Source organism: Podarcis liolepis, assembly GCF_965112155.1.
Source record: "Podarcis liolepis genome assembly, chromosome: 6".
Taxonomy (NCBI): domain Eukaryota; kingdom Metazoa; phylum Chordata; class Lepidosauria; order Squamata; family Lacertidae; genus Podarcis; species Podarcis liolepis.
In genome coordinates, this window is record NC_139559.1 from 46,342,404 (window position 1) to 46,575,859 (window position 233,456).

Consider the following 233,456-nt stretch of genomic DNA (forward strand, 5'->3'; position numbering starts at 1 on the left):
AGACATGAGACAGATTTCTTGCATTTCGTGTTTTTTGGTGCCAATATTTTCTCCCTCCCTACCATCGTGTGTGTGTCTTCCAACAGAATAAGACTTCATCCCTCTGCCAGCATGGCATCTAGTCCACAAAAGGTGATGCCACAATCAATCTGTGAGCATTGAAGGTGCCACAAGACTTTTTGCTTTTTTCTGCTACAGCAGTAGATTATCCCCTCTGGAATTTGATACCTCATCTTGCTTCAGAAATCATTGATTCAGGTTTGTTATGCTGAATTAGCAACTCTCATTAACATGGACAAGAAATCCCACGATATTTCAACCATGAATCACTGCTCTTTGTCTTTGGTCGTTTGCACTATGCCTGCACTGAAGTTTTAAATCCATGCCCCTTGGAATGCATAACATAATGGCCATTTACAAAGAGACCTTTGAGGACACAGTTATGAATTTGTGGAGGGAGTTCTAATACTGAGGAGCTACTCATTAACCAGGACCACTTTCCTTGCCATTTAATCCACATCACCTCCAGTTAGCCCATTGAATCTTGGAAGTTTACCAGCCAGAAATTAAAGAGACAAAGAGCTATAGCTTCAGGATAACTTAAACTGGTGGGCTAATTTGTTTTAAAAGACCTGTTTTGGGTTATAAAACCTAATAATAATTATAATTATAAGACCTGTTTTAGGGTGGGGGGGAGACCTTAGTGAATCCTCGAGTCAAGGGGGTTATTAATGAGAGTATATGGAGATTACAGAAGAACCAATGTCAGAGGAAGGAGAGGAAGGAGAAGCCACAGCATGATATGTCTTCTTGGTGTCTTGAAAACAACATGCACCACATTTGCAGAAAGGCTTGGTGACCCAAAGAGAACTTGGGGGAGGGGGAGGCTGAGACATCATCTCGGAAAAGTGGTGCATGGAAGGGCGTTGCTGCGAGGTGATTCCTCAAGTTAGTCATCATTACGCTGCCTTCCTGCTCCCATCTGTCTGCTCTTTTCCCCATGCATTCTGCTATCTCTGCCTCCAGTCCCACCATTCAAGGGGAAAGGATCTAACTGTAAATGTGCATCCTTTCTCAGTGTATATTAACCAGGGGATCCAGGAAAACTTTGAAAAGGAAGTGATTGCAAGAGACTTCTGGGTGTGACTCAGTGTGGTTATGGCAGCAGAGTCATCTGTCTCCATGGCACAGTCTCTCTTCTTGGCTAGCTTGCCTTCTTTTTCCATGCTGCAGTTCATCAACGGGAAGCTTTTCAAGCTGCGGATTCCCCATCCCAGCACATTGGAGTTTCCTCTGGCACCAGAGCCTCTCCACCCACTCCTAGTGTGCGCACACCCTTCCTTGGATCAGTTTTGGTTTCGGCATGTTTTTCACACCGTTGCATTTAAACAAATGTTCTCCCTCAACTTCACAGACCACCAATATGCTCAGGCACAGATGCCCTCCCTCTGGCAGGATGATGTCACATAGGAAGGAATGATGCCCACCATGGCTGTCATGCGGGACCACATCAAAGCAAGGCTCCTTTCACAGCCGCTGGAAACTGGGTTAGACTCCAAATAACAACTAGGGTAGAAGTGTGGGCGGATGTCAACAGAGGCAGTGACAAAAGAGAGCAGTTTGTTGGGGGTGGAACAAATGACAGGTGGAAAAGAAAATGGGGTGCAAATTGTTCTAACCATGTGAGTGGAACAGACCTACCCCGGATTTCTCTTGAACGAGCATCAAACAACATTGCAAAACATGCTTGAGAAAGGCATAGGAGATGTCAAACAAACACCCCAGAGAGGCAGTACATTCTTGGAAGGTGAGTCCTAGAAATACAAGATGGGCTTTTTGAAGGCCATAATATCAGCACCTGCATGTGGGGGTGCTGTGTTATACTGAATTATACCTTTAATCCATCTAGCTGAGCTCAGCATTGTCTATTTTAACTGGCAACAGTTCTCCACCTTTTCAGAAAGAAGTCTTTCTTCCCAGTTCATGCTGGTGATTTGATTTCTCCTCCTGTCTCCCTGCCCCCCCACTACTCTGTGTCCCTCCCTTGCCTCCCATCCTCTCAGATCATTTCTCTTTCCCTCCTATCCCCAGTTGCTCTGCTTTCCTGATCAGCTGCTGATACGAGCCTTGTAAAAACTCATGGAATTGGAAGTTCTTCCAATTGACAAACTTTTCAAGTGGGGGAAATGGAACCAGCCTTCCCACCTCTTAACGAAAGGGTGCATTGAGTGGAGGGTTGGTGGCAGTCAGAGACTTCATGGGCACCCGGGAAGTCGTAGAGGATGCAGCTGCACCCATGGGTGCCACAACTGCAATCACACAGCCTAGCCAGTCATGTGAGAGTGAGTGTGTGCAGCCAAGTATTTCTGCACTGCAATGTTATCTGGCCATCAGTAAGCCAGCCACTGCCCAGCAAGCATTTGAGGAAGAAGTAGCTGGCAATGTGAAAGTGAAAATGACTCTAACTGCCTTTGTGTTAGAAGGAGCAGAAGAGACACTGGACGCTTTGTTTTCACAGCCAAGTCAGGGAGAGAAGGAATTCTCCAGGGAGAGAAAATATAAAAGGAGGAATTCTTGGCCTGTGAGACAAATCTTCTCCCACCCCAATGCCCTCAGCTTTTAACCCAGAAGTACAATGTAGTCTCAGAAGGATGAGTTCTCTGTAGCATCTCTCATGCCATACACACCCTCCCCCTAGAAGTTGTGCAGCGTGATAATCTATCATTGGACAAAAAAAAGAGAAGGGAAATAGCCACCAGACGAGGTCCGCACTTTGTGACATTTGTAGTTCCCAAATAAAGTTTGGAATGGCAATAAAAAAAACCCTGCAGGTTACAGGGAATATTGTGCTGCATAGGAGGAGATGCAAAGGAGAAGGTTCTCATGCAGGGATGAAGGCAGTAAATCAGAGAGGGAAAGGGCAGCAAGTCCTTGAAAGCAGAGAGAAAGGACTGCCTGCCCAATGGATTTTGCCACCAATTTGACACGTGTTACAGAATTCCTTGTAAAGTCAGCAGAGGTTATGGGGCTTCACTCTCAGGCACTCATAGCTGCGGTGAAAGCTGTTCCATTAAGACAAATGGGGCACTTCCCCACAAGTCTTAGTTTGTCCTCAGTCAACCCCCACTGACCTGCCTCCTTTCTTTCTTACAGCCAGTCCGTGGGGTGTCCCTATAACATCAGTCTTGGTGTTGTCCTTGTAGAACACGGGACAAAACTCAAATTGAGTTGCTCTGCCTGCCATTGGTTGGGGTGCCACCTGCTGTCAGTGGTGGACCTACATTTCAGGGGCACTGAAGCTTGAACTGTCACGGGGACCCCTTTGCTAATAAATCCCCCACGGCCCTGCATAAGGGGCATTGGGGTTGGCCTGTGCTGTTGCTACCCTCTTCAGCACTCAGGGGTTCTGTGACAGAGAAGTCAATGTGCCAAGCATCCCATGGAACTAGGTGGTTTTTAAATCACCAGCCTAAGGGAGAGGTGCCTGTAGACATTTCACCTGCATGCTGATAGGCAGGTAACAGAACTGGCCTGCCCATTATGCCTGGTTAAGTGAACGCCTCAGGCAGCAGAAGTGCAAAAAGAGGCACTTCGCCCACCTGCCCCACTGCTTCCACCACTGAGAGGGGCGGTTCTAGTACGCGACATTGCTGCTTGTGTTCCCTGCCCCCAGAAAGGGAAGTCAAGCAAGTAGCAACAATTTGCGGGGCGCCCCAGCTCCCCTGAGTTCAGTGAGACCTGGAGCCCCCCATCCCAGGGTAAGCCAATTGGCAACACTTGGAGGAGTGCCCTGGCTGCTGCTGAGTTTGGTGAGAGATGGGGCCCTGCCATGGCGGAAGTGGGATGTAGGGCAAGGAGGCAGCACTTCCTGTTTCGTCTCAGGTGGCAAAACAGGACAGGCCATTCCTGTCAGGTAGTGAGAGAATCAGGCACAAAGCACACAGAGATACAGAGGGATAGCCTTGTGCGTTATCAAGGCCCGGTGGCATAAGAAGGGGTGTGTGGTGGGTGTGGCTGTCCCGGGTGTCATCTCTGAGGGGGGTGACAAAATAGCAAAAATATGTGTTTTTAAAATAAAAAAATTGGGTGGGGCTCACGACACTTTATTATTATTATTATTAAAAACGAGTTTAATAATATCATCTGACAATTAATTAATCTCAACAAGTCAACATAATATGTACTGAAACTTTTTAGTTCAGCCAACAAATGCAACAAAACATGGCTGAACTCGATGCTAAGTAGTGGAGAGCGTATGGATAAGGAACTGTGTGTGTGTTTCTTTCCGCCGAAGTCTGTCTCTGCAGCTTGCACTCGAGCGAGGGGTGGGAGGTGAGAAGAAATTTTCCGCACCGGGTACCACCTGACCTTGCTATGCCACTGTCAAGGCCTGGTATTTTTCACTGAAGTCCTTTCTTTTCAGCAAGGCCAACAGACGGCTGCACTTGACCTAACTTTCATTGCAACCACTCGCTAATCTTTAGGAAACAGGGCAGCTATTGAGGAGGTTACCAGACAAAAGGATGTTGTGCAGGAACCTCCCATTCCCCAGAGGTTTTCCTGCCCCAGTCTTCTATGCTGGCTGGTCTGAATTTATATCTGCTCACTCTTCAATGGAGAACAATCCTTATCAGGGGTTGGCAGCCTAGCCCACTTGCAAGCGTAGCATAGCCGTTGGCAACTTGATTCCATTGGGAGGCAGCAATAGCAGTGCATTGTCTCCCACGGACATTATAAAATGTGCATGTTGCTATGAATGCAGGGCACATGCAAGGGAACCCGACTGCTATTGACAGCCACAAGTCCAGTAAATGGTGGGTTGAGAGCAGGGAGGGGGGAGAAATTCAGTTCATTCCACATTTAAAGGCAAATTTACCCAATTCACTCTTCCAAAACAAGATGCATACCAAAACACAGCCTTCCATCGAAATTTGTAACGCAGTTTTCTAGGCAAGTAATGCGTACAAAAATGAACATGCTAAAGTGTGCATAAAAAGCATCTGTTGTTTAAAATAGCAGACACAAATGCTGTAGGAAGTATTGCTCTCCCAAAATGTATATATTAGGACAAATTGCTTACAAATATCTGTCTGTTCGAGAAATTCACACTCAAATGCTGCTGAATTTTCAGAAGAACTTGTTAAATTCATAACTGATATACCGTAAATTCATAAACTGTTTTCTAACCTCAAGGCTGCTTCGTGGGGGCAGGGCTCTGGTTTTCATTCTGATTGTGGGTGGGTAAGAAAGGGATAAACCTCCCTCTCCTCATGCCACAATCTTGATAACATGTGTCGGTGTACACATCCCACCAGTAATTAATTAAAGGGGGAAACGAGGCGTACCTCATATAGTTTGGCCCTCAGAAAATCAGTTGTGAGCCCCAGGCACAATAATCCCAGACACTGTGAAGAAATAAGGCAAAAGAAACTCTGAGCATGTAAGGAGTGCATTTCTCATGTCATTGAGCAAATAGCCATATGCAAACACAGTTAGGATAAGAGTCTGTCTTCTGGATAAAATTAATCCTAACTGTGTGGCTTTTTAGAAATTAGACAATGATTGTCAGTGGCAGGGGGTGGGCAGGGTGGATATGGTACCAAATCCTCCTTTTCTTTTTTGATAAAGAGTTAAACAAATTCAGAAATGAAGTCACTTTGAGTTCTGGTTTTAAAATACATTCAATCCCCTCTTGGCATAGCTCTGTGTGACTTGCAGGTAAATTTCCATAGTTGAGGCAATAACCTTCCCTCGGGAAATTCTGTCTTTTTAATACGATTAAGGGGGGTAAAAATTAGTGAGGAATTAAATATAGCACGGAACAGAAGAACAATTAACAGCTGCCATTAGCAGCCACTGGACCAACCAGCAGTGGGATGGAGGCCGCAGCCGGATGGAAAGGGAGGCTGGCCGGGGAAGCAGACAGGCATTATCCGGTAGTGATTGGAAATCCTAACCAGCTTCGTCTGGCACAGAAGTTTCAGCAACTAGAATCTGAATGCCTAGCGCCTCCATTGGCAGCGTGGTCAGGACCACACTAAGCACGCAAGTCTCTTGCCTTCATTTAATCAGAAGTAAACATACACCCTTAATAGTTTCTTTGTGCTTCCTACTTCCTTGAAAGATGAACTGATTGTAGGGCGAAGGTCACACCAGCTCCATATACATGGCCAAACACCATCACTATCGGGGAAATAATGTTAAGTAGCAGGGTGTTGTGGTTTTATTTCTTTATTTCATAAAACTTATACGCCTCTTGATCAGAGCTGTCTTAAGCATATTGGGCGCCGTGGTGCAAAGCTCCCTCCAGCCCCCCAGCCCCCCCATTTCCCAGAGTTGTCAATCCTTTTTTAGGGAGGGCAGCACTGCTGGCGGGGCTGGAGGAGGCGGGCAGCGACTGGAGGGCAGCGGGGGAGGCTGGACGCAGCGCCTCCCAGCTCAGCTGGCTGTTTCATGCCGCAGTGGCCATTGCAGATGGAGGCTCCAGGCGTGGCGCTGCTTCGGCCTGGCATGGCGGAGGTGCGCGAGGGTGGCAAGCCGATGCCGGGAGGCGCCGCATCCAGCCTCCGTCTCTTTCCTGGTGCCCTCCAGAACTTGGCGCCCTGGCGCCCCGCACCACTACCCTCTATGGGTAAGACACCCCTGTTCTTGATTGGAAAAAAAGAAAAAAGAAAAACAACCTCAAAGCGGTTTGCAAAAAGATAAAACAATAAAACCGAGGAAAGAATCACAACCTGACTTTTACAAAATTTAAAATACTAAAGCAGATTAAAATGAAAGTTTAATCAACTTTCTCAACATCTGGGTAGACTTGTCTAAACAAGAATGTTTTCAGCAGGGGCCAAAAACAGTACTATTGATCTCAGTAGGCAGAGAATTGCAAAGTGCAGGTGCTGCCACACTCAGTGATCGAGTTCTTAGAAATGCAGAATGGGTATTATGTGGCACGCTTCACTGCTTTCATATGCATTTCCAAAATAAATTATAACGCCATCTCCTAATATGCAATTATAAGATTGCAACTTTCAATACAGGCTCCCTTACAGAGGTGGTATAATGCCAACCTCCGCCCTGAAACTCTGTTAGCGACTTTGCAAAATAACCTCAAACTGCTGTTGTTCAGCCCCCATACCCCTCTCATATATACTGGATTGTCCCCCACAGCACAATCATTCAGGCAGCAGCTTAAGACCACTTTGTTCCTGCCGGCTTTGGGGGCATAGCAGGAGTGACGCCATTTGTACAATGAAAGTTGGTGATTATTTACATTTGATTCTGTAAGGTGGTTCTACTTTTGCTTTTAGTTCTAGAACTAATGCTGCAGTTCTGTTGGTAGTTGTCCTGGCCTCTCGTAAGAGGAGTGGAGGGATAAAAGGAAAATTAACAGTGGTAGAAAAGAAAGAGGGAAGGAAGTTCCTGTGTGAAATGTAATGGGATCGTTAACCACCCCATGTTCAGTATTTATATTATTACCAATCTCTTTCCCAGCGATATAACTCCAGGCTGTGACCCTCCAAGCTTCTTTCTCTTGCCCTTGAAATTCTCCTCAGGCCATACCACTCCCTGCCACTGTTTCACATCTGAAGTCTTTTGCCTGCCTGGAAGGCGCCCTGGACCTCTGACAATACCTGTTGCTTGTCTGGATGGAGGACAGAGATGGGTGTGTATAGAAACTAGCCTACTGTACAAAGATAAAATTCATACCGTTCAACTGTCCTGATTCAAGCAGGACATCCCAGATTTACAGAAGCCATCTCAGCTTCCGATTGCATCCTGGTATGTCCCAGTTTTTGGTCCAGCACAATGGCATTTGAGTCAGTTGGCTTGCAGCAGAGCGCAGGACCAAAAGGTGCTTGTTTTTTGGTCTCACTCTTGCATGAATCAGCTGGTTCCCACAAGAGATCAGGACCAAAATACGCTGGTTTGGGGCCACACACTCTGACATGACTCAGCTGGCTCACAACAGAGCACCGGACCAAAAAATGAGCATCCCAATTTTGACATTGGTACGAAAATCTGTATGCATCCACTTTTGCCTCTTGGCCCTCAGAAAGCTGATCAGAAGGGAATGTGGCCCTGAAAAAGATTTCCTACCCCTATTATAACCTCTACTAAAGGTAAAGGGACCCCTGACCGTTAGGTCCAGTCGCAGACGACTCCAGGGTTGCGGTGCTCATCTCGCTTTATTGGCCGAGGGAGCCGGTGTACAGCTTCCAGGTCATGTGGCCAGCATGACCAAGCAGCTTCTGGCGAACCAGAGCAGTGCACGGAAACGCCGTTTACCTTCCCGCTGGAGCGGTACCTATTGATCTACTTGCACTTGATGTGCTTTTGAACTGCTAGGTTGGCAGGAGCAGGGACCGAGCAACGGGAGCTCACCCCGTCGTGGGGATTCAAACCGCTGACTTTCTGATCAGCAAGTCCTAGGCTCTGGGGTTTAACCCACAGCGCCATCTGCGTCCCTTATAACCTCTACTAGAAGATGTGAATAAAACCAAGATGTGAATAAAACCAGCCGGAAGCCCTAGTAAGCTTCATTCATCCACTACATATACTTCAAAAGAAGAGGGACCTTGGAGATTAAGGGTTTATTTTTTTCTGCTGATGCTACTACTAGCTGGACAAGGGTCTGGAAAATGCAACCTCCCTAGCTGCTAAGTAATCAGGGAACCGTATCTCCACTTGGCTCCCACAGGAAATCAATTTCCTTCCCTCCGGGCAAAACAACAGACAGACTGGTTTTAAAAGCTTTAGATTTGGGGAACGCTATTCCTTCATCACTTGTTCTGCTGAATCACGGCAGCATCACATTCCGCTCTTTAGAAAATGGCTAGATCAAAAGAGGTTATTTAAATATAAGGAAACAGAGAATGTCCGTAATGTGGATTGGGGGCTGCTTCATCTGTTATGAAGTTCTGGCCTGGAAAATGTGATGTACAATTTACTATGAAACTTATGCACACATAATAAATGCTCGTTTCGGCCGTATTTATCCATGTGCATGCTCTAGGAAGTTGTAATTGCGCTACTTGGGGTAGTTTTATGAATCTGGACAACTGCTTGGCATAATTTAGTGCAAGACAGCCATACTATTCTGTGACACAAAAAGGCTACCTTTCTAGGTTCCCCCTACATCAAGAAGTTCATGATAGTATGAGCTGTTCAGCAATGAAACAGCCTCAGAAGATGTTGGGTCCTCCTTCACTGGAGGTCTTAAAGCAGAGACTGGGTGGCCAAATATCAAGGATGCTGCAGTAGTGGACTTCCTACATTAGCAAGGGGCTGGAACACAGAGGTGGAGTGTGGTGGTGGGGGGGGGGCGGCACGCACTGGGTGCCATCCCTGAGGGGGGTGACAAAATCCTGGCTGGGCCCGATCACAGCTATGCTGGATTGCACACACCCCCGGCCTGGCCGCCAGGCCAGAGCACACCCCCTGGCCGGACGTGATCGCCCCGCCCCCTGGGTCGGGAGTCATGGGGGCAGCGTGTCCTTACCCTGCACTCCCGCCTGGAGGAGGCAGGCAGATTGGGGAGAGGATGGGAAGGAGGCAGGTGAGCAAAAACAGAGGGGGGGGCAGGAATGGGTGCCACCCGCCCCATCCCATTCCTCCCTATGGGCGATTCGCACCGCCCCAGGTGCCAGAGAGGCTTCCTTCACCACTGCTGGACCAAAAGACCTTTGAGATCTCATCCAATGCTTAGTCAACAGTGATGGGCATTTGCTATTCCAAATATTTGACTGTGTGCAACCTCCGCCTGTTCGGGTTGGGGATGGAAAACTAGTTTATATATGAAAGGGGTAGGGTGGGCTGAATAGCAGTAGTTTGAGGTTAATTTGCAACTTTGCTAATAGAGTTAAATGGGAGAGGTTAGCTTTAGAATGCCACAATGCTGGTGTTACTATGAATCAGGTGTTGTCTGTGTCCTTGCATCTGCATACTTCTAAAACCAACTCAAGTGATACATCTGTACTTACGAAGACCCTTTACATTTCCAGCACTCTCCAAAGGAAGAGGGGATACCTAGAATTGCCCATTTCTCTGAAAGTGGAAGCATGAAATGATATGATGTATATATATATTGACCAAGACAGCAGCCTGCCTTTGGATTCGAATTATATGTACCTGAGCAGCCGAGATTGCAAACCCACCTATTTTTCTGACTATGAGAAATACTTCCTCCAGGTGAGTCAACTAGGTTTTGTCTGAAATTTGACCCTACTATAAAAGCCTGTTGTTGACAAAGCCCATTTGAGTAACTGGACAATGCCGCTCCTGAACATCCGCTGACTCATTCAGCCTCCATAATTGCCTGAGTGGAATTATACATTATGATGAAGCCTTCAAACTCTGCTTGCTTGCTTGTCAGTAAATCAATCAGAAAGTTCTGACAAAGCTGTAAACTATAAGAGAGAACTGAAGAATGAGTAGCACTTCTCAGTTTATCGCCTATAAAAATGAGCATTTAGTGAATTTTGTTTACAGGATCATGACACTTCCTTTTAACAAAATGCCTTGAAGGTAACATATATTTCATACGGCACCTTTAATCCCAGAGGATTTAAAAGTACTTGGTATCATTATTCAATCGTCACTGAAATGCAATTTGATTGGAATGTTCAAAGAGATTTCCATATATATATGTCAAGTGGGACTATGAAGACCCTGGGAAGGCTAACATCACACTGCCAAAAAGCCACAAGCATGAATCCTGAAAGCATTCAACGGATAACCTGCTGTGGGATTCAATTCATTGCGGCAATTGCAGCTGCTTCCAGGTACGAAGCTTCTTCGGACATGTAAACCATTGTTTAGTATATTACTTGGGGCTGAACTCCTTGGAAGCCTGACATCAGTTGCAGATGGACAACACTGAACCACCTAAACATTTCTGATTCCAACATGTTTGGTACTCTCAGGATCACAACTTGAAGTAAACCCACAAAACAAACACACATGTATGGAAAGGATACATCAGAATGAGTTGTGACCATGCTAAGTTTTTTGGAGCCACTTCTGTAAGATGCACTCAATGCAGATCTAGGAAACAGATTACAGTACCCACAGATAGTAAGTAATCCATTTTTTCTTGTAACTCTTAGAAGGGAGACTGCACACTGTTTAAAATCTAATTCTGGATTTGAAGCACCTCGGTATTTGCAAAATTTCCATAGATCTCTAAGACACAAGGAAAGGGAGGAGGCATGGCAAAGTGCATGAGTCCCACATGTATTTGAAACTTACCAAGGGAGAGACATGCAAGTTCCCTTTTGCACACAGTTCTGTGAAATAGTGCTTTTTGTTGCTTATCAGAATGTGTGAAACAGCTCTGAAGTTTCCTTAAATCTAAGCAGCAGAAAGTGTCACTGAGACTTTAAGGTGCTTCCAGACAGTACTTCATTTGGCTGAATCAGGCACACTGAATACTGAATCAGTGCACCTGAATCCCACAAGCCACATGTGGCAGGGATGAACCCTCCCCTATCCTGGTTGACTGGTTAAGTCCAGATAAACCAGCAGGATCAGTACAACTGGCACTGTGCAAACCAGGCATAGACAAACTCAGTCCTCCAGATGTGTTAGGACGACAACTCCCATCATCCCTTACCAATGGTCCTGTTAGCTAGGGGTGATGGGAGATGTAGTCCCAAAACATCTGAAGGGCTGAGTTTGCCTATGCCTGGTGCAGACTATCAACTCTAAAACCCTACATTTTAAAGACTATAGTTGCTGGGGAATGATGTTCTTTGGATGCAGCCTTAGGTCTGAATAGATGCTGAAATATGGAGTCATGCAGTGATTTCATGCTCTTTATTGCAGCTCGTAAAACAGTGAGTGAATTTTCCCAAAAACCTCAGGCTTTATATACATTTACACAATGAGTCCCGTCTGATTGGTTGATTCTGCTTCCCTCCTGGGATCTAGGATCCTACCTGCCTATTCTAGGATCCTACCTGCCTATTCTTCTAGGATCCAAGCTTAGTACATAACAGATGCTTTAGAGAAAATCAAGAACTGGCAACTCCTTTACTTGAATTCTGTTGATTGTGTCTACAGTCACATCTGTACTACAAAGTTAAAGCAGCCTGGAAAATGGCAAGTGTCATGGCTTCTCCCAAGGAACTCTGGGAATTATGGTTGTATCAGTGTGATTTCTCTAGCACAGATCCCTAGTCCACCTCTGGGAGAAATACCATTCTCAGGGTTCTTTGAGGGGAAGTGAAAGTTAAATTGTCTACTGCTTCTGATAAAGTGGTTGCTCCAACAGCAACAAGCAGCACAAAAAGGTTATTATCACCTTTCAGCTACTAGAACAAAACAGACAGCTTGCCTATTTACATTATACGGTAGTTCAGCTAAGCTGTTCCTGAAGAGCAGCTAATCCATTTTGTAGCTCATTTCTTAAATCTGTTTTATGGTTTGTTCCAAACACAATATGAGAAATGTGCCCATGAATCACCAAATAACCTGGCACCTTTTCCTCGGATTAAATTTTAAGCCTTTTCTCTGGATCATGTTAAATGATAGTTAGTGCTTCCATCAGTTTATGATGTACCAGTCAAGGACAGAGATATTAAAAGCAAGGCTGAAAGCTATATCATGATCACAAAGTCCTAGAGCAAAGGAAGGATTTTAAAAAAATGTCCATTATGAACAGAAATGTGTTCTCAGCCAGTTAAAACCATCTTATGAGAATTTCCAATAATTTCATTAACATCTCCTCATGTTAGGGACAGGATCAGAAGAAATTCCCACTCTGCAGAAATGATGGGTACGAGTCACCTGTCAATGGTTCTATCATATCTAAAAAGAACTTGGTAATCCAGTCTCACTCCCAAGGAAATGTGTTTGAGACTGGCATTGTGGTTCCCATACATATATTTGGCCAGTAAATATATGGCTTCCTAGGACCATTCCACCCCACTACCAGCTAGAGTACTGTGCTCACAAGTGATCACCAAAGTCATGATGAAGCATTCATCTGCTTGCTTCAACATAACCACAAATTAGGGCTTGCAACATTCCTTTGCTCAGTTCACTTTCTAAAGGCTTGCAATGACACGGTACGGACATGGTGAATCAGCATGGTGAGCCATACTTGTGGTGAATCAGGCAGGCAACTGCTTCACCACAAATTTGGGAAATATCTCAAGCGCCGCAAATGTAGTTTTGAACAAGGCAGAAGTGCTGAATGAATTGCTCCTGATTCCACACCTGGGTATACTGCCGGATTTACGTATAAGCTAAACAAGCTATAGTTTAGGGCACCATTCTCTTGGGGGCCCCCAAAAAATTAAAGGGAAAAAAACCCTGGATGTACATTTCCAAAGCATAAAATAAAAAAACAAATAAAACCTGCATACAGCAAGTGTTTTGTGTTGTGTAGGCTCCTATTTGTTATGTGCAAATGGCTTTAGATACCTATTAGGTCCATAAATTACCATATAGCATATATTCAACACAAAAAACAGCAACAATTTGTTGTTGACAAAGGACAGCTGGACATATAAAGGGCCCCATTACCTCCAGTAGCTTAGGGCCTCATCAAACCTAAATTCAGCCCCATCTGGATCTCACAAGATTTTAGTACTTGGGGAATAAGGCATGCAAGAATTGCACCTCTTCACAAAAGTAATACGGACCTCTGTATGATGAACTTTCTTGACCTGAGTACAGTCATTTTGTGCAATGCCAAGAAGAAACACCAGTGGTTTCAGTGACTAAAGTCTAATTATTGCCAGAATATTGGGAGGTTGATGACGATGAGAGCCAGTTCTCCACTATCCTGAGTGGAGCGGGAACCACCTATGCTGAAACCAAGTAAACTCATTACAATACATAATTTTTTAACTATGAAGTATTGTAAGGCGTCTCCTTGGTTTCAACATATTTGTTGATAATCATAGGGTTCCTGCTCCACTCAAAATAGTAGACACTGACTCACCTATAGCTTAAATAGAAACAGAAATAGAATATTTCAGGCTGAGAAATTTTGGTAGCATCCGTCTGTCTCAAGAGAAAATGGAGTGTGCTTCTGGGGGTAAAGTCCAACCACTGTGTTAGCAGCACTGAAGGTACTTCCTTGGGGCACAAGCCTGGGCAGTGTGTATGGAGGTCCTGGGCTGCCCGGATGGTACCTCGGGTTAAGAACTTAATTTGTTCTGGAGGTCTGTCCTTAACCTGAAACTGTTCTTAACCTGAAGCACTACTTTAGCTAATGGGGCCTCCTGCAGCCGCCGCGCCGCCAGGGCATGATTTCTGTTCCCATCCTGAAGCAAAGTTCTTAACCCAAGGTAATATTTCTGGGTTAGTGGAGTATGTAACCTGAAGCGTGTGTAACCTGAAGCGTATGTAACCTGAGGTACCACTGTAGTTCAAAGGAAAGCAGAGCAATATATTTGGCACCAGCTTGGCTGCATTAGTTGCCAGAAGGAGGCATACCAGGCATACAAGACTCCATCCATCTTAGGGACCCCACTTCAGATTTATGTAGGATGTCCCACAAGGCAGCAGAGGTGTAGGATCAGAGTTTTCCTTCTCCTAGATGGGCTACTTTCCCAGGTTGACAAGCCCCATCTGCCCCTCACTTCCCTCTACAGCTTGTGCAGAAGCCACCTTCTTGACTCTAGGGTTGCCTTATTTCAAAAAGTGAAAATCCAGACATTTTGGCAAAGTTTTTTGAGCTTTTTTTCTACACTTCTGACATTTAAGCAAATTCCGCCCGGACACTGTTTTCAACGGCCAAATCCTGGCTATGTCTGGGAAATTCTGGACATATGGCAACCCTATGTTAGACCCATTATTGGTCTCATCCGCACCATCTGCCAGAGCCTGTCTTTGCATGTAGGGGAAGTCCCTAACTGTTTGAGACTCATCCGCTACCCTCACCTGGTTTAGCTGGCCAGTCGAAACTGTTCCCAGGGTGTGGCTGCTGTTGCATGCTGATGGCTTCTAGGAGGCATAGCAGAGAGCTGAGTGCAGGGTGTGATGAAAAAGTTGGTTTTGCTGGACCGGTTGGATCAAAAAGTGTTTCTTTTGTTTTGTTTTTCCCTGCCAGCAAATGGTTAATGAACAGCAGCCTCCGACTGGCCATTGTTCCAGGAGGGAGAGTTTAAAAGGAGAGGATTTGAGAGATGGTTAGGTAGGGAGACAGGTTGAGGTAGAAAGAGTGAATTCAAGAGTTGGTTCTGGGCAAAAACAACTTCCATTCTGAGTGTACTGTGAAGGACGGCGTGTGGTGTCCTGTAGGAGGAATAGACCGGAATTTTACTGGGAGGCAGAGGTTGAGCCAGGAGAAGTAGGAGCTGGAAAGCCTACTTGGAACTCAAATCTAGTCTAGAGGGGAGATTCTTCTAAGGAAAAGAAGAAACTCCCAAACCCAGTGAAGGGAGGGGGTGTGGAGAGCCCTTGGGTCTATTGCTTAAGGAACCTCAGGAGCAGGATTGTTAAAGGGAGAGGATAACTGAAAGTAAGTATCACCATATAAAGGAACCAAACCTATAACACAAAAACAACTGAGGAAGAATTAAAGTGTAATTGTACTGTATGCCTCAAGTAACCTAAGTTTAATCCATTTGTGTTACATGCTATCTTGCCTTAAATAAATCTTTATTGTTTATTTAACAAAAACCTGTCTGAGCCTCCAACTTACTAAATATTCCCTCACAAAGGTCCCCTGCAGGATACTCTGGGTTAGAATTTTAAGAGGAAAGGAAAAGAAACCTTCGGGTTAAGGGTTCTTCAGTGAGGTGGGGGCAAATTCTCTAAGTGAGAGTGGGCCCAATGGCGAGAGAGGGAAAAGTGCCTTTGCGCTCATCACATGTGGTGGAGACCAAAGGTAGACAAACTACACAAGAAGGAGCACAACAGGTACCTCAGCAGAGGTACTACTCAGTTTAGTCATGATCCGTAAACTTGTCTGCGGACAAACACCAGCTCCCTCAGCCTGAAAGGGGAGATGAGCACAGCACCCCATTGTCAAATTTGACTGGACTTAACCATCTAGGGGTCCTTTATCTTTACCTTACCTCTTCTAACACCCCATACACCCCATATATAACAAATATAGAAAAGAATATTCCATAATTCCTTAAATTCTTATTATTGAGCCTGGTGTCTAACTAAAGAAACCATGTACAATATTGAGGAGAGTCTTCTGAGACACAATAATCAAAATAGGTAGCAGCAGTAGTCAGATGCTTTTGCATATATCTTGGAGACAAGTGATGGCACCTAAGATGATTAGCCCACAAACTATGTGCTTTTGTGAAATAGACACATTAGCCGTATTCTGGGTGCCAGCCATACTTACGCTGCAAAGCTAAGGGCAAAGCAACTGCAGATCCTGAAAAGTAATCAATAAAACCTGTACAAAAATAGTAACTGTTGTATTTTGCAATCCCCTGGGAGTCAACATGTATGAAGAAGGCTTTGTCGTCTGGCAGGTTTGCAGGGTGTGGGTTTCCTCTCATAGAATTCCCAGATTAGCAGGGGCCTTGGGCTGCCAGAACTATTCCGGCTCAATTCTCACAGTCTGTGGTTAAAAATGCCAAGGGCTAGCCTACAGTTCACCTCTTACAAGAGGCTGAAGGTATAAAGAGAGCAGCAAGATCCATTTCCTAGTCCAAATCCACACTCTGAAACAGAGGCATGAACAAAGGCTTTCAGGTTTTAGAACTAGGAAAGATCTCTTTCTGTGACTCTGGAGCGTAGCTGCCAATCAAGAGTTGAATAATAGAAAGCCCCTCCAGACTAGTGTTTTATTGTTTTTTCTGCAATCTGTTCTTGACTCAATAATAGTGCATTTATGGTGAATTTGTTCTTAGTTTGTTCCATGTTGCATCTCTAATGCTGCCACGTTATTGCTGTCTGGAGGGGCTATCGTCAAACAAAAATGGGAAAAAGATAAACCAGAACCTTTGTGGTATATATAATTATGGGATTTCACCAGGAAGTTATGGGATATGCGTGTGACCATCCAACATTTTTGCACACACAAACAGTATTGAATTTGGGATTGTCTATGACCACCTTGATATCCTCATGAGCAGGAATCATCATGAATGCATAATGAAAAGGTCTGGAGGGACCCAGAGTACATTGAAGTACAAGACCTCAGTTGCCTGACCCAAAAAGTTAAAATACTAGAAATGATGGAATAAGTGGAGCTGAAGAGAATTTGCCCTTTCCCTAATGATCCTCAAAAGTTTTTCTCTGCACATGTGAGTGCCAAATATTTGGTAGATATTCAGCTTAGCATCAGTATTTTATATATTCCAATATTTGATCTTAATATTTGTATCCAATCATTTATTTGAATGCTTTATGTTTGTCAGCATCTATCACTGATAGTCAACAACGGCTTATGGCATTTGATGTTTTACACCTCGAAGAAACAGTGAGCAAGAGAATGCATAGGTCTAAAAACTCAGATTTTGTTGGATATTGAGGTCAATATCTATGTTGATTTCCCATACATAGTTCACCCTTCAGCTTGTCCTGTGCCTAGAAAGCACAGATCCAAGTGGTTTTCTGTTTGCCCCACTGATTTCCCTGGGAAAACCAGCTCTTTAACACTGTATCAGAGTAAACATCAGTCCACGGACAACCCGATTGACATTTGTTCTGATTCAGCAGTTAGTATTGGGTTTTCCAAGGGGAAAGTGGCGAGACAAGCAGAAGTCTGAATGAGCCTTCTGTGTTTCATGAAGCCTCAAGAGATGTCTTGCTTTGTCATGTGTGACATTAAAAGCACACAAAAAAGATATGAATTCACAGGAAAACTTTAATGAGGTGGAAGAGCAGTTTATCAATCTGAAATATATACTACGAACACATCTGGTGGATTTGTAAGGGGAGCACAGGGGAAAGTGGGCAACAGCTATACAAAAGGAAGGAAGGAAGGAAGGAAGGAAGGAAGGAAGGAAGGAAGGAAGGAAGGAAGGAAGGAAGGAAGGAAGAGATTTTAAACAGTCCTGGTGGGTTACAAATAACAATCCTTAGTAGACCTTCTTCCTCCCAGCAAGCAAAGTGAAGAAGGGTGAAGTTGGCAGACTCAAAGCGACTCTGACAGTGTTTCCTCAGTTCACATTCTAACAAGGGTGGAAAGAAAGAAAAATGTTACAAAGGCATACCAGTGATCACTCTGAAGTTCCATTGTCACTGATATCCTACATTTGAATCCTACGTTCTCCTTGTGAGCTCACAGTCATCCTGAAGAATATTTGAGAATACTTATCAAAAGCAGAGCCAGCTCTAAGCTTGAAAGACCCCTTGGTAAAGGGCTCCTTGGTGGTCCCTTCCTCTGTCAGTGGTAGGTCTCCTTCAATGTTGGTGAGCTCTGGAAACAACAGCCATGGTGGATAGCAGTAACAGCTTCAATCAGTGCTGTGCGGTTGGAAGCTGCCATTTTGATTTCCAAAATATACCCAGTTGTTGTGGGGCATTGTGGGAAATTTAAATGGTGGCTCTCAATCCCAGTCACCTGGTGTTGAGCAGAGCACCAGACAAAAAGAGGGTGGGCATCAGTAGCTGGCCAGATGCCTGAAGATGCCATGTGCTAATGCCAGTCCATGTTCACCCAGACAGTTTTATAGCCTAGCAGTAATTTAAACTTGGGTTTTTTACACACTAGCCACTGCTCCACACTGGTCCTTTATCTTACCCTACCCTCTTCTCCCTGCTAATGCAGACATGTAAGATGATGCTCCATTAATTAATAGCCAAGAAAAAACTCAAGGAGCTCAGTCCATTGTCCTGACTGCTGATTGAAAGAAAACCCCAGTGAATTCAGCATCCATGAAGATCAAGGCATGACCCTTTCAGAGATTCAATTTACCATCTGCAAGTAAAGTTGTTGTCTACATTCACAGTTACAGTTGATGAGGTTGGGGTTGTGGACTTTCCCCCTCCCCGATAAAGGTTATTTGTCTGCAACAGATGTATCGCATGCAGAAATTCAACAGGTGCCATCCTTGATGGCATGGCAATGAAGTAGTGCTCAGAAGCCGCAGCTGTTGAATTTCTGCCCATCATGTAGCAGTTAAAAGCTCAGAGCCTCTGTCAGGAGGGAAATGGAGGTGATTCCTGGTTCGCCTGTGAGTACCATGATCCTGTCATTCTCACTAGAGAACTAGAAGAGGGGAGCCCTCTCTTTTGCTGGTTCAGCAAAAAAGACAATCCTATAGCACTTTAAAGACAAAAAGTTAGAAATGTTGGAAAGTGCTATGAGCCTCCATTCCCTCCCAGACTATATTAGCATCTACAACACCTTAGGCTGCTCCAGACTTCCAGCATCATTTCTTCCTGGACCTCTGAGTGCTGTCTCACAGTCACCAGCCCCTTCTCCATCTTCATTCTCAGGAAGCCTAGATTGCATTGGAGCAGGGAGAGACAAAGTTAGATTAGAAGCATTGCTAGCACTGATGGAACCTAGTAAAATCTTGACTGTTCTCATTTTACCAGTTAGGTCTTAAGTAGAGAGAGCTGGGGAAATTCTACAAGCTACAGAATAGCCAATGGCAGTGACCCCAAAATTGATATTGCAACCATCAGTTGCTTTAAATGTCTCATAAAGACATCTTCCTGCCTAGGTTTTCCTGGACCCTTAAGATTGGATCCTGTTTCTATTTGTAGAATCTCCAAAATTCCTGCTTTTACACATTTTGTATATCTGTTTTATTGGGTTTGTGTTGTGTTTTTGTTTTCATGATATTGTTTATTGTTTTTATGTTGTATACCACTCAGGGATTTAAAAAAAAAATATTAAGTTGTTTATAAATGCTCTTATTTAAATAAACAAATTTGACTGCCCTAAGGTCATAGCTTGGGTCAATGTCAGAATCTGAATAGCCATTCTCATTCCTTTCTCTAAAATCTGAATGCTATAAATAAAATAGCTTCTACAAAGTATACCAAGCAAAAGTCAGTCTCAGGGCTCCAACTATCACTGGCTTTATTTTAAAAACAACAAGAAGTTTATAACAGATTAAACTTCATGTGCAGCTTTCAAATTAATTTACTGCACTGCTCTCTAAAGGACAACTGTTATACTATTATGAATTGCCCTCAAAAGGATCCAGCACAGTACCTTATCAGTAGGTACTTCAATGCTCATTAAAACAGAGATGTAATGAGAGTTCAAGGTAATCATCTGTTCATCACATCTGTAGCACTTCTAGAGGCCAATTAAAGGCAGATTAAAGTTTATCCGGGTGATCAGTAATCAGTTGTTGTTCCTGTTCTTAAAGTTCTGTACCACTATTTATCCAACGATCACAGTGATCCAACCGTATTTTTTTAATTGCACAAAAGGTGGACCCCAAGTTTGTGAGAGGATCATCTGTTTGCTTTTTAACAGAAACAGAGCATTTATGAATGCTACTGTTGGTGTAGATCAATGTTATACTTAAAAGGAAATAGTTTTTAAAGATTTACAAAATGGTAAGTCATTGCTATGGGTAAGAGGAGAGTGGTGATGCCTTTAATTTCAATACACGTGGGATAGTTTTAATTTATATTATTGGGGGGGGGAGCTGAATTCCCACAGCAGTGCTTTTGAATAGGTCAACTGGATCCTCAGCAGTAACTGTGCATATTCTGTGTAAGAAAATAAATTTAGGAAGGCCTGAGGATGTCCTATTAAGTCCTTCACTTTTTCTGTAGTTCTATAATATATCATGGCTAGCCAGCCTTTGGCACAAGTGTTATAGGCAGCACAAATAAGAGAGGCTTAGGGCTATAGCATATTAATTATGAGCCACATTTTTCCTCCCTGCCCCCTGCTGCACAGCCAACTGCTCCCTGTTCCCCAGCTCAGCAGACTCACACAAAGGCACAGGATGAGGAATATGGAATGTGTACATACTAGGGTGGCACTCTCTAAGACTTTGGACTTCACCTATGGCATATTTGTCAAAAAGATTTGCCACCACCACGGTTGGTTTTTACTAAGATTTCTTTCACGTTCATACACATTTACACTTATATATTCAACACCAACAAATTGCAGATTTAAAATGTACAATCGTATATATCTAATTATAATCCTTACAGCAGATTAAGAAAGAGAAAGTATTTTTAAATACTCCATAAATTAAGGACTCTGTATCAGGGTGACTCACTATAAATTCTCCATTCCAAATTATTGCCCCTTAAACCAGGGTGTTTTCTTTTAATCCAAGTACTGTAATGCATTTTAATGCCTTTACAGCCACTATTGGATACAGTACACACTTTAGCCCGGTTAATTTGTTCTAAATTGGACAGTGACATCTAGTGGTCACATGTGGTACTATCCAAAGTTGTTCCCAGCACTCCACCTGACAATTCATTTTCATTTATCAACTCCAGTTGGCTTAGTGAAGAGCTGAAGAACCCTCTTTAGAATACAAATCTGGTGGTCCATCATTGTCCTAGCTGGAACCTCTGCTTAGGGGCCAGAGGCACCCCACAATCTTTTGTTGCTCATTCTCATTTGTTACATTCTACATTTCAACATCACATTGCACAAATTTTGGTATTTGGGGACCATCAATGTCTGACCACTCAATGAGTCTGACCACTCAATGTTTCAGAATTTGGGGGATGAAGAGCACCACAGAAAACTTACCCACAAGCACTGCAAACTGCAGAGGAATTTGATAGGGTGACATGAGGTCTGGGTGTTGCAATTCCATATACCATTAGATCATCTTCAACAACTGGTTGTACTGGAATATCCTGAAGATGGTGCATATATATATATATTTTTTAAAAAAAACATATTCAGAAGATGTGGCCAGATGAAATGGAATTTAGTTTTAATATCCAATTATAGAAAGGTTTCTGAAATTGCATAAATACCTGTATTATATTATTTCACAAGTGGACCAAGAATGTAATTTTGATTTTGAACAATTATGGATGTTTGAAATCTGATTCTATTGGGACTGCATGAGTGCAGTTCAATTTTATTGATATTAGTCATGGAGTGTTGCAAAAATGAAATGACCAAAAACTTGCAAGATTAAAACGGAAAGAAACAAGCATCTGACAGAAAGACATGCCTGCATAAGAAGGAAATCCTTCTTGTGGGAAGAAGCTCCATCGAAATTGGTGAGAATTATTTCTGAATAAACATGCTTTAGGACTGTTCTGCACGTTTCTGCGGAAGACCACTGTGTTTAGTATGTATGTTTAGCATGTATGTTTAGGATTGCAGCCTAACACAGCAACCCTATGCACCTATTACAATGGTACCTCAGGTTAAGAACTTAATCTGGAGGTCCGTTCTCAACCTGAAACTGTTCTTAACCTGAGGTACCACTTTAGCTAATGGGGCCTCCCGCTGCCGCACGATTTCTGTTCTTTTCTTAAAGCAAAGTTCTTAACCCAAGGTACTATTTCTGGGTTAGCGGAGTCTGTAACCTGAAGCGTCTGTAACCTGAAGTATCTGTAACCTAAGGTACCACTGTATGCTAAGGAAGAAGATGTGCCACTGCTCTGCCAGAAGAATGGCCACCAATATATCCTACATGTGTTCAACCCAGAAGGGGAGGGGGAAGTAAACAGCCGGAAAATATAAAACAGGATAAAAAGAGCAGACAGACACCCTGTGTGGGTGCACTGGTGGGAGTACCAGATTGGCTCCACCAATGTGCTGGCATAACACAGCCCCCCCCTTCACCTTGCCCCTCCCACTTCCAGTAAGTTTCAACAACTTCACTACCAGAAGGCCAGGTTTGTGGTGGGAATCTGAGGCGAGATACCCATGTACTGGAAGTTGTCCTCAGTTCCATCACCCCACAGGGCTATGTTAAGATGCAAAAATAGTTTACTGCTGTAGAAGATTAGACTTCAGTAATACAGTCCTTGGTGGCGATACAGAGATACAGATACAGTGAACTTTGCTTCAGGGTGAGAACAGAAACCGCGCAGTGGTGACGCAACTGCAGCAGGAGGCCCCATTAGCTAAAGTGGTGCTTCAGGTTAAGAACAGTTTCAGGTTAAGAACAGACCTCCAGAACGAATTACGGTAAATTCTTAACCTGAGGTACCACTGTACAGATACAGAAACAGATACAGATACAGATAAGGACAAAGTATCTCTGTTGCTCCAGCTTTAAGACATAACACAGACTCCAACTCACAGAAAGGCTCACTGACTGACTAATGAGCTGACGTGCCTTGCTCACTTATATAGACAGCACTGGGTCACAGCCATAACAACCAGCTTTGCTGACCTTGCCCCTGCTTGCTTATCTCATACACAAGGTGATTTGTGCCCATGAAGGAAATTAACCCTTTCCTCCATGCCCAGTTCCTCTGAGTAGACCTGGTTAGGCTTGTGCTAAGTCTTGTGGGCTGTTATATGAAACTTCCCCTTTCCCTCTGGTTGGAAAGCCAATGCGCCAAGCAGCAGAAGAGCTAAAATTACGACTAATTATGGTAACTGACTACTACCTACTGTAATTCTGCTGCAATACCCAGCTATGTAAGCACTCCCAATCATTAGGCACTAACGGTGTTGAGGGCAATGTATATGGTGCAAAAAGATGCTTATGAAGCCATTTCCATGTGGCTGCAAAACATGTTACTAAAAATAGGCATGATTAAGCCCTTTGCACAAGCGCTTGCTTATCTGTGTGGTAAGGATTGAAAGAGAAACATGTGCAAAAGCCATTGCTTTGGCTGGAGCTACTTGCTGTTTTTATGGGCAGAGGCGTTGTGTTGGTACAGTGGTTGAGAAAACAGGCAGTTGGGAAATCCCCCGTCTTCACCTCAGCTCTGAGGTGGCCTTAGGCATGCTACTGTCTTTCAGATCTTGCCCTCCACACCCACAATATGAGGGCATAAAGGTTGCCCTACTTTTCAGCATTATTGTAAGCTTACTGAGATAATGTATACAAAGCTATTTGAATGTTTAAAAGTGCTGTTTAGGTTTATTGTCATGTGATGCTGGCATGTAACAGCTGACTCACAGGCAGAAACTGACAGAACAGATTTTCTAAGCATGGTGATGGTAGCAATGAGAAATAGTTTCCACTCTTGATTTTTGCTTGCTTGGACTGAAACATGTCCAGGGCATTGTGGGAAAAGTAATATAAGGGATGTCACCAGTGACAGACTTTGGGCTTTCAAATTTCAGTGCCGCCCACTGCAACACCAAAATTTGGCACATGCACCTCATTGCCTCTCACCTTCTGTTCTAAGTCATGATTGTGGTGCCGCCTCCAGTGCCCTCTCAGTTCAGTGCCCAGTGTGGGCAAACCAGTTGTGCTCCTAAACCCACCACTGATGGCAACCAAATTGCAGTTACCAGAGCAATGCTCTTGAGGGGGCCTAAGGAAGACAGACTTAAGCACGCAGCTACCCAAGGAAGTCAGATGCTGGTGTTAAGTCTCTATCTTAGTTTTAGGACACTCAGCTGCTGATATGTCAACAACAACAACTCCAGTGTGAAACTAGAATTTCTCCAGTGTGTCTCCAGTGTGAAACTAGAATTTAAATTAATGCGGAGCTAATCAGTGTATTTGATTGCATTTGTTTAGGACTCAGTCTGACTCAAGGTCTCCCTTCCAATATGGGTGTTAAATTAGCACTGCTAAAATGAGGTCGCTCGGATTACATCCATACATTTGAACTCTGCATAGAAATGTCACATGCTGTACATCTCTTGCATTTCATGGTCTTTTATTCCACTGCTAATCAGTTGTCATCCCCCCACACCCGGGTATATATGTGCCAACAAATAATAGCACTTAATGCAGCTGATGAAGTGGGCTATTGCTGACTGCTGGCCCTGAATTATTTTGCCATACCCTATTTCAAGGGTTTCTTAAGTATCTCTAAGATGTCTGCTGTTATAATTTGACATTTATTGAGCACCACAAGATCACAGGCATGACAACTGTCCCTGTCTGGACAGTTTCTTGATGGAGGAGCTACCACTTGTAATATCAAGATATATCCTTGATATTTTCCATTTGCAAGTCAAGTATTGTTGCTTGCCATTTTGCTGATTATTGTCTTGATTGCTACTAGATCTACTGATTCCTACTGCTGTGTTGTTCCTTTTTCATTCTTAACATTTTCACCGGATGATAATAGCTATTGTGAGCTAGCTTGTGGGCTGATAGATGAAAAGGTGGGGTGTTATATTTAAACAAATAATAAAAATAAATATGTGGCACTGGCAGCTAGCATAGATACTCTCAAATCCCACCTATCTTTTGATTTTTAAGCAAAGCAAATTCACATTGCTTTCTAGAGGGGATTTTAGAGGCCAGCTCACAATGCAATTTTGCTCTTCTGATGGAAATCACATATTTATCCTTGCTTACGATATAAAAATGCCACTTTCAGAGAGGGAGGGGAAAAACCCCAAAACAACTCCCTGTTGCATATTTACCCCTTTAGAAGCAGGAAGCCACCGGCGCTGCTTGTACATATTGAGGAGTCTGTTCCATGGAGAGAGGTCTGCTTTTGGAGGTTCCCCTTCTTGTACATCTTCTGTTTAAAAGGAAAGCCACATCACCAACTCATGAAGTCTCTCCATATAACCAGGGTGGGTTGTAATGCCCTCTAAATCCAGCAGCAATTCAGCCACAGGGCTTGAGGCTGCACAGGCACCAGCTAAGGAATCGGGTCAAGAAGCAGGGCTCTGAACTGGCTGCTGCAGATCAGGAGACCACTATGCTTGAGGCTGTGAGACCGGAGTCTCCAGAAGAATCTCTTAGTCTACTAAAGCCTGTAGGGTCAGGGCCCAAATCCTCACAGCCACCTTCCCCTGAGTCTGAGAAAACAAATGCCTCCCATAGTACCTCTCCAGATCAGTGGTGTAAGATAAGATACATTACACTGGGGTGGGGTTTTGTTATGCTTGTAGTTATTTAACTTTTGATATGTTGTAAGCCACCTTGGGCATTGTTTTAACTTAGGAAAGGCGGCATACATATAGAATGATTGATTGATTGAATTTCCCCACAAGTGAGGAGAGCCTGGAGGAGGTAGTCTGGAAACATAAAACCAGGCATAGGCAAACTCGGCCCGCCAGATATTTTGGGACTACACTTCCCATCATCCCTGACCACTGGTCCTGTTAGCTGGGGTTCATGGGAGTCGTAGTCCTAAAACATCTGGAGGGCCGAGTTTGCCTATGCCTGCATAAAAGGCTTCAGCCTGCTCTCAACCTTTGTCAGTGAAATCTTCTCTCTCAGAGCTATCTGGACACCTGCAATGTTTGACCCACTGGACCAGCATCTACTGGTGTGAATACAGCCTCTGCGCAATATAATTCAATGGAATCACCTAATAAGAACTGCAGCTGTAGTTCTTACCCATCTTTAATGGGCCCTCTGACATAATACTGGGTGTTCCTGATTGTAAGGTTTGCCTCCTGCTTGCTTGAAATACATGTCTCAAACCTCAGACATCTGGTATTGAATAGTATGAAAACAATCAAGTCATGACAGCTGGGGGGTGGGGTAAAGGTACTGTTGGACAGCAGCTGCCATATGGGTGAGTGGGAATCTTCTTCCAGCCCTCACCTTTCAGTAGATGCTCTCTTTCCTCTTCAGCGCTACAGCCTTTAACATCAGTCATGGATCCAGCAGACATGGCAACTCCATCATCTGCACATAGGACCTGGGGAAATTCATCCCTAAAGTCAAACACACAATTATTGCATAGAAGAAGGGGACATCCACATCGATGCTTCATTCATCATTTTTTTTCTTCCCACCCTAATATCTACACCCAAACGCCACATCTTTATCAGCAATGATAATTGCTACATTGCCACAGACAGGTGGATTTACTGTAGTGAATAAAAGCAATGATGTTGAGGGGATTAAAATTTTAAGAGAGAATTTCCTGGGATGAGGCCTGTCTCTAAGTCAAGCCCTTTAGTTGACTGCATGAACAAAGCCTTCAGTCTGTATCTAAAAGACCCAGGTAGTTAGTCTCCATGATAATCTGTGGTTCGTAATAACAGATTATGGAAACCTCTTCACATGGAAATCTTACATTAAGAATTATTCATGGCAGCACTGCTTATGCAAATACCTCTACTTAAAATTGAATTATTAACCGTTAATGATTATTCATTATACACAGATGGGAGGTTTTAAGTGCAACTCTAGGATTGCAAATTTTGTTCTCAAAAATCCAGAAACCTCCAGCCAAGCGCTTCTGAGCATGTCCAGATCTCCATTTTCCTCTTAAGATGATGAAAGGGCTTTCCCCTCGAAAAACAACTTCAGAGTAAAATGTGTTGGAGGTGGAGCATGTGCAAAGTGGTTTGTTTTTTTGTAACAGAGATGTTCCTTTTTCTGTCCAAAGGCCTTACTTTCAGCCTGTCTCCATAGGATTTGAACAACCTGGAAGAAGGTAGCAGACAATCGCTCAGCTGAGGGGAAGAGTATTGAGTTCATCTGCAAGGCAGCAAAAGCAGATCTCCATCTAACAACAGAGTTCACATGGATTCATATTATTGTGCCTGCAGACACACAGATGTGCTAAATCAAGCTCTGCTGCATTTTTTCTGACTTTGCATCCTCTGCTGTTGGCAGCCAGTCTAAATGATAACAAGTCAGGCTTGTGAAATTCTGGTTGGCTGCCAACTGTTGTAACCCTTCCTTTCACATGCATTTTTATGGTTAACATCTCATACAGTGAACTTCAGTTAGCAAGGCAAAGCCCCACGTATCTCAACTCAGTGTGTGATAATCAACCTCATGGAAAGTTTAGCACAAAATTAAGTGTTCGGCCTTTTGAAGCCAAGAACAGACGGAACAGTCAATGAGCAATTCCATTCCTAATTAGTACCCATGTAATACAGCCAGAAGCCAATTAACCCAAGTGGTTTTTGTGAAGGGCTTTGCAATATTTGCCCATATATTTTCACACATTCCTGTATGGGAAGCAATCTGAACGGATGTTAAATCCTATTAGAAATAACTGAGTTTTACTCGAAGAGGATTTTAGTCATGTTCATTAATTTCAATGGGTCTACTCCAAGAAAAACTTAGCTGAATACCACCCTGAAAGTTTTAAACACTGTTCTGTGTGCTGAGACTTGGCCTCAGCGTTGGTGACACTCACTTTCCCACCGTCTCCCTGTCATCAGATTCTTCTTCCTTCTCTCCCGTGACAGGAACTTTCTCACATGGGTCCTTGGCCAAGCCACTTATCATGGGGTTAGCAAAGCCATCTGAGTCTCCCATCTCCATCCTAGCCGAGTGAAATGAAGCAGGCAGTTTGTTCTCATTCGTAGGGGTAGTGTCTCCCAGACTTAATTCCTTCAGCAACGATAGCTCTTCAGGGCAGCTGCCCATCAACCCCCCACAGATCTCACTGGGAGAAGTCTTGGTGGCATCAGGCTCTTGGCCTGGCAAGGTTGCTTCAAGCCCATTTTCGGGCAGAGGAGAGTCCAGGAGTTCACTCTTGGCATTATCTTCGTCTTTTGCCTTGGGTCTCTGCCCCTCTTGTGTGACATGCCTGCCGCTCCCAAAGAGGTTTCTGAAGAACTGGAGCACCCAGGGCCTGCTGGAAACAGAGGAAGCTGTGAGAGTATCCATCGGTTTTTGGTCTTCTGCAGGCTAACTCTGCTCTGGCACCCAAAGGTGGCTGCTCGTCTCAACAGATTGGAATCAGAGCTTCAAATTGAAAAGCCAACTGCTCAGAATCTTCTGAGGATTCTAGAATTCTTGGAAGGGGCGGAGCCACAAGAGAGATCACCCAGTGGTTTTGCAATCCAGAGTTCACCTTTTGCTCTCCTGGCTCAGCTAACAACAACAAATTAACAGATGGCCAGGAATGGAATAAGAGCTCTCTGGGGATAACTGTGCAGGTCTACAGCTCCAAACATTTTTATTATCTGTAAAAAGTCTCAGGGCACTGGGCCCAAGTTATAACTCTCAGAGCAAACCAGTAACATTTGAACAATGCTACAATCAGGGAAAGGTGGTTCAATTGAAACAGAGGAACCTGCCTTATACCAGATGAGGCTATTTGTCCATCTAGCCTAATAGTGTCCGTTCTTACTGGCAGTGGCTCGCGCTAACTGCAAGTACAGATGCTATGCATGTTAAATTATGCTGAGCATGTGCGTGTTTTGCAAAGATCAATGTGCTTCGATCCATTTCCAGCATTCAAACATGGTTAAAACAGAATTTCATTTTGTAGCCAAGACCAAACAGTGCTGGGTACAAAATATTTTGTCTCCTATGCAAAACAGTAACACGACTCACACTTTCAACTAGGACAGGAATAATTTATAATTGTGTTTTCTGGAAAACGTGCATTAGAACATAGAAAACTGCCCTATAACAAGTCAGACTCTTGGTCCACCTGGATCAGTATTGTCTACACTGACTGACAGCAGTTCTCCAGAATTTCAGAGAGGAGTGTCTCCCAAACCTACTAGGAAATGTCAGGGATTGAACCCAGGACCTTCTGCTTACACCCTGCAGATGAAAAATGGCAGTTCTTTTTAACCTGTATATTTTGCTCTAGGAGGCTTAGTTTGGTCAGAACTGAGTATACACTTCCAGAGTTAATGCTATGCTAAATACATTACTACTGTTAAATTAGCCATCATAGCTGCTAGAGGGCTGTGAAAATTTGTGTCCCGGGCTTTTTAGATTCAACTATACAGTGGTACCTCATTTTTTGAACAGCTTAGTTCACAAACAACATGGAATTTAAACGCTGCAAACCCGCAAGTAGGTGTTCCGGTTTGTGAACTTTGCCTCGGAAGTCGAACATGTTCCGTTTTGTGTCCTGAGCTTCCATTTTTACTGTTGTGCTGCTAATTTGCATCCCCCCATTGTAATTGCAGTGTTCTGAGAAGAGCTCCGCAGCCTAGCTGGTTTGAGGAGAGAGAGAGCTGCTTTGGGGGGGGGCGGAGAGAAAGGTCTGGCTTGGGGGGGGAGGAAAGAGAACTGTGCACCCGCCCACCCTGCCCCTATCACTGCCCCCTCGGGGGAAACAGCCTACTTGAAGTTGAACATGCCTGATCTACAATACTGTTTTATTTTATGGTACAGTGCAGTGGTACCTCTGGTTACATACTTAATTCGTTCTGGAGGTCCGTTCTTAACCTGAAACTGTTCTTAACCTGAAGCACCACTTTAGCTAATGGGGCCTCCTGCTGCCGCCACGCCACCAGAACACGATTTCTGTTCCTATCCTGAAGCAAAGTTCTTAACCCAAGGTAATATTTCTGGGTTAGCAGAGTCTGTAACCTGAAGCGTATGTGTCAGAGCTGCTTCCAGGTCCCAGCTCACAGAGGACCACGCTAGCCGGCAGTAATGTACAAAAGTCTTTATTGAGTTACAGTTTCCATTTCCAAGCCGCAGCGCGCAGCTCTACGTCTTAGAAGCTAGACCGGCGAAGCTCCGTCTGAGTCTCCGCCTCCTGTACACCAACTTAATACTCTAGCCTTACTCCACCTCTTCCGTCTTTCCTTCCTCCTCTGGGTCCCTCTGCCCCCCGTGGTCTCTTCCTTCCTGGACTCTTCTGACGCTGACCCCCCCCCCGGACTCTTCTCCCTCCTTGCGGCGGGCTTTAGGACCTGGCTCCCTATCCGGGCTGCTTACTGTGCCGCCTTCCTGTGCATTTGAACTTGGCGCGCGCGCCCAGCCTTCAACCTTCCTCTTGACCGTTTCCTCGCTCCCCGATGGAGGTGTGGCCAATCCTGACTCATGCCCTCCCGCTTGCCGCGAGCCGCCTGATCCCAATACCTGGGACCCCTCCCCCCTACTGCGCTCTGGTGGGGAAGCTGGTCCCGATTTCCAACTGCTGCTCTCTGAGTCCCCTCTGGTCCCTTCTTCCTGGGGTGTCCCCCTAGGCGCCCCCTTGCTCTGACCACTGGCGCCCCTTTCTGTGAATCTTCCGATTCACTGGAAAGACTCAGAGATCTCGGGCCGCTGTCATCGCTCATATTTCCTTCGGATTCCTCCCCCTCGCTCTCTGTTTCCTCCCTTTCCTGTGCCTCTGCTCCTGAACCCCTGACAGTATGTAACCTGAGGTACCACTGTACATTGATTATTGCTTTCGTTTTATCGGTCAGTGGTCTCATGAGGTAGTAAAATTCATGTTAAATTGCTGTTTTAGGGGTTTCAGGTGGTGAGTGTGCATAGGGTCCAAATCACAGGGCATCCATTTAGCTCACTGGGTGACCTTGGACCAGTCACTCCCTCTTAGCCTAACCTACCTCACAAGCTTGTTGTGAGGAGGGGGAGACTCACGTGTGCAAGCTTCAGCTCTTTGAAGGAAAGGTAAAAGGACCCCTGACCATTAGGTCCAGTCATGGCCGACTCTGGGGTTGCGGCGCTCATCCCGCTTTATTGGCCGAGGGAGCCGGCATGCAGCTTCCAGGTCATGTGGCCAGCATGACTAAGCCACTTCTGGCAAACCAGAGCAGCGCACGGAAACACTGTTTACCTTCCCGCCGGAGTGCTACCTATTTATCTACTTGCACATTGACATGCTTTCGAACTGCTAGGTTGGCAGGAGCAGGGACCGAGCAACGGGAGCTCACCCCGTCACAGGGATTCGAACCGCCGACCTTCTGATCGGCAAGTCATAGGTTCTGTGGTTTAACCCACAGCGCCACCCGCATCCCTTTTTGAAGGAAAAGTGGACTATAAATGAAATGAATGAATGAATGCTAAACGGCATGATGAGGATGAGGATGTCAAGTACCAAATGTTGGAATCCTGTGTCAGATCGCATTGCAACTCCTGTTGAGTAACATCTGACGCACCTATAACAAATATTTCACATCAACTTTCGCAGAGGTGGTTTTGCAGGAAATCTGGCGGAGGGGGTGGGTGGGAATAAACTCTTTCCGGACCTTTCTACCTCTGTCTCTCTCTTTTAATAATACTGTACAGTACATATTATATCTCGCGGCTACCAGGATGCAACCCTAGAGGGAGCTGCGTATCGGCCGCTTTGCCAGCTGCCTGCCGCCTTCCTTTCGCCTTCTCTCCTCTCGCCTCGCCCCTCCTCGCAGCGGAGGAAGCGGCCGAGAAGCAGCAGGAAGGCGGCCAGAGAAGGATGCGCTAGCAGCGGCGCCGCATCCCGAGCTCGCCGCGCAACCCCAGGAACAGCTCGCCGGAGGGAAGGGGCGCGGCGGGAAGGCGGGTGAGTGGAAGCAAGTCCGGGGCGGCGGGGGACATATCGGGGGCTGCAGGATGGACGGGGCGGCAAAAGGGTCCGGCGGGTGCTGCTGGCGCTGGGCGCCTGGTCCTCCTCGGAGCCGGAGGCGTTTATTCGCCGCGCCTCAGCCCAGCGGAAGGACATAATTCTCCAAAGGTCCCCGAGAGGCGGGAGAGCGAGGGACGAGGCCGCCGCCGTGTCCCCTGGCTTGGCGGTGGAGAGGGGCCGCGAGGGGAAAGGCCAGGGGCCGCGCTCCCGGGCCAGGTCGCTTCTCGGGAGTCGCACTGCTGGGCGCGCCACGCCAACGCGAAGAGTCGACCGGCGGTCTCGGCTGCGGCCGGCTAGCGGGGCGCGCGTGCGCGCATGGAGCTGAGCGAAAAATGCGGAGTCAGCAGCGCCTCGGGGAGCTGCTGCTGCAACTGCAGGGAAATGGAGCTGACTTCTCCGCCTGGCTTCCCCCCCCCCCCTTTCCCCTAGACGCGGCTACTTGAGATCTGGCAAGGTTTAAACATCCGGAATACGATCTCTCTCTCGCGCGCGCGGGTGTGTGTGTGGGTGTTCATCCACCGCATGCATGTGAGCTATCATTATTACTAGTACTATTTGCAGTTAAACAAGCTGTAGCTTACGGCCCCACAAAAATTTAAAGGGGGGAAAAAAACTGGATGTACATTTTATAAGATAAAAAACAAATAAAATAAAACCTACATACAGCAACAGTGTTTCGTGTTGTGTAGGCTCCTGTGATGTAAGTAAGGGGCCCCCCAATCATTTTAAGTTAAGAGCTTCATAATTATTTCACTATTAATATACTTCTTAATTGTATTTCAGTTCAACAATTACTTTGATAAAATACATATTTTGTGATGTTCAAATGGCTTTAGATTAAGATTACCAGATTTTTTTCCAATGAATCCGGGGACACTTTTCAACTTCAGTAGGAATGATAGGATTTTGTCAGGGTAAGGTAAAGGTAAAGGGACCCCTGACCTTTAGGTCCAGTCGTGACCGACTCTGGGGTTGCAGCACTCATCTCGCTTTATTGGCCGAGGGAGCCAGCGTACAGCTTCCAGGTCATGTGGCCAGCATGACTAAGCCACTTTTGGCAAACCAGAGCAGCGCACGGAAACGCCGTTTACCTTCCCGCCAGAGCGGTACCTATTTATCTACTTGCACTTTGACGTGCTTTCAAACTGCTAGGTTGGCAGGAGCAGGGACCGAGCAACGGGAGCTCACCCCGTCGTGGGAATTCAAACCGCTGACTTTCTGATCGGCAAGTCCTAGGCTCTGGGGTTTAACCCACAGCGCCACCCGCATCCCTTTTTTTGTCAGGGTACTTATTTGTAAATCCAGGGACTGTCCCCGGGAAATGGGGACGTCTGGTAACCTTACTTTAGATACCTATTAGATCCATAAATTACGATATAGCATATATTCAACACAAAAACCAGTGACAATTTGTAGTTGACAAAGGACAGCTGAACATATAAAGGGCCCCATTACCTTCAGTAGCATAGGGCCTCATCAAACCTAAATCTGGCCCTGCTGGCAAACCACAGCACCTCAAGTTATTCCAGAGTAATGATCAAGTGGGGATTTGACCCCTGGCCTTCCAGGTCTGACACTTGTAACCACTAAGTGCCTGGGTGTGATCCTGAGGATGCAGGATCTAGGAGAGGGTGCATCCTCCCCATTTTTCTAATGCCATTATATTAATGTGCCTCCGTGGCAGCTACATGAATGCTTTGTGTAGCACTGTCAACGTGCAAGAGGAACAAATGCTTCTCTTGCTCCACAGCTACAACTGGAGAGTTTGAATTGTGAGGTGGTTTAAGCTTTCTCTTGTGTTTCGCCGCCCTGCCCCCCCAATTGATCTGCAGCTGGTGGGGCAGGACCCACAGCTCAGTCTGACCCTAACGCTTGTCTTAACAGTGGCACTTTTATTGTGTGGATATGTAATAATAAACTGGGGGGGGGGAGGTCCCCAAGGTTGTTCTTTTCATGTTTTAAATGGCTGACTCCCTTGACCATAAACTTGAAAAAGTTACACATTCAGCCCCTTCTGCAACTGGCTCCTATGCATATTGATTACGGACAGTGCTTTTTTCTGGGGGGGACACAGGGGTACGCATACCCCTAAACATTTTGTGAATCTTTGTACTTTTTTCCATTTACTGTATTTATTTTCCCCGATTTGAACTATAAAATGGTGATTTTCTTGAGTCAAAATGAGAGTACCCCTAAATATTTTTTAAAGGAAAAAAAAACACTGATTACGGAACAGTTCATGAAGTGGTTCAATAGGTAATAATGTTTATAATTGGCCCTTTTGGTTTCAGTGGTACTTGCTGCCTAGAAGGTAACAAGGTGACTTCTTTTGAATGTGCATAGCTGCTACTGGATTTTTTAGGAACAACAAAACACAGCCTCCCAGAGTGGCTGGGGCAACCCAGTCACATGGGCGGGGTACAAATGATAACCTCCTCCTCCTCCTCCTCCTCCTTCTTCTTCCAGTTTAACACACAATTTGCACTTGAGAAGGGCGTTCTGCTCTGGTAGGCATTTTGAGTGATAATGTCAGATAAATATTCTGTGTTAACTAACTATGGTGTAAAGGTTTAAACTATGGTATAAAGTTCTGTACAGAAAAAGGTAGTGGGGGAAATCCTATTTGAATTGGGGGAACATTGAAGTTATTGGAAAAACCAAAGAAGAAATTGACTATTCAAATGAGCAGAAATTCCAAGAGAGGTTGGGATATAGGGAAATGGGCTATATATATATTCAAAATATAATATTAGTTCAAAACAAAAATGCAATTTTTTACATAGTGCCTTAAGGGTGCTTTTATATGACTCTTAATTGTATGAGGCTTGCATTTTTCTAAAGGGTTTTTTATGTTTATAGATACATTGTAATTGCATAGTGGCAAATAACACCCACACCCACCCACACACGACTTTACCAATGCCTTAGGCTGCATACACACCATCCATTTAAAGCATGCACACACTCCCCAGGAATCCTGGGAACTGTAGTTTATTAAAGGTGCTGGATGTTGTGGGTCTGTGAAGGGGTAAATTGCATTTCCCAGGATTCTTGTGTGGGGTAATGTGTTTTAAATGTATGGTATTTATGCAATCTTAATCTTCCCATGTGGTAACTGCGGTGTCCTCTAGGACAGTGTTTCCCAAACGTTTTTGGGCAACGGCACACCTGCTTACCGGAAAAAAATCTCGCGGCACACCACCATTAAAGCCCCGCCCCGTGACGTCAGCGCGCAGCGTCACGCGGGGGGGGGGACGCACAAAAGTGAACGTTTTTTCCCTTCCCCTTGCCGGGGTGGGAGGAGGCAGCAGAGCGAGGGACTGAGGGACGGCGGCAGCTGAGGCGGCGGCGGCTGTTGTGGTGGTGGCGGCGATAGCGGGCGGAGGAGGAGCCGTCGCCGGGAGTTGCTGCTGCTGCTGTTGCTGCTGCTGCCCGGACATGCCGGCCTCCTCCTCCTCCGCTGTCTCGCGCTCCTCCCTTTTGCGCGAGCTGCCCCGCCGCTCGGCACCACCACCGCGGAGCCGCCCCCGGCTCGACGCGGATCCTCGCCGCCGCCGCCTCTCGCCGCCCGACTCGCCCGCCTCCCTCCCACGGCACACCAGCCGGTGTCTCACGGCACAGTAGTGTGCCGCGGCACACCGGTTGGGAAACACTGCTCTAGGAGTTAGTGCACTGGTGGGATGGAGAGGATTGACATTCCTCAAATGTTCCTTAATGAACTTTGGTAAATTACATTTGTTCCCTAAACTTCAGCATGTATCTCTCACAGTGTGTATAGATGCCAAGCCAGTCATTTTTGATGGAAAAATAACACATACAGTGGTACCTCAGGTTACATACGCTTCAGGTTACAGACGCTTCAGATTACAGACTCCGCTAACCCAGAAATAGTACCTCGGGTTAAGAACTTTGCTTCAGGATGAGAACAGAAATCGTGCTCCGGCGGCGTGGCGGCAGCAGGAGGCCCCATTAGCTAAAGTGGTACCTCAGGTTAAGAACAGTTTCAGGTTAAGAATGGACCTCTGGAACAAATTAAGTACTTAACCCGGGGTACCACTGTATTGTCATTTGATAGTGATCACGTCTGATGTTTTTTGTTTTCCTTGTTAATGTTATTTATAGTGAAATATTGGAAGGAATTTCCCAGGAACTCAATGGGGTTCACTTTTGAGTAGACCTACCGGTATATAGGACTGAACCATTATAGGCCTCATCTCTGAAGTTTCTGTTTTGATTTTGCAAGAATCTCAGTCACGTGTATTTGCATAAAACAGAGACAAGATCTCACAGTACTACAGTGTATTATGGCGAAAACTTTCATGGGCTAGATGATGTTGTGAAAAGAATGTAAACAGTGAGATCAAATGGCAATGAAATGCAAACAGTACTATCTATGACAATTCCACTTCAGAGTAAATGTATGTCAAATAAGAGTAGTGATAATTCACATCAGCAGTAATAATGCAATCATTGATATTCATAGTGGGACAGAAAGCCCCAGTCCCTATTAAAGCAAAATATAATCGAATGGAAATTCTTGATAACTTGTAGTCAGTTTCATGCCGGAGTCTCTCTTTGTTTAAAAACAACTTTTCAGGGCAGCAGCAGAATGCCCTGAGCAGTTGAAATACAGTGGTGCCTTGGTTTACAAACTTAATCTGTTCTGAAAGTCCGTTCTTAAACCGAAACTGTTCTTAAACCGAGGCGTGCTTTCCCTAATGAGGCCTACCACTGCTGGTGCCCTTCTACTGTTGGGATTCCTTTTTTAGACCAAGGTAAAGTTCTCAAACCAGGACACTATTTCTGATTTTGCGGAGTTTGTAAACCGCATCGTTCTTAAACAGGACTCTTCTTAAACCGAGGTACCATTGTATTCTACTTCTTGCTGAATGTAAGATTTGTGCCAGGGTACTCTTATGTGTAGAGACTGGCCCAGTTGTCCATGTAGAATGCCGAAGGGTGGGGATGACATTATAGCATATATCAAGTTGGAAGATGAGTGCGGTCAATGAATCCTTGATGTGTGCCTTTCATGTAAGTTGCATTTAAGCTTTAATATAATTGTCACATGCTTTCTTTTTTTTTTTTTTTGCATTTCATTACCACTTGATCTCACTGTTTACTTTCTTCTTTGTATACCCAAGTACCTGCCAACTGAAGATAACAACTTTATGCATCTGATGAAGCAACAAGGCCTCATTGTTATGTTTGCTACAACAGACTGACATGTCTACCTCACTGGAAACTGTTACAATGAAATAATGCATTTTGCTATCAGGACTGGGTTGGGGTGGGCAGATTATTGCAAGGTTCTGAAATAGTTAATCGATTTATTTATGAAAATATTTATATGCCAATGTATCATAAAAATATATCACAGCCATTTACAACAATATAGAAACAGAAAACTAAGCCCTAAAAAGTTAAAAACAAAAAGAAATTAAAAACAAACACGATTGTGAGGGATGTAGTCTTAATTGCCTGCATAGGCCTGGTGGAATAGAAAGGTTTTCAGCAGGTGTTTAAAAATTGGCACAGAAGGCGCCCACTGTTACATCACCTTCTAGGATGCCAGTGTAATGTTTCTTCATAACTCTGAAGTTGGCATGTTTTAACAGTTTCCCAGCCCTCTTTTTAGTGGTGAATGGTTTTTCATAATTTAGTCAAAGGTAAGAGCACCTAGCAGGGACGCGGGTGGCGCTGTGGGTTAAACCACAGAGCCTAGGACTTGCCGATCAGAAGGTCAGCGGTTTGAATCCCTGCGACGGGGATGAGCTCCCATTGCTCGGTCCCTGCTCCTGCCAACCTAGCAGTTTGAAAGCACGTCAAAGTGCAAGTAGATAAATAGGTACTGCTCTGGCGGGAAGGTAAACGGCGTTTCCGTGCGTTGCTCTGGTTCACCAGAAGTGGCTTGGTCATGCTGGCCACATGACCCAGCTGTACGCCGGCTCCCTCGGCCAATAAAGCGAGATGAGCGCCACAACCCCAGAGTCGGCCATGACTGGACCTTTACCTTTTAAGAGCACCTAGCAGAAGTGGCCATGAAAATCAGTGAGAGGGTTCATGTTCTCTTCTATGTGTATCTCTACATATCACTGTAATTGAAATACATTATTATTACTAAATGTATTACTTGGTGTTCAACAGCAGGCTTCAGGGCAGATTGCAGCAATCTAAAATTCAGTATTGAAAGCAGTTGAAGCAAGTCACAGGAATAGGATTATTCCCCAAAATACATATCTCGGGTATCAAAGGCCAGGGCAAAGAGGTACATCTTTAGCATATCATCAAAGCTGTATAGTGAGGGTGCTAGAAGGGGTCAGCAACCGTTTTCAGCCATGGGCCAGTCCACCGTCCTCAGACCATGTGGTGGGCCGGACTATATTTTGGAAAAAAACACGAACAAATTCCTATGCCCCACAAATAGAGATGCATTTTAAATAAAAGCACACATTCTATTCATGTAAAAACACGCTGATTCCCGGACCATCTGCAGGCCAGATTGAGAAGGCAATTGGGCCGCATCTGGTCCCCGGGCCCTAAGTTGCCTACCTCTGTGCTAGATGCACCTTTTTGGGAAGGAATTCCACAGCCTATGAGCTCCCACAGAGAATGCCCTCTTTCAGCTTCTGAGGGTGGTGGAACTGCCAAGAGGAGTCCTGCTGATCTTAACACCCAAGAGGGAAGGAGGTGGTCTTTGGGATATTGTGACATGACCTTATTGACGTTGTTTCATCTGTGTGTATGGTGTATGAAGACAATTTTCTGTCCCAAGCGGCTCATCCAAGGCGGGTGAAATAACAGAGAAAGGAAATGGAAGTGAAGGCAGGGCTAAACGGGTGAAAGCTGTGCACCCCTTTCAAGACTCTGTGAATGTAAATGTCCTCTGTGTACAGTTACCAAGGCTTGTAGCTCTAGGTAAACCAAGCTCACTCAGAAGTAAGCTTGCTGAATTCAGTAGGGCCTATTCCCTAGTCCTGCAGTCTCTCATGGCTAACCTCCTAGGGGCCACATAGCAGTGATGGGCAGGGCTGGAGCAAGAGGTGAGATTCTTGCCCTCATATAGTAGACCATTCAACAAGTAGTTCAACAAGTCCAATCACAGAATGGCAACCCCGTGCTGCCACAATGGCAAGGGTAGCACACTAGAGAATATGAAAACGTTTTTCAAAGCTGTTTTTCAAAGATTGAACTGGATGAGATGTTCTTCAATAGGTCTTGAGTTGGCCTGTGAATACTTTCTTTATCCTGAGCAAACCGTTTTGTATGACTGGTTTTTCGGACTAATGAAGTATGTAGCGAAACCTGTAATATATCTGGAGAACAGGTCTCCTTTTGCCCACTTGCCTTCCTGTGATTGATCCATGCATACAGCTTTGTGTTTCCAACTCAAGACTTGTTGAACGGTTCATTTATCCAGTCTGTATAACGTTTATTGCACATGTAACTTGTTAAGATACAGTTGTACATTTATCCACCCCATGTTTACAGTATCTCCAGGCTTTGTTTTGCACATGGCACCTTAGTATGTTTGTTGCTTGAATGGTTACAAGTCTATCTCTAGTCTAGCTATTATTCTAGTAAATTTGGTTTTATACTTATAAGCCAGTTTGTGGTGTTGTTGTTTTGTTGCATGTTAACACTACAGACTAAAAGCCCTAACAGAGCAGAGGGGAAGGACCATGAGATGTGTTCCTCCTGCACACACAAGAAAAGGAAACAGATAAAAAAGTACAGTAAACCCAATGCCCCAATGGTGGCGAAACTTTTGACTGCACAGCAGCTCCCAGCATGAGCCACCACTTTGCAAAACTAGACTGTCTGATGTGCCACTTTCCCAAACTCACATTTTGTTAGGTTTGCGGTGATCTGATAATGCATATGGCAAGCAGTTCAACATGGCACAAGTTGGGACCCACCACACAGTCGCATTTAACCTTTCCCTTGAAGAGATAATTTTCTGGTTATCTGCCTTACTACATTTCATCCACGAGAAATATTGCTCCTTTATAAAGGACTGTTTGGAATCGACAGTTCAGGCCCTTCCATGCAATAAATCACTTTATGTGCGTAGCCAAGACTTGGGACATTCCAAACACACACTTAACTTCTGAGATTGTCTGGCTAGCTGTATGGCCTGAGAAAACTGGAATCCTTTTTTTAAAAGCAGCATTAAATTTGAATTCCAAGCTCTTTTGAGAATCCTATTTGACTTGCTTGTCTTCTCCATATAATTTCCTTGCAATTTGTAGCAAACCATTGATAGTACCTGTGATATACTGTGATAAAGTAGAGGTGGGGGGCAGGATAATACAGAGGCGTAACCAGGATTTTTGTTGGGGTACCAGGCCTTTTGTTGGGGGGGCAGAGCCTCAGTTAGCTATGTATTTTAATTGATTGGGGGTGGCCCAATGGCCTGCTTGCTTGTTTTAAGGAAGCATATATGCATTTCTTAGAAAAGGATTACCCACCAGAGGTGATTTGTCATTCTCTGCAAACACAGACCCCACAGACTGAACTTATGCTTGCAGGAAATGAATTTGAATGTGGCTAACTTGAGGTATTGATGGGATGTCTCAGTGGCTGTCTCTGCATATTGGAAAAATGAATCACCCTGAGCTGCTGGAACTCACATCTGCTCAGGGTTATTATCAACATCACTTAGCAGCTTCATATATTACCACTAAGATGCTGTTGTCATGCATGTTGCTTCTCAGAGCACAGAAGGTTAGGTCCCTGCCCTGAGCAGCTTACAAGCTAAAATTTGACACAGATGAAATAACAGAGGACTGGAAGAGAAGTGCGGGCAAGGGTAAACAGAGAAGCAATATGCAGCTTTTTTTCAGTTGTGTATGCTTTGCACCTCATTTTAAAACAGCTGCACAGGTTGCCGGTTTGTTTCCCAGTCCAGTTTAAGGTGCTAACGCTGATTGATCTGTGTTAAATTATTTTAGAGATCTATTATCTTTTTTAAAAAATACTGGTTATTACAAGGTTTGTTAGATTCCAAATGTGCTTCAAATTTGCTTCTTGTTTCCATATTGCTTTTTTTATGGATCACTTATGTAAGAGAGAGCTTACATATTTTGACAAAAGAAAATTTTGCCCAAGGGGTTTGGATGCAGAAGGAGGAGTTTGCAAAGTCGTGCCCCTGTATGTGTGTGTGTGTAATAAATACACACTGTGGGAAATGGAAACATAGATAGGGCAAAGGTCTGTTTTATAGTTGGGACCGAGTAGGCAGAGTGCCTACATGGCACGCACTTTCTGATAAGATCAGAATGTCTACAATCTCCTGGCATTGCTGCTGCATCCACATCCATTCTGCCAGATTCTAGTTTCTGGCAATTGACTTGTTTCATTTCCTCTGTGGAAAGAAATATCACTGGTGTTCTCTAGATTAACCCATTCCCAGCTGGTTAACATTAGAACTTGTGCTGTCTGAGTGCTTGAGTCCAGTTTGATTGTGGGTTCTTGATCATATGTAATGTGTTCTTTGGATTGTTTCAATTTGATACCAGCTGCCCAGAGTGTGGCTTTATGAGGGAGGGGCAGAGTAGAAAATATTTTAAATGAATATACATAAAATGAGAATGCCCTCAGTCCTCTATTTGCTCTTATGACTGGCCGCCTTCTGATTCCATACATATAGTTACAACCTTGTGGTCCATTTTAATTAATCTAAAATAACTACGAGGTCTTGCTTTCCAACACACAGTCGCTGAGACATGTTAGAATTCTGAAAAGAGTGGGGAAATCCCTCTCTGTGTTTGACAGCATGTTAAATCCATGCAAAGTGATCTGAAGTATTATGCAAATAAGGGTCTTATCTTAATTACACAAACCTGAAGAGTTCTTGGTGGGAACATTCTCTCTTCCTATTATTTTCATTTCTGTGTGCCCCTTATTTTATGTCTGTGAATAAGTTTCTGAGTCCTTGAAATGTGATATACAGGTGCTTATTATAATTAGCATTATTCAAAATTATTTACAGAGGGGGCAGGGCCCTGTGCTTGTATACGGTGTAAAGTACAATGCATGGTGATGACGTTAGGCAAATAATCATCAGTCACAATTGAGATGACAACAGTTATGAGTTTACTAATAAAGAAAATCTGTGTATGACCAGTTCCTGTTCCGGAAAAGATATAGTCAGCCGATGAGAGCTAATTCAGCAGCACAGAATACTGTATTTGGCATATGAAAGATCCATTTGCTAACAAAAATTGCAACACCAAGTTAAAACTTGAATTAACTTCCAGTGATTAAGTTTCTGATTAACAGCACAAGTTATAACTAGAATAGTGATGAATGTAATTTAACTGCCAGCGTTTTGGAGTGCCAGGGGAAGGGAAGACACAAGTTACAGAAAATCTGTAGCACAAAACTCATGTAGAGGGTATTATTATTATTATTATTATTCCCTTTGTTTTTCCCCCTGTATTTCACTCTTAAGGTCCCAGGACGGGTTACAACATTTTTTACTATATTAAATATTAAAGGCATTAAAAAAATGCTGAAATGGTCAAAACATTAATAAGAAAATTCCACGGACATGTTTTCAAGTGTTGCATGGTTGTTGTTTTTTGGTTTTGTTTTTTTTAGGAAGATCAAACAGTACATTTTATGTCTGTCAAAGGAGGTGTTATGCAACATGTAGAATGATTCATTGCAGACACTATTCCTTGAACACTGTTGTGACACAGTTGTAGAAGTATTAGGAGGGCGACAAAGATAACCAAGGGTCTGGAAACCCAAGTCTTATGAGGAATGGCTGAGGCAGCTAGGTATGTTTAGCCTGCAAAAGAGGAGGCAGAGGAGATATAATGGCCACCTTCAAATATCTAAAGGGCTGTCACATGCAGGATGGAGCAAGCTTGTTTTCTCCTGCTCCAGAAAGTAGGACTCAAATCAACGGCTTCAACTTAAAAGGAAAGTGATTCTGACTAAACGCCAGGAAGAACTTTCTGACTGTAAGAACTGTTAGAAAGTAGAACGGTCTCCCTAGGGAGGTTATGAACTCTCTCCTTCACTGGAGTTATTTACGCAGAGGTTGGCTGGCCATCTGTCGTGGATACTTTAGTTGAGATTCCTGTATTGCAGGGGGCGCAGGTTGGACTAGATGAACCTCAGGATCATCTACCTTATGAGGTAGCCTTTCTGATAACATCCCTCACTAGAATGAAATCTGAAAATTCAAACATACCCCAGGTGCTTCATTGAAATTGCAAGTCTTTAAATGGAAAATGTTGATGGTTTTCAATAGCTTCTCAGCCTTTTGCCTAACATCAAGTGTGAAAATCACTGCTTTTCATTTAGTCATAATACTACAGTAACATAATGTATATTACTCTGAATTGACATTTTTAGCATTAATAATGTGCATTATTTGCATTATTAAGCATGTTGGGAGTCAGAGGTGGGTCTGAACCAGTTATACAATATATGATATACGATATCTTTATTGACATTGTCCCATGCAGAACAATGAAATTGAAAAACTACATAAAACTACATAAAACATTCAAAACCCCTAAAAACTCTGAAACCCCATTTTTAAATACACTATACTATAGAGACCCCTTATGCTGTGTTTAGAACCAGAATTGCATTTGTTATTAGAGAGTAAGACCCCAAGGTGGTTGTCACCAATGGAAGCTAAGGCTCAGAAAAGACTCAATATGGAGGCCAACTGGCCAAAGTATTGGGAGATAGTAGAAGAAGATGGAGACACTTGGAGACTGCAGAGTTTTGAGAAATTAAAGGGCAAGGTGCGAGACTGGTTACATTATGGTCAGATTAGGGAGGCCTTTAAGGCTTCCAGGTGGAAAAATCAAAACTAGAAACAGAACTGTTAGAACTAAAAACCAAGGTACTTTCAAGAATGTATAACTTGCTGTTAAAATGGAACACTCAGGATGAAACGGTTAAATCAGCAATGATAAAATGGGCGCAAGACATTGGTTATAATATTACGTTTGCTGACTGGGAACGGTTATGGACCACTGGTGTGAAGTTTACGGCATGTAATGCCCTGAAAGAAAACATTATGAAAATGATATACAGGTGGTACATGACCCCAGTCAAGCTTGCAAAAATATACCATTTGCCAGACAATAAGTGTTGGAAATGTAAAGAAACTGAGGGAACATTCTTTCACCTTTGGTGGACGTGCCCCAAGATTAAGGCTTTCTGAGAAATGATCTATAATGAACTGAAAAAGGTATTTAAATATACCTTCCCTAAGAAACCAGAAGCCTTCCTTTTGGGCATTGTTGGCCAAATGGTGTTAAAGAAGGACAGAACTTTCTTTATGTATGCAGTAATAGCAACAAGAATACTCATCGCAAAATATTGGAAGACACAAGATTTGCCCACTCTGGAAGAATGGCAGATGCAACTGATAGACTACATGGAACTGGCAGAAATGACTGGCAGAATCCGAGACCTGGGAGAAGAGACAGTGGAAGAGGACTGGAAGAAATTTAAGGACTATTTGCAAAAGTATTGTAAATTGTATGAATGCTAGAATGATGCAGGATATAAAGATAACATGGCATTAGTGACTTAGCTGAAAGGAGTATGAAAATAACTGAAATATAAGAACAAAGGTGAAATTTGAATAATATTATGTCAAGCTTAAATATTTAAATATTTGATAACAAAGGGTAAAACTGGAGACATAATAGTTATATAATATATAATAACAAAAACAACAAACCTTTCAGAAGTTTGTTATGTCTTTTGCGCGTTGCAGCAGGAGTTTGGTGTGCCATCATTTAATCACATCCAAGTCCATTTTCATCTGCAGACTGTTTGCTTGGTGATTCATTTTACAGCTTCTCATGTTTTAAAATCAAGCTAAGAGGTCTATAATCCACCAGGTTGTTCTCTTTCCAGCTTAAAATATAGTTGCACAGAGATCCTGTCAGAATGAAAGTAACGGCGTTAGCTTGTTGAGTGAAAATAAGGTATCACACTCTATTCTTTGACCTGCTTCTTTCATTACCTCCAGTGTTTCCCCGTCTCTCTCTTAATCATCTGGTTTATTTATTTAAGCTGCGGGAATGGGTGAAAGAGGAAGAGAGAGATTTTCCAGGAAATATCCACTCAGCAATTCCTTGTTCATTTCTCTCTGTTGTTACAACTGGGGAAGCTGAAGCTCTCTAGAAGTTGTTGGACTTCTGCTCCCATCAGCCCCCGCCAGAGTGACCAGTAGTCAGGGATGAAGGGAGTTGTAGGCCAGCAATGCTTGGAGGGTTACCGCTTCTCCACCCCTTCATTAAAAACTTAATGACAAGGAAATTCAGTGGGCGGCCAAAAAGTTTTTGCATGGAGTTGCAATCATAGGGAAATCTGCACATCTCTTAATTTCTCCCTGCTGCAGAGCTCTTAAAGACACAGCAGTCTTAATTCCATCATAGCCAAACACTGATTCTGTGCTTCGGTATTATTTGTTAGAAGCGGAATTAGTACTTTCCAATTGCATGAAATTCAACAGGTCAGGCATTACCCATCATTTCTCCTCTCCTCTGTTGATTTCTGCCTGCCATCCATGAAAACTGCCAGAAAGAGAAGGTAGCAGCCTCATGTACCAGGCAGATATAGCATGACCTTTCAGCACAAACACATTTTGCAATAATTTTGCCCACAGTGCCTATCCCTGAAAAAAATGCTCATCCTTCTGGCAATCTGAACATTAACTCTTCTTATACAAGAGATCATTTCCCTTATTTTATGGCTCCCACCACCACTACTGGCCATTGTGAGCTTTTCAAAACATACAATGGAGTTAACTCTTTCCCCTTTATCATGTAGATAGGCACAATTAGCCATTAAGTGTGTTTTCCCACCCCCACCCACAAAGTGGGTTTTAGTACTGCTGCTTGATGCCTCCACAGGAAAGATGATTCACTGTGGAGCTACTTAATCCCAGACTTAGGCTGGTCAAAGGTTGATCTCAGTTTGTCAAACCAAACTGAAGACAACCAGACATTAATGAACATCACTACTTTCATTTTGTTTATGGCTGCATCACACAAACTGAAATTTCCTATGTGGAAGTTGCATATTCATCACGTGTCTATTTTGCTGCCTGTGCACATAGCAAGATTCAGTTGTCAACTGTAGCATTCAAATAAGATGGACGCAGTTTCCTCAACCAAAATGGCTTCCATGAGGGGAGCACATCTTGTGGGAAGCGGACCTGTTTACAGCCAACTGTTGCATGTTCCCCAGTCCCCAACACTAAACGAGCAACAATGAATGTTTGGTCCTCCTGCTGTTGTTGAACTACAACTCCCATCACCCCTGCCCATTGGTCATGGTAACTGGGCAGATGGCAATTGGACTCGAGCAAAATCTGGAGGGTTACATTTTTCCTCACCCCTGCTCCAGCCTTTTGTGTCTTTAAAAGCAATCTGAGCCGCAAATGTCAGCAGGTGACAATGTTTCTCTCCAGTGCCTTAAAGGGCTGCCCTTGCTGAGTCATATGTATTAAATTTATGTAAAATTAGCAGGGAGCCTGCAGTTTGTTTGTTTTCTGGCAACCATAAAATGCCTTGCCAAGAGTAGGCGGCTACAGTTTAACCATACTATTCATTAGAGAGGTTTCCTCTTGGTAACTGAGGAATGGAATGGCCTCTTTAATGCTAAATATAATGCAGAAATGTGGATCCTTTGCCTTTCATTGATATTGACAACTTCTATCTATGTTCTAAGGTTTTTGCTGCATAGGAGCTAATGGAAGAAATTCTCATATCTTCTCCCTGCAACATGAGCTGCTGTATTTGAGGTCCTGAAAGCTCCTGGATATGGCAATATTTCTCTGTTTTGCTCCCAAGCAGGTTAGATTTCTCCTTTTCTGAATTTGGCTCACTGATGCTCTTTGGGTCCCCACAATGAACTTATTTTGAGTCAGACAAAGTGAGCTCATTTTGAAGATGCTGTTTGCATTCCAAAAATGAACTTACTTTGAGTCAGACAAAACGAACTCATTTTGAGGATTTGGGCACCATCATCAATGAGCCAGCCATATGAGAAGCATTAGTTATGAGATATGTTCTGCTTCTATTTCTGCTGCAGGTAACTGAATTTTGAAATTATCCCTGAGTGCAATTTCAAGCGTTTTAGAGGATTTATTCAGGACACTAGCATCACAGAAAGGAATAGGTTGTCTTCAGTGTCACTTTGTTTTCTGATGTATTCAAAGGATAGTCTTAGAGCTAAACATGTAACATTGCATTAGCTGATGCATTTTCCTTACATATCTTGGGGGTGGCCTTTTTGCATATGCATATATAGTCTCATATACAGTTGCCTTGGAGTACACCCAGGCATTGAAATCAGTGGGATTTACTTCTGACTAGATATGTATGAGATTGTGCTGTAAGTTAGCAAAAGAGGTGGGAGGCAGCTACACTCCCTTTATAAATGCAGCACTTGTCAAGCTCCTTAGTACTGCTTGTTTTCCCACTATGAATACTTCTGGTCTTAAATATTTTTTACTTCTCCTTGAAGCATATGCATATAGTGTTCGGTGTACTCACTATTGGTTTCTGCATTGTTGGTTCCCATTTCCCTGGGTTCTTTCTATCTGGACATTCAGACAATGGAAGATGTTCCACACGCATTGATACTTGTGGATAGCAAAGAAACAGTGGCTTTTCTGCTTTGAACTGGGAATGTCAGAGTAGAAGGTTTTCAAAATGTTGGTGAAAATGCACAGGTTTGTCTGTGACCCCTTCATGATAAGGGGACACATGCCTTGGGTTTTTATTTCATTTAAAGTACCGTATTTTTCCGTGTATAAGACTAGGTTTCCCCCCTAAAAAATAATTTCAAAAATTAGGGGGCATCTTATACACAGATACATCTCCCCCATTTTCTTAAATCTGAGACCCCAAAAATAGGGGGCATCTTATAAACCGAAAAATATGGTATATGTGTAAAGTATGTTGTACTATCAAACTAATGATGACAATTAGCTATGTTGGTTGTTATGTACTCTTTCCTTGATACTACACCATCCTAGGGACACAGGTGGAGCTGTGGTCTAAACCACTGAGCCTCTTGAGCTTGCCAATCAGAAGGTTGGTAGTTTGAATCCCCACAACGGAGTGAGCGCTTGTTGCTCTGTCCCAGCTCCTGCCAACCTAGCAGTTCAAAAGCATGCCAGTGCAAGTAGATAAATAGATACTGCTGTGGCAAGAAGGTAAACGGTGTTTCTGTGCCCTCTGGTTTCTGTCACGGTGTTCCGTTGTGCCAGAAGCGGTTTAGTCATGCTGGCCACATGACCTGGAAAGCTGTCTGTGGACAAACGCCAGCTCCCTTGGCCTGAAAGTGAGATGAGCGCTGCAACCCCATAGCCGCCTTTGACTGGGGTCCTTTACCTTTACTACACCATCCTGTACTGATTTTTTTTAAGGTAATATAATGCAATTTTGAATAGCGGGCATGAAATAACATTCAGCCACTTCTGGTTTGCTCAAATGGCTTCAAATCCTTGTTTGGTTAAAATGGCATTGACTTAAATGAGACTATGGGCATGATGAGCAAGGCATAGATTTCAGCAGCATTCTCCAGTAGCTCTGTTATTACTTGACTAGAATCCTGCACCTGATACTTCAGCTCCTGGAGTTGAGGATACTGAGGTTCCTGATTGTTTTCAAGTCACTGAAGAATACCAGTGTGGCTGAAATGCATCTGACAGTTTGAAATTTTAATCCGCAATCATAGAATTGTAGAGTTGGAAAGGATCTCAAGGATCATCTAGTCCAACCCCCTGCAATGAAGGAATACACAGCTGTCCCATATGGTAATCAAACCTGCAACCTTGATGTTATCAGCACCACGCCCTAACCAACTGAGCTATCTAGACACGATACTTGTGGACTTTATGGTAGTTTTCTCTGCATGAATGCTTGTTCCAAAATGTCGGCAGTTAGCCATCTGTTTTTAAATTCATGTATTGCAACTGTAGTTTTTGGCTTCGTTACAGCCATTTAGATCTTCTGCTAAAGCATATTTTCTTCATGCTATTTCAACATAGAACTATTTTGTTGTTCTCCTTTGGACACCTGCATTAAAACGAAATCCAGCTTCCCTGCATTTTTTTGTTGCAGGTGTCCATAGGCATCTTGGGTTCCTGATCTGCTTTTCGAAAGCCTTGTTGAGGCACACTTTGAGTGCCTGTCTCAGAATTTATGAATAGTAAGTGGAGGATTCTAATAGCTTACTTGAAGGCAAACAGCTATGATTGAAATAAGCCCAACGTCCTCAATCTATTTACTATTGTACCAGCAAATTCTCCCATCAGCAGCCAGGTGTTTAGCAATTAGAGTCTTATAAAGGTGCTATTTTTGGCATGTGTGAAATCATCCTGAGTGTCTATGAAATGTTTTACAAGTACGTTAGTGGGACCTCAAGTTTTAATTGACAACAGACTGTCCACTGATAAGGGAGTATTGCCAGACAGTTAAGGTTAAGGAACAAGGCTTGGATAGTGACACAGAGAGAGACAGAATGTTTTCTAAGGAGTGAGAGAGGAGACTCGCAGGACTGAGGGGAGTTGGAGGTGAGTAAGAAAAGCAGAGAGTCAAATTACTGAGAGGTGGAGCTAAAAGGCTCTTCAGGGAAGAGGAAGCTGCTGCAATCACACAGTGAGTCACATTACCCAAGGATTCTTTCTAGCATCCAGGTCCAAACTTTTGACTCTCAACACTAACAAATCGGTTTCTCTGACCCTGAATTTTTGCAGATTAACGCTGTTCTCCCAAAGCTCCCCTCCAGTATGGCTTCGAGGAGGAATAGCAGTGACCCAGCAAACAGGAGGAGGGCAGAGAGACGCAGATCATCCCTGGAAGTTGCCTCAGGTAAGAGATGTGACTATCTGGATCTTTTGCTTTGATTACTGTAAAAGGATGAGTGACTATATCCTCAACCATTGCTTTCCTTTGCTGATCTTAAGATCTGTTTTGACCTTATAAGAACATAAAACTAGTCTTGCTGGATTAGCCCAAAGAGTTATCTGAAGTCCAGCTTTCTGCTTCCCACAACAGCCAATCAGATGCCTCTGGAAAGCCCAAAAGCAGTACATGAAATGAGAGCCCTCTCCTGCTGTTGTTCCCAGGCAACCGGTTACCTCTCATCATGAAAGGTAGCTTTATGGCCATCCTGACTAGCTTTCCTTAGATTTGTCTAATTCGATTTCAAAACCACCTAAGATGTTGGCCATCAGCACGTCTTGTAGCAGCAAAGTCTATACAGTGGTATCTCATGTTACAAACACTTCAGGTTACAGACTCCACTAACCCAGAAGTAGTACCTCAGGTTAAGAACTTTACCTTAGGATGAGAACAGAAATTATTTCGGTGACAGCAGGAGGCCCCATTAGCTAAAGTAGTACCTCAGGTTAAGAACGGTTTCAGGTTAAGAACAGACCTCCGGAATGAATTCAGTTTGTAACCAGAGATACCACTGTACTTTAGCTCTGTACTTCTGGTTTTTGTCTGTCTTGAATCCCCCATAATTCAGCTTCATTGGATGTCTCCAGATTCTAATATTATGGGGGATAAAAGATTTTATTTCCCTTTGGTATGTGTGTGGAGTTCACAGGTAACCTTTCCTTAGATACTTACAAGAGAGGCCTGTTTCGTTTTAACTATGTAACAACAGTGCACAGGAAACCACTGAATTATAACAATTATCTAAATACTTAACGCTACACTCAAGTCAGTATGCGACTGTTTATTTATGACATTTGTATGCCATCCCGTAACATATAGTTAAGCAAACACAACTGAGATGCAAAGTAAAACATAAAGCTATTAAAAATAAAAATAATCCTAGCATTAAGTACAACAAAACAGAACTTGCTGCAGATTTTAAAAACAGAGGGCTAGATTCCCTACATTATTTGAATGGACTGGGTGAAGGTGTGTAATACAGGCATGGGAACATGTGGTCCTCTGGATATTTCTGGACTACAACTCCCATCACCTCTGACCAATAGCTATGCTGGTAGTAACTGATGGGAGTTGGAGTCCAACTATGTCTAGAGGGTTCCCCATCCCTGATTCAGTACATTCAGTGGAAGGTGCAGGCTGCAGCTGTCATCTATTTCCTCTCCAAAATTTCCAATGTGCCTGTTATAAAGGAATCAGTGCAATATAATTAAAAGTGCCAAGACTGAGCTTAATTCAAAATGCTGAATGTGTTTTGAGCAGTCTTTCTTAGTGGCCGTTCTAAAAATCATTACATAGTCACTGTGTTGGGAAATAATCATAATCAAATAAAAATAAAACGAAAGAGAGAGATTGAAAAATGGAAAGTACATAACTGAAAAAGTGTCCCTCCCAGTTCATGATGTAAATATTACCATTGCTTGTTTGTTTATTACATTTATATACTAACTTTTCCTCCAAGGAGTTTCAAAGTGGTGGTTTTCACAGTTCTCCCTTCCATATTTTGTTCTCACAACAACCCTCTTAGGTTAGGCTAAGAGACAGCGACTGGTCCAAAATTACCCAGTGAGCTTCACAGCTGAGTGGCGATTCAAGTCCTGGTCTCCCAGTTCCTAGTCCAATACTCACTATTACACCAGGACCAGTGGCGTAGCGTGGGGGGTGCAAGGGGGGCAGGCCGCACCGGGCGCAACATCTGGGGGGGCGCGCTCGCTGCCTCCGGAGTCACCGAAGAGCCTCGGGCGCAGGCTGTAGCAGAGCCGCATGTCTCGCGGCGCCCGGCTGAAGGCGCCCGGCAGGCAGCGGCTCTCAGCGCTCGCCGCGGAGGACGCGCCAGGCAGCCCCTCCTCACAGCCCTGCCTCCGCCGCTGCTGCTGCAGCTGCTGGGCCGTTGCATTTTCCTCGCCTCTCTGCCCCCCTCCTCCTCCGGGCAAGCGGCGTCGTTTGGGCAGCAGCGCCAGCAGCAACTCGCAGGTTAGGGGGTAGGGGGGGCGCAAATTACGTGCCTTGCCCCGGGTTAGGGGGCGCAAATTACTTGCGTTGCCCCGGGTGCTGACAACTCACGCTACGCCGCTGACCAGGACAATTAACCCACACAGTTAAGACTAGGAGATAATCCTTATCTCCTCATTCAGAAGTGTGATCCTTCTCTGCAACATCAGCCTTTTCCTTAGAATAATTTCCAGAGCGGTAATTGTGGTATAGTACAATTTTGTTCACAGCATATGAAGGTAGCCTGGTAGACTCGTTAAAAAAGAAAGCCAAACTGTTACAAAATAGTGAGTAAGCATCTCCTACCTGCTCCCACATTCTGTCCATAGACTGCAATGTAAATACAGATTCTGTTGTTCAACATCAGCCAGCTTCTCTCCCCTACCCTTTAAAATGTTCTTTATGGTCTCTGTCCTGATTGAGAGTGCTGGAGAACCTGAAAGCTTGCTCACTACTTGGTAATATTTGGGTTGGCCCAGGAAAGTCACTGCTTCCTATGAATTTTGGAGACTTGTGCACAGGAGCTTGCTCAGTCTTGTCTACTCTGACTGGAAGGTTCTTCCCAGGATTTCAGGGTGGAGACTATCTCATCCCTAGGTGGAGATGCTGGGAATGAACCCGGTGCCTTCTGTGTGCAAAGCGGATCCTCTGTCACTGAGATACGGCCCTTTCCTATGTTTACTTAGAAGTAAGCGCCAGTGCATTCACTGGGGCTTACTGCCTAGTAAATGTGTCTAAGATAGGGGTCAACAGCACATTGTTTCATCATCCCATAGTTATCCTGCAGTCAATTGGAAGCCACGGAACCCGCATCAGACGTTCGGGTTCCAAAGAACGTTTGCAAACCCGGAAAACTCACTTCTGGGTTTGTGGTGTTCCGGGAACCAAAACATTTGACTTGCAAGGCGTTCGGAATCCAAGGTACGACTGCATTTGAGTTGGGCACACTCCTGATGAGCAAAATACTTTACACAAGATCAGCGCTTGGAACCTCCCAAAGCTGTGGGGCAGGCAGGGGAAGGAATGTTCAATTGCAAAGACTTTCCTCAGTGGTGAGCCTTCATGCACATTTTAACCTGTTCTACTTGCGGACTTGCAAATGAGTCGTTGTAGCTTTGTCAATAGTATCCTATGTGTAATTCTATGTTGCTTTGCTTTGGTTTTTTTATCTTTTTAGACAGGATTACATTGTATAATTTGTATCACAGCAGTATCCACACTTTTTGTCTGCCCGGGATCTTCCAACATTCAGCATTGTTGAATGTCCCCGAGTTCTAATATTGTAAGAGAGTTTGTGACAGATTTAGTATAGTGGAAGTTAGAGAGAATGAAAGAAACAATCAGGTGGAAGCCAGGCAATTATTTCCTTGGATGGGGCTCCTGCTTCCCGCTAGCAGTTCAGATGTCAATATTTCTTTGCAAGATAGTTGGCACGTCTAATTAAAAATGAAAGCTGGTTTGTGTTAAGCTCAGTGGTTTGTTTTTCTACAAGTTGCATCGTGGCTGAGTTCAACAGTTTACTCCTAGGCAACTGTGCATAAGCCAAATTGCAGCATGCTAACCACTTCACCACCCTTGACAGGCTCACTTTTCTATGGCTCTTGCATTATATACTGCTGCTCTTTGGGATGTGTTTGTGCACGGACTATTATCTGCAAATTCCTCTTTTAGTGTGTGCAAAATGCCATTTCTCCTTGTGTCTCAACACTGGAGTGAGCTTTAAGTGTGTGCAATGTGGGAATGTGGGTCTAGAGAGAGATGTAGCCTCAGGACAGGTACTTTGCTTCCCGGTCCAGAGTTTATAGAGTGATGCTGTTGTGATTGACTGCTCGAATTGCATCATATCTTCTGACGTGTTGTGGTGATGTGGGAGGAGTGGTCCTCAGTATGGGAATGGCTATAATTAATTTTTTTCTCTGTGGCCTCCATGTCATACATGTGCCATGTTCAGGGCTGGTATGAAGTCACACCACTGACCGGGGCATGGCTGAGAATTGTGAACTAGAAGAAATGCAATGATGCACTTTTAATTTTGTATTTGAGATTATGTTTGTAAGCAGCCTAGAGGTTCCAGTGGAAGCAGTGCACAAATCCAATTTGTAAAAATAAAAAGTACCCCACAAAAGCACAAGTTACTTGTACCTTTTAAAAGTAAAAGGATAGAACAGAATATGCAGATTTGATGCATGTTTTAAAAAACATTCTATATGAATATATCAAAAGCATAAACAAGGTTGACAAATACACAAGTTGGCCTTAATGCTCCTGCTTATTAAGGTTGCCAACTTACTCGAGTAATGTTTAGAGGTGCAAAATGCATTTTAATCATGACACTATTTCCCTGTGCCACACATGTTCTCCCCATGACTCTGCCCCTTTTCAGCCCTTTCATGGGTATATCTGTCTTGGCAGTAGCATGTCTGAAGTTCTGTTGGCATGGTGGTGGTGCTCTGCCGAATCCTGTAGCCCAACCTTTCCCATTCTGGTGCCTACTAGATATTCTGGACTAACTCTCCCATCAGCCTCAGCCAGCATGGCCAATAGCTGAGATGCTGGAAGCAGCAAAATTTGGTGGGCACCAGGTTGGAAAAGGCTGTTTGTTACAGTATATGGAACTTCAGTACAGGATTGTGTTCTGAAAGAGTGCAGTCTAACAGGAAAACAGTGACATTGCATAACAAGTGTGCTCATGGGCTGCTTTCATTCATTTCAACATAGCATGTGAGCAGGAAAGCATCCTGAGGCATTGTGCCTTTCTATTTAAATCTTATTTTAAGCAAAATGAAAATGGAGCAGCAAAACAGGAAAAGTTTGTGATGATTTGAAAATAGAAATATTTCCCGTTTCAAAGGTTTTGCTAACTTCGCATAATAGGTTGCCCCAAACCTTTTATATTTTGACCACGTCCTGTTTATAAAGCTGGTGTTTACAAAGCAAGATTTCTGCCTTCTTGTGTGAACCAGGCATGATTTCATCTACTCAGCCGAGCCCAAAGCACATTTGGTCGCTTCTGGTCACTCAAAGGCTGCCACCTCTTCCTTGAAATCCTTTGTTCCTAGGCGTTTTTCAGGTTATGTCCTCTGATGTTTGCTTTCCCCGTGTATGAAATTTGTTGTTGTTCGGTGCTCAGTTGACTCATCAGTGTTAGTGAGTCAACAGTTACAATTCAGCTAGATTTGTGCAAAGGGAAACAGCCTGGTTTCAACTGAAATACACCAGTAGATTAAATGAAAAAGCTTCTAGCAGATGCATGGAGCAGAAGAAGAGAGTGTATTTCTTAACATAAACCCAGCTCCTAACTCCTTACAGGAATGTTATTGTGTATAGCAAAAAAAGAGAGAGGTGTTTCAGGCATCTACAAAGCACACCTGTGTTTTCTCTCCTCTTTATCTACCATTCATAGCAGGGGTGATGAACCTTTTTGAACTGCTTGGCCAGATCTTTATCTTTCCCTTCTTGGCAAGCTAATTTTATCTGACATCATATTGAAAGGGGAGTTCAGTCCTGCTTTCTGTAGCCGTGACTCTGCCTGACATCACACGGTGGGTGTGGTTTACAGGAAATGTGGTGGGCCACGTTTGGCCAGCAGAACAGAGGTTCCCCGTCCTTCATGCATAAGAGTTGCATCCTTCTTCTTCTTCTTCTTCTTCTTTGGCAATCACTCATAGCCAAATAAGATTGTTTTCCATAAACACAGTTTTAACAGTGGGTCTGTGACTGTGGAGGCCAATTCTGGATCCCCACATCCTTCCACAGTGGGGACATAGGTTTCCATGCGGGAGTTGATCACGGTGAGGGTTTGCCAAACATGCCTTCCTCTTAGCACGTTTCTCCCTTGCGTCCTGAGTCTGAGTGTCTTCAAAGCCCATGACATCTTTGGTAAAGGCTGTTCTCCAATTGGAGCCCTTGCAGGCCAGTGTTTCCCAGTTGTTGGTGTTTATACTACATTTTTAAAGATTTGCCTTGAGAGTCTTTAAACCTCTTTTGTTGACCACCAGCTCCATGTTGGAGTTGTGTAACATTTGTAAGCAGCTTAATGTGTGGTTCAGCCTTACCTTGAGAGCAGTGTGTGCACCAGCCCCAGCAGCTGCCCGGAATATGGGGAGCTGGGCTGGAAACCACTGTTCACTTAAGGTGAGAGATCAACTCCTCTGTAGGGATACCTTTTGCAACAGTTAAATTTTGGTGTGTGGTCACATCCCACAATGTAATAGCTTGTCATCCTTTGTATAAACAGATCTCGCTCTGGGAACCTTAAAGGTTATCAGTGTTTTGTTTTGTTTTTTAAGTGACTCTAGTATTGGCAAGGTTTGACATCCCTAGAGAGCTTGGCTTGAAAAGGGGCATTATCAGGAACACCTGCAAGATAGCTTGGCAGATAAGTTCTTCCTCTGGATTTTCCTTCACATAGGATATTGGGTGTTGCTAGAATCTCCCTTCTCTATAGCAAATATTCAGTGGCCGATCCCTGTGAGAAGCTGCAGAGTTCAGGAGATTCAAATAGCAGTTCCCGGGGAGCAGAATTATTATCAGGACTGTGGCAAGGGGTGAAAGGGTTAAACTCTGTGGTCCGAGTGCTTCTTCCTCCCACACATACCCCCTGCACTCAGCTGTTGCTTTCCTTTTGGCTGTGTTTGCCATGATGTACTGGATGCTTCTTTTTCCAGAAGAGGATGGAGACACAGGAATCCTTAAAAAAAAAAAAAAAAAACAATATTTGAAGACATGAGTGTTTTTCGTTCTCGTTGTCTGCAACTTGTGGGTGGTTAGAATATTTGCAACCAAACTGTACCCTGAGATGAGTCAGCTGTATGGTTTCATTTTCACAAGACCCCACCCAGGACTGGTCTGGTGCAAGGCTTTTATTGTTTGATTTATTGACAGTGCCCATTTCTGCTTTCAAATGCAGCTTTAACGTTCGTATAACCAGATGTCTCTCTTAGGATGCCACAGTATCACTATTCCTTAAAAGGGACCCAGCTGTTTTAAGTGTTGGCATTGCCCTCTGCAAGGATCAACATTGCCTTATCTAGTCTGGCCTGGTGAGCTGCTTGACCATTGTCCTGATGGGAGTGAGGTGACACCCATCATGGTTTGCCAGCCATGGGCAATCTTATCTTATTCACAGTAAAGGTAAAGGGACCCCTGACCATTAGGTCCAGTCGTGACCGACTCTGGGGTTGCGGCGCTCATCTCGCTTTATTGGCCGAGGGAGCCAGCGTACAGCTTCCGGGTCATGTGGCCAGCATGACTAAGCCGCTTCTGGCGAACCAGAGCAGCGCACGGAAATGCCGTTTACCTTCCCGCCGGAGCGGTACCTATTTATCTACTTGCACTTTGACATGCTTTCGAATTGCTAGGTTGGCAGGAGCAGGGACCAAACAATGGGAGCTCACCCCATCGCAGGGATTTGAACCACCGACCTTCTGATCGGCAAGTCCTAGGCTCTGTCGTTTAACCCACAGTGCCACCCGCGTCAGGGCTGGGCAATATATCAATACATCATCCAAAATCAGTTTCAAGTTCATATCATATTTTTGACCTTGCACTATATTGTGAATCATGATTTGTGTGTACTACAGAAAAATCACAATGTGGGGAAAACCTTGGAGCCAGCCATTGCCTCTACATAGCTCCATCCTTATTTCAGACATTGTGATTTATCAGTATATCACAAAGTTTAGCTGGTGATATAGCATGTTGTTGAAAACCAGATGTCACCCAACCCTAATTCACATAGATAATCTGGTGAAATCTGTGCCTTGGGTCATCAACATCATGGAAAGTGTAGAGCAAGATATACTATGGCTGCCTTTGCATGTTACTGTAAACCATAAGCTGTGGCACACCATAAAGGAATAAATTTCACTCAACTTCCCTCCTCCCCATTAATGTTGGAATGAATCAAGCCACAATCCTTGGCTTAGCATTAAGTTGAAAATGGGTCTTGCTTTGTTTCATTCCCCGCAAACCACTGTTGGTAGGCCAAGAGCAAACCTGGGCCACAGGTCATTGTTAACCACAGTTCTTAGTTCCAGTATAATGCTAAGCCAGGGATCAGGGGTTGTTTCCTCACAATGCTAGCGGCAAGGAATAAATTGGATACATTGCATGCACAGTAAGTCATGGTTTGTGGCTTATTATGATGGGCAAACACGGCTAATATCTTACTGAACAGACAGTTGCTTAGATGTTCACTTTAAACAGCCTAACATACTGAATGTACTTTTTGATGAAGCATCTTCCACCCCACCCTGCTCCCTCCATCTCATGAAAGAGTTAGACCCCAAAAAGGCCAGGGGGAGGGGAAAGGGCTCTTTCAATGAAAATTATGCTTAAGAATTCCATGGCACTTTGCATCTTCATACTATAATGCAGTTATTGATTAACTGATGCAAATGACTGTTTAACTTCTTGGAAACTTGAACGTGGTTTGCAGATAACCGTTCGGGAAATGTAGCATCCAGTCACATGACGTTTCAGTTTCTACTTCATAGCTGCTTCCCTGAAGTTTGGAGATTTGGTGGTAAAAAATACATTTCTCACTCCTTGTTACAAATGACCAGGTTTCCTTTTGTGGTAGCATGTGCACCTCTGTAAAGTTTCCAAGTGGTAAATAAAATCATTTGCAGCCACCTAAAGAGCTTGTTGTGGTCATGTTTTAAGTTGTGCCGGGGAAAGATTTGATAACACTACATACAGCAAGGAGTTAACTTTTCACCTGATTTGCAGCCTAATATAAACTTCCACTTTGCCATTGGATTGACCGGGGGTGGCTTCACCTAAGTCAGGGGTCGGCAAGGTTTACCTCGCCTGGGCCGGTTCACGCCTCGGCCACAATTTCCTGTAACTGCACAAACACGATTTCCGCATCGCTGTAGACACAATTTCCGGCATCTGAGCATGCACAGACGCGATTTCTAGCACCGCGGAAGCGAGTCCCCACACTGTGCCAGTTTAGCGCAGTTCACAGGGACTCTCCAAGTGGCTGGCTCAGCCTACCCCTGACCTAAGTTGTTGAGCTTTTAAATGTTTTTCTAAAAAATTGTGAGATTGATAAGTATCACACAGTTGACCAGGATCACGATCGACCAGTTGGACATGCCTGTACTATGCTACATGCTGGTTCTAACTTCATGGTGTGATACCTATCCTACTGTTGGAACTGATAATCTTTAAAAATGCGTTCACAAAGTGGTTTGTTGTTGCTTATTTATATTTTGCTTTGGGACCCAAAGATCCCTGTACATTAATACTACCTAGTATAGAATATACTAGAAGGCAGCCCTGTTTAGGGAAGTTTTTAATATTTAATGCTGTATTGTTTTTAACACTTGATTGGGAGCCACCCAGAGTGGCTGGGGAAACTCAGCCAGATGGGCAGGGTATAAATAACAATTATTATTATTATTATTATTATTGGTTCAATAAATCAATCATCAAGACTACAGAATAATAATAATAATTTATAATAATTTATTATTTATACCCCGCCCATCTGGCTGGGCCTCCCCAGCCACTCTGGGCGGCTTCCATAGAAACCAAAAATACACTAAGAAGGGAGAAGGGAGAAAATACACTAAGAAGGGAGAAAAGTCACTAAATATATAATATTTGGTGGTTGACTGGCCTAAGACCATCTCACTCAACCCAGTCACCGTCTTTAACCTTAGCTTTCAGCCCTGTATTCCCTTTCCCTCTCAGGACATCAGGCAAGCGAACAGAGCCAACGGTGTCCCCTCCCCCGTTCACCACAGCCCAGGCACAAAGAGGGTAGCTCCCTGTCCTTGCCCCAGTGTAAAAGGAAATGCTTGCTCTTGCTGAAAGATGGGATGGAACCTTTTTCCTTTCTGAACTTCCTAGTTAAAGCTGGGAATTCTAATGTGACTAGTCTAAAAGCTGTCCATTTGGCTAAATGAACAGAGGTGTGCACACTTGTGTTTTCCGATACGGAAAGTCAAACTGAGTGGAGATGGTAAAATCCTTGCTGAGAAGACTCTGCACTTGACTGTACTTGTCCAAAATCCATGGAATGTGCCTTGTCTAATCTCGCTGGTTGTGTCTGCAGTCTGGGTGCATAGCCTAACCTAATCATTTGGCAGTAGACCCCGATCTCCATTGAACATCTGAAAAAAAATAGCTGGCAGAAGACTGAATTTCCAGCAGTGGGGAAGGGTTAAGCATCTCTCTCCCTGCCTTCCCACTTCGCTTCAATCCCCTGCCAGCTGTTTGCGCCCCACAAGCTGGGATTCCAAGGCTCCTGCTTGCTTGCTACTAGGAGCTGGAGGGTGAGGGTGAGCGCAGGAGAAAGAATTGACTCCTTCCTCCCACCCCCACCTTCTCTCTGTCAAATTGTGGTCTTCCTTTCCCTTCTACTTTGAGGCACCAGAGGCCTGCATTAAACCGTGATTTCCGGTATGAGATGTCCCTAGGCCTTTCACAGGATTTTTGCAGCTTTAAAGAAAGCCCAATGCTGAGAGGAGAATTGAGTTAAGATAGAGCTTTCCAGACTCGCCTCTCTGCTGAATGTCTAGCTTGGGCTCTGATGCAGAGCAAAGAGGGAGCTGTCACAGGGATCTTCCTATAAATGTTGATGGACTCACAACTCACATCAAACTCAGCCAGCATGGCCAATGGGCAGGGTTGATGGGAGTTGTAGTTCACCAACATCTGAAGAGCTACAGGTTCCTCATTCCTTATAGAGCTTCATGGATGTGCCATCAGTAAATTGGCATTCTCTGTGTTTCTATTACAGTGGTACCTCTGGTTACGTACTTAATTTGTTCCAGAGGTCCAAATTGTTCTTAACTTGAAGCACCACTTTAGCTAATGGGACCTCCTGCTGCTGCCGCGCCACCTCCACGCGATTTCTGTTCTCATCCTGAAGCAAAGTTCTTAACCTGAAGCACTATTTCTGGGTTAGTGGAGTCTGTAACCTGAAGCGTATGTAACCTGAAGTGTATGTAACCCGAGGTACCACTGTACTTAGTTGTTCAGTCCTCAGCCACTGCGTTTTCAGCTTCGACCCTCTTCACAACTGTGACAATTCAGGCAGTAGACCTTAGAAAAGTTGGATTTTTCCAAGTCTGTACAGCCACACCTAGCTTTGAGATGGAGTGTCAGAGAACAGTTAGTCTTCCTTATTTTTTTTTTTTTTAAAACCACAACAGTATCTTCCCCGCCTCCTTGCTCCATTTGTATCTGTAGACGGAATTCCAGAATGCCACACCTTGTCTGTTTCCCGCCTTTCCTTGTTACCTGTAACAAAAACAAAAGTGAATCTCTGCCAGGGGTGAATCTACATTGAGTCAGGCGGTGCTTAGCTGGAAACAGCCCAGTTCCATGAAACCGAAAGAGATTAGAGTAATTAAATCCAAGTGCAAATTTGCTAAACTGATACAAGCCTGAGATTTGGGATTCCTCAAAACGGATGTGAGTTAACTGCTGCCATTGTTCTCCAGTGAAATTTTGCTTTGGTATATGTGCAACGGTTAAGGGTAGCCCTGTGCCAGAAGACAAGGTTCCTGCACCTTTAAGTAGTTATGCAGAGGAAGAAAATTCAGCAGGTGCAGCTGATCAGGAATCTGATGCCTCAAAGTAGTTCACCTTGGGGCCAACTAGATGCAACTTAGTGTGCTAGTTTTTTGTTATATAAATAAGCAGCCACAAGGAAGCCTGAGCACCTTGGACCCTTGGGGTTAAAGAGTGTTGCTGTTGTTCCAAACCTATTTCTCTTCCTACCAGCGCTGCAAAAATCACTTCTCCAAACCTGCTATTTGCATTCCAAGGGAAATTCTCATTGGGGCAATTGAATGTCATGTCTAGTTCAGTCCTTCACAGAATGGACAAACATGAAGACTAGCATATTACAACGCAGATGAAGCAATTATTAAATTGCAGAAATAAATTTTTTAAGGACCTTAAATACTGTTTATTAAAGTCATTAAAAGCACAAGAGAACAGGATGGGCTCGGGCTGGTACCTAAAAGATAGAAAATGAAGTGTTGGTGAATTTTAGGGAAGGAGCTTGGATGGATGCCACCACAGAAAAGGCCCTGTCTCCCACTGCTACTTGCTTAGCCTTCAAAGGGGGAAACCCTGGGAAGGGTCTCGAAAGCAGATCTCAGTTGGTAGCCAGGTTCATGTGGAAGAAGGCAGTTGAGTTCAGCTCCCATATATAGCAAGGATGGGGACTCCATGACCCTCCAGACATTGTTGGACTCCATCTCCCATCAGCCCCAGCCAGTGTGGCCAGTGGTCAAGTAGGAGGGCCACAGGTTCTCTAACTTTGCCCTAATAAATGCAATCCGATCAGAGTAAATATGCAGATCAGGCTGCATTTCCTGGGAGCTGGAGCATCTGGAACATGTTCTGCTCTAGATGGAAGTGCCTGTTTTCTTATCCTCCTTGTTGCCCTTTTGCAGAAGACCAGGTGGCACAGCAGACAGAAGAGGTCTTCCAGAGCTATGTTTTCTACCGATACCAACAGGAGCAGGAGCAGACTGGGCAGGAAGCGCCAATAGATCCAGAAATAGCTGTGATGCAGCCGGAGCATGACAAGTAAGAGCACATATTTGAAACCTATACCCAAAATACAAGCCGTATGCCAGTCTGCCTCCACAGGCATGTCTAACACGGTCATTCGTCTCTTGGGCAGCATCAACAACCAAGTGGGCAGGCGCCTGGCCACCATAGGGGATGACATCAATGCACGGTATGACAGCGAGTTCTCTGAGATGCTGAAGTCACTGAAGCCCTCCAGGGACAATGCCTATGAGTACTTCATCAAAATAGCCTCCAGGTAGGTCTCCCAGACTCTACTTCTCCCTCCCCAAAAAGTGAGAGGCTGGCTCAGTTTTCTGATATGAAGAGTTCTCAGATGTTGCTCTGTTAGGTTCCCTCATAAGAAGAGGGAGAAGATTGAGACAAATTTTGGGCTTGTTGCTTTAATGTAGTTTGCTTTGATTTTATTGATGTTGTTTTGGTTTTAATTGAGATTGGTTTTTTAAAAAAATCTATTTAGTTAAATAAAAACATATACATCAATAAAGAAATAAAGGACAACAGTATAACTGAACAAAAATTAAACATACACAAGACGTATAGAGAGAGATTTGGGTCATTGCATTCACATTCTCTGGAAAAAGAATGATAATGATGACAACAATTGGTCATTACAAAAGTCATTACAGAAAAGTGGGTGATTAAAACAGGGGAGTAAGTGTGGACTCGATATGTAGCTGCAGTTTTTAGGAAGGGACTTTGTACCCATTTTTGGTCCTTATTAAGGAAAAAATGCTGCCACTACAAGGATTCCATCTTGACTGTCATTTTCTGACCCACACAGCTTTAATTGCATGTTCACGGCAATTGTGTGATCAAGGTAGGAGGTTTTGCAGAAACTCTGCTCAAAGTAGTGAGCCAAACACCTGGACCCTCCCCATGCCATGCTGCAAAGTGAAGGGATCAACCCATTCCCTCTTGCCAAGTTCTTTCTAAACCAACAGGCAGGTAGGGAAATTACCATAGGTGGTCTGGCGACAAGCAGCTTTGTTGCAGCCCAGAGCTTGTCCATGGTGGTCAGTTGCCAAAAGAAGGATTTGGGTCAGAGGTCTCCCTCATAATTCTCTTTCTGCTCCCTGACCCACAGCGCATACATGCCTATAGACGGGTGCACCCATACTCGTTCCCTGTGAATGTTGTTTAACTGTCTCTTGTGTCCTCTCTTCCTGCTCTCCCCTCCTTGGGAAGCCAAGCAGCGTTGCTCTCACCCCTTTGCCACCTTGAGGTGGTCAGTGTACTGCAACCAGGTAAATTAACCTACAGTGCTTTCTCTTCCCTCTCTTTCAGTGATGATGTGTGTGTGAACTCTCTCCATTCCATACTATGCCTGCTGAGCTTTTTACAATGGCACACAAATCTTCAAGGTTATGCAACCTAATGAGACATGCTTCCATGTTTAAGTCTCATTTTGTCTTATAATTCTGTTGTTTTTTTTTAAAAAAAACACAACAACCATCAAAAAAATAATGATAATCCTGTTGTGATTTTTTTATTATTCTGCCAGTCAGCCAAAGGGGTTCTCTGAGCAGCTAACAATCAAGTTGAAATGCATGTAAAATTCAGTTAAATATTAGCCAAGTTGACTGGCAAACGTCTCTGAGCATCCTGCAAAAAGAGGTGGCATAGTTCTATAGATGGTGCCACCTCAGAAAAGGCCCTACTTCTTCCCCCTAAAGACTGTGGTACCTAGAGCAGAGCTATCCTGAAGATTTAAGTGCCAGAGCAGGCATCATATGGGATGTGTCTTGCTGTTTATGTGGATAGCAATTCTCAGCTTTCACAAGTCTTATTTTCCCCCTTTTCTTCTTGGATGCCAAAGGCATCCAAGTGTGCGCTGCTTTGCTTCTAGAGTGAACACTGTTTTCCTTCAACCATGTTGCTGGCCCTTGAACACAGGGTCAGATTTATTTGCTGGGTTGTTCAACTGTAGATTATGGACATCTCCAGTGTAAATGGCGCCATGGGTTGCAACTGAGGATAGGATTTGCCACAACCCATCACTTTTTGTGCTTTTCATTGCCACAGATCAGTGCTTATACTTCGCAGTATGAACATAATGTGGTGTTGCAGCTGTACAAACAGAAGAAAATTTGTTTTCTGTTTAGATGAAATTATGTGACTGAGCCTTAACCCTGTTCCAATATGCCTTTTGGAAGCAGATCTCATTATATTCTTATTTTTATAATATTTATTACTTACCCTTTGCCAGCAGGTCCCAAGGCAGGTTACAACAATCTAAAATTCGGAATTAAAACAGCTAAGGCAGTACAGGCTTGGCCTGTGCATTCAAGCAGAATTTAGGGGAGAGAGGTACCATTTGAAGCCACAGGTGGGGAGTACTATATTTGCGTGTGTGTGCTTTTAAGTGTAAATTTATTACAAAGTTGTTTCTTCATTTTTATTTGTATGAATATTAGTATATTTGTATGGATATTATATATATTTAAAAAGTCATCATCACCTGCAGTCTGAAATGACAGTCCATTCTGCCGTCTTGGGATGCTTCTACCTCTTTTTATTGCATGTTATAGAAGGAGCAGGGACGCGGGTGGCGCTGTGGGTAAAACCTCAGTGCCTAGGACTTGCCGATCGAAAGGTCAGCGGTTCGAATCCCCGCAGTGGGGTGAGCTCCCGTCGTTTGGTCCCAGCTCCTGCCCACCTAGCAGTTCGAAAGCATCCCTAAGTGCAAGTAGATAAATAGGTACCGCTTTATAGCGGGAAGGTAAACGGTGTTTCCGTGCGCTGTGCTGGTGCTGGCTCACCAGAGCAGCTTCATCACGCTGGCCACTTGACCCGGAAGTGTCTTCGGACAGCGCTGGCTCCCGGCCTCTTAAGCGAGATGAGCACGCAACCCCAGAGTCGGTCACGACTGGCCCGTACGGGCAGGGGTACCTTTACCTTATAGAAGGAGCACCTCTTCCAATATCTCCCACCTCAAGTCTTAAAATCTGTGGAGGAGGCCCTACTCCTGGTCCCACCTAACATGGTGGCTTGGGGTAGGGCCTTCTCTACTGTGGCCTCCCAGCTGTGGATTGGCCACACATTTTCGTAGTCAAGTAAACGACTTTTTTGTTCTGTTAGCCGTTTGGGGAGGAGTGAGCTGAGAATTGTTCTTCATCGTGATTCTTAACTGTAAGATAGATGTTTTCATGGTCTCTGGTTCCCCCCCCCCCAATATATATTTGCTGTGTTGCTGTATTTATCATTTGCTGTACACAGCCCAGGGATCCCTTTATGATGAAGGGTAGATTAGAAACAGAATGAATGATTGCAGCCTCACTTCCAGAGGAGTTGCAGCCCTTGAGAAGCCCATGTGGCTGGCCTTCCGGGACGCACACTTCTCAGCTGTAGAAAAGTACCTGAATAGAAAGTATCTACATTTTAGTAATCTGTGTACATTTGGATTCTTGGGAGGAACAGCTTGAACAAGATCCGAGTGACTGAAGGCATATACACAGCCTTTTCCCCTCCTCGACGATATAAAAGTCTTGTTAAATATGCCTTGTGCCTTAGCACTGCTCAGGGGAAGACGCTAGCATGCTGTTGAATGGTGAGGGGGCAGGTCAGAAAGTTGCTTTTAATGCTACAGCAGCAGACTGCGAACAAGCTGTGCCTCAGTAGAGGGTAGCAAAGGGCTGGCCATAAAACGTAGCCTGAATTTTCTAAGAATAATGATGATATGGTCTCTTCCGCAGTTTGTTTGAGAGCGGCATCAACTGGGGTCGTGTGATAGCACTGCTGGGCTTCGGCTACAGGATGGCAATCCATGTGTACCAGCAGGGGTTGACCGGCTTCCTAAGCAGGATCGCCCGCTACATGGCTGACTTTGTGCTTAGAAACCGCATTGCCCAGTGGATTGCCCAGCAGGGAGGATGGGTAAGTGAACCAGAGAGCTGTCAAAGATGAGTGGGTTGTTTTTTTAAAAAACACACACACACACATTTCTTTTACTATGAAAGTATGCTGGGACTGATCTGGGGTGGGCAGGAGTGGGTGCAGTAGGGCAGTGCCAGGCTGCTTCCCTCCCAACAGTGGAGTCATTGCTGTCTACTGAGAAGGTGTTGGGGGAGAGATCAGGGCTGTGCAGGGCCTTGGGGGTATGTGCCAGATCGACACTGTTGGTGCACCTGTGCAACCTCAGGCTTGCCTCCGTAAGCTGCTGGTGCACCTTCCTGGCATCTAACTTTTCTTTCAGGGAGTGGGGAAATACATGCCAAGAAATTGCTGTGCTTACCCTGGAATGGGTCCTCCCAACATTTCTGCAGGTAACAGTATTTTTTTCCTCCTCCTCTAGGCGGCAGCACTGGACTTAAGCAACGTTTACTGGAAGTACGTGGTGACAGTGGCCGCCGTGATTTTGCTGGGCCACTTTGTGGTGCGGCGCTTCTTCAACAACCAGTGACCGGGAAGGAGAGCGTCACTGGCCGTTTGCATCCCAGCCACTGACTCGCTCCTGGGAGGTGACACTTGTCAAGGAGGATTCAGGAAACAACCAAAGGAAGCCAGATGGTTCTTTATCACCTTCCAATATGACACCAGCTTATTAACCATCCACATGGGGATTTCAAACACAAGAAATCCACAGCATAGTATTTAAAAAGGTGGAACTGAGTATGGGAGAGGATTTATTACTTCAAGAGACCACTGGGGGGGGGGGTTGAGAAAACAATAGATTGGTTACATTCACAGTGTTGCCAGAGGAAAAGCCTCCCTGAAATCTCTTAAGGAGGACAAGTCCTTTTCCAGAACGTTCTCAGGGCCAGCATAATCTCAGCTTTTGCAATTCCATTGCTAAAGAAAGCAGAAGGTCAAGCAGCATGCACAGCACTGTTGTTTGCTGAGTACAGCTGTCAATTCTTCCACTGCCTTATGCTTTTCTAGTGCTGAAAGAATCATGTGGCTGATTGGGAGATCATGTAGTTTTGCTCCTGGGTTATCAGCATGAGTAGCACCTTCTAAGATCTGTAGATGTACACCTAGACAAAGCCTATCCCAGAAGGGGTAGCCGGGTGAGACAATGTCTAAAATATTTCATTCCAGTGGAACCTCGGTTTTCGAACATAATCCATTCCAGAAGACTATTTGACTTCTGAAACGTTAAAAAACTGAGGAGCAATGGGCAGTCAGCAAAATCTACTGAGAAAATTGAAAAACACGCAGTGGAAGCCGTTCGACTTCTGAGGTGCATTTGAAAATGGAAGCAATTACTTCCGGGTTTTCGGTGTTCGAAAACCAAAGCGTTCGGCTTCCGAGATGCTGAGGTTCCACTGTATATGCAGACCTATTTGTCATCCACCAGATTATTTCCTTGATCAGGCATAGAGCTCATTAGTTGATCACTCTCTTTTAACTTAGTTGCAGTGATTCTTCTCTGTCAGTGGAGAGCGCCAGCCATTGCAGAAGTTATGAATACGCTTCTTTTCATGCAGCAGAGATCTCTTGGTTCCTTGCATGCCAGCATTATTGCTGTCCAGCTTGACCAGGTAGTCTGTGTATGCAGTTTGGGAGGGGGGCAAAAAGTTGTTGAAGGAATTGGGGAAGGCATTTTTTTTTGTTTGATTCCATTATAATTATTTACCCCTTTGACAATCACTAGCCCAAAGCTTCAAGTCCCTTTGACGCAAATGGCGTCAAAGTCAGCACATAAATTGGTATCCCTAACGTAAGATAGGGATGGGGGACCTGTAGACCTCCAGATGTTATTGGACACAAACTCCCATCAGCCCCATAGAGCATGGGCAGTAGTCAGGGATGATGGGAGCTGTAAGGAGGGCCACAGGTTCTCTAACTTTGCCCTAATAAATGCAATCCGATCAGAGTAAATATGCAGAAGATCAGGCTGCATTTCCTACAGGTTTTAGTGTGAAAGTTGAGCATGTGCTTATGTCTCCCACTGAAATTGATGGGATTTGGAAGTGCACGGTTGGAGCTGTCCTTGACTCCAAGCAAATGTGCAGAGCTGGAACTTGCCATTTGAAGGAGTTCTGGTTTTCAAAGTCCTTAGCTGCAGAGTCCTGCTTAGCTACAAAAAAATTACAACACTCCACCAACCTGTCCACATTGCTTACTTAACTCTTGTTTTATAGCTTTTAAACTAGGATAAAACTGCATTGACTGCAGTGAAGCCAAGATTTTGAGCACAAAGGGTTTCTTTTCCTTGCTTTGCAGTTCCTCCCTTTACAAAGCTTATAAGGCAAAAGCTTACTTTGTAGCTTCTTTCATCTCTTTCTTGGTTTCCAAGAGCTCTTAAGACAAATACTTAGAAGCAATGTATGCATTTTCTGTACATTGTTTGTTTGCTTTTAAAAAAAGGCACACCGCCTAGATTTCTTCTGAATGTGCATGCCAGCAATGTTTGTTTTGTTTAAAATGTTTGATTTGGCTAACAATAATTTAACTTTGCCATGGCCTTAAGGTTTGTAATGGTTATGTCTTGATGCATGCTGAACTTCATCCCTGCCCAATGCAATCTTACTTTTCTGAAGTCCCATTTTGTTTCCAGTGAACCTATAGTCTGACGACGAGCTGCACATCATTCCTTACCGCTGGCTATGCTAAAACTGGGATTTGTCTGAGAACAGATCAGTAGGCTTCTGCTGTGTGTGTTTGTGTATCATACTAAAGTAGGAAAAGAATCTTTTTCAGAACAGCAGTTGTACAAAAAAAAATCCATCGTACACTTATGTGGATCTAATCTATCAAGCCTATGGTAGCTTACTTCTAGGTAGATCTACAAAAGATTGTGAATCTAAGGTACTACTCATGGTGAAAATTGAAGCAGGGTGGTTTTTATTTGTTTAGTTTATGCCAAACACTTTGATCTTTGGCACCACCCGCCATTGGCTCAGACTCTGCCCACTGCCAGTATATAGGCCCTGGGAGATTTCTCCCAAGGCAATGTGGCCCTTGGCAGGGAAGAAAGAAGAAGGTTGCTCATCCCTGCTGCATAGGTACACATCCTGCCACTCAGCTCAAGGGCTGGGTGGCAAACAATTTGAGTAAAAAAGCAAATCCAGGAGGCAGGGAGGCCCTGGTACTAGCTGGTCCACACAGTGGCTGTCAACCACTGTGGATTTCACCAGCCAGAGTGTCCATGGAGAAACAGAGATGGTAAAAGTTCTAGCAATGAGAACTCGCGTACAGAGATTTGTGGCAGCAATGTATTTTCAACAAATAGCCATTTCTGCCAAAGAAGAGCCAAGTAAAATTGCGGGAGAAAAGGAATCTGTTGGGAACAGGAATTGCTCCAATAAATCTTTGTATCGCTTTTGGAATTTTTGTTTCTACTGATGGAGAAATTATGTGTAGATCAAAAGGTTGCACCATTCTGAGTTGCTTCAAATTTAAACATGTCGTGTCATATCTTCTGTCATATATGAGATGATGATGATACAGTGAATGCAGGTATGGCATATGTAAACGGCAAAGCTGCAGAAACACAGGCTAGGGTACTGGATGCAGAATTTAATTTCTTCAGAATCTCAGCATTGATTCTTCTACAAAGTAAGCAAGAATCTAAGCTCTTTTGACTGTGACGATACATCTGAAATGATGGGCAATGCTGCTGAAACCTCAGAGGTGGCTAACCAAAATATCTAATGACTAGCAGTGGGGCACCAGTGACCTCCATAGCTTTTTCACCCCATGATTAGGAAAACCAGACTAACAAGACAATCTTAATCCTGCCAACTTTGAAGTAAATCCTATTGAATTCAGTGGGTCTCACTCCCCAGTAAATGGGATTAGGAGTGCGGTCTAAATTCTGCAAAATCAGCATTTGTGCAAGTCTGCTTAATTTATGCTGGATAAAGCATTTTAAATTTCAGAGCACAGAGTTCTGGGTAGAAGCAGAGGTCGGGCTTCACCAGCATCTTGGTTTGAGAAATGCTGCTTAAACGTTTGAAGAACGCGTGGCTTCAAAAGAGGATTAGACAAATTCATGAAGAATAAGGCTATCGATGGATAAGTTCTACCTCCAGTTTCGGAGACAGTACACACCCAGGGAACCACAGGAGGGATGCGTGCTGTTGTAGCTTCCCATAGGCATCTGGTTGGACCACTGACTAAATGGGCCACTGCAGCAGGTGCCTCTTAGGTTCCAAATGAACATCATTTCTGGGGACTCGTCAGTAGCATTTGACTGTCTCCTACCTAGCAATGAATTTCCTTCCCCCCCCCCAACATATATTAAAGGCTTTAGCTAATATTCTGTCCATCTCATTTCTTCAAGGGTTTCCAGCTTAAAGTCTCCATCTGTGCCATAGAATTGGTTGCCCCTCTAGAGCATAGGAAACACTCCTGGTGACACTTGTGGCAGCTCTGGGTTTATAGCCATGAAATAGGTAGAGGCAATGCTTCTCCAAGTAGACTGCTCAGCAGTCTAAACTACATGAGCCATTGAGGAAATCTTTGGGGATGACAGTTAAGTTTTTACATACATACTTGAAGCCATAATGTAGCTATGAATCTGCTCCCTTTGTTCTGTATTCTATTTAAGAAGCTGCTTATTATTTTCCGTGCATCACACCCAGCTTTAACAGCCCCCTTGCCCTCAGGGATTCAAAGGGAATGAAGCTAATAATCCAGAGGTACCCAGGATATCAGTGCATCCAGCGGAATTGCTTTTCCTTATCTTGCCTCCTTACCTGCAAGGCGATCGCTCGAAAAGTGAATCACTGCTGGACGTGTGAATCGCTGGAGGAAGAAGAAAGAACGTCTTCCGGGGAAATAAACACAAGTAGGGAAAGGGGCTGTCCTCTTCAAATCACATTGCTTAATGGCAATGTGGTGTGCATGGCCAGGAGTTTGGAGAATTCCAGCTCTAAATGCAGATCCTGAATTGAGTGTTTATTGGAGGAAAAGAGTCTACAGCTATATCTCCTGCTGTATACACAGACTGCTTGGGATTTGGAAAGATGTCCCTCTGTGGTGTTTAATACAGACATCTAGCAGGGGTTGTTGTTCTGGTCTCAAAAGGCCAAGAAAGGGGGCCCCTTCTATTGGATCTGGGTATATAAGGTTTCTTGCATGTTTCACATCATGCACCAGGCAAAAAACAATTGTGCCTTTCTACCTCCATCAAGATCTGACCCCTCCATGGGGGCATGGTGGTGCTACTGCCTTTGGAGATACAGCGAAGGTGCCTCTTATCACACTCCCCAAATGAGCACTCCAGCATTCATTGTGTGAATGGGGTATTCATGGGGAATGCACTGGGTTGTTTTCCTGGAAAGCTATGCCTTCTATGTACTTCTGAATTGTGAAGTGCCTGGCACACTACTGGCACTAAGTAAATGTTAAATGGTAGTTTCTGTAATATATATGTCAAAATAAAAGTTATATGCAAATACAAATGGTTTTAAGTTTATGTTATTTAAGTGTATGAACATGAGCTCGAAATACAAGGTGTTTCCTTAATGTGTTTCTGTTTTTGTTTGTTGCTGTGGAGAGCTGTTTAGGAAGTGGCTTTGTTTTGATAGTTTACGTTTTTTTAAAAGTGGATTTATGCTTCCAAAGCTGTGCCATCCCACTTCCCACATGAAGTTGTACAGTTGGTTTTCCCTATAGTTTACAGCTTATGGTTTGTCTGGGAGAGGGTTTGGACAACATTCTAAGTCAAGTATGTATTCGCTCAGTGTGGCACAGCAGCAAAAGGAGTGCAATCTCTTTTCCGAGACCCTGCCATTCACACCAAGCCATGGCTTGGCTTATGCAATGGAAGTGGGTTCTGCACTCTGCACAGCTCCTCACACCCCCCCCAAAAAATCAGGCTCCTTAGAGTATATAAAGTGACAGGAAAGTGCACTGGAATAAGTAAGGTAACAATTGTTTGATGTGACATCATATGACCTCTCTGCAAACAAATCAGGATGAATGCAAAATAAATAGGCTGTCAGGAAACAGCCTGGATATTAAGAACATTACCTGCAGTGTAGGATGAAAGACAGAAGCACAGAGATTCATCTCACCTCCTGCATTTCCCAAGCTGGCAAACTAATAAACAAAGACAGTAAAAGGAAAGTGGAAGCTAAAAGCAATTAATGAAGACTGGAAAAGGCAACAGTCTTAAATAGCCATAAAAGCAGCATTGCCTACTTGCTGACAAAATCCAAGGCAAAAAAGGTAGGTTTAGGTTATGATTAATTCTAAGCACACTTGCCTGGGAGTAAGCTTCATTGAAATTAATAAGACATACTTCTGAGTAGATATGCATAGGATTGCATTTGTAGGAGTTTTGACTGGAAGCTGCCATGGCCATCCTTGTGAACAGTCAACCCAAATGTGATAAAAACACAAGGGCTGGTCAATTTCAAACTAATATTTGTATGTTTTTGTTGCACACTGGACCAACAGGTCCTGGCAAGACACTATTGTTCTGCGTTACCCAACTATTTTTGTGTGCATGTGGAATCTACTGCCATTCCAAGGTAGGTAAGCTATTGACACAATTTGTATCCCACCTTCCAGTAAAATATCCAAGGTGGCTTATAGTCTGGATAAAAATACACAAGCTATAATAAAAACAAGCACAACAATATCAAATAACATCACCGAAATCGGTCCTAAAACTAAAAGTCACCTGATTTTCATGCCACAGATGCCAAGTCTGGATGCCAGCTTGTGCCAGTCATTCCCACTAATGCTCTTTGCCTCTAACAGCAGCTGCAGCTGCTCAAAGAGCTCATGGAGGATTCTGGAACCCCCCAAAAATGTATCTCCATGTCATTCCAAACATCAACTAGCCATCCAACTGGATGTAAAGACCTTCACTGCCTCTCCCTCTGGAGTTGTAGGCATCTGTTGTTCTGCACCCTTGACACATTTTCCTGCCTGCTCCATCCTCACCAGTAGTTTCCACTTGATTTCACCGCTAATCTTCCACAGGAAATCATTTCCCCAAATGCATAAGTTTTGACCGTTTTCAATCAGGCAATGGAGAAAATTTAGGCATACTCTTTAACATAAGGATGGGGAATGTGTGGCCCCCCAGATGTTGAGATTCAGCTTACATCAACCCCAGCCAGCATGACCAATGATGATGGGGTATTGTAATCCAGAAATATGGAGGGGGACACAAATTCACCACCCTTGCTATAAAATGAAAGGGAAGTACTGTAGAGCTTTGTGGAAGGGCCACCACTCTGGGTTGAGCATCTGCTTTGCATGCAGATTCAATCCCCAGCATGCAAGGACGGCTGGGAGAGAACTAGTCTGAAACTCTGGATTGCCAGTTAGTGTAGACAACATTGAGCTAAATGCAAACATTGAGTTTGAATCAATATAAGGCAAATTTCTATGTTCCTACATGACTTAAGAACCAGGCCCAGAGTTTAAAATTCCCAAGTAAGTTTTCCATTTATGCATTTATAGAATTGTCATTACTGTTAATGCTCCTTATCTTAATATAAGGTAAAGGGTAAAGGGCCCCTGGACAGTTAAGTCCCGTCAAAGGCGACTATAGGGTGTGGTGTTCATCTCGCTTTCAGGCTGAGGGAGCCAGCGTTTGTCCACAGACAGCTTTCCGGCTCATGGCCAGCATGACTGAACCGCTTCTGGTGCAACGGAACACCATATCAGAAACCAGAGCTCACAGAAACGCCATTTACCACTTGCACTAGTGTCCTTCGAACTGCTAGGTTGGCAGAAGCTGGGACAGAGCAATGGACAATCACCCTGTTGCAGGATTTGAACCGCTGACCTTCTGATCAGCAAGCCCAAGAGGCTCAGTGGTTTAGACCGCAGCGCAATACTGTATTTTAATATACCACCTGCCTTATCCGGAATGGCTGAGGATAGCTAGATGGCGTGGTCATATCTCACTGACCATACAAAGCAGGTTGTCGCTTTCCCGGTTCTATGAAGGAAGAACTGAGGCTGAATGAAAGAGGTCCAAACACGGCAGTCCAGGGCAGAGCTGGAATCTGAACAGAGAGACATATAGGAGCATGTGAAACTGACTGTTGGCCTACTGGTTTCTGTAGGCCCACTAGGTCTCACATCATGTTGCTTCTGAGGGGTCAAAGGTAACAAAATGCATCCAAACAGAAAATTGTACATTCATTTAACCCCATATCTAGTCATCGTGGTTACCAAGTGCTGGCCAAACAGTCCTGGCACTGTTGCCTCCCTTATTCTGATGCATTTGTTGTTTTAGCTGGCTTTGCCTTGAATCACCTGTGCCCCCCCCCCCATTCTGCTCCAGAGGGTCGCCCGGCCCTGTGGAGCAGGTTTTGGTGGGGTAAGGAAGTGCTGCTGCATGCGCAGGAGTCCGCTCACATCACATTGGATATTGCCCTTGACTATCTCTCCCTTCTAAGTGTTCCTGGCACCCTGGTATGCCAATGAGATGCAACTGCAGCCAAGCAGTGCCAGAGGAACAGCTGTCACTCGTGTCCCGGCCTTTTCATCGCATTAAAGCCCTTTCATTCTGTCTACAGAGTTTATTTTATTTATTCAAGGGAAGGGAATGCCAAAGGGTAGATGCTACAACATCAAAGGCCTGATTCCTACACTGGGTGGAATGGACCTCCTGATAAGGTGGAGTCTGCAAGAGGCTCTCACAAGCATCCCAGAGAAATGGGACAATAATGGTTATTTCAACAATTCTAACGCTGTGGATACCAAGGATGCCTGCGTCACTTGAGGAACCAGGTTAATCCACAGAGAAACAAGAGTGCACTGGTAACCCCCAGGTCCAACTTGCACTGGTAACCCCCAGGTCCAACTCTACTGAGTATGCATTACATTAGCAGATGGGGAGCAATGTGCTACTGTAACTTAAGCGGGATCATAGTCTATTCTTAACCTTCCTGTCTCATAGCAGGTTCAGCAGAGACCCATAAAAAGATACACACCAAGAATGCTACCAGCTGCACTTGCTCCTGCAGGATTCTCTCTCCCTCTTTGTTTAGTGGAAGGTTAAACATAACAAAAGATAAATGGCCCTCATAAAAAGGGCAGCTGCTGTCTAAGAATCCCCCTCTCACAAAAAGAGAGAGCCTTATAATGGTAGTTAACCAAACTTCTCAGTTGTAGTTATTAACGCCACAACAGCCAAGGTTAAGACCTAATTAAATTTTCACCTAAGGTAGCATTGGAGTGAAGGAATGTAAGTCCTGAAGCAGACTTCACTGCTGCCTAATAGCTCCATAATGGGCCAAACACCAAATTAATCTGAGTCTCCTTCACCTAATCTCACAGGACATTTTTTTAAAAGCAGCTGTCCTGGGGGAGAAAGAGACCCAAGGGGAAGGCATGTAATTGACTCTCATAGCCATGTTATATTTTGATATTTTGTAATGTTCTATTGGCTGCTTTGAGATTTTTTTAAAAATAGAAATTGGTACCGAAATGACCAATACATTCATAACCAAAACAAAAATAAAACAGGTTGGGGGCAGCCAGTGAGCTCAGGACAGAAAAAATGTGCCTCAGACTTGAGAGCCAGTGTGGTGTAGTGGTTAAGAGCGGTAGACTCGTAATCTGGTGAACCGGGTTCGATTCCCTGCTCCTCCACCTGCAGCTGCTGGGTGACCTTGGGCCAGTCACACTTCTCTGAAGTCTCTCAGCCCCACTCACCTCACAGAGTGTTTGTTGTGGGGGAGGAAGAGAAAAGGAGATTGTTAGCCGGTTTGAGACTCCTTCGGGTAGTGATAAAGCGGGATATCAAATCCAAACTCTTCTTCTAATCCTATATAGCCCAGTGTCTCTGCATCAATGTGTCTGAGGGTATTGCTACACAGTGGCAGCCTCTGGTCTTAGTATATAGTATGCTTTTGCCCTAAGATGACATAGTAACTAAGGGAGACCCTGCTTCCCCATCCAAAGTAGTCACATCCTGGGAAGCGGAATTACCTGCCTCAACCAGCCTGTTTCCTGGTCTCAGCACCCCTATGTCATCTTTTTGTTTCCCCTTCCTCATCTGCCCCAGCCTGCCCACCCTACTCTTCAGCATAGTGACGCTTTGGGACTCATGACACCTGCACAGAAGGAATTGGGAAGGTGTGGTCCTCCCAATGTTGTTGCACTCCTTCTTCCATTGTTCCTGACCACTGTCGATGCTGGCTTGAAGGGAGATGGAGTTCAACAATGTCTGGAGGGCCACAGGGTCTCCATCCTTGTTGTATAGTCAAGGAAGGGGACACAGTGCCCTGGGTGCATGCGATTTTGCACAAGTAAGTTTACTGCTGTTTTTAATACATGCCCAGCATCATACTTAAATCAGCTCTAAGCAGTTACCCCTGAGATACGGATATATTTTATGACAGGCTGAAAGTCCAACTCCTGCTGTGCTTGCTACATGACCCATGGCACAAGGAGATCATTTTGTTCTGGAGGGCTTTGAAACCTTTGTCTTGCAAAGCCAAACTCAGATCCTGGAAATGTGTGCCCCACACTTTAGAACTGGAGATCAGCACAACTTGTACTATTGTAGATGCAGCTTGTTCCCTTTGGGTCTGGTCCAGTTTGCATACTGAGAATCAGATTTCTCTAATGTCCTGGGGACCAGGCTGCCATTATATATCCAAATAACACCAATGATGCACATATATAGCAAACACTTATCTGACAACCGAGAAGGGAGCTAACAAAAGGGAGTGCATCCTTCCTTCATCACAACATTCTCCTATGGCCTTAGTAAATAAACTGGGTTTCTCATTAACTTCACAGTTTGCTCTTTCCAGTTTGCATTTAATACAGTAGCAACTGCTTCCCTAGATACCCAGGTGCACACTGTCTTAACAGTCAGGCAGAAAGAAGCATTAAGATTACAGCCCTACAGTGTGATTTCCATTACCAAAGCAATTCCACTATTAAAGTGTCTGCTGTGGACACTGCAATCTTGGCTCTGGAGTAAATTTGCGCGACTGGAGCATTGGGATCTGGTTGAGTCTGGTCTAGCCAAGCAGATAACTTCAGGTGGGTTCACAGAAGAATGTGCAAATACCAGGTCTCCCTGCTATTATTATTATTATTTTCATATTCATCCTCAATACTTGGAGAACCATCTATACCAAACAATGGATCACATGTGCTCCTTCGTACGACATGAGAATAGCCATAACAAGTGCAGATTCCCACCAACACACTTGGGACACTGCACCTTGCAAGGAGAATCAGGACTGAACCAGCAATGTTGTCCTAAATTCCTTCTGTGTTGGTTCTATATGCCTTTTCTTTTCACCCTCCCTGATCTCTTAGAGTAAATACATTCGATAAAAACACATGTAATTAATGTCTGGGTCAATAGCTGGTCTAAGCAGTACTTGGGGCTCCAGATTTCTCCTAGGCCAACACCGCAGACAAATTTTGGATGTAGCAGAACTGTTATTTGTCATCCAATCTTCACATCAGTTCTTCCTTGCTTATTGTCAAACAAGGAAGAATATTAAGTACTCCGTTGCAGAGATCTCAAGAGCCTTTGCTCTTCTGTCTCAAGAAGAAGTTGAAAACACAAGTGAGCTATTCCCAAAGGTCCTATGAAGAAAATTGCTTTGGGATAAATAGTCCATAGTCAGTGACTATCTATGCTGAAGAACATAAAGTATCTCTGCTCCCTGTGTTGTTGAAGCAAATGCTCATTCACATCTAATTCCAGCTTCCCATACCTAAAACACTCAGCAGAACGGCTCACTATCTCTTACAGCAGGTGGCAATAATGACAGCAAGAAGATAAGACTCAAGGAGGAGGCTTGCTGAAGGTGTCCTGCCCAAAGCTGATCTCACAGACTGTAGTAATACTTCTTAGTTATAGTTTGCTTGCTCAAGCTCTTTGCTGCAACAGGCATTGTACTGACATCCAGATGCCCATTCTTGGATTAATGCATTTCATTTGCTACTTTGAAGGGACAGCTGCATGCAGAAAGTTAACGGCACTTACAGAAAGCTCTGCACAATCACACCAGCTCACATCTGCTCCTTAGCACAAATGTCTCCCACCAAATAATTTTCTTTAGCACCATTCGAGTGCAATAAAACATAACACTAATTATGTGCAACAGCAATAATATTAAATTCCATCTGGACACATCAGCCTTGTTTCAAGGCATAAAAAATTAGATAACTATCTATAGCCAAAGCGAATGAGTCTTTAATGCTCTCTGTGTTGCAGGCAAGCCGCTAATGGAAATGGATGTCTAGCTTTTATTTGCATTTAGCATGCATCTGTAATGTTGCTGTTATTTATTCAAGTGGCTTATGCTAACTTTGGCAGAGAGGTGCTCCCAAGTGCATATGGCTAATGAAGGTTGCACAGCAAAGAGCATCAGTAATTAAACAGCAAACACAACAGCTCAGATGCTTATGCACCAAGGGTTTCAATACTCAAAAGGCCTGTTTCAAATGCATGGGAAGGGGTGCATGGAGTTTGAAGGGAACTGGGGAAGACCAGAGCATTCAAAGAGATTTGTAGACATTATCTTGGCTGGTAAGCTTTGCAATACGAATTTGGCCCTTTGAGGACCACCGGATGCCCAGCAGCTAACCCAGAGGGATGAGAGATGAGTGGAAGGAGTTGACAGTGGGACCAGGCTAGGCTAGCAGCTCTCTTTGGTGTACAGCAGGAGGGTGGGGAACCCGAGGGTCGCATTTCCTCCAGTGAAACCTTCCACACGCCATTGGTGGGAAGGGCCAGAGGCAAATGTGAGCAGAGCAACAATGTAAATGTTACCGTTGTACAGGACGCTAGGTTCTATCCTCCATCTAGATGAGCAATAAGCATTATCAGAGTTCAAGGACATATTCCAGCCAGTCAAAAACCGGGGGTGCAAAGAAGGGCTGGTAAGGAGTGTGGTGCAGTAGATGGCCTGGGGACAGGTTATAATGGGGCCTGAGGTTCACTATTCCTGGTGTGCAGCCTGGGAGCTGACTCACCACCTCATCCTCTTCTTAAGAATCTCCTTCACCAAGGTTTTACAACAACCCTGGAAGGTAGGACACTACTATCACCACCATATTCTTGGTGAGGACTGAGCAATAGCCTGCGCAAGGCCCTTCGACGAGTTGATTATGGCAGATGGGATTTTTTTTAAAGGAGAAGCTTCCTGGTTCAGCTCTGAATCTCTTCTAGGAACTGCACCAGCTCGTCAGCCTGGCCTGGCTCCGCAAGCCGTTCAGCCCAACTCTGACGGGTGACTGGCCTCGGAGAAGGGTCGCTGCTGTACCCCGCCCTCTGCAGCCTGTTACACAAACGGTGCGCCGCCGGGGAGAGAGCGAGAGCGATCTCCTCCTCTCTCCTTATCGTACTTGCACGCCGCAGTCCCTGTTGTGTAACCCGACCCACACAGGCTCTTCGCAAAGGCGACGCCTCGCCCCGGCTCTCTCCCTCCCGCTGCTTGGGCACAGCGAGAGCTCGAGAGAGGCTGAAGCCCATTGGCTCGCTCCCCGCGTCCGCCCTGGCAAGACGGCGAAGTTCCGCTCCGGGAAGGTAAGGGAAACAAAAGGCGGCGCGTGGGGGGCGCCCGAGCCGCGCAACTTTGCCAGGGTGGTCGCGTTCTGTTGCAAAGCGGGACGTTCCATCCGCTCGGACAACGGAATGCCTCTCAAAGAAGCAACACGGGCGCAATGGCTCCCCACCCCCAGCACACACACAGCATGCAGCCAATTAAGCCACGCTGGGCTGCGTCGAGGCGGAAGGTCAAGCCAAGCCACCTCTCCGTCTTTCTAGAAACGTTAACAGCAAAGACCCCTGTGTCACCCTGAAGCGTGACCAACCGAACGGCCCTTGGATTGTGGCGGGAGAGCTTTCCTGCGCGACTCTAGTCCGCGAAAGCTTGTATCATATGCCGTCTGTGCAAAGCGTTTTCGCAGGCTGCAGCAGCAGGGCTCTCTTGCTGTTGCTGGGTTTTTAAAAAAAAATATTACTGTAATTCTAGAAATGTACAATGATCCTCCCTACAGTGTTACCTATTCTCCTAATCTGTTCATCATAGTGTAACAAATTGAGACTATGAATACGTATTAGAACTTCAGAATGGGAATCAAGATTCCTGTTGTCTGTGGAGCTGGAAGTAATTTTTTTACAAAACAAAACTGAAAACAGGAAATACTTCAGTCAAGAAAAAACATCTTACCTATGGGGAATTCCCAATGGAATTAAATGAAGCGATCAAAAATAACTTGTTTATTCCACCTATCTTTAACAGAGCATTCAGGCTGCAGGGCGTGTGAAATAATTTTTTCCTGATCTCCAATAAAGGCAAACAGTATCAGAATTTTCTGTTTGATAAGAAATCTGATCCTCAGCAAACTCTAGTTTAACACCAGGCTCTCAATGGGACTAAAAAGTCTTTAGCTATAATCCTATAACTACTTGAAATGAATGGGACATACTTCAGGGGGTGGGGAAGCACACTAAATCTGTTTTCTGATCATTATCCCCGACTGCTTACTAGAGAATCTGCTGTCTGGTACACAGTTGTTAAGTGTAATTATGTAGGTAAGGGTTTGCCAAATGAAAAAATAATGCATGAGAATTGCTTTGCCTTGAATAAAGCTTGAGTGGCTGTCTGGCAAGGATGCTGTAGTCACAATCTGCATTGCACATCCTGCATTGAACAGTGAGTTGAGACTTGATGGCCTCTAAGGTCCCTTCCAATTCTATGATCAAGGCCTATCTACTACAGCATCTTGTCTCCTACAGCAGATGATGAGCATCCCCTATTCTTTGTCTCCAGCATCCCATACGCAAGACATATATGCTAGTTCTGAAGTTCATGAAGCTTCTAATGGGTGATAAGTGGCCTACCTGAAGAACAGCAGCAGACTGCTAAGGGGAGATAAATTTGCCAAATTAGATTGTCATGGTCTTAACAGCATTCTCGATACAGTAAAATGGCTTACTCTAACTTTAAAATGCTAATAACAGCATCCTCGAAGGAAAGATCACTGGAAAAGGAGCATCTGCATCTGTCCCTCATTTTAACCAACACAAGAAAAAAGATGTTTGCTTTATTTCCTTTAACCTACAGAAGGAAACACATCTCAAGTTGAGAGTAAGTACCTCCCAATGTGAAAATAACTAATGGTGTACAATTACCAATTTTCAGTTTCAAAGGCACAGGCACAATCCGTATTTGCTAGAACTGTCTGGCTGAGGATGTGGGTCCACGCTCTTGGCTTCACAGCCTTGCCCCATCTTGGTGGATTCCTGGGCTGGTTCTTCACTCGGAAGGAAGTGCCCACGTGGTTTGAAGATCTGAAGAAACCGTCATGGCGTCCACCCAATAAAATGTTCCCAGTTGCTTGGACGACACTGTATACAAGCATGGGGTAAGGCTTCCTGGGCAAGGCTCCAGTCCTAAGCACATGCTAGAAAGCAAGCCCAACTGAATTCAGTGGAACTTCGGTCCAAGAAAAAATACATGGGATCAGACTGACAGCAATTCCATTTGCCTCTGCTGCTTCTATAGTAGCCTTTGTAGCAACTAGTTGGCTGATTTCCTCTTCGCGATGGGTTTTTCCAGTTAGTCACACTCAACATAGATCCATGGAATAGACACAACTCACTACCTTCATTTCAGTGGGTTTTAGTTGGGTGCTACCTGTTGCAATTACAGCGGTGCCCCACAAGATGAATGCCTCGCAATACGAAAAACTCGCTAGACGAAAGAGTTTTCCATTTTTTGAGTCGTTCCGCAAGACGAATTTCCCTATGGTCTTGCGAGTTCCTGCGAGTTTGTTTCCTTTTTCTTAAAGCCGCTAAGCCGTTAATAGCTGCTAAGCCACTAATAGCCGCTAATAGCCGTGCTTCGCAAGACGAAAAAACCGCAAGACGAAGAGACTCGCGGAACGGATTAATTTTGTCTTGCGAGGCACCACTGTAATCCTGACCCAGTGGCTCCTTGCTTCCGTCTCACTTCTTGCATTTCATGTTGGGAATGGCTATCCTAGAGTCCCCTGCAATGGATTAAGTAGTGTCAGGATGCTGCCTTTAATGAGGATGTTCCAGTCTACTGTCTCCATCCAGGAGAACAGAAGTTGCGACTCTTAGGTTGCAATCCTAAACACACTTTCTTAAGAGTTAAGTCCAAAGTACCATTGAAAGTGGGCCTTCCTTCTGAGTAGACAGGTGTAGAATTGCACTTAATATCTTAGACCCTTCTGCACTACTTCTTTAATGCAGATTCCTTGGGGGCTCAGAACTCCTGCTAGATTGGTAGTGATAACCGAAAATGATGCAACATTAAACTAGCTCTGGGAAATAGAGTAAGCCACAACTTAGACATTTATATTGTGCACATTTAGCTTTACACGTGTAGAAAAAAACTAAAAGGGGGTGGAAAAGGGGCTGGGTTCCTGGGGAAATGACGTTGGCAATCCCACCCGCCATTGAACCCAATGGGTTTTGACTATACAAAATTTTGGCTTTAGGTGCAATCCCCAGAATGTAACCCCCATGTAAGTTGCAGGCTTTCTGTAGTGAAATTCTAGCTATATTTATAAACTAAGTGCTTGTGCAGCGGCACCACAGATTTGTTATGTCTATCTTTGAGATTTCTACTGAAAAAGCTTCAAAGGTACTAAACCATCATCTAAGCTGTAATTCACTGGTGTTAAGGCTTACATGGGAAGGGTTGCTCAGAGTAGTAATCCTACTGAAGCAAAGCTGATAATGTGGCATTCAAAAGCAAAGCATTGTCTGGTTTCCTTTTCTGCAGGTATGCTTCATATTTGGTGTGGAAGGACCTTGATGGCTTCAACAGTCAAGCAGTTGTCCCACTGGGTCTCTATGGAGCTCAGCTTGCACTGAACTGGGCATGGACTCCTATATTCTTTGGAGCTCACAACCTAAAGCTGGTAATGTATCCCAAACATTTGCTGTACCATTATGTTGCCTGTATTGCTGTTACCTTTTTGGGACCTCCAGTGAGGCTGACTAGGAAACTGCTGGGCTAAAATTGTTCAGTGGAATGTGCAGACTCTTTTAAAAAAATCCTCTAGTAGGCATGGTTATGTAAACGCACACATTATGTCCGGGCCTCAAAATATACTGAGTTTCTGCTAGAAATGTCAAAACTAGGAAGGTCCAGAGTGAGGCTTTCAGTTGTTGAGCCAGTGGGACACAGTGCTTCAAATTTTAGACCAGAACTGTGGAGAAACCCACTCTGCCATGAAGCTCACTTGGGCCAGTCATAAGCTCTCATCTTAAGCTACCTCACAGGGTTGTTGTGGAGAGAAAAGAGGGGCAAAGTTCCCTGTAAGAAAAACAGGATATAAATGTAACAAACAAACTAGAACTACTTCCTTTACGGCTTTGTTCTTTGCTCTCTCTGGCCCCAAGCCCTTGATTTTCTGTCCATGTTCCCAAAAGGTAAAGCAGAAAAAGAGGGCAAAACAACCTGCTACAGAACAAAGCAGGCAGATATGTTAATGTGTTTTAGTGGCGATTAAAGGTACACAATACATGAGTCTTCAAGCGAGGTCTTCCATAATGTTTGTAGCTGGCATTTAGTTACAAGAGCAAGGAGAATTTGATGAACTGGGGCAAAAGGCTTGCATGGCTTGTATCCACTTTGTAGCTGGCTCCTGCCAGTGATATCAGCCCTTTGCAGTTCTGTTTACTGCCTTCAAAATTAAAGCAGCTGGTTGCCTCAAGAAGGGTGTGAAGCTCGCACCGTTATGATCGGGGTGATCCATATTTTTCAGTTGAAAATGGTGTGTCTTGAGATAAGCAGCTCTGAGCACCACACCTTGACCTAATCAGCAAGCAAAGGCCAGAGCTTCAGTGTGCTCATTATTCATATGTGCCTTATTAAACTGTAAAATGCCAAAGTGTTAATAAGAGAATATGTATGATAGGAGTTGTTTGGATTAGCACATTTAGACACTTAGCGCTGCATTAGAGATGAAGAAAAGGAGCGCCTGGAATGTTCAGATGGCTAAATTCCAGCCTCTAGGGAACTGAGAAAGAATGCCAACATTTATAAGCACAGATGGAAGTGACAATACAACTTGGAAAATTTGGTAATAAGGGTAATAACTCTTATCCTGCTCTGGTAAAGGGAATATGGCCCACCCAGCCCCAACCTATGCTCTGCTGTCTACTGGCACAATAGCAAAATATCTGGTGAAAGGATTCTATAGTTGACACCTGGGAAAACCTTGCTCTAACACTATGAGCTGGATCCACCCTGTGCACTGAGCTAGCCGCCATCACTACCACTAGTGCCTGCTAAATAAAAGCTGCTGTCCCGATTCCGGCATTGTGCAAAGATCTTTGCAAGGGAGGCAGGGAAATGAGGGGACCAGCAATTTGTTCCAGTTGCCAATGGAGCAATGCTTCCACTGACAAAAAGCTCTGGCGTGAAAAGCCTGAGAGGTATATTGGAGCAGATGGGGCAGTTCTGGAGTGCTCAGCCACTTGCTTTGTGTAGGATCATTCTCAGCCTTGTGGAAAAAGAAGAGACTGTGTCTTTTGCATTCTGTCCAGTGTGTCAATCATTTAGACATTGCTATTTCTCTTTTCCAGGCCCTGATCGACATTGTGGCTCTTTATGGGTTAGTGCTGGGCACGATGTATTCCTGGTACCCTATTAACAAAACAGCAACACTGCTGATGCTGCCTTACCTTGCCTGGCTGACCTTAGCTTCTTCTCTTACCTACCGTATCTGGAAAGACAATCCTGAAAAGGGAAAGAAGAAAGAATAAGGAAGGAACTGGGGAAATGGACATATTTGGCGAAACCCTTTGACCCTGAGATCCAGTACTATGGAAGGAAGTTAATTTAACTGGCACAAAAGCATTTAGCATTTAAGGGTTGGGAGATGGGGAATCCTTTACGAAATGCAATGGCACATATTAAGAAGACTGTTATACATTCTGAGTTTGAAAACCACAGTTCCCATCCTCATTCAAAGCACTATTTTATACATGTTTACTCAGAAAAGTCTCACTGAATTGATTCAAGCCTAATGAGACGATGTTGTCAGGTAACATATAGATAAGCCCTTCTTACAACTTTGGATTAGCTTTGTTTTGTTTCACTGAATTGTAGTTAGAAGACTACTTCAGAAGAATCTGGAGGTGCACTAGACTCATTAAGACTTGAATACCCATATATGCGTTGTACTAATGAGGGTTGCTTCACACATTCTTGCTTTTTAGGTGCATACATTATCTTTTCCTCTCCCATTTCCTCCCCTCTTCATTCTTTTCCCCAAGTGCCATAATTTAGATTGTAACACATTGGGGCAAGGACCTATATTTTTTTGTTGGCTTCATTCCAATGGCATATAAGCAGTGCAATCCTACATATGTCTATTTGCAAGTAAGCTATATTGAGTTCAGTAGGGCCTACTCCCAGGAAAGCGTGTATAGGACTGAGGTGCAAGTCTTTATACACCTAAACATGTAAAGTGTGGATGTTTAAGCACTGGTTTTTGGTTTTTTTGTGGAGTTGGGAATAGCCTCAGGCACTCTGTTAGGTGGATACTCAGTGGCATAGCTGGGTGAATGTATGAAAAGGCTCAGATGCTGAGATTGGAACAGGAATTATTTTCACCCGACAGGAGGGTTTGCTCTGTTTTTACAAGTCAGTTATTACATGGGCAGATGGTTACACATGAATGCACCATGATGAGGAATTTCACAAGCCTTGTTTTCATTTGTTTAAAGTAAAGGAATTCAGTTTTAGTGCCGGCGACAGAACCGAGCAACTCCTGGAAATGGGTTTGAGTCCCCAAAAGTTATAGTATATTTGCTTTTGCTGCTTGAGATTAACATGGAAATAGATTTAATAAGTTGTGGGTTTTTTTTAAATTCCCTTTGGAAATAGATTTAATAAGTTGTGGGTTTTTTTAAAAAAAGTGGGGGAGCTGCTATTATTGCTTCTTTCTCCCAGTAGCCCTTGGTGCAACCTGAAATCTGTTTAGCATCCAGCAGAGGCTTACTTAATGAAGTTTGCCCAATGCCCTCTTAACACTGCTACAAACTGCAGACTTTGGGGCTTTGACTTCATATTCTGCTTTTTCTCCCCTTTGCATTGTTTTGTTGAACATCCAGCCTGACCAAGTGTTTCTGGCAGTGTATTTTTCTAGAAGAGGTGCCAGAACTCACTATGAATGCCTCCTTTGTTCCCTTATAATGGCAATGACGCCCACCTGAGAGGTGCTGGAACTGAGTTCCGGCAAGTTCCGCCTGAAAAAAACCGTTTCTGGGGAACATAAGCTTGCTCATGACTTTGTGAATTTTGCTTTGTCCTAATAAAGGTATTGTCCTACTGTGGCTTTTGGATTTTTTTCCTAATGGGCAACACAGTCTTTAAGCAGAGCAGGCAGGCTGGTTTTCAGGACATCTGGAGGTCAATGCATAAACATCAACTCCTTCACCCACCCACATATACAGTTTAAAACACAAACTGGAAACTGCCTTGAAATGCCTTTTGAGGGCCACCATGTGGGTAGGAACATATGAATCTGTCTCATACCTAGTCAGACCATTGATCAATCTAGATCAGTACTCATAGATGTTGATTTAGCAGCTCTCCACAGTTTCAGACCTACCTGGAGATTCTGTGGATTGAACCATGGACCTTCTCATGTGCACAGCTCATGTGCACAGAGCAACAGCTCTTCTCTGACACTGTTCACAAGTGATCACAGGAATTACATTGACTGGCAAGTCCAATGCATCTGCTCTGTGATGGAGACTCCTCCATGGGATCTTGAATGGTGCTCTGGAAAGCTTCTGGGGGAGACAGGATTCTGGAGTCCTAATTTTAAAAACCTGCCTTATTCCAGAATCTAGAAGTAAGTAGGTTTTCGTAATCAGTGCAATGATTTGTATTTTATACTACTATTAATACTGCTGTGAAGTCATGACTGATGGTCAAAGGCCAACTCTGTGTTTCCCTTCTTGACACTCAAGAACAGAGGGAATAGGGGGTTGGTGAAAAAGGACCCCGCCAGGGGTGCTGGCCTGCCGCCCAATCACTTACTGGGCACAAGTCCTCCCATGACACCTCGAGAGCACGAACACCCTGGCTCAGCACTCCAGCCCCTGCTTTGCCCACAGGAGGAATCTGCTGAGATCTCTAGCAGGAAAAACTGCTGCTGCTGCTGCTGCTGGAGGGAACAGAAAGGGGTCCTCAGAGCAGCTTTCTGGTAGAGAGCAGTGTGAGTGTCCCATCCAGCCCCGAGGAGGCACATCCCTCCTGATGTCCAGGCAACCTCTACTGCTTCTCAGATTTTTTGGTGGGGGGCAGCAATACAATTCCTTGCCAGGGGTGCAAGGGACGCTAGGTATGCCTCTGACTGGGAACATTTCCAGCCCAGTTTGAACTGGATGCAAATTATGTAAACAGTTTTGTGCAGCAGATACGTGCTTGGTGAAGTGAGTCTGTTTTCTTTAGCTTTTCAGTGGTGACTCATGTCCATCCATCCAAGTTTGTTTTTAAACAAAGGTGTGAGTCAACTAGAGAGCACGATGGCTCAGAGAATGGTAGAGCATTGTGAACTTTGCACTCATTCTTTAACAGAATCAAACAACCGGCAAAGGTGTACGTGATTTAACTTTATCAAAATAATAGAAACACATTGCTAAACAAGATCTGCCCAAATAGCAAGATCTCACCTTCCATGCATTGTATCTCAGAAGCTCACATTGCAATACACTCTAACATAAGAATAAAAGCATTGCCACTATTGGGTCAGACTAAAGATCCAACAAAGGTCCATCTTCAAGAGTGGCCACCCAGCTACCTCAGACAAATTCACAAGCTGAGCCACCCCATCTGTTCTGAGCACCTGATAACTTGAATTTAGTCTGTATACTGCCTTGTGCAGGTCATATTGTAAATTACCATTTTTTTGCACCATAACACTCACTTTTTTCCTCCTAGAAAGTAATGGGAAATGTCTGTGCGTGTTATGGAGCGAATGCCTGTGGGTGGTGGGTATCTGCTGCAGTCGTGAGCAGAGGATCCATGGTTCCCCTTCCTTCCCTCCTCCATGGTTACAAAGCATGGATCCACATGGATCCTCAGGATTTTTGCATTGGGCTACTCCAAACTCACTGTCAGATCACATGTCTGTGGCCACAGCATGAACCACAAAAATCATATATCCACTATTTCGTTTAGAATATTTTTTTCCTTGTTTTCCTCCTCTAAAAACTACGTGCGTGTTATGGTCTGGTGCGTGTTATAGAGCGAAAAATACAGGTAAATAAAATATCTGGGTTTGAAATCTTTCCCAAGAATGACTGACAACACAGTGCTTACAGTTATAGTTTGGCAAAGGTGACACAAATTTACATTTTACTTGAGAAGGGGAAAATAAGAAAGAGTAGCTGATGTTACACTGAAAAAATCCCTTAAAAGATCCCTTAAAAGATCAGCTGGTCTTATCCAAAGAACTTGCATCATGTAATCTGCCCAGTCCTGGTGCACAATGATTATTTAGAGAGCCAGAGCGCCACCTAGTGATTACTGTTCTGATACAAGATAAGGCACACAAATGCTATGTTGGTTTTGTTACAGAATCCTTATCAGGGCAATACCTTTATTAGGCTAGCTAAAGTATCACAAAACAGCGTGCAATTTTTTAAGTTCTCTGTAACCTTTCATCAGACTGGATGGTAAGCAGAGCAGCAGAGGAAGGGGAGGAAAACTATTTTGGCTGATGTTAAGGCCTGTGGTCTGCCTCTGATCAGAGTTTTAAAGCAGAATGTAGGAGAGGTAGCAGACATTAAAACGTGACTCTTTTTAGGTGCTATATAGCTATGGGGTTGTACCAAGACAAGTTTGGAACATGGCACCTAAAAGAAGCCTCATTCAACTCCCTGCTCCACCCTCTCCAATTCCATCTTAAGTGCTGGCCCAAGACACCACCAGGGAAGGATCAAGTGAGGAATAATGATCTGCATCAGGAACAAGGGTGAGAGGAGACAACCAGTGCCTCCTATTTGCCAAGAGACCGCTGTAGAGGTAGGGGTGCATGTGGTGGTGCTGTCAGCAGATCCAGCCTCCAAGAAGTGTGCTGCAGCTGTTGCTCCCACCGCAGCAGCAGCAACAACAGGCAATGCATTCCTTGGAGGCTGGATCTGCTGCCCCTGTGGATCCTGAGGTAGTCATCTCACCTTGCTTCATGGGTGGGCTGACCCTGTATCAGAAGTCTCTGATCATATGCAAACTCCATGGGTTTGGTGCCAGACAAGATGTGTTTCCCTCTCTGCCCACCCCACCCCCTTGCTCTGCTTACCATTTAGCCTACAAAAGAGTTCTGGAGAACATGCATGCTTGCACACTATTTATGTTTTTGTTGACCTATGTAATAAGGTATTGCCCTAATACAGATTTTGGAGTTTTTCTTATCTGCTGGTAAGAGTTTAAGGGGTAAATTATACGAAACAAATTTAGTTTGCAACATCAGCATTCAAACACCACTCTGACCTGTATCATGAACAGATAGCTATAACCATAATCAAGTATCTCTCTCATTTTTACAGATTCTAGGGAGGGAATGGTAATCTTGAAGCAATGCTGAACGTCAGTAAGGTAATGGATATAGGGAATAAAGTGAAATTTAATCCAGATCACAGAAGTACTATTTACTGGTAGATCAGTTAGTCCAGGGCTTGAGGTACAGACTGTGCTGGATGGAGTTGAACGCTCCCTTATGCTGGAAGTTCACAGCTTCAGAGGGTTTCTTGATCCAACACTATTTCTAGATGGACTTGGCCATGGTTATTCATGCACCAAGAACATCCAAACTGAACTACTGCAGTTCAGTTTTTACCTAAGGTTTTAATAGGTCGTAAGATTTTATGGTATCTATATTTGTAATGTATGCTTGTCGATGTTTGTCCTTCGATGCTATGGCCTGTCGGCTAGGCAAATAAAGTCTATTGATTGATTGAACTACTGCAATGAACTTTACACAGGGCTGCCTATGAAAAGTGTTCAGAAATGTAAATTGGTTCAAAATGCTGCTGGCCAAGCTAATGCCTGGGAATGGGATGGACAGAGCCTATAACTGCAGTCCCATTTGATCTGCTTTGATCACCTGTTCTGGCCTTAACTCACCTTGCTAGTTCTCACCTTTATAGCCCTAAACCAGGCATAGGCAAACAGCCCTCCAGATGTTTTGGGACTACAACTCCCATCATCCCTAGCTAACAGGACCAGTGGTCAGGGATGATGGGAGTTGTCCCAAAACATCTGGAGGGCCGAGTTTGCCTATGCCTGCCCTAAACCACTTGAGTCCTGTAGATCCTAAGCACCTGCCCTGCTACCTACTCCACTCGATTTCCAAAATTCTGCTTTATGTAACTCCAGTGACTGTCATTCAATACTACAGGCACAAGGATCCGAGTATTTTTGGTTACAGCACGGTTGCCTGTGGCTTCATGTCTACTTCAGGTCTTTTTAGGAGGCTGAAACAAGAATCTCTTGTTGCTTTTAATATTGTCTTGATGATTTTCTATGTTGTTAGATGTTCTGAGTTACCACCATAGTTGGAGTGGGGAACAGGGGAGACATTTTAAAATAAACAACATTAAGAAGAGTCCTGCTGGATCAGACCAAAGTCTCATCTAATCCAGCATCCTCTTTTCCAGAGTGGTCAACCAGGTGGTGCCTCTGGGAAGCCTAAAATCAGGAGATGTGCACACCATCTCCTGTTGTGGTTCCTCGGCAATTGGTATTCAGAGGCATTTCGAAACAGGTAAAATATCTGTATCATTTAACATTGTGTTACATGCAAGCTTATGAGCACTGTATTTATTTTGTTTCTGTCGAGCCCCGAAGCTAGACAAGTCATCTGATGCTGGCATACAACTGAGATATTCATACACCACTGGCGCCACCACAAACAAAGACACCTTTCCAATTCCCCCAGCCTTCAGGGAGATAATGTACTCCATGCCAAGTTAATGCTTTGGCTGATCTTATTGAAAGACCACATCCACATTTACTACCTGCCAAGATACTTTTACATGTAAACAGTCTCAACATCAGTGTCAACCCATGCAATTCCCGATCCAATCAATGTTTCAAATGTATATGAAACTGCATGCTTTCCTTATGTTAATGACCTGCATTTTATTTGCTGAAATCTGAAGAGTTCTAATAAGCTATCAAGCATACATGACTTTGTGACTGAACAAACCAACTGGCTCTGTTCCAAAATTAAAGGCAGTTTCATGCTATTTCAAGCTTACTCAGTTCTTCACTTGGGTTTCCTGCTTAAGAACCATGGAGTCTTGCACTGAATCAAATCATTAAGCCATATATGTAAAATAAATTGTTTCATTTACTTATTTTTAATCACTCTACACCCCTCCTTTTAATCAAGAAGGCTTCCACAGAGCTTATGAAATGGGTGGTTAGATAGCAGATATACCGTATTTTTCGCTCTATAACACGCACCCGACCATAACACGCACATAGTTTTTAGAGGAGGAAAACAAGAAAAAAAATATTCTAAACGAAACAGTGGATGTATGATTTTTGTGGTTCATGCTGTGGCCACAGACATGTGATCTGACAGTGAGTTTGGGGTAGCCCAATGCAAAAATCCTGAGGATCCATGTGGATCCATGCTTTGTAACCACGTTTTTGCACCACTGCGGCCCCAGGCAATAGTGGGTGCGTGATTTTTTTGGTGCAAGCTGTAGCCATGGACATGCTATGTGATCTGATGGTGAATCTGGGGTGACCTAGTGCAAAAATCCTGAGGATCCATGTGGATCCGTGCATTGTAACCAGGCTCTCTGTCCCTCTATTCTCCCCCCTAAGCAGCTCTTCTCCCACTTTGCTGTTTCAAAGTGAGCAAAGCAAGCCACGGAGGAGGGAAGGAAGGGGAACCATGGATCCTCTGCTCACGACTGCAGCAGATCCCCCCGCCATCCGTAGGCATTCGCTCCATAACACGCACAGACATTTCCTTTTACTTTCTAGGAGGAAAAAAGTGAGTGTTATGGAGCAAAAAATCTATAAATTTCTGTAAAACTATGCAAAAAGGGAAATTCCACTGCACCTTTTTATTATTATTATTATTATTATTATTTTAATTATGATTTAGAGAGAGAATGTCTTATGCTAAGCCATTGGTTCATCAAGCTTAATACTGTCTACACTTTCAGTAGCTCTCCAAGCTTTTCCAAGAAGGACCTTTCTCAGTCCTACTTGGAAATGTCAGGGATTGTACCTGGTGGAATATTTAGAATGCAAAGCATATGCTCTGCCATTAAGCTCCAATGCTTCCTCACCTGTCACAAGGCCAAAAAAAATTGTTATATAGAACTAGGAGGGTGAGGAGCATGGCTCTTACATCTGGAATAGAATTTGCTTGGAGTCGTAGCTTATCTCAAAGCCCTGATGCTCATACACAGTTGAAATCATATTTGTGCACTTACCCAATACAGTTTTATATATAAATGGTTTAAAATTGTTGTTTATTAAATTTATATATCACTCTATACCCATAGATCTCAGGGTGGTTACATCTTAGATATACAACACCCCATGGGGCTTCTTTTATTTGCAATATTCAATGTCCTTTGGCTACAGTGGTCTAAGGTCAAGCAGAAATGGAAAGAATGATGAATGCCAGCATTCCTTAAACTGCTATTTCCCAGTCTTATTTTTCATGGACTAGCATAAGCGAATGTCAATGTCACAGCTCTCTAAGCTCTTTGAAGGGCTAACAGGTTGTGTGTGCTTTTCCCTCTCTGTAAAATAATACCTAGTCATCAGGTTGTTGAAGAATATACATAGTGGTAGATTCCACTAGATTAACACTTTTGTTTGCCTTCTAGGTATTTAACAAGGGTGCTCATAAGCAGTAGCTTTGATGTGCCACAGAAAAATTAACTGATACCTACTAATTAAGACAATCCAAGTCAGCCTGAGACAAGAGTGCCAGCATTGCTCTCCTGATTGCTTCTCCGTATTGTTGTAGTCCTGGGTATGGTTCTATAGCATGTAGCAAATCTGTACAGAGGTATAAAAGCATCCCAATCTGTCCCTGAAATCACTGGAAAATAAGCAGACTGGGTGGGTGGGCTGCTGCAAAGGAAGATACCCTCTGGTTGCTACTGCTACTAAGTGTGCTTATTTATTGTTTATTTGTCTTGCAGTAGTTACAGGAGGGAAGCAGAGGAATCACTGCCCAACAACGTATCCAGGGATCCGTTTTGTTTTGATAACAAGCTGTCCTTTTTATTCTAAAGAGCACATCCCAACCCTGTCCAATACAGACAGTGTCTTATTTCATCTTTGCTTCTGGCCAAATAAATATTTCCTGAGCCTGGATTGCAAGGCACTGTCCTCTGTAGGCACCTTTATAATTAGAAAATATCCTAGGGGGTAGACCCAGATGAGCAGAGGATATAAACACACACATTGACAAAAGGGCAACTCTTATAAACAGACCATCGGAGAATATTAGACTTGTACTTGTGGTTTTTAGACACTCTGCCAGCAGGCAGAGCTGGGGAGAGTTTGGACTGCTGCAAGACACTAATAAGACAGTGATTTTTAAAGTAGCTTTATCTACAGCAGACACAGTTAAGATTAATTGCAAACTGCGACCAACAAGCCATGAAGTGGTACAGCAGGGGTTCCCAAATTGAGCTTCATTCAGGTGGTCTGCGGCATGTCTGCATTCAATATTCATATCAACCTCCAACTGTATCTGTATTGCTTTTTATTTCTCAAGTTGCATTTTACTCTGTTACAATCTGAATCCTGTGGAATGTAAATTGCAATACAATAAAATAAAATAAATTAAAGAAGCAATACAGTACAAACACAATTTTAAAACATACAGCATTTAGCACAGTGCATTACAATTGCTACACCAGCTCTACTTCAGTAGTGTCAGATTCAGGGCTTTTTTTCTTAAAAAAAATGTTTAGGGGTACTCTCATTTTCCTACTCATATTGACAATCTGCCCCTCAATGAGGCCAAACTTAAGACTCATAAAATGTTTAGGGGTATGTTTATAGGGAAGTACAGGATACACGTGCATTTGGAGAACTTCATGTGAACATGGATTACAAACCCAGCACTGGAAACACAGTGAGTGCACAGCAAATAGGAGTGTGAACACAACCTTTATATAATATGGTAAAGTAAAGCAGTATTTTGTCAGGATAAGCAATATTGCAACATAAAAACATAAGGCTTAAATTTATTTTGAAAATTGTTTCAGAAATGGATAACTTTTTTTAAAAAATAAATCTGTTTGTTTGTTTTCTATAACAGCTTACTGAAATGTAAATTAGTTGGATTCACAATGCAATGCCTCATTCATTAGAGGTTCCTGAGCAGAGGTTGCAGGGCAACATTTCAGGGATGCTGTAGTAGTGGATACCCTGCATTCGTAGGGGGTTGAACTAGATAACTTTTGAGATTCCTCCAATGCTCTGATCTATAGTGTTGTTCGTGTTTATGACGTAAAATCTCCACGAGGAAGATTCTAGTTTGAAACATGTCCATAGCATAGCCTCCTGTTAACTACATGTCATATGCCCATCGCCTGGACTGCCTTCATGGAATGATAAAGGTTCTGCAGAGGCATCCTTCTGTTTTGCAGTTGTTGTTTTTTCAGTTCATCACTGATGCATACTCAAATAAATGAACCAAACACAACGAGGATTTCTACACCAAATCCAAAGCATACCACCACTGTGTGCTCTGCGCACTGTACAATTTCGGTTGTCTTCCTGTGCAGTGTCTGCCTGCACAGAGGTAGAGTACTGCCCTAGAAGGAGTTCAGCAGCAGCTGGGAAAGAGATGGAGCCACAATCCCAGCACCACATTCCAAAGATTAGATTAAAGCTCAGCATTGATTCGTGCAGCTTGGCTGGCTCCAGTGAAAGTTAAAGCGGCAAGAATGATGGGACCCTGATTAATCCAGCAGTCAAGAGCTTCCAAAAATAAAGTGGGTCAGAGGGACACGAGAAGGGGTATGGAAGAGTTATCACTCATCAGCTCAGGATTCCCATCCCCACAATTCCTCCCTAAAATGTCAAAGGTGACAGTGATTGGTCTGGGGTGCATAGTAACCAGGGAGGAGAGAAAAACAATACGCTTCCTATGGAAAGTATTCCATACCATTGAAAAAGCTGATCATAGGTTGCATTATAGCCCCTGTTGTCTCTGTCTCATTTTTATAATAAAACCCAGTCCAAGAGGCAGTTGTCAGGTGCACAACGTCTGCTTGCTACAGAGGCCCAATGAAATCACTGCTGCTTATGCCACAGACCAATTGGTGTGTAAGTTTCTATGTAAGTGGTCTTTTTAAAAACAGTTAAAAGGAATGGGCGGAAATCTCATATAGGTATGAATGGAATTTTGTTGTTCTTAAAGAAGCAGCTCAACTTTTTAAAGCAGCAAAAATTTCTAAAGATGCTGGGTTCTATATCATATGTCCAATAATGCCTTTGACTGCTTTGTGCAAGTAGAAAGCACTTCTGTGCATCCACCCAATTTTCACGAATCCTCCGATCTTCTGCAACACTCTGCATCATGATACATATTGTTCTGGAGGGCCCCCCCCCCCAGGAGCAGCTTGGAGCAGGGAGAGAAGTGGCTGCAGTAGGGACAGGTCAGTGAAAACAGAATGCCTAGCCTTGCAAGAGCAGAAATGCTTTCTGCTAGTGCAAAGCTGCTCCCTGTTGATAGCTCCACTTTTCATACTATGTTCATAAATTGTGAAGTGTGAATGTGAGGAATACATATTCTCAAATACTTATACTGTGCAGGAAAACTTGATTTGTTGAAGCACATTTGTCAAACACTGGAGAGTTGAAAAGGGTTTTGGACACTGGGGAGCTCCTGTGGGGTTCCCAACAAAACATACCGGGGGGTAGGGAGAAATAAAAATGTAAGAGAGCGAAACGTATAGTTAACTGTTAAATAAAATCCAGCATGAACTTATTTCAAATATTGTCTTGCATTATTAATGTGTTATTATAAAAATGTATGTTGGAATTTTTCAATCTTTATAGTCTAAATTCTACATGAAAGGTATTCAAGGCAATCTCCATCCTCAGGAAGTTTTGGATAGCTCAGGGCAGAGCAATGCAGACATCCCAAACTTTTGCAGGTCAAACTAGCTTGTAGGCAAGCTATATATTTTTTCAGAATGCATGTACAGCTTACTGAGCTCCAATAGGCAAAATCTGCACATTTCACATCACTTCCTCCTGATCTGGACCCAAAACCAATGGGTTCAAAAAAATTAGCCATTTTTATACTTGTTCAAAACCAGCTGCGTATTCCCTGCCTCAAGCAGGCTCCTATTCTCAACTCATCATCATCAGTATCATTTCCCTTTGCCCCAATCTACATTCATTTTTTAAATATCAAATTGCACCAAGGCAGTATTGGTCCTAGTCCCCTCACTGCAATTCCACCTGAGCAAAACATCTCCAGATAGACTGACTGTGAAGAAGAAAAAGCAGCCACCTAAAAGACATAATACTTCTCCTATATATTCCTTATTAACTAATGCTATCATATTCCAGTGTATTGGAAACTTCATAGCTCCTCAACAAAAGGCAGACCCTGTACAGTGGGTTTACTCTCAGGTTTGAGAACAACTTCAATCATTCAGATTATTTTGCGCTAGCAGACCATCTCCCCCAACATACTTTTGGTGTGTGGTGCTGATTCCAAACAACTTTCAGTCTGTTTTTCAGTATATTCCCTAGGGCAGAGGTAGCTAACTTTAACAGCATCTGTAGGGTCACGTCTCCCTTCATTCCTCGCTACTGGCCATGCTGCCTTGGGCTAATGCAGTCCAATAATGTATGGAAGGCCACATCCCTGCCCTATGAAAACAGGCATTTTAAGAGATACAATTTTCATATGTATGTAAAGGTTTCAACAAAAGGCCCCATCGATCTTTGGCTCAACAACCAGTCCATTTTTTAAAAAAGCTAACAACGGCATTGTGCCTTCCTCCTCCTGTCTAGTCTGGAACGGTGGTCCCTCAAGGGCAGGAGGAGGGCGTACTGTCCAGGAACACTGGTCAGTGACCAGCCTTGCTTGAAGCCAGTTTTCCGTCATGGCTGTGGATAAATAGGTTACTTCTGCATTCAGGATTTTCCATCCATCATCCGCCCACACTGAACTCGTCACTTCATACTTAAAATATAAAAGAGAGGCAAGGGAGAGGCCACAGCCAGAGTGAAAGTGAAGAGGTGACATCCGAGAGTGCTGGAGTCATCCTAGCCTGCACCCAACCCTGTCGTTGCTGCCATTCCATATATAGCTCCTGACAACTGTGTCTAGGGCTGGAACTTCCAGCTCTCCCCACCACCACCTCCTGTCACATTTCTGCATCTGAAGCCTAAGCACAGCTCTTGGCCCCGCTGTAGCCTTTAGACATCCACTGCAACAGGATGGCTGAGAAGCAGGAGCAGCCGCAAGCCTCCCAGAATGGCGAAAAGGCTGAAAATGCAGAGAACGCAGAAAACGCAGAGAATGCAGAGGAGGCCGAAAAGCCACAGGAGCTGGAGGAACTGCCACCCTTCGAAATTGTAACAGGGTAAGAGGTCTGTTTTATCCCATACTCAACGGCAGCAAAAAACACAGAAGACAAAAATATTTTTGCAGAAGTTGGCTGCCGCAATGTTTGCAGGGTTTTGTTTTTTTAAAAAGGGGTCTGCCCCAGGTTCAAGGTTTTACTGCTCTGAACCCATATTATTTCTAAGCTTCTAATACAGAGATTTAAATGTTATTCAAGCAGGATGAACTCACAGCAAGTATTTATTTTACGATTATCATTTATGGCACTGAAACTGTTATTGTCCCTCAGTGGGGGAAATGCTCACCTGTGGGCTTAATCATATTGCAAAAGGTTGCTGGCTGTGTGCCCTCCCACGAGCCAGCAAGAATGTCATGCATTTGGTTAACCTTTTCCACATATGCAGCCTCATTAAAATGAAAAAAGAGGAAACTTTCTGAGTAGGATTAGAGGGACTTTGCATCTATTCCAACTCTGAAACGGAGAGTTATAGCTGCAATTTTTGGCTCGTATCTAGGCAGATAAAATCAAATTGTTTAAAAAGACCAATAGCAGAGGTGAACGCTAAGTCATCTGAGAGATCTAACGGGTTTTTATACAATACAGCAGGCATATAATGCAATCAGAAAATCTTTAATCATAGAGATTGATTCATCTAGAAAAAGCTTTTGAGCCACTGTCTTTAAGCATTAATAATATTTATCACAGTACCATATAAGTGTGATACTTAAGACTTCAACTACAATATGTAGTGAGGAATTCATCAATATTATACACCTTTATCCTCTTACCATGATCTCTATGCCACGATAGTCAGTTCCCAAAACAAATCAAAAGTGGTCATAAACTGTAAAACAAGGATCTGAATTTGCAGTAATAATAGCTTAGCTAGCAATTTGAGTTTGAAACACTGTTTTACGCTATGCTCTGTACTGGTGTTGCAGAGGAAAAGAATGAGGCCCACCCAACTAAATGCAGATGAATAGGGCAAGGTGCTAATCCCCAAGACAATGCTTTGTTACCATCCAGAGTCTAGGTGGCTCCTGGTTGCAAGTTTCATAAACTTATGCTCTTTTGATGAGTATTACCATCTCATTCTATTATATGGAGTTAAGCCACTTCTGGGTGGAGCTATGGTTTAAGGACTAAATGTTATTCATTCCTTGGTCTCTACCAGAAATAGCAGCAAGAGAAACTGTAAATATAAACTTTTGACACCACTAATTGCTGAATTATTTGGGATTAGGTGCCCAAGGCTGTAATCCTACTTTACACTCTTACCTGGCAGTCCCATTGGAGCTAACTTCTGAGCAGACATGCACTGGATTGTGCCATAAAGGATCATGGTGCATATATTAAAGACACAACTGTTTACAGAGGCATGTCTTTGATCTTTCAGTTATGGATGTTTTTATTTTAATGTTTCAATTATATCATTTTATTGTGTATTTTAATTTTGAATGCTTATACATATTTTAATACTTGAACAACTGATTTTTATGCAAACTACTTAGAAGCGTATTTGGCATTAAATGGTATATAAATTTACTTATCAATAACAACAGCAGCTTCATGCTACCATATGTGTCTCATGTCTCTCAGCCTGGGTAGCTCAGCTGGTTAGAGCTTGGTGCTGATACCGCCAAGGTTGCAGGTTTGATCCCCGTATGGGACAGCTGCACACCCCTGCATTGCAGGGGTTTGGACTAGATGATCCTCAGGATTGCTTCCAACTCTACAATTATATTATTCCAATTGTTTATCAGTTGATTGTGACACAAAGCAAATAGTTCTGATAGCTTTACTAAAACGGCAATTGAACCATGGACCTCTGGGGAGTTGGGAACGGGCAGTGTTATTGTATTTCTGACATTTATACACAGTCTTTCTTCAAAGGAGCTCAAGGCGGTGTACATGACTGCTCATTTTATCTTCACATCAATTCCATGAGGTAGGTTAGGTTTACAATGACTAGCTCAGGCTCACACACAGTAAGCTTCATGGCAAAGTGGGGATTTAGATCTAGATCTTGACACTCCTAGTATGACACTGCACCACAGCACTATAGCTGTGTGCAAATACTGGATTATTAAAAATAATAATGCTGTTGAGATGGACATTATTATTGTTACTACTGCTGCTGCTGTACTACAAAAACCAGGATACACTATTTCAGCTCTAGCTATAACCTCAGTTTTGTAAGAATGAACACCAACAATTCCATCTAGTCCAAACCAAAGATGTTCTAACAGATCTGCACAGTAATCCCACTCCAGTGCAGAGAAGGGATAGTGTGTAATTCAGTGGCAGTCTAGAGGGCATTTGCATCCATAATGTCTTAGCTACAATTCCTGGCATCTTCAATTAAAAGGATCAGGTAGTAGGTCTTGACTAAACAACGAGGAACTCTGGCAATTTACACATTAGCAGCTTAAAATGTAGCAAGGCTGCTTTGCCCTGCTGTGTTTCAAGTTGCACTTGCTCATTGATGTACATACCAGAGATGGGCAGGGATGTCTTCACCTGGTGCCCACTGCCGGCTTGGCTTCCCCATGCCTGCAACCCACCCAACCCTGGAACTCCTATTCATGAAGCTGCTCGTGTGCTGTCACCGGCACATGCATAATGGCTGTCTAAAATGTAAAGATTTCAGTTTAACCAAGGGAATGTGGCTTACATTTCCAAACTGGACAGATGGAAGATGGTTTGAATGAAGACATCAAACAGCAGCATTCCTCAGGAAGCTACAGGTTGGATGTGGATTGTGCCAACATCACATATACATGACTTCATACACTAGCAATAGAAATTCACTGGAGCAAGGTCACGTATCCAAAGCTATAAAGCTGAATACTAAAACCTTCATATTCTGTTCTGAAGATGCTCATTGTTTGTAACTTATTGTAATGCTTTTGCTAGGTAGAATCATGCATTTGCATGAGGTGAGGCATTCTGCCAGTATAATTTAAACTACTATCTTGTAGCATGCCCAGTCTTTCGAAGAGTCATCGGTGTTCACAGGCTCAGATAGCGATACTGCCACTTAGTATTACAATATTTAAGCATTCTTTCCAAAGAATTTCTTGTTGCTGGTTTTTAGGCTTTAGTAGGCTCAATTTCAACTTTTTTAAAGAAAATGAACTAAATATAGGTTTGAAACAAAACAGGCTTGCAGAGAAAATATACACCGGTGACATACAATATTCATATGAACTGCAATTGGTACCTCCAAAGTTCTTCTCATCTCTGTCAAATGAGAAGCAGAAGGTAAAAAAGTATTATTTGCCTAAGATCAAAGGACTTCATAATGAGCTGAAATTTGAAACCAGTTCTAAGTTCAATTAACTGCTTTCCATGGGTAAGGTTAGGCAATACAAGCAGGGCTGGATTAAAACCGTTAGAGACTCTATGCACTGAAAAAATTAGTGCCCCCATATGTATTTCAACATAAGGATACTAAACCATATCCCCCCACCCACATGTGTGTGTCTGTAAGGAAAAAATATAATCAAGTACTCAAAAAACATAAAAAATAAAACATAGATTTATTGCAACATATGATGGGATCTTATTTCCTTGCATTATTTTGATCTTTGTTATGCCCCCTGGTTTAGGTGGTGATAAGGAATAAAAAATAAAACAGAAAAATGGGGAAAGAATGTGGAGTGGATGCAAGAAAGTCTAATAAATGCCTGATTTTCCCCATGATGTCTACCTTTTTTAAAAAAATATATATGTCATATGTCAAATTCTTTATTTAAAAAAAAATCTGTTTTTGTGCCCCTTCTTTGATGGTACCCAAGCACATGCTTAGTCTGCATGCACCAAATATAAGAGGATACACTATGAATTCAGTGGTCTCATCAAAGCTTTGAATATCTGCAGCCAAACAAGCAGGGCATTTTCCTTCAGAATTTTTATTCTTTAAATATCTTGAGCTCTAAGACAACATAACCCCTGCAGCTGCAAAGAGAAATCTGAGATCAAATTTCCTATTTATTTATAAGCTTCAGTCTGATGAAGCCAGTCATCTAGCTAATGAGGGGATTAAAAACACCAAACATACCAGCATTTCTGCTTAATTATCCCATGGCAGTTCAAGCATTTCAATTGCCATTTGTAGATTAGAAAAGCTTCACAGTGTCTTGCCAAGTTTTTTTGATGCTGTCCCCAACAGGTGCAGCAGCTGTGGAACCTGCACTGAGAATCTGACCAATCTTTATAATTAAGAATATCCTCCTATCCCTTTCTATAGTGTTCTAACTCTTCCTAAAGCTGCCATGTACATTTCATGAGACTCCTACAGATACATTAATTTGCACTGCATCCTTCTGCAATGGAAATTAAACCATCAAACAAATAGCTTCAGCCCAAAGGATGGAATAACACAAAGTGCAAATCCTGCTCTCTTCTCTTTGGCAGTGGCAGACTGCTGTCATGATCATGAGGATACCTGATACTGTGGCTCCAAAGTCCCTCAAGACAGCAAGCAGCACGTTGTTTGGCTCTTCACAGTGTTCAATCAGTTCCATACACACAGAGCTTTGTCCTTACAACAAGCCTGTGAAATAGGTTAAGCTAAGAAATTGTGCGCTTCACAGCTGAATAGTGATTTGAACCTAGATCTCCCCAAGTCATAATCTGACACTCTTACATCATACTGGCTCTTACATTACTAGTTTCTCAGACAATTTCACAAATGGAGTTAAGCAAGAAAATTATATAAACAAAATAATAGGGCCTATTACAGTGGGTTGCTGCGCATCACCATAATCTAAGAGAGTGCTTCCAGACTCATCTTGTAGAAGGAATACACAGGATTTGAATATTAGAACCGCAAATCAATGAGATATTTTTTTAAGGAGATATCTTAAGGACAATAAATTCACCAGCACTACCTCATAAATCAACTTGGAATTTCAATTCCAATGTTTTCCACAAGTATTCCTTGCATGGGAATAACTTAAAAAGTACTCCTGTAAGGGGACAAGGTAACACAGAGAGGATTTAACTACGTTTACAACAGAGCTTTAAATATCCAAATGTCTAGTTTCTAGTTTCAAGGAGTCATCCAATGCAGTAAGATTTATATAGCTCATTTTCTTCACTGGTAAAACGTGGATATATGTATTTCCCAACACTCACATATATAATATGCTCAGTCCTCTTTAAATGAACAAAAATGTGCAATAAAGAAAGAAATAATTAACCTCACATAGCAAATTGGGGGAGTAAGTCAGTTAGCCAGCTATTATGTCCCTTCTAGCCTCAGAACTGCAATGAACTATGAATTTTAATGTGTTGTAGAAGTCCCTTGAGCATTCTGAATCACTATTAGGTTAGAAGAGAACAGCTATTGTTAGGGGCAAGTTGAACAGCACACAAGATAGCTTGAAAGGCAACTATGTCACAGACGTGCGCGTATGTGCTGATTTATGGGACGTGTGGTTTCTTTTCCCCTTGCCCTTTCAGTGATGAATAACTAAGCGTTTCAGAGCTGCAGGGGGCACGAGCAATCTGCTACAATTTTTGATTGCTAAGGACAGAGGCTTCAAAGCCTTGAGGCTAGATCTGTATAAGATATTTTCCAGCACCGAGTTTAGAATCCACACACACTGGAATATGCACTCTGCACTTATGTGCAATTAGGCAGAACATAGCAGACACTATAGAGATAAGCACTACATCAAACAGTGCAGCTATATTGGCATCCACAATGAGCAAACAGTTTTCATGGGTGTACCGGGCACTTAAAATCCAAGAAAGTCTAGGTGGTAGCCAATCTAGCACTCTCCAAATATTGTGGACTACAACTTTAATCACTTCCAGCCACCTTGAGTAGTGATCAGAGATGATGGGAGTTGAAGCCCACCATATCAGCCTGCAACTCCTAGTATACCCTAATGCTACCTAAAAAATTGCCATTCATTTTGCATGTTAAATTATCCTTGCTTTGAAGCCAGTGAACCTGAGCAATTCCATAAAAGATGCTGTACTGTCTTTCCTGTGGTAAACTAACAAAGCAAACAATGGCACCTTAAAGAGAAATTGATTGATTTACATTTTGAGCCTCTGAAGGCCAAGAGCCTCTTACATCTGGTACATAGACAGAAATATGAAGATGAATTCACCTGGCAGGAAATACAGTGGAGCAAAGCCCAGTTTTACAAGATGGGACTTTGAGAGAGATAAATGGATGCACTTACTTAGATCATATAACTTAATACTCTGTTGAAAGAGCAAAGTGAAATGTTGAAGCCCCACACAGAAGAATGGACATACATAGAGCTGGTTTGATATGCTTCTCCTACTTCAGTGGGAGAAATTCAATGTAGTGCTATGGCAATAGTTCTGTCAGTGCAAGCTTTCCAGCTTGCCAGACAGAACATCCTCCTCTCCACTTCCCATGTGCTGTTCAGGAGGTTCTCTCACACACTCAAAGGGGGAATGAAGGAGGAGATTGGGGAGGAAGCCCTGTTGTGCTAGCAGGAGCCCGTGCTGGCTTCCGCTAGCGGGACTTGCTAGCTGAATCCCACACAACAGAATAACTAGCTTCTACAAGGCAACTATCATGGAAGATTCCAAATCTTGACCCATCTATGAGTCAATCAGAGTCTGAACTTAAGCTTGCTGCAGAAAAAGGTCAGAGAAGGTTCTTTCTTAGAGGTACAAATCTCACTATGGGGTGGAGGGAGAGAAGAAAATATGTACTGGGATTAAGTGCTAACTTGTGTGCATTACACCAAGAGTAATTCAAGATGAGGCATCTTGGATACAAGAAAGGAGCTAGTAAAGTAAAGGAAGAAGCGAAAAATCATAATAACCAGTAGATTTAAATGAATATAGAAAAATGGAGCAGGCAAGTGAATAGCTCACTAATAGTTTGTAGATACTTACTTTCAAATCATTTTAAAACCACAAAAGGGAAAATTAGCTTGTGTATATCAGCAACAGATTACTTGAAAAACAGCTGGTGCAAACACAACCTGCCCTCTAAGCTGGAAACATCTGACGACTTATTTCCTCCAACTTTTCCCCAATTCCAATAGCAACTCCCTTGTGGTGGTTATACCAAAGTTTTTTCACCAAATTCTACCATAAACCTCCAAATTACTTGAACATGGAATTAAATACTGTATCTTCAGGAAATTTAGTCATTGCCCAATTCTTCTATGTCTCAGGCCTTAAAGGGAATAGCATGGTTACAAAATTACCTTAACACCACCAATAACTGAAATTAATGATGAAGGAGGTTGTGTGTTATTAGGTGTGTAACACTGAGGCTTTCTTTCACTCTTTTATACAGGGAACGGCTTCCAGCCTTCTTTTTCAAGTTCCAGTTCAAGAATGTAGAATACAGTTCAGGCCGGAACAAGACCTTCCTGTGCTACATCATAGAGATTCAAGGCAAGGAGTCAAAAACCTTACGGGGCTATCTGGAGGATGAACATGCAGCAGCCCATGCAGAAGATGCCTTCTTCAATACCATCTTGCCTACGTGTGAATCTGGCCTACGCTACAATGTTACCTGGTATGTCTCTTCTAGCCCCTGCGTCGGCTGCGCTGAGCAGATAACTAAGGCACTGAAGAAGAACAAGAACCTGAAGCTCTCCATTGCAGTGGGCCGTCTCTTCATGTGGGAAGAGCCTGACATCCAAGCTGCTCTGAAGAAATTGAAGGCAGCTGGCTGTAAAATGAGAATCATGAAGCCTCAAGACTTTGAGTATGTATGGAAGAATTTTGTAGAGCAGGAGGAAGGTGAGGAACCTAAGGCATTTACACCCTGGGAGGACATTCAAGAGAACTTCCTATATTATGAAGAAAAGCTTGCTGAAGTTTTGCACTGAGGTTCAAGTAAGTACAGTACCGTAATGAATTCTGAAAACTAATTTCAAAAAGCTTTCTCCTTTTTAGAGTAGTTTCTCCGACCATCTAACTCATGAAAAAGATACATTTTGTTCTATCCAATGTTAATAAGATAAAGCAAAGAGCTGGAGACATTTTTTTAATTTTCCCCTTTTCAGAAGAGCCATACTGAAGTCTATTTCATAAGCTCCATGAGAGGTCTAGATGCCTATCAAAACTATTTCTGTATGGCAGATACCCTACACAGCTCCTGTGCATAGGTGGAAGACCAACTGCCTTGCCACATGGCAGAAGTTTTTGCAGGTGCCCTGAGTGTAGCATCTGAACAGAAAGTTGGCTTCAAAACATCTCAACCTGTGACTCTTCAGATGTTGTTGCACTCCCAACACCAGTCAGCATAGCCAACAGCCAGAGATTATGGGAACTGGAATCTAACAACATATGGTGGGCCAGAGGACCTTGGCCTACAATGACTTACAGTGGCTCTCCAAGATTTCAAATAAGAGCCTTTCCCAGCTCTACCTAGTGATGCCAGGGATTATAACTGGGCATGCCTCCAGACCATCACTATTTTGCAGAAGGGATTCAAGCACATACTGAAAATTTAGGCTTGTGCAATTAAAGTGGATTAATACACTGTGTCACCCAAATGTGACAAATCCACACAAAAAACACTTTTTGCAGTTGGAAACGCACTGAAAAATCTTGGATGAATGAATGAGAAACAGGAAGATATATAAACACCTATAAGCAGTTCAGGATGAATACTCACAGTCGTATAACCAACCCAGAAGCAAAGCAGAACTAATGTTCAAAAGAGAACAAACATAGCCTAAGCTCCATGTTAGCTTTGTGCCATCAAATCAGAATGAATGCTCAATAAATAGGTTTTCTAGAGGAGCCCTGGGACCTGCTGCATGCAAAACATGTGCTCTACCAATAAGCTATGGCCCCATCCCCTGGGCTGTATCTGCTGCTCTGTCGGAACAGGTAATCTTATTATATTATACATCACAATATACAACAAACAAGTTCTAGAGGCATACTTCAAAAGACATTATTTTTCCTGCAGTTCAGATTCATTACTTTGAATCCCATCTATTTAAAACAGGCATTGAAGAAAACAGATTAAAATATTATGGAAAACAAATGCTAATAAAGCAGGCACATGACATTACAGCAAACCTCATCTGGAACCTCATCAGTATACAATCAAAGTCCTATACCAGCTTCCATATAAAATGTCAACAGGAATCTTAGTCACCCCATTCTAAGACAAAACCTTATTCTAAAACGCAAGATGTGCCACATGGAATTTATGCTAGGAACTTGGCAAGGGGTGAAGAAAAACATCTGGCAAACACCCCACCCCAAGCTAAAGGAGAGCTATTTTATATCATTTTGTCTATTATTCAAGAAGAACAAACTGGTGAGGCATTGGTTATTTTGAGCAATAAAGCCCCGTACATTTGAGAAAAGCAACTCAAGTCTCCCTTTCTCTCCCCAGGGCCAGTGTGTGTGAAGTTTGCCAACCCTATGGAGAGACAAACATGATATACTTTGACATCTGGGACTCCCCCTTCAGTCCTCCAGAGCTGCTTTGAAAAAGAAAAACAACACCACAAGTCTCTGGCTGACATGTCGCCTTGCTGACTAAAAATACATTTATTATGCTGCATGTAGGCATTTGGTTGTTTGAAATATATAAACCTGCAGTGCTGCTGGTCACATGGGAGGAAAAAGCATTATGATATGGAATGAAGTTAACAATCTGCAGTGCAAAGCTTTTCATCACTGAAAACTTTAAGCAAAGAAGTCAAACCACACCAAAGAGCTCCTTACCAAAACAATAATGCAAATTAAATAAGTTTAGCAAATGTGGTACTCTTTTATCATTTCAGATCTCCTTTAAGAGAGCATAAAATAAGTATACATAAGTCCTGCTATTCAGCCACTTGCTATCTGACAATTCACTTAGAATTAACTTAGAATTATGCCCAAATCTTGCTATACACTCTGCAGATTCACTTGTTTGAACAGTCGGCTTCCTTACATGTCTACCCAGGAGGAAATCCCATTACATTCAATGGAATTTACTTTCAAGTAAAGTGGCATAGGATTGCTGCCCCAAAGGTAAAAAACAATGGTCCTAATCCAGAAACATGTGGCAGCTTGAGTCCTTCTTTTCAGCATGGCCATTCTTCCATACCAGCTCCAATTTGGGGAAACATCTGATGTACCTCTGAAGCAAAGCAAGGAACAGCTCATAGGAGAGAGGGGTGCCAAAATTCTGGTAGACCTACATAAACCTTTGCATCTGCCTAAAGGGGTTCGCTAGATCACAGAATGTATTACAATATGATGAGAAATGTGTAATAGCATAAACCAGGGGTTCTCAAACTGTGGAACCAGTGTTCTGCAAGCTTCATTCAGATGGCCCATGATGTATCTGTAAAAATACGATTTAAATGCATACTGCATCTAGCACAGTGTGCTACAACAGGCAAAAAAATATTAAGTGGTTCACCAAGACACTCTGAGATTTTCACGTGATCCATGAGAAAAATAGTTCGGGAACCACTGGCATAGACCTCTTAGTTAATAAAGCAATTAATAAAGATTTACAAGTTCCCTTCCAAGATCACTGTACTGAAAATGCTCTGTGATACAAATATGTGAAGATCACATAAAAGGGATATTGATGATTTCAACAAAAGGACCACAGTAGTGACAGATTCTCCACATTAAACATATGGGGAAATGAAAAATTTGCTCCCAGAGCGTTTCTTTATTTTTGCACAATTTCTGTCTTCTGGTACCTACTGTATTTTTCGCCTCATAGGGCGCACTGGCCCATAGGACGCACCTAGTATGGGGGGGGGGGGAATAAAGAAAAAAAATTTATTTCCCCCCCCCCCCCCCCAGAACAGGCAGCTCTCTGCAAGCCTTGGGAGACCAGCGCAACTTCCCGCCGGGCTCCCACGCCTTGCGGATATCTGCCTGAAGCCCAAACCAGGTCGGGGAACAGCGGGAAGGCGCAGCACCGCCATCCCAATGTCCCCCCCGCTAGCCTCCAAACCAGGTCGGGGGACAGCGGGAAAGCGCGCTGTGCCTCCCCGCTGTCCCCCGAGCTTGTGGGGCTGGCGGCAGGAAGAAGCACGCTTCTCCCTGCCACCAGCCTCCAAACCAGGTCGGGGGACAGTGGGAAAGCGCGCTGTGCCTCCCCGCTGTCCCCCGAGCTTGTGGGGCTGGCGGCAGGAAGAAGCGCGCTTCTCCCCACCGCCAGCCTCCAAACCAGGTCGGGGAACTGAAGCCCGGGGCATGCTGTGCAGTGCGCCCCGGGCTTCGAGATGCAGGCTGATATCCGCAAGCCTAGGGAGCCCGACGGGAACTCCCGCGGGCTCCCAAGGCTTGCGGAGAGCTTCCTGAAGCCTGGAGAGCGATAGGGGTCGGACTGCACCGACCCCTCTCACTCTTCAGGCTTCAGCGAAAGCCTGCATTCGCCCCATAGGACGCACACACATTTCCCCTTCATTTTTGGAGGGGAAAATGTGCATCCTATAGGGCGAAAAATACGGTATATCCTTTCAGAGACACACTATTCAGTTAATTTAATGAAATATGCTAATTGGATAATACCTATCTTCTTATATTTATTGCACATACAGATCTAAGGGAAACAGCATTTATTTTAATATATGCTATAGGAGCTTTTATTTTTCTGCAAGAAGCAACCTTGAAGCTCTGACTATATATGGCAAGAACAAGAGCTGCAGAAGTAGGGTTTTGGGAAGACTTAGAAAAATCCCATGTCAGATATCTAAGAGGTATTTTTTAATAGTTGCTTAATCATGTTATTTAATATTGATATGTTCCTTTGCTGCTCAGCAATATCTGGTTTATGAAACAAATGGACTAAATGGAACTGATCCACAATTCCACATGTATGCCAATATGCACAGAGCTCTTACATATGCAGGATACCCCAATAATCTCAATAGAAGTAGATCGGTGCTGGATTTATGTATAAGCTAAACAAACTATAGCTTAGGGCCCAACTCTCTTGGGCCATCCAAAAAAAATTTAAAGAAAAAACAAAACCCATGGGTGTACATTTTCAAACTATAAGATAAACTTCTTCTTAATTGTATTTCAGTTCAACAATTACTTTGATAAAATTCATATTTTGTTATGTGCAAATGGCTTTAGATACCTATTAGGTCCATAAATTACCATATAGTATATATTCAACACACAAAAACAGCGACAATTTGTTGTTGACAAAGAACAGCTGGACATATAAAGGGCCCCATTACCTTCAGTAGCTTAGGGCCTCATCAAACCTAAATCCGGCCCTGAAGTAGATGTACATATCAGACCTTGTATGTGCACAAAGAGATACAACTCTAGTTCAAAATTAAACAGTTCACTCATTCTTGGAAAAGGTATTTTATTTACACAGAATAGGAAAATCTAATTACAGAACAGTACTTTAAACAGAGCATATAAGACCCTCAACAGTTAACCACTGAGGTCCCATAGTTTTCACATTATTCTGAAGCACAGGATTGTATAGTAGAAAGTGCTACACTAACCAAAACACATCTATGCAAAGCCTTTATGTCTGTTTGTTTTTAATTTGTAAGTTTGTCTGCTGAGTAAAGCACACTCATCTGCTGACTAGATAAACATCCCTGAAAGATCCAATTGTAAATTTCTACAAAACACTGTCCATACTTGGACACTAATAATGGTGAGAAATGTCTGGAAGAGTAAAGAAAACTGAAACAAGATCATACCATCATCTTCTTCCAAATCAGTCACAAACACAGATTACAACAGTATAACAGAGCAACTGCCCTAATAATTACAGGGAATAAACTGTAATGCTAACATCTGTATCCTCAAATACTTCTTCAAGCACTGTTGAAACTTTATTCCAATCCAGGCGGTCAAGTCCACACCCAATCCTGGAAGATAAAGAATGCCCAAGTATTCCCACACATTCATTCTTGCCAATTCACCCTTGAGAAATATGCTAAAAACTGCTATTCTGTAAAATCATCATAACATTTAATCAAAATACTCGTAATTGCTCCCAAGCAAAGCCAGTCAGAATTATTACTAGTCTCACATACAAATAGCATCACAAAATGAGAACACCAGATCTGTCAGTCATGAATTGGTGCCCAGTTCTGAGGTCATGGAGAAATCATGGTCAGGACATCATGAATGGGCTATGCTATGTGCAGCTGCATTTCCTCCTCTTTCTGCATGCTTTGACTTCCTCTTGCTTCCTGCTTTACAGTAACGATAGTATGCCATAACATCCATATCAGGCAAACTATGATTACTGCAAACCATATTATGTCTCCAAATCTGAACTGGAAGTACTTACACCCAGTTTAGAGGTCACCATAAACTAAAAAGAGAGGGAGGGAACAGGCATGCAAAGAGAACACAAAGTCCGCTGAACAATAACCAAATCAAGATTTGAATGAAACATCAGAACAAGATGTACATCCATTTACACATGCAACAAAAAATAAAATCAATAACTAGTTGCCCTCAAAACTGCAGCAGAGTATGTACTCAAATGCAAGAAAGTTAGCAAGCTAAAACAGACATATTATTGGATCATCTAAATATTACTAATGTCTAGATTTCTCAGCATATCATCTATATAATACTACGGGCTTTGGTTCTGACAATTGCTATTGTTTTCCACAATATTTTTATCAACTCAGAGGTAGTCAGAGCAGAGTTTTCTCAAAAAGCATAAATCTGCTCCAAAACACAGTGTTATCCGTTGGCCTCAAATATATTCATTTTCTCCTCCATAATTTCTAGATTGTAAACTTAAATGAAGTAGAAAAAGTCATTTCTTTCACACCTATGTCATCTGTAAATATATATAGAATACAGTGATACCTCTGGTTACGTACTTAATTTGTTCTGGAGGTCCGTTCTTAACCTGAAACTGTTCTTAACCTGAGGTACCACTTTAGCTAATGGGGCCTCCCTCTGCCACCTCACCGCCATGCAATTTCTGTTCTCATCCTGAAGCAAAGTTCTTAACCTGAGGTACTATTTCTGGGTTAATGGAGTCTGTAACCTGAAGCGTCTGTAACCTGAGGTACCACTGTACATTTTAAAGCATTTGAAATTTTCCAAAGAATAATAAAATTTTACTATATAAGATATATGTATCATATGAATATTCCAAAATATGTGGCAGTAATTTTCCAGTATCAAATTTGCTTACTTGGGCATAGAAATGCAAGTTACGCCATTATCCACGCAGTGGAGTTTCATAGCTTCCAGACTCTTCTGTAAATTGCCATAGGTAGGTTTATGAAAGTATTTGTTCTTTGTAATCTGAAAGCAAGTGCAAGGTTAAGTGCAGATTAGCCATACTTTTGATTAGGCATCTTTACATCCCATGTGACACGTGCCTTCTCAGAATAAGTTGCACTGAATTCAATAGGACCCACTGTCTAGTAAGCTTATTTAGGATTTCAGTCTTAGGCTGAAATCTTGTACAAAATTACCTGAGACTAGTGATCTCAGTGGGATATAATTCTGAGTAGACACTTAAAGGATTGTGTTGCCTCATTCATTTATTAGGTACTTTTAACCAATACTGTTGATACTAACCAATACTGTTGATACTTACCATAGATCACATGAATCTAGATCATTAATTTGGCTGCTTGGACTAGCAAACTGAGACGTGTTAAAATTTGCTAAAATCTGGGCCTTTGGGTTGCAGTCTCAAAATTAAGTACTTGCAATTTGCATCAGTGTCAGTGGGACGTGTAAATGGCATTATAGCTGCCACACACACATTAAAACCTGGTCCCTGCGATGTTAAAAACACTGAGATTCTGCAGGTAAATATTCTGATTTATGTTTGTTTTATTTATTTTTAAAGGCTCCTGCAAAGTTATATTTTGAAAAGACTTTTTTTTTTTGTTACAAAATTTTAACCACTGCTGCTGATACCTATTTGTAAATAGCTGTTTTGAAAGAATGTGACAGAATAATCCAGCCATACTTCGTATTACAAATGCAATTTACAAACAAGGAAGCAAATATTTCAACTCCTGAGTGTTTTTGGAGAATATGATTCAACTGAATAAACAAACAAATTTCACACCGCCAGGAACCTCTTAATGAAGCATAGTATAACAGCAAAAAGAGAAGACAGCTAATTGTCTATGTAAATATATAAAGAGACATTTTAAAAGGGAAGAAATATATCATGCTAAATTGCATTTAACACAGTTGCCAATTTAGCTCCAGACAGATATAACACAAATGTGAATACATCCACTTCTTGAATCACTGTGTATTTTCAAATAAGATTTCAAGCAAAGGTATTGTTTGTGATCATCTGAATACTGGATGGTACAGACTACTCTGAAATTTACTAAATAACACACCACTCAAACAGCAGCTTCAATTTCTGCAACAGTTTACACTTGAACTCTTAATGAAAAGCCTATGTAAGTGAAAGCTGTTGATGAAGTTGCATTGCAGCAAGATTAGGTCATTAAGATAAGGGTGTTTTTATCTTTCACTGACAAATGAAGAAGCAGAAATACTAATACAGACAGATATCTCCCTGCTAAAATCAGTTCATGTACCCAAACCTTTATCATGTGCCCTGTTCTTACCAGATAGTACACATATCGATTGTCTCTCTGCAGAACAGCCACATCTCCAGTCTTCTTTTCTAAAACAAATTAGAACATCTTTAACAGAGCCAAAACTAGGTTTTTTGTCACCTGGGTCAAAGACCCAGTTTGACACCCTACTCCCCAATGTGTGCTTGCGTACATATACATACAAACAAAAACACATCTCAACACATTTATTCATAAAGGGCATAAAAAGTAGGCAATATATCATTTGATTTGGCTTCCCACAGCCAATCAGAAGCTGCACTTTGGTTTCCGAACATTTTGGAGGTTGAAAGGACTTCCAGAATGGATTCCATTCGACTTCCAAGGTACAACTGTATTAAGAACCTAGGTTCTTTTTTTTATACATTAGGCATTATTTTTCCTTAACTACTTACTCTGGTTCAAGAGCTCCTGAACACCACCAAACTTCTTCTTGAAAATGGCAGCTATGCCAGCACTCATGTGACAATCCTCACTGATGCAGTGAGCAAGGGAGTCTGTTCCAGGACACGTAAAAAGGTCCCCTTTTATGTACATGATCTGAGGATCAAAAGAAAGAAAGAAAGAAAGAAAGAAAGAAAGAAAGAAAGAAAGAAAGAAGCATTCGAGTCAGAACACCAGGCAAAATTCAGTATCACAAAGAGTGCCACCATCTAAGTCACTGACACCTTCCTTTGATCCTGTGCATTTTTACTCCAAGTAAATCCCAACACAATAATTAAGGCTTGTTCTTATCAGTGCAAAATATTACAGTCTCAGAACTATGCACACTCACCTAGGAGTAAATCCCCCTTAAGGCAGTGGAACTTACTTCCAAGTAAACATGCACTGCGTTGTGCTGCCAGTATCCACATCAATGCATTCCTGTCCCATTTATAGTTAGGTATGTGCTAAGACTAAAGGATTCTGAAATCTGCACTATCTTTTCCATATCTTGGAACTTTATGGTAAAGTGTTGATAAGAAATCTAATAACATCTATTATATTTACTCCGAAGTAACTCTCAATGAGTTCAGTATTATTTACTTATACTTACCTGAAGGCTTCATTGAAACAAATGGGAGTTGCTTACAAGAAACCTTGGTTAGAACTAGAATAACTGCTTAGGACTTTGTCTTCATAATTAAGTTCTATTACTGTTGAGTTCTAAGTTATTTGTGAGCCATATAAATGTTACACAAAAATACTGTGGAGATAGCTAATTAATTTATCCATCTCTTTCTATAGATTTAACTTACTTGGAGTATTCTCATATCATTTACCAGTTAATAGTACAGTACTTGGTATTTAAAGTTAGAACACATTCCAGTCATAAAATTGCAAACCTTCATTTTAATGGGGGGGGGGGGCATTCCCTGATTCATCTGAAACCCAGAAGTCTTTATACAGCTACACAATAAATGCAGTAGCCACTAATTAAGTTTTAACTATGTGATTTCATTTAGAAACAGTACTACCTAACATAAAATCAGTACAAGAACTTCAAGACTAGCAATAGCCAGCCTTCCTCTGGCTGCCTGATGTCAGCAATATAGCCAATGTCAACAGTATGAAAGCTCTCCAAAACCACCACACAGTATTTCCTGCTGGGAGTCGCAGACAATTTCCAACTAATGACCTACTGCACACAGGGAGCTACAAGAATGACAAAGCTAAACTCACAACAAAAGAAGCATGAGCTTCTGTTCATACTAAGATGCATGTCTATCAGCCGGACCCTCATTATGTTTACACAGAAGCCACTCTGTTCTCAATGGGATTTGCTTCAAATTGCAGCCTCAATCTGCAGAAAATAACATGAATTGGACAGCTTTCTTTTGAGTCCCTGACAATCAGGGAGAATTAATTTCTTATAAGGGCCAAAATGGAAAATGCCCAAAGCACAGTTGGAAGCTAGGATCACACTGATTCAAAACTCAAATACCTATTCCAAGGAGTCGGAATCTTCTAAATTTACATTATAAAATGTGGATTATGAAAACCTGGCAGATATATTTGCAGCAAGGCCAAATGAAAAATTTCAGCCAAATGGCTGAAAACAAACATGGCTATCAGGCAGGTTTTTTGTTTTGCTTTGTTTTTTAAGAGGAGTGAGCTAGAGGGAAAAATCATGAGAATTAGTAGCATTTTTAATCTAACTTGCAAAAATGCCAGCCATTTTATACTTGGTGTTTTATTCTATTAAAGACATTTGATGTAGGATCAACAAGGATAGAACAGGTGAACATGATTGACAGAGAACCATTTCCAAAATAATAATCAATGGTCAGATTGTGAATAGTTGTGTGTGTCAATCTGAACTTATTCTATCATTTACTGTACTGTAACCTAAAGCTTACAAGAAAATGAATAGAGTACTTTTGATCACCACCTATGAAAGACAACTGTAATGACTACGAGAGGATTTGTTCAACACATGGGGAAGTGTCTACAGTATTTATATTAGATTTAAGACTGCCAATTGAGTGAACAGTTTCCTGACGAGCCCATTAGGTGGCAGTCACAGTCAGGCAGGATCCAAAAGGGTACGGCTCCAAAATTGCACCAGTGAACCGGAGAACCTTTTCTCGGCGCTTTCGAGGCAAAGCTGTGTTAAGGGAAACAACCGAGTCCAGTACTGTATTCATTATCAGGTGTAGCGTACCAAGCAAATTGTAAGTCTTGAGAATACATTTGCTTAATATACCATCAAAACCAAATACCTAAACTTTCGCCTCCTTACATCACAACTATAGGATTGCACATAATTACAATAAAGATACCCCGCTTTCCTGCTACGAGAACTAAAACAGCAGGCACCAACACCAGCAAAACAGAATTGCTGAATTATAACAAATGGAGGGGAAAAGACTCCACTACGCACTCGCTCTCCTTTTGCAGCCATAAGCATCGAGGGCTTTCCAGGATTTCTTCAGGTGTAAAGACTGGAAATAAATGGAAAATTCCTATGGGAAAAACGAACTGGAATGACAGGCAACAGCAGCCCCAAAACAATAAATACGAATCGAGGTACCGGAGACCCTGGGGGGGGTGTTATCAAATAAGGGCTCTCCCCCCGGCTTTACTTTAGGGGGCTTTTTAAAACACAGATAGCCTCCCAAGAGTTTCGGTATAATTATTCTGCCTACAGCCTTCTGAGGTAAATGCGAAATAAAAGCGGGAAGTGTCCCCCTGACCCGTTCCCACTACCTGCCCTAACGGCTGCTGAGCTATTAGACGTCTCCACAACGGAAGGCGCCTTCCCCTGTTTCAAAAGCGGTAGCTACTAACACCCTCCGGGGAAAAGCGGCGCTGTCCGCCACCGAGAACGTGCAAGGGCAAACGTGTAACGTCGCTCTCCAGCCTTGTTTTGGCCGGCGGAGGGGAGGCCCTCCAGTTTCCTGTAAACGCAAGATACAAAATGGCAGCTACCCACACGTATGCCTTTCTAGGCAGAAAACTCTATGGTGTCGCCTCAGAGCACAAATTACCATAGGAAACAGACACAGCAATTATCCTGCCCTGCACATGCGTAGAGAAGCTATCTAAAAGTAGAAGGCAACGAGGCGACTTAACGAGGGAGCGCACGACTGTTCCAACAGCGCGTGCGCGCAGAGTTTCAAACCAGCGCAAGCTTCGGCGGGAGGAGCTCTTCTTGCGGCGCCTGCGCGGAGGCCACCCTCGTCTTCTCTTTGTTGGGCGTCGGGGGTTGGGCGCCATTTTGCGCGGCGGCTGAGTGGAGGCGCTGATTGGGTTTCGGGGACCGGTGGCGGAGCCAATCAGAGCGGGACCCGAACCGGGGGAGCAAGGCACGGTGAGTGCGAGCAGCCAATATGGAGCCCCCGAGCGCCGGCCCAAGAGCCGGGATTGGCGGGGCAGAGTGGCCAGTCAGAAGGCCGCGCGCGGGCTAGGGCTGGGCGAGCGCTGGGGCAGCGAGTGGACGTGGCCCGTTGGGCGCCCGGATCGTGCGCTGAGGCGGGATGGGGTAGCCGGGAGGGTCACCCCAATGGGGAGAGGACGAGGAGGGATAGTCGGTGCCGTTCCGTCCTTGGCGCGGTGCTCCCGGAGCCGCTGGAGAAACCTCTGGGATGCCCTTTTGTGGCCCTCGCTGGGTTGGGGGTGAAGTTGCTGAGGAGGAAAGTGTGGGGAGCCCAGGGGAAGTCGCGTTATGGGGGGTGGCTTTCCTGGAAGGGGGAAAGCGGCCTCCGGTTCTCCCTCCAAGCTGACACGGCTGTGCCCAGTGCGGGACTCGTCACCCTGCGTGTGGCTGCCTACCACTGCCCAACGAGGTCAGTTTTGCTCGAACGCTGATCACGGCAACCAAAGGGCTCAGGGTCCCCTGTGAACCCTTCCTGCCTGTTTCTGGGCCCAGTTCTGGCCTTTGTCATAAAAAAGTACTCTTCGCTGAGACCCAGTACTGCAAGTGATAGGGCCTTTCGCTACACAAAGGCAGGCATCTCTCCCTTATTTGTCATGCTAGATTTCAGTATCTGTTAATAGCATGTTTTCTTCTCTCATATTAGAAATTTGGCCTCAATTTTTTGTGTGAATTTGATGAGGTGAGGTGGCTTTGTGATGTCCTTCCTACAGCAAAAAAACAAAACTTCTGCATTAAACTTCATTTTAGCTGACATGTTTACAAAGGAGTGATCTGTCGTCTGCCTGAATTACATGTTTGCAGTTCAATTATTTTTCCATTGGGTTTTGTGATAATGATTTCATTATCCTATGAATGATGTAAGAATGAAATCTAATAGAAATCAATGGAGTTTCCTATACCTACAGGGAACAAAATGCATTATATGATTTAGGGTTGAACTGTAAGTGATGGGAGCTATATGTATTCTCTGATATGTATATAATTTCAGAATTCTAGTTAAACTTGGAGAAGACTTCTTTTAAAAAGCTGCTCATGAGGAAAGCTATTAACCATAGCTGTAGGCAATTGATAGACACTGCCAACGTGATATTCAGGCAATGTTTTTCTTGCTTTTTTGCCTTCTAGATGTAGTGCAGTAATGTTATCAAGTGTTTCTTGGTGGCCATGTTTATTGATCTTTGTTTTGATCTTAGAGAATGTAAGAATTGAAATTTAAAATGTAATCCACCCTAAATTGTGGCACTAGGTGGTTGCCAGGTACCCGATCTATCTTCATAAGGTGAGAAATCTGCAACATTCTTCTGCGGGAAACAAAGAAAGAGGTGAAGACTTGGCAGTAATAGGAAGCGTCACATTCATCCGACATCTCAGCTGATGTTGGCATATATTTTGTATCAACTTTGTTATATGGTTTAATACAATATATGCGCTTTCTGCACCTGCCATCTTTTGGGGTCCTGCTCTCCAAATTTTGTCCAAATGAATGCATGTGCAGGGCACCCTTGCTCATCATCAGCTATTCTGGAGATCATCTGGATGAGGCAGAAGTGTCCCTCCAGGGAGCTTAGTTACCAGCGAGGGAGTACCTCAGTGCACCCACCCAAACAGTTGACAGGCCAAAGCTGCTGCTGGAAATAGTGGAAATACAAGCAGGGGCAGGGCTGAACTAACATAGTATTCATTGGATTAACGCAGTCTAGCAGGTGGCTCAACAACCTTCTCTCCCTTACCAGCATGAGCAGTAGGGTTGTGGATGCAGCAGAGGCTAGGCTGCTGCCTTAAACCTGCTATGCAGGTGTTTGGATTGCTTCCTTAGCCAACTCCAAGATTAATCCTGAGGTGATGTGAACACTTCAGAAAAACTGAAGTGCCACCCAAATAATATTATCACACCTTTCTGATCCTGCTGTTGCTTGTTCACAGTTTACTTTGCAGCTTGGCTCTGCTGGAGGTTGCTCTAGTATCTGCTGTCAATTGGTGAGTGTGAGTTTAAGCTTAGAGTAAATTTATGTCTTCTTATCTCCAGCTTTCAGTTTCCAGTAGGTTAACAGCTGGGTTTGATTGCCTGCCTTTGACAGTGGGTTTCTGCTAGCCCTGCTTGGGTTCCAGACAGCAGTAATGCTGAGGGAGAAAGAAGTAGTAGGTAGATCAGCAAGTAGGTAGTCAGGGAAGAAGGTTCAGGAGACTCCATAGTTGGAGTTGCTTCCAGGTTACCATAGAAGCAGAAGCAGTAAGTCCATTCTGACATTAGTTGTGCAGTATGGAACCCCCTGAAAGGTGACTCTTTACCCACTGCTAATGTATCATCAGAAGACCCACAACACATAAGCAGAATATACAGTGGACTCCTTCCCAGATCAGTATTGCCCCAATTTTGGGAAGAGCTGCAGCATAGATTTCTGCTATGTAGTCTTGTGCTTGTGTTACCTGTAGGACAGAAAAGCCCTGCTGCTGGTGCAGCTTCCACAGTTGAGTAGCACTGGAACACGGCTAGGAGAGCACACATTCCATTCCCACCCCAATCCCTATTGCCTGAAACATCGCTTCTGGCAATCCTTGCTTCAAATTCTCTGTCGTATCATCTTGGGTGCAATTCTTGTTGAAAGCATTATAAATAATTGCAACAGGGCATTTTGGAGAGAAAATTACAGAGCTTGTTATAAACTTTATTACTTTGAACTACTTTAGAATGCAGTCTGTCACCTGGTGTGGTGGTGGCTGTATCTGAATTTTCAGATAGGAAATTGTTGGATAGGAGGTTGTTGGGTTAAGGCCATGGAAATAAGTTTTGTGTTTTAAACTGTAAATGTTGCTTAATACTGCAGTTTCTACACAGTGTACCATAAGATCAGAAAACTCAAATTGCCTACGGAAAACGTATTAACCAAACACCAGATGTTATATAGGGAGGGGTCCTGCCTGATCTCATCTGGGAGGAAGCACCACAGAATTGGTTACAGCTCCTGGTGGATAAGATGTGTATCTGAATCATTAGTGGGAAAGGCATTAACAGTGAATCTCTCAAAGACCTCCATGACTGGTCAGGAATATAACATATTGGGGTTCTTAAGGTATCCTTGTTCCAAGTTGTAAAGAGCCTTGTAAATAAATAAAATTTGTTTGTTTGTTTGTTTGTTTGTTTGTTTGTTTAATTATGCCACACTTCATCAGAAGACCACAGGATAGTTTGCAACATACAACACAAATGTAGCATAATATCTGCAGAGCATAAACATCAAATTAATTATATAAATACAATCCTAATAATTAGAGATACACAGTACAGTCATACTTCGAGTTGAATGTGCTTCAGGTTGAGCACCTTCGGGTTGCGCTCCGTGGCAACCTGGAAGTAACAGAGCACGTTACTTTCGGGTTTCACCGCATGCGCAGACGCTCAAAATGACGTCGCGCACATGTGCGGAAGCGGCAAAACACAACCCGTGCCATCGCGTCTTGCGTTCCATTCGGGATGCGAATGGGGCTCCGGAACAGATTGCATTCGCATCCCGAGATACCACTGTAAATACAGATTATCTCAACAGCAGCATAAAAGAAGAAGAACAGAGTATCTAATATACAAAAACAGCACAAAAATATATAATGACAGGCTCTTGTAGTATGCAGATTATATGAAATGTCCAGACAACAACCTGGATATGCAGAATCCAAAATCTTTTATGCCAAAATCTTTTACAACCAAACTGTATATAAAACAAAAATGAAACTTAACCATTTAAGAAAGATGACAGCTTGTCTTTCTGAAATGCCCTTTGATAGCCACATTCACTATTTGTATTGGCTGCACAAGAGTTACCTCAAATGTATCGTGCTAAAGTTTATTTAACACTGGGATTATTTGAAGGAAAGGAGGACTCTGCTCAGGTATCCTAACACATTTGTAGTTATCATAAGTGAATTCAGATCTTGATCATTGTTTGAAATCATCTCTGCTTTTTAGGTTTCCAGTTGAAGACTGAATAGAGGATTGACACTACAAAAACAATGGAGCAGTACACAGCAAACAGCAATAGTTCAACAGAACAGATTGTGGTGCAGGCTGGACAAATTCAGCAACAGGTGTGGAAAATTACTTGGGATGGCTAACTCATGCATTTGGTTCTTAAATTCTGCTTTAGAGGCCAACAATAATAGATTCTTCATTGCTAATTATTACTTTATTCAGAGATATGTGTGTGTTTTCAAAAACTCCATACCTGTTTTAAATATTAAGTATATGCAGCGCAATAAATAATTGCAGGACGTTTTGTCTTTCAAACTTGTATTTTTCCAGATTGTTCCCACCCAGTACCCAAAGTGGTTCTAGTTTTCTCCAACAGTGTGTAAGCTGTTACTTTTATGAAATTTTATTATAGTCTATGGAAAAATGAATAGTTAGTGACTTATGCAGTCTTAAGTGACATCAGCATCACTCAATGAAATCTTTGTTCACTTTTATTTTTTTGTATTAGGTAGGTGTTTTGGTCATTTTTGTAAAGGTGTTATTTGTGTAGTGCTGTATTAAGATGTCCTTCAACCCAACTCTAAGCTTTAAAACACAATGTAGCAATATGTAGGTAAGGGAATAGGTGCTGTTTTAGTATGAAGTGGAAAATATAATAGACTTTTACTTTCCTTTGTCTTACCTTGCTACCATTTTCTTATGTGTATGTGCTTTTTTCTGAGAAAAGTCCTGACACCACAATGCTAAGGCTGCACTAATTTAGGCTCCATGCAGTGAGAAAGTATTCAGAATTATTCTTGAGAGTATAAAGACCTTCAGTGGGCTATTTATTGATTTTGTGCTCCTCATGAAACCTGCAGCTCATTATAAGGAACTTTGAAGAGCTTTTATATTTATCCTGGGGGCAGCAGCAGTACAGTGTTGTTCTTTTTTCAGCCTGTGTCTCGGTCCAAACACCGGAGGTGAACCAGATAGCTCCCCTTCACAGGACTCCTTGTCCTTCTCCCTGCAGTAAGGCTATTTCTTGTCTTGAACTCTTCCTTTCCTCCTGCAAAGTTTTAAGCTCTTCCTGTTCCTGTTCCCAGCAGCAGGGCGGTGTCACTGCTGTCCAGTTGCAGACTGAGGCCCAGGTGGCATCTGCCTCAGGCCAGCAAGTCCAGACCCTCCAGGTAGTGGTGTCCTATCTGTTGTGTTTATGTGAGCACTGCATGAATCACCCCATCACCTCATGTTTGATGCTGTGTTTGCACTGGGGCTTGAAATAGGAACAGAAAAATAGTGGCAGTTTACTTGCTCTGTAACCAGTTATGGCTTATGCTAACAGTAGAGAACATTAGAGTTAACATGGTTGGAATGCAGCATGCAGCAAGTCCAGATCCATGAAACTTCTACTTCGCAAATACAAAGATGAGTAACCCTTTCTTATAGCCTCTCTTTGGGAAGGAAAATCTAGATGAAATTACCGTATTTTTCGTCCTATAGGACGCACTTTTCCCCCTCCCAAAATGAAGGGGAAATCTGTGTGCGTCCTATGGGGCGAATGCAGGCTTTCGCTGAAGCGTGGAGAGCGAGAGGGGTTGGTGTGCACCCCTCTCACTCTCCAGGCTTCAGGAAGCTATCTGCAAGCCTGGGGAGCCCGCGGATAGCAGCCTGCTGCACGGAGCGCGGGGCGTGCCGAAGCAGAGCACCCCGCGCTTCGGGCAGATATCCGCAGCCTAGGGAGCCCTGCGGGAGTTCCCACAAGGCTCCCTAGGCTGTGGATAGCAGCCTGCTGCCTGGAGCGCGGGACGCGCTGAAGCAGAGCGCCTTGCACTTCGGGCAGATATCCGCGGCTGGGAGGGGGGAATATTTTTTTTCCCCTTTATTCCCCCCCCCAAAAAAAACCTAGGTGCGTCCTATGGGCCAGTGCGTCCAATAGGACGAAAAATACGGTATACATGTTGAGAGAGTGACAGATTCCCCTCACCCAGTCCGTTGTTTGAAGAAGACACACTTTTTTAAAGAAAATAAAAAAAATCTTGCCTGACCAGTATAGATAATGGATTGTTTCTGTTCTAATCAGAATATCTGTAAACTAGATTTTTTTAAAAAAATGAAACAAATGACATCCATTGGAGGTATTATTTCAAACCCTGGTTTGTGCTCTGTGAAACTATTAATGTCATTGTGAACATCATCTCATTTGGTTAAATATGCCAGGATTGCTGTGGATGTTTTTATTTCTTTTCTCGAATGGTGTTGTTTGTTTCTAATTTGGCTTGAATTGACTTGGGGTTTTGTTTTGTTTTTTGCTTGTTGGAGCATTTGAATTAGTATTCAGTAATTTATTATTCTGAGTGGTGAACTAATTAAAACGGCTTGCTTGCATTTGCTTGACTTCGCCTGGATTATATATTTTGTTCCTCTTCTGCTCTCTGTCATTCTAAGACTGCGGAAAACTTTATTGTAGAATTTGAGAAAGGTAGAGATGACTTTTGTTGATTTCTACAGCAGATATATTTGTCAATACACATCTCACTTTAGCTTTCTTTTCTTCTGTTTTCGACTACTCTTTCATTTCCTAAATGAAATGTAACTCTACATGAACTAGTCCAAAGCCCATTCATTCATAAGAACATTTCTTGTGTCAGGATAATGGTCCATAAAACTCTGGCTTTTCCCTCACAGCACAAGCTAACAATTTAGGTTTCAAGGTAGCTCACATAGTAATCAAAGCTCCTAAAGGCAAATTAGAGTACTATATGTGTCATACTCCATTCTCATAATTTCAAGGGACTACTTGGAACTGTTTGCCTATTCACTACTGAGTTCATGTATTGCTGTTGGCATATACAACCTCAAACAACCTTGGACTCGGATGCCTAGCAGATCTCCTCCCCCTATACATACCCATGATCAGTTTGTTAAGAGTTTCCTGGTTATAACACAATCAGTGGAATGCCACCTTTTGACATCTAAAAGGCTGGCCTTCAGGTTGAGACATCTTCCCACCTGCAGTCCATGAGCTGGAAAGTAGTTATATTTAAATACTTATTGAAAACACACTTTTATGCAGGCTTCCCCTGGATTCTAAAGTTTACTGCCCTGTTCTGTTGATAGGTGTATTAAGCGATCTAGTTATTAATTTTTATGGTAAGTAGTAATATTTTGCTCTGGATATTTTATTTAAACCTCTTGGGGTTCATTTATATTAAATGATATAAAATATTTCTTAGAAATCATATATCTAGTTTATTAACTTATTTACTATGTGAGTTGCCTGGAGACCTCAGTGATTAGGTAGTGTTTGTCTCTCCCCTGAGCTTTGGTTGCTTCATGTTGCAAACTGCTACATAAGATGGGCAGAGGTGAAAACACTCTTGGTTTTCCTTTTTTCCAACATGGCTGAGGGCAGAGCTACATGTTACAGACCATGTGGAGCTACTGCCAAAAACAGTGAAATGAGATCTGGCCTGTGAAAGCTAATGTCAGCTTTCATAAATGTGGTGCCTTCAAGTTGTTTTCATCTACAACTCGCATCATTGGGCTGGTGGGAGTTGTAGTCTACAGCATCCGTTGAACACTAGGTTGACAAAGGCTGCCTTGTGCTACATTTGATGTGCTGAGGGATATATTGTTTAATGAGTTAGTGAGATATGCAAACTTGAGTTCCTTACAGAGTTTCAGGTCTCTGGCTATATAGGCCATTTGCTTTATCTTTTATCAGCATAGGCATTGGTGGTGAATTATTTCTTTCTCTTAGATTTGATGTAATTGTGCATTTAAGAAATTCCCTGAACCAAACATTTTAAAGTCATCAGTGCTGGAAGTTTGAGCCTGAGGTGATGCATGAACAAAACTTCATTACTGCTGTATTTGGGGCCTTCTGCACAATGCTTGAACGGTAGATCATAATGCAAGAGGCTTATTGGACTTTTATTTCATTGTGGTTCTCCCTTTTGTCCATTTCTTTAGGTCCAGGGCCAGCCACTGATGGTACAAGTGAGTGGAGGCCAGCTGATCACATCAACTGGTCAGCCAATCATGGTACAAGCTGTACCTGGGAGTCAAGGTCAGACCATTATGCAAGTTCCAGTTTCAGGATCACAAGGACTTCAGCAGGTCAGTATACCCAAATCTATGAGCTGTAATAAAAGCCAGCAGTGGCTTGCTGGATACCACAAGGAAGCTCACTAAGTGCATTAACAAAGGCAGCCATCACTTGCTGTTTGACCTCATCATCTGGTGATCAGATATATGATGCTGCTGCTCACACAGGCCTATTCTTCATTGTCTTAGCTAGCAGCTATTGGTATTCTTGATGTATTAGTTTAATTCCTTTTAAGAACCATCTGTGCTGCTGGGGGCAAATACAGTATAGGAATTATGTGTCGTGTGAAGAAATACTTCCTACAAAAATATGATATATAATAGAAATTAGAGGAAATTGGCTTTAGAAGAGACCTTCACTTCTTAACATAACTTTAGCTGTGTTTCATACAGTAGTATTTGTGTAAAGTCACAGCAATTTTTACCAGGTTTTGCATTGTGAACATTGCTCCTGAATTGCACCTCTTCATAGTAACATCTCCAATGTGCCTTGCTTTGCAGAAATTAATGGATTTCATAAATTTTAGTTTCTTGCCATATAGAGGTGCATTCAGAAGAAATATTTGTCTTGCTGTGCTGAAATGATGGGAAGGACCTTTACTGGTAGAAGCTTCCTATGTTAAAAATGAATGTGAAAACTGAATTATAGAGAAGAAAAACTTTTCAAGTATACGTAAAAGATTTTCCACCTGCCTGGAAACTAAATAACCCAGTTTATGGTCTAACAGCAAAGACAGCAATAGCTTAAGAAAGTATTAGTAGAGAGAACCGCTGCCACTTGGCCTTGTAGTGTTTCACTCCTGGGAGAATGAAAAGTTCTTTGTTTTGTTTTTTAGGCCTTCCTCTGATCCAGCTGTAGATTTTCTCTGGGTTGTTCCCACCACTAGGGTCCCAGTTTTTCAGTTCTATTTTAGAGGAAGACAAAGAAGTTGCCACTTTTCTTTCAAGCTGGTTGCTTTATCTACAATACTGTCTTGTATCATATGCATGGTCGTGTTTGCTTAGGACTGAAAGGGAGAGATTTTGTTGCTGAAATGTGATAACTGGCTCCTAGGATTTTAAAGTATTGTTCTAGCCCTGCTATTTAATAGTCCCATTGTTACAGTCCTGATGGGATATAGTAAGTAGCACAGACGAATCTCCCATCTTTGCTTTATCATTGAGCAGAAGTAATTTCTGCCTCCATTTTAAAGGTATTAGTACCGGATTTGGTTTTACATGTTTTGATTGTCTTAGCCTAATATATACTGTCAATGTTAAGTTTAGCTTTATTAGATCTATCTGATTATTCTGTCCTGCTGATTCTTCCTTTCACAGATTCAGTTGGTCCAGCCTGGTCAGATTCAGATTCAGGGTGGTCAAGCAGTGCAAGTTCAGGGTCAGCAGGGCCAGACTCAGCAAATCATCATCCAGCAGCCACAGACAGCAGTTACTGCTGGCCAGACACAGGTAACATAAAAGAGGAAGATTGCAGGGGGCACTGAGGGAAATGAAACGAACAAGAATGCTGATCTTGGCACATCTGAATTGCATTGTGAAGCTAGGAAGTACCAAGGCATTGTAGTTTTGCATTGCTTAGTGTTTCATCTCATGGGATGTTTTTAATTTGCAGACACAGCCACAAATTGCAGTTCAGGGACAACAAGTAGCCCAGACGGCAGAGGGACAGACAATTGTCTATCAACCCGTTAATGCTGATGGAACAATTCTTCAACAAGGTAGGAATTCTACATGCCACAGTATACTATTTCACTTTCTTTTTTTAAAAAAATTGACAGTTACCAGAGCAAGATACATACTGTTTGCTTTTTTAATAGCCTTTAGGCACCAAAGTGATGCCATTAAAATTGATGAACGTTGTTAACCCTGTTTTGTAAGGATCATTGTACCAAGAACCTATAATTCTATGTTCATAGTTACAACATATGTATACTCAGGAAGGAGTGTGCAATTATGAAAGAGTGTGGGATGTTTACCCTATGGTGTCTGTTGTGTGGTTTCTGAAGTGAAACTCAAAAGTCCCAGTCTCCTGAAATACCAAAATAGGTTTTTTTCCCCTGAATGCATTTTAAATAAAAGGACACATTCTACTCATGTAAAAACATGCTGATTCCTGGACCGTCCGCAAGCCAGATTGAGAAGGCGATTGGGCCGCATCCGGGCCTTAGGTTGCCTACCCCTGGGCTAGGGCTTGCCGATCAGAAGGTTCGAATACCCGCCACAGGGTGAGCTCCCATTGCCCGGTCCCAGCTCCTGCCAACTTAGCAGTTTGAAAGTACGCCCCAAAGTGCAAGTAGTACCGCTCCCACGGGAAGGTAAACAGCGTTTCCATGCGCTGCTCTGGTTTCGCCAGAAGCGGCTTAGTCATGCTGGACACATGACCCGGAAAAACTGTCAGCGGACAAATGCTGACTCCCTCGGCCTGTAAAGCGAGATGAGTGCTGCAACCCCAGAGTCGTCTGCGATTGGACTTAACTGTCAGGGGTCCTTTACCTTTTAGATAAGTCCCATTTCTCAGTTATGGCTGATAGTCCTTCAGATGCCTATCCTTCATGAATGAGCATGCAATTCCCTTTTAAAGCCATCCAATCTAGACGCTGCTGCCTCTTGCGGTGATGGTGTTAGTTCAGTTATTTACCAAGGGGAAGTTAAAATCTTCATACTCCCATCTCTTGCATTCTTATCTGGGGGTGGGAAGGCAGAAGTCTTTATTTTTGTGTTGTATGAGGAGCACATGGATGTGGATTAATCTATTAATATATCTGGGGGGGAAATCTCATTTTTTCAAATCCACAGGCAAATTTCAGGGCAGAGTGAATAAAATCCGAAGTGGGACTAATTATGTTCCCTTCATCTTTGTGTTTGTGTATGTTTTTGTTTTTGTTCCTTAAAGTTACAGTCCCTGTTACAGGCATGATCACCATCCCAGCAGCCAGTTTGGCTGGAGCACAAATAGTTCAGACTGGCGCCAACACCAACACAACCAGCAGTGGACAAGGAACTGTAACTGTGACGCTGCCTGTTGCTGGAAATGTGGTTAATTCAGGTGGAATGGTCATGGTGCGTATTGCCTTTTTCTAATTACCCCATTTCTTTGCTGAATCTAATGCACTGAATCTGTAGAATAAATGATTTATTCCACTTGGCAGCCTTTTGCTTTGCTCATAATGGGAGCAGGGGTTTATAGATTTTAGGAAGTTATATTTGATCTTTGGCTTTCTGTGAGATATATTCAGGACTACATTGAATTGAATATGGTGTGGAGAGATGTATTCATTTTAACTAATCTCTTTCCTTCCCTTGATGCAGATGGTACCTGGTGCTGGATCAGTGCCAGCCATCCAGAGAATACCTTTGCCTGGAGCTGAGATGCTTGAAGAGGAGCCGTTGTATGTGAATGCGAAACAGTACCATAGGATTTTGAAGAGGAGGCAAGCAAGAGCTAAGCTGGAAGCCGAAGGGAAAATTCCAAAAGAGAGGAGGGTAAGGCTATGATCTAACGTTCATGAGAGGCAGAGAAACAGTAACATTTACTGTGTGTCCTTAAAATTGCCTATGTTCCTATTATAGAAATTCCTCTCATTTTCCTCTGCTTAGTTACAGTAGACTTCAAATATTTTAACCATACTGGGTTCAAAGAACATGCTTTCTGGACTTGGCCACCAGAAGCTTTCTTCCTTATATCACTGAAGCAGAATTAGTCCTGGGTTCATTTAGACATAGTATAAATTATTGATTTGGAAAATGTTGGTTGGCAGCTCACTGTTTAAAGGGCTATTCTCCTAAAAATTAAGGAGAACTACATCTAGTCAATGTGGAGAACAACTTTACACTTGCTGCAGCTGATGGTTCCCTGATAGCCCCATCAACTTGAGGCATGGGGACATGGCACAGGCTGCCACAGCCATGACTATTTTAAAACTGAGATATATTATTTTATTTATATTTACCATAATTTCAATTAGATTGAAAGTTTTAATACATGTTCTTAGAAGTTTGAGCAGGGGACTGGAGTGTTCTTTCCCCTCTTGGTTTCATTTGGAGGCAAAGAATAGGCGGGGGGTGTTTGCTCTTTGACCTCAAGTCATCAAATCTTTGTTGTGGCAAAGTCCAGCTGAAACTAACAGAACAGGTTAGCTACAACTAAAGTTCCATTGCTTTCAACGAGCTGGAGTGGGGCTTTTGTGTCTCGCTGCATTTCCATGTTGTAGATTTGGAAGAGTTCTTTTGCATTTTGCGCCTGCTTTCTGCTTGTAGTACAGAGTGGATGATCTAGTCACACACTTGTATATGGGATCACTTACATCCTTACAACTTTGTGATTTTCTGTGCAGAAATACCTGCATGAGTCCCGACACCGTCATGCCATGGCAAGGAAGCGGGGGGAAGGTGGACGGTTTTTTTCACCGAAAGAAAAGGATAGCCCCCACATGCAGGTGAGCAAAACTTTCCTCTTTGTTTTAATCAGAGTTTGCATACATATGCTTCCAATTTATTTGCAGCCAGTTCCAAGAAAACCTCTGTGCAACATCTCTAATAACTTTGCTAAGATTGCAGACCTAGTTTCAAAGTACTTGTGATTCTTCCTGGTTCCCACTGAGGCTTTCAGAGAGATCTCCCAACCCTGTTAAGTTACAAGTAACTTTGGGTGGTATTCAATGCTGTCCATGCAAAAGCAGAACAGACTTCTGTTCCTGCAGTAAGCAGGGCTTCGCTACTCTCTCATCCCCTCTGCACACCTTCACAGTCTGCTCTGGAGATCTGTGGGACCATCAAACAGATTTTGTAAGGAGAAGAGAGGGTGGTGAAGGCCTGCTGAACAAGTGGAAATCAGTTCATGCAGTGTTGGATTTTGCCCTCTGTGGAGATGTGATCCACTTTAGAAAATACTCCTCTTATGGTAAAGACTAGAATTGATCTGGGATGGTTCAGCATTTCAACTTTTGGGGGCTATACTTTCTGGGACATATAGCTGTGGGCACTGGTACAATACCACTTAATAATCTGGCACACACAAAATACTCTTAATTTCTAATATACTCTTTAAAAAAATAACATAATAATGCTCTTGTACAATACTAGTTGCATCATTATACAGACAAGCTTGTGACCAACAAAACATTGGTTTGAAGCTGTCGCTGATAAGATTCAACCCCAGTTTTAAAGATGACAAGCTAATCTGGTTTGTTTTATAGAATTGCTTTTACTTTTCACGGTAGGTGGGGAAGCAGTCTGACTGCTGCTTATTAGCTACATGGGCTGCATCATGGTTGATCTGAAATATTCTGATTCCCTTTGCTCCGGATAGGCCAAAATCTATTAGGAGCTGTATGACTGACATGTTTCAAAATGTAAACTGTAGCACAAAACTCTTACTAGGTACTTCTTCTTTCAGAGAGACTCCTTTGGTAGTTCTGACACCCTCAGAAATGCAGAGAATGATGACTCGAGAGAGAGCTTTTAACCTAACCTGTGCTGCGTTTGTCTAGAACTGTTTTACTTGTTTGAGCTGTATGATTAAACCTACCTTCAGTCCTTATGGTGAAGAGCGGGTAAAAAATAATACAAACAAACCCACACTTTCCTCCACATCTAGTTCAGTGCTATAGCCACAGCACTAAACAGTTGGGTGTCTACCTTAAAGGGCAGGCTGTTGTTTTTTGTATTTAAATGCTATTATGAAGAGGCTGCAGGTTACAAAACTGTTCTTTCCCCCCTCCTCATCTGTATAGGATCCTAGCCAGGCAAACGAAGAAGCAATGACACAGATGATTAGAGTATCCTAACAGCCAGCTAAAGAACAGAGCGTCTGGACTAATATCTTGTGTCTCTGGAACTATTCCCTATCCTACCTATCAAACTTCTGAATGGGAAAATTTGCCATATGCACAGCCTGTTCTCGTTTTAAGAACAAATGCCACACTCTCAGTGAGTGGTTTGTCTTAGACTTTTAACTGCAGTGGACTCAGCACATGGAAACACCTATGAACCCACCCAGTTCAGACCAGGGAGTTGAAAAGTCAGACTCAACAGAGCTTTAACATCCTTGACAATAAGTGTGGCACAGCTTGAAACTGCCACTGCCTCAGCAATAACTAGCAGGTTGAAATAGGGCTAGTTACACCATTTGGAAGCCAAGGCTCTTGAACCACACAGGAATGCTAATATTTGAAGCAGCCAGAGCTCAATGTAGCCGCCTTGGTCCCCGCTGCTCCCCACAACCTCAGATTTTATATTTTCTGGTAATGCATCTTTCCACTGCAGAAGCATCTTCTGTAATAGAACTCTTGACACGACACAGAAAGTTTTTCTCAGCGTACTGTCCTACATAAACTGTCTCCAACTATTTGTGACAGAATTAATCCATTATCACAAAGTATTGGGAAGTTAGAAGACTTGGGGTAATGCATGCATGTTCCAATGGATAGCAGAGAAATTGTATAGTGGCCCAGGGGACAGTCATGGGTCGTTGGGGGAAGGGGGTGGGGATAGATCTTGGTGTCAGAGCTAGTAATGTGTGTCAGTTAAAGTTCACTGACATGCTGTTCCTGCAGGCTGAGAAATGCACATCTTCTGAAATGCACATACTGCCGCTGTCTTTGGTGCAGTTGTTTCTCCAATATCAGAGCATTAGATACGGTGTTGTGAGCATTAGTCAGGATGTGACACATACTTTGCCCTAACCAAACCCTATGTTGTTAACATCCTCCTGTAGCTCAGATTGCATTGTCCATGAGAATTAACGTGAACAGTCCTCTCAAGCTTTTTATTTAATCATCTCTGTAAAATGGCACTTAATTCTGTAACCTTCGTTTTCTGTTCTGAGGGACTTTTTCCTCATTTTGATTGTTTATCATTATGTTTATCATTATTGGATTGTTAATCATTACGAGAAGTGACAAAAAAAGAAATGGAGTTTCTTTCTGCCAAGCATCACTTGCTACCTTTTCCACTTCTCCCAAGACTTTCTTTCTTCCCTTATTGCTACTTGCTTGGGCAATGCCATGAGGTCCAGCTAGCACTATGTTATGTTCTTTTATATTCACAGGCTTATGTTTAAGCCTGCATTGCTTACCGAGATTGAGAGTGAAGGAGGATTGGAGGAGGCTCGTCTCTGAAAGATGGGAGACGAACTACAGTAGCAAGACTGAGGGGCTGCATAAAAAAGAAGGTGCCTGGAAGTTGACTGTTAAGTTTTTAAGAGGGATCTCATGGCATCAGAACAGGTGTCATGAGGTGGCCCTCCCTAGTTAAAAAAAGTAGAACTCATTCGTCACTTGATTTGAAATAGCTTGTATATGGGCACCTTCACAAGGCCCCCTTTTCATGACATAAAAAGATAATAATTCAGGAGAGTGGGTTTGAGAGAAAATAATTGGTACTAGTATACCAGCAGAGATTGCTTATCCAGTGGACTAGAACAGTGCAGCTTTCAGATTGGCTAACTTAATTCCAACCAATGAAATGTTAAGACAACCAATACGCAAGTGTGATGTCAAACTCTAGAATGCGTTTGGAGAAAACAACGTAAAGTGGGATGTGGAGCAGAGTTTAAGCTATTTATCACCATGCTGTACATGGTGTTCCAGTGCTCTAACATAAGTTATTGTAAGCAAAGGTGTGCACTTTTTTTGTATCAACTGCACTTATCCTTTTAAGCCTTTGTGCAGGTTGCATGTTTCTAAACCTTTTTGTTTTTAATCCCCACTAGCCTTTCTGTTTGCTTCTTTGCATTTGCCAGCATCCTGGGTGCCTTTGATTACCATTGTAGGTTTCTTCAGCAGGCTATTCCATGTCATCTAGTGTTTCTTTTCACTGGTTTTACAATAAAATATCCAGTCTTAGTGAAGGAAGTGAATACTTTTTTTAATACTGTTTTTCAGTTGTAAATATCTAAACCATTGGTACGTTCTGAGATACTGATAGACATGGTGAGGAGGAAATACTGTATAGTCTAAATTAAAGATGTTTCTCCATGTGTTTCCCTTTTCAGTTATCAGTTTTATCACTGCAGACTGGGATGGTAAGGGAATCAAGGTTCTCCTAATTCTTTGTGTTTGTAAAATCATAATATGACATTTGCATCTTTAAAAAGACCAAGCCATCGCTACCTTTTTCAACCTAAAAACAAAAACAAAAAACGCTCTTTGATACCTATATGTAGATGGTGCAGACACCTTTTTAATTTTTGGTCTATAGTTAGGTTTTTCTGTAATGGTGTAAAATGTCCTGATAGGATCTATTATACCAGTGTCTTAGACTTAATGTGTGTAGGTCAAACTTATTTCAAAATATTTGTTAATATTAGGAGTCTCAAACTGCAACGTGTTGCAAAATGTTCTGTTCCTGGATAAAAAACTAAAAGCAGAAGTAATGCCAAGTGCAAGCTCTTAATTGGAAATTAAAAATCAGGCTATGAAATATTTAATTGGGGATAGACTTAAGGAATAAAGCTGGAGTGGGTTTGAAGAAAATGTAAATTCTTCTGTTGACCTATAAAACACTGGAACATTGAGCCCATTTAAAGCGGTTTGATACTTAAGGGTTGGCATAGAAACCTCCAAGGCTAAACTTCTACAGATATTTTGCATGTAAAAAAAAAATCAGTTTCTTGGGTTGTGAATGGGGATTGGAGTATTGATATTTGTGAAACCGTAAGGCAAAGTTTGTACATAGTTCAAAAGTTTATAATTTTTTATGCTGCATTTTGAAGTGTATTTTGTCTTTAATAGATACAACTGTAAGTACTGTGTACACTATTCAGCCAATAAAATGTTTATAAAATATGCTGTTGACTTCGAGTCTGATTACTATTTATCATTATTTGTAATCACTTATAGTATAATCACTCATGCATCATTTGGAACTGCACTCCTGCTCAGCAATTGAGAAGAAATAAATAACTAAATACCAGAGCCAGCGGGTGGGGTATCATTCCTCCTGAGAAGGTGAAATGCTTGCCCTGATGATGAAACAATTGCCTTCGCATGATGTTGAATTCCTCCTGCAATCTAGGGGTATAGTAAGAATTTGGACATGCATTGTTTTTAATATGCTATAGTTTGCATTGAGCATAAGACTTTGACTGCAGCTAATAGATTCCAGCGAAGGTATAGGAGCAGCTGGATTGCATTGTGGGCGTGCACCATCTGATTGCTGCCCCATTTTTTTCAAAATAGCGTGCTGGGAAACTGAAGTTTGTTTCCACATGAGCAAGGGGATTTGGGGTGTAGAGAGAGGAAGCATTCAAATTTTAAAGCCCACACCTGTAGCCTGGAGTGGAACAATTCAGAAAGAGCTGCATCACATCAGTCACAGACATGAGGTGTCAGCTTGAGGCACAAGTTGAATCAGGGTGACGAATTCCTGCTGCTCTCGTTTTATTTTCTGACCCATCAGTAGCTACTCTGATACCTATCCTTCCAAGTTTATAACACACAAATATATTAAAGCCTAGCATTGATGGATAGGATATATAAAACAGGTATGGATAGCTAATACTTACAAGAGCCTAGTAGATGAATTTGTCATCTAATCATGTACTTAAACCACAGTGAAGTATAACAACTTAGGGTCTGATATATGGGTGTAAATCCATTTTATAAAATATCGCTGCATGACCTCTCGTTCATGGGGTTTGCAATTTCACAAACTATAATGGAATATAGATTATGTAATAAAAAAGGTTTACAAGAGACATTTTTGGAATTCGGAGTTTGAAAGATTGTGTCCAAGAGCTTGCCTCTCTTGCAGCTTGGTGCCACAAACTTTGTGGCTTTGCTCTGTTGGACTTCTATTTCCTTATCTTCCACCCCCGTTAACTGTTCCTGAGGGAATAATTGGCAGAAGAAATAAATGTCTGAGAAGTCATGATTACGTCAGTTAAAATGAAAATGCAACGTAATATCTTTTAATTGGATCAACTTATGTTTCTGAAGAGTCCACACACATTTCTGTATTATAGTGTGTGTAGCTGTGTAGAATGCCTCTAAGCTGTGGAAACAGGTCATCCGTTTTAAGGAAAACAGGTCATCTGTTTTAAGGAAAATGTGATGTGCAAGTTGGCACATGCAGAAGCATTCAATGTTGACAAGGTTTACCCCTCTGGTTTCCTGTATGTTCCCCATCATTGTCATGTGGACAGAAGGTTTCACTACTTAGCAGCAGCTTCAGGTGCTTTGCTGCATAATATTAGTAAATAATAGTACTTCTATAGCACCAAGTGCAGTTTGGTATGGTGTTTGTACAACACTGATTATGAAAGTGTATAAAGCAATGTATTTTTTTATTTGCTGTTAACTCTACTTCATTGTTGAGCAAGCTAGTGTAGTCCACTGAATAGTGAGCCAATCTTGGGACTCTGGAGTTTTTGCTCATTAGCTCTCATAAGTCCTTGCCTTTCAGATTCCCATCTGTAAAACGGGAATGTTGCAACAACAAAATTCCCTTATTTTTGAATGGTGAATCAGCTTGCATGCCTAAAATGTGTTATTCACAAACTCAACAAATCCTTTGTTTCATGCTTCCTGTTCGTTTTATTTTATAGTGCCATCTATTTTGAAAAACAAAGTCCATATCCTCATTAGGTATCAGTGCAACAATCTTCTTTCTGCTGCAACAGAGCAAGGCTGTATTTAATTCAGATAAGAATCACTAGAATTCAAATGCAAAATGAGCTTTCATCCCTAAACCCAGCCCTGCACTTTTCAAATCCATCCAGATTCTGGTTCCCTTTTAAGTTTCATTCCCACATTCTCCTCCACCCTCTATTTAACATACCATGCAATTCTGCTTAATAGGTATACAGAGATCCTGCTGCAGCATGTGAGGTTCAGTGGTCTGAGGTATTAATCCCAAAACAAACATTAGAAGAATAGTAGCACTGGATCTGTGGCATCTTCCTAAAGTCCTACACAAAGCAGTAACATCATAAGAAATCAGCAGCTCTTTCTGGGCTCCCTTCTTCCCCAGCAATAATAATAACTTATTATTTGTACACTGCCCATCTGACTAGGTTGCCCCAACCACTGTGTCACATTTCATTTATTTTGCACTGGACACAAGCCACTAATGTAACTAACAAGGGTACAGTTACAGATAGGTAGCCGTGTTGGTCTGCCATAGTCAAAATAAAAAAATTCCTTCCAGTAGCACCTTAAAGACCAACTAAGTTAGTTCTTGGTATGAGCTTTTGTGTGCATGCACACTTCTTCAGATACACTGAAACAGTATCTGAAGAAATGTGCATGTACACGAAAGCTCATACCAAGAACTAACTTAGTTGGTCTTTAAGGTGCTACTGGAAGGAATTTTATTATTTTAACAAGGGTACAGTCACCACCACATAACCAGCGTGGAGTAGTTAGCCTTATCAGGATCCTACTGCTCCCTAGAACTTCACATAGACTTTGGTTCCATCCTCCCCTCCGCCCAGTGTGGCTTGCACTGCAGTTTGGGGTGCCACTCCCTTCACCTGAATAAATCAAAGAGAGAAGCAAGATTACATGCATGAAAGTAATGTACATTCAGATCAGTTCCTTTGGGGTGTATGTTCAGGACCCAGCTGGGCAGAATGAGCAGGAAAGCCACCCAAAGGCAACCCTTACCAGAATTTGAATAAAATGAAGCAACATACACTACCATCCAAGAGGAGGAGGGGCTGCATGACCAATTGGTCCAGAGTCCAAAATTGACTAATGCCATCACTGCTTCAGATGAGCCTCTGCATCCACACTGCAGAGCTCATCTAGACCTTACTGAACTGGCTGCATGCATCTTTCAATGCAGCCATGAATGTGCATTCTCATCCAGGGCCACTAATTGTTTTGCAGGAATAGAAGCATGCAACCTAAGCCAGATCAGAGTTCAGTATAGTTATTATCAGGAACTGTGAAATGAAAACCACCTAGTTTGGAAATTAAATATTTGATAGTGATAAGAGAAAAGCAGTTTTCTTTGTCTCGTTCTTTCTTTCAAAAAGAAAGCTCTTCACAGAAAAAGAATTGCAAGCAAAAGGCTCAGAGTTTGCTATTAATGTTTCTGGAAGACTGACTTGATTCTTCCTACCATAGCACAATAATGGAAGGATGGTGTTCTATATTTGTGCAGCTGGGAGGAAACTTGTGCTTGTGCTAAAAGAGTACCTTTATTTTATCTCTCGGACTCCACTTCCCATTTGAAAAAAAGCAAACAAAATAAGAATAGCAATGTCAAAGCTAAAGAAGAAAACAATTTGTGAAATAATATATTGTCAAAGTCACCATTATCTGGATTTCAATCTACATTAGCAGTTGACAGGGTCATTATTAAATTGGCTGTCTACTCCATGGTTAGGTAAACTAAGGCCCAGGGGCTGGATCCGGCCCAATCGCCTTCTAAATCCGGCCCGCGGATAGTCCAGGAATCAGCGTGTTTTTACATGAGTAGCATGTGTCCTTTTATTTAAAATGCACCTCTGGGTTATTTGTGGGGCATAGGAATTTGTTCATTTTTTATTTATCTTTTTCAAAATATAGTGCAGCCCCCCACAAGGTCTGAGGGAAAGTGGACCGGCCCCTGGTCTACACTGAAAACATCTAAGGGCCACTCTAGAAAGTTTGGGGAGCTGGTTTTGCAAGTTTCAGGATGTTCCACTTTAGAGAGGGCAATTGTTGCTACTCAAATGGCTTAACCAAGTATGTGAAAATATTTTAAGTCTAATGGTCCCAATCAGCTTATGTAGTGTTTGTATATTGGCCAAGCAAGTTATCTTGTTCTAGTTGCAGAGATTCATAGAATAGAATCATAGAATCATAGAATCATAGAGTTGGAAGAGACCACAAGGGCCATCGAGTCCAACCCCCTGCCAAGCAGGAAACACCATCAGAGCACTCCTGACATATGGTTGTCAAGCCTCTGCTTAAAGACCTCCAAAGTAGGAGACTCCACCACACTCCTTGGCAGCAAATTCCACTGTCGAACAGCTCTTACTGTCAGGAAGTTCTTCCTAATGTTTAGGTGGAATCTTCTTTCTTGTAGTTTGGATCCATTGCTCCGTGTCCGCTTCTCTGGAGCAGCAGAAAACAACCTTTCTCCCTCCTCTATGTGACATCCTTTTATATATTTGAACATGGCTATCATATCACCCCTTAACCTCCTCTTCTCCAGGCTAAACATGCCCAGCTCCCTTAGCCGTTCCTCATAAGGCATCGTCTCCAGGCCTTTGACCATTTTGGTTGCCCTCCTCTGGACATGTTCCAGTTTGTCAGTGTCCTTCTTGAATTGTGGTGCCCAGAACTGGACACAGTACTCCAGGTGTGGTCTGACCAGAGCAGAATACAGTGGCACTATTACTTCCCTTGATCTAGATGCTATACTCCTATTGATGCAGCCCAGAATTGCATTGGCTTTTTTAGCTGCCGCGTCACACTGTTGGCTCATGTCAAGTTTGTGGTCAACCAAGACTCCTAGATCCTTTTCACATGTACTGCTCTCAAGCCAGGTGTCACCCATCTTGTATTTGTGCCTCTCATTTTTTTTGCCCAAGTGCAATACTTTACATTTCTCCCTGTTAAAATTCATCTTGTTTGCTTTTGCCCAGTTCTCTAATCTGTCAAGGTCGTTTTGAAGTGTGATCCTGTCCTCTGGGGTGTTAGCCACCCCTCCCAGTTTGGTGTCATCTGCAAATTTGATCAGGATGCCCTTGAGTCCATCATCCAAGTCGTTGATAAAGATGTTGAATAAGATCGGGCCCAAGACAGAACCCTGTGGCACCCACTAGTCACTCTTCTCCAGGATGAAGAGGAACCATTGATGAGCACCCTTTGGGTTCGGTCAGTCAGCCAGTTAGCCTTTGGGTTCGGTCAGTCAGCCAGTCAGCCATTCGGAAGTGGAGAGAATGCTGTTGAACTCAGGTTCTGTTTTGGGCTTCCCATGAGCATCTGAGATGCTGTAATAGATGGGCCACACCACTACACTTTTATAAAATGTAGAAAGAGCATTCACACACACACACAAATAAAAAAACAACAGAATTATGGGGTTATGGATCTATAGATCTTAAGACGCTGGTCTGTGAAAGAGTGGTTTACAAATCACCCTGCAACAAGATGGGCAGTGGCTATAGATATGTGATTCTGAGCACTGCCATTTTCAAACAGAAATGCTGACAGAGTTTGCTTACAGTTCAGCAGTAGATTAAAAGCTGATGGTCTGATTCTAAGGCAGCAGAGGTCCAGTGGATTAATATGAGCTGTAGGAAGCAACAGAATACACAAGCCCCGAAACATTATTTCACATCGTCCAGTCATTTAAAGCTTTTCCGTTGCACAACGCAGCCTCTAAGTGCTTCTGTGGCTTGGCAAATGTGCTATGGTGAGATTTCCAGCACATCTTCTTTCCAGTCCTCTCCTTCCTGCTCTTCATTGTCCAGCTGCTCAAATTCGCTAGACTTGTCAGGTTTTCTCTCTCCAGGAGTTTTCAGGAATCTGGAATTTTAAAGAAACAAACATGCACACTTTGAGCTAATCCATATTCCCATTTGTTTCTCAAGCCCACTTCCAACCCCAGTCATTGGGCCAAACAACACATTAAAGTGTCCCAGGAAACGAGATTAACTTAGCCATTTTGTAGAAAAAGCAGTGGTTAGGGACCAGATCCAGAACATGCTTCCAATCCAGTTTAAGGACCAACACCAGCAGTCTTCTGAAAACTGCACAAAACTGGTATGGATACCCAGTTTGGATTGGAAGCACACAGTTTGGATTGGAATGGGCCCCATAGCTGATTTTTCTGTAAAATAAAAATGGCCAGAGTAAGCATGCTTGCTTGAAGTCACATGCAACTTGGTCTGCATCTCAGCATCACATACAGGATTCCATGCTGACTAAAGGGCTCATCCTTTGGGTGAAGGTCCTTGGCTCAAACCCTGCTGTCTCAGAGTTCCTTGCCACCAAGGAAAAGTCCCATAACTGAGCAAAACAAATTTTCAAAAGATTTCATACCTTTTAGCTGAGTAGATCTGCACTGTAGTGAACAACATCTCCCCGATGCAGGTAGGACACAACCAAATTGCCCCCACCCTCCTCCTCCACTAGAGAGCAGAGCACTTTCTATGCAGCAAACAATACCCACCCTGCTAATGTGCAGTTCTCTTGCAGTAATTCCCCACTGAGCTCACTTTACAGGTTGAACTCTTATTTTCTTACCGGAATAAGAGTTTCTGCCCCGGTTCCTTTTTGATGATGTTGAGTTTATAGTAATGTCTCAAAGCTCTTGACATTTTCTCATATGTCATGTTCCTGCGATTCTGTAAATTCAAAAGATTATGGGTTTTGTTCAACCGACAGTTGATTTCCTTTGACTGCAATAGGAATGGTTTAAGCTCGGTTAGCTAAAAAGCACCATAGGATCTTCCTGCAGAATCGTAGTTCGGTGGTCACTGGACTAGATGCTTGAACACTCATTTCCAAACGTAATAAATTGCAACAGATGCTGTTTTAAACAGAGTTGAGCGACGAGTGGTTCGAGCAGCTTCATTTGAAAGTGTGAGTTAATAAGATTTTTTAAAAAAACAGCTGCCTTAGTGTACATCAGTAGTACATTTAGCCCAGTGATGTCTATTCCAATTGGCTGTGGTTCATCACTGTATCAGGAGCAGCTCTTTCCCATTCCTGCAACCTGAGTCCTTTTAGCAAGAGTTAAAACAGATTGCACTTAGAATTTTAGTGCTCTGCCACCAAGCCCCCTCTTCCAATCCCTCTTAGATTGTAGATAAGAATTTAGAATAAAATAACCTGGTAAACCATGTTTACTGCTTTAACAGGACACCTGCTGAGATCTTTAGACAGTGGACTTTATTTCAAGAAGAATACCATATTTTTCGTCCTATAGGGCGCACCAGCCCATAGGACGCACTTATTTTTTTTTGGGGGGGGGGATAATATATATATATATATTCCCCCCCCAAGCCCCAAAGAGCAAAGAAGCCATGACAGCGAGCGGGATGGATCCTGCTAGCTGTCCTGGCTTTGTTTTTAGCCTCGGGGCTGGGGGTCCAGGAGCAAAGGCGAGGTTGCGCTCAACCTCGCCATCGCTCCAGGAGCTGCGGGGAAGCTCCCGGAGCTTGCTTGCGGGGCTGGGAGCGGGGGGCAGGGGAAGCCTGAGCTTCCCCCGACCCCAGAACAGGCTGTTGCTCGCAAGGCTTGCGGACATCTGCGTGAAGCACGGGGCGCGCTCTGGAGCGCGCCCCGTGCTTCGGGCTGCAGGCTGCTGCCCGCAAGCCTTGCGAGCCCGGCGGGCACTCCCGCCGGGCTCGCAAGGCTTGCGGATAGCTTCCTGAAGCCTGGAGAGTGAGAGGGGTCGGTGCACACTGACCCCTCTCGCTCTCCAGGCTTCAGCGAAAGCCTGCATTCGCCCCATAGGACGCACACACATTTCCCCTTCATTTTTGGAGGCGAAAAATACGGTAGTTGTTGATGGCAATGTGGAAACTCCAAGGCAGGGTAAAATAAATTTACCCACTTTTTAAATCTAAGACAATCTTCCAACTTTACCAATAAAAAATTGGCCTAATCATTGTACCTAAATCAAGGGATCCCCACATGAGTAAGTACTCTAGGGGTACTTACTTGGGTATGGATCTGTCAGCTAGGAGCTCTTACCAACCAGCAGATCTGATATCCCCATATGCCTGCTCAAACAATGCACCCTAAAGGCAGCTTCAATAATAACATTTATACTATACATTATTTTTATTAGTTAGGTTTTTAAACCTGCGAGTATCCCTTCTGTTCAGTTGTTTCACCAGAATTAGAGACGGCCCAAACAACTTTTTAAAAAATAAAATCTGCATCTACGTAATTCCACATGAGAAGCTTCCTGGGTACCTTGTGATTACCCCAGAGCCTGGCTAGTCCATTGGGGTCAACAACACGAAATATCTTGGCCTCTTTATCTTCCCATTTTATAAATGCTTCGTATCGGCTGTCACAGAGGAGCTGGTAGACGTAATCCCAAAGTAACCTGCAGTCTGTAGTATAGCAGAAAAAAGAAGGGCTGTGGTTCAATCAGCTAGGATGACATCAATTAGCATCTTTACTGGGCAATTCTGTATCATCCTTTAGGTGAGGGTGCATTTCCAAGCTTCCACAAATAAGTGGCCAATGATGTGAGGAAGAGCAGGGCTACCACGCTGCAATTTTGTGCCTGATAGCAGACCTCTCTTACTCTCAGTGGGTGAAAAGTTCAGCATTTGCCCCTGTGTGGCCTGCAGCTAAGAAAGGAACTAAATGTTACCTCAGCAAAACACAGGTTCCCATAGCAGTGTTTGCTGAGGTAATCCAGGAGCAAAGAAAGCTTTTATAGGAGACAAACAGCAAGCCTGTAGGATGTGTGCTTGACCTCTCCCACCAATTATCCTCTGAAAATGTCCCCTGGCTGTGTTTCCCTTTGCTTAGTCTTCCAGTTTGAGAGCCTGGCCCTGAGGAGATATTCACAGCTTGAAAACAGGGCAAGGGAAGAGGATGAAGCCTTCCCTTCCACCAGCCTATTCTTCCTTGAAAGTGCCGCCTAGCCACACACCCCTCCCATATTTCCCTTTGAAAACGCTGCCTACTCCCCATATTTCGGAATTGTCTTGTGTTTTATTTGCGTATATTTTTGTAAACCTCTTTGTGAAACATTTTGTTTGAAACACAGTCTACATTTTTAAAAAAAAAATCAAATAAAACGCTTTGAGTTTGTAGAAAAGGTGCCACAGAAATTACAAATATAATCTGATTTATGACAATGGAGCTAAGGATCACAGAAAATTCATGCTTACCAGCAATTTTACCACTGACTGGAGCTGGTGTCCCAGGAAACGAGCAAATAATATCTCCCCTGTAATTGATCCCCAAATTATGATCAGAGAGACTGATGGAGCGAGGGCTGTAGAAGATCTTGGCTTGAGATCTAGTCGTGTCTGTATGCCTTGGAAGACTTGTAGGGATGATCAACCTTTCTGTCGGGTGTGAATGGCCATCAGCTGAGAGACCATCTAACTTACATCTCACACCTGTGAGGAGATCAGGGCTTCATTCAGTATATTCCCAGTCACTTGAATATTATGAAATGAACTTATAACAAGAAGTAAGCCCAGGACCCAAAGCAACTATGACAGACTAACTGGCTAAAGTTCTTTCCTAGCACTATGCATCTAGCATGGACTTTGGCACCTATGGGAAGAATCCCAAAGATTATCTCAGAAGAGAAGAAAACTGAAGGAAGCAGTTTATTTTATTTGGATCCAATATCCTGGCATCGTTGCACCAGGCTATCAGTCCTGTGGTTAGAGAGCTAAGCTTTTGAACTCTTAAGAACTGGTGTTTAAGTTTTCTGGTTTTCCTCCTTCCTCCCCATCTCTTTTTCCTTTTGTGCTGTGTCCCACTGGCTGAGACCTTTTTAACTGGAGCTATCAGGGGTTGTACTTGAATCTTCACTTTGCTGATCAGGTTCTTTAAGCCTTGCCCCCTCCCACCTTTAAGGTCTAGATTCTGCCTGCTAGCATGTGAGACTCCAAGATTTGAATCCACGGCTGCTGGAGTACCAGCCAAGGGTAACTGACCAAGATGAATCCACAACTCCATAGCACTCACCTTCTGGAGCGCTCTGGGTCTGTGTGTGTTCTGCATCCTGAAGGGCAGAGTTAAAGAAAGGGCTGGAAATAAGGGCTCGCCTCTTGGTCTTAATATATTGGAGCAACTCATACAAAACATCTCCTGTGGGAAAAGAAATAGAGAAAGACCAATCCCACCTTATGCATATCCCCCCAAAAATAACATTAATGGCAGTTTCGGGGTATATGTTGTAAAAACCTAAGCACCATTTTCATAGAATCGTAGAGATGGAAGGGACCCTGAGGGTCATCTAGTCCAACCCCCTGCGATGCAGGAATCTCAACTAAAGCATCCCTGACAGATGACCATCCAACTAAAATCCTCCAAGGAAGAAGAGTCCACATTTGGTGACTCAAAAGACATCCTAGTCAGTCAGGAATTTCCATCTTGCTTTGTGAGCCAGAAGCCCAGTTTACTGGGTACCTGAGAAACTGAGATCCACCGTTAAACTCAACCAAGTATTTGACCTACTCAAAATGATTTTACTCCTGTCCTTGGGTGTTGTCACCTTTTGAGTGCAGAGGCTTTGCACATTATTTCCGCGTGTTCCCTTTAGTGTTGTAGCTACATCCAAGCCTTTCTAATTCTCTTTGCCTGTAAGAAATCCTTCATTTCCCTTGCGTTATTAAGGGGAAACATTTCTAACCTGAGTTAGGAGCCCGCAATCTGAAATCTTCCTTGGTGAGAATACACAGGGCTTTCCCGTTCATTTCAAACTTGCTTTCGTCTGTTTCCCTGAGTGAATATTCTTTCTCAGCCCATCTCAGCCAGTGACTCACATCATCTTTGCTCCACAGAGAGGGCTGGATTCCTGCAACCAAAGGAGACTGATATTTAAATTAAAAGAACAAGACAATGATCCCCTCCCCCCTGCCAACCAGCTTCTGAGATTTCCCCATGTATTTCTTATACATTTTCAAATTTATATTCACAGCCATGTGGACCAGGAAATTGCTTTTTAGAAAATGAAGGGTCCTTAGAATGCTGAATTGTGCATCAATTCTGCATCCTCATAGTATAAAGTATCATATCAAAATACACAACCCTGAGCCAGGCTGGCTTCAGACATGCACTCACATAGGCTTTCTATTTCCTGCATCTCTAAAACTGAATGAAAAGTTCATTAGAGTGTAATCTCATTTAACAATAGTTCCCCTTCTGCTTTCTCTCTCATTCACATCAGAAGACGTTCTTACGATCACTTTGCCTTAATAGGCGAAGAAGACAGATGTCGTCTATAAAGAAAAGGTGGGTTGGAAGCCACTGAATGCTGGTTCGGCCATCATTCTTGTCCAGCCACTCCTCACTCCCCGCCTCCCAAACTTTTTCATGCTTCAAACTGAAAAGCTGCAAAATTCCAGAAAAGTTATTTTCCCCACCCCAGCAGAAGAAAAGTTGCCTTTGCACAGAAAATGTTGAGAGTGCTTTCAGACCAACCCCTCCACTCTTAAAATGTTACGTCTGTTTTCATTTACACCAGGAATGCTTTAATAATGTGGCAAGCAGTAGGTGTGTTTGACCAGTGCATCACCTGACCCAGGTCTGCTCCATAAAAATATTTGTACATATGAGAAGTGATGATCAGAAGCGAGTGTCATTGCTTATGCAGCCAAAAATGAAACTATCCATCTGCAAAAGGGAGATATCAGGAGGCTTGGAGGGAACTCAAGATTTGCAGAAGTACAAACTTCACAGGGGAAATCCTGTGTGGGGTGCCCTTCCCCCCAAAAGAAGATCACGCTCACTGGCCAATGAGTGTGGTCTGTTTGTTATGGGGGGACAGAAGAGTGGATGAGAGAAGTAATGAAATGGAGTATCCAAACAGGAGCACTTCACACTGCAACATTTTGTGGCAGGTCTTGCTTTTAAAAAAATTGTATTGGTCACTAGTCCCTTACATCATGACCCTTCTACTCACTGAGGCAGCCTGGTAATGTGCAGATTTGTCCCTCGTAGAGTAAGGATGGAACAGATGTGGGCTGGAATTGCAGGGGCAAAGCAGATGTTGCCACAGGACCTGAAGAACTAGTTGCCACTTCACCCTTTAGAAAGGAGAAACATACCGAAGATGTGGAGAACAAACTGGATTCCCTATGTTTGAATCATGCCCCACTGCAACATTTATATCACTCTGTGCTATACAGAAGCAAGCGGAACCTGTTCCGATGGCAGCTTGACGATGAGAGCAGTGTAGAAGGACGTTTGTTGGATGATGGACAGGGCCATGCACTTGAGCCAGGGGTCGGCAAGGCTTACCAGCCATAGGCCAGATCACTCCCACAGAGATCATCCGTGGGCCGGGCTGGCACAGTGCGACACCAGAAATCGCGCCTGTGCATGTTTGCGACGCCAGAAATCGCCGGAAACCATGCCTGCGCAGAAGCAATTTCCAGTGTCTGGGCATGCATAGATGCGATTTTCGGTATCTGTGCATGTGCAGATATGATTTCCGACACTGCTCGGAGAGTCTCTACGCCGCGCTGGTTTAGCACAGTGGGTGGGGGACTGACCGAGCGGGCAGCTCAGTTCAGGGGCAGCTTGTGGGCCAGTAAAACGGTCTTCTTGGGCCACATCTGGCCCATGGGCCACACGTTGCCGACCTCTGACTTAAGCCATGCAGCTCACTGGGTGATCTTGGGCTGCTTACTATATCCAAGCCAACTCCACATCCTTGATTTGAGCAGATAAAATGAGATAACCCCACAAATACTACCTTGATCCCCTCAGAGGGAGGGTGAGATAAAAATGGATAGCAGAACTTTATGAATAGCAATGGTGATTGTATTATAATCTGCTGCCATTCGATCATGATACAGTGCAGGAAAGGCTGGTGAAGAGTTACTCATATCGCATGGCATACATATTATTTTTTAACCCACTCTTTTGTGCAAATCTGCTATATATCAAAAAACTTGCATCTAAAAATAAAAATAATAAAATACTGAGTGCACAGGCAAACCAATACCTGCAGGCATGCTCAGAATGGACTTCAAGTTTGAAGAACTCTGGAAGGGCAAGCTACTGGCATGGCTGGGAAGGACACAAGGACACACACTTTTTAAAGAAAACTACAGTGGTGCCTTGCAAGACGAAATTAATCCGTTCCGCGAGTCTCTTCGTCTTGCGGTTTTTTCGTCTTGCGAAGCACGGCTATTAGCGGCTTAGCGGCTATTAACGGCTTAGCGGCTTTAAGAAAAAGGAAACAAACTCACAAGAACTCGCAAGACGTTTTGTCTTGCGAAGCAAGCCCATAGGGAAATTCGTCTTGCGAAGCGACTCAAAAAAACGCAAAACCCTTTCGTCTAGCGAGTTTTTCGTCTTGCGAGGCATTCGTCTTGCGGGGCACCACTGTACTGTTTTGTGCAAGTCTGATATATCAGAAAACTTGAATCTCAAAAGGAGACACACACAGGTAAACAAATATAGTACCTGCCCACAACAAACCTCGGATTTCCAGAACTCAAGGAGGGTGGGGGGAGAGGACAACAGCACACCATGCAAATACATCCCATCAAGCACTATCTACTGATGTAGATGGGAACCCTTCGACAGAAATCAACTTAAAGAGTTCATATGTGGCTGAAAGTGCACAAAACCCCATGGGGGACATCTGGGGAACCCACGTGTGTATTAACACTCTGGTGTATACACAGCCATCTTTGGCAGTAATTCACCAAATTTCAAGCACAGAAGGGATGTTTCTGTATGTGTAATTTCTAGGCAAGACTTAGATCTGAAGAAGAAATTTGTTTCATTTTTGAGTTGAGTTATCCTCTTCTCAACTAAAAAAGAGAGAGAGAGAGAGAGAGAGAGAGAGAGACTACACTGCTGTCACAATCGCTATATGTCTATTAATCCAGACATTGAAACCATAGCCCTTATCAATAATAGTCTCCATGCATAGGATACATCTGTGGCTTTGACCAAAGCAATTTCTTTTAGGCTATGTATAAACCATACATTTAAAGTCCACCCCCCAAAAAAAACCCCAGAGAATACTAAGTACTTTATGGGGTGCTGCTTCTACTAGGGGCGAACTACAGTTCCCAGGATTCAGATGTGCGTGTTTTAAATATATGGCGTATACACACAGATTCAGTTTTCACCTTTTGTGAAATGGGAATAATAGATACCAGGGTGGTTGTAGAGGGAAATGCAATATAAATAAATGCAAAACACTTTGTAACTTAAGGCAATGATTCAGACAAAATTAAGGAAGTTTAGGTCTCATTGATTTTGATGGAAGAGAGTGAAGCTTATGAGTGACTCCATCTTTGAAATAAACAGGATCTATGCTCTGGTTTTGCCAGAAGTGGCTTAGTCATGCTGGCCACATGACCTGGAAAAACTGTCTGCGACAAACGTCGGCTCCCTCAGCCAGTAAAGCGAGATGAGCGCCGCAACCCCAGAGTCGTTCGCGACTCGACTTAACTGTCAGGGGTCCTTTACCTTTTTTTAAAAAAAAAGCTAACTTGAGGTTGATATGTCAGATGCTATAGCTATTTTTAACCATATTTCATGCTAATTAACCTATGTCTCTATGGATTTATGAAGTCTTTACTATATCAGTATTTGAAACTTAAGTCTCAAATCCCCAAATACTTGTGTATTCTCACTGCCACTAAGAAGTCTGTTCTGAATAGACTGAAGTCTATGTGTCTTTAAAAATGGCCTGAACACGCATAGACTGGCTTGTTAGCTGTTTTAATTAGCAAAGAGGTAGTTGTATTATTTGGTTGTTATCTTCCTCCCCCCCCCAAAAAAAAAATCAGCAGCACCTTATTGTGTATTGTTTATACATTGATTATTGAACAAGCTTTTGTGAACTGAAGTCTATCATCCATCTAATTAAGTGTTTAAAAAGCACAATACATTTGATAAGTCTTGAAGGTGCCACAAGACAATTTGCTGTTATAGTTAGCCTTAACCACACTTAAGGCACTCTTTACACAACAGTTTAAAAAGTGTTTCAGAGTCAAACACCCAGTGAAAATAAAACTGAAAGATACCCACCCATTTTTACACTTCACTTCTAAACTATTTTTAAAAAGCTGAATAAAATAGAGAAATGTAGAGGAGGAAATTAAATAATGATCCAAATTAATCATTGTCCAGGCATGGCAACAGCAATGATTAACCAAAAACAAACCTCCCCCCCCCCCCGCTGCTACAGAATATTAATCAGACTGTCCAACTAACACTTTATTTCTCCATTTGTGGCAATACATCCTTAAGAACAAGCTCGAGTTGCTCTTTGCTTTCCCCATATATGAAAATCAAATGTACAATCTTCACTGCCTAAGAATAAATGCTGGGTTTAAAAAATGGTCTCCTCCTCTTCCAGCCTAGTCACTACATTCACAAATGACATATTCCAGCCCAAAATTGTCTTGTCACTTGGTGAAAACAATCGAAAAGCTTTAGCCTGTCAGCCAAGGAAAAAAGAAAAGAAAGTGTTTTAAGTTTCAACACACATTTTTGGTTTTTTAAAAAGTTGATTATACCCCTCCCTGGCCCTCCAGTTTTCTCCTCCAAAATGCTTCTCCTTCTAGAACATTAGCTTATTTTCCTTCCCTCTTGTGAAATAAACTGGGAAGGGGAGGGAGGGGGGGAATTCCAGAGTTTCTCCAGCCTGAAATAAGCCAATTAACAGAAACAACTCAGAAAACTTTATCTGAGGACTTGGGGAGCTGAAACTGTCCACGAGGAACGTGGGAAGTGGGAGGGTCTCAGGTACATACAACCTGACGCTCGGGACGCGAAGAGGGATGGGGACCACGTGTGCGATGAACTTGGGATGCGCGTTAAGAGAGAGAGGAGAGAAAGAAAACGGAGTTGGCGCGGGAGACTGGAGGCAGAGGACTGAAAGGGGGGGAAAGGTACAGGGGGTCCGGTGAGTGCCAGAGCGGGTGTCCCACGGGCTGCCAGCATCTCTTACTTACCTGCATTACAGGTGGGAAGTGGAAGGTGGAGCCGCTGCTCCGGGGGCTGGGGCGCTCGGGGTGCAAAGCAAGTCTTCTGCCCCCTGATCCTCGCCGCCCTCTCCCTCCCTCTCTCTCTCTCCCTCCCTGCTTGGCAAGCAAAGGCAGGAGATCGCGGTCTCCGATTACTGCAATACCCTTCCGGGAAACGAAAACGAAAGAAGCCGGATCCGAAGGTTGCTGGAGTTCAGTCCGCAGAGCACCCCCAGCCGCTTGTGCGCCGGCTGGTCCCGCCTCGTTGTGCACAGCCAGCGGCGAGGAAGAAGGTTTCTGAAAGAAGTGCGCTTAAAGGACAAACCAGAGCGTTGCTTTCCTGGAAGGCGAAGTCCCGCGGCGCCTTCAAGGCTAACATAGCATAGCGTTCCGAGGGACGGATTAACGCTTATGCACCCCCCCCCCCAAAAAAAAACACTCAGCAGAGATTCTGCCACGATGCAGTCGTTAGTTGGAGAAGGCAGATCCATCAGTTTCACTGTGCAATGGACGAAACCTGTAGAACCAGAAGTTGGGTGGCCATCGGTCTTGGATGTCTTAGTTGAGATTCCTGCAGGGGGTTGGACTAGATAACTCTTGGGGTACCTTCAGGGCCGGATTTAGGTTTGATGAGGCCCTAATCTACTGAAGGTAATGGGGCCCTTTATATGTCCAGCTGTCCTATGTTGCTGTTTTTGTTGTTGAACATATGCTATATATATATGGTAATTTATGGACCTATCAGGTATCTAAAGCCATAGGCATATGTTGCCATGCAACCAGTCCATGCAGAATGTAGGCACCCTATAGTATATAGAAATGAGCAAACCAGTGATGTTTTAGGGAGCAGGCTAGCAGGCGGGGCCCATTATTTACATCATAGGAGCCTACACAACACAAAACTCGATGTTACATTATGTAGGTTTAATTTTATTTGTTTTTTATCTTATATTTTGGAAATGTACATCCAGTTTTTTCCCCTTTAAATTTTTTTTGGGCCCCCCAAGAGAGTGGGGCTCTAAGCAATAGCTTGTTTAGCTTATACAGTGGTACCTCGGGTTAAGAACTTAACTCATTCTGGAGGTCCATTCTTAACCTGAAACTGTTCTTAACCTGAGGTACCACTTTAGCTAATAGGGCCTCCCGTTGCTGCCGCACCGCTGGAGCACGATTTCTGTTCTCATCCTGAAGCAAAGTTATTAACCTGAGGTACTATTTCTGGGTTAGTGGAGTCTGTAACCCGAGGTACCACTGTATGTAAATCCAGCCCTGGACTGTACGTTCCAACTCTACGATTCTATGAAGATGGTGCCCAGGTTTTCACAACATATACCTCAAAACTGTCATGAATGTTATGGGGGGGGGATATCCAAGTCTACGGTTCTTTGATTCTATGAAACCTAAAGGAGAGCGCTGTACCTACTAGGGAAGATTTAAAATGTTAATTTTAAAACTCTGGTAAGCACACAAGGCAATCTTTAACAGCCAGATTTGTGTAACTCTTAATCCATGGTTGTGATCATGGCTTAGAAGTCAGCTGTTTTCAACTCCTCAGAGTTACCTTAAGAAGTTAAATATATTGAGTTCAAAGGGGCTTACTCTGAGGTAAATATGTAGGCAGCAGTCTTTGCCTATTTACCTGGGAGTAAGCCCCATTTAGCTTAATATGGCTTGATTATGAGCAAGCATAAGAGTGCTGGATCAGGCCAGGGGGGGTCTATCTAGTTCTCACCATGCCCAGCCAGGTACCCTTGGAAAGCCCACAAGCAGGATCCGAGTGTGAGAGTGCTCTCCCCTCCTGCAGTTTCCATCAGCTGGTGGATTAGTTACCCTTTTAATTGATTTAAGCACCCTAAAAGCACATGTAACCCAATTTGTAACACAAATTTCCCCATGGCATGAATTTCACACATTTCCATTAGAAATAATGAATGCATATAGCGTATCTGTTTCCCCACATGAATGTGTAGTAGGAAGCCCTTATTGATGGTTTATCCCTTCTGCCTGTACACACATTGGCTTAGTTGTCATTTGCCAGCATCTCCAAAGTACCTATGGGCAGGTGAGTGCCAGCTTCAACCCACGGTGTAGATTAACTGGAATATAGCATGTCATCCAAACCCTAAACCAACAAGATTAACGTACTATATTAGCTTATGAAACTGACTTCATGAACAATGGTTGGAAACTGCTTGTTCCACCGACAATGGTTGTAATTAACCACTGTTTGTCTAGGTTTAGATGACATGGCAAGTTACGGTTCTTCTAAAATGCAAGTGAAAGCTTTTCATCTCTTCATAGCCAGAGCAGGAGAGGAAAGACACCAGAAGAGAAGGGGGTGCATTTGAGCCCTAAGACTTACCTAGGCTTATTTATGCAGTGCTAAATTTTGTGTTATGTCTGAACCAGCCCAGTGAAATTGAGGCATGGGAATTTGTCCCATATGATTAGATAATTAGATTGGGATTCTTGTGATCTCCTGCATGGAAAGTATTTCAAGATACGTAATTATTATGGGAAATGACCCTCAAGTTGGTGAACAATAGCATCATTTTTTGCCCACTTTTTCAATGTGTACCGTGGCGTGTATGGTCCAAGCTGCATTTGCAATTGCATCTAAATCACGAGAGTGATCATTATTCCTAGTTCATTTATGTGAAAATTAAAGGGGTGGATCTGATTGTGTGGGTGGGTTTGCACGCGCAGCTGTGGCCATTTTCAGGCATGTCTAGAAGTTTCTCTCCAAACAAGAACAGAATGTGAAAGGGCTCGTGACATATACAGTGGTACCTCTGGATGTGAATGGGATCCATTCCGGAGCTCCGTTTGCATCCTAAAGAGAACGCAACCCGCATCTGTGTGCGCGCGGGTCGTGATTTGCTGCTTCTGCGCATGCGCATGACATCATTTTGAGCATCTGTGCATGCGCGAGCGGCAAAACCCAGTAGTAACGCGTTCCGTTACTTCTGGGTCGCCGCGGAGTGCAACCCGAAAATGCTGAACTTGAAGCAACTTTAACCCGAGGTATGACTGTAATGGTCTATATACATCTTTACATGTGTATGTTGATTATTCCTGTGATTCTCCCCTTTTGAGAATGTGAGTTGTTGATTCCATTTGGATGCAATACCTCAAGGACTGCCTCTCTCCATATGAAGCTACCTGGACCATGAGACCACCCTCTGAGACCCTTCTTCATGTGCCTCCTCCATGAGAGGGTGACAACATGAGAATGGGCCTTTTCTGCAGTGGCTCCCTGTTTCTGGAATGCTGTTTTTATTTCTAATGTGCATTTTGTATTTTCTGTATTGTAATTTTATGCTGTGAAATGCCGTGAGATCTACAAGTAGAGAGGGTGGCATATGAATTTATTTACTTATTTAATAATAATATTTTTCTCTTGGTTAAATAAGACATTTAAAACTTATCAATGTTGAGTCAAGAAGGGGTTAATGCAGCAACGAATAGGTTCTCGGGTAGAGAGCAAAACTGACTTGCTCTGATATATGTTTTTAAGAAGTTCCGGGAATGTCCGTGTTATTTATTTCCTTGTATCTGAGCAAACTCCAGGTTCTGGCTATAGGCATGCCATCTCTTGTTTTCTGTATGTGCTGGGCAGGGACTCTTAATTTGAAGTATGTACATGACTCACCATCTGGGCTTAGATAGGGGGTGGAGAATTAGATTGCAAGAGCACAAACAATTTTAACTGTCAGCTATTCTTCTTGGTTTTGTCCACGTTCTTTATTAAATGTAGATTTCAAGATTTTGACCTGATTTCGATCAGCTGGGACCGTTTTCTGACATCTAGGTAAGTATTTAATTTGCTCTCAAAATGTATCCGTCCCTATGGGAACCTGATTCCGGTAATAGAATTTGATATTGTTTAGATCAGTGTTTCAATTGTTCAGAGCTTTTGTGATTATAGCCGAAACTTAGAACATTTTTTTTTTAATGGAAAGCAAAAAGACGCAAATGTGTGAGGTTTCTGGTGTCTTAAATGCAGATTATATAATTAAGATGTGTGAAAATAAGAATTGAGTTGAAGTCCCAAAACTGGCATTTTTAAGAACTGAAAAAGTTCAGTATGTGTAGTTATAAAAGCTAAAGGCAAAATTGTTTGCTTTGGCATATAGAAAACATCCTGTTTTATTTTGTACTGGAACGAAGTCCCTGCTCCATGTTTAGTGCAGGCCTCTGGATAGCTGCCAGAGAGCAGCGTAAAGCCCGGCAGCAAGCATTGTGTACAGTTTCTCACAATCCTTTGTTAAAACGTTATCAAAATTGGTTAATAGATATTCTACAATCCATAAACAGCTTACAGTGTTGTTTTTTTGCAGTTCCCATACGTAGAAATCCCAACATTGTTTATCCTGTCCCATGAAGAAAAAAAAAGGATAGCTGTTCCACTTGTTTTGTGTGCTGCACCTTTAATTATTTATTTCTATTTTTTAATATATACTTTTTTTTAATTAGTTTTCAATTACATTCCAGTAATAGCTTCATTATAACAATATGAATTTATAATACAGTTACTAATACCAATTGTTCAAATACCAAATTATATAATTTAGGTGGCACCCCACGTGCTAGAATTGATGGTTGGATGATTTTCAATATTTCTGTGTTCTAAAAATCTTACTAATTTCAATTACATTTCTATTTTATTTCAATTAATTTCAATTACATTTCTGTTTCAATTCTATTTTATTTTTAAACGTGTTTTTGAGGTACGTACGAGGAATCCCAGGGATTCCTGCCATTGCATCATGTTGATTCCAATATACCATAAAAGGACACCATAAGGACACCTGTCTCTCCACCACACCTGTTTGCAGTTCCCAACAGTTTTCATAACCACTCCTTCCTTGAAGGAAAATAAGCTATTTCCCCCAACATTGAGCAAATTTATTACATGTAACAATGGATGCCATAATTGACATGATGCTGCTCCTAGGAAAGCTCTCTCCCACTGTTAATTTATTTTAAAATATTTACTTCCTTATTTATTTATTTTTGTTATTTATTTAATTTATATACTGCTCTACACCCAGAGGTTTCAGAACAAAATCAAAATATGAAACCACAAAATATATAATCAAAACAAAAACAACCCAATAACCCCCCCCCCATTTTTTTAAAAAAGGACATAGGGTGTCAATGAAATCCACCAAAGACCTGCTTAAAAAGGAACGTTTTTGGCCAGTGCCTAAAGGTGCCAGGAGAACTTCCCTTTTCTGCTTTTCTGTCGCTTGAACATAATGCTAATAAAATGCATGTGCATAGACACATGCAACCAAATAAAAAATAAAACACAAACTGATCACTTAAATGCCACACTGTCCTAAAACGTCATAAAAATAAATAAAATACTTTAAAATAAAAAATCACTAGTACAGACGTAACAAGTTGCAATATCAGTGCATCGTCAGTATACCGTTTCCCCAAATGACTTCTGAATCAGTAGGGTTTTCATGACATATGGGGTGCTTTTTTCAGGTGGGATTCAATCACATAACAGCAAATTCAGGCTGGAATATTTGGCTTGTTACTGTGCAGCAAACCACTTCCCCAAAATCGATACTTTCTTGCGATAAGGAAAGTCGTAGGGAAATGCAGTGACAAAGTGTGTGATAATGATTGCTTTTTGCAGTGGTCGTATAACTTCCCCAGAAACAAACGGAACAAACACTCAATAAATAGCTGGTGTAACAAACACTCAATAAATAGTCTAACCTCGCCACAAAATTTGTGCAAATAAAGCACAATAAACATGTCATCTGGAAGCAGCCAGAAAACCAAACAGTTTCCTCAGAGAGGAATTCTGGAGCCTGGGAGCAATTGCTTGCACAGTCACCAGTTTTACCTCACATGGCAAGATGAAGATGTGAACTTTATTTTCTTTCTAGTGTAATCTAGAATGTCTTTTTAACAACAGATTATCTTCCTGTTTTACCCCCGCCTCACATTAGCTATACTTATGGAAATTTTGACTTTATTGTGGAAAGTGATTGAGGTGTTGAACCAGGTCGCAAGAAACCGAGGTTCAAATCTCCAATTCTGCCAAAGGTGACCTTGGGCCTAGCTTTTGGTGTAAACGACCTTCTCAGGATTGTTGCAAGGAAAAACATGGGGAAACAGGGCATGAGTCACATTGAAAACATGACCATGTATTTTCTGTCCTGAACTCCATGGAGAAAAGAGGGTGTATGCATCAAATAAACAAATGGAGTCATTTCAGTCAGTTGTGTCTAGTTCTTCTCTTGGCTTCTGCTGGTTCTAGGGTGGAATTGCCTGGTTTTGTTAGGATTTTAGCTGCTGGAATGGGTAGTATAACCACATAGTTTCATCTAAAATTTGTGTTGATTGTTATCTTAATAATAATAATAATTTTATTCTTTATACCCTGCCTATCTTTCTGGGTTGCTTTGCATTGAGCTGTTTATGAGCTTTGCACTGCACAGCAACTGAATTGGTGACATTTTCAGTACTGAAGTTTATTTCTAGGTTTATTATTATTATTATGGCATTTTTAGGGCCGGATAACCTTTCATATTATCTGTTGAAATAATTGCATTTTAAATAATTGTCGGGGGGTGGGGGTGGGATAGGGAGATGCAATGAGTGAAAGATGGTGGGACTGTTCACACAATCTCCGGAATCGGATCCAAGCCCATGTAGACTACAAACACATACTAAATTGAGCATGTGCAGATATAAAAGAAGAGTCCGTTATCTGTACAAAGTTTCTCTCCTGACACCGTAGCCTTTTAGTTGGAACAATGGCTATTCCCCACATGCACAGTTTCAAGCACATACTTATGGTTTTAATAATAATAATAATAATAATAATAATAATAATAATAATAATACTTTTTATTTATATCCCGCCCTCCCCAGCCAAAGCCGGGCTCAGGGCGGCTAACAACAATCAAACAGTACAAAAGTACAGCATAAACAACATTCTAAAATCATTCATTATAAAATTTATTGCATGTATATCCCACAATCTTCTCTAAGGAGCTCAAAGTGACGTACAAAGTTCTCCCCTTCCTCATTTTTAATCCCCACAACAACCCTGAGTGGTAGGTTAGGCTGAGAGGCAGTGACTGGCCCAAGGCCACCCAGTGAACTTCATGGTCAAGTGGGGATTTGAACCCTGTTCTCCCAGGTTCCTGTCCGACACTCAAGCCACCATGCTACACACTGGCTCTTCCATGCTTAGCAGCTAGAACTGGATAGAGAATGAAGATGGAGGCAAGAGAAGAGTACAGAAAGAGAAGGGAAGAGAGGAAATGGATGGCAGATAGACTGATCCACACGATACATTTAAATCGCATCCAGCGCACAGAGGATCCTGGGGACTGCAATTTATTAAAGAGGCTGGGGATTATAGCTCTGTGAAGGATAAACTATGTAAATTAAGAAAGGGGACAAAAGTTAAATGTTTTTAATAATAATAAGCCTGGACATAGAAAAGTGGAGTTAAGGCATGCAAGGTAATCATGAAAGGGGGAAAGAAATGACAGGAGATGACTAGAAACACTTTGAGATGTAAGTGGGAAAGGAATATTAGATAGCAAGGATCGGCTATCTCGGCTTAGAATAGCAAGGATCCAGAGCAGTGCGCAGGCCTGCTCAAGCTGCAGAATTCTCCTTCCCAGCTGTTGCTTCCTGTGTTTTTGGAGGAATGGGGTTCAAGGGACTGTGATGGGAAGGCATCTTGGGTCTTGATCAGAAATTCCTGCACATGTCAGTGCAGAATCCTGGATCGAGGTTCAGATCTCGCCATTCACCCGCACTGTGCATGACCTTGGACATATCATGCTCTCTCAGGCTGTGTACACACTCCTGTTTGCTCTGCATCCAGTGTGCTCCCATTGCTGATTTGGGAAGCAGGGTCAACATGGTGTTAGGCACAACCCATATCTATTCTGTATCTATCCTGTCATTTCTTACGAAATACTGTATTTTGATGTGTTTCCCCCTAAGCCAGCTTCATTCTGAATTGAGAAAAAGAACAACGTGGGTCCATTTTAAGCCAGTGATGTGTCTGCAGCCTCTTGTCTAACTGGCCTCACAGGGTTGTTGTGTGAATAAAAGGGGAGGGCATCTATTGCTGCCCTGTGTTCCCTGGAGGAAAAGTGAGATAAAAAATGAAATATATACATAATTAGCATTGTTGTTGTCGTCGTTTCTAAAGGATCTTAATCTTTTTGAATTGAACAACATATGTTTGTGTTATTTTGCCCCGTTAAGAAATATGGGAGAAAAGGCTTTGGGGAATACTGCCAATGACCAGTGGCGTAGCGTGGGGGGTGCAGGGGGTGCCGGTCGCACCGGGCGCAACATCTGGGGGTTAGGGCTAGGGGGCGCAAATCCACGGGTTAGGGGGCGCAAATTACTTGCCTTGCCCCGGGTGCTGACAACCCACGCTACGCCACTGCCAATGACAGCTACATTGTTCTCTCTCTCAATTTGGATCAAAGCTGGTTTGAGGGGAAACACAGTGTTTCTCAAGAAACAACCAAGTAGATAAGGGATTGTGACATACCTACTCTTGCTTCCCAGAGCTCACTGGATGTCAAGTTAATTGGGGGGGGGGGGTGCTCACAGCCTCAGTTACTACAAACCTTCCTGTGAAAACAAGAAGTCAAAGGAGGTCTTGTTTAATGCAAACATGCTGTTTTGCATAACTCTGTGTGCTTACAATGAATGACCCATTCTCCACTGATCTATTTCCCTCACTCACAATCCCCATCTCCAAAGGCACAATTTCTTATGCTCAGCTGAGTCCTCCTTACACACACACACACCACTGACTACTGAAGGCTTGGTGCTCATTGACCGAAAATAGCTCCTCTTGCTGCTGGTTTCAGCCCGCCCTGGCTGTGATGCTGCAGATGTCAAATAAGGATAAGGGGGTGACTGTAGGAGTGAGAGATGCAGGGATAAGGAGGCGGATCTCTAGAAGAAAAACCATGGCAGCCCACACACTTTTTATATGCCACGTAGTAAGTAACTCTGTGTTTAAAGGGGGAAAAAACACAGTGGCATTCAGAGGGTGACCTCAAGTCCCCCTCCGCCTCTTGGTGCAAATTATGTTTCTAGGGCACAGTTTTAAGGTTATGTATACAGAAACTGGATACTATGTCAACAGTGTGATTAAGTCTTGCTAACATTAGACCGCTAGATGCAGAATAGGAAAAGCCATTGGACATTTCATTAGACTTCCAGAGTGGTGTTAAATATTGTTCATGTAATATTGTGGTCCATGTTGGCAGTTAACACAGGAAGCCTTAGGATATCCCCCCCCCAGCACCAAGCAATGTGGTAACGGCTGTTTCCTATATTAAAATTGGACAGAGGAACACTGTTGTTGGTTTTTCTGTACACATTATAACTTTAAAGCACATTCGAAGCGCAATCTTTCTCTCAGAGGTCTGGGCACTTTAGTTTACCCCCTCATGGAATTCCTAGCTGTCCTTAACAAACCAGCCCTATTCTACAAATATATACTGAAAAGTAAGTCCTACTGAATTTAGTGGGTTTACTCCCACATGTGTGCTAGGGATTGCAAGCTCAGTAAACTTTATAGCAGGGATGGGGAATCTGGTTCTCTTAATATGTTATTGAACCGCAACTCCCGTCATTCCTGAATATTGGCCCTGCTGGCTGGGGCTGATGGGACATAGGTGTGGGCCACTCCCCCTAGGCCACATCAGGTAGAGAACTTTCTTCCAGATGTAACCCTCATTACCATTTCTTCCTTACAGGACTTTTCTCCAGATGGGCAGTCACTTTGAATTACGGATGCCTCAAATGAGTATTAATCGTGCCACTGGAATGGAACGATCAAGCAATCAAGAATCTTGTCAGCTGACCGAAAACATGACTTCTACAATCCATGATCTAGGAGAAGGCAGCCAGAAACAGTGTGGGCAGACGATTACCATGATTCCACTATGCAGAAATCATGGTAAAGTCAAGAGTGTTTGCTGTAGAATGTGCAACGCACAGCACAGCCCTGTTGATCCTTTTCAGATCAACTACACATTATACTAAATGAATCTTTTGAGCATTGCATCATTATATTGTTGCTGTTATTGTTTATTTGTTTTAACTAGCAGCTTTGGAGAGACCGACTTAGGATTGGGACCATGACACATAAAAGGGTGGCACTCTTTCCTCCCATGCCACAGCCCTAATTAAAATCACCACCACCAAGCTGTTATTTTGTAGAGGAGGAAGCTGCCTCCCTCCTATGCCAAATATCACAGGGAGGAAATGGAATTTTCATAGTGATCACTGCATGGGATGGAGGGAATTTTTATTTTTAAGCTAACCCTAACCCCTTCCCTCACCATGATCAGCCTCCTTCTTCCTACATAGATGGTGTTTGAAATGTTAAAAAGAACTGGGCTGTGAATGTCTGTTGCATGTGTAGCCAAAATAGCACCACCCATGCCCAAGGGGGAGGTATCAGCAGGCTTAGAGGGACGCCAAGGTTTGGGGGAACATTAAGGTTTGCAGAAGCTGAGGGGGGACTTTCCCACCCTACACATAAAAAAAAAAAAACAGTAAGTTCAAGTCGTATAAAGACTATGCTTACTGACCATGGATGCTGACTAAGGGGGAATGGGACAGAAATCAGGTGGAAGGAAGAAAAGATTAAAATATCATCAAGGAGAGCATGGTTGCTAAAATGAATGTGAGTGTGCTGACTTGAACATACCAATACCTGTATGTGTATGATCAGATTGTGCTTACATGGCTGATTTGTGTGCTGTTTACAGGTGTGTCAGGGTGTTTTAGTAATCGACTAAGTCAGTGGTGCATATTCTCTTAGCATTGTATTGTCACCTATTTGGTTATTAAACTTTTGTTATAGATCGCTTTTTTTTTTGGTAATCTGTCTGATGCATTTAACTCAATTGCGGCTTTCATCTGCTGTGTTTAGATCATACAGAGTTCAGATACGCTTCCCACCCAGCAAGTCCTCAGTGTTCTAACGCTCTTGAAGACACCAAAGGCATTTTCTTCCAAGTGGGGAGTAAAAGAAACCTCGAATATTACACTACTAGCCAAGAGCAGTTTGGGAGTGGTTGTAGCATCTTGAACAACAGTACGCAAGTCCAAGCGCCAGAGAAAGTGACTCTTGTCGTTGATGGCACTAGATTTGTCGTAAATCCCCAGATTTTCACAGCTCATCCTGATACTATGTTAGGAAGGTAAGTGTCTTCATTACCTTTTTAAACCTTGCAGACTACTTAAATGGAAACAAAGTGTATCGCTGCTGATAGGGTGTGCTTTGCAGTCTGAATAGGATTAGGAGGATGCTTTGTAATTTTGGAAGGCCACCTAGCTTTAGAATTCTGTCCTCATCATTCCCATTGGAATTTGAAGGTGTTCCACTTCATGAGATTATTTGCATTTAACTTGTTAATGCATTCCAGTGAAATCAGATAACTCCCAAGTAAACGGGTTTAGCATGAGGGACCAGAATGAAGGTTCCGCTGGAGATGTTCATGGTACGTTGACCTTATGAGACATCTCAAAGATTATGTGATGAATGCCACTCACGGGTCTAGATATGAGCAATCTTAAGGCAAGGATAAGGAACCTTTAGCTCTCCAGAAGTTGTTGAACTCCAACTTCTGCCTGTCCCAGCCAGCCTGGCAAATGCTAAAGGACCATGGGAGTTGTAGTCCAGCAATATCTGGAAAACCACAGATTCCCTATCCTTGTCTTACGATCAAACCACAAGAGGCTTTTATACATTTTCATTTTATTTACAAAAAGCAGCCACAAAGAGAGGAATAGTGGTTTAACCCTTTTCTAATTCTCCTCTGCCCCCAGTTACTGGTGCCTGTCCCAACTGAGTTTTATTTTTAATAGAGCAAATAGCAGCTTATGGGGGCAATTTTCAGCAAGACACTGGTGTGGGACATTAGCTCTCCCACCCCCACCCCCGTAACAACATCCTGATCTGGATTCCTTCCCACTCACCCATAGCCTCCCCGTGGCTGCTTTTTTGTGAATGAAGAGACATAGCAGTCTCAGCACATTTTTAGATTATTTTAATTCATGTCCAGTGGTCAGATCCTGATTGTATCCAGGTTTGAAGGCAGCATGTAAACCCTCATTTCCTGGTTTAGGAATTAAGGATATAAGTGTCAAAGTTGGATGCATGAAGGCAGGAGCAAGATGGAATTATGTGGGCACACAGTTCATTCTCAGATGATGACATCTAAACTTTTGAGAACTGCATGCCATTTTCTCAGCTGTGTAAAATGCCATCCATCTCCTTAATAAAGGGCTTAATAATTACTGCATTCTCAAAGAAACACTTGCCATGATTGACATAGTTCTTTATTTAGATAGTTTCAATGTGCTCTGTTTACTTCCACACACCAGCTGGCATTTGGAGACAGCCATCTTAAACCCATGTATGGATTATCATTTCAGAATGTTTGGACCAGGACGAGAATATAACTTCACTCGGCCGAACGAGAAGGGTGAATATGAGATTGCGGATGGAATTAGCTCCACAGTGTTCCGGACTGTGCTGGTGAGGAAGCCCCCAAAGTTGGAGAAGTAGGGTTCTTCCTCCAGTTTGTAAAGTTCCTACCCCTGCCTTCACATTCAAAGACACATTCTCATGTATCTTCTGCTTTATTTATAGATCTGTTTCTTTCTCGTTTCCTTCCTATTTCTTACTTCTAAGACAGCGCCTATCGCTTATATTGTATATTGTTGGGAATAACACTTTCTGCATTGTCCCATATAACTAGTAATGTTTTTCATTCATGGTGTATGTACGCAGTGCTGGCTCCAGGTTTGGGGAGGTCCTTACACAAGACACCCCCAGTGGTGGCCCCCTCCCTCAGTGAGTCTACCGCCTCATGGCCATTATGGGCAGCTGTTGCTGTTCCTCTGCCACCTCATTGTCATTGCTCCCACCTGCTCGCTTGCCAGGCAGCCAATGAGCAAAGAGGCAGCGGCTCCTCCTCTCCACCATTTGTGTTTGCTTGATGATCCCCCCAAAGGCCAGAGTGAGAGGCAGGTAAATAAGCAGGTTGCAATGGTGAAGGGAAGGAGCGAATCCAGGGGACTCATCAGTGGATGCTCTGATGGAATATGGGGCAACTATGCCAATCCTTGGTGCCAGCTCTGGTGCCATGGTAGAATATGGATCATAATGTTGAGGTTTAAAAAACAAACACAATGATTTAAAAGACGCATTAATCTATTTTCAGTGTTAGATCAGAATAATGAGATAGCTCAGTTGGTAGAGAACGAGAATCTTAGGGCTGTGGGTTCAAGTCCCAAGTTGGGCAAAAGGATTTCTGCATTGCAGAGATGACCCTCACGATCCCTTCCAACTCTACGGTTCTATGAGCCGAACTCCCTAGTCAATAACCAGATGGGAGGCTGCCTGGTGCCCTGGGTGCATCCCTCCATACTTTTGGAAGGAAGAACAGGATACAAGTGAAATAAACAAGAGCAATAATAAACACAGCTGCGCTTTCCTTTCAGGATTATTACAAAACTGGAATCATTAACTGTCCCGATGGGATTTCTATTCCGGATCTCAGAGACACGTGCGACTACCTTTGCATCAACTTTGATTTCAACACAATCAAATGTCAAGACTTAAGTAAGTGTAGCCAAACTCGAAGGAGCGGCGGGTAAATGCTGCGCATGTCGGGGCCATTCCACTCCAGACCTTGCTAGTCAGGGTGGCATTTGAGACGTACGGAGTTGGGTCTCTGACTTTCTCTTAGCCGGCTTTGAAAGAAGGTATCAATGGCTACTAGCCATGATGGCTATGTTATGCCTCCGCGGTCAGAGGCATTAATGCTTCCGAATACAAGTTGCTGGAAACCGCAGGCGGGGAGAGTGATCTTGTGCTTGCGGGTTTTCCAGAAGAAGCCCCTGGTTGGCCACTCTGAGAACAGGATCCTGGGCTCAACTGACCATTTGCCTGATGCAGCAGTGCTCCTCTTAATGTCCTTCCAGCTGGATGCAAAGGGCTCACATGTGACTTATTTCCTGTTAGGTGCATTACTACATGAGCTGTCCAACGATGGGGCTCACAAGCAGTTTGACTGCTATCTGGAAGAGCTGATCCTGCCTATAATGGTGGGCAATGCCAAGAAGGGAGAACGCGAGTGTCACATTGTGGTGCTAACGGATGAAGACATAGTGGACTGGGATGAAGACTACCCGCCTCCAATGGGAGAAGAATACTCACAAAGTAAGGGATCTGCATTTAAATTTTTTAAAAATATAAATAATACAATTTCTAGCAAGTTATTTTAAAAACCAACTTATGCCACCGCATGGTATACATGGTGCATGTCTTAGCAAAGGCTGAAAAAAGAAAGAAAATACAGTTACAATGGGGGTGATTTATACCAACCAAAAAAATTCCGAACTGTATACTTATTATTTAACTTTTTTAAAGTGTTATAAGGATAATATAAAATTGTTAAATGAATAAGAAATGGATAGGAATTTCTTTTTTGCCTTGTGCAGAGGCTCATTGCCAAAAATCCTTGCATTTCAGTGTCTGGTTATATACATAAAAGTCCATTTGATTACAGTGTTTAAGAACTATGGCTAGATGTAAGATTGTAGGCTGAATGCCTACCAACCCCGTAATCTAAACATGTAGTAAATCTGTAATTTTGGTTGATATGTTTCACAGGATCCAAGCATCTTAATTCATCACACCTTCCCTCTTAACAGCAAATTTGCCATGGAGGGAAAGCAGTTCTTTCTGAAGCAAATTTTTGCATTGCTATTATTAATGGTTTGCAGAATATTTATTTATTATTATGTATTAAATTGGATTGAGGTGGGAGAGGCGACTTACCAATTCCCCTTGTGCCTTTCAAACGTCCGCTTGGTGTGGGAGGTGGACCTGTCATCTTCCCTCCATGGGCAAAAGGATATGTTCCATGTGTGGAAGGTGAAGTCAGGATGCAACCCAATATTATTTAAGAAATGTGTATCCTGCCTTTCTAGCAAATGGTGCTCAATATCACAGATGATTATTTGTTTGTTTATTTATTATTCGGCATTATTATTATGTATTGTTGCGATTTTTTTTAATTAACAAGATTCTTATACCGTTAAAAATTAAATCAACCTCTAAGTGGTTTTACACAAAATATTAATTAAAAAATGGCAAAAAACAGATTTTAGAACCAGTGAACGTCCCAGAACATGTGAAATTGCTAGTGTCAAAGGTTTTAACCATGCTCCCTCATTTTTTAAAAAACTGCTAACCTGTCAAACTAGCCACTGCTACCGTTGCCAGATTTTTAAAATATTATTTTCTTTGTTGTAGTTCTGTATAGTTCTAAGCTCTACAGATTCTTCAAGTACATTGAGAATCGGGATGTAGCAAAAACGGTTTTGAAAGAACGTGGCCTGAAAAACATCCGAATTGGCATTGAAGGCAAGTAACAGTGTTTTCTGAATAGCAAAAGCTTTTCAAAAGAAGCCAGAAATTTCCTGTAGCAACTCTGCATTTACTGGGTCTACTAACAGATAGCTCAGTCACCCATGTACTAACTTTGCTGCTCTGCAACCCTTCAATTTTGGGTCACCAATTTCACGACTAACCTTTTTTTGCAGAGGGAGCCCTAAATGTTGCCTGTATCTGACGCTGCTGGCAAGAGCCCTAGGATTAGCTGTGTTTCATTTGGAGATGCTATTTGGCAGTCACCCCTGGGCTGAAGGCTGTGTACGTGTGTTAATGCACACGTGGGTTGTTCAGATTTTGTTTTTCCATGTGTGCTTTGGGGAAGTTCGTTCACCCACATGAGTGCTTTCAATTGAACTCTGCCTCAGTGTTTTCCATCCATTCTAGGAGGCAGATGTACAATGTTTTGTTGTCCCCTCTTCACAGTTAGTACTTCTTCACCCTTCTTGAGTTCCGGAAACCTGAAGTCCATACTGCACAGATAGCGCACACAGTATTTGTTCATTTGTGTGCACTGCCAATTTTTATTGTATTTCTGAGATACGCGTTTTCAGGTATACTGGACTTGCGCAAGGCAGGTTACTTTTTTAAAAAAAACTGTGTGTATGTGTTGCACCCGGGGGGGGGGTGTTGATAGAAGACACCCAGCAAAACATCGCCACACACACAACAAGAACAACACTGACACAATGTGCTTCAGTTCGTCTGCAGTTGGGTAACAGTTTTATACTGTATTCCTACCCCGCCTCCCTTGCTTACTGCATTGTCCACAGATCAGGACAATTGAAATTAAATGTTGGAGAGACAGGGAGCACAGGCTGTCATTTGGATGAGGACAATGCCATGTGGATGGCATGGAAAACATGCACCCATGGGATACCTTGAATCCACTTTAAACAGTGTTGTGTATACAGCCTGTACAGTTTCATCAGCACAGTCCTAGTCTGAACTCTGAGGATTCTCTTCCTTTGGGCTGCTCACAGGGCCTGGGCCGAGATGGTTAACAGTGCCAAAATATTTGTTTCAGGTTACCCCACCTGTAAAGAGAAAGTGAAGAGGAGGCCTGGAGGGCGCTCGGAAGTTATCTATAATTATGTGCAACGCCCATTCATCCAGATGTCGTGGGAAAAGGAAGAGGGAAAGAGTCGCCATGTTGACTTCCAGTGCGTTAGAAGCAAATCTCTAACAAACCTCGTGGCGGTGGGGGAAGATGTGGCGGAAGACCAGGAAGTTATGCTGCACCACCCGCCCCAGGTGGATGAACTTGACAGACTGAATGCACCATTTTCTCAAATGGATCCTAATGAGCTTCCAGAATAATGTAGCTAAAGTGCAGTGTTTCCTCAAATGGATTTGGTTGATTGACTGGCTCAGGACTGAATATCCAGATCAGCCTGCTGCTAGTTTTCATACAAGTGGATCCCTTAAAAGCTATTGCATTACCATAATTGCTCTATTCTCTAAATACAGTCTACATAAGTAGAAAGGACTAGTGTTACTACATCATTTGCTGAGGCCTCCCAAGTATTCTCCAATGAGAACGTGGACTCTGGGAATTAAGTTTACATCTCACCCTGTCAAAGAACAGAAATAAAATGTTCTCATTGAATTGAAATACAGTGTAAATATACATACAGTTCTGTGTTAATGCTTAGCAGCCACCGCTTAGTTACAAATAGGCCAAGCTCTATAGCAATAATGACTTCACCGTCATGGGACAATTACCAGTAAGAATAAAAAAACTATGCTTCCCATCAGTTGGGTGCAGCTACACAACGGATAGCCTATGCAGTCCAGTGTTGTTGCTTTTTAAGTTTCCTTTTCAGTAGCTGTCCCACCAACTCCTTAAATTGCTTCTTAATCTCCAGCACCTGCTGGGAAGAGATTGAAAACTCTGATTTCAGAGGCATACCAAACAAGTTCACTCTGAGTCATCAGTTTTCAAGAAACCAAATACCAGTCTGCACTCCAAAATGCTGCGTTTTCAACTCAAGGCACAGTTGCTCTGCCATCCCAATACTTTAAAAAAGAAAAAAACATAACAGAACCGGACACAAGTTATTGCATTAGTGAAACCCATAAAAGTTGTGATTTTAGGCAAGTTTACCTAGGAGTAAATCCTATTGAAAAGCATGAGACTTTTCTTTCAACTAAACTTGCATAGGATTGTGCTGCAAGTCTTCTGGAAAAGGGTTAAAGTTCTTTATATTCAGCCATACAGATGAAGAATTGTCTCTCTCTACATCTTGTATCTGTAACTTGCTCTCTATTATGACTCTTGTAAATTAGTAGGAATATCTTTTAAGGTTACAGTGAGTGCTGAATCCTACTGGATTCAGCAACAAAGCCAAGTGCAGAGTGCTTGGCAGGCGCAGTACAGGTGTACAGTATTGCATAAACATTACAATGTTTTCTCAGCATAGCCCTGCCAATCTTCTCTATTTTGTGTTACTTCCTTGGTTCCGTTCCAGGATTCTCATCTTGCTGCCACTTGCGTGAAATATAATACTGAACCTCTTCAAATGTTCAACAGCACATGGTATTAGTGCTGCAGGGGCTGTACGACTTCACAGTGTGTGTAGCAGAAATGCCTGTCTTGATTCTGGATGATGTTTAGCTTTAATGGCTGCAATAGAAATTATGATTTAGGATTGTTGATGGGAGGGGATGCTGCTCTTCGGTGCTAGGATGTTCGGATCATTACCAACCTTGCAATGTTTTTTTAAAAGTTTGGTGGGATTTAAGATTTTATAATAAAATATGCCCTAAGATTAAAAGTTCCTAACATGAAGAAAGCTAGCACTTCTCACCAGTATGTTAGCTTTCAGTGTACAGGATGGGTAGGCAAACTAAGGCCTGGGGGCCGGATCCGGCCCAATCGCCTTCTAAATTCGGCAAGGACGGTCTGGGAATCAGTGTGTTTTTACATGTGTAGAATGTGTCCTTTTATTTAAAATGCATCTCTGGGTTATTTGTGGGGCGTAGGAATTCGTTCACCCCCCAAAAAATATAGTCTGGCCCCCCATAAGGTCTGAGGGACAGTGGACCAGCCCCCTGCTGAAAAAGTTTGCTGACCCCTGGTGTACTGGGAGATTTTGATGGGTTAAGCTCAGGGAAACATGCTGGTAGTTTGAATGGGAATTGGCTGTTATATGAGTTATGCACTGTAGTTAAGGTATACCTGTCCATTACATTAAAGTGCTTCAAAAGCTTAGCCCATCCTCTGCAAGGTAGAGAAAAAACTTTTGACACATTCAAATGAAGAATCTTACTGCAGAAGAAAGCAAATACACACCTGAAGTCCTGAATTTTCAGCAACCTAAGTGTGATTTTAGAACAGGTTGTGTATAATGCTGGTCTGAATTAACATGTAGAGGACTTTGCAACTATCAGCACCTGCAATTATATACTTTTTTTAAAAAAATCAATGCACCAAATATCTCTATCTTAAGAGCCTCAAAAGAACAAATGTGTAGCTGATTGTCATCTACTTGGGATCTGCTTAGAGGAATTAAGTGAATAGATATTGCCAGATAGTGGAGATAGCTTTCCAGAGTCAGAATAAATCGAGTTAATACTTCCAGTGAAGGGAAAATCGCCCAAGGTCACTAATTTATGTAACAAATGGTCTTTTTAATTTTCAATTAAAACTTTTTGGTTTTATTTCCAAGCAAGATTAATGGACTATGCTATTGTTACACTGTTGAAGATGTTAAAACAGACTTGTAGCACAATCTTACACATGCTTACTCAAAAGTAAGCCCCATTATGTTCAATGGGGCTTTCTGGAAAGTGTGCATAGTTTTGCAGCCTTAGAACTGTATCAAGGAAGCTTTTATCATTTCTGATGCAGTTATTTTATTTAAACAGCCATTCAACCTCTCACGAAAGTGCCTACAGCAACGTTTTTCAAAAGCTGCACTACTTGTGCTGTCCACAAGGCAAGGTGGTCTTTTTAGAAATATCTAATTAGAAAAATATAGGGTGATTTATAGACAGGTGTCAACATTGAAAGAAGCTCCAGCATGAAAATTATTGGAGAATACTTCCAGTATTAAATTCAAAAATTTGGGTAAGCTAAGTTTGCCATTCTCACATCTGTGTAAGAGCCATTCCCACGAATGCACTGAATGTTGCTAGAAAATTGAACCACTTTAACAGCTGGTTTGATGTGCTTGTCCTTTGCAGAAACTACTTACCTGTGAGGGTGGTGAGAATTTTTGATAAAATCTCTAACCTAGGAATTTTCAGAGTAGCTGCTTGGAAGATTACAATTTCATACAGTAGCCATGCTTGCTGCAGCTACATTGGTGTTTCCAAAAGAAAGTGCTCAAAGTCAGATACACCTTTCTAGACATTCAGGGATGCATGCTGAGCCCACAATGGCTATAACAACGTGATCATTTCTGCTGCATGTTCACGGAACATATAGCTGCCCTTCACATTTTACATTTGCTGCAGCAGACATACTAGTATAGGCAAAAACAAAGACAACTGCCACAGAAAATGAGAGGTAACTCTTAGGATTCCAAAAACAAAGAAATTCAAAAGTGAGGCAACCCCAATGAACTAGAAGAATGCCCATTGCAAACGAAGTCAGACTTGACTTGAAAGATTACACTTACTCCAAATTATAACTAAACAGTCATAGAGCCAATATAAGCCACTAAAAGCTTTTCACAAATAATAGGTTGCTTTCCCAAAGAAACAATGTATTTATCTCTGATGCAAAATAAAAAAATAAGTATTATATAGCATTGTCCAACTAGGAATATTGGACTAATGGGATGTTTCTATTCTGGGGTGATTTACTTCCTCTTCCGTTATCTGTAATTAAAAAGGCACAAAAACAAGTTTCTCCTTTTTTATTTTGTTCAATATTCAGTGTTTACATTATCATAACTTTAAATAAAAAACTTTTAAAATACTTTTCTGGTAGTTGTTTACGTCCCGCGTCTTAGTTTTCAAAGATTTGCCTTTTATCTGCTGTGTTATGTTTCTAATCCTGTGTTGTCTCTTTGGTTGTCGTTTTTCTAGTCAACTTGAATATTGGTCTGGAAAATCATTTTCTTTACATTACCTTGATGCTCAAGAACAGTGTGCCCTTACGTGTACTCTCCAGAGGGAGCCACACTGGCCCCAGCCCCCACCTGTGTGTACACATGGTATAAAGAATGTATATAGCCACATCCCGTGTAACAGGAAACACCTGGTGCCACCACTAACTCTTTAACACACGTGAAGCAACCCTGAAGATATTTCATGTTAGAACAAAAGTTTGCAAAACGCATGCCTGAGAAGGAGGATGCTCATAAGTGCTCTCAAGCATAACGAAAAGGGTTTTTAAGACACTTTCTTTTTATGTACTTTTTCAACTTTCAATGAAGATGTCGGGGGGGGGGGAGGAACTCAGCGACTGGAATAAGTGAACATATCTATTACTTATTATTCACTCTTATTGCACCTAATCAACACACTTAGCAAATACATCCAGGCACCCCCTTTGATTACCTCAGTGTCATCTGTTGCGAACAACAAGCATTTCAATTCAAATAACTCACAAAACATTAGCAAAACTACATTTATTGAGGAAGTATTTTAAACAGCTCAGAATGCAAAGACACTTCCATAAAAATTGGTCTTCACACAAAACCCCAGAATCATGTACAAAGTATATGAAATTTTACACTGCAAGTAGTTACAGCTATATGCAGATACAAAATCAATTTTAATCAGCCATAAGGCGGAACCCAGGCACATTGGTTAAGCAGTACCTAAGTGCAATACACTGCTAATAATCACACACAACTGGCAGCATTGCTCATCTTAAGTCTCAGCCAGGAATTTTCTCCTGTACCCAGACACGCCAAAAATGTAGTATTTTGCAGCTTTTGTTGTGCCAGAGAGACATCAGCGCTACTAAATACCTCAGTAGAACAAGAAACAGAAAAATGATACGAACTTGCATTATGAGTAAGCTGTGTAATTGTTTGGCTTCTAGATCTACAACTGCTTTCGAAGAAGAAATGCACCACCCCGGAAAGGCAACAGTTTCTCTAGAATTTACAATGGGCTGCTGCAGGGTGACAAGAGCTAGGAACATGAGATTGGCAGCCACCTGTGGATTGTGCACTGCCTGCCACATTAATTGTGGTTAAGCATTGGCATTAAGCATTGACACTTACAATGGTCATTAAGGCTTATTAGGATTCCTGTTTAACCAGGATTTAAATACAGGTTTCAGATCTTGGTTAAATGAGAACCTTAATTCTCTAAATTAGTGCCAACAGACTACTTAACTGATTAAAGAGGACATTTACTGCAGTGGCAGAGTTCATGCGGAAGCTCTCTAAAAAATTTGTTAAAAGGAAGCCAGCATTATTTGCAACAGCCAATATATGATCTTCTCAGTTAATACTCCTGTTTTAGTGTTGTGGTTTTTTTAAAAAAAAGCAATACCATAGGAATCCAAGTTATAATGTTGCTATGAGAGGGCAGCATTGATTTTAACCCCCCCCAAAAGAAAATGGTTCACAGACTGATGTTCTAAGTTCCCAAATGCTTAATTCTCATTTCCATAAGCTTGTTGATGCATAATGTCCTTATTTGTGGGGAGCCTTCATTCACTGCACTGGCAGTGTTAATTAAGCACACTGGGTGACCTCTGGCAACTCAACTATGCTCTTGGCTGCTGCAGAGACTACAGGAACAAGGATTCGACCTCAGTTATAACAATATGCTATATTCATTCTCACTACAATACACAAAGTAAATCTTTCAAAAATTCCCAACAGTAGAAGACAGAAAATTACACCTTGTACTGCAATTCAATTTACTCACGTACACACAATGCTTGCACTCATCTGTCACACTGTGGCACAGAGATGCTTTGCTAAATGGTCATAATGCAAAAGGAAACATCAAAGAGGCATGCAAGAATCTTGTTTTCTTCCCTTTTGTGCAAGTTATTGGCTGGGCAGCTCTCTAGGCAATCAGGTTATCCTGAGACCTTCTACAGCTTTTTTTTTTAAAAAAAGGCTTTTAAAGCACCAGTTATGTATGCTACATATTTTCAACATTCAGCAAGCACCAGAAATTTAACTTTAAACCCATCATTATCTAACCAGTAAGCAAAACTCTAGCCCCACCATGCGTAGGACACGTCATTGGAGCACAGTAATAATTACAAACTAGGCACAGAGGATATATTAAAGCAGGAATAAGAGTTACCTCCCTATAGCCTCTTCTCTAGATACATTTTGTGGACAAAGCCTAAATGCAAAATATTTCATTAGTGACCTTCTTACTGAAGCTTCTGTGCATTGCCACATCTAGAAAACTAATTAAGGACCAGGATCTATCTGGATTTATAGGAGTACTAAGAAAGATAGGGAACACTCATGGTATAATGATTTTTTTTTGGGGGGGGGTGTTCCAAACCAGTACATAAGACTGCCTACCAGTGAGGGGTATGTGTAACAGTGCAGATTGGAGAACAACCACTATTAAAACAGTTTTTAATGTTTTAGCACATTAATCCCTCCAATTAATTTGCTAAAACTCCGATCTGATAAGGACAGATGAACCATCAGAGGACAAGTGAACTACTGCATAATTATGCACATTCAGTGAAAATGACTAAGACATCTGTTATTGAAATATTGCAGGCTTCATCAGATCTCCTAAAGGCAGAGACAACAATAATATTTGATGACTATCTCCTAAATTACAACTGAATCCTGACCTTTGTACAAGAACAAAGGACTTCAACTTCTTTCAGCCTATTTGGGCATCAGAGCACCTTACTAAAGGAAAGCTTAATGTTTTTACTAAATCGCCCGGTAACATAGCCTGATGTACAAGGACCATCCCAAGCTATCATGTTTAGGTCTCCTCCTCTGGCTTTCCTGTCTTCATTTTGACTCCAGATGCACTAGGGCTCCTCCTGTACTGTTACCTGCCCCCATCCTCAGTCTGGAGCTTAACATTGTCTTGAACAAATGATTTCAAAGATAGTTATCTGAACAATATAGTGAACTACATGAGATACACCAAATGATGGCAGTCTCATGTATCATGCAGAGCCTGAGAGGGCTTAAGAATCTGAAGAACACTCAGAGGGTCAGTGCCACCTAATGGCAACAGCCCAAGAAGTAGAACTGCACCATGTAGATCCTTTGAACAACCAGTCACTATGATCCCATTACTTCCTGTAGAGCACTCCTAGGTTATCCCAAAAGGCACTTCAGGGCTCTCTGCATCCAAGCTTCAGAAAGATAAAGCTCCAAAGTATATTATGCCACTAGCTAAACACTTATTTTACAATTCTCTGCTTGCAGCAACTTCCTAAGCTTTCATTAATCAAAGTCTTGAGGGTGAGAAGTAGGGAAAGAATCTGAAAAAGCAGGGCTCCTTTCACAGTATTAACTATGGTATCCTAATAATGCTATTAACAGTGATTTCTCTCTTACTACCAAGTAGAATGCAGTTACATAAATCTCACAAGGAATCATCTTTAGCTCTCTTGACAATGCTTGTAAAAAAGCGTAACGTTCCCCAAATCTGAAGTTTAGAAGGGGGAAAAAGCTCAATACTTTAGGATTACTATTTTAGTACCAACAGTAAAGTGCAGCAGCTTTTGAGGCCATTGTTGGGTTGAAAAAATTGCTATCCAAAAGGCTTTTGAACTAAGTATACAACACACTAGTGACAATTAAGGCAATACAGGTTTTGCCCTCCTATAGGATAAGCTTCTGAGAATTTGGTCTACCTCATACTAGTTATTGCTCTGTTTCCTGTACAATACCTTAGCCCTTAGAATTGTGCTGTACCTTTGCACAGCACTTGTAAAACAGAAGATACAAAAAAACCAAACCACAATTATGTTATACTCTACAATGTAAATAAAAGCTTGCACTCTCCTTCTTGAAGTAACAGTCTTAGGAATTTTAACTAAAGCCAGAATAACCTATTTCTGCAATAAAATCTGCAAAGGCAGGCTCATAAGTGCCATTTGTGGAAGTTTTCAATGCATAAATCCATTTAAATGTAAACACTGTGCATAATGATGTTATTTTGCACTCTTCTCAAGATTTCACAGGCCTCAGATAAAGTTTATGAAGCATAGGAGAAAAAACTTGTGCTGACAGGAAAGAATGAAGGTTCAGGAATAGTTTTGTTGTGAGTCACTACTTTCCTGCTTTCATGTATGAAGGTATTGCTCCTCGAGCTGTCAGGCCTTCAAATCTCTTGTAGGTATAATTTATAAAGACCCAGTCTTTGTTCTTGTAGTCTGTCTCTGGATGGTTGCTTGTGGTCACTGATTTTAAAAAAGAATATAGAGGTACTAGGTTATTAATAATAACTAAGGAGTTTAACAGAACACAACTTTGCATTAAGAACATTTTAGGAAAACCCTGGACTCCTTCAGTTTATTTAAAAAGTGCAAATGTTTCCGTTAGAATTACAGACAGCCAAATGTAAAGACACCTCAGAGTAGCCTCTACAAATCTGTTCTGCCAAGCCATCATTCTCCATGCTACTGAAAGCCCTGAACATCATGTCTAGCATATGCTAAAGTGGCTGAGAAAGTTAGGGAAAGAACCTACTTTGAGAAGCTTCCTCTCAAAATTTTATTCATTAAAATATTTTGCTCTGGGTTAAACCAAACCTGTGACACTTTCATGTCACTTTTGTAAGTTTTTCCAGATTTGTATTACCAGAGAATGCTCCAAAAGTATCAATAAAGAGGGGCGAAATGATTTAACAATACCAGAAGAAGAAAAAAACCCAAAATTAGGTCACTAGACATTTTTGGCCACAATGTAACACAGAGTTAACCATGAGTACATGCAGTTAACTGTGATGTCTTACCTGGCTATATTGGATTTTGGACTGTGCTTCTTACATTAGACAAAACCCTTTCAGCAGGTCAAGCCCAAACATAATGGAAGTGAGAGCATGAGGATTTGCAAAACTGAGCTTGTAGTAGACTATGAACTATTTTATATGAAATACCTACTTCTGGGAGAGAGATTAAAGCTAAAACTCTACATAAAAAAGAAATAAAATCCAAAGTGGAAATATCTACCTGCTGGTTTAAGGATATCAGATTCCGGAAATTCATCGAAGTTTGAAGTATCGTCAATACTTTTGATTTCTATGGATATTGCCGCTGGTCTCTCCCTATTAAGAATTGTTCTCAATTAGAGTTTATAATGCAAGTAAGTACCAAAAATCAAAATCTATGTCAGAGGTGCTTCTAAAGTTCAAACTTTGCCTTGCTCATAGGGAATTACTGCACACTAAGCAACTGAATTAGAAAAACTTAAAGAACAGTGTCCTAGAAGAAATAAAACATTGTACCTGATATGCTCCCAGTCAACGGCTTCAAAAAAGGGGTTTGTTTTGATTTCTTCAACACCTGGGGCACCAATTCGGTGCTCCCATTCACAGCAAAATCTGCACAGACAAAAAAGGCAGCATAGAATATTCAAAAAGTGGGGAAACAAACTACTAAGTGGGAAAGGGAACAACTGAAAGTAAAACAAATACAATTCAAAGTAAATGCAATTTTTTTTCCAATGGAAGCCTCTAGAACAGGTCTCTATATGCTGGAAGAAAAAAACCTTAGTATCTGTGTGGGGTTAATGAGCGTTGTTTTTAAAGCCATTTCACATTATTTCCCCATCCTCCAAAACACTGGGAGCAGTGCAATAGCTGCATTACTCTGATTTTCCTCCAGGCATCTGATCATAAGGCATCATGTTCCCCTTGCCCTCTGTGCATTACTGAGAAGTTGTGAGGGTCCAGAACATTTTTATGCCATATTAATCAAACCACTACAATTCTGTGTCTCTTCCAGTGAGATATGGACTGCTTAATACCACTTGTTATGATATATGTTTCCCCAATGTTTCATTATCTGGCAATGTAATAAATTGCAAGAATTTCAATGCTTTCTTTTTTTTTCTGTTCTGTTTAATGTGCTACTGCTTCCAGGCATATCAAGCAGAATACTCTTTTGAATTTCTGTGCAACATAAGAGTTCAGACACTCATTGAATATTTTCCAGTGCACAGAACATTAGGAGCTAGGGGAAAGTTGCCTCTAAAACTGGGATTCAAGGAAGTTTAGAAGCTTGCCCAAGTTGCCTCTAAAACTGGGATTCAAGTCTCTCTCGCTCTATCCTGACTTTTGCTGGAGGTTCAACATAAGGGAGAATGCAACATACACAATACATATGGGAATAAATTTCTTGCTTTATGCAGCTGGCCAAGGAAGCTGGAGGCAGCACAGGAGAGGTTCCCACATTCCTGAAAACCCACCATGAAGTAGCAATGGTGCTGTGGATGATGAGGGGTTCCTTGTGGGTACCTAGGCTAAAGCATTTGCCCAAGTTATGTGCTCTCTTGGGCAGACAACTGTTGTAAGTGCTTACAAAAAGGAATAAAGTAAGAAGCAATATGAAATAAGGAGAGAACAGGGATGCTTTGCCTAAGCAACTTTTAAAACTACCTACACAATTTTTAAAATATGGAAGCCTAACTTATTTTTGTAAGATTACAAAGCAGTAGCCCAAAGTTGCAGACTGAATGTTGAGAAATCTTGTATCTGATGACAGCAGATAATGATCTGGTACCTTAGAATAAGATCCTTGGCTCTCTCTGAGATTGGAACTTCTGGAGGGAATATTAGGGTCTCTTTCCAATTCATCACCTTTTTGTAAGTTTCTTGAGGAGTCTCTGAACAGAAAGGGGGGTAACCTAAGAAAGTTATGAAAGTTCTGATTAGTGATTAATGAAGTCCAAGTGCAGCTATCATCTTCTACCTTCTTAGTTTTACCGTATTTTTCACCCCATAGGACGTACCGGCCCATAGGACGCACCTAGTTTTTTTGGGGGGAAATAAAGAAAAAACAATTTATTTCCCCCCCAGATGTGGGGCTGGGGCGGGGGAAGCCCGAGCTTCCCCCAACCCCAGCCCCCAGAACAGGCTGCTATCCGCAAGCCGTGGGAGAGCTGCGCGAAGTCGCGCAGCTCTCCCATGGCTAGCGGAGCGCTGTGCGAAGCCCGAAGCTTGGGGCGTGCTGAGCTCTGGGTGTCGGCAAGCTCTCCGCTAGCCGTGGGAGAGCTGCGTCTCCCATGGCTAGCGGATAGCTTCCTGAAGCCTGGAGAGCGAGAGGGGTCGGTGCGCACCGACCCGCCTCGCTCTCCAGGCTTCAGCGAAAGCCTGCATTCGCCCCATAGGACACACACACATTTCCCCTTCATTTTTGGAGGGGGAAAAGTGCGTCCTATAGGGCGAAAAATACAGTATTTTAAGGTCAAGAACCACAATTGCACATAAAAATCCAGCTAAAAGTAGCCAAGCAGAAGAAAAGCAGTATTATGTATAACATACTATTTAGAAGCTAGGTGAGGGGCAATGATCCACAATATCAGATTTTTTATTCTTAGATACATGAATGGTTGTTTCTTACCAATTAGCATCTCATACATGATGACCCCAAGTGACCACCAGTCACAAAGCTTATTGTAGCCTGTCTGCATAAAGACCTCTGGAGCAATATAATCTGGAGTTCCCACTGTAGAGAAGGCCTGTAATCAAACATAATCTGTTACACATTTTCTGTTGTATCTTATCAATGAGCATAGGGAATATCCAGAAAAAATATGTGGAACAATGACTTCTGCAGTCAATGAACACGTCTACAAACAAATTTGTTTGTGTCTCAACTTCAGGATGCTGGAGGGCAATGCGATACTTTGGCCATAAACAAAGTCCTACTATGCCTCTTTTGCTGACATGAAATTATTATTTGAGCAATCTAAAGCAAGAATGGGGAACCTCTAGCCCATAGCTGTCAATGTTTCCCTTTTTTAAAGGGAAAGTCCCTTATTCCGAATAGGATTCCTCGCAAGAAAAGGGAAAAGTTGACAGCTATGCTCTAGCCTGCAGGCCAAACGTGTCCCTCCCCCCACCCAGGTCTCCCCATTTGGCCTGCCAGGCTGTTTTGGGAAAGTCAAAATTATATAAAATGTCAGCTGTGAGGCGAGTAAGGGTGGGCCTTCAAAGGAGCTTAAAGTGAGCTCTCAATTGTTCTTTTTATGATGCAAGAAGTGTTCCCAACCAAGTGCACCTTGCTCCTTGCTCCGGTTGGAGGAAGCAGTGCTACTCTTTGCAAGCCTCCCCATACTCCCCCTTTTAACCCCTGACACCTGGAGTATAAAACAGTCGTGTGGCTTTTAAGCCTCCTGTAAAAAACCATCCAACATCACTTGGTAACCCTGCACAAGTAATTTTACAGGAGGGAGACACAACTTGCCTATCAATCGTGTGCCATAGTGACAACATGTGACTGACAGTTGGGCGATCCCACCTGCTAAATTTGGCCTGCAAAATAAACCCTGATAAAGATCAGGCTTGTGGAGCCAAAAAGTTTCCCTACCCCTGATCTAAGCCTTCAATTACATTTGAGATCCCTTCCAACTCTATGGTTCTATTTCCCTAGATGAGAACAAGTGGCAGAGACAAAGCAAGTATGCATTACATACTGATTTCTCAGCTGGATCTTCAAGGTCTTAAACACAAAGTATGACATGATCTCTACACAGAGGGAAGAATCTCTAGACAGAGCAATACCTACCAGCTGCCGCCTGTTTCTTTTCCAAGTTTCTGCTTTCCTTTTGGAGTTCATATTCTGAAAAGCTAAAGATAGAAGACAGGTAGTATATTATTACCTTTGCATTTAATGGCTCTCGTTTCAATGAAGTGTTGATGATGTTTACATTTTTGTACAATAGTTCCCTACTTTTAACATATTCCCCTGAATCCCAGTATGCTCCCTCTCCCCACCCCATACAACCCAGAAATGTGCATGTGTACATGAGAGGGTGAGTATGTGAAAGAGAGCTAGAATTCCTTCTAGTTACAATTTATTCTTTGGTGGCTACACTTAAAATCTTCAGTAGGTATCTATCTTGCTTTGCATTTTTGCAAAAGCAGTATTTTGAGGCCTCCCTCAGATATCATTTAGCAGCAGTCTTTCCATCAAGCTGCAGCAGAGGGAGAGATGAGCCTACAGAGTCACTTCATCAAGTCCGTTGAGATTGCCAGTGCCATTTGGCTCCCCCTCAACTGTTTATATTCAAGCTGGTCATTATAAGAACTCTGTGTAATTTTAAGAACTGATTATCAAGGTTGCTTGTTTTCTTCTCCCCTCCTTCCTCGTCCCATTTATCATTTTGATTCCTGTCTTTAAGACTGCAAGCCTATCAATATTTCTGCCAAGCAACAAGCTCAAAAGAAGTTTTAGATACAACACAACTTACTGAAGTCACTAGGAAGATTGTGGCTCAAATTTCTATAGAACTCCGTTCTGTGTGCTTTCTTAAGTCCAGTGCAGAGACCAAAGTCGGATAGTTTCACATGGCCCTACATGTCAAGAAACAAGCACAAAATAAAGAGATACAAGGCAACCTCATTTTAAAATTTTCTTTATTTAACAAATTTTATATAACATTTGATTGTATCAAAACCTCTAAGGAGTTCAGGTACTGAATGTTTGACCATGGTCTTAAAAGCCTGAACTGGCCTTGATCTTAGGTTTCTAGCAAGATAAAATGACTCTATCTGACCAACTCATTCGGAACCTTTGGCAATTGTGGCTGAGAGAGCTTGGTGATCCCATACTCTGCATGAATGGAACGATTCACTTAAGAAATTTTGAGAACATGTACATGAAGCAGGAGAACAACAAAAACTCACAACCAAAATAAAATGTCATGACCCTTCTTCAGCACCCAAAGCATGAATGCCAGGAATCCTAACTAGAACTCCATAATTTCTCTCCCTAGTCTGGGTGGTGGTATGGGAAACACATGCTATTGAGGCCTCCTGAGTTTTGGATTAGATGGAGGTACCTTCTTCTGGCTCATGCATGACATACCACACATTACTGTGTCAACAAGGTCTCTGAGCAGGTCATTTTTATGCATCTAAGCTATTTAGCACTAGTCTCCCATTTCCATCCCTGGGGTTTCCAAAGTAAATTAACACAGTAGTAATAAAATAATATTAGATCTGTGCCTTGTGTGTTTATATTGTTTTCAAACCTATCTTTATTACAGAATCATAAAACTGCAGAGTTGGAAGAGAACCAAAGGATCATCTAGTTCAACCCCATTTTTAATTGTATGATTGGAAATCGCCTTGTGATGTCTGAAAAAGAGGATTCATAAATTGATAATAAATATTTTTAACAGTCCCTGAAACAGCTTACAGTAAATAATACTCGTACCTTACTGTCTAACAGGAGATTATCTGGCTTGATATCACGATGAATAAAACCCAGCTGATGAATTGAATCTATAGCCAGCACAGTCTCTGCTATATAAAACTGAGTTTCTTCTTCTGTTAGGGTATCTTTTTTCATCAATAATGTCATCATATCACCTGTATGTACAGAGAACAGGAAGTGAAGATAAGTTGTATTCAGTTTCTTTGTAATGCCATATCTGGTTGTTCTTTTAGCTTGGCCTAAATTCCAAGATACACCATCTTCTGTTCCAAGTCTCTTTTTCCTCAGAGCTATTTCATTTACTTCTTAAATAGCTACTTAGTCTATTTTCTTTCCTACACAGGCAAGAAAATAACATCATAGACAGAATTACATTATGTCCCGGAAAATCTGCATGCGTTACTCCTTGCAACTGCTGGTAAAGGATTCTGAAATGGCCAAAAGTAGATGCCCATTCCATCATAAATATAGCAGCCTAAAATAGCAGAATGGCCTTTTGAATATGCCCTCATTTTCACCAAGTTTCCTTCTAACAAGTTCATGTTTCTAATTTCAGCATAAATAAATACAATTTTATCAAATTCCTACATGAGCCAACCTCAACTTATTTCTGTCAATAACAAGTAAAAATGAAAGTCTGGATATAGCTCTGAAAAGTTATTGAGCAGTAAAGTGGATACATCATTTGGTCAAAACAGTAATATTCTCATGAACACCCTGACCAATAAACAATAGAGCAAAAGTCAACCTGGAGTAGGACTCCTTCACTATCAGTGGATTTCATATGCTCAAAACTGCCTTTCCTATAGTTTGACTATAGTCTATGGGTACATCACTTTAGATTGTGACTTGTTCAATACATGCTAATCAGTGACTAGTGCATTTCAAAATGGGGCATATAACTTGCCATGTAGTCAGCATTCACAATAATATCAAGCAATATTAGATGACACAGAAGTTCAAAATAATTACCTCCAGGCAGAAACTCCATAATTAAGTAGAGGTTCAGCTTATCCTGGAAACTATAGAACATTTTTACAACCCACAAACTGTCTGCCTCCACTAGAATGTCACGTTCTGCTCGAATGTGGCCAACCTGGAGATAAATACATTAAAAAAAAGTTGTAATTAAAGAAATATTTACACAATATTTGCAAATGTTGTTCATAACCCAATAGGTCCCCAAACGGCAACTTATTTTTAATATTAGTTACATTTCAAATTGCAGAATGGTGCATGCCAGAAGCACAGGTGCTGCCCAGTCAAGTGAGTCAAGGTACAGGCAATGGGCTGTAAACCCACCCCAACTGTGAACAGGAAATAAAATTTTAAAATGAGCAAATCTCTCCCCTTACCAGCAGCAGCCACTCAGTTAAGAGGGCTCAGTTGGGGCTGCCCTTGAAAAATGTTCAGAACTTTCAGTTAATGCAGGATGCTGCTGCTAAAGATTTGACCATCACTACATTTAAGAAGCATGTTACCCCTTTGCTATTATCAGCTGCACTGGTGGTTGGTCTGTTTCTGAGTGTAATTCTAGGTTAAAGCCCACAATAGCTTAGGACAAGTTGTCTAAAAGCACTTTTTCTTCCCACTGAGTCTCTCTGCCCTCCGATATCTAGCAAAGCCCTTTAATCATTCTGTTGCCTTAAGAAGTGTGTTACCACCCACTATACAAGACTGCTTTTTGTGTCATGGCACCCGGTATATTAACTCCCTGCCTAGAAAGATTAGGTTTATATCCTGTTCTGCTGGTTTCCTGTTGTTTGAAAACCTTTCTAGCAAGCCCTTGTTTTTAAGCTTATGTGTTTTTTGGCGTTTGCTGCTATTATACTGATACTGGCATTGGCCTGGTTTGTAAGTTACAGTATGTAAAATTATGGCTAAGTGTGAATGAGGGAGTGTGTGAGTATTTAGAGGAAAGATCATGACCCCTTTGCTCCTCTCCTGGTCCTGCTGCTGTGCTATTCAGAGCTAAGCCATAGTTTGGCTTAGGGCTATGTCCAAACCCAGGCCCACAGTTTCCAGACAAATGAGCTGCAGCCCATGTTTGTTCTTGGCTTACCACTCGTGGTTTGTGGAGAGAGAGAAACCCTGAGCAATGCTAATTCAAATTATGTGGCAGCAGCAGGACAAGGGAAGAGCAGAGCGGCTACGATTTTTCATCCAAGTTCCCACCTACTTTCTTGTTCATGCTTAGCCATGGATTGACTTAGCAATGCCTTTTGAAATGAGTCATTGGTTTTTATATTTTATAAATTGCCCTCATATCTCCATTTTAGAAGGAGAAAATGATTATAAATCCTAAAATAATTAAATATTGCTAGTGTGAAAACACTGTATCCACCAGCGCGAGCAAAGGGTTTCTTAATTTGCAGCTGAAGCCTCTAAATAGGTAAGTGCCTTCTGACAAGCTCCATGTTGCCTGCATCAAAATTAAATCAGGCATGGAATACAGACAAAAGTGCACTTAGTCACTGAGACACATGCAAGTGGAATTTAAGTCAAAGGCTTAAACGGTTAAGGGAAGAATTCTGAATTTCATTTTTTCTTCTATAGCATCATATTCATACCTGAAGACGCATGAAAAGTGATCAGCACACATGTATTCAATTTTTGATGCTCAAAACTCTTAAGACTTACAGCATGATCCCATGAAGGCTTTCTATGAACAAGTCCCATTAAGACTTACTCTTTAATAACTATGCATACAACTGCAGTTTTTGCATAATAAATACAAAATGTTCAATTAAATTTAGATAAAGATGGTGAGTTGGAGATGCAGGTTCAAAAACATCTCATCAACAAGCTGGAAAAACTTAAAATGAAAGTTACCACATTCCATTTGGTGATTACAGAGTTTCTTTTTCCTAGGTTCTCTTCTGCCTTCCATGCATTCCAAAGTTCCCCACAAAATGATAATTTAAGATATCTCATCATGAGTGTAATGATTCTAGCAGAAAAGAAGAACTCCACATTGCTTGCACATTCTTACTTTTGACATCTGCATACTCTCATTAGGAATCAGTATTTACCTGCTCTTTTTCAAGCATATCTGCTTTCCGTAGTATTTTCATTGCATACACATGCCCTGTATCTTTCTTCTGAACAAGCCGCACCTAGAAGTTGTGCAACAACAATGCACATATTAAAACCCCTTTAGCCATTTTGTTTAAGACAAACAGTTACAGAAAGGAGAATTAGGGGAGGAAAGTGATCTGTTTTGGAGATGATTGAACAATATATAGAGCCTGCTGTACCTACTAGTGTAGTATATCTAGTTTTCAGCTGCTATGGAGCATAACACTATCTGGCATTGAGTCAATTATTATTTTTCCTTCCTGGCTAACATTCATGACAATGCTACCCTTCATAATAAATTACAATAAGAGATATGGTGAACACATATAACTGAGACAGGCCTAGGGTACACCCAAAATATTTGGATAATGGGTATAAATAAAGCAGAATATTATTACTATAGCACTACAATGGAACAGAGCAAATTAGAAAAGGTGTAGACACAGTATATTAAGATAGTTAAGTTTGGAAAACAACATTATACCGTTAGCCATTAGACAATTTTCAGAAAAGCCAGTAAGATACTGCTGCTGCTTAGAGCATTACCTGAATTCTGTAAATAACTACATGTAGGAAACAGGTGTTACCAGATAACTGTTAGGGAGCTCAGCATAAAACTACATTTGGCCAACTGTGTTAACAAATCAACCAATTGTCCATTACTTTAAGAGGATTTTCAAATTACTAATATATTTTTCAGAAGTGTAGAAACTACCTTTATTGATGGGATACTTGCCCTGAAAGCAAACTCTATCTATTTGCATTTAATAACAAGGTGATAAGAGGCTTTTGATGGTGTTGGAGGGTCAGAAGTTGGCTGTCTATACTTTTTAGAAGTCTTTTTCATTTTGAACTCTTACCTCTCCAAATGCTCCTCGGCCTATTACTTTTAAAGATTCAAAGTCTTCCAACCCAAGCCTTGTTCTTTTTAGGCGCAGAAACTCTGTTTCCTTTCGGGCATGTGCTGATCTCCTCATTCTTTTCTAGTTGTTGTTCAAAAAAAGGGGGGGAAAGGTTAATGCCATTTTCTATTAAAAAAAAACAACAACAACAGCTAGGCCAGAATCATTCACAGCAAAAGCTTGTTATCTTTACTCTGGTCTTTGACACCTCAGGTGTATTCTTAGGACCCTCCCTTCTTTTTGTGGCTGCATTCCATAATTGTATGTTTTAAAACTATTTTTAATGTTGTATTTTAAATTGTTGTAATCCATCCTGTGACCATAGGGTGAAGGGCAGGTAATAACTTTAAATTATTGATGATGATGATGATGATAATAATAATAATAATAATAATAATAATACAGGGGTGATGAGAAACAAGACCAAGAAAGCATGTTTCAGCATATGCAATACCTCTTCATCTTTTAAGCCTTCTTCTTCCATAACTTTTTCTAGCTTCTTCTGTCTGGGGAAAAAAAGAATAAAGTTTTTGAACAAGGTCTCCACAAGTTCATGCATACAACTTCAGGACAGAATAGAGCTGCCAGGAATTGGAACACTGAATTCCAAGGCTTCATTTCTCAATGCACACAGCAATCAAGATAAACACCCTGCTTCTGCTTGAACTTCTGCAAAATGAACAGGAAATTTGCTCTTATCATGCATTTGCATCATACAAATTAAGTCGTTTGTAAAGAAAAGGGGCACGAAACAAGAGCAGAGTTTAATCATTTATAATAAAAAGGACGTACAAACAAACTGATTGCAGAATGAGCGACTTCTGGAAGGTATCAAGACCTGATTTAGATCAACCATCAAATATCTTACTGCCAGGTCAAGGTGTGTCTGTGGTGGGAAAGGGCTCACAGGAGATAGCTGGCAAAAACAGAGGGCACATCATCGCAGCCAATCTAACACCCAATCCATAATGCACAACACAACTGCATTTGTCACTGGGTGGAACAGTAGAATGTAAAAAGTGGAAAGGACTTCATTTCAAAATGACCTTTGAAACACTATAGAGAGCTTCTTAGACTATAAACTACTTCCATTTCTATGAAAATGATCAGTCTCTTCAATTCTAACCAATCTGTCAGCTTAATAAACCTTTAGTTATTCTGTATATGCAAACAAAAAGCTGGATAAATTTAGGGAGAATATAGAAGGGAGTAGATCTGATGGATTTTAGCAAGGCCTTTCAAGAAAATTGCTCAAAGGCAATGTATTTCAAAAGAACTGAAACTCCTTACGATAGAATTCTGAGGCAAGGGTTCCTGTGAGCTTCATTCAGGTGGTCTTCAGAATGTCCACATTAAATTATTATGTTGATTTTAAACTGTATTGTATTGCTGCTTCTTTTATTATATTTTACTGTATTATAATTTGAATTCCATAAAATACAAATTGTAATACAAAAAAATATAAGAAATAAAAAACAAAAAATACAGCATCTAGCACAGTACATTACAAATTATACAACACACAGGGAGGAAATATGAAGCGCCCCCCCTCAAGATCATCAGCTAACCTGAAGTGGCCCCCCCAATATCATCCGGGGTGGGGGAAAGCAACCACTGTTCTAGGGTACCAGTCAAGCACACACAATCAAATGTACCTCACGGTTTGAACCATAGAATTGTAGAGTTGGAAGGGACCCCAAGGGTCATCTAGTACAACCCACTGCAATGCAGGAATGTTATTCCATGTGAACTGACAGCATGTCCTAGCAAAGATTTCACAAGGCTGGATGTAATAGTAAAAGACTGGCAGCAGTGACAAGCTATTTCTATAACTGATCTTCTCATTGATAAGCCTAATAAGCTTTCAACTACAACATCTATAGAGACGTTGGTGGAGTTTTCCCACCAAGGGAAGGGAAATGTGTAACTACCAGAGAGGTGTAAATCAGCAGTGACTTCACCTTCAAGGACCTATGTTCCAATTGGCATTCAACATAATGAAGAGAGGGGTGTTTGTTAAATATTTCAAATAAGGGAAAGCTAAACTGGAACAACGGTTTTATGCATTAATTTTTTTTTAACGGAGCACATTTGACCACTACTTGTAGCAGGAAGTAGTTAATATATTTTACAGATAAATATAAAATACAATACTTAGAAGGGAATGAAATCCAGGAAGGAGTAAAATGTGTTTAGAGAGGCTGCTTTTGATTATAGTACACAGTAGAGCCAAGTGCATTTCGCAATAAAAACTGTTTATACTGGACACACTGAAATAAAAATAAAACATAACACTAGAGAGAGAAAAACAACTTTCATTCCAGGAAAATGCTGCTACTAGTTTTCATCAAGCATCTGCAACATATGCCTTTCTTGAAATGCACAACAAGAGGATAGCATGGGCACTGAAAAAATCATCATACTAAAATATTTAAAGGCTTTTTGAGGACTTAAAAGTGCTATAAAACTTTTAGCAGGATAAGATGATCAGCGTATTTGTGGCATCCATTGTTTCTTAAATCTTGATATAAGGAAAATAACATTACTTCCATTTTCATGAAGCTGGGATATTTACCTCATTTCTCGTTCCTCATGCTGCGCAATCAGATTACTGTAGAAGTTTTCTAATGTCACCTTTGTCATTGTAACTCGCTCCTTGGTGTGGTTGCTCATAGATGAACAAGGTGCTGGGCCAGTCATCGCCATGGTTCCTGGAAGAGAGAAATTAGAAAATATCTGTGATCCTAAACCTTGAAGCAAGAAATCTACACTACATGATGGCTTAAATTTAAATAAAGCAGCCAGTTTAAAAATAAACAAAAGCTTTGCAAATCGCAATATGCCCAAACTGGAAGCTACAAGTGTAAAAGGCCACAATGTTGCAAAACTTCCTGTTTTTCTACATAAGTTATGAACAAGGAGGAAAGAAATGTGATAACTATTAAGTCTCTGAATGACATTTTCAGGTTACATTACAAATGATAAGTCTCTTATTACTTTCATCTCCAGTCAATTAAAATTCTACCAACATGTTTTAAACCAATCATAGTACGTATTTCCATGTAAAAGTATTTACATACACAGCACAAGCCACATTTATTTCCTTGGAACTTGCTTCTATTGAGTAACAGACAATATCTGCAGGGCTGTCAACAAAGACTGAGCAAATTTGTTTCTGTTGCTCTAGAGCCTAGGGAAAGGGAATATTGATTACACTTTGGAAAGAATGAATGTCCTGACCATATGAACTGCTAGACAGTGGAACAGGCTACCACACAAGGTAAAGAACTGTTGGAGGTTTCTAAGCACAAGATGGATTGCCACCTAGTTATTGCAGATAACTAGAGTAGCAGATAATATACCTAAGTAGAAGTGGACTAGATGATTTTTAATCCTTCCAACTAAGATTCTAATCAGTAATTTTCAGTTCAAATTTACTTGGAGATAAGTCCCAGTGACTTCAATGGAGCTTACCTCCAAGCAAGTGTTCATAGACTACAGCCCAAGCAGTATTTTTCCTTTGTGTGACAGCAGAAACAAAAGCTTCTGTTCCTATTTTCTTCACAGTGTAACTAGCCGACCTAGAACCAATTAGCTCTTACACATTTGCTTTAGTTAACAATTGTAACTGCTTTTAAAATCTTCCCAATTTCATCAGAACTTCTAACCAAACAAAGCTTATATAAAATAATTATTTGAACTAATTAGAGTATTTTGCTCGCATGGCTCTTTGAATGCAATTGTTTTATGGTGCACTCCCTTCCAAGAAAAGCTGTACAAAATATAAATTATCTCTTTGTGATACTAGGCAACTGCAGCTCCTTTTTGCCAGTTGAAATTTCCCATTAAAAAAATTATCATCATCCCCAAGGACCAGAGTGTCACTATGGCTCATCTGCAGTGTACCTAGCCTATCGTGCCAGTTACAGGATCATGCCGCATGATACAGCCATGGCGTCCCACAAAGTTTGTTATAGGCATTAAGAGTTGTTAGGAAGACCCCTGTTTCTTTCAAGGAGCTACAGTTCTCAGGATCTCTGGGAATTGTAGTTCTGTGCAGGGAATAGGGGTATCCTAACAACTCTGACCATGCTTAACAAACCACAATTGCCAGGATGCTTTTGGGGGGAAACCACAGATGTTTTAAAGTGGCATGGTACAGCTTTAAATGTACAGCACAGGTGGGGCCTACTAGAATTCAAAGCAAAGCCTTCCCCTATGCATTCAAAGCACATTTCCCCCCAACTACAACTTACCCCCCCCCCCAAGCTGCAAATTCCCAGCACCCTTAACAAAATACAGTTCCCAGAGCTTTGGGGGCGGGAAGGGGCAAGAATTGTGCTTTTTACATGTAGGGCGTATACAATGTCTTAGAATCCCAGGAGACAACTATAAAGGAGCTGCTCCACTCCCAGGCACATTTACTCGGGAGCAATTCCCTCTCCTCAAGTCAGCCTCACTCGCCAGCAGAAACAAGGAGAAGATGAAGAAGGGAAAATGAGCACGAGGTCCATTTTCCACAGAAGTAGTTTGCGAGGGGGAAGAGGCCAGCAGGTGTAAACAGAGGAAGGAAAGGCAGAGCCAGGCGTCACGCTAAAAACCTAGCAGGAATCTATGTGGTCAAGAAGAAGAAAATGGGGTTGTTTTTTTAAGAGGGGGGAGGCAGGAGACTCAAGAGGAGGAAGAAGAGGACGGGGCAACTTGAGGCGTCTCCCCTCCCCTCTGTGGATGCTACAAAAGTACCTACCTGGCAAGAGGGGGCGGGACAGGATGGCGCCCCGGGAGGCAGCTCAGCCTGAGGGGGGAGGAATAACTTTTTTGGGGGGTAAACACCGGAGGAAAAGACGCTTACCAGACCCCCTTCTGGGAGCAGCGCCGAGGAGCCCCCGCCGTCCAATGCCTTCCCAGCCGACCAACACGGGAGAGAGACGGGGAGCAGCAGTTCCCAGAGGCCGAGCCCCGCCCCTTGCTCCCCGCTCAGCCGCCCCCACCCCAAAGGAAAGCTGGAGCCCGCGACCGGACAAGCGCCGACTGGAAACTCTGGCACAGCCCGCATGCGCAGAAGAGCTCTTTCTCTCTCTCTCCCAGCCGCGGCGCCGCCCTCTTCAAGGGGCGAGGCTCGCCTGATGGCCCGTTCCCCGCCCGCAGCCCCAGGAGGCGGGGCCGCCGCACTTTTGCCTAGCCTCCGGCGCTGCGCATGCGCCGGCTATCGCTCTAGCGCCTCGGCGAGCGGCCCGGGAAGTTCGTGGCCGCTGCGCGCCGCTCCTTCGGCGTATGAGGAAGTCGGCAACTGTTTCCCGGGCGGCGCAAGGCGGCGGCGGCCTCCTCCTCCGCCTCGCCCTCCGCTTGCCTACGCGGAAGTAAACGCGGCACGACGGGCGTTTGCTCTCCAAGTTAGGGGAGGGAAAGGGGAGGATTGCGGGGTTTTAACGGCTTTGCTGGGAAGTATGTTGGCTTCCGCGCTTAGGATCGCACTGCGCGGGTGTTTTGGACGGTCACCGTCGAGCCTGGGCTTACGCACGTTTATTCAGAAGGGGGAAAAAAATCTCTGTTTTAAGGACACTCCACCCACAGAGCTCACAGTTAGGGATGAATCGACGCTTTCATATGTGGAAAGCAGGTCAGGAAGGTTCGTTGGTTCCTCAGGGTGTTTTTCCACAATCCCAAATCCACATAAAGATTGTATTAATTTCAAAAGATCCGAGTTCTTATGCTGTCTTTTCAAGAGACAGGAACCTGCCTTGTTCCTGATCATTGTACAGTTCTTGCATTTGGCTTTTCCCTGCTTTTCCAGACATTGGAACTGCACAATTAGGGAAATAGTGATGCTCACTAGTTTTATCAGATCACACCAAAAACGTTTGCTTTTATTGCTTGTATTGTGGCACTGTAAAAACACCATATGCCAGGTTTATTCGGCATACACCTTTGTGGACTAGAGCCCACTTTGTCAGACGCCTATGCCAAAATAAATCTGTACGTAAAGTGCCAAGGGACTTGTTTTTCCTGCAAGAGGCTAGCCTGGCCACCTCTGTTGAATTTTTTAAAAAAACATGAAGTTCTTTAAAAAGCAAAGGGCAGTATTTTACTTCATCTCTCTCTTTGTTCTGATGATCTATCTTCTGAGACAGACACTTGAGGGAAGGACTATAGACAATGGAAGGATTTATGCAACTAATAGAAGACTGGATAAATACCATAAACCGTACTCTGTGTCTACTAACCCTATGAAGAACCTCTGGTCCCTACTCGTTAATATCCATGAATTGATGCCCTAAAGACTGAATTTTAAAATAAGCAACCATCACTTTGTGGTTAAGTGAGGTGTGTATATTTGAGACTGCTGTTGCACATGCACAGTTGACAGCTGCATGAATAGGAGTTACAGGAAGCTGCAGGCATGGGAAACCAAACAGGTACTGTAATATGCATAGAGTGAAGACACCCCTGCCCCTTCTCGGATGTAAATGTGTAAAAGTGACTTGAAGGGGAGCGGGGAGAACAAATTTGCTGTGTTTTAAGCTGCTAATCTGTATATAGCCTCAAATGAAAATTCCAATTCTACTTTTAAATCCACTTACAGGATAATATTATAACTCAGATGAACAGTGACAGCAAATTGTACATAGCTGTGGAAGTCCCTGTTGTTGCCAACATAGCTATCCAGTGTTTTTTTCATTTTAATGGCATTTAATATCTTTTCCATTTTCTTCAAAAATGCATAGCTATTAGCAAAATATAATCTTGCTTTATTTTATTTAGATTTCCAGCATTAATGATGTGCAACATTTTGATAAATTTCATGCAAAAAACATGTATCTTAATGCGTTCCATAACACTGAGGATGGACAGTTTGTTTAAAATGGATCACTGTAAAATATGATCTATCAACATTGTATTATTATCAAAAGATTATTTTAAGACAGCTTAAGCATTATATTTAAAGTAACTGAGACCTTGAATATTTTCGGTGACCCGAATAACAAAGCTATAGCAATACTACATATGTATTTTAGCATTTGTACATATTGTTTAACATATTATTATTAAATATGAAGGACAAAATGTGTTCTTGCCATTTATTACTCCTTTGGAATGCGCAAAGGTGGCTTTGTATAACATCTCAGCCCTGCACTTGTTGGCTTGGGAATATTCAATGGGACTTATTTGCTAATAATTGTATTTAGAATTCTGCATTCAGAATTTTGTATGTGTTTTCCCCAAACTAGTTTAGATCTGAAATATGGCATTAGAAACTAAGAAACCAGTCTCCTTGCTCATGACAAAAATGGTATGTGAAGGCCAGATCCAGCCTCTACTTATGATAGCCTTCAGAGATTTTCCAGGGGGAAGTTGAGATATAAAATACAAATGTATTTGCAAAAGAAAAAAACAAGCAAGAAAGAAAAAACAAACTTGTCCCACATTAAGTAATAAGACGCTCAGGCAGAGTCCCCCAAAACAAAATCTGCAAGGTGGTTTAGTATCTGGTGCCTGGACAACCAAAATCTAACCAGTCTGTTATTTGCTCATGGCCAAACGTTGATTATACACTGAATGTCAGTGGTGTACAACAGAACTTCATGTTGTGCATCAGTAAGAGCCCATTTTAAATTGTTACATTCACCATCTGTGTAATATGGTTTCTGTGTTGTATTCTGGTAGAGTAAATTAACAGCATTGTCTCTGAAAGTTGACCCCTATAATTACCTACTTTCCTAGGATTAGGAGAAACCTGGATGCAGGGCTGTTAAGAGACTTCCCGGGAAGCTGTATTTAACCCGCTTTTGATGCCAATTGCATTACCAACACTTGTGTGGAACCTAACAGAACAATCAACATTTAGTTCTCACACATCACAGTGTTTTAGGTTTAAGGTACGCAATCTGCACCTCTTATCTATCATTGAATTGTAGAGTTGAAAGAGACCATGAGGGTCATCTAGTCTAACCCCCTGCAATGCAGGAATATTTTGCCCAATGTGGGGCTCGAACCCACGACCCTGAGATTAAGAGTCTGATGCCCTCCTGACTGAGCCCAATAGACTTTGGAACTCTTCTGACAAAACCTTTTCATCCCTCTGGAAAGTGGGAACCCTCAGCATACTTCTTCCAGAGGTATGTAGTATCTGAAATATTTTGTTCAAGCAGCTAACCAGTTACTTGCAATGGTTGCTTCAATTCCACATCTTCAGAGTTGCAGCAGAATGTTTTTACATTTGAAAATATGTATATTTGGGCTTTTCTACTAAGTGTTCTAATCAGCTAGATGTGGGTGATAGGCTGAGGCATTATTCTGGATGACTTGATTCCTTTTGAAAACCTTAAGTACGTCATAATTGCTGCAGCCTCATCCAATGCATGTTTACTCAAAAGTAAGTCCCATGGTGTTCAATGGGTCTTATTCTTGTTTGCCTAAGATTCCAATCTTACTGTAAGACGTATTCTTTCTGCAGTAAGGAGACAACATTAATATGCTCAAAGAACCAGGGGTTCATATTTAGAAGTATGCATTTTTACATGAAAAAAATGTATTATAGAGCATTTGAATTTGCTTTCCAGCCTAGGTGTTTTCTCAGCCATGTGCTTTATTATAACTTAAACCCACATTGCTAAAGGGGAACAGGCACAAAAGACCTCAAGTAATTATATAGGTGGTGGAAGCAGGAAATGAGTAGAAGGGACAAAGAGTGAATACTTTCCATGTACCCCAGCAGAATCTGCATGCACAAATACCTCAATAATATTGTTCAACAAATGCAAAGGAGTGAAGTAGCAATAATAATATATAGCCCCTGGCAATATTGCTAACAGTTATAAAATATTTGTGCTATCTAGAAGGGAAATTTTTAAGCCCTGCACATTCCTGTTTAATAATCGGAATAAGGGGGAAATGTTCTGGCCTTTCAACAATGCAAAGGAGTAGTAAATGGCACAAACGCACATTTTCTTTGTTAATCAACTTTTCTTTTGATCTCCCTCAGTGTATATATCTCAAGTAGCAGATGGACTGCAATAGGTTCGGTCAGGAAATCTATGTCTGGGTGCTGAGATTTCTTTTGCCATCTTGATCTCCACCTTGAAATATGTCAGAAAGGTCTTGCCGGTCCTGATTACCCTTTATATTCTTTAGATACTGCAACACATTTGTTTTCCTGAGGACAGCAACAGGCTCTTCCTTCTCCAGCAATCCCAGCAGCAGTTGCTTCATCATTTCTAGAGACTCTTCTCTGCCAGTTCCATCAGAGAGATCGGAGAGGTCTTGGTTCTTTGGTGAGGTCCACACAATGTGTGCCTGCGGGATGTCCCTGCCCACGGCTGTGTGCACTCCTCCCATAGCTTGGTGGAGCCAAATCAGTCGGTTTAACTCTTCACGGAGATTTCCTTTGTTATGCAAGAACTGGAATTCTGCCACTCCTCTCTTACTGAAATGTGAAAAAGCCAGTACTGTGCTTGAGAAGCAGAAACACATTCACAATAAAGCAAGAAAACATTTCAAGTATATTAGTTAAAGATGAGGAAACCAAGATCACTAAGGGATTGTGTCCAATCTTGTTGAACTATCTGGTGCCATGTAAGTGCTTGCAAAAGTAGTGTGTGGTATTCCTGGGGTCTGAACCAGTGCCGACCACTTCAGACGTTTGACATCTGCATTCATTGTTTTCTTTGTAGAATTGGACTGATCAATGCAAAGTTGACAGTCCCCAAAGCTATGCAAGTCATTGTCCCACAGCTCCTCATCTGCCTTTATTTGTAATTTTTTAAGGCTGGAATCCTATAAACACTACCTCAGAATAAGTTCCATTGAACTCAGCAGGGCTTCCTTCTAAGTAGGCGTATAGGATTGGACTGTAAGGCTACAGTTCTATGCATGCTTGTTTTGGAATATGTTCCACTGAATTCAATGGAATTGATTTTTTTCATGTCTGAATTTGTACAGATGTTTCTTATTTCCCTATCTCTTGCTAAGAAATCTTTTCATGGCTACCCTTTAGCAAATATTAAATGAGTGTTCAGTGTTGAACTTGGAGTTTTGTTTCAAACTGGGAAACCTAAAATTCAGTAAAGGTTAGTTACTGATAGATGCACAACCAACTTTAGCCGAATATATGAAAAGACAGATTACTGTACAAGCATATTAGCATTGTCACTGTTCACATGGCCTTTTCAGGTTCTTGCATTATAGTTTCTATCCAGCGACTTTTTTGCTGTGTAAAGTGAAGGTGGCATAGCTAGCTATTATTCACAAAACCTGTCTGTTCATTATAGTACCATTGATCAAAGAGAGCCCACTGAGGGCCATACTTGGGAAGCTTCCATTTTTAAATAAGCCGCAGTTCCTCTTTATGCCCAGACTGGAGAGATTGTAGCAAGAGGTACTAACCTTATGACCAGCAGACCATGTGAGCCTGAGGTTCATGTGGGCTCACTCATGTGGTGAGCAACTGGTTTCCCATTATGTCTAAACCAGGCTAATATATGTGAACAGGACAGACATGTGAATAAAACATTTAGCTGTCTTCATTGTTTCTGATTTAGCTATGGATTTGTGCTTTGATGTGTTAAAAGAGGTAGCTCTCTCGCCCTTATCACCACTATCTAGGAATGAACAGAAGATCACTTTATAGTTTTCAGAACCATCTTGGAAAGCTCTAACAACAAGAAGACTTTGCCCTTTCCCTTTGCTATCTTATGACTTTCAGTACAGGACAATCTTGTTTTTAAAGAAAAATCATTTTAAAAATTACAAACGATGCTAAACATATGTTTGCACAGTGATCTTCAGAAAAATACATTATATTGTAAAGATTTACTGCAATGTTATCATTTTGCATCCAAAAGTCAACACAGTAAAAAAACAAAACCCCAAAACCCATCATAGTAAAATAAAGCTTATCAAAAATTTAACTAAAAAATATTCTTACGTTTTTGTTTCTTGACATGTTGCAAACCAAACAAGAAAAAAAATGGACAAAAATGTTACCATCTGTAGATATCTTTGGGACAAAAGCATCTTCTGTCTTGTAAACTATTAAACAAGATGAAATAAGATGGACATTGAAATGCAACTTGCAGCTATAACATATTCCACTTAAATAATGGATAGTAAAATTAAACCATAGTGACAGATAGTAAGTATTGGCCTGAAATATATAATTTTTAAAAAAATATTATTCTTTGCGTTTTCATATTTACTGTGACGACAAAAGCCAAATAATTTCGTAGTGTATTTTATTTGTATATTAGGACACAAAAGGTTTTAATTTGAAACAGTAGGAAACCATCTTTTAAATATATATTCCAAATATTCCTGTCATAAATATATTACTGCAATCTTCACTCAGGTTAGTAGAGCCTATGAAAATCAATAGCATAATATGTATATAAAATTGTTTACTTTTGGAGGGAACAAAACAAATATTCTGATCTGAACCAGAACTGGTTTTCTAGAAATATGTGAATACACAAAATACATCCTGAATGGCACAAGCCATTGGTTCAATTTTTCCAGTACTGTAATCACTTATTGACAGATTTTGTCAATAATATATTTGAGATATATTTGTATAGCTACATATAACCGACAATATCTTAATTAAATATTAGTTGAAAGAAAATATTTAACACTGCAACCCTATACATGTCTACTCAGAAATAAGTTCAATGGGGCTTATGTTCTGGTAAGGGTATATAGAGTTTTAAGCCCAACAGGTTAAAAATAGCAGTGTAATGTAGAGTACTTACTATTTCTTCTTGTATTGGAGTATGGTAAAGTTGATTTGTGGAGTCTTACTTGTTGCTAGCAGATCTCTAGTGAGCCTCCTCCTGCAATGACAGTGTGCGCCTTCCTAGCTTCTTTTATAGTTCAGTAGCTGCACTTAACAATAGGATGAGCTGCGCATCATATTCTATGACTAAGATCTTTTCCTCCTTGTATAAATGAAAGATGTGCTTCTCCCAGAGACAATCACCCTTGGACAATAAAGTTTACTATTTGGCTAGTGATTAAGACACTGGGACCTCCTGTTTTTGAAATGTCTCTCATCCTGTCATTTTCATAGGATCGTAAAATCATGCTATGGAGGTTGGGATCAATAGCAAGGCTGAAGAATTGGAGACTTTTTATCACTGGGGAACTTATTCCAGCCATTACTTGCTGGATAACTTTTGATATAATTTCTGGATCAGCACCACATTTTTAAGGAAAGAATCAGCTTGATTTTTATAGAAGGCAGCTGGAGAAGTGGAGAACTGAGCATATGAACAAGGCAAGAAGGAATCTTCCTCTTCTTGACATGTTATTGTCAGATTTTGAATTGGACCAGGATTTACAATGGTTTCATGGTCACAATATGCCTTCAGTGCCAGGGCTCAGCCTGGAAATTTGAAGTGGGATATTAATATATTCAACTAAAAATGGAGAAGCATAAATAAAACTTCTTGCTCAGTAGAAATTAAAGACATACTTCACACAACCCACCCCAAATTTTGGGTTGATGTTTATCAGTCTTGGTTGAACTATGGCAGCCTCAATGGCAAACAAATATTCAGGATGCTCCCAGTGAAGTCTCCTGCATCCACCCAGTGTCACCAACAGTAACTTGCAAACTGACCCATAATATCTCTCTGGCGTAACGGGATGGGGCTTTGCTATTATACATGCAACACTTTCCCCAGATGCTGCATAAGCCGATGTCACTGCCCATCCACAGATCAGAAATGTGTGGAGATGGGGCATAGCTGGAGTCAGAAGATGCAGGGCTGTGAGGGCTCACGTAAATACTTTCCCAGCGGTGCTATCTTGGCAGGCCTGCTCTTCTTTGAGCTTTGATATAAGGCAGCAACCTGATATTCTGAACATCAGAACTGATCTTACATATGTGCCTCTCAGTCTTGCACAGAAAAAGAATTCTGCTGCCTTCATCTATTGTTTATTTGACGTTCTCAGTTTTCCTTCTTTATAGTTGTTTGTCTAGTGCAGGCATCCCCAAATTTGGCCCTCCAGATGTTTTGGGACTACAATTTCCATCATCCCTGACCACTGGTATTGTTAGCTAGGGATGATGGGAGTTGTAGTCCCAAAAACATCTGGAGGGCCGAGTTTGGGGATGCCTGGTCTAGTGGATTCTAGGCTCAAAGCAGCACCTTCAGAGCTCCCCAAACCCCTCATTCCTCCCATCACAGGGTTCTCTTCATAGATAAATAAATCACAGCTCTATTTCCCCTTGGTTCCTGTCCCCTTGCCCCAACCCCCACTGCACTGCCAGGTAAATGAGTCTGCTTCTTTTCCCAGTACAGTACCCTTTCAGAGCAAGTTCCTGTTCCTGAAGCTTTTAAGCCCACGTCAGTCTCTTCTCTGTGGTAAAGGTGAGTTTCTCTGGGTGCATCTGAGGCCTGTCCCTCCTCTGCTGGCTGCTTTCCCCCTCTATAGTCCAGTGGTGAAGGCAACAGCATATGCATGGCACAGCCACTTGCGGCCGGCACAAGTTCACTTCCATTTAGGCCAGAGTCAGCAGAGAGTGGACATCACCAGCAGCCACTTGCAGTATTGCCTCTCAGATTTGGATTTCCAAGGCACCTTTCAAGAATTACGGCACAAATAAAATAAGACAATAGAAATGCAGAGCAAATACCGGTAATATAATACCAGCAGCTAAGCGAGCCTGAACAGAGCCAGTACCTCACAACCTGGACTTCTGCTGACACAACAGGATTTCCTCTGTGCCTGCCCACTGCCCATCTACTCAATGATTCCCAAAGTGTCCAACACAGATTCTGGGAATTTGCAGGAGCTGAAAGGTGAGGGTGAGAGGACAGGAAAGCATGGGTGAAAGCCCATTTTGATAGCCTATGGACACCATTGAATGTCATATATATTTTCTATGCAGTCATATTGGTATAGCTGTTTGTGCCTCATTGCAGCTACAGTTAAATGTAGGTTTTCATGATGTTAATAACATAAAAAGTAGTAGCCAAATACCAATGTACAGACCTAACTGGTTCTGCCTTGTACCATCTGGGGCTAGAATTGTTTATTTTGAGCCATTGTGTTCATCAGCTAATCACTACAGGCTTCTAGCTTTGTAACAACTCTGTTCCTGGCGTAAGAGCCATTTATTGAAAAGGTCAAAACTTGTAACCAATTAAAGATTTAAATTGAGGTTGCTAAATTGGTTGCTAAACTCTTGTGATCTCTTTTTAGTTTCCAGGACACCCAAAAAGTTAACGTAAATGATGTGTCTGCCACAGCAGAGCTTTCTAGTTACGTGTTTCCAGGCTAATAAGCACTAGCCATAGCCAAGTCTAAAACATCTGATCTTTATAGCCACCTTTATGTAATTGAGGGGCAACTACCATTATCATAAGAACTATGATTCCATTTGTCTGAGCAAGTGAATGTCAGCCAGAGAAATTGAAAGATGCTCATTGAATGACAACTTAAAGCATTCTATCATAGACAAAGTGTGCTGCCATGGCTACTCAATTCCACTACCCTTGGGAAGTTGCATTATAGGAAATATCTCAGCAGCTCTACTTTTAGAGAATGGGTGTTGCATCCAGCAGCATTTTTAACTCCCGCAGTAGTAGTTATGGAAGCTTCAAACTGTGCTGGCCTTCACTGAATAATACAGTTACCAGATGGTTACAAGCTGGCTTCCAGTACTGGGTTCAAGAGTATCCCAGGATTGGATAAAAGTGTCTAAAGATGTGGAGCATATTGCAGGACAAAAAAATCCATGCTAAATCCTAAACCTGCCCTCCATTTTTATCTTTGAAGACTCCATAAAGATGTGATTATATGAACTGTGGCTAAATCCACCACAGAAAAGCTGTAGAGGATTTTGAAAGCAAACATTAAGTTGGACTGGCAGCAGCAGCTCTGGAACTTGTGTGGCTTTGAATGAGAAACTGGCCCATTATGTGTTGGCATATCAAAATAATTAGACAATTTCTATGCTATGCACATCAACTTTATTAAATAGTTACCAAAGAACATGAGCTTTGGCCTCTGGCAATGTAAGGGAACTTGTAGCAAGATATTATGGTTTGATATAACGTACGTAATCAATGATTCAGGTAATGTAGCCATGTTGGTCTGTCGTAATAAATAACAATGATGAAAGATTAAAAAAAATATATTGAAAGATGTTCCGCAGCACCTTAAAAACCAACTAAGTATACGCTTTCTAGGTATGAGCTTTTACGTAATCAGTGTTTTCTTATTTTTGAAATGGTATGTATATTTCTCTAAATTGTTGATGCTTTTCTTTCAAATAAATAAAATGCCTCCCTTTCTCTACCAAATGTTTTGCATTTGATGTACATTTCAATGACCAGGTGCTTACCCAAGTTTCAGTTTCCTTGGAATGAGGGACAGCAGAGACTATGGTGTCTTTAGGATCAATGGTTTATTTACATATATACAACGTGGCGTGCCTGGAGTGCTCTGGTCCATGGGGTCACAAAGAGTCGGACACGACTAAACAACTAAACAATAACAAAGCAACAACCTGTGCCTGAGACAGAAATCAGGCATAGCTCTGTCTTCCAGCTTCTAGTTTACATCACTCAACTCTCAATTCTCGCTTTTGTCTTTCCGACAAAGGGAGTGGAGGACCCACGTATTTGTTATCTGGCACAGAACCACTTCCTTTGTTACCTAATGGCCCATAGTTAGAGAGCCATTACCTCACCAGGAACCTAACCTGGCTATTCCAGAAATTGAATCAATGCTGGAGCCAGGAATTAGAAGGAAGTTCAGGCATACAACCTACCCCACCTAACTCATAAAATTATATTAAGAGCATGTGACATGTGACATGTCCAGCTTTTTACATAGCATTCATGCGAAACACAAAACTAGTTGCCTCTATATGTCTGATATCTTTATAGGCCTTGTGGCCTTCTGGGGTTTTAACTTAGAATAACTTCAGACTACTCTACAACAGAAAGCACTCCTGTGTGGGTGACAAAATAGAGGAGCTATGGATTATTCGGATAGAAAAGTGGGGGGAAATAGTTAGGCTTTTATCTCCAGAAAAGCAAACAGGTTTCTTTGCTTGCCACTAGGTGGCAGACCGACAGGGTCACACATACTACAATGCGATCTTCCAAATGTAAGGATTCACAAAAGTGTACTTTTAGAAGTATAAGTCCCAAAGAGGAGGAAGAAGAGGTCACACAACAGAACACTCACATGGAAATAGGATATTTCTTTCACCACATGGCAGTAAACCTACAGAAAGGACCCTGTTTAAGACGCTCAGGGAATATTATTATTTTTTTGCCAAGCAATCCAGAGAGATTAGGAGGACACACGAAAAGGGGAACCACAGCTACACACTATCACACACTGCTAGGATATTCCCACAGTGGTGCCCTACACAGGACTCAGGGTTGGGAAACGTGGGATTTTGAGCCCCACTGAGGGAAAATTGCTTCACTCATCTTTTGCATACCTGGCCAAAAACTGTCAGATTACTGGGGTGCCAACTTGAATGAAATATTTGGGGACCTAGGTAAGCCCTTCCCCACATAATTAATCACATGGGGCACACCCACACTATTTGAAGGGCAATGCCCATCAACTTTCTGCGGGGGTGGTGCCCCCGAAATATTCTCTTGGGGGGGCAAAGGGACCTCGGCCCCTAGGAGTTGGCAGGTAGCATCCCAAAACACTTTGCCCTCATCACCTCTCCGCACAACTTGCCAGCCAACGGACTGCCTCATCTGTCACAGGAGGGGCAATAACCATCCCACACTTGCCTTTAGGGCCTGCATCCCACCTAACCGAACACAGAATGGAGGTACCACTCGCTCCGACAGCATCCGATTCCTTGTCCTTATTCTGAATCCAGCTGAAGCCAGATCAGGTGTGGGAACGGGGTCCTTATCTAGCAACCCCTCTAGGAACAAAGTCACAGCACATTTGGCAAAATTATAGCCTTTTTCGTACAGCACCTGGGATGGGCAACACCTATGCAAAGGGAAAACATAGCTCTTCGGAAACAAGCCCCACTTTGTAAATCGTTAGAAAAGAATCAGAACTGAGGCAGCCTTAAATTCCCGTTTAAGGATTAATGGCGAGGCGGGTTCCCTCCACAATCCAGTGCGGGTTCAGGTTAAAGCTGAAGCGAGAGATGCCGCGCTTCTAAAATAGGGACGCCCTTTAATACAAAGAGCTCATCCGGGAAATTTGAAAAGCGGTTGCGTCGAAGTGGAAATGGAGCAGTTGAGCGAAACTCCACCGGCCTTTAGTAAATACTGGGACACCTCCCGCCCCACACGTTTCCACCATAAGCCCTGAGCCTCCGTGAGGCACTGTCGGCCCCGCCCCGCCCATCTTTCCCCCCCCTCCCCGTCCCACCTATTCTCTGGTTGCCACGGTGACAGTGGCCCGGCCTACTGGGCAATAGGAGCAGGCACTACTAAGCGAACAAGAAGCGTCAGGAAGGATCGCTCCTTGAGGCGGAGCCATCTCTCTGAGAAAGGGGGTAGGGCGCAAGGAACCGTCGATCACCAGAGAAGCGACGTGCAATTGGTGAGAATCCTGGTCACGTGCTAGATGGGCAGGACGTATATAAACTCGGGGTGTGTAGGAGCCTTCCGCCATTTTGTCCAGTGCGACGAAGTGGGAGAGGCGGCGGAATCGAGTCTTGGCGGGAAAACGGGCGACGCAGCGATCGAGCTCGGTGGCTGAGGGGCGAGAAGCGAGGGAGACTGCGGAGCCGACCGAAAATTAATAATCATAAAACCGTGTAGCGGTTACTCGCGAGAGTCGGTCACACTCCTGGCCCGGCAGCCGGTGAGGGAGGGGCTTGGTCGGGATGGAAGGCCTCGCGGTTGCGGCAGCGGACAAAGAGCCGCCGCCATTTTGTGTGGTTGAAGTAACGTCAGGTCTCCCGCCGGGATGTTGGTCCCGGGGAGGAGATGAAAGGGGAGGCGGACTGCTTGAGCGTGAGGGGCGGCGTGGTGGGTATTATATTCGCAAGCTCGAGTCGAACCGACGGAGAATTGTGAGGCCGGAGGCCGCTACGATGGGCGGGAAACCTCTCAGTAGTAGGCGCGCCAGTTACCAAGCCGTAAGAAGCCCTTTTCGCCTCCTCGTGAGCGAGGAGCCTGAGGCCCAGCTCAAATCACCACAGGCTGCCTTGAAGGAGACCTGCTTTGGGGATCTAAACACAACACGCCCTTCCAAAACCAGTTGTCAGCCCCTGGATGCCCTGAAATGGGGGAAGGATCGACAACTTTCTTATATCGAGGTCTCCTTAATTTTGACTTCGCTTTTGTGTTTCAAGGGCCTGGAGTATGGGTCTTCAATATAATATGATTAGTACCTTGGAACAATGAATTATATTTCTAAAGTAGATTATAAGATGGACTTAAATGTATGAATAGTTATGCGTTGTAAGTCAAATCATCTGCACTGTATTTTCAAAATCATGAGCCTGTTTCAAATACCTTATAACCCAAAAGGTTCCCTAACTAATAAATATGAACAGAAGGCAAACCAGTTTTTCCTTGCATGTCTTCCAGAGATGCATCGTGATTCGTGTCCACTGGACTGCAAGGTTTATGTAGGTAACCTTGGGAACAATGGCAACAAAACTGAATTGGAGCGAGCTTTTGGCTACTATGGACCACTACGTAGTGTGTGGGTTGCTAGGAATCCCCCTGGTTTTGCTTTTGTTGAATTTGAAGACCCACGTGATGCTGCTGATGCAGTCAGAGAACTAGATGGGAGGTAAAAATTCACTTACATTTGGGTTGAGCTTGTGTGTATACTCTGATCTATTAATGTAATATGCTGCTTTGATTGAAAAGAAAATTGGTCACAAATAGCCTGGCTTCTGTATTTGGAGATCCAAAAGAAATAGAACTGATTTTCTGTGGGGGCTAGTGGGGCTGGGAAGTAATTCTTACTAACAGTCTGTTAAATTTGTGTGAAATGTAATCTTTTGCTTGTGTTAGAAGAGTTTATTTTGAGTACAGTTAAAACATGTTGCATATTATTCCTGAGCTTCTAGATTTTGCACAGCTACCAAGTTTTGGAAACACTGGTTGTGAGCTCTTGTGATTCTGAGTGCCCTGTTTCAAACATGTAATTTTTTTTTAAATGGAAATATGCTTAACGTTGCAGGCTCTTAATGGCTCAGACTGTAGCTGAATTTCACTCATGTTGATTTAAAAACATTTTTATTTTGACATCTATAATAGCTGAAGCTGAATATGCGTTCTATATGATCAAAACAATCTTAAGTGCTGGCTGCTTCTTAGGAGTGAAATACTGGTCCCCAGTCTAATTTTCAGTTAAACAAAACAAAATTAGACTGACTTGGTATGGTTTTGTGTTGAAGTTTAAATAACTAGGGAAATACAGGGGCACTAGTTGAAGTGTCTGGCTTAGTTTTATTAGGCTGTTAGAACTAACAACCCTTCCCTTTTTCTCTTAGAACACTTTGTGGGTGTCGTGTCAGGGTGGAACTCTCCAATGGTGAAAAACGTAGTCGGAACCGTGGTCCACCTCCCTCATGGGGTAGACGTCCTCGAGATGACTATCGCAGGAGAAGTCCTCCACCTCGCCGCAGGTATTTAGGAGCAAAGAACTTGTATAGTAATGTTTGGCAGTATTACCATTTGTCATAATAGACTTTTTAAAAAATATATATGCTTGTCTATACCTACCCAGACACAGAATTTTAAAGCATTGAATATGTGTTAGGGGATACATTGTGTTGAACACTGACTTTTATCCTTAGGTGTCTATACCAGTTGATAGTGCCCTCTAACATGGATTATCATCTTTCCTTCTGAAGTCTGTTCATCTTCTAGTCACTTTCTTTTTCTTCCCAGTACTCCAACTTGGGTTTTTTTTTGCTTTTCTTTACACCATTGTTGTAAACATTGCATACAACAGCTTGGCTTTTTCACCCACTTGAGATTTTTCCACTTTAGCACAATGATGCCAGGCAGGCAACTGTTTTTAAAATGGTGAAGCAATGAACAGTTGCTTAGCTAAATCTGAAAATAGTAAATCTGTTGAAATATGACCAACTTTTGAGTTATGCAGGAATAAATTTCAAAATAAAGCAGGTTTTTACAAGTAATGCATTCTCTGACCCTGACAGATTGGTTGGGTGTTTATTAGTCGTACTTAAGGTCTTTATATCTGCAAGGGCTGATTTTAGCCTGTTTCAGGTAAATGAAGTCCATACAAGATAAGAGAGTGAAATCTGTTCCCTTTCACTGTAGAACACAATAGGAGTATTTGTTAGCTAATAGATGGTTGTACTGATGGCTTGTTTTTCATTTTTTTATGCTTTTTTTGGTCCATCTATTAATAAAAATGAACCCGTTACAGAGTCACCATCATGTCTCTTCTCACCACCCTCTGAGTCTGCATTAGCCAGTCAACTAGCCCTTTCAGCGTCATGTGACCAGCGCGCCCCATTCAGCTTGGCTGGTGTCGTTTCACATGACCCAGGCATGGCCAGTCGTCAGGTTGCACCGCCCTTTGGTTCCCGAGCATGCTGTTTTCTCTCAGCCTTCTCTCCAACCTTAACCAAATCGGCAGCAGCCACCTCGACCGCCCACACATTCCCGGCCAATCAGCTCAGCTGTTTATTTACCAAATGTCTTCACAACAACTACAGCAGCAGCCTTCGGCTAACAAAAAAGCAGGAAAAATCCACAACACCCCCTTCGCCAACCAACTAAATACAACGCAACATCTGGCAAAACCTTTTCAGCAAATTCTTCTTGGCAGTCAGTCCGGCAGCCTCACCTCACCATTTCTAGCTTGTTGAAACCAAAAACTAGTAAGTTTTTCCTGCTTATACAGTTTACTGCTGGTAAAAATAAGGAGTAAGCGGCTTATAAGTAATTACTTTTTCTCAATCAAAGGCTGGCTGTGCATAATTTCGTGGTAACATACATATGTTGCTTGAATAAAACTTTTAAGGGTGTTAAGGAAACTTAATATAAGAAACTAAACTGCAGTATATTTGCATGCGAGATGGCAAACTACATTTAATTGCTAACTTAGTTCTTCCTTGCAAAAATCTGCCAACTCCTTTCACCTTTAAACTGTTTTACTAACAGTTTTCGGAACAATTACTTTTGGGATAAACTGGGCAAACTAAGGTTCTTTAGACTAAACACACTATGACATTTTAATTTTTTACATTCACAAATATGCAGTTCTAATGGTGTTTAATGGCTTTGTCACGGTGTGCATTAGTCTTTCACTTGGTACCTTGTGTCCTGTTGCGGACTTTTACCTTGCATGGGTTCCAAAATACTGGTTTATACCAATTTTGGGACTACTTGTGGGACATTAGTATAGTGTTCTAGGCAGTGGATTTAGTTGAGATGGAAGTGCTGCATTGGACAGGTTTGCTTATGACATGGTGTTAGTTAAAGCAAACTCATGGTTGGAAGCGTGCTGATCACACTGAGTTTTTAATGCCTGAATCTTTCCATTTTGCTGGACGATGAGTGCCATGTTATTTGGCACATTCACTGGGCCCAACAGTGACTTGACAAGTTGGGAATTGCCTCGCCCCACTGATGTTGAATTGATGAAAATACTCACTTTTCTATTTTTGATTGTAGATCTCCACGAAGGAGAAGCTTCTCTCGTAGCCGCAGCAGGTAAACTATTGGTGCAGCATTTGGGTTGTCTAGATAATGGGTAGGCAAACTAAGACCCAGGGGCCGGATCTGGCCCAATCGCCTTCTAAATCCGGCCCACGGGCGGTCCGGGAATCCGCATGTTATTACATGAGTAGAATGTGTCTTTTTATTTAAAATGCACCTCTGGGTTATTTGTGAGGCATAGGAATTCGTTCATTTTTTATTTCCCCCCCAAAATATAGTCCACCCGTCTGCCCCCCAAAGTCTGAGGGAAAGTGGACTGGCCCCCTGGTGAAAACGTTTGCTGACCCCTGGCCTAGATAGTGCTTATAGAATAAGGGACTCCCCACCCCCTTAAACAGATGGCACTGTGGTGCAGATGGCACAGGTGTGACATTTCATAGCCCAAAGGATAGTTGAATTATACACTTGAAGTGCCATAAATCTCTGACTCCTTTGAAAGTGTACTTGGCCAGCACAGTTGTCAGTATGCTGTGTAAAATGCATGCCAAATGTGTTTATTAAAGTATAGTCTAATCTGAATTCAGCTTTAAACAATTTAAAAGTTTTTTTCTGCCATCAAATGCTGTGATAATACCTTTCGTTTTGAATCCAGTATCAATGATGAATTACATATTCTTCTAAAATGTGCCTCATAAATTAAGATTTTCAAGCATGTTTACAAGCACTGTACTAGTTAATGCATTGATACCATGTGTTGCTCAAATAGAAAGTAAAACCTGTGCACATACATTAGTATGTTATAGCCATTAATTTGCAACATATTTAAAAATATGAATTTAAGCTACAAGAAAAAGGTTATTCAAGGAGTGAGATTTGAGTATGCTGTTTTTCAAGAATTGCATGAAAAATATATTCTCTTGAAATCCTGATTATTCCTTTTATAGGTCCCTTTCTAGAGATAGAAGGAGAGAGAGATCACTGTCAAGGGAGAGAAATCATAAGCCTTCCCGTTCATTTTCCAGATCTCGTAGGTAAGAACACTTCCATAACCTTAATGTCTGAATACAGAGTTTAATTCTGTAGCATATTTACTAGAGAAATGTCATTTTCACTAGTGCACTAATTAAAAGCCTTATAATAGGTCAATTTGTCTAGTTGAAATTTCAGGTGTATGTTTAAATAATGATACTGAACTACTTCCATTGTTTGACTGAGAATCTCAATGTATATTCTCTCTAGCCGTTCCAGGTCAAATGACAGGAAATAGAACTTCAGGAACAGCAGTGTACAGGAAGTCATATTAGATCTGAAGAAAGGAGTATGTGAAAGGAGTATGTACAGAACATTGTTTTCTTTTAAGACTTCATAAGCTTGGTGCATTTTTAAAATGTTTTAGCTGTCAAATTTTGTTTTTCTTGTCTCTTGTAACAGGTGACAAATGTAACAGTTGTGAATCTGTATATGGTTCTGAGCAGGTCATATGAAGTGTAATAACTTGTTGCTTTACAATGTACCCTTAAGCATAACTTTGATTTGTATTAATGTTTAGCTAATAACCTTGCATAGACTTACCAAATAAAACCTCAAAAGCCATGCAAGTGGCAAATGTTCTTCATATAAATATTGTGTTCTGGAATCTGCAGGATCTAAACTTGAAAGGAAGTACACAACACACATGACCTTTTAATCCTGAGCATTTGCTACAATCACAAATGGGCAATCTATGCAAGGTGAGAGCAGGATTAATGGACAGGATAAAACCAATAGTAAGCAAAGGGGTTATGAAAGCCTTGTAGGAGCTATATGTTTTTGATACTGTTTTACAAGTTCTGATTTATACCAGTTTAGTCAGAACTACCTTCTACCATGTAAAAGTGTAGATTAAGTTTTGTATCTTTGTGTGGATCAGTACTTACTGCTGAAATGTGAACTGCCTAATCTGTTCATTATAGAGCAGACCAAAAGAACAGATGATTAGCTAAAAGGATTTGGGTGCATAAGGGTACATTGTAGATGCGAAATTTTCTTATTGTGCATAAGTTGTCATGTCACTGTAAACTCTTTGAGATCTTTGGATTAAAATTTTGGTTACAAATCGTTCTAAGTATTTAACTTTCGTATTTTGACATACTTTCGTTCAAATATAACATTCAGATGGACTTGTGTACAGTTTAATTCAAATCTGTTATTGTGAACAATTTGAAGCCATAATCAAATTTCACTGTGTTAATGTTTGGATAAAGAGCTATTCAGAGAACGTTCATATGTAAGTAACAGACCACACATAGTTCCTTTTAAAATACCTCTTCAAATACCTAGAGGCAATTGCCTCAGTCATCATCTATGGTAATACATGGTTATTTACTACAACACATTCACAACAAGTTACAATAATGATTGGCTTAGCATGCTGCACTCCAATGAGCATTCATTTTAGTAATGAAGCACTCAAACTTGTATACCAAAAGTGAACTTGCTATGCAGGGATTCAAGTTAAGCATAAAAATTAAGCTTTGTAATGCCGACAAAGCTTTAAATGCTCTGCATTAAAACAAATGTTGCATGCAACGTTTATCCATTGGTCTTGTGCCCAGAAAATAATTGGTCTTGTGAATTTTAGATTAAATCCATACTACTTGAAAACATTTGGTTTAATTTCATTATCTAGCCTTTTAAGGAAAATTACATGGTCATCCAAAGATTGTTAATGTTTAATATTCTATCTTAAACGGCTTCAAAAAGGGGAAATGCATGCTTCATTAAAGACTTGTCTTGCAGAGTTCCATTGTGCCTTGTCAACCTATGTGGATAAAGCATTTGTAAAAAAACAAAAAACTCACAGCAGAATGAGCTGTTGAAGTAGGTGTCTTTTTGGGGAGACAGGCTTGGAGGGGGCAATTGCGAACTAAACCCTATGAAAACAACACTCAAGACTCCACATGAGTCACTTTTATGTACTACCTTGAACCTTTGCACATGGGTCATATCACATGTAACCCAGGTATCAGAAGCCTTGCTGAAAAATGTGAAGGAGGGGATATAGTTAAAGCATGTCAAATTGCAGAGTTAGAAGTGCCTGCACTATGCCATGTAGTAAACATCCAGCTCAGTAGTTTTAGTGTGTAAGCTCCCTGTACCATAGAGGTTCTGAAACCTGTGTGAGGAGCAAGAGGGACTGCAGAGTATCAGCCCAAAAGAGTTGCACATTAAATTCTCCTGGTAAATTTATTGGTTAAAAGCCTCTGGTGGCTTCCTGATCCCCTTTTTATTCTTTGTGCAATACAAATGTTTCCTTTGCCTGGCAAGCTTGCATCTGGGTCTGGTGATGCTCATCTGTGCAGGTACCTATGATGGATGTGAATTGTGCATTCCCACTCCCACTGTGTCCAAAATACTGGTGTAAGCATACAAAGGGGGAAGAAGTCACATTCTCAAATTGGTATTGAAATTTAAGGGAGTTTGGGGTATAACGAGAGGTGCACATGTACTCTTCAATGCAGCTGTCAACATCTCATTGTCAAGGCAATTTAAGTCCACAGAGAAGTGCATCGTTCTTCACAAAATGGCAATAGTATACAAACAGCTTATTCTACTTTTAGAAGAAATTGTACCATCAAGTGATGTTTGCCTTCTCTTGCCCTAGGCACATGGGAGCAGTTGGTTTCTTTGGATATGCATCATAAAGTTGTAATAAACTAAAATTGCTATTGTGGGCTCCTACTGAGTAGCTAAGAGATACTCTCTGGCTGAAAAATGGTTACTTGACAGCCTACAGCAGTAATGTTTGCTAGTACAGTGGTGCCTCGCAAGACGAAATTAATTCGTTCCGCGAGTTTTGTCGTCTTGCGATTTTTTTCGTCTTGCGAAGCACGGTGTCGGGAAAGTTTTGGAAAAGCTTCAAAAATCACCAAAGTCTTTAAAAACCTCAAAAAAGGCTACCACACCGCGTTCTATGAGTTGCTCCTCGAAGTCAAGTCGCAACTGTATTAACGGTGTTAAGAAAAAGGAAACTTGCAAGACGTTTCCGTCTTGTGAAGCAAGCCCATAGGGAAAATCGTCTTGCGAAGCAGCTCAAAAAACAAAAAACCCTTTCGTCTAGCGAGTTTTTTGTCTTGCGAGGCATTCGTCTTGCGAGGTACCACTGTAGAACATGCAAAGTAATTGTAGTGACAAGCCTTTGTGCTATATAGCTGTAGGTATGCCCTGACGCTATAACCCAAAGAATGTTGCCACAGAAGAATTCCTGAAGTGGTAACCTATCCATACCTTTCTGGCTTTCCTTACTCTTACATATGTGGAGGAGACAACGATGTTAACTTCATAACCATGTGATTTATTACAAGCAGTGTGCTTAAAACAACCCATTATAAAAAGCTCTCAACTGGTGATTAGGTACATAGGCTGGAACCTTAAATCTCCTTTTAGGTGTAACGTGAGGTGGAATATATTTAATGGGATTAAATTTTTTGAAAAAATAATACTGTGAGTAGGAAGCTAATGACATGGCTTTTTAGGTTATTATATAAAAACCTTAGCTGTGATTGCAAAGTAATGTATGCATATTTTAACAATTGACAGACGTGTAGGCACAACTTGAATATTGCTGTCTGAAGTTCTAGCTTCAGGTTGGTTATTGAATTCATCCACAAATGCACTAAAACCTTTAATCAGTAAGGGGACCAATTTCTGGTCATCTTGACAGAATGCAGGCATAATCTGCATAATTAGGTTGCCTGTTTCTCTTGACATTGGTCAAACTACATTTTCTTTGTAGATAGCTTTCCAGAACAGTTAATTGTTTTTGTTAGAAGGAACAAGGTAGTAAAGTTTAAATGGCAAAATCTGAGAAGTTCACTAATTCAGAGAAATGTCCTTGGTGTGTGAATATGGAGGGTGTGTGTGTGGATTTGGGGAGGATATGTGGTTGCAGGTAAGAGTCATAGTACACAAGTAGGAACTGATAAGCTGTCTGGACACTCACCAGAGCTTCCAGTGCTGTTTTTCTTGGTTCCCTTCATGCTTGAATAATCATTGATTCAGTACAATCAAGAGCAAGAAGACCATAAACCATGTGACTGGATGAATATTGACTGAACGAACGACCATCTGCACTTTACTTCATCTGTACTGCACTTTACAACGCCGAAACCTCCAATGGAGGTTGAGATTCTGGTGGCAAACATTCCAAATGGTCACAGAACAAAGTGTCAACAATATCACAGTTTTTGTGAGAATGGGATTAAAATGTCATCCTGGGGGAAGGAAGAATCAGGGCTAGAAAGCTGACTGGGAAGGAGATACTAGTGGGTTGCAAATCTTTGAAGATAAGAAATCCTAGAGGGCAGTGTAAGTAGATTCAGGAATTTGTGTGAAGGGCAGATAGATGGGCCTTGAGAAAAAGGCTTTTGAGTTTCCAAGACTAGTCCCTAAGAAGTTCCTGGACCTTGCATGGAACAATTCTGCTTCCTCTGGCTTCTACGATAAACTGCAGTGGGGTTACATTCTTTTATATGCTACATGCTAATTGAAACTAGTCAATTAATTCTTTGTGGTTTTCTAGTATCAATAAATCAGTACCATAACACTAAGATATTTAATTAGATCAGCTTCTGTTGGGTATGCGTGTACACACTTTGAATACCATACTCTAATCAGATTGCCAGGAAAGACACATCATAAGCACACGTGAACTACCTGCTATATTAAAATCTCTTAAATAAAAGCATGACTTAGTGTATTTGCTTTCAGTGTTAATATTTTGGTAATATAAAGATACAGTATAAGCTTGTTTATAGTTGGGTGGGATACACTTGGCATTGGATATGGGAAACCTATGTAAGTGTCCCTTGCCTTCTGCCAAGAAGAATCCCAAGAAATTTAGGAGTTGCTTGCATGTGCTTGTGGTTTGAATATGAAAAAACAGGCATTTCTTCTGGCTTATCCATGTCTCCAGCACTAGTGAAACAAGATAACAACTCCTTTTCCTCTAGAATAGATACTTTGTAGGAATCAAGGAAAAATTGAGATTTGGCTAGCAAGCCAAAGTGATAATTTGTGGAACCCAGTCAGCTCATATGTAGGGGTGGAGTGGCACAGTGGATTTTACCGACAGCGTGAAAAGCTGTCTCCTGTTACAAACAGGAGGTTACTTTTTCCATGCTGAATTCAGTCTGCAGTGGACAGTTGTTAGCAGGATACTTCTATTTTTTTAACTAGCTGTGTTTTAGTGCTGAATAGAGAAGGAATACTCCCAAGATTGAATGAATGGATTTATTATGGTCACAGACCAGAAATCTCCCAAGATTAAGCCCCTTGTGACAAGAAAAAATGATTCATCTATATCAGAGGTGAGTCAAATATGTTGAGAAACCTCTTTTAAGGCCATCTAGTGATGTCCTTTAAGAATTTTTATCTCCTTACCCAGGCACTGCTGGAGGCACTAGGCAAATGAAATTGCATGGCTGCCTAGTTACTGCAACTTTGCTGTTGGGACTAAACTCTTCTTCTAATGCAATATAATATAGTAGCTGCCACCATCTTAGATACTGTAAAAGACCATTGTTAGGAGTAGTTGGTGGAGGCATCCAGTTGCAATGCTAACAGCTGCTAGTTTTCACTAACCTCAAATATTAACGCGTTCTTCATAATTTTGACAAAAGAACTCTATGGTGGTGTTGCTACTCTAAAATCAGTTGGACTTAAACACTTCCCGCACATATTCTAGCAAGGTAATGGTCATATTTGTGAGTGCAAAAGAAAGTGCTTGGCATTCTGAACTGGAGCACCTGGCTGTCACTGGAAATGGGAGAAGCCGTCTGAGGAGCATCACAGGTGCCTGGACCAAATTGGAAGTGATACTCCACCCACATCTTCACAGCTCCCTGTTGAGTTATTTAAGAAATGTATATCTTGATTTTCACTTATTTCAAAGCAGCTAGGAGCGCTCCTAGCAGCATGAAAACTGCAGTCGCTGACTTAAAAAGACAAAATCTTGGTGAGCACCTTGTTTCATTTAAATAGGTATATGGGATATGGATAGTGGTAGTTTTTTGTTTAATTTACTACGATTAAAACACCTTCAAAAGGCATCAAGTCTGTGTGCTCTATTCATCCTACCTGCTCCTTGAAAGCCTTAACGTGGCATGAAATCATGGGAGGGAGGCTGACATGCCTGTTTATATTTGGTGCGGGTGGGATGCAAGATTATGAACTTGAATGGCAGTTCTACCTAGCACATAGCATTGGTGCAAGGCTTTGTGGCAAATTAAAATGGCACTGAAGATGGCTTTTTTAATTACTGTGGGGATTTATAATGGTGATTGGCTCCCAGAAACAGCTGTCTGGAATAGTGTCCACTTCAACCAGGCATCAATACAGTGGTGTACCCTATTGCATCCCTCATAGGTGCTGAAGGATGTTGCGTGTCTCGGACAGCCATGCAGTTACAGTTCACTCGCTTACAGATCTATTAATGTGCCACAGTTCCTAATTTAGAAACGAAATTTCCTTTCTGCCACCTGGGGAGTCTGGGTGCATCATAGAAAGCAGACAGCATAGTTTTTCCATTAACTTCAGACTAAAGACAATTTAAAACAGTCAGCTGCATTCTTACATATAAGCTTGGCTGTTGACACAGCCTTAGGCATAACATGGTCCTGGAAGTTAGAGTAACAGAGAAGGAAAATTGCAGGCTTGTTCTGGTCACGTAAGACACATCTGTGGTAGTTTCTTCGTGTTTGTGGTGATCAGCAAACAACAGCTGGGATTAAACGCCTCTATGTAACCTGGTCTCCTAGGAACAACTGCAACTAACAAATGCAGACACATATTTATAAAATAAATATACCTCTGATAGGTAGTCATGTTGGTCCATTTACGGAAAATGTCCAGCATCCCCTAGGCGTAGTCAGGTGCAGTACTCCAGCCTGCTAATTTTAACACCTCTAAATTCTTCATTCTTAAGTGAGAGAGGAATTCCCAAGAACTAGGTGTTATTTTTCCTTTAGAGATGGTGCAATTACCTGTTAAATCCCCAATTATCACTGGGCAAATTCAGCCTGTTTTACTGTTTTCCTGCACTTAGTTAAAGCATGTAGTGCAAAGAGGTATAGCACACATGAGATAATTCCTTGGAATATACATTAGGTTTAAAAAACAAACAAACTGAAGAATTTGGGTAAAGGTAAAGGGACCCCTGACTATTAGGTCCAGTCGCGGACAACTCTGGGGTTGTGGCACTCATCTCACTTTACTGGCCGAGGGAATCGGTGTACAGCTTCCGGGTCATGTGGCCAGCATGACTAAGCCGCTTCTGGTGAAACCAGAGCAGCGCATGGAATCGCCGTTTACCTTCCCGCCGGAGCGGTACCTATTTATCTACTTGCACTTTGACATGCTTTCGAACTGCTAGGTGGGCAGGAGCTGGGACAGAGCAATGGGAGCTCATCCCGTCGCAGGGATTCAAACCACCGACCTTCTGATCAGCAAGGCTCTGGGTTAACCCACAGCGCCACCCGCGTTATTTAAAAAACCAAAACACATTGCTCCCTAAGTAGCCGGCTCTAGACAGAAACTCTTAAAGGGGAAGGATCACCTTTGATATTCAATAGCAGATACCTGAATAGACAGAAAGGATGACATCATCTCAATTTTTATCCAAATACTCAGAGGAGAGGCAAGAGTATCTTTTAATTTGATGTACCCATTGTAGTTATGACGGGCCATCTTTGAACGCTGTGGGGCATGGCGTTCCACATGGGCAGGGAACCTTGGGCCCTCCAGATGTTGAACTGTATCTCCCATCGTCATGCTCGCTGGGACTGGTGGAAGCTGGAGTCTGTCAACATCTGGAGAGAGACAGGTTCCCCACCAAGGAAGCTGAGCCATTAATACTTTACAACAACCCAAGAAGGTACAAAAATAAGAGATGTGAACTAGGAGAGATTTCTTATTTACATTTGATACACCCATCAAAGGGGGAAATTCCGTCCTGTGTATTTGAGAGGTGCTTGAAACATCACAGAACAGCTGTTCTGGATTGGTTAAACTAGGCCAGTGGTCCAGAGATAGAGGGATTTTTTCTTTAAAGAAAGAGACGTGGCTTTTTCCTTAAGTCATTTTCCTCACTGAGCAAGCTTTCAAGTTCTCCAGCTTGGATGGAAAATGGAGAGAATGGGGAAGATTAGTCCTTGCAGGAACACGTTTTGTACCCAGGGCAATTTAATTAAGTCTGCAAAACCCCTCCTGCACTCCCAACTTAAGACCTACAAACTGCAGAATGAGATTTTTATATCCTAACTTTAGTGTCTATCCTTTTGGAACTTTAAATTGGAAGGCCTTAATCTAGGGTTACCAGATGTCCCCGGTTCCCTGGGACAGTCCCCAGATTTGCAAATCTGTCCCCAGACAAATTCCGTCTCCTCAACAGCCCAGAGCCAGCCTGGTAGTGCAATTGGCTCTGGCTGGCTTCTGGAGTTGCTCTCTGCCGCCGCCACCAGGGGTGTCTGGTGGTACAGATCTCCTTTCCCCTATGTTTTGACAGATTAGGGGAGGCTCGGGAGTCATGGGCAGGTGGCTGTCACAGGGTACGAAAGAAGTGCTTTGCACCTTTATACAATATGCGTGTGTGCTTGGGCCCAGGGTCTTTTGACTCACCATCCCCACTACTGACTCCCTGTTGCTACTCAGCTTCAAAAATAAAAAATAAAAAAGGCCCCCCCCCCCGGATTCATTGAAAAAAATCTGGTAACCATACCTTAATCTGTTCCTTTTCTCTGACTTTGCAAGCCAAGCAGAGGGATGGCATGGTTGGCAACTTACTATGCACATGACTGTGCAACAAATAGATGTCCCTCTCTCTTCTGTCCTCTTTGGCTGAGCCCATTGCTATCAGCAAGACATGGAGCTCAGTTAGTTGAACACGTTTGTATGGCAGGAGGCAGCCCGGCACATATCCTGATCATAAACTGTGCAGGTCTCTGTATATCTGTGTTTCCCAAACTTTTTCCGACCGTGGCCCCCTTCCGACCCTGTGCCCCCCCAATTGACGTAGGCAAGGGGGGCAGATCCCCCCCAATAAGAAAACATCAATACAAATCTGAAGTTCTGCCCCCGCCACAAAAATCCTGGCTATGCCCATCCACACCCCCCACGTCCTACCGGTAGAAAGGTAGCTATTTAGGTAAATATTTTGTTTGTAAATAGAGCATGCTTTATTTCTATTTATTATTTATACAATTACATAAAATGACAGGAACATAATGAAATAAGCATAAAGACAGACTCATGGAGCTGGAAGGGACCCCAAGGGTCAGCAATGTAGGAAACTCAGCTAAAATATCCATGAAATATCCAACCTCTGCTCAGAAACCTCCAAGGAAGGAGAGTCCAGAATCTCCCAAGGGAGATCCATCTTCAAAGTATTATAAAAAAAGAAAGAACACTTATTTGACCCCAGTTATTTGACACAGAGGGGGAAACCTATGGATACAGTCCAAAAGGTGCACAGGGAGTTCCGTATATATGGGAGAATTTTAAAAAGCAAGTGGTCTTCACTGAACTGGTGCAAAAAGATCTTGCCATCTGGAGGAGCCCTGGGAGTGAGGCCCACTGAACTTAGTGCAGCTTTCTTAGTTATTTACTAGATGCAAGTCAGCAGCAACAGACAACCCTCTCTGCTAGGCGCTGGGTAGATTGCACCCTGCACCTTGCAGAGTCAGGCCCAGGCTGCCACTGGGCCCAGGACTGGCAGCAGCAACAAGCAGCTCTGGCTCTCCCAGTCCTACCCATTACCACCCCACCACCGCACTTACCTGACCTGGGGGTTCTGGATTGCTGGCTCTACTGGTCAAAACGGGAGCCTCAGCAATTGCCCTCTCCCATCAGAAAGAAACCAGGACTGCTCCAGGAAAACACACATGGCAAAAAGGAGTGCCAGGGCCACCCCCTTACCCGCTTGTGATTGGCCAAGTGGATAGCCAATCAATCAGGATTTTTTATTTTTTAAAAAATATTCCCCCCATCACTTCCCACTTCCTTCTGTGGTCTCCTAGCCTTGCGCTGTGCCCCCCCCCTTATGTGATTTTCACCTGTGGCCCCCTTGAAATATCTGGGGGGTGGGCAGAGGGCAATATGGCCTCCGGTTGGAAAACACTGCTGTAGGTGATCAGTGTTTAGAACTGGACCTGGAATCAAACTACAATGAAGGTAAAAATAAAGGCACGGCATGCTCCTGATAACTGGCTCCAGTCAGAAGTCTCACAGCAATGTTATGTACAAGTTTCTGAACATTTTGCAATGGTAGCCCCATGTAGCTGGAGCACCAGATTCAGCTAGGCAAAATTGATCAAGGATACATCTGCCACCAAAGCATCTAGGAGCACGCTGAATCTGCGAACTTTAAGGAGAGTGCTCCTTCATCCAAGATTGGTTATTTTATCAACAGGAACACTTCTGACTTGTCTGGATTAATCTTCAGTTTGCTAACCCCCGTTTGCTTTGTTAACCTTTGCTCAACATTGCTGATTCCAGGCAGTGATTCAGAATCTCCATGGCTTTCCTTGATTAAGATGGAAAGAAGAAACGAGAGCTGAGCAACAGCTGCATACTGATGGCAGTGAACTCCAAATCTTCAGATCTTGATACGTTTCATATAGATGTTAAACAGCATGGGAGACAAGATGAGCAGTCGTCCTCAGCACCATCTTTCAGAACTGTGTGTTTCCATTAAGGACTGGAACCGCAAGCAAGCAGAGTCTATCCCAGGCAGGTCCATGAGAACCATATTGTGGTGGATAGTACTGAAAGCTGTTGACAGGTCCCGCAGACCACCAGAGACAAGACTCCCTGGGTCTAGTTCCTAGTGTAGATTGTCTAGAGCAGTAACCAAACTGTGGCCTGTGAGCTTCATTCAGGTGGTCTACGCAGTGTTGGTAAAATTAAAATTAAAAATCATACAGCATCTAGCATAGCACATTATAATTGCTACAACATTATAATCATTAAGTAGCCTGTCAAGCAATATTCAAGTGGTTCGAGGGCAAAAAAAGAGTTGGGAACCACCAAATCCATTTCAGTACCAAAGTCAGGCCAGAAATCAGATTGAAATTTATAATGATCCTCCACAAACCTTTGGCAGGGAGACACCATTGCATGCTTGCCCCCAAGATAAATTGGTGACTGGCCTGAAATTATCCAGTATGGTGAATTCAATCAGACACGGCCCTTTCAACAATCTTACAACAATCTTCTTCAACAGTTTTCAGGTAGAACTATTCACCCACTGAAGGTACCATAGCCCATTGGGTCACACTTTTCTTATGCACTTGGCCAGCTGTCCTCTGATGGGTGAGGACTGAGTGTGCAGGTGACTGCCCTAAACACTTCAAAGATCCTATTCTCATACAAACTGGAAAGTACATCTGAAACTACTGCTAACATGATGTCCAAATTGGAACAGATGTGAGTGATTTTTACCCATGAAGAGCTCTGCAATCTGGTCACAGCAGCTTACTGAGTGCTGGGATGTATGCTACACTGATGTGCTCCTATTGCATGCATTTCATTTATATCTGATACCTCCAAAGGTTTAGAAACACAGCAGGTAAGTCATAATCTCTCTCTCTCTCACACACACACTTATTTAAATTGGGCTTCAAGGATGGTCAGCTTTTTCTCTGCGCCTTTTAATATCTGTATGACTAGGCATAGCCCTCCTACAACTCCCAGCATCCCTAACTATTGGCCATGTTGGTTAGGATTTACAGTAGTTGGGAACCCAACATCTGGAGGGCCATCCCTGTATTAAGGCATAGAGACCCTGTCAACATAGTGCTATGGTAGCAGGGACGCGGGTAACACCGTGGTCTAAACCACTGAGCATCTTGAGCTTGCTGATCGGAAGGTTGGCGGTTCGAATCCATGTGATGGAATGAGCTCCCGTTGCTCTGTCCCAGCTTCTGCCAACCTAGCAGTTTGAAAGCACACCAGTGCAAGTACAGTGGTGCCTTGCAAGAATAATTAATTCGTTCCGCAAGTCTCTTCGTCTTGCGGTTTTTTTGTCTTGCGATGCACGGTTTCCCATAGGAATGCATTGAAAATCAATTAATGCGTTCCTAGGGAAACCGCCTTCAGACCAGGTCCGGGGACAGACTGTCCCCGGACCTCTTCTGAAGGCTGGGGGGGGGGGACAAGGGCTTTTCTTCCCACCCCCAGCATTTTAAAAAACCCCGGGACAGCGGAGGACTTCTCCGCTGTCCGGGCGATCTTAAAATGCTGGCGGGCGGCATTTTAAAATCGCCCCGGGACAGCGGAGGACTTCTCCGCTGTCCGGGGTGATTTAAAAGCCCCTGGGAAGTCAGGCAGGGGGGACAAAGACTTTTGCCCCCCGCCAGCCTTCAGAAGAGGTCCTGGACCTCTTCTGAAGGCGGGCGGGGGGCGAAAGTCTTTGCTCCCCCCTGCCTGCCTTCAAAAGACCTCCGGGACAGGCAGGCAGGGGGGAGCAAAGACTTTCGCCCCCCGCCTGCCTTCAGAAGGTGTTCCCTCCCCCCCGCCCAGCTTCGGAGCACCGGGAGAAGCGATCTCCCCGCAGCCCCTTGCTTCAAAAGAGGTCGGGGGCAGCGGGGAAGAAGCGCTGCGCTTCCCGCTGCCCCCGGACCTCTTTTGAAGCAAGGGGCGGTGGGGAGAAGCGATCTCCCCGCAGCCCCTTGCTTCAAAAGAGGTCCGGGGCAGCGGGGAAGAAGCGCTGCGCTTCCCGCTGTCCGCGGACCTGGGGCTGCGGGGAGAAGATCGCTTCTCCCCGCCGCCCCTTGCTTCAAAAGAGAAGACCCGCTGTCCCCGGGGCAAGCTTCGTTTTGCGAAGCAAGCCCATAGGGAAATTCGTCTTGCGAGGCAACTCGAAAACAAAAAAACCTTTCGTTTTGCGAGTTTTTCGTCTCGCGAGGCGTTCGTCTTGCGGGGTACCACTGTAGATAAATAGGTACTGCTGTGGTGGGAAAGTAAAGGGCGGCTCCCTTGGCCTGAAGCAAGATGAGCACCGTACCACATGCCATGGTCACCTCTGGCAGGACTTAATCATCCAGGGGTCCATTACCTTACCTTTGCTATGGTAGTAGTTTTGTCAGTGCGAGCATTTCAACTTCCCAGAAGGAACAATTCCCCCTCTTCTACTTCCAAATGCTGATCTGGGGGACGGGGGGCGGGGACAGGGGAAGCGGGATTCATTGCACTAGTGGAAGTCCTGCACAGGCTTCTTCTAGCAGGATTCATTACTTGAATCTAGCCTGATGTGCAAATATAAAACTGCCCCTTGGCTAAGGCTAAGTGATGAAGAAAAACCTGAAAGTCCAACTCCATTTGCAATGGTTGAAAGACTGTAACCCTGATTGGGAAGCAACATCTTCTGGAATTGGTGGATATATGACAAACTATAAAGAATAGTTTGTTATTATTACAATTACATTAATTTTAAAATTGCTGGTTTTGGTGCTTTTTGTTCTCAGATTCTTCATGAGACAGGTTGCCTTTCATTTTAATTTTTCAGGGACCTGTTTCTACATTTTTTTTTTTGCATACACAATATTAAAACAGTAATTTGTGCACCATAAAAGTGTTCGTTGTGTGATTTATGGCAGTTCTCATGGGATTTTCTGGCTTGACGTGGCAGCTGAAACAAGCAGCAATCTACAAGCCCATACATGTCTAATCAGAGGTAAGCACTACTGAGTGCAAGGGGACTTACTCCCAGGTGAGGATAGGACTGCAGCCTAGGAGTCATTCAGCAACTGTGGCTGCAATTTTGTGGTCACCTATTGGTGCGTAAGCCCCTCAGTTTTCACAAGCTGGTGATGCGGAGGGCAAAAGGGAACCCCCAGCCACGTGGCTGCAGCCTCTGGCGCCCAGCATTCAGCTGTGAATGGGACAGGTGCAGCCAATATGCTTAGCTGTAATTAAACTTCAGCAATTGGAGTGAGTCAGCAGAAAAGAAAAAAAAAATGTTGAAAGAAAAGCCCAGGTAGTCCCTGCTGTCTTTTGAATGCAGGAACAATGACATTTCTTTTCTGCGAGCCAAAAATCTCCGCCAGCCACAAACAGGGAGAAGAAGAAGAAAAAGTTCCCGGAGCAATTACGTTAATGACTGTGAATGAGCCCAGAAACAAGTTTGGGTGAAAATGAATGGGGAGAAAGGGGGGGAGGTAAGAATGAAATGAGCAATTCAGCGGATGCATAAAGCAGACTGCCTGGGTCCAGCAATGTCACCAGGAGCCAAGAAAACTTGCTTTGGAGAATGTCTCATCCACCCTGTGTTTGGCAGAACTCTGTTTACACACTGGTGCATTTTGGGTCTCATCAAGCTGCCTTCATAAATGGAGCAGACAATGGCTGAATATGGCCAAGCAGGGAGGGAGTCAATTAACATGATCCAAATTAGTTAGAGGGGCAGAGTTAATCAAGCATTCAGTGCTTTGTCATTCTTGTCTTTCTTTCATGGGAAAATCCTATTAGTATAAAATCACTTAATAGAGGCACTTCAAAGGGCTGACTGGGAAACATTTTTCCCTCGGATGTAAGCACCATTCAGCCGAACACTGGATTCATTTAGGCTCTTGCTGAAGCATGAGTTTCATTAAGGGTGTTCACGTTTCCTTGCTTTCAGAAAAGATGCTTGTCAGTAGAGATAACAAATTCCACCAGAGAATTGTGCCACAATCCTCTGCGTGTTTACTTGGAGGTAAGCCCCACAGAGCACAATGGGGCTGGAACACAGATAAATGTGCCTAGGATTGCAGCCTTAAGAGCCCAAGCTCCACTGTTGACAGTATCACATTATGCATGGATTTGGCAGACTAGGTGTGAAACATTAGATTCGCTAGCAGGAAGCCTTTCTCTCCCTCTTCGGAAAAAAGATACAGGATACTCTCTTGGGCATTTCAGGTCGGGGTAGTGAAACCTTCAAAATAAAGAGGGTTTTCAGCTAGTGAAACTCATATACGGCAGGTTAAGACCCACAAAATAGTTGCTGGCTTCCTGTGGATGGATCACACTGCTGGCAATTGACACATGATTTTAACTGGTTGAATGATATCCAGATCAAATCTGGAACCAGCTGGTAAATCCTGTCTAAAGACACAGTTTTACTGCTACTTTCCCAAGTCAATACCGTTTCGTAAGGAGTGGTAATTTCCTGAGACCAGTTTCGCGAGCAGGAAGTACACATTTATCTCATCTCTGCGTCTTGGTGACTTCAGTGAGTTTCTTCACATACATGTGCTGGGATCACATTCTGTCAGCTTTGTCCTAAAGTGGGGTGGGGACAGGTGCCCCCCCCCAGGTCAGCAACTGCTTTCAACTCTGACTATCAGCCATGCTGGCTGGGACTGATGGGAGTAGGAGCTGAAAAGCTGCTGGTTCCCCACCCCTGTCCTAATTATATTTATTTTTTGCTCAGTTGGTAGAGCATGAGACTCTTAATCTCAGGGTTGTAGGTTCGAGCCTCATGTTGGGCAAAAGATTCCTGCATTGCAGGGGGTTGGACTATATGACCCTCATGTTCCCACGCTACATTTCTACAATTCCATTATCTTACTTGACCGAATTCAAAAAACTCTTAAGTGGTTTAATTAAAATAGGCGTTAAAGGTTGACAATTAAAAAACAGGTTAGCCTATTTTTCTAAAAGATAAAATCAGCTGTTTTGAAATATATACATTGTAAAATAAAACCACATATTAAAACACAGGTCAAATTTTACATGTCTGGATAGGCTTGCTTAAGCAAAAAAGATTTTAGTAGACACCGAAAACACAGTGAAGGTGCTTGCCTAATAGCAACATGCAGGGAGTTTCAAAGGGGAGGTGCTTTAGTGGTTGGGGGCATACAGGAGTTTGTACTGCCATAGCTAAACAGACAATTTTCTGATCCTTGCCCTGCCAGAAGTTGAGGAAAAGCAGGGGGCAGGGGCAGTCCTGTCTGGAACCTTGTTGTGCTGTTTTCTTGCTTGGGTACATGGGAATGTCATCTTTCAATATCTTGTACAGAAGGAAGGCAGTAGGCAGCTCACATATAGTTGGATATATTTTGAGAGTCACAGAATCCGAGTGAATAAGTGCTCCTGTGCAGGGTTTCAGCCAGCCATATCCTGTCCCAGGCTACCTCGTTCCATTCTCTCCTAGTTTTCAACACAAACACACACCTGTATGCATTCCGTGGCCACTAAGCACACCCAGTTCTCACTGGACTGTGTGGTTTTTTTCATGTCCTCTTTCTTAGGATTCTTTTTCCTACAAATTTGTGGGTTTTAAACTCCCACCCCCACACGTTGGTCATACTTCTGCAAACCTTGGGAATTTCCCCATGACCTCTTCTTTGGTGTAGATGGGTCATTCTTCAAGAATAGGATGTTAAAGTCTTACAGAGCGCCATGGAACACCAATTTCTGAATGTAAACAGGGTGGCTACTTAAAGAATTGCAAAATAAGAGGACAAAGACTTACAAAAACTTTGTGAAGGCTACTGTGTATACTTTGATACAAATTTAGAAATAATTACTATTTTAAAAATAGAAATACAATCCATTTCATCATCGCAGCTATCAAGGTGTTATCAAATTATTGGCAGGCACCTCCACGTCCCCCGTTCTCCTTTTTTATGGTTCTTAACTGCAGATAGAGGACTGTAAAATAGACCCTAAGTGTAAAAGGCCCCACTCTGCTAATGATCTGTTTGCTAACTGAACTGATTATTTCAATGTATTGCACAATTACACACTTCCAGGGCTATAGTTCCTTTGCATAGCAGCCTGTAGGAATTGTGAACTATAGTTTCAAAATCTTTTTTTAAAAAATGTATTTTATATGCCTCTTCAATCAGTTGCTACAGTACAGCCTGGCCCCATTCATCAGGTGGTTCTAGGAATGACTTGGTTTTCTTTTAGGTTTGCTCTTTAAATGCAGGCAGTACTGAATAAAATCAAGTGTACTCTTATTCCCCAGTGGTAAATGTGGAAAAGGAGAAGTTTCTGCCTGTTTACAAGCAACTCCTTCTGACCTCGTAACTCCATTCTCGATTCTCAGTAAGCTGTAGTTACGGTACTCTCTGTGGTTACAGAATTGTTGACAGAAGCATTTTTAACTATAACTATGTTTATATATATCACACACAGTCACATGTTAAATCAGAACTGGAGTCTGATTTTAATGTGATGCTTGACTTGTGAGAAAAACATACCCATGCAGTTTCTTATGGTGCTTATTTCTGGTTTAAACTGGCTTCCTTTGCCTACATGGGCAGGATTGGAATACTAGTGATCCATAGCCCAGGAGGACTGAATGCTGACATGCTTGCAAACTCTGTACACACAGTAGTGCTGGGACCACTGCTTTACGTATGAAGAAGGCCTTGTAGAGCACCATCCAGTTAAGCTTTTGATTCTTGGCTGACGCCACACATTTTTGCCCTGGGATAAAAGAACCTGAGGAAGTTCTACTTGAGGAAGTTCTACTTGAGTTTTTCCTTTTTGTTCTTGTTGGCATCCATCTGTCTCAAGAGACAATGGAATGTGCCTTTGGGCGCTCTCTCTCTCTCTCTCTCTCTCTCTCTCTCTGTGTGTGTGTGTGTGTGTGTGTGTGAAGTCAAACCAATGAAGACTCACAGTGCCTGCTGTGGCTGCAGAGACCGGTAACTCGTAACTGCTGCATCCTGCGTTGTTTTTACTGTCTTGGCGGCACCGAAGGGACCTCTCTGGGTCGCAAGCCTGGGCAGTGTGTATGGAGGTCCTTGGATTTGTCAATTTGGTCCAAAGGAAAGCAGAGCAATACATTTGGCACCAGCTGGGCTGCATGAGTTTCCAGAGAAGAAGAAGAAGACGAAGACGAAGACGAAGACGAAGAAGAAGAAGAAGAAGAAGAAGAAGAAGAAGAAGAAGAAGAAGAAGAATAGTAGTAGTAGTAGTAGTAGTAGTAGTTTGGCTTTGATATCCCGCTTTATCACTACCCAAAGGATAAAAGCGGCTAACATTCTCCTTTCCCTTCCTCCCCCACAACAAACACTCTGTGAGGTGAGTGGGGCTGAGAGACTTAAAAGAAGTGTGACTAGCCCAAATGTGGAGGAGCGGAGACGCGAACCTGGTTCCCCTGATTACGAGTCCACCGCTCTTAACCACTACACTACACTGGAGGCGTACAAGGCACCATCCAACTGTCTTAAGAACTCTACTCTGGATACTGTATGTGTAGAGTTTACTCCTGAGCCTTTTCTGCTCCCAAAGATGTCCTGCAAGGCGGTGGGTACAGATTTTCCCTCAGTCTTTCCTTTACCACACAGTTATTAAGTAGATGCAAGTCAGCAGCGGCTTAGTGGCAAGTTCTGAATTTAAAGGAAAGGCCACAGCCACTCCCGCGAAGGGAAATCCAAACACGAAGGCAGGTGTTTTGACTGCACATATTGCAGGGCCAGGCCATGAGTTTTTGTTGCCTGATATGAAGGACAAGATGGCCCCCCTCCTGTTTCAGAAAAGAAGCATTTGGTCTCCGCTTGATTGCTTTCTTCATTCTCTTGAATTCCTTTATGTCACACAATCTATGCTAATCTATCACAAACACACCTGAAAACCTCATTATCATCTCATTCACTTTTGCCACCACAAAAGCAAAATAATATCATAACCCCTGCCCTGAACAGGGCGAGTCCCGAAGTTGCACTTCCCACACCTCCAATTTCTGCTCCACTACACCACTGTAAGTCACGGCAGCTTTGGAAAGCGCAGCCATTCCAGGGGTGGAATGTCCTGTTTAGCCGTGCCACTCTACTGCCAATACCTCCTTTACCTAGGTTGTGCGGCAGCACCTGCAAGGTAGGAGCAGCAGCAGCAGCAGTGGTTTCGAGCAATGTTGTAAAATCTTGCCTGAAACCACTGCTGGTGCTGCTTCTCTGCCAGTGATGAAAGTGGTGGAGCAGGTGGGCCTCCCATGTGGGCGCCACCTCTTGAGCTTTCACCACCTGAGGCGGCTACTTCACCCTACCTCATGGGCCCTGAACCATCCTGATATATTGTCTCTTCCATCTGTGGCTGTTAATACAGTGGTACCTCAGGTTGATAACTTAATTCATTCTGGAGGTCCGTTCTTAACCTAAAACTGTTCTTAACCTGAGGTACCACTTTAGCTAATGGGGCCTCCCACTGCTGCTGCTGCGCCACCGTGTGATTTCTGTTCTCATCCTGAAGCAAAGTTCTTAACCTGAGGTACTATTTCTGGGTTAGCGGAGTCTGCAACCTGAGGCGTCTGTAACCCGAGGTACCACTGTACTTGCTTGCCTTGTTGAAGGGGATCTTGCCTATGAAGGCTGTGCAGGTACTGAAATCACACACGACCAAGTGCCACATAGAACATGGTGGGCAGCCGGATTTCACCTTGGACTGACAACAATTCTTAGTGTTGATGCTTCGCAGAGGCACCTAGCTGATTGAAAAACAGGATGCTGGACTCAGTGGATCCAGCAGGACTCTTACTAAAAATTCACCAAAGCTTCCTTCAGTCCCAACACATCCTGTTTGGTCTAAAAACTTGCAGCTTTGTTGTTTTTTTTTTATTTTAAAAATGACCCAAAACTTTAGAAGAATCCAAGGGGCAAAAGGAATATGTTCAGACATGTTTGGCTGAATCCTCCTCTCCCAATGAATCTTCTTTTCCTCTGGTGCAGAACCACCCTCCAGGACTGTCTTCTTGCTGAGCTGAGGATTACTCATCTTCTACACAGTCACTGTAATGAAAAGCAAAAAAAACAGGCATAGCAAGTGGGGTTCCAGGTTGACTGGTTTGCCAGCTGATCTCCACCTTCATCTCAGGAGGAGTGTCTGCATGAAAGATGAGCAATTAGTACCCAGAATTGGCCTTCATATTCAGGCAGGCATTTGACATTTGCTGCTACTCACTTGTTTCCTTGGATTGTGGTTTATTGGCTTCTCCAAATGGTTCACTTTGTGGTGTTGTTGCTTTTCTTGGACTTTGCATCCCACTTTGAGCTAGGCTGCCCTGATGGGGGAGGACAAGGCTCCTGCAGTTTTAATGGTTGTGTAGAAGAGGGAATTTCAGCAGCTAAACTATGCCTCTTCTACACAACAGTGAAAGCTGCAGAGGCCTTCTTTCCCATCATCATATCGCCACCCTATTCTGAGCGTGCATTTGGATGGAAAGATAGACAGTAAACCTAACCCACAGTTGAGTGGGGAAAAATCAGTTGTTTAAGTCAGGTATCAGTTACATGGTTTTTTCACTGATAGCGTTCAGAGTGAGCACAGTATTGACAATGGCACAGTCTGGTCATTTTAAACAACTCAAAGTGTAATGAAATGAAAACAAGACACAGAGCCAAAATCAGTTTTGGCTCAGTTGCTTCCATTCAGGTATGCATTGTATTATCATATATTGTAGACACATTTTGTGACATATATACTTACAGTGCCAAAAGCATAATGTGACATCATCTTGAAGGTCAAAGAGAGCTTAAGATCTTAAGTCCCTTGGCTTTTAGCCTCAGCAGAATTGCGTCAGCAAGTAGGGCTACACCGCCATAATAAATGCGCTGGTGTAACCCTGTAGTATGCCAGCATGAAGTCCTTCATCTTTAAGATCTCCAAGGCTCCTGGCATTAGCTGAAACCGAAGCATAGGATTGAACTGAAACTGAAGCCCAAGATTGAGCTGTCAGTGTGGTCCTGAAAGTTCATGAGCCAGAGATCTCTCTAGGCCAGGGAGAGCAAATCCATGACCCTCCCAGATGTTATTGAACTCCAACTCCCATCAGCCGCAACCAACATGGCCAATAGACACAGATAATGGCAGCTGTAGTCTAGCAACCTGGAGGCTACAGTTTCCCTTTCCCTGCTCTATGCATGAGGCAGGCCAAGCCTTTTTAACAACCTGGGCAAGGGTGGAGAGCTGTTGTGTAAGGTCTACTTCCGATCGCTAAAAAAGATTTGCAAAGTATCTGGCAGAATGAATCCACAAAGCCTTTTTCTGCCTCTGTCTCTTTGAGATTGCTATGTTCCCTCTGAGATGTTGGAATGTCCGTTTAATCTAACCTTGCATAAGGGCTTGACTGCAGATCTCCACATCCGATCTGTTCTTGCAGAAGGCTGCCTTTTAAATCCCATGCTAATCTCTCCAGTGAGTAAATTTACACAAGCCCAATCAAACAAATAATCTGAAGTCGAGAAGAACCAAACTTTATGGACTGAAACTTTATGGACTGTCGTCACACAAGTGCTGTTACTGGCTTCTGTGGTGGCCAGGACTAAAATATGACATTTAGGATTTTTCTTTTCTTTTCCTCCTTACTAATATTAGGAGTTTAATATTTGGTTATCTAAGGCCGGGGACCAGCTGAGACATTTTACTGCCTATGGTAGAGTAGCAAATGTCCTCCCTTGCCAAATTAAGAGGTAAAGTCATAGTACTGTTAAACTTATTTTGGCACCTGCAAGGCATAGTCCCACAACTACTTACCCCACCCTGCCCACAAACCCTCCAAGTGTCCCTATTTTCCAGGGACATCCTTGATTTAGAGAAGCTGTCCCAGTTTCTGATTTGATCCCGGAATGCCCCGCTTTTCCTTAGGATGCCCCTATTGGAGAAATGTTGGAGGGTATGGAGTTATCCGACCCCTGAGTCGTCTGAAGGCAGTCCTGTATAGGGAAGGTTTTTTTTAAAAAAATGTTTAATGACCCTGTGACGGAAACCAGAGTGCAAGGAAACGCCGTTTACCTTTCTGCCGCAGCACTGCTGTAACTATTTATCTAGTTGCACTGGCGTGCTTTTGAACTGCTATGTTGGCAGGAGCTGGGACAGAGCAATGGGAGTTCACCCCATCCTGGGGATTTGAACCGCCGACCCAAGAGGCTCAGAGGTTTATGCAATGCTATCCTAGGACTTCCCCATCTTGGGGAAATGGATATAAACACACTCTTTTGCATTGTCATCATGGTAGATTATTTGTATGCCATTTTTCCATGGCAACATTGCTCAAAGCAGTTTACAACTTCCAAAATTTCACTCTTATAATTCACCAATTATAACAGAGTTTAAATAGTCTAGTCATAGAACAGCAGGCGAATGGAAACACTGCATATTAATAGCCAATCAAATTAATCAATCACCAGATAACTCATAACAGTGCAACAAGAAAAATACAAAAATGCTCACAGTGAGACCTTTATGACCGGGACATGGCAAACAGGGTCTAAAAACATGGAAGTGAACTGTTTGAATAGTATGAAAGGCTCCCAAACTGCCAGACACTTAGTTATGCAGCTGCTTGTGACCTGGCAGAGCTACAAACAATCCATGCTGCCCACAACATGTGAAAGCGAAGACAAAAAGAAGGCCTTGGTGCTGCCCTAAATAGGCAAAGAACTCCAGGATGAGGAAAGGATAACTTCTCAACACCTTATAACAATAAACCCATCCTGCAATTTGTAGTGACTTTTTTGCTGTCTAGTAGATAGGCTTAGCATGCCTCTTACATGTAACAATGCCTCTTTTGTATTCAGATTAAATTCTCAGCAGGGAGGAGAAAGTGACTGGGAATACACAAGTGTCTCCCCCCCCCAAACCCCAGCTCATTTATAGCCCAACAAGTAATTGACTAGGAAATGGCCCTGGGCTCTAAGCTAGAGGAAATATGCCTTGATTCCTTATCTGTGAGCAACAGGCCTTTTCTACCTCTGAATGTACATTTTAAGATTGCTTTAACAGGGACAAGTAGACAATACACACAGCAGACAAGGGCTTCTTTTCACCACAGGGCGATATATCTGCTTTCAAACGCTGAACCTCCAGAGGTGTTTAAGATTGTTCAAGGTGTGGAGAAAATGGGTAGAGAGGAGTTTTCCTCCCTCTCCCATAACAAAAGAGCTTGCAGACATTCAAGGAAGCTGAATGCTGGAAGATTCAGGACAGACAAAAGAAAGGACTTATTCACACAGCCCATAATTAAAGGATGGAATTTGCTCCCACAAGATGTAGTGAGGGCCACCAATCTGGACAGCATTAAAGAAGGAGCAGACCAATTGATGAAAGATAATAAATCTATCCATGGCCCACAAGCCACAAATGCTACATTCTGCCTCCAGTGTTGGAGGCAACATGCCTCTAAACATTGGTTGCCTGGAATCACAAATGGGATGAATTGCTGTGCAGGGCCAGCCCTACCATCAGGTGGCACAAGGCAACTGCCTCAGGCAGCAGACACTGGAGGGCAGTCATTCCCCTTGGGTGGAGATTCAACAGCTAGGCTGGTTGGCATCTATATGTGGAATGGGGGGGGGGGGAGAGAGACATGGCATCTTGTACTTTGGCCGGCCTTATCGGAATAACTGTCAGGCATAACTCTGTTGCTGGATAGAAAGAGGTATCTGGCTGGGCACAGCGTGAGAGCTTCTCCCTTCTTGAATTATTTGCCTGCCTTCAAATGCCTTGTGTTACCATACATGCACACATAATTTTATTTGTATGCCATGCCATTCCATGCCAAGGCAGATTACGACCTGAAAAACCAAGCATCACATAATAGCAACATACGAAATGAGTCATAAACATTTAAAAGTACACAAGCAGACTGAAATATTTTCACATAAATCACAATATTTAAAATAAAGAAACAAAGGGGAAGAAAAATTAAAAAGAGCAACAACAAAAGACCCAGTCAAAAAGTCTTCAGCAACCTCAGCTTCTGCAGCTGGAGTCAGTCAGGGTCCTGTCCTTCAAGGCCGGGTGGAGAAAGGCTTGCAGGGCAAGGAGCAGGTCTTCCAGGACTCACAGACAAGAGGGGTGGGGGCCTGCCTCTCAGTTTAAGAACCACATCTCTAGAGATAAAGTCACCATGGAGCAGCTGGGAGTAAGAGGATATGTGAGCAGTGGGTAGATCTGGCTCAGATGGCCTAGTTTTTCAAAGCAGCACATCTCCCACATTCTAGTACACAATGTGTCCTAGGCATGTGATAATATTATTTTCTTAAAAGTTAAAACAGGACAGCACCTGCTATTGTTCTACACATAAGAGTTTTGACTTTGTTGGTAGCATTCAAATGGTGTGAAATAATAATGATAATACCAACAATATCCCTTGTTGCTAGCTTGTAGTAGCAAGAGTTTCTGGCATGAAATTAACACTTTCCCATGCCCTCTACTCTAATTTATTTTAAGGCGTAATTTCTCTGCTCTGTTTAGCAGAGTGAGAGGGCACTGACTGGGCACAATAAGGGAACTCTATTCCACAGGGCCCTGTGCCAAGGGGAGGTCCTACAGCAGCAGCAGCACCAAAAAGGAGCCAGTCACGGAGTGGGGTTTGAGCAGTTATTAAATGCAAAGGATGCAGAGATTTAATTGGTCTTAAAGCCTCTTTCTTTGTACCCGTGCAATCTATGCATGTTACGATGCTGGGTTTGGAATTTTAACTTGCCCATTAAAAACTGACTGGTTCAAATCAAAAACTTAAATGCAATGGAGAAATAATGGGGACACTTCACAGGCATGAAATGTTCTAAGGAGAATAGTTCCTGCTAGGTTTTATCCCACAGCATGTAGTATCTATGGGCGGGGTTCAATCTCGCACTATGACAAACGTTTTGACTGCATGAGCATTTCAACTTGCCAGATGGAAAATCCCCCTCCCCTCCCCTCCACCCCCACATCCCACCCACCACATCCTGTTCTGGGGATTCACCTAACACATCCATCCCAATTTGGGGGGGGGGTAGACATGAAGGGGGAAGAAAGGGGGGAAAGCATTGCTGTCCAAGTGGAAGTGCTTGCCCAGGACTTCCACTGATGGGTCTTGTTAGCTGCATCCTGCCGTAATTGTTATAAGATGGTAATAGCCAACTTCAATCTGACCACAAGTCTCTCTTCATCTGCACAGCCTGGACATTAATAGAATTAGCACCTGGCCAAGCCCTTGTGCCTCAAGAAAAGCTGCACAGCAGGCAGAAATGCCACATCTTAATGGAATTGCAATGATAGAGGATAGTGCATCTGTCGGATTTCTACCTGTCATCAAGCTGTTAAACACACAGGGGCTGTGCCGCCAACAAATGTGAGAACAGCAGTAGCTGTCCCATCAACCCACAAATAAGCACTGACAGGCTCAGGTATGGTAAATCAAACCCTTAATGTGCAGCCCTAATTTCAGCTGATGAGCACAAAGGTGCCACAATCAATGCAACTCCAGTCTAGCATCTTATCTGGATGCTGTGATCATAGCAGCATATTCTACTTTTGAAACAAGGACTATTATTAACTCAGAAGAAGGCCACTTCATCTGGATGCAGCCTCCTTAGTATAACATGCCCAAACATGTTCCTTGTTAGAGTACTTCGCTCTGAAAGCTGCTTATCCAGGCACTTTTACTATGAAGGCTCACTTTTTATCCCTGGAAGCCAATTTTCAAAATCTGGCTACCAGCTGATTTAATTGATTTTCCTCGTATTCTGAAATAGAAGATAATGGGGTTCTTTAGCCATGAACCACTGTTGCATTAGATATGGAAAAAGCAGTCTAGATAATAGTTCTGCTGCTTACCTCATCCCAATCCACAGTGGAGAATAGAGTCCTACTCAGTTAGAAATTCTGTCCCCACTCCAATGCTGTCTTTAAAAAAATAATAACGCAGAGGCTGCTAGACAAAAAGTATTTAGTGTGACCTTGTGCCATAATTTGCAGAAGGCTGTCTTCTGTTTGAAGGCATCCTCTGTTTGAAGGGTTGCCTGGCTAAGTCTATTTTAAAGATAAAGAGCAGTTAATAAGGGTCAGCAACGATGATGTTTTTTAGCAGCTGGACAGCAG

The 233,456-nt window shown here is 42.6% G+C and overlaps 11 protein-coding genes and 2 long non-coding RNA genes across 58 annotated transcripts; 7 read left to right on the forward strand and 6 right to left on the reverse strand.

Moving 5' to 3' along the window:
* Positions 1-17,767: 17,767 nt before the first annotated feature.
* Positions 17,768-28,657, reverse strand: LOC310709514 (uncharacterized protein). Its single transcript, XM_083509298.1, has 6 exons — positions 28,084-28,657; positions 26,529-26,641; positions 25,391-25,491; positions 21,611-21,720; positions 19,271-19,367; positions 17,768-18,092 (listed from the first exon to the last, which is right to left on the reverse strand). Exons 1-6 carry the CDS (start codon positions 28,557-28,559, stop codon positions 18,081-18,083), a joined length of 909 nt encoding a protein of 302 aa, XP_083365424.1. The 5' UTR covers positions 28,560-28,657; the 3' UTR covers positions 17,768-18,080.
* Positions 28,658-31,880: 3,223 nt separating this feature from the next.
* BAK1 (BCL2 antagonist/killer 1) lies at positions 31,881-72,067 on the forward strand. Of its 4 annotated transcripts, XR_014527560.1 has the most exons (7): positions 31,881-32,133; positions 49,955-50,069; positions 62,576-62,711; positions 62,809-62,952; positions 66,410-66,590; positions 67,009-70,018; positions 70,149-72,067. XR_014527560.1 is itself a non-coding variant. In XM_083509307.1 (6 exons), exons 2-6 carry the CDS (start codon positions 49,988-49,990, stop codon positions 67,114-67,116), a joined length of 651 nt encoding a protein of 216 aa, XP_083365433.1. In that variant the 5' UTR covers positions 31,881-32,133; positions 49,955-49,987; the 3' UTR covers positions 67,117-72,067. The 4 variants fall into 4 exon arrangements, 3 of the variants coding, with proteins under 3 accessions (XP_083365433.1, XP_083365435.1, XP_083365434.1); XM_083509307.1 differs by having other exon boundaries at positions 67,009-72,067; XM_083509309.1 differs by lacking the exons at positions 66,410-66,590; positions 67,009-70,018; positions 70,149-72,067 and adding an exon at positions 63,903-64,146 and having other exon boundaries at positions 31,930-32,133.
* Positions 41,182-53,099, reverse strand: LOC310709540. Its single transcript, XR_014527568.1, has 3 exons — positions 52,458-53,099; positions 44,918-45,121; positions 41,182-42,994 (listed from the first exon to the last, which is right to left on the reverse strand). It is a non-coding gene; the product is annotated as an uncharacterized lncRNA (long non-coding RNA).
* OARD1 (O-acyl-ADP-ribose deacylase 1) lies at positions 71,314-117,446 on the reverse strand (the record flags this gene model as incomplete). Of its 13 annotated transcripts, XR_014527561.1 has the most annotated exons (7): positions 71,314-71,408; positions 72,639-72,707; positions 74,539-74,635; positions 112,325-112,437; positions 113,739-113,797; positions 114,143-114,287; positions 116,611-117,152. XR_014527561.1 is itself a non-coding variant. In XM_083509321.1 (6 exons), the coding sequence occupies 5 exons, from the start codon at positions 116,635-116,637 to the stop codon at positions 85,297-85,299; spliced, it is 384 nt and encodes a 127-aa protein (XP_083365447.1). In that variant the 3' UTR covers positions 74,602-74,635; positions 85,282-85,296. The 13 variants fall into 13 exon arrangements, 12 of the variants coding, with proteins under 12 accessions (XP_083365447.1, XP_083365446.1, XP_083365445.1 ...); XM_083509321.1 differs by lacking the exons at positions 71,314-71,408; positions 72,639-72,707 and adding an exon at positions 85,282-85,336 and having other exon boundaries at positions 74,602-74,635; XM_083509320.1 differs by lacking the exons at positions 71,314-71,408; positions 72,639-72,707; positions 74,539-74,635 and adding exons at positions 82,535-82,610; positions 85,282-85,336.
* LOC310709525 (translocator protein-like) lies at positions 79,775-86,937 on the forward strand. The gene is made up of 4 exons (XM_083509316.1): positions 79,775-80,139; positions 81,761-81,983; positions 83,372-83,510; positions 85,183-86,937. The coding sequence occupies exons 2-4, from the start codon at positions 81,811-81,813 to the stop codon at positions 85,360-85,362; spliced, it is 492 nt and encodes a 163-aa protein (XP_083365442.1). The 5' UTR covers positions 79,775-80,139; positions 81,761-81,810; the 3' UTR covers positions 85,363-86,937.
* APOBEC2 (apolipoprotein B mRNA editing enzyme catalytic subunit 2) lies at positions 97,840-108,827 on the forward strand. Its single transcript, XM_083510014.1, has 3 exons — positions 97,840-98,214; positions 105,500-106,047; positions 107,567-108,827. Exons 1-2 carry the CDS (start codon positions 98,069-98,071, stop codon positions 106,038-106,040), a joined length of 687 nt encoding a protein of 228 aa, XP_083366140.1. The 5' UTR covers positions 97,840-98,068; the 3' UTR covers positions 106,041-106,047; positions 107,567-108,827.
* On the forward strand, positions 117,421-134,445 carry NFYA (nuclear transcription factor Y subunit alpha). Of its 22 annotated transcripts, none has more exons than XM_083509260.1 (10): positions 117,421-117,540; positions 121,568-121,686; positions 122,656-122,742; positions 125,525-125,671; positions 126,977-127,108; positions 127,272-127,377; positions 128,553-128,719; positions 128,969-129,142; positions 129,994-130,095; positions 131,392-134,445. In XM_083509260.1, the coding sequence occupies exons 2-10, from the start codon at positions 121,612-121,614 to the stop codon at positions 131,443-131,445; spliced, it is 1,044 nt and encodes a 347-aa protein (XP_083365386.1). In that variant the 5' UTR covers positions 117,421-117,540; positions 121,568-121,611; the 3' UTR covers positions 131,446-134,445. The 22 variants fall into 22 exon arrangements, with proteins under 22 accessions (XP_083365386.1, XP_083365392.1, XP_083365407.1 ...); XM_083509266.1 differs by having other exon boundaries at positions 132,708-134,445; XM_083509281.1 differs by having other exon boundaries at positions 128,571-128,719.
* Positions 134,446-139,671: 5,226 nt separating this feature from the next.
* Positions 139,672-150,517, reverse strand: ETV7 (ETS variant transcription factor 7). 2 transcript variants are annotated; one of them, XM_083509289.1, is made up of 8 exons: positions 150,237-150,513; positions 146,213-146,336; positions 144,941-145,105; positions 144,274-144,396; positions 143,460-143,693; positions 142,525-142,667; positions 140,845-140,945; positions 139,672-140,124 (listed from the first exon to the last, which is right to left on the reverse strand). In XM_083509289.1, exons 1-8 carry the CDS (start codon positions 150,240-150,242, stop codon positions 140,007-140,009), a joined length of 1,014 nt encoding a protein of 337 aa, XP_083365415.1. In that variant the 5' UTR covers positions 150,243-150,513; the 3' UTR covers positions 139,672-140,006. The 2 variants fall into 2 exon arrangements, with proteins under 2 accessions (XP_083365415.1, XP_083365416.1); XM_083509290.1 differs by lacking the exon at positions 144,274-144,396 and having other exon boundaries at positions 150,237-150,517.
* A 3,372-nt stretch (positions 150,518-153,889) lies between these two features.
* Positions 153,890-170,673, forward strand: KCTD20 (potassium channel tetramerization domain containing 20). The gene is made up of 8 exons (XM_083509348.1): positions 153,890-154,059; positions 160,025-160,227; positions 161,209-161,479; positions 162,717-162,819; positions 163,788-163,908; positions 164,311-164,508; positions 165,607-165,717; positions 166,772-170,673. Exons 2-8 carry the CDS (start codon positions 160,038-160,040, stop codon positions 167,062-167,064), a joined length of 1,287 nt encoding a protein of 428 aa, XP_083365474.1. The 5' UTR covers positions 153,890-154,059; positions 160,025-160,037; the 3' UTR covers positions 167,065-170,673.
* Positions 170,674-171,311: 638 nt separating this feature from the next.
* Positions 171,312-190,195, reverse strand: STK38 (serine/threonine kinase 38). The gene is made up of 14 exons (XM_083509347.1): positions 189,878-190,195; positions 187,601-187,736; positions 185,480-185,531; positions 184,984-185,106; positions 184,078-184,161; positions 182,018-182,141; positions 181,046-181,200; positions 180,078-180,180; positions 179,393-179,454; positions 178,226-178,343; positions 177,386-177,509; positions 176,110-176,205; positions 175,835-175,929; positions 171,312-175,063 (listed from the first exon to the last, which is right to left on the reverse strand). The coding sequence occupies exons 2-14, from the start codon at positions 187,729-187,731 to the stop codon at positions 174,933-174,935; spliced, it is 1,398 nt and encodes a 465-aa protein (XP_083365473.1). The 5' UTR covers positions 187,732-187,736; positions 189,878-190,195; the 3' UTR covers positions 171,312-174,932.
* Positions 190,196-190,232: 37 nt separating this feature from the next.
* On the forward strand, positions 190,233-194,506 carry LOC310709554. Its single transcript, XR_014527576.1, has 2 exons — positions 190,233-193,142; positions 193,176-194,506. It is a non-coding gene; the product is annotated as an uncharacterized lncRNA (long non-coding RNA).
* On the reverse strand, positions 191,751-202,549 carry LOC310709552 (parathyroid hormone 4-like). 9 transcript variants are annotated; one of them, XM_083509356.1, is made up of 4 exons: positions 202,393-202,549; positions 196,770-198,603; positions 195,950-196,053; positions 191,751-194,449 (listed from the first exon to the last, which is right to left on the reverse strand). In XM_083509356.1, exons 3-4 carry the CDS (start codon positions 196,036-196,038, stop codon positions 194,059-194,061), a joined length of 480 nt encoding a protein of 159 aa, XP_083365482.1. In that variant the 5' UTR covers positions 196,039-196,053; positions 196,770-198,603; positions 202,393-202,549; the 3' UTR covers positions 191,751-194,058. The 9 variants fall into 9 exon arrangements, with proteins under 9 accessions (XP_083365482.1, XP_083365478.1, XP_083365483.1 ...); XM_083509352.1 differs by having other exon boundaries at positions 196,770-198,817; XM_083509357.1 differs by lacking the exon at positions 202,393-202,549 and adding an exon at positions 201,792-202,362.
* A 63-nt stretch (positions 202,550-202,612) lies between these two features.
* SRSF3 (serine and arginine rich splicing factor 3) lies at positions 202,613-208,724 on the forward strand. The gene is made up of 6 exons (XM_083509349.1): positions 202,613-202,830; positions 203,562-203,769; positions 204,479-204,613; positions 206,640-206,678; positions 207,569-207,655; positions 207,864-208,724. Exons 2-6 carry the CDS (start codon positions 203,564-203,566, stop codon positions 207,889-207,891), a joined length of 495 nt encoding a protein of 164 aa, XP_083365475.1. The 5' UTR covers positions 202,613-202,830; positions 203,562-203,563; the 3' UTR covers positions 207,892-208,724.
* The last annotated feature ends 24,732 nt before the right edge of the window (positions 208,725-233,456 follow it).

Excerpts from the sequence above, each read along its gene's own strand:
- LOC310709514 (XM_083509298.1), bottom strand. The coding sequence starts at position 28,559 with ATGGATACTCTCACAGCTTCCTCTGTTTCCAGCAGGCCCTGGGTGCTC. Across the intron at positions 25,492-26,528 it reads AAGAGAGCATCTACTGAAAG|AAGATGTACAAGAAGGGGAA; the intron begins GTGAGGGCTGGA and ends CCTTTTAAACAG. Across the intron at positions 19,368-21,610 it reads GCAGTTTGCAGTGCTTGTGG|GCTTCCTGAGAATGAAGATG; the intron begins GTAAGTTTTCTG and ends AATGCAATCTAG.
- BAK1 (XM_083509307.1), top strand. The coding sequence starts at position 49,988 with ATGGCTTCGAGGAGGAATAGCAGTGACCCAGCAAACAGGAGGAGGGCA. Across the intron at positions 50,070-62,575 it reads ATCCCTGGAAGTTGCCTCAG|AAGACCAGGTGGCACAGCAG; the intron begins GTAAGAGATGTG and ends GCCCTTTTGCAG. Across the intron at positions 66,591-67,008 it reads TTGCCCAGCAGGGAGGATGG|GCGGCAGCACTGGACTTAAG; the intron begins GTAAGTGAACCA and ends CTCCTCCTCTAG.
- LOC310709525 (XM_083509316.1), top strand. The coding sequence starts at position 81,811 with ATGTGGGTCCACGCTCTTGGCTTCACAGCCTTGCCCCATCTTGGTGGA. Across the intron at positions 81,984-83,371 it reads ACACTGTATACAAGCATGGG|GTATGCTTCATATTTGGTGT; the intron begins GTAAGGCTTCCT and ends CCTTTTCTGCAG. Across the intron at positions 83,511-85,182 it reads GAGCTCACAACCTAAAGCTG|GCCCTGATCGACATTGTGGC; the intron begins GTAATGTATCCC and ends TCTCTTTTCCAG.
- APOBEC2 (XM_083510014.1), top strand. The coding sequence starts at position 98,069 with ATGGCTGAGAAGCAGGAGCAGCCGCAAGCCTCCCAGAATGGCGAAAAG. Across the intron at positions 98,215-105,499 it reads CCCTTCGAAATTGTAACAGG|GGAACGGCTTCCAGCCTTCT; the intron begins GTAAGAGGTCTG and ends TCTTTTATACAG.
- NFYA (XM_083509260.1), top strand. The coding sequence starts at position 121,612 with ATGGAGCAGTACACAGCAAACAGCAATAGTTCAACAGAACAGATTGTG. Across the intron at positions 121,687-122,655 it reads CTGGACAAATTCAGCAACAG|CAGCAGGGCGGTGTCACTGC; the intron begins GTGTGGAAAATT and ends TCCTGTTCCCAG. Across the intron at positions 129,143-129,993 it reads AAATTCCAAAAGAGAGGAGG|AAATACCTGCATGAGTCCCG; the intron begins GTAAGGCTATGA and ends TTTTCTGTGCAG.
- ETV7 (XM_083509289.1), bottom strand. Across the intron at positions 145,106-146,212 it reads CACATTACCAGGCTGCCTCA|GAATCCAGCCCTCTCTGTGG; the intron begins GTGAGTAGAAGG and ends CTTTGGTTGCAG. Across the intron at positions 144,397-144,940 it reads ATTGCGGGCTCCTAACTCAG|GAGATGTTTTGTATGAGTTG; the intron begins GTTAGAAATGTT and ends CTTTTCCCACAG.
- KCTD20 (XM_083509348.1), top strand. The coding sequence starts at position 160,038 with ATGGGCAGTCACTTTGAATTACGGATGCCTCAAATGAGTATTAATCGT. Across the intron at positions 160,228-161,208 it reads TCCACTATGCAGAAATCATG|ATCATACAGAGTTCAGATAC; the intron begins GTAAAGTCAAGA and ends TGCTGTGTTTAG. Across the intron at positions 162,820-163,787 it reads CAGTGTTCCGGACTGTGCTG|GATTATTACAAAACTGGAAT; the intron begins GTGAGGAAGCCC and ends CTTTCCTTTCAG.
- STK38 (XM_083509347.1), bottom strand. The coding sequence starts at position 187,731 with ATGGCGATGACTGGCCCAGCACCTTGTTCATCTATGAGCAACCACACC. Across the intron at positions 185,107-185,479 it reads AAGGCTTAAAAGATGAAGAG|AAAAGAATGAGGAGATCAGC; the intron begins GTATTGCATATG and ends AACAACAACTAG. Across the intron at positions 180,181-181,045 it reads ATCTCCTGTTAGACAGTAAG|GGCCATGTGAAACTATCCGA; the intron begins GTACGAGTATTA and ends CTTGACATGTAG.
- LOC310709552 (XM_083509356.1), bottom strand. The coding sequence starts at position 196,038 with ATGCTTTTGTCCCAAAGATATCTACAGATGGTAACATTTTTGTCCATT. Across the intron at positions 194,450-195,949 it reads ACATGTCAAGAAACAAAAAC|TAAGAGAGGAGTGGCAGAAT; the intron begins GTAAGAATATTT and ends TTCACATTTCAG.
- SRSF3 (XM_083509349.1), top strand. The coding sequence starts at position 203,564 with ATGCATCGTGATTCGTGTCCACTGGACTGCAAGGTTTATGTAGGTAAC. Across the intron at positions 203,770-204,478 it reads GTCAGAGAACTAGATGGGAG|AACACTTTGTGGGTGTCGTG; the intron begins GTAAAAATTCAC and ends TTTTTCTCTTAG. Across the intron at positions 204,614-206,639 it reads AGTCCTCCACCTCGCCGCAG|ATCTCCACGAAGGAGAAGCT; the intron begins GTATTTAGGAGC and ends TTTTGATTGTAG.